Source organism: Watersipora subatra, chromosome 3 (assembly GCF_963576615.1).
Source record: "Watersipora subatra chromosome 3, tzWatSuba1.1, whole genome shotgun sequence".
In the NCBI taxonomy this organism is placed as follows: domain Eukaryota; kingdom Metazoa; phylum Bryozoa; class Gymnolaemata; order Cheilostomatida; family Watersiporidae; genus Watersipora; species Watersipora subatra.
Window position 1 is genome coordinate 66714784 of NC_088710.1, and position 288358 is coordinate 67003141.

Consider the following 288358-nt stretch of genomic DNA (forward strand, 5'->3'; position numbering starts at 1 on the left):
TTTTCTCCTACCATCTTTCGAAGCATCTTAGATCGGACGGCATCCACAGACAAATCACGACTTTGGCTGTACATCAAGCAAGTGAATTGTTCTAACTGGTTCAACATTAGGCCATTTATGCTCCAGTCATTCCCAAGTTCTCTGAACACCTTGTGGAATCTCGGGTTCTTCTCAAGCTTTTTTAGTGGACCGACCTTCCCTTTTCCTTTGAAAGCACTGGTACAATCCTCCCCAGTGAAGACAGCAGCCAAGAAGGGTAGCACAGTAGTCCTCCCCTAATGATTGTCCAAGCTCAGATACATTGATGAGCTGACGTTGCTTTCCTGATCCTGTATCAAGGTACACAGTCAGTTTGATAGCATGGGCATGGTAGAGTAGAATCACGAAGATATCCGTGTCAGGGGTTCTAACCACAGCATTCTTGTAACCAAGAGCAGCAGCATGATGTAGGTACAACACCACTCTCGTATCTGTCTCTTCCTGGTTACTGTATATAGTGGGCATCTCAAGCACCTCGACCTGAAACAAAAAAGGTCATTGAGCATATTTTGGATTAACATGTAAATGAATGTAGTCATCCTAAAAATAAAGGTGCAATTTCACATACCTTGCCTTCTTTGGAAACGAACTGATGAGCTCTCCCCTCGACAATCAGTACTGCCATCTCGGTTCTCTCCAGTCTAGATGCCGCGTGTTGGCCACTCCATACCTGCAGCATGAGTTGACAGAGCTGCTTCTTGTTGTCGTCATTTGCAAGGAACACCTTGAAGTCGTATGGCTTTCTTGTTGCTGGTCCGGCAAGAATGATCCTCTCTGAGCTGCCACGTCGAAGTCTTTCCTGAGCTTTGATGGATCCCGGAAAATAGCTGTCAGTTGAGAACAAGAAATGTTTTTTGGCAATCATCTGGTCAAGTATCTGAAGGCAGATCTCCCCACAGGTCGGGGGCAAGTTAGAAAGGACATGGAGAAGTGCCATTCCATCCTGGATGAATAGGGCATCCTTTGGATAAGGCAGCTCATCTTGGTTGAACTCTTCATCAGGTAGTGCAGAATGGTGGCTTTGTTGGTCTTCGCAAAAATCCATCTGATGTTCCAATACTTGGAGGCACTGGCATCAGGCTGTACTTCATGAGTTCATCCAAGTCCATTGGTTCATCTAGGCACTGTGACTTCACAAGGAGAAGGAATGCAACATTGCTTTGCTCCTGATACTGTATGACCTGAAATAACAATATATATTATAATTTTATATTGTAATACAGATTGTACAAAAGTCCCTTAACAATACATAACTTGGTCAATGAAATATAAACTTACCTTTCCTTGCGATGATGTGAGCTTGATCTTCTTGTTGCATGCCTCCATGGTCTTGAGTTTCTTCCTTTTGATTGGGTCGAAGAAGCTTCCTTGGTGGCCGCTTTGCAAACGTGTAATAAAGTCAGCCTTTGCAGCTTTTCCTACAGCGTCAGCTTCCAGCACATCCCTCTCAACATCCTTGGGTGTAGGAGAACCAGAGGCTAAGGAGTAGAGCCTGTCCTTATCTGGGATTGTGAATGGATTCGTGAAGTTTCTGACAGCAGTGATGACTCTTTGAACAGCTTTCTCACTCTTCTTTATCTCTGCCTTCTCAAGCTCGCGATGCCTCCCAGCCCTTGGGCAGTCAGGATCGTCAAGAAGGCCAGCCATTTCAAGGGTCTTTTCATGAAACTGGGCCCGCGTGGAAGTTGTGCGACACCACCTCTGGTATGCCCCAAATTGACTGTACAGTCCAGCAAAGCCACCTGAAAAGTATAAAACCAAGTTTTCATCTGTGTACATGTATCAATATGATAATTGTCTATGCCATTCAATGAACCAGGTACTATACCTGATGATTTGGCGAACCGCATGAATGTTTCCTCCATAGTTTTGTCAACTGCACTGAGTGCCCCAGGTATCATCGATCTTGCCACCGCGAGTCCACCCTTGGTTAGTAGGTCTTTTGCCCCTGGGTGTATCTTCTCCATGTTTGTTAGATAGACTTCCAACCAAACAAGGTACCTGTAAAATAGGGAGACAGAGACTTGTGGGAACATGTTTGTGTTTGTGTTTATGCTGACACTGTATTTGGTTGTATAAGTCAACTTGTATATTTCGGCATTCTATAGTTATCAAAGAAACAAGGAGATGAAATACATGTTCAACAAACCTTGAATAGTTCTGCCCATCAAATGCAAAGAAGAGTGGTGCCATCTCTCCATTAGCAGTCTTTCCCAAGTGGCCCTGGCGTACTTTGTCCTCGTAGGCTTGATACTTTCTGATAAGGTTCATGGTGGAGTCATCTTTGAGTGCGTCCTCAAGGTTCTCCCGGTTGCATGACTCGATAATCTCCAGTAGTGTGGAAGGATTGTCAATCATCAATGTGTTCTCTTCCTCAGCAAACTGTTCAATCAACAGCCTTTCCATTGCTTCGCAAACAGTTTTAATGCAAAACAGGGACTTGGCATATGCTTTTCCGCTAAGAACACCTTTTATGGATCCACTTGTCACAAGCTGTGCCTCTAAGAGAATCTCAGTGTATCCTGAACTCTTCATTTTGTAGCCTGTGAGCATGCCGATGAAGTTCATGGATGTGTGAAAGGGGCCAATCATTACAACATGTTTGGCAAACTCTTCTGGCCAACGCCAAATAATGGGGAGTGCCTTCATACAAACGCCAAGGTCAAATGTATTGAGGACCCATTTCTGACCCACCTCGGCTGTGGCTGCCTCAGACCGCTTCAGTAGCTCACGAACGACTGTGTTGTCAGTTATTGGTTGATGAATAGGTGTAAAGTAGTCAACAGTTGATTTCCTTGGTGGCGGAGTTCCAGTTGCAGAGATGAACCCCCCTAGTCCAGGCACAGGCTGTTCACCACTGCTTCCAATATACCTGCTGAAGAGCCAGACGTAGTACTCTTCTTTTTTGGTAGTATAAACTGTTTCATTTTTAACAGGTGGTGTGAATGAAGAGCCATCTGGAAACACTGGTCCAATACGAGTGAAGTGCAGGGGTGGGAGGGTTTCTGGTGTATCAACTTTCAAGCTACGCTGTTTGGATTTATCCATCATTGGAAGCATTCGGACATTTGAATTTTGGATCCCGGGCTTGACCTCCTGTACCATGATTCCCCCAGCACTGTTGACAATATTGCTGCCATGAACATTCGTTGTAGTTTTGTTAAGGTTGTCCCACTCACAATAAAATACCATGTTGCCCTCTCCTGTCACAATCTGGGGTGTGAGATAGGTTGATACCTCATCCAGGACCTTGGCCAGTGCAGTTTCCATCTCTAAACCAAAATCATATGTCTCGGAGTGACCAAGTCGGTGCAATATCTTGGTGAGCTGCTTGCTACGAAACAAGTGTCGAACGGTCACACACAGTAGCATGTGCTTTGGTAATTTCCATTTTCCATCTGACACTGCACGGCAAATGTCTTGCCCAATGGAGAATACCAGTCGCTTCATCTTTTCACTTGTATCTATGTCTTCTTTTCCTGACATCACCATGCTTAGAAAACGAATGGGATCAGATGGTAGTAGATCATCACAGCTGAGGTCCATATCATCTAATGTTGGCGGCCATGGGAGGACTTTGGAGTCTTTGTAAGCCTGTAGAATATTACTGCGAAGAAGCAGAGCAGCGTTTTGGTACTTGTCTTTGCTGCCAAGCGTGTAAGCTTGTGCTAAAGCATCGTTAACCAAAATATTGGAATTGTACACAAGCCAAAATGAAATTGCATCAAGTTTGTCATGATCAACCTTCAGAAAGGACACATGCTCCTTGATTGAATCATTTTGTAGACGTTTCAGGAGTTTCTCGGAGCGGTAGTTTTCATTCTCCTGCCCATTGCGTTTCAGTTCTTCAATATAGAGCAAGCGCAATGATGTTAGACGCAGGACTTCATTCCGTTGGATGACATGAGTTCGAATGTGCTCCCGTACAAAATTCAGTGCCTTCTCATAAGCGGCCGAAATCTTCGCGTGTTCAGTACGCTTTGGGTCATTTGCTCTGTTAACCCCGCATTCAAAGTTAGCAAATGCGGTGTGGAATGATCTCAAACATGATGGGTGATGTTTTGCTTCTACAGCAAAGAGGTCCACATTTTTCACACGTCTATGAAGCCGAAACATGCCCATTTTTTCAGCTCTCGATTCAATTTGTTCCCATGCATTTTCCTTGTTTCTCCAAGATGAGAAATGGACAGGTCGTACAGTTTTTTGATCAGCACCTTTGATCTCTACTTTCTCACAAAAAAATGCACTCCTCTGAAAAGACAGGTCTAGTTGAATGTCTACGAGGTGAATGCAATAGCGAGGTGGATGCCTGTGGTTCCTCAGTTGTCTTATTTTCTATAAGATGCAGATTGCCAGAGAACCGCTGATAACACTGACGGTGATACCCATTATTTTCAAGGTCCTCGGGGACAGTCTCAGGAATCTGGTCGCATACAGACTGCATACGATAGGGAGATGCATGTGGCTGACAGAGCCGCAGGTCCCGGATTTCATGAAGGTGTTTTAGTTTATCAAATGCAGTTCCTTTGATTCTACTGAGTGGGGTAAAAGGCCCATGATCAGAGATGGATAACACATGAAGCATGCATACAGGTGCAGGTGAAGCAGGCTTTTTGCTCAGGCTGGTGCGTTCAGTGCTGGCAGATTCAGCATTCCTTCGCTTTGGCATGATGGCGAACTTATACCAAAACTATTACTCTGAAATGAGAAGTATAGGCCTATAACCAACATGATGAAGTGTTTTGAAATATTACTACCAATGACACTAAGTCATTCAAGTAATTGCATTAATTGTCTTATCAAATAGAGCTTGAGAGATTATATAAACACCTTTTACCTATCTGACTATAAGCAGACTAAATTATGATAAACCTAGAAAAGATAAACCTAGAATGATTCATAAATTGCTGAAAAACACACTGCTTCATCCAATATAAATGACACGGATTCAATGAATCACATCCTCTCCTATTCAGTAAAGTGTTGCCACCTATGATGAAATGATAAAAAATATTTCACTGCTTAATAAACACTAATTGGTAAGTACCCTCAGAATCTCTCATTACCTGACTATATCTCATTATAATAAAACAAATAAGCAAAAGGCACATTCAAATAGTCTAATAATAAACATCAACCCATAAAACAAGGGTACAGACAACACATTCTTCACGATTGCTATAACATTTGCGAAGATATGGTAAAAATAGGTTTTTCAGTAATGGCGGCACTAATTTGCATATCTTACATGTCAGGAACACATGTGGTCACTATGAAACTGGTCTTATATTGATGCTAGACCCTCAAAACCTGGGTCTAGACACCTTATTTTTGCAGTTATCTGTTGCATTGGCGGAGTTATAGCGATTTTAGTATTTTCATGTAATGGCGGCTTAATTTGCATAAAATAGGCACGTGGGACAATATTTCAAATTTTTAACATAGCAAACTGTTTTCTACACATTTTTCCCCATAGGAAGACATCAATTAGAAATTGATTTCCGGGGGTGCACGCAGACCTCCTTTACCAACTAGACTAATAAGTGTTAGTCAATGCAGCATGCTGCAACATTGTACGGGCTGCTTCTACAAGTGTTCGATTTTGCCTTTCTGCAGTGCCATTTTGTTCAGGTGAATACGGCACACTCAGTTCGGGCTTAATACCTCTGTGCAGCAGATATTGTTCAAATTCAGATGACACGTACTCACCCCCATTGTTGGACCTAAGCGTTGCATTGCGGTTGCCTGTGCTATTAACAGCAGCTGCCTCAAACTCTTTGAATTTCTGAAACACTTCAGACTTGTGTTTAATAAAGTAGACAGCACAACAACGAGAATAGTTGTCTATAAAAGTTACGAAGTATTTAGCTCCACCAAGTGATTGTGTTTGCATTGGTCCGCAGACATCGCTATGTATCAACTGTAGCCTATGACTAGACTTTCCGACTTGTAAATGGGAAAAAGGTTTACGCGTGATCTTACCTTTTACGCAGCTCTCGCAGAAAAAGAGTGTATCTTTTCCAGTCAGGGTACTACTTAGTCCAGTAACTGATTGCTCTCGTATAAGGGAACGAATCTGCTGATCATTTAAGTGTCCAAGGCGTCGATGCCAGAGATCTATGTTGCTATTAGAAAACGTTGTTGTGAGGTGTACTTCCTCTTTACTCGTAGTGTTAGCAAGTCTACACCTCAGTTCGTAAAGTTTGTCCCACACTTTACCCATACGGCCCAATCGCCCATCTCTGCTGCGGATCCAGCATCTTTCATTTCCAAACTTGACAGTGTTTCCCCTTTTTACAGCTGCACGTACAGAGAAAAGGTTATATGACAGTTTTGGAACATGCAATACATCTGTCAACACCGCGGGTTTGGCATCACTTACATCAAACAGCATTTAGAGACGCACTTTACCATATCCTACAGCTTCTACCGATCTATCTCCCAGTCTCACTAGTTGTGGTTTCTCAAAGTTGGTATATTCGGTCATCATGGTCATCTGATAAGTCATGTGTAATGAGGCTCCCGAGTCTATCAGCCATCAATTATCATTGACAACGTTATTACCAGCAACGAATAGCCAATCATCCTGACCACTGTTTTCATCATTTCTTGCAAACTTAGCTTGGTGGTTGCCTCTATATTCAGCATTTCGTTGAGGACAGTTACGCTTTAGATGAAGTGAGAAATCACATACAAAGCACCTGCGTTGTTTCTGGCTTTTGTACTCATGTGCTGACTTCCGTTCTCCCACTAAAGCAGTATTTTGTTCAAGTTTGTTGCCACTAGCATTTCGCTTCAATTCCTCATTAAGTAAAGCTTGTTGAACAAAGCTTATGTCTATATCGTCAACTCGAGCTTCTAACACAGTGACAATAGTGGCATAGCTCTCTGGCAGGCTACCCAAAAGTGTCACAACTTGGTCCTCAAGATCAACGGCAGATCCTATAGCTGCTAGTCTGTCAGTCATCTCCTTCATGGTCTTCATATGTTCTACAAGTGGCGTTCCTTCAGTCATTTGCAATCGAAAATATTGTTTTGTTAAAAAAAGTCTATTCGCGAGAGAGTTGCGCTCAAAATGTTTGCACAGGGCGTCCCATGCTTTATCTGGTGTCTTGTGTGATGAGATAAATTTGTGATACACACGCTTACAGCCATTACAATAGATAAGAATGCTCTCTGGGATTGTGTCTGAAATTTCTGTTTCACATCTGCTCCGTCATCTTCAGCTAAGGTTATACTGCCATTCACATAACCCCACAGCCCCTTCGCCAGCAGCATATGCTTCATCTGAAATTTCCATGTGTTCCAGTTCTGTCCATCGAGCTTGTCTATAGTCCACTTTTCATCTGTTGCTGCCATGATAATCTAATCAAAAGTTTCTTATGTAACGATATTATCAGGAGGCTCTGGGCCCATAACCTGTTAAAACGTGAATTCAGCGCACTGTGTTGTTGCTGCTTGCATATATTCTGAACAACTGACTAGCATAACATAAGGCATAACGTAACGTCACGAAGGGAACTCAGACAGTAAGGCCTAACTCATAGGTCAATAAGTACAGGCAAAGGATAAACAGGACAAGGACATGAAAGGACAAATGAAATCACATGTCATTACAAGTTATTATAACAACAACCTTTGCTAGTTAGCTTCAAAACTTCAGTTTCTGAAGCTCTTCTGAAACTTTCCATTCCTGATGTTTTCCCGTGGTAGTTGATGCATTTGATGAAGAGTTGATGTATTTGCAGTTATGAAATATGGTTGCCATTTATGCTGGCAAGATATACTACTGCAAAAGTAAAAGGATGCACTAAGAGACTCAAGAAAATTGAAATCTGTTAAACATTGAAAACAAAACTTTCAAAGTTGGCCTAAACTGGTCAAATAATTTTTAAATCTACAAACAAGCTAGCTAACTATTTGTTTATATAGCTATTGTAGGTTCCATGTTGGTAAATGTGGTCCATATAAACACACTTTGCATAAATAAGAAAACTGAAAAACTGAGCATTGAAAAACTTGCAATTTATAGCGGCACATTTACTACCAAACTTATATATTTGCAAAATGAAATCACGAATCCATTCAAAAAGCACTCAACAAGAATAAAACATGAAAGTACTGTTTGATGCTTGTCAATTGGTGTAAAAAGCATCAAGTAAACCACGTGGCTGCTCATTTTGTGACTATGGTTATTGAACGACAGTTACAAAGTTTGACCAAAATAGTACAGCTTTGCTGCTCTTTTGCCACTAAGGCTATTATGACCTTAGAATTAAGACCAGTAGTGTTATAAGCCTTTATCAGGGTTGTTGTGCATTGTGTACCACATATGCTCTTGTCTGGAAATCACAAAATATATAAGCAATTACTGTAGCTCTTTGTATAGTCATTTACAACTTGATTTGTGCAATTTTTCATTATCTATTGGAAGCAATAGATTTTTTGTAATTGTTGAGGGCTTCTCCCAAAACTTCCTGAAATGAAACTACCGCTGTGATAAAATCCAAATTAAAAAAATGTCATTAAATACTACATTCATTAACTGCTTGTGAGCCTAGGCCGTCATTAACATATTCGCACTGCTAAACAAGTTTAAATACAACCATGTAAGAGAATGAAATAATTCAAACGTTATACTTAGACCATAATCAGCAGTTGAAGGAAGGGAGCAGCTGGGGTTCTGTGATTATGGCTTGTGATCAGTAGGTCGGTATTTCAAGTCACGCAAGCCCCATTGGTGGTGTTAGGAAAAGCGTCTAACTACTGTTGGTCTTGTACCAAATCTCATGAGCAAATGACCGTAGTGAACTTATATCAAGAGGAAGATTATTTGCGGTGGAAACCTTTAATGGAAAAAGCCAAAAGAAAAAAAATGCAGTTGAAATGTGCTGTAAATATGATTAAGATAACAAGTTTTGCATCCCTGACACGTTTATAGTCACAAATTATGAAACATCTCAACACTAGTCATTGATTTATTTTAGCTTGTCAATTAGTTTGATGCAGTGGTAAAAGCTTCATCAAATGCTTATCCAAATTTTAAAGTATCTGCCAGGTACAACTCCGAAGTGGTATCGACAGCCCGTAAAGTTGATGGCTGACAAGCTATCAACACAGTAATAACAAACATTATTACGACATAGTAAACCAGGTTTGAGTGAATAATTCTTATGAAATGTATTTGTGATAAATTGTACATTACTTATCTATAAATCACATCTATGAGTTTGTTATGAGAACCGTGCAGTTGCACCTTTGATAATTGTGATGAAACTAACAATCTCATCAAGTAGACCAAATAAAATTTGATTAACAGGTAAATGCTAGTTAAATACTAATTGATGCATTTAGTATTCAACTAGTTAAGTTTTACCTACCAACAAGGGCATGCAACTACCAGTCCAGAGTATAGTCTAAAACATCTTATGAATAACTACTCCCATCAATTCTGCATATCTCATACTACTGCAACTTCTTCATATCTTTCCACTTGTAATGCCCTCCATTCTTTTTACTTCAAATTTTTTCGAAAGTTGTTCAGTTTATGTGGTTGAAAAAACGTTTTAAAGGTTATGCCCGGAAGAGAGAATATCTTGTTATAGTGTTATTGTAAGTATTAATAAATGGCTCCCTCTCTTCAACATCTAAACAGCTGCAGTGTCAGCGTATGTATGTGTGATTTTCTTCTTTTATTTGTTAATGCACTTGCTATATTCATAGGCATTAATCTGGCCCACATTACTAATTACATTTTTGGTCCACATTACTGAATACATTCAAGTTTTAATGGATGTTAACTAACTGTGAACACTTCTTTTTGCCAAAATTGAGCTTTTAGAGTAATAGGAGTTCTTGTATTGAAATTATTACATTCATCCTCATCTTTCAAGTATCCAGATCTTGAACAAGTCATAGTTTAAACAAAAGTTTCAAAATTTTTACACTTGAAATGCTCAACTAAAGTTTTACATTCCTTAAATAAGCCAAGAAAACTTGGCCATTACCAACAATGCTAACAGTGAAAAATTGTCAGTCTGTGTTTTAGATGTTGCTTTATTTTAAACGTGTTTTAGTCTGTATGTTTGTCTTCAAAGGTTGCATCACATCTTTTTCCTGTTATCTTTGTGTACATTAACAAGCGCCTTACACCTTATTCATGAACATATACATACATAGACATTGATTGTTGCAGTTGCAATTTGTTTTATATCACAGGACAGTTAAGCGAGTTAAACAACTGTTATATAATGTTAAGGTACATGCCAGTTGCATTTACAAAACACAAGTTGGAGCTAGAGTAGATGTAGTCATTCTAGACTGATGAGTTCATGATGATGATTTCAGATGATGCCATCATGGCTAAATATTTGCTTGCTTCTATATTGTTGTTTACTCATAGTTCATTTTTCTCAATTTCAAGCTGCTGCCATTGCTACTCTTACCTATGCTCCGTTGAATGATTTGTTTAATATGCTTTGCCGTATTATCCTGTACTAGCCTTAGAAACTAAACATGTCAAAACAAACCTAATTTTATTTCACTAGAAGTCAAGAGTGCTGAACTAATCTTTAGTCTGCTTGATCTATTAGTGATTGTTGTGCTATTTATTTTGTAGGTGTCGGTCAGCATCTTTAGCAAGAATGTCACTAAAAAGATGTATTCAAATATTCTTCCTACATCAGATTAACGCTTACGCTGTCGCACTAGCTTTTGGAGCCCCATTTTTTTCCATGATAGTAGAAACGTTGATATTCAGCTCTCTACTAAGTCTTTTTGTGTCTGTTCCGCTCATCTGGTTTTGTGGCACAGATCACTTGCACATTCTTGACCTCCTCGCCGTCATCAAACCCAACAAACATGAGCAATCTGCTCAGTTTATCATCTTCATGACTCTATTCGGTGCTTGGATAGGCTCAGTTGCTATTCCACTAGACTGGGAGGTTTGGTGGCAGGTCTGGCCCATCAGCAATTGTATAGCGATGTGCTCATTTGCTTTCACTTCTTGGCTTTTGAACTATACCTTGTTTCGACGGTATCCAGTGCTTAAAGCATTTCTGAGCAAAAGAAAAGTTCATGTTTGATGTTTTATCATGTTTGTATGATTTGGCTTTTAAGTACATTTTATTGTTATATTTTATTGTTTTTATGTATGTTACCAGTTATTGGAAGAGCTCATACTCAATATTTTTCTGCCACATTTAAAATAGCTACTGTTTCTGGCATGAGTTTACATAATATAGTCTTATGGGTATAACTAACGGTTTGTTCTGCGCGCTTTTACAGACAAATTATATAATGGCTTTACTCCAAAATTTATTTTATCGATGAATGCACTGCGGAGGGCTAAGATTGTTGGTGCATGTGATTTTGTGTGCATTTGTGTACATTAGTACTGAAATGATGGCTAAAAAGAAACAAAATAGGATTCTAAGCTTTACCAAGTTTTATACATATATATATGTCATGCATACTGTACTTGTTTGTATAAATACATGTTGCGTTTTTTGTATCAAAAATGGTGCAACTAATTTGAAATCAATATTTTCTATTGTCTCTTGTTCATTTGCTGCGTTGTTAGATTGTAGCATGTATTGTAGTCATAAAACAAATAATAGTAGACTCTTGATGTAAATTAATGTATCTTATGGCGTAAGTAAAACTACTAATAATTAAACTTCAGGCCCACAAGCTCTGGTTAACCTCGTAGCTACTAGTAATACCTCTATCAAGCAGTCTTTTACAATAGTTGGAGTAGTGTTCTCTTTCCAAAGGATTGTTTCTGAGTCACAATTTCCCATTCATGTTGCTGTGTGTTTACGACAATTGCCAATAACGTAATACGGTCTAGCCTTTGTTCCTAACAAATGTTTTATTTTTTTACCATAAAGCTGCAATAGCTGTGTTTTTGACCGAGCGAGGTAATATTTGCATTAGTAGAATATTGTGGCGCATTACGAATTGAAGGCAAAGAAAGTGGGCTAGTAGAGACTTGTCGCATCTACAGTTTGTGACATTTCGATGTTTTTTCTGGAGCTTGTGATTTATATGTTATGTAGGAAAGGTTACCTAAACCAGGCCTGATGGTTAAGATGGAAGTAACGAATTCATCGAGTAGGCTAACTAAAATTCGACTTACAGGTAAATGCTAAATAGACTCATATTGGATATACTGTTGTATAGTTCTATCCTACTACACTATGTTCTATGTTATTTTTGTGAGTCTCTTTTAATACTTACTTTTAAAATAAACTTTATTTGGTAGTATCCTTATTTAATTAATGAACTTTTAATTAGATTCTGTTCGAAGTGAGTCCTTTATGTGTGCCGAGGGTGACATGGTTACGGATTTTGTAAAATATTTAGCTCAACAGCTGACTAAAGCTCACTGTTCTCACTAATATTTGATTGAATAAAAAAAGGAAACTTACGGCTTAAACAGGAAAAAATATAAAAATTATTTGTAAAGGTTTTTGTCTTAGTGTTTAAATTGTTTGGGGCTCATAATTTTGCGAAGTAGCGATGAAGTACAGCCAATTTGAAGTTAACTTTTATGGTGCGTGTTGACTGTATACATTTATATAAAAAAAATTACGGAATTATCTAAAGTAGAATAACAGTATTTATGTACTTTTTCGAATGTCAAAAAGTAAACGGTTTTTATTGTTGAAGTTAAGTTTGTACTAGTCATCTCATTAGACGCTTTTAGCCAAGTTTTTTGGCAATGCAGCTATAATTGAATAACTTTCTAGTAAAACCTTACATAGACTACGTTTTTGGTCAAAATATTATGATTTTAGTCCGTCATGAAGCTAGCAGGCTGACTTTGCCAAGATTTGTGTTATTTCTTCATATTATTGGTACGACTTCTTTTTGCTCTAATAGATAAACAAAAAAGCAATAGTTTACTGCTGATATGTTGTAGTGTGTTCTAATGGTTAACAAATTATATCTATTCCAAGTTTTGCAAGTGGCCGTAATTGGTATTTTCATATATTGAATGAGTTTTGAAAGCATATCTGCTCATCTAGTTCTTTGTTATGGCTCCTGACTTATCAGCAATTTGATTTTATGTTTCCTGTCTCATGATTCATTAGCAAGTTAGTGAAACAGCATATTATTGTTTATATTTGATAATATGTCATTGGGAATAGTTGTTTGTGGTTCAGGCACTCACCTAATGACATGTTGGAGTATTGATGTCTTAGCTTGTCAAGAAGTACCTATACTCAGATCTCTTGGCATTTTGTCAGCTTTAGAAGCGATGACAGACTAATCAAAAGTTAATGCAGTAGAAAAGTTCACTATGACCGTAGCAAAAATTGATGAAACCTTTCAGCACCCCTTGTCAACAAGGGTGAAGTGGAGAATGTTCCTATTATTACCATCACAAATTTGCAGAATACATTTTTAACCCGTGGACAACATCGGTATTTCTTCTTTTGATATTCAATTTTTCATGCATGCAAATAATTTTTTATGACCTGAAAAAAAACGCAAATGTTTACAACCTGTTGAATGCTACGCAGTAAACAGGAAATTTTCTTCCTATAGTAGATAAGTTAGTTTTAGTAAGTTGACCAATAATATACATTGATTAGACTTCTTGTATTGTCCTTCTTTCCACTTGTCCAAAATTTTGCAGCATCATTGAAGTGGAATAAATCAAAAAGATGTAGTCCAGAAATCTACTATTGATCATAGTGGTAGCCTACCACTTTAATTATATAATAAGCTGAAAGTTTTTATTTTTCAGATAAAACTTCTCATGAATTCTGAAAGTTAATTTTCTTTATTCGTACTTCAGTCATATAGCTGATGAATTCAGCAATCTTCCTGCTTGTCAGTATGCATATTTGTGTGTTGCAATTCTCATGTTCTATAATAAAAATTATGACAGCTTATGTTTTCTGCAATGCAAAAATACAATCAACCATGCAACATACAAATTTGCTTTTAGTATTAGTATTTGAATTGCCTCTTGTGTTTTAAATAGGTGGATTTTTAATTTTTTAGAAATAAATATTTTACTTGCGATTTGGCAAATAATCAAACAAGTATTTAACACCGACAATATATGTAGCTCACAAGGGGTATTATTGAGAGCTGCTGTTTTTATTGTGACATCACATCACTGTGGTGCTAGTATTGTCTAATGTAGTTCCCTATTGGCTTTGCAGTTGAAAGTGTTAGCCTATTCTTTTTTGCTAGTTGGGAGAAGTTTTATATTGCGTAGAACAAGTAATGGATGCAACCTAACCGAGCCTAAATGACTCACTTTAAACTGAAAATAATGCAGCTGTGCAGCACACTTCATGATTACAGAATTGGCAAGAATGTGTTTGAAGGTTGACTTGCAACAGTGGTGTCCTCAATACTCTAAATGACATGGTGTACTTTTTAAACACCCTGTACAGTATTTTTATCAATTATTTTCTGAGGAAGCCTTAGAAATGATAGCTAACCACACAAACAATTATGCTCTGCAGTTTTTTGATGGCCCAATAGATTTTGTTGAACATTTACGATATAACAAATGGCAAGACACCACTACTGAAGAAATCTTATGTAGGTTTGCCAATTCTAATGGGTCCAATCTCAAAACCAAAAATTGAGGATTACTGGGCTCTTAGTGATTTAGATGCATCTCCAGGTTCTCGTTTAGTAGTGTCAAGAAACCGATTTCAACTCCTGAACACATTCATACATTTCTGCGACAATGAAGAGTAAATACATAAGGGGCAAGCAGGGTATGACTCATTATACAAAATATCTCCCTTAATTGATTTGCTGAATCCTCGTGCAAGCCAATCTTACACCCCTCATCGTGAACTAACCATAGATAAAATGATGAAAAAGTTTAAAGGCTGACTTGTAACAAAATTCACATTACAGTTATTTGGTATCAAAAGGTTCACCATGTCTTACTCTGTTGTGTTGTAGGTGCCAAATATGTGGAAATGTGATTACAAGCTCTTAAAAGCTCAAAAACGAAAAGCCGTCGTAGATTGGAATCTGTTTATTTCTCTGACGTAGTCATTACATTTGGTTATTGTCTTGTCACCTGATGTTCTCACGTGAATTGAAAGGCCAATAAAAAGCTCAATATAAAACTTATCGTAGCACTAGTTTATGACAAACACTTTGGGTTTTACCGCAGACAGCGTATCAAATATAGATGCTCGCTACTTTACAGTTTTGTTTCGGCTTGATCTAATCGTCAAGTCGTAATCTGATCATGTGACCCAATACTTCGCAAATAATTTCTGCAGCACTTTTCGATTATCACAGGTGACCAACAGGCTCGTCATGATTATTAGACAATGATATGTGCTCCTTCGAGCTAAGGTTAAAAAATTAAACGAATTTTTACGGTAAGTTATAAGATATCAGTGCTAAAAGTGACAGCATTACAATGACGATAAAATAAACGCGTAAGAACAATAGACATGGTTTTATTGAATGAATAAAGTTTATTTGTGAAAATCTTTCAACGAATGAGGTTGCATGAAAGTGTAAACAGAAACCATCTTGTAACAACTACGTCCCATTTGAGCCGTTTTGGAAAGAGAATCCAAACTACGGCGGTTTCGTGTGGTTGCGATTAACCGTTCGTTTTTTAGCTTGTAAGAGCTTGTAATCACATTCTCACATATTTTGCACCTACAACACAACAGAGTAAGACATGGCGAATCTTTTGGTACCAAATAACTGTAATGTGAATTTTGTTGCAAGTCAACCTTTAAGGAGAGTATTTTCTTTCGACGATTCAGACCAAATAAGCAATACGTCTGGGCATCGAAATATGGTTACTCTGCGAAAGTAAGACCAAATACTTACTAGACTATAAAGTTTACACCGGGAAGGAGCAAAACCCTGTTGATACAGGCAAAGGCCTTGGCTACAATTTTGCAATCAAATTGTTAGGAAATGATTTTTAAAATTGTGGGCATCATGTTCACATGGATAATCCTTGTTCAAGCCCAGATCTATTTGAGCCACTGCAACAGTTGAACACTGGAGCCTGTGGGACTGTAAGAATTACCAGAAAACACATGCCAAACTCCCTGAAACCTGGTAACATAAAGTTGAAAAGGGGTGACGGTCCAGTATTCAGGAGGAAAGGCGATTTACTTGCATGCGCATGGCAAGACGGACACTGCCAGGATTAATTTCTTACCAAATATTTATGGAGTGGGTTGTAGTAAAAAAGAGATACGACATCGGTATAGCCTCACTGGTTTCAAAACCATCCAAAAACTCAATGTAGCCATAAATTACTATGCTTAAATGGCTGGTGTTAACTTATTCGACCAAAAATGCTCTCTGCTCACCAATACCCGCACAAGGTAAAGAAATGGTACCATGCAATTTATTAAAAGAAGCTGCACTGGTAAATGCACGTATCCTTTACCAAATAGGTAATTGTCATTCATTTCTGGATGCCGCAGCCTTTAGAAGGTAGGTTGCAAAGGCTTTATGCAGCGCGCTACCATCTAACGCGAATATATACAAAGGTTGTCGCAATATAAATGATTCAATCATGCCGACTTACCAGCTCGCCTTACTGAGCGCCACTTCATTACAAGATATGTCAAGGAAACTTATTGACCAAACTGCGTTGTGTGTAGTTCCTCCTGTACTGGACCCAAAAGACGACAAACCAGCTATGGGTGTGGACAATGTAAAAATGGTAGAGGCGTAAACGCTGTCCTGTGCCCTGTTACTAGAAAAACCACACTCAAAAAGACTTCACTCGCTAAAATAGTGAAATAGCATCGTGTTCATGTAAAGAGTTGTTTCAGGTAATATTTATGTTGTAACTAAGTGGTTTCAGTAAAATATATGTAGCAAAATTCATGCGTAAAGTTAGTAATCTTTTACAGTTGACTGCATTATAAAGTGTCAAATTTGTAGTCTTTCTTGCTCATTATAGCTAAACATAGCTTTAGCACTATCAAAAGCAAAACTAAATTAATTATTTCTGTTGTTTATACTCTAAACAAGTTAGCTGCATAAATTTTACATAAAATAACGTGTAACAGGTTCAGACCCTCGACTGTTAACTTATGTATCAAGCGTCTTGTCGCTTTTAAAATTATAGCTTCACATAGCTTCAGCAAGTCATATAATATAGCTAAATTGCAAATTTTTGCATAGTTATGTTTGTAAACATGGTGGCAACATAAAATATGTAACAATTTTTTCTAAACGTTTGAAATTGGAAAAATAGTGAATACGTATCATGCTACGGACTCGGCAGTTTTCCGTAAAATGGCTGGCAGTAGGCCAAAAGCTAAATTCGTACATGGATCGCAGTGAAAGGAATAATAGATCCCGTTTATTTAACATGTCAAAAAACATCGAAATAAGTGTAAAGAACCTGCTTTTTCGAATTTTTAAGCATACCCATGTTAAATAAAAAATGCTTACTTGCTGAAGGACAATGATAATCTGCTAATGAATTAAAAAAGATTAATTCAAGCTACCAATTAGAGCTTCTCGTGAATTAACCGAGCCAGATCGCTCCAGTTTAACTTGCTCCGCATTACTGGCAATTATAGTGGGTGCAGTCTGCATGTGTTGCGCCGATTAATAATTTACACAAGCAATCTTTGTCAGCAGTGATTTAAAATTTCAAACCTTACCATAAAACTTCCTAGCAGTGATGCGCATTAATGTTCATGTACACTAAAAACCGGCTTATCTCCATGCGTGATTGGCTGATCACCTTCAATCTAGCGAGCTTTTTAGAAGAGCAGCGATTTCAGTTGTGCTAAATGCATTACTGATCTGATTAATCGATAGCTTTAGCACTGTAAATAGTGGTTAGTAAGACTGGCCAGAGCGAGTAAACTTGCTATGATGATGCCTTGAGGAGCTAATCACTGTTATTCATCGCTCCAATTATTTCTCCTTCGCAGTCCTCTGTGCCAAGAGTCTGGCCAAGAGTAGCCTCTTCAAACTGCCCGACCCGTTTGCAAAGATAATTGTGGATGGTTCAGGGCAGTGTCACTCGACAAAAGTCTGCAAGAACACCCTTGACCCCAAGTGGAATGAGCGTTACGATCTGTGAGTTGGGTAGTTCATTTCTCTAGTGTACATAGATGTTCTAATGGCGCCCAAATGGATAAAATAAAAACTGCAGCGACCATTGATGGCCACGTATGAGTTGAGATTGTTATATGATAGTGTTACTTGCACATTTTTTGCTTGGTAATTTTCTGCATTTTATTTGCAAAAAAAAGGTATCTTAAAACTGGTGGCTTTCATTGTTCAAAACAAGTATCATTGTATTATTATTGTTTTATGTTATGGAGTTGTCGCGATCAGTTTTCTTGAAGTGGTATCCTGGAAATTTTTTTACTGTATTTTTCATGTTAAATATTGGCTTTCCTTAAGTGGTAATTCAACCATTTGTCAATTTGCGATCACAGAATTATCTTCATAAAGGAAATCCTTGTCAAAACACCTATTGAATCTTGGGAGAGACCTAGTGGAATATGTCATAGTTTTCAGGATCATTGCTCTATTACAACTAACTCACTGAATAATATCATTTGCATACAAAATGCTTTCAGATGATGTATTTCTCTATGTTAAACATGTCAAAACAAAAGTGAAATTTAAAGTATTATCTATTCTAAAGAGATCTGTATTCAATATTTGAAGAACAGTGGTTTGTGACAAGCCTGTGAATGTCTGCCAGGAGGCTTGAGCAATTGGTGCGAGAGGTTACATAATACCACATGCCTGGCCTCGGTAAAAGAGATGGCTGCCCATGTCTCGACAATTAGTGCAGTAATCTTGTCGCCATTGCTTGACACAATCTTGTGGGTAGAGTGAGCGTCTGCTCAATAAAACCCATCAAAGATTCTCACTAAAGTAGGCATTCAGTTGTGGAAATATGTAGGGGAATAGTTAAATATTCAAGTCTTGGATTATCTCTGTTCAAAATTACTAAATGCATTGGGTTTTAATCTGTAGTGTCAACAAGTTGTGCTAGGGATGGCTTTGTTTGTGAAAGCTCGCATACCAGTCTAGCCGCAACATTAACTATGAGAATGTTAGTCAATTTCATGCCATGCAGTGAGTGCGGGCTTCAGCGTGCATTTCCCGGTACACTAGAGTTGGTTGGAGACAGTCGGTTACAGTGTGCCACTGCGTAGTCGCGAGTGTCCGTCACTGCTGGTAATCAACTTTTAACAATGTAAAGGTGTTTGTACTGTCGGTGCTCGGTTATAATATTTGTCTTCCCGGGCATTCAAGATGTTGTTTATGTGTGTACTCTTTGAGCGGACAGCTTGCTAATGGCTTGCTTGGCCTCTCTAAATTCAATAGAAAGGAAGGAATGTGGGCCATTGAAATCAATTAATTTTTGATAGACAATGTGGCTGAATGAGGAGTGTAGGTAGGTAGTTTGTATAGTCAAAGTTTTCTTGATGTATGAATGTATGTGTGTCTCTCTTACATCTCTAAACCGTGCTGTCGGGTGTCTAGCTTGTTGCTATGTCCTCTAAACCGTGCTGTCGGGTGTCTAGCTTGTTGCTATGCCCTCTAAAACGCTTTTTGCTAGCATAAAGCTCATCCGCGAGATCATATAGCCATTGCACATCTGTCTATATATTTTAATAGCTTGATAGATCTCTCTTGTGCTTTGTTTCAAGACTGATTGGGCCAAGGGATGCTATCACAATCAGTGTCTGGAATATAAAGAAAGCACAAAAGAAAGAAGGCGCAGGATTTCTGGGCTGCGTAAAGATTAAAACTAATGCAATACACAGACTCAAGGATACAGGATGTAAGTTGGTCCTTCGCTTCCTTCCAGTTTGTCTGTTGCTGACCTATCGTTTTTAGTGAATGTTTGACTCATGACACTACCAGATCGCTGCCATCTGCTTCCGAAAAAGGCATCTCGCATCACGTCAACTAACGATCAATTCGAATGGAATATATTTTAGGTTTTGTGCCTAGTTGGTTGTAGCATGGGCTATTATTATTTTCCCATTCAAATTTTACTGGTTTTCACTTTAAAGAACTTATCCAAAATTTTAGTTGATTTTATTAAAAAGTATCTATATCTTTTTATTATTTGCGATCGTTTTGAGGTGGTCTGACTGCCAGGATGTTTCAAAATTAATATCAACTTCACGGTGGTTAAAACGCTCAGATCAAGTAGAAGCGCAATTATGATGTCCGTAGTTGTAAAGAGGTCGACAGAATAGAGGCAGGCGCGTAATGCTGCAAGTTGAATTCAATAGCCAATATCAAATACCGCAACGATAACAACTAGCGACGTCATTTTGGACGTGTTTTTTTCTGAGCGTTTTAATCTCTATCAAGTTTTGTCGATTTCGATTCTTAATACATCCTGGCAGTCAAATCACTCCAAACATGAAAAACAATCGGATATGATAGAAAAATGTTGATCGATTCTGATAAAATTTACTAAATTTTTACGTGAGTTCTTTAAGTTGTTCGTGTAGTTTCCAAGATTTATCTATTCGTGTCAACACGATTCCCAAGTGTAGAGTCAAGGACAGGAGTAAGAGGCTGGTTTTACTTGTTCGACAATTTGTAAAATTTGCTCCCTCTGATAGTACGCATCTCCTTGCATCCATTTCATTAAACTCAATGAGTCTTACTGAAACCTTTCCAAGCACTCAGTTAGGGTCCGACCCAGTTCATACCGGGTAATCACCATAAGGTCAATGAACCAAACCTATCTTGTTGTTGTGGATTGAAGAGGGTCACTCTATTCAGTTGTGACAAGGAATAATCTTACATTGCCCTTAATCCATAGGTTGACTCGCTTCACCAGCATTCATTACTAGAGCGCATGGCCCTCCCAAACTGCCTAGCTAGCACAAACTATCTACCAGTAGCTAGGAAAAACTATCCAACTAGCACAACTGAGGATGCAAACTAGTCTAGCTAGCGCGGGCTGTCTAGTTAGCTCAAACTGCTTGGCTAGCGCTGTTATGACATCTTAGTGCTTATCATGCGCACTTGTGGTGAGCGAGTGCGCTCAAAACACTGAATTGCTCGCCTTTTTGTGGTGTGCTGGAAAAGTCTTAATTTGTTTATCTACCGGTGATAAGAGAGCCATTCATTTCAGAAAGTCTCGAGTCCATGTCAGTGATAGTTATTTATGTTTCACACCTCTCCCACACTCTTCACATTCTAACCTTCTCTCTTCCCTCCACTTCACATTTTTATATGATTTATATTCTAGTTATGCTCATTTTTATCCTCCACTTCTTCTTCCTTACTGATTCTCATTCTTGGTCATGGTTATAAGAGATTTAATATACAAATTTTTCGAACGTTACGCAATAATAATATTTTCATGTGACTCACACTTAAACCAATATCAGACTCGTCTCCCTTGGTCATTCCTGTATGTGATGATGGCTGTGTTCAAATGCCATGTTAACTACAAATTTTTATTACTTTCTAAGCATTGCTGCATGTAGTTGTATATCACCAAAACTCTAAAAATTGACTTTATTAAATATTTTTTAAAAAGCAATACTTTTTGTATTAGCCAAAAGCATAATTTATACTGAAGATTTTAGTTTCATTTGGTTTTGATAGCTCAATCGCATGAAAATTTGTATTAAAAAATTTGACAAGACCTTCGCTGCAGTGGACAAACTGTGAAATATGAAAAATTGCAAGTAAAGTTGGAGATCTTGATGCAACATTTGGCTTATGAAAAGCTCTACTAGCTTGTAGTAAAGGTCAGCCATTTTAAAATATAGGCCTATGTCGACGATACACCTTGACCTTGAATTTCATTAAAAAAACTTTTAAAACAAATTATTACCTATAACATCAAAATGAAGATAAATAATTCAGATGACATACAACAAAATTACGTACATTCGTACAAAACAACCATAATAAATAAACCCACGAATAAATAATCCATAAATAAAACCCATGAAACAATCTATCCAGGAGTGAATAAGCTAGGCATGAAGAATGATAATGACACTCACTTTGCTATTTCTTGTTTGTGCTAGCAGTAACAGACGCAGCCTCCAGATGCAGTTACTATTCACAAAACTTATTTGTAAAAAATTGAAATAAAGTAATAAATGTATCTGAAGATTAAAACTTTTTTGTGAACAAAATTATAAAAGCATTTGAACCATTAAGGAGTGACTATTCATAAAAATGGAGCAATATTGCTATACCTTCAATGAAGCAGCAAGCAATTTATTATTCAATACACTAAGATTTACATTAGGCCATGAGCGCAACAACATATATTTTTAAGCCTCGTTCCCATGTACGCTGTAAGCACCGATGGCAGGATCGCAGGGCTATCGGCGCTGAATTGGGAACCTACGCACCGAGTACCACGGTTGGTTGCCGGCACTCAATGCAAGAGTTCTGTTCAACTTTCGCAAGAAGCTGCAGTTGAAACTTCAAAATGTACTGTACAGGTGAAGATCAGCACTTTTGAAGCGGCATGGCGAGTGACCATTTTTATGCGATCATTAGTGACGCAGCTTTATGCGAACATAAGCCGCCGAGCCTAGCGCTGCAGTGTTTTGCTGCGCGAGATTACCGCCGCGGTTTTACAGCCGATATGTGAACCAGACTTTAGTATCTAGTACTATCCAAGGTGCCCACAATAAACAACAAATTACCCAGTTGAAAGGGAAAGAATATTAAATCTGTCGAGTTTTGCAAACGTTAATCAGGAGTTTGAGAAGAAGTCCCAGAGTAATACCTAATGATGCCATTAAAACTTGGAAGGAATTGTTTCCTAGCTTACAACAGTGGAAACTGGTAAAGTAGTCTGGTTAGTAGTTTCAGTGTCTGATTCTGACTCGGTTATCGAAGCTAAAGTTATCAGCCCATAGAAATAAACCACCGGGCACACAGCTTTATAAATACAGTCAAACTCGGATAACTCGCCTTCGGATAGCTCGAACACATGGTTAACACGAACAGATATGTTTGGTCGCTTCCCACGCAATGATAAATTGCTTTAGATAACTCGACCTCAGCGTCATTAACTCGAACGGTTTTTTGCCCAACGGCTGCCGAGACGTTTCCAAGCCATAGAGATAAACCTCAACTTTTAGTTCTCAGGCGTCGTTATTACCATCATCGTCGTTATTACCATCATCGGCAAAATATTTTCATTAACGACTTTTCTAAAGGTTTGCAAAGAATCAAATTTTACCAAACATTCGTTTTGCGATGGCCCTTCGGAAGCAAGGAAAAGCGAGGTTACTTTAGATAAACTTAAAGTAAAATGGACAAAATTGACCTTGGCTAAAATACTCAGAAGAAAATGATGTCTTTTTTGAGCGTTTCAACTGCAATCAAGTTTTGTCAATTTTAACCTGAGGACGTCCTGGCAGTTACATCACCCAAAACAACAAACAAATCTCAAGTGATGGAAAAATATCTATACTTTCTGATAAAAATAGTTAAAACTTTACATGAGAGGCCCTTTAATTTGCCACAAGCAATCTATGCTTTTGATTAATATATGGTTTGTATATGTACATGTATCTACTGATAAATACATGCACTTGTGACAGTGTTCTGATAACTTAACGCTCTGATAACTCGAACACTTTCACCCGGTCCCATGAAGTTTGAGTTATCCGAGTTTCACTGTACATTGAATAGTTGAAAATTTGCATAAATGAGCGAATATACTGTAGATTAATATGGGCAAGTAGTTGAAATCACTAGTCAGTACACGGACTTACATAATGATTTGGGATGAGTTCTGTTGGGACAGACTTCCTCCTGGGACTCCTGCTAGCAAAACTCTCAAATCTTAGTATATAGATGTCATTGCCTTTTGAAATCTAACCTTTGCAGTATTAAGTACAGTCAAACATGGATAACTCGTCCACGGATAGCTCGAACACATGGTTAATTCGAACATTTCCTTTGGTCCGTTCCCACGTAATGATAAATTGCTATAGATAACTCGAACTCAACACTGTTAATTCGAACTGTTTTTTTGCCCAACGGCTACCGAAACGGTTGTTATCGCTTTAGAAAATCACTTTATTCAAAGCCATAGAGGTAAACTTCATCTTTTCGTAATTCATAAGCGTCGTTATTACCACCATCGGCAAAATATTTTTGTCAACGACTTTTCTAAAAGTTTGGTGAAAATTGATTTATACTGCGATACGATGAATAGCACGGGCTAGCCGGGTCACGCGCGCAAGGATTTTCGCCACGCACATACAAAACAAAAATCGCATGTTTTGTATGTGCGTGGCGAAAATCCTTGAGTGCGTGACCCGGCTAACCCGTGATGAATAGTTTTCCGACGTTGATTCCGTGTTGAATCAACGTCGGAATGTTGAATGTTTAAAACGTCTTAAAATTGGTGTAATTAAACGTATACGTTGTCTGAGCTACAAAAACTATTCATCGTTTGACCTAAACACAGAATACATGTGTACATTCAATAAGTATCTATTAAAAAAGCGTGAGTGATATAGAATGTACCGTAAAACCTCGTAAAACTTCTAATTGAACTGCATCGGAGTGTTGCTCTTAACGAATCCCAGGTAAAGTAAGGTAATCTGCATAAACTTCAAGAAGAAACGGCAAAATTGATCGTGGGTAAAACCCCAAAAGAAAAAAATGTCTTTTCTTTTGAGCATTTCAACAACGATCAAGTTTTGCCAATGTCAATCTGAAAAACGTCCTGGCAATAACATCACCTCAAACAACAAACCAATCTCAAGTGATAGAAAAATCTCTATACTTTTTCATGAAAACGTTTTAAACTTTACATTAGAAGCATTTAATTTGAAACCAGCCATTTGTGCTTTTGATTTATATTATAGTTTGTATATGTACATGTATCTACTAATAAATAAGTAAATATATGGACTTGTGACAATGCTCTGATAACTTGAACGCTCTGATAATTCGAACACTTTTGCTCGGTCCCTTGAAGTTCGAGTTATCCATGTTTGACTGTATATGGTAGAAGTCGGAAGGAGGCTTTCGTTAAGTAGATTAACAGGATTGTCTTTGAGTCTTCACTGCGTGTAAACTAGAGTAATGATGTTGGCATCTGACAACTGTAGCTGGTACTATGTCAGTAGGTTCAGTAGCTTCTTGGTATACCCAAGCGGAAGTCTGTGCAGTCGTACACGATCGTCTTTACAGACCTTTGTGTGCCATCGCCAAGAATGGCTGCTGCATTAGTTGTAGCAGCCTGTCACAACCTACAGGAAGGCCGCAGCTGTTGCTGGTTCATTACTCACTAGGCAAAATGGCAAGAGTCAACTACACATAAGAATCGACTGCATAAAAGGAAACCATTTTATTTATAACCATAAAATCTTTCCTTTGTAAAAATTGTTAGTAGGATAAAATGAAAAAGCGGATAGGTCCAGTGTGGAAGTTGCACACATTACAACATGACCCAAATCAGCATGGAAAGGTACTTGTTTGTCTCACATGATGTGTTTATATTAGAGATGCCCGATTCTTATTAATTATTTCCGATTATTAGAGATGCCGAAAATCACCAGCCGATTCGTATTGAAAAATAAACCGACTCAGATCTGTGGTGTTGCATGGATAATTGTTCCTTTTATTATAGAAAAATATATATATTAACGTGTTTATTTGTTTGTGATTTTTATAGAAAAAAAAGATATATATTCGCATACTGACATACCGTGCATGTAGTAACAAACTAGTTTATATGCACAATTTGCACTTGTAAAACTATGCTTGAGACAACCTAACAGTATTTAAATATAAAAATTATCACAGATTCGACACCATACTTGGCAATCCCAGGTAGTGATGACACAAAGTTCCTACTGAAGCACCTGCTTGATGTTTTCAAAATGCTGGTCTAGAGCGACCTTTGTGTCTGGACAGCATAAAATTCTGCTCTCTCATTTTACTTCTTTTGTCAATTACAAGTCACTATAGCTGATACTAGGCCATAAAGCTGTTTTATTCTGGCCACTAAAATGAAGGAAAATCATGTTATGAAAGTTTTGAACAGTGAAGCCTGTTACTATATTAGTAAGACATACAATCAAAAGATATTGTTATTGTGTCACCTACTAGCAGTTATCTGCATGGAGTGGCATGAGAATAAATGGTTACAGCTGCGCTGTCAAGATAATAAAGTCTATATTATATCGTTAAGTTTGCATCTTTAGTTGCCAGCAGACTTTTGTCAAAAGGTGGTTGAGCTGCTGCTGGTGGTCATCATCATAGTGTCCAAATCTGTCACATGAGGAGTTTTAAAGTAAACATGGTCAAGGAGGCGGGTGCTCAATGGTTAATATATATATAATATAGATTAATAATATATATAATATATAAATAATATATATTATAAAATGTGAAATCATCACAAAAGCATCCATTAGCATCATTTAGCAAATTATTGACACGGCAGCGAGGCTGAAGAAACTGTCGAATTACCCAACAACATGCAAACTTACGGAAAACATGCATTGGCAGCAGCAAGACTGAACTGGGCCATAATTGAGCTACAATTATATTAGGCATACCTGCTGGGCCATGTCAAATGACAAATGTTTGCAGGTGGATGGTTGCGCAGCTTTTTTGGAAAGGGCATAGCTAGTAGCTCTTAATTTCCATTGCCAGCTTCTCCGCTGCTTGTTTTCACGATTTCTTTTTAAATTCTATACTATTCAAAACAAGGCTATGGTGCAAATAGGCATTCATAATGCCTTATCACAAGCGCTCAGCAGAATCTGGAGGCGTGAGTAGTCCAACATTAGTGGAAGTCACAATGTTAGTTGACATCCCGCCTGCTTTTGTCGATGATCTTTTTACACATTTGGCCTTTAGCCAGTAGAATTTGTTATGGAAGTTAACACAATGTGTTCTTGGTGCCTCCACTATAGTTTAAAAATTAATTTTTAATGAAACATTTGTGAGGGATCTCCTATTGGTCAATCTACCCATCATTATTAGGTTCTTAGCCACTATCAGAGAGTCGGAGAGAATCAGAGAGCTATTTACTGTTACACACATACATGTTCATTTTAGTACTATGAAGTTTGTGATTGCTATTTTACAAACTAGATCTTACTTTAATTAAGTGAAGTTATCTCTATTGTATGAACTTGCATCATTTGTAAACACTTTTCTAAAAAGATTGTAAAGTAGGTTAACACGCTATTCACCAATTTACATTCTTACTTTAGCCGTGGTTGGTAACAAATCAGATAAAACATATTATAGTGCACTCGAAGAAACTGCTCGCAATGACTCACCAAAGTAACTGACACCAAAGTAACAAAGTTCAATTGTAGCATGGCATTTTAAAGTTCAAATTTAGCTGCCTTGTATCTCCAAGCTTCAATTCCCAAATGCCATACCGAGTCTATTGGAAACCACTGGATGGCTAAACCAGTAATGCCATCCACTCGATGACAGTAGCAGAGTTTGTCAGTGCACTGAGTCAGCACGACTAGTAATCTCTCCAATATATCTTCATCTCATCCTTCCTTATAGACTTGTTTTTTGGAATGTGAAGTTTGGAGTGTGTAGCTTTCTTTATACCGCTGCAGTTCAGAAACTGGACCTGCAAAGGGTGTCTCTGGATGAGGACATCGACTGTTCAAACGTGAAGGGCCAGATCGTGATAAGTCTGGCCGGGCGAGACAGAGGAGGCTGTGGTCCTAATGTAACGGACGTCTCTCTCTTTCCGGAACGTCCAGATGACAGCTGCTCACAGTCGTCTCCAGAGATCATTCCTCGGCGGGAGAATGCTCTACCGCGGGGGTGAGTAAATCACTCAATCTCAAGGTATTCAAATTTTTATTCGCGTTAAAATCGCTCAAGAAAATCATCACCCTAGTTTATTATCTCTTAAACAAATTTACTTGATATTTAAATTGGAATTATGACCATCTAACAGTGCAGTCTTATGTTAACGATTGTTCTTTGAGCTGTGAAGTTTTGACACGCTCACCGACTCTTTATTATATATAACACACACTGAGCCATGGGTCTAATTTTATACTTTTGGTAGGAGTAAAAATTGACAAGTTATATATACAACTTATCACTTGCAGATTCTTTTTCAAATAACTTGAATGGTATTTGTTTTGCTCAGTTGTGGTAGCTGCAAGCAAATATCGCAAAATGGTGATAGCCGTGCGCATTTTATTCAACCCAATCCTTTTGGAATGGCGTTTAAAATGCTTGGAACTGCTCTGAACTGCTATAGCAAATTTGTAGTAATTTTCACATGCAGATAGAATATATATCTAAACTTTTACAAAAAAAATTACAAATAAAAAACAAAAAATATAAATTAAAAAACACTATTTCACAGAACAAGAACTATGAGTACTCCTTATTCATTGCTACAAGTAAATAAAAATGCTATTAAATGTATCATATAAAACTATGGTAAAGTAGCAATCAATAATAAGAGATTTCTTATTTTCGTTAGAAAAACACGCAAATGTACATTTAGGCCGAGAGGTAGAAGTGGTGATGAGATAAACACTGTAATGTACTCTATTTAGGCTAGGTTAAGGTTATACTGCTTATATTTTTTACCTTTAGTTTTTGTTGTTTTATAATTTACTTTTGCTAACCTTTTTACAGTAATGGTGATCAGCGCTGGTCGACACAAGTTAAAAACTGATACAGAGTGAGCCTTCCGTTTTAATATGTATAGATCAGATGTAGTTTATCAGCTGTGAGCCAGTTATTCTAAAAACAAATCTAGCTTATTCAAATATTTGGCAGAATGCAGCTGTTGCTTTACTTGAAAACATTGGTCTAGATAGGCTTGCTTCCTTATTTTCCGATAGTAAGAAAATATTGCAAGATCTTCCTGGTAAAACAATTTTTGTGAACAATCACTACTTAGTACTTATACAGTAGACGCTTTTATTATGTGAATATCTCATAAAGTAAAGAATTTATGTCGAGTTTTTGCTTTGTACTACGAAAAGTTTCACAAAACGAAAAGTGCCACTTAGGTGCAAGCTCTCACGTTCGATTTGAATAACAAAAATCTCACGGTTAGCCTTAAAAATATTGCTGTTCCTCTTGTCGCATTTAGCAGAAAAAAATTTTTGGCTCTGCAGATTGGAGTTGCTGTATAAAAGAAATCAGTGTAAATTGGCATTGAGGGTGTCCGCTACTCTAACTCATCGTAAAATTACCGCATTCATAGACCATAAACCGAGTGAAAGCGATAAGAAAAAGCCAAAAAGCCAAACCAATAATAAATAAATAATAAAGTTGTTAATACAGATCATTTATAGTACAGCGACTGTACATCCATTAAACAAAAAAGTTGTGTCTGGTTTATTTCCTTTTTGAAGGCCTAAAGCAGTAAGTTTTGGGAGATCTTAGAATGGATAGGGCATTTTACATGTATTTTATTGTTCGTATAACATAAAATCCCTATAAGGTAAACGCTCCTGGAACGTTCTCAAGGTTTATTTACATTGTAGGAACGTATACTGTGTAGCCTTTTATATACAACAATCTATTCTAGCAGTGTTTGTTTCTCAAAGCTACATGTAGTTGATAATCTAAGAGAGTTGTAGGCTATTAGATTGCTTTTATCTATTTAAATCATTGTCGGTTTATGTTGATTCCGGCTCCTCGCTCTATGCCATGCACCATAGAACTCCATGGCCATTGAAAATTCATGATGCCCCGAGGCTCCAAAAAATGAGACACAGTGTAATGAGGAATTGCTGTTCTTTCACTTGTGAAACTGTAGTGTTCCAAAAATGTTCCAAAAAGCGTTGAACGTCATGTAATATGTTATAAACTGCTTCATGTGAAGAGTCAAATGTTTGCTTAAACTTTATATCGTGTGTTGAAAAATTGAGGTCGCCAAAAACACTTGGGTCATGGTACTCAGCATATCCTTTATCGACCGAATAGTCAGGAAAGTCGCACCTGGGGTTGACAACCGTTAAATTCTAAGCTAGCTTAGTGACTAACAGAACTGTTTTTATGTAAATGTCCCATGTTGCTTGTCGATAAGTTTTAGATCGATTTTTATCGTTATAATATAGCGTTGCTATTATTCCTATTTTACTCTTTTACCGGAAATTTTTTCTCCAAAAGTTAATTACGAATAAAAATGGCCACCTTATAAACTAAAGAGCCTCGGGCCACAGCAAATTTTTTCTCACACAATCGCCCACTAGTGATGTGTCGATTTGGGCATGGGCAGTTCAATCCCAGAATATTCCAAAAAAATTGTCTCTTCCATGGCATCCTCAGTAGCTTGCACCAGTCTATTAAATAAATGTAAATGCAAAGTTTGGAAATTTGCTGATTGTTTCACGACACGTCTACAACATTGATACATTTTAATCCATTCTATAACATAATACTGCGCGATGATGAGTGGTAAAGTATTCAATGATAGTCAGGTCAAGGTCAAGGTTAGTAGCATAAATTGTGTGCTTTGTATTTTTCATTTTATCCCTTATCAAAGGATTTTATTAATCAAAGTATTTTCTGGCGACTCCGCAAGTTTGCCATGTTTATTGTTTTGTGACGCTATGACGATTTTGACACATCTTTCAGAGCTGCTTTTTCTTCAACGCTTTTTGTCAGTACGATAACACTCCACGGCTGTATCTTACTTATCTTTTGCTGTATCAGTCTTTTGTCAATCTAAGTCATGCCATGGATCACCAAAAATTTAAGTGTCGCTTGGGATATCTCGAGTTATTGTACTAGCTTAGGTAGAGGCCAGACTTGCGAGTTAAAGATTTTGTTAAAGATCTTAAAGATGCACAAAATTTTAGTAGATTTTATCAAAAGAAAGTATCGGTATTTTTCTATCATTTGCAATTGTTTTTGATATTTCAAGATTAAAATCAACAAACCTTCATCACGATTAAAACGCTTAGAAGAAAAGTAGATATCTAAAAATGGTGTCAGTAGCACAAGTTTAATCTACAGCACTTAATTTAAGGTTGATGAAATGTTTTAAGATCTGCAACAAAATTATAGCTACGGACTGACATCACACCTGCAAAAATCATTTAAAGTTCGACTGATTAAAGTTTTGCAATGCAACTCGGAAGATCAATCCTGTTTGTCGAGAAAATAATTGTTACGGAATGTCGTAACATTAAGAAAGTTGGCTCTGAAAAACGGTCGACTGTGTTAAGAAATACCTGTAGCAATGATAAGCAATAAATACGCTGGGCATATTTCGAAACTAAAACAACAAAACTGTAGATATGCAGATTAATCTACCATCTTTGCCGAGGCTCTGGCATGGCTACCACAAATATTCATTTGATGTAGGCCTACATCAAAATGGGGCATCTTGGGTTGGATTTAAAAATATTGACCATGGAAGTGTTGTTAACCAGCTGACAGGTATCACAACTTCACACTTTTCTAAGATCTTATTAGCTGGCTGAATACACCCACTCGCTGCCCCTGACTCTTGCAGATTAGTGCAGTTGACATCAAGACAATGCAATCCATTTATATTCATCTGCTTTGTTCCTAGTTTTCTTTGCTCAGCAACTCGTATATAATAGCTATTTTATGAATCTAGCAGGCGAGTCTATTATTCGGAGTGATTGAGTTGAATTGTATCATAAACCAACAGTCTTATCTCTATCATCATTCTCATCATCTTTGAAAACTTTCATTAGCGCTACATGGCTGGAGTGTCCAAACACCGCGGTACATGGCTGGAGTGTCCAAACACCGCAGTACATGACTGGAGTGTCCAAACACCGCAGTACATGGCTGGAGTGTCCAAACACCGCAGTACATGGCTGGAGTGTCCAAACACGGTCCTTGTTATTGTTGTCTACTTTATTGCTTTGATTTTCGAATTCCAATGTTTATACCTCTGTGTTCATTGGACTCTGTTGTTTTGGTGTCATTCACAATTCGTGACATTTATTCCTTTTGGGATAAGGCTGATAATCATCTTGTCAAAAGGTCAGTGCTAAAAAGTTGCAACTTACCTTATCTCTGTCAGTTGCTCTGACCAGTTACGCCAATCAAACTCTACTAGTCACTTCCCAATATTGTGCACACATTCTCTATGTTCGTTTTTCTGCATGGCCGCAGAGGATGGGGTGATTTGAGTTAGGAACATGTCGAGTTTGCATAGGTAAACATGTGTGCTCACTAGATAATAATCTGCTACTGGATTCTAGCTGATGTCGATGCTGTCAATTTACAATGTAAGGGATAATTTCTGCCAACAATACAAATAAATATATTCCTTGCGGGTGTTATTTTTTCTTGCATTTGATTTGATTGGCTGCATAAGCATGCGATTTGATTAGCTGCATTTGATTTGAAGCATTAGTTTGCGTCAAATTCAAAAGTGAAGGATATGTCACTTTTAAAAAAGATGTCGTCTACAGCATTGTTACAACCAAGTGAGAAATTTTAGAGTGATAGCTGTTACAAACTGGATATCAACCAATCATTCAATAAATTTTTGATAAGTGAACAATTCAAAATCGCTCTAAATGATTGGTTGATCCAGTTTTCACTAAAAACTCAGCCAGTGTACAACCAGCTTAACAAAACACTATCTGTAGTACTAAAGTTCATTTGCAAACTTTCACATTTAGAAATAATATTTAATTAAATCAAGGCTATAAGAGTATCATAAGCCCATGCACTTCCTTTAAATGGCGCAGGTTTGCTCTTTCAAACTATTTTTTTCTACAAAGCATAAGTTTGGCCAACGTAAATAACTCATCCCAAACTACAATATTCCTGATAATTGGTTATACAGGCTGATGAATGGGTCAGAGCAATGTTCATTGTAAGCATCATTTATTTGCATGTTCTCTAATGATTTCTTCTGATTTTGACTTTAGAAGTCAAAAAGCTGGTTCACACAGTATCGCAGTAGGTCAGCGTTAATTCCATAATGCATTGGCGATCATTTGTGATAACATTGTTTACACGATCACAAACGTTTACATCAGCAAATAGTCTGGAACATAGCGTTATCATTACAGAGTGCGGATCGTTCGTTGAAACGAGAAGATACTAGTCTCGCAGCAACTATCCTAAAGGGAAATACAGTGGACCCCCATACGACGTTAATTCATTCCATTGTTGACGTCGTAAGGCAAAAATGTGGAATAGAAACCCATAGTAATTATCTAATTCAAACATTCCTGATAAAAACATCAGTAACAAAGTAGTATATTAATCTTAATAACTATTATAGTTATAACCATAGTTAATAACCATAGTTACCTACAGTAACTTTGGTGTGCTTAGTGGTTATGATCTGATTATGGTTGTGATTCTCACTTCTTCCTTTAACGTCGTTATTAATCTTAGAATCCATGGCTAACCAATTAAAGTTATATATGTAGTTATATAGTTACATGCGTATACTGAATTAAAGTTTGTAGTAAATATTATATTAAACGCTAGAATGCTTAATACACTTTCACTTTCGTTTATTTTTCCTTAATTTTTATTTCACTCATGAAATGCCCGGCGTTGCACAAGGAGTAAAAAAAGTTTTTGAGTAACTTATGAATATTTATACATTCATGAATATGAATATATAAATTGTATGAATTTGAGCGACGAGTCTAAATCTACTAGAATAGGAGCTGTGTCTGTTGTTTTGTTGGGGCATTAAAAAAAAGATTGCAACTCACTGAAATCGGATGCAGTGATGCTGAGCCAGGGGCACTACTACTAAACTATGCCACCATCTTGCCATAGCTGGGCATAATTGTGGTTATAATTGTTATGCATCATGATCTCTGTTTTTCAGCAAGTCTGAATACGTATTTTCTTTCTAGTAGTTTAGGCATACTAGTTGTAGTTCCTCTAGTAGTTCAAGCATGTGCAGTTTAACCAATCACAATAGACTGGACATACGACAGACCAACAAACACTTGGATTTATATATACTGTGGGCCTTCGCCATACGATTTTAATTCATTCCAGTGTTGGCATAGTAAGACGAAAATGTCGTATAGAAGGGTATAGAAACCCATAGTAATTATATAATGCAAACACACCCTGGTAACAATCATCAAAATTTCATACACGTTCTGTACATATTAAAAATTAGTACAAAATAGTAGGTATGTTAACCTTAGTAACTATAGTTACCTACAGTAACTTTATTGTATTTAGTGGTTATGATCTGCAATAAAATGTAACATTACATTGTACTATGAACAGTATGTACCACTATGAGTGAAATGAGTGAAATTTCACTCATTTCATCTCACTTCACGCAATATTAAGTATTTATGAAGCACGAAGAATGCTGAACAGGGAGTGAGAGTGAATGCAAGCGTCGTATCTTTTTCAGACGTTGTAGGAGGGATTTCGGGGAATAGCCTATTGGTATCTTCATTATTCTGACGTATGCAGCACACCAACTGCCAACTTTGAATTTCGAAAAACATCTTTGTTGATGTCGTATAGCGTGAAAGTATGCCGTCTAGAGGGGACGAAAAAACATCGTGTTCCACATCGTAAGGTGGAAAACCGTAATACAGGGACATCATAACCCACGGCAGCACTGTTTAGATTAAGCAATCCGTGACAGCCAAGCACCATTGCTGAGGTGGTGCACGTTGTACAGACCTTCGTCGATGCTCAGCGAAATATTGGGAAAGTTTAATAATTGCAATGTTTCCCCGACTTAGATGCATGATGTCATCAGTTTATGGGGCTCATAGTTGGTGAATGATCACCGAGATGACAAGCCTGACATGTCCCTGCGATACATTGTGAACCAGTCTTTAGGTACACACAGCAGCTAAAGTAGGACCTGAAGGATAGATAAAACTATCTCAAGAGGAAGCGGTTCTGTTTTGCTCATAGCTAAGCAGTCAGTTAAACCTTGGTTTCTATTTAAACCATAACTGCCACGAACAACTTTTATCGTATTTACTAGGTAAATCAGACATGCTGATTCCGATTTTGTAATCAAAATAAAGATTAGGCCACTAACTTTCAGAGTAATAAAGGATTTTTTATAGCGTTTTAATATCGGTCTCGAAAACAACACGATCGGCATAACAAGCTCCGCCCATAAATACTTGACGTAACCTAGCTTTTTAGGAACAGAAGTTACGTAGAGATGTTTAGACCGATTTAGAATAATAGAGATGGGTGTTTTAAAATCTATTAATATCTAAATCCAGCTTTAAAAATAATATCAGTCTTTTCTGAAAGGTAGATAAGCTATTTAGCATTGCATATTTAAAAAGCGCGATAACAACGCTAGCTCGTGATAAAACCGCGCTTTTTGAGCTCATTTTTCTCGGCGTCCAGCCCATTTAAACGTCATGTAACAAGCTGTGAGCAATTTTAAATAGTTTATATCCCTTTCATAAAAAACTGAAATTATTTTACAGGCTGGATTTAGATAATAATGGGTTTTAAGACACCCATCTCTATTATTCTAAATCGGACTAAACTTTCCTAACTTCCGTTTCTGAAAAAGCTAGGTTTCGTCACATATTTATGGGCGGAGCTTGTAATGCCGATTGTGTTGTTTTTGAAACGGATATTAAAACGCTTTAAAAAAGCCTAAATGACTTTGAAGGTTAGTGGACTAATCTTTATTTTGAGTACAAAATCGGAATCAGCGTGTCTGATTTACCTAGTAAATACAATAAAAGTTGTTCGTGACAGTTATGGTTTAATGTTCAGCTTGTCTGATCAGTGCAGTTTCATTGATTGCCAGTTACTGGTCAGTCTTCCCTTTAGAGGCCCCATGGGATTTATTTGTCTGTTAGTAAGTTGTTAAATCAACTTACAGCTTTGACTCGTCGGGGCTAATTTTGTAGTACCTCTACTAAATATGTCATAGACTAGCCATTGAACTGTTTGGCGTCGTCTAACACTAACCATTATCCAGTATAGTTGAATCTGTAGACACGTAGGTTCCCAGGCCAGTCATTGTGGTTGAGCTTTCAGGAAGTACAGACACACTGGACACTATATTTGTTTGTATGATGCATCATGGCATGGAAACAAATGAGTATGACTCGTCATGATGAAAGACATGCGAATCTGTCATGAAACTATTAAATCCGCTAAAACTTTACTCGACTGACCAAAAAGAAAATATTTTGACGCACAGCAAATGCTGGAAAGGATTACTACTAGTCATCTACCCAGAGGCCTGGCTACAGACACTGATGAAATGCGTCTTTTAGATAACCAAGGCTTTGTTGATGTGTTATTTCAAAACAAGCGTGTTGGTCTATGGCTGCAGAGATAGAACCAACACATATGTAATTGAATGGAGTAGTTGATTGGAACGATCTCGATTTCATTTCATTTATTTCGAATGATTGCTAGTTTTATCTATGATTCGCCTGTCAATGACGGTGACAAAGGATTTCACATAAACACCTGACCATATATGGACAAAGATATTTCACTTGTAACAGATATAAATTAAAGCAGTTCATGAAACCGTTCAGATAATCTTTTTGGGAACTAAATCTCTAGTTTCCTATAGTTGAATTGATCACAAATCTAAACAGCTGTTTTTGTACTTAGATGTTTTCATCATTAACATGTCATGGTTTTTTTCTTGAGCAGAATATAGCAATTCAGTTAGCTGTACTGTTATGTCTTGTGGATGTCCCATCTTAGATAATAAATACCCTCACGGTACCTCAATAACAGGGCTAGAAAATTCACCAATGATGTCATGGCCTTCACATGACTGAAGCCAGTTCTTATTGGTCAATCTATTTTCAACTTGACATATCATTTAGTAGCGTCAGTGTGTGTAGCCACAGCGAATATCTACGCTGATCTATGGTGATGCATTTTGGCAGCGCGTGTAGTCAGGACTTTATGTATATCTGTCTGCTCTATTTATTCCACCAGGAAAAACTAGATATACCAAGCAATAATTATCTGTTACTATTGTCTATATAATATAGTATTCTATTGGCCAACACTAGAAACAAATAAATTTTTAAACGCTTACTAACATTCATTGTAGATTTGTCTAAGGATTTGACTAAAAATCTATAGAAGTTGTGTTTCCAAATAGCCTATTTAGATGTTGTAGTCCGTCAATGTTTTCAAAAGTTCATGACCTTCGAGTGCTATTCTTCACCACGTGTTCACTACTGATCGTCTTAGTATCAGCTCAGAATTGAAGAGTATTTCGTTACGATATACACTATAAGTAATTCTTGATTTGTTTTCTGGTAGGTGGGAGGAGAGGATAACTTCTTCAGGAAGTGTTTACTATGCCAATAGGATATCAAATACCAGTCAGTGGGACCGTCCAACAAGGTGATGTTAAATATGTCACTTAGGTCATCCATTTAATTCTTTAAATGCTGTTCTCTAAACTGGTACAATCAGCTCAGGAGTTGAATGTGTTCTCTGTTACCATTGCTATACACGGGTCATATTGAAAAAAAAACTTGCTTGCTCTTGATGCGCAAAAAGTGGCCAATCGTGAGTAGCTTGCCACATCTGAGAAAGGAAAGTGGTGCGGCTTTGCATCATAAGTTATAAGAGGGTTTTAATGCGACTGGCATGTATTTTTATCGGTAATCATGGCTGAAAGAAGAAACTTTTTGTAGCCGAAATCACTAGTAAGATATAATAGCACTCACTACTTTATTGCCATAAAATACCAGCTAAGGCTAGTGCAATGTTTACTACAGGAATAGCTATATGCCTTCCAAGTGGTACACTAAAATTTAAGAGTGCTTGCCATTTGTCTAATGAGTGGCACTGGCAGATAGTCCTAGTTATGGGCCTAGGTATTCTATGGATCAATAGTCACCCAGCCTCTCATTACTTTAACAATGAAGTCACAATGTCTAGACAAGGGTCAAGGTAAATTGATTTCTGATCATTGATATGTTTTTCTCATTCATAGACATATCAGACTATTTTGTGAATCTACAGTGATTTATTCAACTCGGCTCCATCACATCTATTGATAATGTTAGATATGCGCGGTAACTCTGTGTTTGGCAGCTGTCTGTGTTTTGCCTATCAACACCGAGTATCGCTAGCCTCACTCGTCTCTGTGGTATTGCTGCTTGTCGGACTATTTTTAGCAGTAGTTATTGCATAGTGTATGTTTGTATGATAGCCCACTGACTGGAGGCACAGATACGCATAGGGTATATATAAAATATCCCTAACTCGTTCCAAGGTAGCCCTACACAAAGACCATGAGTAGACTTATCTGAGCATGAACATGAGTCATCGGGGCCAGACGCACGCCACTGTCGATCTCATCTCTCTAATCCTTTCATGTCAATAGAATATCATTTACATTCCTTCTTGTTGCGCTACAGTACATAACAAATGGGCATTCCTGTCTTATGAGTTGGGACTAAACATTCTGTCTCAGGCGTCATATCAAATTACCTTCGAAGCAGTTTAAAATCCGAAGCTATTTGTCATTGCATTTACAAAATTTGTTATGATTTTCATTAGTCAATTTTCTACCTGCTGCATGCTTCAGGTTTAATAGTGACAGCAAATAGGCAGTGATATTGGCAGGTAAGTCGCGGCCATTCAATATGTTCATAAAACTTGTTGCCTGTAAGCTGCCACAACTGGTCACTCGCTGCATAACAAGTGTACTCAGACAACGGTACAAATGGTTTTGGGTTTATGCTCTGACCGGCCCTTAATCCATAGATTAATTGCCTTTCTCACGTATTGCTGAAATCAAATCGGGTAGTAAAAGATAAAACCGCTTGTGAGTATGCCTAGTTCTCAACAACTACTCATCTCGAACACCTATTCGGTGATGGAAGGTTATGTATAGAAAATCTAAATGCACCCATAATAAGTATCTATGAAACATGACATACCGCAAAACCTCTAATTGACCGCCACCTTTATTTGAATGCCATCTCCATTTGACCCCCACTATATGAAAGGGTTGAAAAATAGAGCTGCCACAGTGGTCGAATAGAGGTTTTATTGTATTTCTCGTACTTGGCCGACTATATATGGCAATCGCAACATTTTAATCGGGCTTCAAACATTAAAGATGTGGTTGCATCAAATTGGAGTTGATTTTGAAAGAAAGTATTTTTCTTTGTCTATCAGTTGATATGTTGTTTGTTGTATTAGGGGATCTCATTGTCAAGATATTTGAAGATTAAAATCGAAAAAATTTGATTGCAGTAAAAACGCTCAGGCCAAAAAAACATGCCCAGACTTGCCCAAAATGATGTAACGTGTGATACAATCTGTCTCTATCTTTCGTATTTACATTGGCTATTGCGATAATCTATTGGCATATATTTTATCTTGTATTTGCTCGTGTTGACTAGAATAAAATTTTTAATCCAGCTACAGATACATTATTACCAATGTCTCAAACGCCTCAAACAAGGAAAATTAAAAACTTGTCATATTAGCTTCTTCTAAATGCTGTGTAAACATTTTAGTACCGACTACCAATTCTACCATCTCCAGTAGTTACGTTTGAGCAAACTACATTATGTAGAATATGGTCTTTGTATCGGCTACCCACACTAATGATATACAGCCTCCCAAAAGTCTCGCCCACATGATGCCCATCGTCTATCCTAGGGAGGCTGTATACCATTCCCACACCGAAAACTAATTTCTTACTAAGTAAAATAAGCAAGCCGCGTCTTTGAAAAGAGTATGTGGCGAAACCAACTACGTCCCTAAAGTCATATACATTGTATAGTAGACTGTCAATGTTATCGAGTCATTATTGGTATCAATTTGTAAAAAAAAATTCACTGGTCACATTTGATTAGTTGATTCGGGTACTAAACAAATGGTCGGACTATGCCAAAGTGCCTGTCCATGCAGCTCTGATTAGAGGTGGAATGAGACAGGTTTTTTAAGTTCGAGACGAGACTCGAGACACTGTCTTGTAAAAATTCGAGACTCGAGACACGAGACAGTAAAATAATGAGCATTTGGTGATGATTTCACTACACAAGTACTAGCTACTTGGTATATATAAAATTAATAAAACTATTATTAGATTGAATTTTCACCTGGTGTAAACGATTTAAATACAACATTTTAATAGTGATATGCATGTATTTTTTGTAAACAAAAGTGTCACAAACAGCTCTAAAATACCGAAGTTATATATTCTAAGAATTTTGAGCTCGATTGATCATAATTATTATAAACATAATGCTTTGTAAATGTATATTTTTATCATCTATTGAATAGGTCTTACTTTTTAATGTAACGTGTAATGAAACCGATAGCCGTCGCTCTACAAAGAAATACCGCAACTAAAATAACACACGATAACACTTTCATTCTTATCGTTTCATTAATGTTAAATTTTGTTTGTGTATTAACTGTAGTATGTGAATTATATTTAAATTGTACTCATGAAATTATATTAATTACTGTATACATGCACATGTATATTCTTAAAATTGAGCGAACAAACCGTCATTGTTAACCGAATACGGACTATGGTCGACACGGCCTTTCGTTCGTTTCTCCGTGTCCGGGCAGGTTTTACCCGCGATTGGTAGTATATACGTAAGGAGGCCCGAATTTTATGAAGGGCAGTTGGTGTTTAGACACTATACGATAAAATACAGATATTTTACCCGCAAAAGTCTTATTTATTAAATTGGATCATCCGAAGAGTAATTAGATACGACCCGGTATCTGTTTTAAGGACACAGAACCGAACTAAAATATATTAACAGGGCCGTTGTCCGGACTACATGATTAGACTCAGTGGCCAACATAATCAATAGCAACAAGTAGTAACGGACCGGGTATAACTTTAAAGGCAGTTGCCCGCAATCCATTACAATATATGGAGTTGTTGCTACCGCAAGAAGCCATGTTTTAACAACCGTGCGCAGGCGCTTTAGTTCTATTTCCTGTCTCGAGTTTGGCAATAGTTAAGTCGAGACGAGACCGACACGAGACGAGACAGGTCGATACTCGAGACGTCTCGTGTCTCGTTCCACCTCTAGCTCTGATTGCACTTCATAAATCCTTCTATCAGACAAGATTTCAGCACAGGTGTCAACGGGGCTATGATATATTCAATGTTCTGCAAATCATGTTTTGCATTATCTTCAATATTATTTTATTATATAATTTTTACAAGCAAAAAAATTTCCATCTCGGCATAAAGCTTTTATTAAAAATACACATCCAAGTCGTGGCCACTCACATAGTTTCAGCTCATACAATAAGACAAATTCATCTACTGCAGCAAACTCAAACAAAACATCATGGTTTATGCAGCACACATTCAAGTCTCTCTTTCCCATTTATGGCAGTTTCCAGACTGACAAAGCTGCTTCGGCTTGTGGGACCACATAAACATCCTGTAATCAATAAAACAAATGCAATAAATATATGTCATTCATAGATATGTCATTCTAAAGTGTATCTACTGAAAGCTTTCAAATTGCGAGTTAGATAGATTGCGAGTGTAATTTTCAAAATGGATAAATGCTTAACAAAAGCATAAGTATGCCAAGCCAATGATTCGAAGCTTTGGTTCTGGAAGTTAAAGATGTGCATTGATCAATTGATTTTCTTCACTTTCTACAAGTGAGAAGGGAGCATCTAAAGTCAAATCATGAATCTAATTTACTACCGTACTTTTCGGACTATTAGCCGCTACTTTTTTCTGATGATTTGAGCCATGCGGCTTATATAAGGATGCGGCTGTTCTGTGGCTTTTTCTTTCACTGCTAGGGCGTCTTAACCGGAATCTCCGGTTAGTGCGCCTCTAGCGGTGAAAGAAAAAATAAAACAATGCCTAACGGTAGTGTTCCGTTAGGCACTAGGTTAAAAAGCGTCAGTTAATACGAAACAGTGCCGTTAGACACTGTTCCGTTTTAAACAGCAAAGTTGCTGCTGTGTTAAAAAGCGCCGTACTGAGTTCTGCGGCCTATACAAAGGTGCGGCCTATGTATTGTTTCATTATCGGTTTTTAGAAAATAAAGCAGATGCGGCTTATATAGGGGGTGCTGTTTATAGTCCGAAAAGCATGGTAACTAAAACTGCCAAAAAAGATTTGAAGCAAATATAGCTAAGTGAAACGATAAAAAATTATCAAACGATGATTGGTGATAGCAAAATGTTATAATTCTATTAATTAGTACATGTATTAATGAGTACTAAAATTATTACTTTTAGTATATTCATCAATCTAAGCCATTGTATTGCTAGATGCTATGGATTAAAAAGAAGTGCATACGTATCTCGCACACGCGCAGGAAATTACATTATAACCTCAAACAGAGAAATGCAATCTGAATCTAGACTCAACAGTATATCTATAGGAGACTCAAAGTAAAAGATAAATTTACCTCCATTCTCCTATCTTCCTCTGTAGCACTTTAACCATCTGTTGCTCAGAAAACTCAGTCACTTTCGTAGTAACTTTATAGTAATTTTTACAATTCTGTTGTTCGTCAATAAAACATGTCGATCGAGTTATTAATTAAAGTAACGATATTAATTAATTTAGTAAATATCGATGTCCATGTGATTTAATAATAGAGTAAAATCCCTAAATTTGAGATCACAAATAACACGTTTTACGAGTGTTAACATTTATTACGACCTATATAAAAATTTCGTGCTGTTGATTGGCTAATGAAGCGATCTTATATTTATTGCTCGTGGACTCTGTTCAGATGTATCACTCGTTACGTCACAAATGAAGCACCCGCTCGAATGTGAGTTTTTTAAAAGATGGCCTCATTCAAACGCATATATCTCTGGACAGGGTTAGTCTACAAAGACAAAAATGACATCAAATTGTAGCTGATGTTTTAGCCTTTTATTGATTTTAATTTCATTAAATCGACCTTGTTGATGCAACCAGATCTTTAAAGGTCAATTTATGGCTACAATTTGTTATTGTATTAACTGTAACAAATCACATGACAGATTGGCTTACAGGTTGGCGTTTAAATAATAATTAAAAATTTTAAAGGTGGCAAATGTGTTTAATGACGGCCAACAAAAGCGCTTTTGTCTCACAGTCACTCATTGGCTAGTCATCGGTATAGACATCAAATATCATACATCTATTGTTTTGCTGGAAGATGCCTCCTTTTGTCATAGCTTAAAGCTCGCATCGCTAGTGTTATTGTCTCTGAAACTTTATTTTGTTCTTTTGATGTCAAAGTGCATTGCTGAAAAATGAACCATCATGATTGTTTTGGTATAGATGTAATTTTAAATGCATTCAGTTGACCTTTGAGGTGTGGATGAAAAATTTTCAGAATGGATCTGTAATTGGCTTTCTCTAACACCTCTCTTAAAAATGAATACTTCCTGTAACTCGGCATGTTATCCTTGTTTAGACCTGCGGAGCACTCGAGCATAAGGAGCTCAGCGCGACACAGAGAGCGGCCAAAGAGTGTCGCTGGAATTCCCAGTCAGGCCAACAGCAGTGCCATTCCAGCTAATAACAGCTCCGCTAACAGCAGCGCCAGTATAGTTCACAGTCGGCAGCATAGTAGCAGCAGCGTTATGGTGCACCATGCTAGACAGAGTGAGTAGGAATTGCAGACCTTTTCCCTTCTTAAGATTTTATTACACTCTAGTTCAGAGGTTTTCTGTCTGTTTTTTTCTTAATATGTGTTGATGAACCATAGAGTACAGCCTTTTTCTGACAGGCTCTGATTTTATAGCAAGCAGCAGCAGTCAGTCAGGAAAGGCTGCCAACAGAGAACGAAGAGCTTCCCTTGCCTCAACACCTACAACTGAGAGGCGGACCCCCTCATCAGTTGTCCCTCCAGCAACCCCGAGAGACACCACTCCTTCAGCAACACCTTCTACACCCGGAGACCAGCCTTTGGTGCGTCGCCGGTCAGCCAGACATCGGAACTATCTTAACCGAGGGCATCTCCACCAGGCAGTTCAGCTCGATGGAGATTTGCCCGATGGCTATGGTGAGCTCTGCAGTTTCTAGCTTGTTTAGTTTGCGCGTGCAGACGTCCTCCAAAACAAGGAAATGGCTGTCATCAGCCCATTAAAGACTGTCATGAGCCTTGAGAGTTATAGAGATTCACTTTTATAAGTTTCAGATGAAAAGCACTGTGTCACGCATGTGTTGCCCATCGAATATAAAGCAATACATGCTACTAGTTCATGCTACTAGTTTATCTCCAGTCTCACTCCCTATTCTGCAGCTTTCGTTTGGGCTTTTGATTCAGAACATTTTTGAAGTGTTTGCTAATTTTAATGTTAATTTGATGACCTTGAGTTAGCTCATTGACTATGATTAAGTTATCAGTTGAGTATGACATTGCAGCGCCTCATTGAGCTTTTGTACTTGTTATCAGATTTATCCTCGCTCACTTGCTCACACAACTGAGTACAGTTACCCTAACACTGGGATTTCTAACAGTTTCTCATCAGCTTGTCTTAATTTTAGACCCAGTAAATTTATTTGCATATTTTCCCACACAATTTTCTGCGCGGTACAGGTCAGTCAAGATGACATACTTTATGAGAAATCAATTTTTTATGCCTGACTAGTGAGCCTCAATTATCTGGCTTGTCCGTGTGAGAAAGAAGGCTCATTAGGTTGGATCACAGCTTTGTCTATGTTTGAGTGTCATTTTTTATTCATAATGAAATATTTAAAACGCAGGTATCCAGTTGCTTAAAGAAACCCTAACAAAAACTGCACTATTTTATTGGGTTTGACAACATCCGCTGTAATGACGAATATTGATGTCATTCATACAACTTTCTTAAAATTTGATGATTAATACCAGTAAGTAGTGGCTAGGGAGGGAATCTGCCTGTCAAATCTTCCATACTTTGCTATGTGGTCAGCTGACTACAATTGTTTTTCATTACATCACTAGTAAACATCTAGAATTCGTTTAATCGCTATCCTTAACGCTTTGGCTGGGGAAACGACAAAAAATGTTGTTTATCGGTTGCGTGGTGAAACGACTTTTATGTCGCTTTTGGTAGACGTTTATAAAGCTGTCGCCTAGTAATGTTAAACAAAGGATTTGAACGCTACTAAAATTTAAATATCATCAACAAAATATTAGTCGATAAATTGCAATATGAATCGATTATCTGAGAGGCGTTGCCTTAGGCTAACAGCTAAAGAAATGGTGCCTCCTTGGAAAAAATGGAAGTTGGAAAAACCAGTCAACATCGGCTCGACATTCAAAACAGTAAAATATAAATTTATTTGATCCCGCGATCGTTAGTGATTTATCGTCTGATCAGTATAAAAAATAATTTAGATGATAGAAGTGATGTAAACTTTTAGGACTTTTGAATATACAGGAAAAAGGGATCGTTATTGTAGCTTGCACGGCTATGATGTAGCGTTGGACTCTACCGAAAGGAATACGTTCAAATATTTCATACAGGGACAACTGTACATAGTTGTAGCTTTTTTGTAGTAGTACATACGTAAATGAATGTTTATGTACAAAAGGTTTTTAATTAGAAATAAATTTCAGTTTGAGCTATGCAAGTTAATGAAATACCGATTTTATTGAATTTTCAAAAATAAATTACTTGAATTTCGGGTGTTTTTGCGGGCCTTTAACTCAGCAAAAGGGTTAAGTTTGTTTCTCGACCTTTCTATAATATTAGCAATCTTTCAGCTCTTGTTAACTGTTTTATTCAACTTTTTGGTTTGCTGAGTAACTTCCATATGAAGTTAAACTACCGATAATTGTGACAGAATGATCATTAATTAATTCGATCGATCATCGTAGTTTTTTTGTAAAACGATGAGTTACCAGTATCAGTATGGTTCAGCTACTGTAGGGGTTGCCTGATACAGTGTGAGCTTTTTTCTAGTATTAGTTGCAGCGGCTGCTACCAGTACGGGGTGCAGCGTTGGCAAATGAGCCTAAGATGGAATCATTGTTGTAGAACGGCGGAAGACGCCTCAAGGTCAAGTATACTTTCTCAATGTAGCTACCGGGGAGAGCACTTGGTATGACCCCAGAGTCCCAAGGTGAGTCCTTGAGTTATCTCTCTTTATTACTGTTATGACATGGTGTGCCCTGTGTAAGAAGCATTATTTTTAGTAGAGCTATACAAATAAGCCGCCAGCTGGATTGCACTCAAACGGGCGTCCCTCTCATGTCAGGAAAGAAAATTGGATCACCTCTTTGCTCATTAGCTGAGAAGGCAGATTTTGCTATTATTTTACACCTGGATATTTCATTTTTCTGACAGCAGGCTTTGTCGGCTACAAATGCAAGTTTGTGCAAATTTGCACATTTTCACTGTCAGACTCGGCACAAAATGTCAGCATTTTAATCAATTGGAATGTTACAAATGACAGAAATGGTAATGTTATTTCACATTTAATTTGGGTATAGAAATCAGTCAAAAGCGTGCCGGCTCACAACATGGCGTTTACGTTACGAATAGTTTTATTACTAATTGTACGAGCAACTCCTGTCATTCATGTGGAGTGCTCATGCAAGATTTTACCAATTTTGTACATCGTCCAAGATCTGGTGTTTTAGGTAACTCGGGTGTTCTATTTAACAACCGTTTATATTTCTCTACCGCTTGACCTACAATCTGAATCTGAATATAGCATCGTGTAGGAGATGTACTGTTATCCTGACTGTTCCATGTAACAACAATAACTGTTTAGTACTTGTGACTGTTGATCTGCTTCTTTACTACTGCCAGCTAGTCTTTATTCTTCTGTCAGCATTTGTCTCATGGTTCTGTTAGGATGTCAGGTCAACTTTATGATTAACAGCCAATCACTGCATGGCTTAGGGTTGTTTGTGTCACTTTGTTACGTAACTGTTTTCTCCAGGGTTCGATTTCGTTTTGCATCAAGAGCTGTTCGTGTTTGCATCATAATACGCTCATTATTTCACACTTTGATAGGCCTGGTCAGTGTTCATTGTAAGGAATATGTAATGGACATTTATCAGCCAGGCAATTATTACCCTGAATTCTTTGAGCCTGTTACTCTAGACTATCATACAATACTTTGCAAGTTTCTGTTGCAAGCTCGCTGATGCCTTGGTTCACCTCTGTCTATTCCTTGTCATCTTGCTCGCGTAATCAAACCATGACATACTAGGTTTATCTTCTTTGGTAATTACCTAAAATGGAGAAACTGCGGCATTCTGGAGCAAATTGTCTTATACGCTTGCTTTTCATTTGATTCATCCCAAACCAGATGATAACTACTTCAGATAATCACAGATAGTAAAAACAATTGACTTATATAAAAACTATATAAGGTACTAAATATATAAAGTGAGAAAAAATGAAAAGATTTTTGTTGTATTGTCTTTATGTTAAAGACATGGTGACGCAGGAGACGGATGCTATTAGAGATATGGAACTAGTCTAACATAAACTATGTTCCTTAGATTAACATAACTTGTATATATTATTGTTGATTAGTTCATGCTTGCTAAATTTTACTTTAGTTATTACAACCAGCTTCTCTTCTTTACTCAGTTCAGGCATCGTTTTCACTGTCTTCACTATATTACCAATGCGATTTTTATAATTTTTAAAATACTTATCTGAAAATGTTTGCTCATGTTTTTTTTATTATTGCTTTAATTCTAAGGAAGCTTCCTGTTGTCACTACTATTACTTGTTGTCACTACTATTACCTGTTGTCACTACTATTACCTGTTGTCACTACTATTACCTGTTGTCACTACTATTACCTGTTGTCACTACTATTACCTGTTGTCACAACTATAACCTGTTGTCACTACTACTACCTGTTGTCACTACTATTACCTGTTGTCACTACTATTACCTGTTGTCACTACTATTACCTGTTGTCACTACTATTACCTGTTGTCACTACTATTACTGCCCAAACTAGTTTTCCTATGGTCCATAATTGTAAAACTACAAAAATAAGCAAGGAAGCTCTGTTCTTTATTGTTTGAGCATTGCGGAACTAAACTATATAAAGTAAAACTGTGTACATGTTTACAGATTTACAAAGCTGCAATCTTTTAAAAGGTTCAGCCGTCATATGTTAGAAGTTACTTTATATGTTGAGTCGAGTAGTTGCACAATTTTTATGCCATATGTTAAAAAATTTGTAGGTTGAAAATTTTGTTTGTTGAGGTTATTGTAAATTAAGTTTTGACTGTACGGGGTGTGAGCAGCTCACTTCAGATTATTAGCCCTGCTTGTTGTATCTACATGTAAGTTACATAAATATCTATGTTATAGAAGCTTGAATGCACTCAGCGAAGAAGATTTGGGCCCTCTTCCTACTGGCTGGGAAGCAAGAGCGACGCAAGGAGGAAGGGTTTACTACGTCGATCATAATACTCGAATCACACAATTCACAGATCCTAGGCTAAGCCTCAACCTTGTGGCCATCCAGCAGAGGCTGTGAGTAACAGTACAAACATTGACTGTTCAGCGCATCACTCAACATGTCTACCTTTCTAGAGTACAGCAGACCTAGCCCTGTCAGTCTGTTGAAAACAATCATTGATGGCTTGTTGCAGAAAAAATAACAACAGCGGAGGCACGCCTGCTCCTAAGCCTGAGAAAGATTCTTCAGGGGAGGCTCTCCCCAAATACAAAAGGGACCTGGTGCACAAGCTTAAGGTGCTGCGTACAGAGCTACAGGCTACACAGCCCCAGACTGGTCATTGTCGTATGGAAATAAACAGGAATGAAATATTTGAAGTAGGTCTCTTATAGGTTACGCAGTTTCAGCTCTGCAATGATGTTATCGAGTTACATTGCCTGAACAAATCATTGAATCAATTTTAAGTTATATATTGTTTAAAACAGTTTTTTTAAAGTCTGCTTTTCTTGGTCACAATACACGCGGAGTTGCCTGTCTATTGCAGGACTCCTACAGACAAGTGATGAAGATGCGGCCCAAAGACTTGCGCAAAAGGTTGATGGTAAAGTTTAGAGGGGAGGAAGGTTTGGACTATGGAGGAATCGCGAGGGAATGGCTCTATCTCCTTTCACATGAAATGCTGAATCCTCAGTATGGCCTCTTTCAGTATTCAAGAGAAGATATCTACACCCTTCAGATTAATCCTGACTCTGGGGTGAATCCAGTAAGTGAAGACTAGAATTGGTCTCTGTTCAGGTCTTGCGGCCCTCGTATTAGCTCTTTACTGATTATTGCTTTCTTGTTGAGTCCATAATCTCTAAAAATATGGCGTCGGTAAGTTTCCACATTTGGTCAATCCCACTATAGTGCAAATAACATTGTTTTATACAGGAGTAATTTCCTCGTAGAACACTCGATGATCGTGCAACATGCTTGAGTATGAGCTATAACGCTTGTCAGTGACAAACGTTCAATAATAGCGTTATAGTTATAAACAGTCATTCCTCATTTTAGCAGTTAATAATACAGCAACTCCCGTGATGAGTGAAAGTCTATGAAATAGGAACTAAAAAGTATGAGCCAAGATTTTAACACCAGAACACTTAATCTGCTTTTTAAACTTGTCACATTTATTGGCTTGAATTTTGTATATAAGTAAATTTGAATTTTTATCGATTGACTTTCAGTTTATATTTCAACTTCAGTCCAAGTATTTTAAGCCAGAGAAAACAGTACATACGGACTAGATACGTTCAAAATGTTCCTGCTTGTGATTAACTAGGTTCATTGTGAGAAGAAAGACACATTTTGTAAACATGAGAGAGGTAATAACTTTCAGTTGTCACAATGTATGTGCACGTGCATGTAATTCATGAAAAGCTTAGACGATGAAACTGACAGCATATCGCTATATGTACATACATATAAAAATGACGCACCTTCCATCTTCAAGGGTATCATAAAATATATGTCAAAGAGTATTATCCTCTTTTCTTAAAGTTCGTTAGAGGATATAGCCTGATTCCCATATCGATTGCGATACTCCGGCGGCAACTTGCGCAGCAAAACGTTTGCGACGTTAGGCTCGGCGGCATATGTTCACATATAAGCTGCATCGCTAAACATAATCGCGTAATCAAATAAAATGTTCGCTAGCCATGACGTTTCAATAATGGTGACCTTCACCCTTACAGTGCATTTCGGGAAGGTTTTGCTGCGGTCTTTTGCAAAATTTGAACAGCATATGCAAAACTTATCTTTGAGTTGCACCAAAAATATAAAAATAGCCAATTTTCTGAAGTTTTCGGATATAAATATTCATGCTTACATACAGTATTGCATTGGCAGCATTTGTGCATCCATCACAAAAAGAACTGACCAAGAGAAGCAAATTTGAAATTGATTGTGAAGGAGTGTGACACAAGAGTTTTAACAACTGTATATTAGTAACTCCTTCGTGCTTAGATTTATGCGAATACCGATTATAGTTTTGTCTCTTTCATGTGGTTTTTGTCCAATTGACTGCTGCATTGCTGACTGAAATATTTCATAAGTTTGATAAAATTAAAATTTAACCAATTTAAAGTTGATTGACATTTGAGCTATTACCTTAGCACTATTGATACACTATTGCTTGTGTTGATAGACCACAACACACTGTAGACATAAATTATCTACCATTGTGTATCCTTGGAATCGGGTGGAATGATAATGTGTCCATAATTATATTATTGATAAGATTGGTTTCGTGAGGAATGCTAGGCTATTCGGAAGGAAGTTTTTTGAAAGCCTCGGACAACAAAAAAGATCCAGTAATAGTGCATTGGCCGGAGCATTAAAAATATATGTTAGTCAAGTAATATATGTTAGTCAAGTAATATATGTTAGTCAAGTAATATATGTTAGTCAAGTAATATATGTTAGTCAAGTAATATATGTTAGTCAAGTAATATATGTTAGTCAAGTAATATATGTTAGTCAAGTAATATATGTTAGTCAAGTAATATATGTTAGTCAAGTAATATATGTTAGTCAAGTAATATATAGCATCAAAACATGAAAACTTTGCTACTGCCCATACCAAACGATTATAAATTGTTTCAGCTGCGCTTGATGTTTGAATTGAATGAAAATACATAAATTACAAAATAAAAAAGTTATTACTCTAAAAACTTTGTATTTGCATGTTGCTACATAAAACATGTCCATTTTACACTAAAATTTTAAAAAATTACAACGCTAGTTTTATGAAATGACAAACCCAAAAGATTTAAATTTTAATGTAGGGTGTGTTTAGCAAGTGTTTTTAGCTAAATTCTCTTGAATAATACATGTTTTCATATGTAAATGCACTCATTCAATAGTTGATTCGTTGACAACTGCACATTAGACTGTGAGTAATTATCTGATAGTACTCCGGTTCTTTGTATACAACGATAAATCATATGATTGTAGTGTTAGGAATTACCTAGTCCTTGTTACAGCCAGGCGTTAAGATATTGCAGGATGCCATGCGCTCTGCCTCCTCTAAATAGAACTCACATTTTCATAGATTAGATCTGTCAGGCTTATTCCCAATCATTTCAACATGTTAAAGTTTGCCTTTTCTGTTTGTAGGAGCATCACTCTTACTTCCATTTTGTCGGCAGAATTCTTGGCTTGGCAGTCTACCATGGTCACTATCTGGATGCGGGCTTTTCTATGCCCTTCTATAAAATGCTGCTCAACAAAAATATCACACTGCAAGACCTCGAGCCTGTGGACCCTGAGCTTTACAACAGCCTCATCTGGATGCTGTGAGTTTCTAGTTTCCCAGGGTTCATCACTTAAACAATAGAGCATAGAGATTAACTCTTAGATAAACCTGTTGAGCATGTCAGGCTTGTTGGGCATGTCAGGCTTGTTCATGGTTATACCTGATTCATTGCCAATATGAATAGAAAACTGCTGTATTGTGCATTGCGCATAATGTAGCGTACGTCAAGTTTTCCAGGATATGTATTCATATGTAAACTACATTTATGAAGGTTTTTTGCTACAAGACTGAATACAGTACTTTGGATGAAGCTATGCCTGAACACGCTTGTGTTTCTTGTGTTTTTGGTCTATGCAATTTATTGTGAAGGGGTGGTAACAGCTACTGCACTGAACTTTGATAAGAGGAGCAGCCAGGTCCAAAAATTATAAAATTAGATTGGAACAACGGAAGCTTGAGTAAAGTGAACAATTTGCTGTCAGTTTTTGCAGTGGTCTCTGTTTCTTCACTACTAGACAATTTGCAATAACGAAATCGTGCAAAATTAAATCAGACAATTCAAAGTGTCATTTCAATGTCAAAGTCACAAGCATCTCAATTTCCTGACACGCTATTGCTTTTAGATCTATGAAACGTTTCTTCTGACACCCAGCTTGAGTACGTATACAACATGATGACTTACAAGTCCATGACATGCTGAGTTATAAATGCCTATGACATTATGCATACAGGGATAATGACATCACAGGAATACTCCACAACACCTTTGCCATAGATCAACACTCATTCGGGGAGTTGCAGTCCCATGAGCTCAAGCCGGGTGGCAGTCTTGAAGAGGTGACAGAGATGAACAAAAAAGAATATGTTAGACTCTATGTCAACTGGCGGTTCATGCGTGGCATCGAGGTGCAGTTTAGCCATTTGCTCAAAGGCTTCCACGAGCTCGTATCACAGCATTTACTCCGCCCCTTTGACGAAAGAGAGCTCGAGGTTTGTGCTGCGTATAGATGATGACATCAGTCGTCCTTGTTGGTGAATGTGTATTCGTTTAAAATGAGTAGTTAGCACAAAGCTCTTGTCATTGTTAGTGTGTTCATCTATTCTGTGCGCAGTACAAGCCCTTTGCTGTGCCGACTCACTGTGTGCGTAACAAATTTCAACACAAAGCTTAGAGCAAATAATTGACTGACTTTTTATCTAAAATTATGTTCCACATACAACTCTTGCCATTTTTCAAGTAAAAGGAAGCAGTTGAAAGAGAACAGATAGAAATAGAGCGTAGAAATGTTAATGTGACTGAGATATAGTTGGGGTTAGTTTAAATTGCACCTAGTCTAGTTAAAGTAGGCTGTTATGTGTTTTTATCACCACCTCTGCGTTTTACCTTGCGCATCAACAAGCTCACACTTTTGTTTGCAAGTCTTCTGAAGTAACCATGGAAACCTCTTTATTGTTTACTTGTTTATTAATGTTTTACATCTCTCTTCACATCTATTTGTAATGCGTTTATTTTATTGGTGTGTGTAATCAATCACTTAGCTTTTATGCAGAAGTTACTATAGGTTTATGGATTGTAGAACGAATTAAATAAATACCAGTGTATTCTTATGGAATTAGTTGATCTGACATGCAATGGTTTCAGCATACAGAGCATGTTCTGCTCTAAATTAGTTTGGCGTATAGAAGTTTGACTTTATGTAAGTTAGCTAGCCATGGGTACAGTTTCGATAGTGCTGTGTTCCATTTCAGTTGATTGTGAGTGGGCTTGGAAAAATAGACATAGAAGACTGGAAATCGAACACGAGACTGAAACACTGCACAGCGGACAGCAACATTGTCAAGTGGTTTTGGGCCATCGTTGACTCATTCGACGAAGAAAAGCGTGCACGACTTCTTCAGTTTGTCACAGGAAGCTGTCGGGTGCCGCTACAGGTCCGCTACTGTATATCTTTGCTTCCCTTTGTTTAGGTTCAGATACCCTATTTACTGTTATATAATTTATATTATATTACCTGTTGTAAAATGCAATTGTACATAGTTACAGGTGCAGTAAATAATTTGCTCAGCATTTTCTTGTAACGCACCTGGTGAAATGGTAGACCCTTGTATGCAACATTCGATGGCTGTATTGACAAGCACTGGCTCACTTGCAGGGTTTCAAAGCTTTGCAAGGTTCAACTGGTGCAGCTGGCCCTAGGTTATTCACTATCCATCAAATTGACTGCAGCACTGACAACCTACCAAAGGCTCACACGTGGTATGTTGATTTTAGCAGCCCATCTATTTCAAGATTGTTTGTAGCAGAGTTGTGGTCACTTTTTTTCATAAACAGTGTAGATGCTAAATACATGTGCACACTTGATGTCTGTTTGATTCTACGCTAAAAATGTATTGGCCATGTCTAAAAAGTCTCCAGCATCCTCAACTTCTGGTGGCTGTAATTTATGAGTCTCAAATGTCAATTGCCTTATCATCTTTCTTTCATTTTAGCTTCAATCGAGTGGATATCCCGCCATATGAAAGCTATGAAAAGATGGTAGATAAATTGACTTGTGCAGTTGAAGAGACTTGCGGCTTCACAGTAGAATGATTCACATAACCTAGTGACACACACCTAGTGATGCTGCCTCTGCTCGCACTGACAGTAGTCGTAGCAACCCAATCATTATTTTACATCATTTTAATATTATTAATAAGTTGGTGCTATCCTATTGGCTAGTTTTAAGTGTGCTGATATTAGCCATGCACATCGTTCTAAGTCGCAACAGAATCACTTGTAGCATTTTATGTTTGTGTTTGACAAAACTGATATCATGATCGCCGTTTTTATGCTGCATTGAAATTGTCTACCATATGTATGTTAGATACTAGAGCTTGTTTGAGATTCACGCTGAGATTATCCTATGACATTAAATTTAGATAAATTTCACTTTACACTCCATTGCGACTTTCAATTTGTTGTTAATTGCATCAAGTGAAATCAGTCATTTAAAAAGAGTTATGCACAGTTTTACATTGTTTTTTTAGATCTTCGTGTAACTTTATAAATGCATTCGTGCCTCTTGGCGCCTTACTAATGACATTCTTGTTTGTAAGCTAAAAGCGTCACTATATTTACATGTATATCCTTTCTAATTTATCTGCATACTTTTTTCATTTCATAACAAATAGTGTTCATTCTTATTGTATTTAACTTTTTTGACCCTACAAAGTTGCATTTCATGCATATTTCTCATGATCATCTTAGCTTCACTCTGTATATTTATTAGCTGTACATAATACACATGGTCATTCTTCCTAATCATGTCTTTGTTTTATTGAATTGAGCTTGATAGTTAAATTATAAGCTAAAGTTGTGAAGCATTTTTTTATTTTGTATGTAATATTAAAATCGCTCTTATCTGATGCTCAGTTTATTTTTACGAAGGGAAGGTATTTAATCATACGTACAAGAGTTGTTCCCTCGTATTTGGAGTGTGCTGAGTGAGCCAATCGAAGCGCTGGCAACAAATAAATAATTTTTGCTGCTGATTCTATTGGGCTCGCTAACAAAGTCACCGCTGTATAAAAAGTTGGTAATAGGTAGTGTCATTTAGAGGCTGGCTTGTTGAGAACATTAATTTTTTAACATTCAGATTCCATTTATTTGATCTGATTTTGTAAGTATTAAACTATGCTTGCAACAATATTCAAACTTACAATTAATTATGTTAATTATTGGATCGGAGTTTTATTTACACGATTGAAGAATGATATGTGTCAGTACGGCTCTCAGAGAATGTGAATATTTTACTTTAATATACTACAGCTTCGTGACCACATTCTAGAATTACTGTTGGAGTATTGCTAAATTTAACAAATAAGGAAAACAGGGGTTAATGTTCTGCCTACATGTCCAATTATAATCATGGCTTTTTTTATGGGAAACAGTCCCAACATCGACAAGTCCGAACCTAGACATGTCCCAATCTCGACAAGAGGTTGGTCCGAATCTAGGCAAAGGTTGGTCCGAATATCGACAATTAAATTATTTAGTTACTGCAAACTTCTCGTACCACAGTTGGTTTTTTTAATTAGCCCCATGTCGCTACATTGTATGCAGCTTTTATATCTCTAAAACAATTTATTATAAACATTACAATTTATTCCAAAAAAGTATTTAAATAAACAATGCTTGTGCCTGGTCGGCCGTAACCATAGATTAGTTTTAACTGTACACTCACTGCTATTTCTACTGAATGAGAGGGAGAGAGAGGTCTATTATACGCCAGTATATATCTTAGGGGCGTACAAAACCGTCCAAATGTCGTGCTCCTATAGTTCTACATAATTGAGACATTTTAATCAAGTTTTTGTAAAACTATTGACCACGCATATATCACATGCCCTTTCTGTTTTTCTCAAGTTGATTAGGCTCGTGTAATGCCACGCTTTGCACACCGATAAACACTAAGGCCTAAAACATTCAAAAAAGGAAAAAAGTGAGACTGAAACATACCTTTTTCCTGATGTTTATTTAGAACTCATCCGTACCAACAAACTTGATGGGGAATATTTTCCTAACTTTTCTGGACCGGAAGCCTGTCTCTGAGGCTATTAATGTCCATGTCCTGGAACTTTTCTAGGAAATTCTCACATGAAAAGCAAGCCTCGCCGAAGCTTTGCCCACTAGGCATCGCTTCTGCCATACTCTCACTGGAGAAAATCTCCTCTGAACTGGCACTGCTTCCAGCTCACTGCTGCTGCTGGCAGCCGCAGGCCCAGCTGGAGTGAGCTGGACTAATTTGGCCAACTCCTGTAAGGAGCTTGTGTTCACCTCAACCTCCTTAGCTTCAACCTCCAACCAGTTGACCTTTTGACCAGTGTAAGGATCACAGGTATCCTTGACCTCATCAGCGTTACTGCTTACACCACCAAACCTTTCCTCTCTGGTGGGTGAACTACTCTAACTCGTGTTGGCACTTGCACTAGGTTTAATGCTTGTAGCTTCCTGCTCAACGTTGTCATTGGCCTCACTTCCATCACCCTGTTTGCGGTATTACCAATCACAGTGTTAGTCACCTCGTTTAAATGTGCCAGGGCCTTGTACATCTGCCTCTCTTTTTCAACCTGTGTGGAGAAGTTGTCTTATTTCTCCTGAATCCAAGCCAAAGACCTATCATAGACTGTTCGTGTTTTTAGTTGCCTTCTGTTGATGTCCGCCCCCCTCTCATCAACTTCTCTTTGTGGCATAAAGTCAGTAATAATGCTATTAGAAAAAATAACTGCCTTTAACCTTCTTCGCACTGGTCGTTTTGCCACCTCACCCATTGCAGCCGCTGCATAGCTGTTGTCTTATTAAAACTAAGCTAAGCAAACATTTGTTGAGCCAGTATACAAAATGTATAATATACAAAAATATACAAGTATACAAAAATGAAATATAAGTGGAAGAAAAGTCAGCACTAGGTTGGCTAATACTAGATGGCACAATTTTTAGGCCAACAAAACAGTTCTAAAAAAATTACTAAGATTTAGAATATATGAAATATAGGAAAAAGTTGGAGCAAAGCAATAGCATACCGTATTTAAAAAGGAAAGAATAAATTTCAACAGTAAAGCAGAACAGTCATTGCTTACAGCACTATGGCTTTGGTTCATCTTGGCAGATGTTTTGTATTACAGCACAATTTAACAAGCTCAAAAAATTGAACTGGTAAATAGTAAAATGGTAAATTAACAAATTCGGGTCTTTCTAGTTAGTCTGTAGCATACAAAATGTCTTATCAATGTAAACACTGATACATGTATGTCTTCTGATAAACATCATCAGCTTTACTGGTATGAACAAACTCATACACACATAATATTATATGCTGGTTACTGATGGCATGTGTAGCAGCCGTCTACAGGTGACTCATGGCAAATGCAGATATATTGCATATTTGAGCTTCTGGCTTGTCAGATGTGTCAGCTTATCCACAACCAAGGTGACATCTGGCAAGAGAGGCACCCATAATTCTATTTTGTGTGGAATCATTGGCAGCTCATTCATGAGCACTCCCAGCATTTAATGAACTGTCATTCCTTAACTTTTGCAGCCAAAAAAACGTCGTCATACTGTCTTTGTCTTACTTTAGCATACCAGAGAATATCAGTCAAGACTACATGACTCCAACCTGTTTTATTGCTAACTGAATAAGTAATTATACGATGTCTCAAAAATTAGTTTGATAAAAACTTCATCTACTATTAAAAGTTATCAAATTTACTAATGGTGATTTTTTTTCATTTTTGAGTGAAAATAATGAGGTAATAATTATTTTGGCTCTTTTGTTTGACTTTTAATCCAGAGTGTTAACATTGGAAAAAATTATAAAAGTGAAGATCAGAGTATCAAACACACATGGCTCATTTTTTTTTTTCGTTTTTTCTCAGCCTATTCCTTTTTTACATACATGTATGTAGTTTGGTTTGATTTTCTTTTTCTTAGATTGTTCAATCATAGCTTAATAATTGCACGAGAGCATTTAGGGAAGAACTTTTTGTCCTTCATAAAAGCTGTTAGAAAACCAAGGCATGGATAGAGGCTATTTAACCCTAAATTAAATCTTATAACTATAGGTCAAGGTTGCGCCGCTGATAGCTTTATCTTCATTGTTGGGCTAATTGTAACCCTCTTTTCTTATTTGATATTCTGCACTTAATGTAAATTGGAGCTAGTTTCATTGTTTAATGTGTAGTCTGTTCTTGGTCTTTATTCTTTATATTTTAAACCAGTAAATATAGTTCTTACACATGTGGCCTGTCAGTAGCACTTAGGAATTATTATATTGTTATTGTGTCGCTGTATGTTCATTTACACAAACCTTCTTTAGTGTCATAATGTCTGGCGATGTTGAGGTTGCTACGATTAATACATACGAGCCACCAAAGGCACTCGCTACCAGTCCAATGGATTACAGCAAGTTTCAACAGCGATTCAAGTCTTTCTTGGTTTGTATTGGGCTCTCTCACTAACTTTTTATAATATAATCATATTTGGGCAAGCATATTCTAATTTAATTTATCCAACCCTTTCTAATGCTTTCTGATTAAGATATACATGGATATATTCCGTTATTTACACAAAACTACTCACCTTCTGTTTTCTCACCAGGCTGTTTGGTGATTTAACATTTAAATATGAACTTTCACTAAATTTTTACAAATTTTATCAAAAAAGATCGGTATTTTCTATTATTTATGATTGTTTTTGTTGTTTGAGGTGATCTGATTTCATGGATGTTTAAGATTAAAATTGATAAAACTGTCAGACCAATCGAAAGTGGGATTATGCAAATAGTTGCAAAGAGACCGGCAGAATAGAGATGCGTAATGCTTCAACTTGAATACGATAGCCGATATCGACTATCGCAACAATGACAACTAATGATGGCATTTTGCACATATTTTTCTTTTGACCGTTTTAATCGCGATGAAGTTTTATTGATATTTTAATCTTGAAACATCCTGGCAATCAGATCACCTCAAACATCAAAAACAATTGTAAATACTTTCTGATAAAATCTACAGAAAATTTCTGTAAGTTCATCGTTGATATTTGCATTTTTACAGCTGCTTGTTAATTTGTTGTTTTATAAACATAATCCTTCAGGTCAAAGACTGGACGAAGATGCCTCTGGAATTGTCTCCCATCGCATGTGCGATGAAGGGTTGGACTCTATTGTCAGGAGAGAGCATTCGATGTGATTTCTGCAATAGAACTATTAATATAGTACTACCGAAGAAAAACTATGAGCTTTGTAAGATTGACACATGTCTATGGGACTCTCTAAAGCAAAAATTTTTATTTTAATTTCATTCATTTGCTTGTGAAGTTACCCGCTATTGTACTACTAGAGAACCATCTCTGTTATGAGTTAATCTTTTATAGATAAAAGTCACACCAAAGTATTAGAAGACAAGCTAATGTCGGAGCATAGAATCGGCTGCGTTTGGAAGTGTGAATTGAATTTTCCAGGTGATTATGTCGGACCTTACTTTTTTTCATATACAAGTCTTGTTGTGTTGAAGAATGGGTTAACATGGACAGTCAAACAATTGGATATTATAAAGGTGCTCACACGTAATGGCCAAAGGCTGTGTGTGCGCCCAAGTGAATAGCTGAAACCTGTAAGCTCAGTCGGGGAGTAGGGTCTAAATACAAGAAAGTTGGCACAGACTTTAATTATTGCAGGCCGAGAAATAACCAGCTTTTCTTATCTTCAACTTTTGTTAGTTTCATGTTGTTATGTTAATATATTTTTATGTTAGTATGTTAATACGTTGGCGTACTAATATGATAGTGTGTTAATATATTTATATGTTAATATGGTAGTATGAGTCTTTATGTAACTATCTGGCCTATCTAAGATCAGAATAAAGTTAGATCAAGTTTTACCTGCTGCTATGAAATGCTTAAATATCCCAACACACTAGGTGATCGGTGATCATGGGCTCAAGCATTTAAATAATTTGTAATGTTTGTTGTCTTACTTCCTGTCTCAAAATTTATTGTAGATTATTTTATTACTATGGAATTTGAGGAAGAAGGAAAACTAGAAGAAAAGCTTTTGTGTAACAGCAGAGATATTTCACAGCATCTTGATGCGTTCAACTATGTACAGGTAGCACCATGATAGCTCTATAGGTTCTCCTGCGTTCAACTATAAACAGGTAGTACCCTGATAGCTCTATAGGTTCTCTTGCATTCAACTATGTACAGGTAGTACCCTGGTAGCTCTATAGGTTCTCTTGCATTTAGCTATGTACAGGTAGTACCCTGATAGCTCTATAGGTTCTCCTGCGTTCAACTATATACAGGTAGTACCCTGATAGCTCTATAGGTTCTCCTGCCTTCAACTATATACAGGTAGTACCCTGGTAGCTCTATAGGTTCTCTTGAATTCAACTATATACAGGTAGCACCCTGGTAGCTCTATAGGTTCTCTTGAATTCAACTATATACAGGTAGCACCCTGATAGCTCTATAGGTTCTCTTGCATTCAACTATGTACAGGTAGTACCCTGGTAGCTCTATAGGTTCTCTTGCATTTAGCTATGTACAGGTAGTACCCTGATAGCTCTATAGGTTCTCCTGCCTTCAACTATATACAGGTAGTACCCTGGTAGCTCTATAGGTTCTCTTGAATTCAACTATATACAGGTAGCACCCTGATAGCTCTATAGGTTCTCCTGAATTCAACGATATGCAGGTAGCACCCTGATAGCTCTATAGGTTCTCCTGAATTCAATGATATACAGGTAGTACCCTGATAGCTCTATAGGTTCTCTTGCATTCAACTATGTACAGGTAGTACCCTGGTAGCTCTATAGGTTCTCTTGCATTTAGCTATGTACAGGTAGTACCCTGATAGCTCTATAGGTTCTCCTGCCTTCAACTATATACAGGTAGTACCCTGGTAGCTCTATAGGTTCTCTTGAATTCAACTATATACAGGTAGCACCCTGATAGCTCTATAGGTTCTCCTGAATTCAACGATATGCAGGTAGCACCCTGATAGCTCTATAGGTTCTCCTGAATTCAATGATATACAGGTAGTACCCTGATAGCTCTATAGGTTCTCTTGCATTCAACTATGTACAGGTAGTACCCTGATATCTCTATAGGTTCTCCTGAATTCAATGATATACAGGTAGTACCCTGATAGCTCTATAGGTTCTCTTGAATTCAACTATGTACAGGTAGTACCCTGATAGCTCTATAGGTTCTCCTTCATTCAACTATGTACAGGTAGCACCCTGATAGCTCTATAGGTTCTCCTGAATTCAATGATATACAGGTAGTACCCTGATAGCTCTATAGGTTCTCCTTAATTCAACGATATACAGGTAGCACCCTGACAGCTCTATAGGCTCTCCTGCGTTCAATGATATACAGGTAGTACCCTGATAGCTCTATAGGTTCCCCGAAAATGGGAAATGAATCCTTTCCTCGCTGTGGCCTATCTTGATGTTTACACCTGATTTTAAACACTGTTAATAATGCTGGTTTGATAGTGTAATATTGGCAGCAAAAACATTTAATATTGGTATAAATTGGTCTCTGGTATTTTTTCTTCTGAGCAAATTTGTGAAATATTTCAGTGAATTTAAGCATAAGACGCATTTTGAGATTTAGTTTTTTGACAGTTAAATATCAAGTGGTTTTGGATAAATTTATTTTTTATAAATTTGATACATTCTATATATTGACCCATAACAGTTATTATTTAATATATTATTTCTAGCTAACATGAGTATGGGAATTCTATAAAACATATCTATCTGAATTTCAAGAAAAATATCTTTAAATGTTTTTGGCAGTTTGCAGTGAAAAATTCAGCTAGGCTGTTTTACTAGAATTGTATTTGTTAGGTTTGTGGTTACATACGTTGGTTTGTCTATATTTATTACAACTATATGTGTGATGAAAAACTGAATAGCTAGTGGTTTCTTCAACCTGAATTTTTACAGACTTTCCTAAAAGTGGAATGCTTAACTGAAAATAGAGCAGACCTACAGGCCTATGCTGAGGCAGGTGATGTGGATGTGATACCACTTACAGTTGCTGCGCATGGCTGGAAAGTTAGGTAAGGAAATTGTTTTTGAGTACTTTATGTGTTTACTCAAAGGACTTCCATTTCACGATCACATATAGACTGAGAGCTAGTCAAGTTTGAATTCTCAACATGTGGGACGCGTAACACATTGTTTGGTACTCAACACTGTTTAAACACTAGTAACTAGTGAGTTAGTTTGCTCTATCTCTTCAACTGTTTCCTAGAAATTGAATGGTATGAATCTTTGAATACTCATTGCAAAGGTGTGATTCATGTCGATCTAATATAGTTTCCTGACTGTAAGAGGTTTCTCTGAGTTACTCTTGCAGTATTACAGAGTCTTTCCATTAAGTCTACTTTAGGTCTCCGTGTCTCACACTCATCACTGTCTACCTTATACCTTCTTTGACAATTGTCAGTCGTCTACTGATTAAACTAAATGACTTTATTTACATGCAATCACACTTTTTAATTTCTACGTTAAATTGTTAATGTAATCGTTACTGCGTTTCCATCAAACATTGTAATGTCTGAAACGATTGATTAAATAGAATTTCAGTATTTATGTTTCATAGTCTCTGAGGCTTCTTTGGTAACGGTGCATCTTAGGTAGGTACAACGCACGTACAACGCATGCGCAATGAACATACAAGGCACTTGCAAAGCGCAAAAATTGTGGATGCAATGCCGACACAAGTAATTAACAAGGCATGCACCACAACGTGACACTGTTAACACATAAATTTTATTAATAATATTAGTGTGTAATAATAATAATAGTAGTAATAATATTATATTATTATTCAATATTACATTGATAGTCTGTTAATAAAACAAGTGTAAAACATTACACAAAGTATTCTATTTTTTTCTATTGAACGTTGTATGTGCGTTGTAATGATAGTGTATGCGCGTTGTATCCACAATGTTTGTGCGTTGCATGTGCCTTGTATGCTCGTTGCGCATGCGTTGTATGCGCGTTATACCAACGTAAGATGCGCCGTTACCACTTTTTTATGAAATTTTCTATACAGGTCTCTGATGCAAAATCGGCTGCTGCACTGTGAGATATGCTGCAGAAAAGTGCCTCTCTGGAATAAGGTATGATTTCTTCCTCCGAGTAGAGCCTTTGAACATATGAATGGAAGTTTTGTTATATCTGAGCATCCATGTTGTGACTTGAATTTCTTTATTCATTTTATAAGATATTTTCTGCTGTAGGCGCATAATGTTTTGGATCTCAGAAAACACTTTGCCTGGTGTCCATGGATATATGCCCATTCATCATCCACAACACCGGTTGTAAACAGAATCTACACTTTTATCTCTCAGCAACTTCGCATCAAACGAAAACGGAAATCCAAGGTATTTATAACGATGTTACTCTGAGGTCTCTTATTGGTGTACAAAATATTATAGTCGTCGGACAAGTTTTGCTCATGAGCTCTACAAAAAAGATATTCAATTGAACATTGTTTTATTTATGTTCCTCGTTTAAATGGCTGTCTATATGTTTGTTAACAGGACTATGAGACATCCTCTCAGCGGAAAGAAGAACTTAAAGAAATAGTCAAGTATATGAGAAGATCTCTGACCTGATTCGCTATCAGTATCAAATCTTCTGAAATACCCTGCTGCATGCGATCATCTTGAGCATCATGTGTTGTATTTTACTTTTGTATCTGGTGCTTTTTGTTCTGTTAGCGTTGGGCAATAAGATTAGTGTCATATGATCTACCTATGCCAGGTTTTTACCATAGGAGTTAGTAATAATAGTTTAAGAACTAATTGTATGTTTCTTTAAATGTTGATTGTGTGGTTACTAGTGGAAACCATGATACAGATATCAAAAATAAACTGCAATTTTTTTTGTCGATAGGAAATGTTCTAAAGCTTTTTAATCTGTTTGCTACTTCAGTTTTGGCAAGTGTTTTTCTGCATCAGGTTAAGAGACACTAGTTGCTTCATTAGTGAGATGCTACAACTTATAAAACATAAGATAAAGTGAAACTTTGCTAACTTTCATAATGTTGTTATCCAGAGGAATGATCGTATGTATTTAGAGTCTCCGGTAATAATATAACCATTACTTGGATAGATTGTTGGTTATTTATAGCTAATAAAGCAAGTCTAAAATGTAAGCAAATTTTAGATGAATGATAATTTCAATAATATTTCAATGCAAGTTTGTAAAAACATATTCGTGATGTTGCGCTGTATATGCAGTCTGTACCATGTTACACAACTGAACGAATTCTCTAATAAAAGCTATCATCGAGCCATACAGCGTTCTATTAAAAAGTTAACTTGTAAGTTAATTTTAGTTCATCGAAGAACCGAACTGGGCTTTATCAACTGCTTTTGTTAGAGTTGTTTGCTACCAGTGATGTGTAGAATAACCATAGACTAGTTAGTTTGGGAATGCGTTTATGCGGATGACTATAATGCCAGCGTCGTTCAGGGAGTAGTTCCGACGTCGTAGTTTCCTAAACGACGCGGTATAACAGTGGTCTCTAATAACAGTGGTGTCTAATCAAAAATTGGCGCGGGGACGACTTTCCGTAGCTAAGCGACTGTGAACATCCACGTGGGAAGATAGTAGATCGTTATTGCTCTAGGTAAAAATAAAAACTCTTATAGGGTTTGTTTGCAGACGTTTTCCGACAGCTAAACATTAAGGTTTATGATTTGATTGAGTAGAAGCGCTCTACAAAGGTAATTAATTATTATATGTTAATTCATGATGGTTACTCATTGTGCAATCGGCCATTGTTAATGCGTTAATTCATTGATCAAATTCGCTAAGCATTCTATGTCGCTGTCTGATTTGAGAGGAATTACGGTATACGAAGTTATTTCATATATACGTCGGTGTTGAGCTGGCTTTGTCATCTTATTCTTTTTTGACTATGTATTCTCTTTTGACTATGTTTAGTTTGTGCACTTATGCATAGGTTCCTACCTGCCAACTCTCACGCGTTGATCGTGAGACTCACGCAATTGCCCCCATGCCTCACGCATCTCACGCCCGTGTCACGCAATTGCCCCTTTTACCCAAGCAAACCTGTTTTTTGCTCCTAATCTTCAAGTAGTAATCATATACTTACTACTAATAAACAACTATGTATAAACATATTTGTGTCATTCTCATCTATTAATAACCTCCACGACATGTAGTTTCTATATGGAGTTATATTATTTTTGCTGTGGTGTTTTTATACGCTTTGAAAGTTTACCCCACTTATTAAATCTTCGCGTTTTCATTGCCCCCAAAATAGACTCTCACTCCTTTCCCCACTCCAGGGTTGGCAGGTCTGCATAGGTTGTGTGAACTAATTTGATTATTACTGGTTGATACACTGGAGAAGGTGTTGAGCTATTGTAAGTAGTACAGATATTCACCAATACAAGATGCTTCTTCATTCCATAAGTCCAACAATTGAAATACACAGCTAATAAAATTCAAAAACAATAATACTAATGATAAAAGGGTAAAATTGCCAATGAAAGTTAATCTTTACACAAACGATTGTCCATGTTCTTCTGCTCAGTCCTGTATGTTTATGAGTCTCGGCAATCATCGGAGAGTCATGACAGTTTATAGATGAAGAGGCTCAAAAGTTGAAATAGAAATAGTCTTGGCAGTTAAACGAGCCTCAGAAGAGTAAAAGGCTGAGTCATTGGAGTTGCTCTCTTTTATAGATGTCTCTGCTACCCTGTGAGGTGTTTAGGTGCTCAGGTTCTGTTCGTTATGTTGTAAAGCCTTGATATTTGAGTGGACTTGTCTTGAATATGTCATGGGAATGTGCTAATTAGAAATGATGGCTAGAGTTTGCCAGAGCTGTGTATATGTCATCACCTCTACTTCCTTTTGGTGGTTTTCTTGCAGGTCAATTGACACATCTTATCTGATGGATTCCTTTTACTGGAAGTTTCTAATCTGTTTGTTGATGCTTCTATAATTATTGTTTTCCTGATGGTCCCTTATCATAGGCCTACGAGGTGTTTTGTTTGTAGTAGTATTGCGTATATCTTTTGTGATTTAGTTGTTGCTCTCTTCCAATATCTGATTTTGCTAGCATCTCTATACAACAATATTCAGTAGTGTTTTTATTAAACATTTATTTCAACTAAAAGTCAGGACGCACTCAAGTGCGGTATTTCCCAATTACAGCGATATGATTTATTGCAGCCAATCACGAACAAGAAACCAATGATGGAAAACAAGAATGTGGTGTAATATTTCTATGTACTAGCATTACGAAAGTAATTTGAGCAGTCGATGCATAGTTATCTATCTCTCTTGATTCTGATGATATGATGTATCGTTTGCATCGGATTGTTGTATAAATCAATGTACTCACATGTACTGATGTGAAGATGAAGAAGAGCCTCTGTCTTTCGTTACACTTCCTTATATCCTCCCCCATACTGCCTTACACAAGCTAATCTACTAGCTTTACCCACTAGCTTTATCCAGCTTTATGCACTCACCGTAATTACCAAGACCACCTGTACTGCCTTGAGCTCAGACACCAATATAGCCTGAGCCTAACAAATCCCATAATACAACAGCATAAAATAACCTCAGTGGCTTATCGCTATTTAGCCTGTCCTCCATCATCTGTGGCATGTGAATCCTTCTTCAGTACGACTGGCTACATCGCTAGTGATTGAAGATAAGGGCGTCTCACTGAGATAATTGAATCACTAACGGTAATTTAGAGAAATGTTCATTTGCTCTAAACTTGTTCAGGTGCATCAGTTCCAGTTCGTCCAGCAGTAGAAGACAGACTTCATTATCACAGATAAAGCTGTACCACTAACATTAATTACCATTATTAATAGCAGATTACAAGAAACATGGACTGTTTTGTTACTAGATGCACGGTATGTCAGTATGTGAATAGATATACATGTATATATTTTTTCCATAAATACAAACAAATAAATACATCAATATTTATATTTTCTTTGCATTATATTTGTATAATAAAATTAACAATTATCTATGCAACACAAAAGATCTGAATCGGATTATTTTTAAATAAGAATCGGTATATCGGATCGGTATCTGAATCGGCTGGTGAAGTTAGAATCAGGGCATCTCTACTTGTAATCACATTTCCACATATTTGGCACCTACAACACAACAGAGTAAAATATGGTGAATCTTTTGCTACCAAATAACTGTAATGTAAATTTTGTTGCAAGTCAACCTTCAATATCTGCCTTGCACTGAAGTCTTATACACAAATCAATTTCTATTATAACGATTGTTATGTAGATTGTATCTTTTTTTATTTCCAAGTACTTTATTTTGGTTCATTTCTGGTTCTATATAAAAAATGCTTGCTGATGAACAGATATCCAATCATGACAAGGTAACAAGCGTACATATCAAGCCCTCTTCATGCATTTGGATTCATGAGTAAATTCTTTTTTTTTCTAGTGTGCTTTAACTTGTAAGGCTGAGGCTCACCAAAGAAATCTGTTGTGAATTTGTAACGGATATTGCAGGTGCTGATGCTTTAGAAAAGCTAGTGGTGAGTGCTAGCGAATTTCTGTGTTTCAAGTATATTTGATATTCTCTTCTACAGCTTTGTCATGCTTGGCTAGCTGACCAATCGAAAATGTTTTAAAACGGAACCCAGAATGCACAGAAAAGCTCAATTTGTAATAAAAGTAAAAATTGTTTTCCGATTAAATTGTTAAAAATCAATGCAACAAAATCTACAATTTATATTACAAGCATCGTAATGCTAACTGGTTTTTATAAAACAATCCTTAAAAGGCTCACGCTAATACAGCGGGTCCTTGGGTTACCATTACCCTGTTACACAATTTTTTTAAGATGTTGAACATAGTGTTTTTCCGCTCTCGCCTTTTTGACTTACAGTATCAACAAAAACTTTTCTCGAGATTCAAATTTGGCAGTCAGTGTGCTATATACTAGCCTGTCTTGACAAGCTGTTGTTTTTGCGTAGTTGTCCCCCCGTCGAGCGGCGAGCAACAACAGCTTGTCACAAGACGTACTGCACCTGATGCATCAGCTGCACTTATAGGGAGTTGTTCTCTTCCGTCTACGCGGCTTGGCCGCGATGTTATGTCGGTCGATCCATTGGTAATCATAACGGATTTCACACAAAAATTTATGTAGACAAAAACAAGATTACAACGTTTAACCAAAGACCAGTTTCTGTGATAAACTTTAGTAGAACTTAAGAATAAAATAAACTTAAAATAAAATCCATAAGAACAAATAAAACTGACTGATACAAAAATAGAAATAAAACTGATTGAGCGCACAAATAACGACATGTTTAGTCGCTGTTGTTGCCTAAGTTCTCAAATTCTAATAACGTTTACTGCAGAGAGGGGTCGCCAGTTAAACGTTCTTATCTTAATTTTTCTACATAGATTTTTGCGTGAAATCCGTTATGATTACCAATGGAGCGACCGGAATAACATAGCAGCCAAGCCGCGTAGACGGAAGAGAACAACTCCCTATAAGTGCAGCTGATGCATCAGGTGCAGTACATCTTGTGACAAGCTGTTGTTGCTCGCCGCTCGACAACTACGCAAAAACAACAGCTTGTCAAGACAGGCTAGCTATATACGTACGTCAGAATGACAAAGATTTCAATATGCTATTCGCCGAAATCCCTCCTACAATGCATGAATGAGATACGATGCTCTCTCAGTTCAGTGTCATTAGTTATAGCGAAAACGAAACTGGAAACGGGTGATAAAATTTTAGCCGACGACAAAGTTGAAGTTTAGTGAAATAGTTAAAAATGCATACTAAAACTTAGCTTTAAAGGTTGACTTGCAACAAAATTCACATTGCAGTTATTTGGTATCAAAATATTCACCATGTCTTACTCTGCTGTGTTGTAGGTGCAAAATATGTGGAAATGTGATTGCAAGTTCTTAAAAGCTCAAAAACGAACAGTTAATCGCCGCCATCACGAAATCGCCGTAGATTGAAATCTTACAAGGGGTTTTGCATTAGATAATTACTATGGGTTTCTATACCCCACTATATGACATTCTCGCCTTACAATGCCAACACTGGAACGAATTAAACTAGTATGGTAAGAGTCCACTGTGCTAGCATTTTGAACTAACCTTCATTTGGCCTCCAGTGTGTGTCGACTTTAAATCTGCTAATAACAACAGAAAATCAGGTTCATAATATGAGATACTTTAGCTAAAATTCAAGCAGCACAAAGGATAGAATCTTACACTTATTTGTATCAATTTGGGTCTAGTTAATTTTTTTGTTTATAATATTTTAGTGGGATTTGCACGATCAGTCATAACTATAAATTTTTTTCATGTATTGGCTGGGCTAAGTTGTTTATAGTCGAGCAATAGTCATTTATAGTATTTGTTTATGTAAGCTGGTCATCAAAAGCTGGATCAAATATATGTCTGTGTTTTGAGCTTTTGTTTTTTGGCATTTGAGTGTTTTGATAAGTGTTTGAAGTTTCATTCCTTCAATGGTGGACTTATCAACTTATAATGGACTGTCAACTGGCAGCCGTTTATTCCCTTCAAATCGGCTGTGAACATTTGTCAAAATTCTGATTTGACGAAGTTGTCAGCTTTTTACTATAAAATATCGAAAACAAATGCATTTTTTAGAAGCATTAACTCTGTGAAAATGGTTTATGATAAGCATCTGCACGGTTTCATATGTTTGCAAGAGTTAGCAAAAAAATTCGTTGTCCAAGTGCATCAAAAGTTGAGTTAGGCGCTTCGGTGCATTGCGGGTGCAGACCTTCGGAATGCTCTTGACGCCATGTCGATAAGCAGTGCAACAGTTACCCGATATGGCTGCTCAAACTGCTATAACTCTCGTGCAAATCGGCATAAAGCTGCAATTCAATATGCATCTGAAAGTTGAGATATTTTCCTATAGACTGAGATATTTTCCTCCAGGCAGCTTGCGAAGACTTTGCAACATCAGATCTATATATTCACATATATAATTTTTGCTGTCAGATTTTTATGTATTTCTTGAAACTAAAGATTTATATAACAATTTTGCATATAAACTCACTGCACAGAATTATGTGTGCTGCAGCAAAGATAAACTGGTTGTGTACAAGAAGAATTGCCTGGTGAGCCTATATTCACACATTTGGTGAAGCAGCAAAAGACAGGAAGCAACACTTATTATGAGCAGAAACAGCAAGTGATGGAGAAATCATTCTGCTAGATGGCTGTACAATATGAGAACTGAACTTTTTTGATTAGGTGGGTGCTCTGAAGAGGGCAGTAAGCAACAAATATAACATATCAATGCACAACAAATACAATAGATTATGACATTTCAGCGAATGTATGTACAAAAGCTAGCAATACAAAGCAATGAAGCATTTGCAAAAACTAAATAAAATACAATTTGTAAATAAATTTAGTTTGCATGGTAAGGATCAAAACATGACTCGCACAAAGATACTCCACAAGTGACTCCGCTGCCAGTACCTTGAGCTTGCTTTTGCTCATCACCAATATATACAGACAACTTGTGCACATAGCCAGAGACAGCATCGGAGAGCAAATAACTTTATTCTAAATCTAGATCTGTTAGATGGAATATACTGCCTGAAGCTGAGCCGTTCTTTCCATGCTAGCAAGCTTTCGTCTATAGATATAAATTTACCAGGCAGCAAAGCAGAATATAACCGGTCGCGTATAATGGCAAAAACATTTTCTAACTTGAACAATTTATTGCCAACAGGCTGCTCAAAATAGTCAGCAAAATGCACAGTAAAAAGTAAACTTGATTCTATTTTTCTTTCTATTTTTAATTTTATTAAGAATTGGCATAGATAATAAAGGATTGTGGACCAGTAAGACAACAGAGTAGTCTTTTTGTGAATACCTATATGCAAAACTAAATCAATAACTCACCAAATATATTTATCATCAACAGGCTAGAAGCATTGCAATATTTTTGAAGGCAATATTTATTCGTTTCGTTAAATAAACATTTATAATGGCCGATGTTCTAAAAAGCTTCAAATTATGAAAAACACTTGTTTAAGAATTCGAACTAATACTACCGTCAAGCTGTCATCAAAATGTAATTATTGTGGTTTTAAGTCAGCTCCTATTTGATATCCGTCATTATTCCCTGTTTCAACGCCGGCTGTTCCACTCTCACTTTCGCAATCCGATTCACTCTGTTGGTCTTTTTTTTCATTGTCTTCCCCACATTCTTCTGACCTGAAATCAGGGTTGGCTCGGTTTAAACCAGCCCGAAAAACCCGGTTTTTTCATTATTTTTTGTGAAAAACAATATTTTAAACTCCTAGTGGTACATGTGCGGTAGAAATGCAATTATATGTATTTATCAGCTGTGGAAGTTTATTTAGGACACAGTAGTAAATTGATGGCTGAGCTCAAGTTGAAACTACATGAAATCCAAGCACAACAATGAATTAGTGAATTTCATTTTCAATTGGTTTTATCAAGTGGTATGATGATCTTTTTTCTAATGAAATATAAAAACCATGTGAAATATACTAATCCAATCATCGTCTCTAATAATGAATGAATACTTTCTCAAGTCTGGCCAGTGAGAAAGGATTACTTATAACTAGAAATTAAAACAATAAAATCCTTTTGGGCAAAAGCTTTAAGTTTACAAACTAATATTTCATTTATTGGGCACAAGCCAAAGTAGTTGGATTGTTAGAATTCAGTTTATCAAGTTTTTTGTGTTTTGGAAAGTTAAAGTTGTGCCTCAAATTTCTGACATGCCTCGCAAACAGGATCCCGTTTGGCAGTTTTTCACTCGAACTGCAAATTGCAAAGGTTTTAGGGCAAAACGTAATAGGTGTGCTGTCGTAACGCGAGGTCACGCAGATAGGCTTAAAGCTCACGTAGCAAAATGTCAAGCTGAAAACACCAATTTAGACAGTGATGCTAATATTCAGGTGATAGAAGTTGAGTCATCTGCCACGGCTGCAAACACTAGCAATCCATCTGCATTATGCTCTGCTCTACACTACCACACAACTAATCATTTAGACTAAAGTTCCTACTTATACATAGAGCTGTATGTAAAATATTCACTTTATGTGATAAGATTTCTGATCTGTATTTCATCGATCATGTTTGTTTTAAGACTCATTCTGAAATTTCCATATGTTTTCTCTCTTTTTTCCGATAACAACTCCCACAGTACCATCTTTAACAGATGATTCCACATATGTATATTCAATACTCAATCATGCAGCTATAGTAAGTGATGTTAATTAGACTTATAATTGCAAAAACCTTGGTAAAATTATAAAAACCGGTTTAAGCCATAAAACGGTTTAAACCAAAAAAAACCTGGTTTTTTCATAAAAACCGTGGTTTTTTCAACCCTGAAATCCTCTGCTTCACTTCTAAACCAGTCAATCGCGTGCGTCTAGGGTGAATAGCTTTCCATAAAGAATGATCAAATCTTTACAACATTCTTTTTGCACATGCGTATCAGGGATTATTTTTAGCCTCAAAACAGTAGTTCAAAACCTACCGATTTTGCTCAAATTATTAATTTTAAATTTTAACGTCATTTTTAAAATAAATAAAACGTTTTAAAAGAGGTCTATCGAAAACTGCATTCTGTCGGAATTTGCGGGTTTGGTATGCTGAGACAATGCTCATAACCCAAAAATTTTCGATTTTGGAATGCAAAGGGTTAATACCATTGTGATCATATGGCAGACATCCTACACCATTGTCTAGATTCTCTAGACCAAATCTTTTGGCAATTACTGCCAAGTCCTAGAAACATATGGTTATTATGGTATAATTGATAAAAGTTTTGCTAAAGCGCAAGGCAACTCTATAGGTTAATAAACATGCATTTACATTTATGGCTATCATGTGATTACTGCTCTTCTGGTCATGTTACACTTGCAGACAAAACACAAATTTCAACCTAATGCGCTTTTGTCAAGAGCCCATTCTAATTCACAGAACTGAAAAATCTTGTTATATGTTGATCTGCATTTTTGATAGGGTTTGAATTTGCTGATAGGCAGTAGAAAACTAGCAATGCACCGAAAAAGCTATTGACTGAGCACAACTAGTACAACATGTTTACAGCATTTGGACAAGTTATCTCCAACTCAAATGATATATATTTCACTCACACCGGAAAGCTAAAATATTCTTTGTATAAACGACTGGCAAAGCTATTTTAACTCTGTATCGTTGTAGTAAAAAGCTTTGACTTTATGCTAAATTTGAGCATGGCATCTCTTTTATATGAAAACACAGTAATGTCTATTGGTGACATAATACTGATGTTACGCGTTTAGCAATGATCTACAGGAACAGATGGCTAACACGGAAATCTCTAAATATCTGTTAAAGATGGTATTTATTTTGGGTCCTTTCCTTGTCATCTCAAATACACCAATTTCGCTTTTTGTCCTGTTACAGAAACAACTATGTCCACATTAGAAGCTCCCCCAGATAATTGCAAGAGACCAGCGGATGGGGCAGGAGATGGGGATGTAAAGAAGGCCAAATTGGATGAAGATGCTCACAGTAGTCATCCTAAATGGACCTCATTGAACTCATTCAAGTTTGTGAAAGTACTGCGGGAAGATCCACAAGCCAAGTCTGTATGTATACATGCAACTTCTCAGTTGAAGCGAGCGGCTGACCAATCGGATGGAGATGCTCAATCTGCAGAAGCTGATGCTATTATATTGTTAGAGAAGACCGCGTTTGATACCACAGACTCGGGCATTTCAACCTTGCTTGCTCCTGATACTTCTCTGCAACAGCATTTCAACAATGATATCTATGGAACCTATGATAGCCTTCTCGCCCCTAGTTTAAACAATGTTAAAACTGTCATAATCTTCCCAGCTTCCGCTAAACACATGGAGAAGTATGCTTCACACGAATCTCATGTCATCTACGAGTCTCCGGAAGACTACCAGAGCATCACTTTACCCTATATCCAGTCATCTAGCTTTGAGATGCAGTGGATATATAACATCCTTGAAAAAAAGAAGGAGTCAGAGTTCATAGTCTATGAAGACCCGGATCCCGAAAAAGGTTTTGTTCTTGTTCCTGATTTGAAATGGGATCGCAAATCTCTTGACACATTGTACCTCAGCGCTATTGTTCACAAGCATGGCATTAAGTCATTAAGGGATTTAACTCCTGAGCATTTGCCTCTTTTGAAGAATATCCTAAACACGGGACTTGAGGCTATCGAGAAAGAGTATGGCGTACCCAAGTCTAAACTTCGGGCTTATTTTCACTATCAGCCTTCCTATTACCACCTGCACGTTCACTTTAATCAGGTCAAGTTCACTGCTCCTGGCTCCAATGTTGTCGGAGCTCACAATTTGTCAGATGTAATAGATAATATCAAGCTCTACCCTGACTACTATCAGAAGAGGACCATACCATTTCTGTGCAAAACCAATGCAAAGCTGTATAAATGCTACGAAGCTGCCGGCAAAATTTAGAATCATCGACTCTCATATTAAATAATCTACCCAGGACGATTGCTGCTTGTTAAAATTTATATCAGCTTGGATGGTAAATGTTCTATGTAAAATTTGATAGTTTTTACATCAAATGTTTATATTTAGTTTAATAAATATTGTTCAATTTCATATTTCAACTGATTGAGCGAGCATTTTTTTAGTGTAAAAACTTTTAGCAACTGTGAGTGGCCTGATCAATGTGAGAAGGAAAGTTGTGTGCCCTTTATTTCTACAAGCTCTGACAGTTTTTATCAGGGCCCAACATGCTTTTAATAATGTAGTCGCTTGGAAAGAATAGGTTCGCGATTACTGAAAAAACAGCATAAAAACCTGCCAGTTCTGTTAATGCTCGAAAATAATGCCAAGTTTTCTTTCTTGCTCATAGCGCAATCTCTGATTTAACTCCTGTCTAAAAACACCAGCTAGGGCAATCTGGATGGTTGACATATTCCTTATATAAGCCATGACTTCATTTTCTTTTTCTAGTATATGTACATAATTGCGCAACAGAATGTATTTCACAGTGGTTGGAAAGTGTTATTCATCGATATAGAGCATTGATGGGTGGAAAATAGCCCACTCTAGTTAAACCTTTATAGTCACTGACTTGCTATGTAGTTCTCATGTCCAATAATTTTGGTTTGAACAAATGACTCATAGTTCAAATAAGCTGAATTTTTTTTTGCTGTCACACTGTTCTCTGTAATTTTAGCCACGCTTGTTTTACGTAGACTCGGTTTAATCAGATAATGTTGGAATAGTCTGGAAGTCTGCATACATGCAGCGTCCCCGAGCAGCGTCCACGAGCAGCGTCAGCTCGTGTCTCTAGTATCTCTTTTCGTGTCACATTTACTGACTCCCCTAGTTATTAAGGTGATGTAAGTTTGAACTGTATAGCCCCCAAAGAAATGCCTCATAATTGTTTATGAATTATGTGTGCCATGAACAAGTCAACATTGTTAACAAGTCATCGTAAATAAATGTTAAAAGATACTAGATCCTTGATGACGAATAAAAGACGGTAATGAATATTGACCTCTACATAAACCCCATTTGGAGCTCAGCTATTCAAGCACTAGTCATATCAGAAATAGGAGTAAAATTGGTTTCAGTGCCAACTTTTTGAGAACAAGGCTATTATGAAACTTGACGATCTCAGAGTAATGGTATGAGAATTTTTTAACATCATGTATTATTTAGGAGGCTAATGAAATTGCTAAAATTGTGATTAGTTTTTTGCGAAATCACTGATGATTAGTCTACATAAATAACAAACATTCTAATAAATGAACCCAAACAAACATTACTTAACTGATTTTTAACACATGCCTTATTCAACACAGACATAGTTATTATTGCTGCTATATTGGCATCACACTGTTCTTAATAGGGGTGAAGATGATACTAAACTCGAGTTGTCAAAATTTTGTAACCTCACCAGTTTCAAAACCATGTTTTAATAGCAAAACCTCTTGCGAATTGTGAAATATTATTTTTTCTTTTCAATATTGCTATTGTGTTTTTAGATATTTTAGTGATTTTGGAAAATTTCTAGATGCAAGTGGTTTTGCAATTTTTCTGGAATTTTAAAAAAGTTGATCAACTTTCTTGATTCACAACACTCGACAGGCAAGTAAGATATGCAAAATACATCTATGCAACGAGGTATGTCAAATACTAACTGTATCCGTGACACCAGCAGCTGTACTAATTAACTAGAAACTGGAATCATCTGCGGGCATTTCTACAAGGTTGGTATGCAGTCAAGCTCAGCTGGAAAGGTTCCAATCAGATGAAGGATTAAAATATATTATCAACTTCAGGAGTTCTATGACCTCTACAATGACCTTTACAATACTATTGCTTTCAGTTTAGAGGATTACGAGAAAACTTGCTGTTAAGTTAGAGAGAAATGAGGCTGCACCAATCAGACAAAAAAGAGAAGAAAAAGGATTTAAGAAAACTGATTGGTCATTTCATATTAGACTTCAACATCGAGGCATCTGCATTAAATATTCGACAGTTATAGGTTCCATAGATTTCCTTCATAGAATTCAAATGGCCTAACATGCAAAGCTTGCTCTTAGTTATATATGTACCCACAATATTTGAATACGATGTATTATTTATTTCTGGCAAGAAAAAAAACTGAAGGTAATTCTGTGAATAGTTTTAATTGGCTATATCTGGTTTGGTAAATCCAAGCAAATAACTTAGTAAAAGTGCATTCATTAGGCTTTACTTTCTGGTCAAAAGGTAATAATGAATCACTGGCTCTCCTTATGGCTGCAAGGCTTCCAATGCCATGAGAGAATTCATTGAAACACATAATGTTTACATTTGAGTGTAAGACTTCTGACATTATGCAAAGCTAATTTACATTTTGAGTGTAAAAAATTTTTCAAAGACCACAAAATCTACAGTAAGGCTTTTTCTGGGTCAAGGTTATTTTCACTTAATAGCAAACTTAAATATTCCATTTTATATCAAATTAATGCTTAAAAATAACAATTTTATGTTTTGCACTTAGAATCTCTAAATTTGACATGGTTATTTAATTTTATGGTCACTTTACTGGAAACGAATAGTTATGTATCCTTTAGATTCAAACTTTCAACTGATGTTGGTTGGTTGAATGGTTAGATTATTAGACTCCCTCTCCAATTGCTTCACCCAGTATGCAAGTAATGCAGTGATTACATCACGCAGGTCATACACTTAACGTAGCTAGCTGACACTGCTGGTGGCAACTGCTGTTTTATCATAACCCTCCTCGAGATTATATAACATTTAGAATGTCATAATAAAAAAACAGCTGCGTGCAGTTCTGCGTTTCGTTCTTTTGACATAATCATGTTTATTGCACAGATCTGATTCACTGCAAACAGTATTAATGATAAATAGCTAGCATATGGAGTCCGTATCAATGGCAGCATTGTGAATCACGATGACTTGCTCAAATTTTTAACACCATACATTCTAGGTATGTGTGAGACAGTGAGAGAAGAGATGACGGCATTTACTGCGAGAGAGAGAGAGAGAGAGCTTGTAAATGTTTGAAACAGTTGTTCAATTGCAATATGAGGAAGCTAAAAGGTTGGCTCAGACACTGGCAAAATCGAGAACTGGTGTTAAGCTGTTAACTTTTTACTGTTTGAGGGCAATATGGGAATCACACAATGGTCAAAGGCGCTGACACTAGCTATCCATTGTTGTATTGATATCAAAAATGTTTGCCGCAAATGAGCTAATTCTCCAATCAAATTTATAAACAGTCAATTCTATAGTTGCTTCAGGCAGTTTGTAAATTGATAAAAACGACCAGGTAACACATATCAATACAACGCTTAGTGTTTCATTTCAAAACAATGTTTTTGATCGACATTACAAAGGTTTTCTTTAAGAGAAATGTTATCTCTTAGCATCTCTCAAGAAAACTTGGTTTTTGCTCGCGTAAAACCTGCCAATTTGGTTTCACTCGTATTGTGTTTTAATTGACAGCAACCACAATTGCTCCGTTTCCAAAAGGGCAGCGCAATATCTTCTTCATCTCCTCAATATAGCTACACAAAAAATGAAAATAAATAGCAGTAAATTTTTTCACAATACTGTATATTGTTTATCAAAAGTTTTGCACCACGTTATTTTGAACTTAATGTTTAAGCACAGGCTACTACAAATATGGCTGCCTCCTTACTCTACGCTGTGTGCAATGAACTGCATGTTTGAATTAAAATATAAGATTTGGCGTGATCAAGGACACTTAATAGAGTTAGTCTTCAAAAGGGCAAACATTTGACAGCTGAAGATCTGTTTGGTGAGTCTTAAATAAGGAAGCTGCCAAAATTGTTATGTGATACTTTTGCATCCCAGGCTCTCTCATACTGTCATTTAATTTGTCATTCATCTCATGCTGTCCAATAAAGCGGCAGCTGTGCACTGATTTGATACCCTCTCTGAGTCAGCGTGAGTGCACCGCCCTACAGTGCAGTTGGTTGAGGACTGCGTGTGCCGCAGGTATATAAAGTGTTTCAGACTAGTGTACACTTTACTGTCACACAAATCATCAACAGGCCAGCCATGAGGCTTTATACACTTTATCAAACAGTTTCTCTATTCACCGTCTTCTTTCAGGTAAGTGGTTTTGGTGTAGAGATCGCTGACAGCTATGCAATTCATTGCGGTGACAATCGTACAGAAGATAATAGACTATTTTATTTAATTGATGATGTTACAGTAACAGTTTTTTTTTTCTGACTTGGCAATTCTCAACTGCCATTCTTGCAGTTGAAATATTCTTCAGCAAGTTAACCTGATTGGATTACTTTCAAATTTCTAAGGCTACAGCTCCATATTTATGCTTAAATTTTAGCGAAAAGTATTTTTAGCCAGTATTAAGTGATCTCTTTGATTATGTTATTGAAAGTCAGCACTTGGCATTCAAGGTTTAAGGGCTGTTAAATATATATACCTGTATATATATATCATTAATATCTATCTGCTACTTTCATGGCTTCACCATTTCAATCGCAGCTGGCAGTGGCCTCTCGACCATTTGCTATAGAGGCACCTGCAAGCGCCTCCCCTCCCCACTCAGATGCTCATATCACCATAGACCGGGTCATTCAGAGGGTGATGAATGCACACAACCAGCCTGCTATGGACTCACCAGGTAAGCTCTAAAATGGAGATTGGGATGTGTTGCCGCCTGACCATATTTAGCATTGGTTGCACTGGCAGTTCAACATCTCATTTGCCAATAGAGTGACCACATGGCCATCACTGGGTACAAAACATGCCGCAGCCTTTCAACTACATTGGTAACACTGGCCTCTCTTTTAACCCCATATTGGTCAGCAACATCCTTACTTCATAGTGTTGCTATAGAGTACATTGTTATAAAAAATATTGCTAGTTGAATATGGTAGTTTTGCATAGAAAATTTAGTTTTAATCAACATATACCATTTTAACTTTTAAATGAAGATATTTGTTTATTTCTGTGTGTGTCCGGCCAATGCATACTCTAAATATTTGAAAGCTCGAGACATTGTGTGTTCAGTTTTGAATACACGCTCATGAATGCATGCTCAGATGGTGGGAGCAACAGATTCAATATTCTACTAATGTCTATTCCTTTGCTGTTTTTGTGCATTACGCCAATCCTGGGGTTACAGTCAAGGTTTTAGCAGTCTCTCATTCCTTAAAGCGTCTGTCTCTATATGTTTACAGCTATGAAAAGATATTGTATCAATATTAAATTAATATAATGTAGCAATATAAAATTATATTAATATTAAACTGTTATTAAAGTGAAAGTGTTTTTTGTTGTCACTGATTGAATGATAAAAAACCTAGGGTTGATATTGGACATGGTGGCAGCCATGTGCATCTTACCTGGTTGAAAAACTATTAAAAGTGAAATGTATTCTAAGTTATATAATATATTGCGTCGATCTTGCACAAGTCGATCTTGTATACAGCGCTGGACCGCAAAGAGAGTGCCAGGAGAAGACAATATTAAAGTAGTGGACTAAATGCTTTAGAGATCTGATATACAACTCTCTTGAGTAGTGTTTAGTATTTGTATCAGTGCTAACCTCTCGTAACTACAACACTGTCTACACACAGAGATGTATGATATGAGAATAGAGGTGCCCTTGAGAGCTGGAATAGCTACTACGTTTGCTGCCCAGCTGTCAATCCTGTCCTTGCTGAGTATTATGCCTATTACATACTCGACTAGTTAATTTAAAAGACGTGTATTTCCTATGTTTGCTAATAGTGGCCAGGTGTCTTTTATTTTCACATGCTCCCACTTATCTTCTACAATCATGTCTAATAGTTGGAGCTGTCTCGTCCCAGAAGTGAACACGCTGAGGCTGTCATTGTATGTAGCTTATCGTGGCTGCCTGTTTCCTTTTTATACACCAGCTTATAATACTCGCTATAAGTATCTCTTTGGTTCGGTTTCCTTTACTTTATTTCTTGATATGCTGTCAATTGTAAAATCTAACAAATGAAAACTAACTTTCGACCAAAAAAGTTTTATAACTTGTAAATATTTTTTATTAAAATTGGCGGCTGCGCTTACTTGCAGAGTTATCATTCCTTAACCGGTATGCGCAGGCTGTAGCTAGCAGATGTATTCACCAACTCCTTGAAATTCAATAGTACTTATTTAAACCTTATCGTTTTGCAGAAACAGCTGCCATGTTGATGGGCGGAGACTCGACGATGAGACTAGCTGAGATGGACATGCTTCTAAGCAAGGAGCAGTACGAGAGCCTTTACGGCTCACCTCCACTTCCTCTTCACGAATCTTCAGCTAGTGACAACAGGTAGTTCTTCGCTTGAAATATATTGTCTCTGATTAGCGGCTAAGGCTGAACTTCCTGTCACGCCTTGTCAATATTTTCAGACAGATTCTCCATGCCTCAGATAAACTGAATAGTCAGATCACAAACTCATTTTCTGAACACTTTCTCACAAAGGGTAGAAGAAAGCACAGCTTGATGTTTCACTCTCTCTTTCAGTTTGTCTGCCCTGTCGATACAGGTGTACTCATGATTTGTTTATTAACTGTAGGATAATTGATGACTTGTCCATTGAATGCTCTGCTAACTTTTTTTTCTCAGCGTGATAAACTGGCAGAAAAAAATCCATGAACTGCTGTTATTACAAGCTACATAGCATGAAATTATAAATCTTTTCTTCCATCTTGCTCTGCCCATCATTAGAAAAGAGCAGACAACTCGCTATATCATATTTCACTATACATGTAGTTTGTCAAACTGATGCAACTGCTAGTCTGAACAAATATGCTCGCAAATATCAGGTTTGAGTGTTTGGCAAAATGATTGGCTATTTTTTTTTATCCTTTGTCTGTAAGTTAATGGCTTGTGTTGCAGTTGCCTTCTTTTTAGCAAACCTTTTCCCATTGCAACACAACTCCAAAAAAACTTAGTTTCAACTGCTAAACATTCAGGAAATATAACTAGTCTTAAGGTATAATCACTCACTCACAAATAGCTCCAATATTTAAATATCATACCATTTGTAAAAGCCATTTTGTTTTTGTTACATTATGTGCATATCTGCATATTAATATCATTTTGTACTTGGATGTCTGCAGGAAGCACATGGATGGCGAAATTACCAGGGAAGAGCCTGAATTAGCTAGAGGAAAGCGGAAGGCTTATAGACGTGCCGTACCATGGACTAATAATGAAGTACCATTTGTCTTAAATCCATGGGACTTTTGTAAGTACTTCCCTAACATAAATGCTACTGTTGAAAGCAATAGTGAGCAATGCTATAGATGTTTGCTGATAGCCATAGGTTTGTAGGTCTAAGATATGCGCAGGCACAGCCAGCATACTAACTGTAATTTGTATGTCGAAACGGGTCTAAGTATTACTTTATGTCAAAGCAATGTTGCTAAAAAACGTTTTTGGTTAAAGTTTTAGGCATAAGAGACCGGATTAAATGTTCTGCTTTTAAATAGTTGATGCAAAGGTTATACAGTAGATATTTAATAATACTCAAGTAAGCCACTGCATATGCTGTCCACAACACAAGTCTCTGCTAAGCTGATGTCTTCTATATCCATGTTATTGTAGCTGGAACAGAAAGAGCTGTCATTCACCTTGCTATGCAAGAGTGGGAGCAATATACATGTGTCAAGTTCAGACCATCCAATAGCACTGACAATAACAAATTGGTCTTTCAAAATGGAGTAGGGTAAGTCTGAGCCAATATTCAGTGAACTGTGTGAGGGACAACCTGCGGAGCTGTATTTATGTTTAGTGATTCTCTATAGTACTACCGAGGAACCTCTATTTAAACGCCACTTCTAATTGACTACCCCCTCTATGTGAACACCACCTTCATTTGAACACCACCTCTATTTGAACGCCACCTCTATCTGACTGCCACTATGAGAGAAAGGCTGAAAAATAGAGCGCCACCTTTTAATTGAACACCACCTCCATTTGATTGTCACTTTGACATTCTTTGATCTTCACGAACCCATAATATCAAATGATCAGTAAAAAAGTGTTCACAAAATTGAACTAGCAATGACTCTGTTACATCAACTGGTAGACATATTTCTTGGCTTCCCAATGTATATTTATTAAGAGATCTTTGACAAGTTCGAGGTAAGGTAGCAAAATTATTGCATCCAAAAGGGTTAATATCGCTCCACCCATAGGAGAGGGCAAAATATAGGCGACATTTGCTTAGCTTGTGAAAGGGCTAAATTTATCTTTCCAAAATTCTGATGAGCTATTTGAAAAATACAACGCCAGCCTCTTTTTGAACGCCACCTATATTTGACCGCCACTATAGAAAAGGGTTGAAAAATAGAGCGTCATGGCATTCAATTAGATGTTGTACAGTATTTTAGAGTGTACAGATGTTAGTTTTGTGGGAGTTAACCCATATTAAGATGAGTTGTAGTTTAAGTTTTTCAGCTAAGTTAGATTAATCAGTTCTGTTGTTATGCTGCAGTTGTAACTCCCAACTTGGCCAAGTGGGCGGCTCACAGGCGCTCAATTTAGAAGCACCAGGCTGCAGATTCGTAAGTAGTTAATTCTGCCATGCTATACATATATATCTTCTGACACAATTTGTGAGTAAATGAATTCATTAGCTGGTTCTGGTCAACTTGTAAGTTTCCAAATCATTTACTTTTAATTTTATTACAGAAAGGACTTTACCTGCATGAAATAGGGCATGCGCTAGGACTAGTTCATGAACACCAGCTTCCAGACAGGGATCGATATATTGACATCGTGTGGGACAATGTGAAACCGGAATGGAAGCAGTGGTTCAATAAATATTCTACGTCAGATGTTACTCAAGACAATCTGCCTTACGACCTCACTTCTGTAATGCATTATGGGATAACCGTAAGTCTTTCCTATTTCTCTTCTTAGAGCTTACAGTCCACTACATTTTTAAGCTTCAATATGCATTGATCATTGTGACAGGCGCATACCTTTGTTACAGGCATTCTCATTTGATGATAAATCACAAACCATAAAGGCTCGCGACCAAACTCATGAAGAAAGCATTGGAAATGTTTACAAGAAGGAGTTGTCCTTTACTGATATTAAGGCTGTTAACAGCATATACCAATGTGGTGGTAAGAAAGCTTTGTGCTATTACTGAAAACCAAAATGATTCATTTTTTATTTGTCAATGTAAAAATCCTTGACATCTTAGGAGATTTGTTAATGTTTTTGTATCATTTTAGCTCATTGTCCATCGAGTGTACAATGCAGCGATGGTGGATATGTTGGCAAGGATTGTATGTGCATATGTCCGGATGGTGGCAACTCTTGTCAGACTAGACCGTTACCTCCTCCCATACCTGAGGAGAGCTGCAAGTGAGTGCTCTTTATCACACCTTCATACCCATTACAAAGCAAAGCTAGCATATGTTTATTAGTTTTGCCTGAATATTATGAGCTTGATCAGTCATTAGGATTCTGTCTGTTGGAGCATGGTCTAAGTATTAGACTTGTGATTGTTGCCTACCATACATTTTCACCTGATGGCCAGCAGCCTTAATGTAAGAAAAGTATAAATAGCTGAAGGCATGTGTTTTAAGCCAATGGCATGTGCCAGCACTGGTTGCCATGTGTCAAAATGCAACCAGTGCTGGCACTGGTTGCATTTAGACACATGGCAACCAGTGAATTTTGTAGTACTTAATACCATGTGTCAAGCTGGCATGTTAATGTCATGTGTCAATGCGTAAAAGAATGTGTTAAAATCTGATGGCAAGTGTCAGCGTTTGATAGCATGTGTCAACATCTAATACCATGTGTCGACATCTGATGTATCCTAGCTATGGGGTGTTACTAGCTGTTGTTTTTGTTGATAGAAATGTACATCCCTCTGATGTTGAGTGTGATAAATGGGCCAATGATGACCAATGTTCTTTAAACCCCATATGGATGATAGAAAATTGCAGAAGTTCATGCAGAAAGTGTGATCGAGTGAGGGAGCCTACCTTACCACCCAAGCTCTGTACGAACAGGTACAATGCGCACACTTCTTCGGGTTCGCTGTTGAACAACCTAGATCAGTCCATGGCAGTTGAATTCTGTTCAAATAGTATTATAGCTGAAAACTTGTATGTCTATTGAGCAAACCTTATGAATTTTGACAGTTTTGACAGTAAAGACTGTGACACATATGCTCTGTCTGGTGAATGCAGTGCAAATCCAGCTTGGATGTCTCACAACTGCGCGGCGAGCTGTGGATGGTGTGATGCCTCACCATGTAAGTTCTTTTCTCCAGTACAATTACTAGTATCCTAGCAGTAGAGTGCGCTGTGAAAGATCGCTACGATAAAGCACAGATAATAACGATAATACCAATCATTCATATGTGACAGATTACGGTCTATCGGCGCATGCACCAGAGCATCAGCGTACCGTGCTGAAAATTGTGAGTTCGAATCCTATACAATGTAAATTGTTTTAGCAACCTCAAACGGTGGCTTTGGACAACCGATGGATGAATACAGATGTCATTATAGAAATGTTTTTTGCTCTGGTCACCATTGTTGTGGAACCTTAAAAACAATTTAATTTTGTATTTACTATAAGTTAACACGTTGATCTGTTAGTCTAATCAAAACAAGCATAAATAATGTTATACCTACCACAGCATGCAGGGACCTTTATCCTGACAGCAGCCAATGTGCAGTATGGAGAAGCAATGGATACTGTGATCGAAACCCAGCATGGATGAGAGCCAACTGTAGAAAGACCTGTGGTATCTGCTCCAATCCTCCTCAAGGTAAGAGATGGATTGTTTCCATTAAGCTAATGTTTGTACAGCATCATACAATGTTGGTCAAAATTTCCCTCTGGCTCCTTATCTTTCAATAACTCCTAGATATTTTGGTTGTCAAAGAGTGGAGCTAATTTTATGTTTAAAAATTTGTAAGCGAACCTTCATTGTGCAGGTTTGCAGATTTACTCAGGTTTATGTGTATTTTAAGTCTAAACAATTGTACAGTCAGCTTAGTTGTTGTATTACTCTTTTAATGTTCCCAAAACTTGTGCAAATAATATATATTATTTGTACAAGTTTTAGAGAAAGTCTTGATGTCTGTGATTTGGTCTGTATTTTAATCTGTCCAGCTATAACTATTAAAATCTTGGAACAAAAAGCTCGCATCATGCTGGATTTGAACTCACGAAGATTGCAACTGCATGTTAGTAAACCAATCATCTAACCACAAGTCTACGAAGGTTCTTACCGATATGTTGCTCTTACTATATACTGTATACCCTTTTCCCGATTTCACACGCTAAATGGCGTATTAGTTGATACATTGTGCTTATGGGTTAACATGCTGTTATGAAATATTTTTGGTCTAACTATAAAATACGATGCTTTTTCGGCCTCACTATACTAGGGCGAATTTGTTTTCCCACCATATGATATCAACAAAAATTTCTCTCGAAATTAAAATTTGATAATTTGTGTACTGATTATATACATTACTAGCTGTGCTACCAGGCATTGCCGGGTATTAAAATTCAGCTTATAAACAATGAGAAATAATAAGAGTTGCCTGCAACTTGCTATTAGCCTGGCAGATTGCCAATGGAAAATTTTAGTAAGCTAACTAATGACAATCACTTACTTACGCATCACCCCGCGGGGTATGCAAAGCCGTTGGTTATGTGCTACAATATAGCGACTTATATCGGCAAGCAAACAACTCAATCTTTGTGGCCTATTGGGTTGCGCGTCGGACTGGTGGACAGTAGGGTCCGAGATCAAACGTTCTTCAGTATGGTTTCTTTATTCCAAGATTTTAATAGCTATGGCCGGAATGCAGACATACTTTGAGAAATATATATATAGATTAAGAGATATACATTGCTCGCCATAGTGAGTTCAGCGTTATTCGTTATGGTAAAAACAAACTCGCAAACAGATAAGTGATAAAACTTTAGTTGGAAGTTTGAAGTTTACTAAAATACATACTAAAACTTTTTTAGGTATGTGTTTAGTAAACTAAATTCATTTAAGTTAGATTCAGCGATTATGTTACACATCTATCTCGAAGGTAAAAACTTTCCCCAGTACGTTTTGCTCGTAGTACATTGTAATGTTACATTTTCTTGCAGATCATAACCACAAAATGCACTAAAGTTATTGTAGGTAACTATAGTTACTAAGGTAAACATAATTATTGTTTTGTTATTATTTTTTAATGAGGATGATTTTGATGATTTTTACCAGGTGTTTGCATTAGATAATCACTATGGGTTTTTTAAACCACTCTATACAAGATTTTCACCTTATAATACCAACACTGAAATGACCTAAAATCATATAATTGTATACCAAATAATTTTTCATTGTAATCGCTTGTAAAACAGATTTGCTAGGGATTTCACATTTACATTTAAACACCTTTATGGTTTTATTTTTCCTTCTTAATTTATTTCACCAAAACACTTCTTTCATTATATGAAATTTAAAAGTTACAGTTGTTTGAAAAAAGTTGAAAGGCTTTACAGTAGTTTTATTTTTTCTCCTAATTTATTTGAACTGCACAAAAAACACTTTTCTCATGATATGAAGTTTAAAAGTTAGAATGGTAAACGTTGTATATGTTAAATAAAAATAAATTTTCTGTCTAAAAACTGTTTTACTACCCAGGCAATGCTGGGGATTCATCTTATATATATGTATATATATATTTATATAAAAATTGATTCCTCACCCCGGTTAACCCGTATGAGTGGTAGTTTCTGCTCTAACTCGGGTCTCCTACCAGAGACCTGGGAGTTGGAGCACTCGCCTCAAGATCTTAGCTGTTCCCAGTAGCGCACTTTTCTGCAACTCACCTGAGTTGATTGCTGTTGGTATTTGGGCAAGCCACATTTTATGCGCCGGTGTTATTGCGCCCAGTGCCCCAATGACTACTGGGATTACAGTTGTTCTTACATTCCAGCATTTTTCAATCTCTTCTCTAAGAGGGAGATATTTCTCTACCTTTTCTTTTTCTTTGCTGTCTATATTGTAGTCATTGGGTACTGCTATATCTATTATAGTAGCTCTCTTGTTCTCCTTGTCCACCACCACTATATCTGGTTGGTTTGCTAGGACATGCTTGTCAGTCTGGATGTAGAAGTCCCAGAGGATCTTAGCGCGATCATTTTCATTGACCTTACCAGGAGTTTCCCACCAGTGTTGTGGTTTATTAAGACCATACTCGAGTCATAGACTTCTATACACAACACCTGCGACATGATTATGCCGCTCAGTGTATGCATTTCTTGCTAGCTGCTTGCATCCACTGATGATGTGTTGCATGGTCTCAGGTGCATCTTTGCACAGTCTGCATCTAGGATCGTCTCAAGTGTGATAGATCTTTGTTTGGAGTTGCCTTGTTGGGAGCACTTGCTCCTGGGCTGCCATGATTAGCGACTCTGTATTGGCCGTTATATATGTCTGCCACATATATGTCTGGTGAAGATCGCCAACCTTAGATATTTGTCGGTGGTAAGCACCATGAAGTGGTTTCGTGTGCCAGTCAATTTCCTCATCATCAGGGCGAAGGTCCATTGTAAGAGCAGCTGATTGAAATTCAGCTAGCAACTTATCTGAAGTGGCCATAGAGGCTGCATAGGCTTTGATGCTTTGCTCTTCCTCCTTCACTGTCTGCTGTACACTTTTGAGTCCCCTACCGCCATCTTTCCTATCGAGATACAATCTAGTAGTATCAGATTTTGGGTGGAGTGTTCCATGCATGGTCAGCAGTTTACGAGTTGCTATATCTGTTTCCTTGATGGCTTCCTCAGTCCACTTTATTATGCTTGCTGGATATCTTATTACTGGCAAATCGTAGGTATTTATTGCCATGACTTGGTTCTTGGCATTTGAGCTGGCTCCGTAGGACCTGCCGAAGGCATTTTTTGTATTCAGTAATGGCTTTGTGACGTACCTCGGCTTCGTGGTTGATGTTGCTTTGCATAATCCCCAAGTACTTGTACTCTTCTTCTATATCTTTGATGGTACCAATTGGCATTCTTAGGCCATCTGTGAGCGTAGAATGGCCTTTCTTAAGAATTAGCCTTCCACATTTCTCAATGCCGAAGGTCATTCCGATGTCCTTGCTGTATACCTGAGTGAGGTGTATTAGCGAATCAATGTCCCTTTCTTTGTTAGCGTACAGCTTGATGTCATCCATGTAGAAGAGGTGGCTTATCTTGGTGCCACTTTTAAACTGGTACCCATAGTCAGTCTTCTCCAGCATATTGCTTAGAGGGTTTAGGCATATGCAGAAGAGAAGCGGTGATAAGGAGTCACCTTGATAGATGCCTCGCTTAATTTTTACACCCGCCAGCTTTTTGCCATTAGCCTCCAGTTCCGTCTTCCATTTGGTCATTGACATCTTGATAAATGCCACAAGAGTAGGGTGAACATTGTACATACTGAAACACTCAAGTATCCAACTATGGGGAGTTGAGTCATAGGCCTTTTTGTAGTCGATCCAAGCCATGGCAAGATTGGTATGCCTTCTCCTGCTGTTTTGACAGACCGTCCAATCCACCAGTAACTGATGTTTGGCTCCTCGGGTGTTGCGCCCAGTTCCTTTCTGAGCACTGGTCATATAGCGACTTATGTGCTCTTCTAGTTTGTCTGTAACTATTCCTGAGAGCAGTTTCCAGGTGGTGGGCAAGCACGTTATTGGTCAATAGTTTTTGGGAATCGGCCCCTGCTTTGGATCTTTTATCAGAAGTGCAGTTCGTCCTTTGGTCAGCCATTCCGGATGGTTGCCTTCTTCTATTAGGCATTCCATTTGCTTAGCCATTCTAGTGTGAAGTGATGTCAATTTGTTCAACCAGAAGGCTTGAATCATGTCATGGCCAGGTGCTGCCCAGTTTTTCATACGCTGCACTCTGCACTTGCACTTATTTTTCTTCGCTGATGGTGAGTCCTTGCTGAGCCACAGTGTGTTGGTGGCTCTCTTTAAGCCTCTTCAGCCAATTTGCAGTAGTGTTATGAGTAGTCTCTTTCTCCCAGATGTCCTTCCAGAATTTTGACGTGCTGGATCGGGGAGGATCTGACATTGGCCTCCGCAGTTCTCTTGGGTATGGTCTTGCTAACTCTCTGTAGTGGTACCCTCCTTCCATAATCATTAGCAGCTGGCATCTTGTTGATGATATTTTCCGCAAGCTCCTTCACCCTTGGGTCAAGGTCAAAGTACATGTCTTCTTCAACTTGTGAGTCAACACAAGATTGTGTATGTGTGACGGTGTGTGATGATATGCACTCCTCGTTGGTTGAGGTTACTTGGGTGAACTGTTCCCTAATTTCATCTACCAAGTTCTGACATGAGGTGCCGCTTGATTATGTTACTCCTCTGAGCTACAAGTTGCTTAGCGGTTAGTGGCAATTCAGGGCGCATGTTTATCCACAGTTGGCGCATCGTTCCCATATAGCCCCACTTTTGAAGTTCACTCATAAAGTAGCACTGCATGAGGTCCGTGTTATCAGTCCGAGTCCATTTCATCCGTTTTGAACCAGTAGCCCATTTTACACTGCCTTGTTCTTGTTCAGCTACAGGTAGCGCGGATCTTGTTTGACCGGGCGACGTCCGAGCCGGCATGGCTTTTGCACTCATCATAGAGGTTGTAGATGTTATACAAGCAAGGGTCTTGTCTAAGGACCACCAGAAGGGTGCAGTTGTTGGGGTTTGAACCTAGGACCTAATTAATGATCACTGTCCCAACACCTTACCAACTGCGCTATCCGTCCTGTATATATATGTATATATACAATATATATATATACATATATATATATACTATATATATATATATATATTAAAGCTATTGGCTGTTTGGAGACATGGTGTTCAAAAATCATTGTTCAGTGTAATCATTCACGAATCATCAGTGAAATATTTCACGAAACCATTTTTCAGCACGTATATTCAATCATCATTTATAGATGTAATCATATGTTACCGTCTATCTTGATTAAACCTGTAATAGTAGTTGTTATTCCTAAAGGTAAGGCCACACGTATCGTGTAATTTCAACTAATCTGGGGAATTCCATTCGTACGAAATTTCTGACCTGCCACACGGAGTTTCCCCACCACGGATTCGTACGAAACTAACTTTCAACTAGCCAATCAGAACGCGGTGATAAATTGAGGCCGATTCCGTTTCAATCATTTGCTTCAGTACAAACATGCACAAAAGAAAACGACCTTCAACATTCAACTAACCTTTTCAACCGACCAATCAAACAACGATTCGTAGGAATTTCTCACATTTCGTCCAAGTCAGGATTCGTTTATCATGCGCAACCAACGTTGGACGAATTCGTCCAAATGTCAATTCGTACGAATCGTTTCGTCCAAATTTTGCCGATTTCGTGAGAATTTTGTCTCGTGTGGCCCTACCTTACAACTTGTCTTGGTGATGAGTTCATGTCTTTAATGGTAAACTATATCATTAATTCCTCTTAAGGATCCACATATTCTTGAGAGGCCTTATGTGGCTGCTCATTGGGATAATGCTTAGATATCACTCACCTAATATTTAGTACATAAGTCGACCCTTAGATACCACCCTTTCATCATTTGGTGTAAAGGATAGCCTTGAGAAACCACTCGATCATTTGATAAATGGGAGAGCTGTAAGGTACTACCAGAAAATTTTTATTACAAATATCTTTTTTGGTTATCCCAATATAGCATTTGCTCAAAAATATCTAAACGTTTGTGGTAATTTTATAAAGTACTCCTTGAACTAAAACGGTGCCATCTGCATTTACTTACTGTCTACATTATGTGGAACCAGCAGTTGTTTTATAGCAACAAACATAAGAAAGTTATGCTACAACTACAAGCTATGTAGCATTGGTTGTCTTAATTCTGACCTTTTTATGCTCATTTTCGGCATTCTACATTCAGTATTATTAGCATTCACTAGCATTACAGCTGTCTGCAATTGTATGAAAACAAAATAGTCGTTACTGGTACAGTGATACTTCAACTTACGAGTGCTCCAACGTACGACAAACTTGAGATACGAGCCAGCTTTCAAGCAAGTTTTAGCTCTAACATATGAGCCATGTTTGAGATACGAACATTTGAGTCAGTTGCCAAGTATGCCGGAGGTGTTTTATGAGAACAGCATCACTCTGTATTTTTCAACTGCTCAGGTTATACTTTTGTACCGTGTTTTTTGTGTACGATTTTCTGTGCAGAATTATGTGAATTAAACGTACTGTGCGCAGACCAAAAGTTTGCCAGTAAAATGAAAGATAATACAAAGAAAAAGCAAATGATAACAATTGATATTAAACGGAAAAATATTGAAAAATATGCGAAATGTGTATGCGTGATTGAGCTAGCTCGGCAATATGACAGAAATAAATTCACAATTATCAAACAGAAAGATTATATTCAGGGCATTTAGTTCACAAAAGGACTAACCATAGTTTCTAAACGGCACAGCGATCTTCACGATCGCTGATGGAGAGACTGCTCAGGCATTGGATAAAAGATAAACAGTTGGCCGGTGACAGCGTAACGATGCTACATGTATGTGGAAAGGCCGGTGCTATCTATCAAAACTATAAAAATAGACATTCGGACAAGTTGGCTAGTGGTCGTGCATTAACCCTTTGTGACGACACCTGTGTTCGTCTTAATCGCAACATGTTGAAAGGGTGACAAAGGCAAACGTCCTTAGATAGGTTCATTTGAAAATGGCCGGCTAGCCGTAAAAGCGAAACAAAGGAAAAATTAGCTAACCGGCGACAAACTTCAAACTACGAACGCCGAAGAAATTTTAATTACGTTAAGTTAAAAATGAAAGTTTGCTTTTAAGTTTGCTTCTAAGTTTGTCTTTTAACACTTTGATAAAATCCAAATTTATCAAAGTCAACTGTTGTAACGAAGGATAACTTATATCTCTTTCCCTGGCAAATGCTAGCGTTAACTGCTATTGTATGTATTTAATTTTACATTTTAATTAATCACATTTCCTTGCATTATTTTTTATTTGTTGCTTTTTGAAAGCATGTAGTACGTTAGGAAAATAACCAACATGTTCTTTCTGTTACAATATCTTGTTTTGAGTGTTTTATTTGCATTTTGTTTAGAGTATGGAAACCAATCAATATATATTTGATTTTTCTATATATAAATAAATTGCACCAACATGCGAGTAAATTGACATACGAGCTCAGTCTCGGAACGCATTAAGCTCGTAAGTCGAAGTATGACTGTACAATGTATATTATATTTTTAGTGTTGTCTCCTCCTTACAATGAGGGAGTAACTCTAAAACTAACTATAACAATCCTTTGAACAGGCTGTGAGAATAAGGCCGGGGACTCTGTGTGCTATGCTGATGCCTCTGTTGGAGAATGTGAAAGTAACTCAGCTTATATGCTTGAAAACTGTGCTATGGCTTGTGGGAAATGTGAGTCTATTCTGCATCTTTCACTCTTCTATATTCTTTATGTAGGATAACGCAATGGCGGCTTGGTTAGGTTGACTTGCCGTTGTTCACTTGGAATAAAAACATTTGGTTTTAAAACACACTCGAGTCGAGAAATATTGAGCAAGGTTTATTGCATTCATTTGCAATATTGTTAATAGTTTGGGGTGGGTAATAATTACCACCCTTTATTTAACAAGTCCTGTGTTCTAAAATACGCTATCAATAAACTGAGTTTAAAAAGTTAAAGGCACAGGCTTGAATATTGCCTAAAGAAGACTTGAAGTCACAGAAGGTACTCAATAGAATAGCAACAAAATGTGTAAAACAAAATTATGATAATAAATTATAATTATAAAAATAAAATATATATAATTATATTAATTAATTAATATAATTATAATAATAAAATAAAAATGTAAAATAAAGTTGTTATAATCATCCTTTATGTTTAAATTCGTTACATTACTTTATGAGAGAGACCCTGGTGATCTGCAGGCTGCCACTTGCGTCTGGTGAGTGCGCTGCCATCGACTCTACAGGGAACTTAGGCTTACTCTGGTTCTGTTCTTCACTTAATTGCAAGTATAACTACTGCTTCTGGCACTCCTTAGTAGGCTTACGCGTCTCTTAGTAACTCAATGTGGTGTGTCGGAAGTAGCATTATAGTCAAACTTTGCAGGTGGTTCATGTTACAATGAACACCCTGATGACGCTGTCTGTATTGATCTGGCAACAGCCGGTGAGTGCACCCTCTCTCCTGAGTGGATGGGCCGATACTGTAAGAAAGCTTGTGATGCCTGTGATGGGCTTGAACTACCGATAGGTGAGTACAACTGGTATAGTTTTGTAGCCAGTCAGCGGTAATCTGGCGCTGCCTTCACTTTGTAGTTTTAGTCTAAGACAGATCTGCAGCTCAAAGCTAACACAACACAAAATATAATTAATGAGTACAGGATGAAAAAATACTGATACATAATACCGTAGTAACCTTAGAGATTGTATATAAGTTTTGCAAAGTATTAGTTACTGATGTTCCTATAACAGACCTAGCTTGGTACTACTAATAGTTATTTGCTCATGAGTTGCAATAGTTCATAACCTTTGTAGTATTACTAACAGTTCTTTGAAAACACAAATTAAAAATTTGTAAAATTAAGAAATTCAAGTAGATTTTTATGTAGATTGAGCTATCATTAATAAGCATTCATGTATTATGTTTCCTTAAACTTGTATTCTGTTTACCAACTTCGTATGAATTGTTAAATTATGAGTATATATTTCTAAATGGTGAACATCAAGTTTTTACCTAATTATTTGTCTGGTTGTTTGAAAGGCTTGTCTATGCTTGTCAATACTTGTCAACACTTGCTGATGCTTGTCGAAATTTGTTGTTTGAGATACATTCAAACCAAATTTTAAATTTATTATTTTTGTCTTTAAATGTAAAAATCTACCTTGACACGGTGTGAAGATTTAAACATCATTGCGGATACATGTATTAGTGCTTCAGTCCTTTAAAGCATTTTAGTTATTAGCAAAATGCTGTTATCAATAGTTTAAGGAATCTTCAAGGTGTCACAATTTATTGATTCCCAAAATCAAAAATTGTTATAAAAAATAGAGAAATTTGAAACTTCACTCCGAGAAAGCATATAAATCTATAAAATATATAATAGCGGTTTTGATGCTACATATATATTGATTACATTACACAAGTGCTAGCTTTAGTTTATAATTGGCAGCTTCATATAATTTCCTGATTTTACTTGTAACAATGCGTGAAATACACGTAACCACTTATACCTTGTTTATCTTGTGCAATTTACAGTGCCAAGAGTACACTCATTTGTTGAAAGCAATTTTTAAAATGGCCTCCGCATAATAAAAAAAAACTTTTTACAATGATTTTGTCTGATAACTTGATAACCTAAATTGAGATACATCAGTGCATGACTGACAAGTGTTACACATTTGTCAGCCATGACTGACAAGTGTTACACATTTGTCAGTCATTTGTCTACCTGAAGTTGACAAATAAACAGGTAATCATTTGTATTAACTGCTAGCACCTTGAGCTGCAGACTTTCTAGTTATTGCATTGTAGTTTTTTGTGATTGACACCTAATACAGCCTACACAGGCAGTTCACAATAGCTTTAACGCTTCATTTGTAGGAGAGGCGCGACCTTGCAGAGATAAGAATGAAAAATGTGGTGAATGGATGAGGCGAGGAGAATGTACAGCTAATCCAAGCTGGATGATACAGAACTGCCAGAAGAGTTGTGACAGATGTAACTGCATCAACCAGCATGTGAGTGGCAGCAATGATAGTGGGTCTACATCAGCTTCTTATATCAATAACATAAATGATAATAGTGGAATAGCAGAAATCACACTCAAGTAGTAGTTATCGTCACCAAGAGTACAAGAGGAGATAACTCTATTGTAGTATACATGAAAAGGTCAACAGAAAATAGTTGAAACCGTAGAAAATGCCATGCAAAGTGTTGACTATTGTTGTTTTTTACGGATATGGCTGCCTAGCATTACTCGCTAAAGGACCTGTATGAGTCATTATATGTCAGTAACTGTAGCTACTATGGTTCTAGTATTAGTAGCGGTATTGTTGGTAGCAGTAGTAGTAGGAGTACTAATATATTAGTAGTAGTCGGAGCACTAATACAGTAGTAGTGATAGTCATAGTAGTAGGGGTTCTTAAAATGTAAATGTATATAATAGGAGTAGCGGTAGAAATAGGGTGCTAATATAGTAAAAGTAGTAGTGGTAGTAGTAGTAGTTACAGTATTGAGTGGTAATAGCAGTAGTAGTGCAAGCACTAGTAGTACTAATTGCTGTTGATGAGGTTGCTTTGCAAATATAGATTACAGAAGTAGTACATGTATGTCAGCATCAGCTATCAAAGCAGCAAAACTAATATTATAAGTTTATTGCAATTTGGCTTGTTCAACAGCTGATACACATATACTACACCTAAGCATATGTTGAGCCACTATACTCTAAGTAACATTGTGGAAAATATTCTTTTAGTTCGTTTAGACTGGAATGAATGTTTCACTCAGACCTTTAGTAAAATTTTAAGAGTGATGATGATGTGATTCATACATAGCTAAACACAATTCACTTTATTACAGGATGATTCAAGCTGCGAAGTTTGGGCTGCACGAGGAGAATGCGAAAGCAACACACCTTGGATGAGTGAAAACTGCCAAAAATCATGTCGTTTCTGCACAAACCTTCCTCCACCTTCCGGTATTTGTATAACTATCACACACCTTATTCACTTTATATAGGAGAGATACGATCTCTATTACTTGTCTGGACAGAGTATCGGTAAAATTCAAGTTTTATATTTGGTAGATCGGTGCAAAAATGTCTATACAGTGGATGCAAGCAAATGTGATGAATGGCAGCGAAAAGGAGAATGCTTTACAAATCCTCTGTTCATGATTCCTCAATGTCGGCAGTCGTGCACTCAGTGTGACACACAGAACAGTAAGAGATATTCTAGAGCTATAACACTCACTATGGGGTTATTTTAGCAGTCATCGCTGTTAGTTTAATTGACTTGCAACCTCTGGTTATCACAGTTAGCTTACCGGTCCAACATTCGGAGTGATCGGACAATGCTGTGTCTAGCAGGAGTTATCTTTCCCATTTCTTTTGCTTACCCTAATACGTCTATAATAGCGTGTACATGTATGCCTTGACATCAAACACCTAACTCTGCTATTTTAGTTTTAAATACTGTTGTAGACTTAGTTCTGATGCTAATAAGGTGTATGTGAACACGTACCATTAATATACTTCTAGATATGAGTTTGTTGATCAGAAGGCTTCTCATACTTTCTTGTTGCATGAAACATGTAGTAGAAGGCTGAACTTGCCTTTCTTTTGTTTCAATGTAGCACATTCTACTTTTACTGAGGCATCAGCACATTAATAGTCTGAGCTCCTAGCATATGCCTATGCACTGCCTTGTTAGTATTATTAACAACTATCATTGCCATCAGGGCAGACAACTCTTAGAGATCTCCCAAAAAGTTGCTCTTATCTGCTCATTTAAGGTTTTATCTTTTGATTAACACTGATTAAGTAAGCAGCACTGAATTAGACTGATATTACTAGTACCTTTACTACTTCTGACTGGTACTGCTACTAGAGCCAGAACTTGAAACATGTAGGCTACTGGTTATAATTAGCTAGTCACTAGTGCATAGGACTTTGCCGATAACTGTCCTACATATTGACACATGGTTTAACCAAATGCATGTGCTTTAATTCTATAATTACTTTTTGTATTGACGCTATGCCCTACTTTTTGTTTTTTGAGTAGTTCAACTACAGCGGAACAAATTGCTAGACTTGAGGAAACGCTCAAAACTTTGAACAATTAAACACTAAAGTTTAACAAGAACTACGTTTAACTAGTACTTGTAAGTTTGGCAATCTCTTCTGATCTTAATAAAAACTATGAACCATTACAACAATTTGGCATTACTAATAGGCTCACTGCTAATTTAATTTTCACATTGTTAGCGTGTTTAGAATATAATTGATCGAATTGCACCGATCCTCACTGAATCTCTGTTAGCTAACTGAATATTTTAGGGTGTGAAGAGTGGAGCCAGTGGTCAGCTTGGACGGGCTGCAGCAGAGAGTGCGGCACCGGAATGAGGTCAAGGACAAGGCGATGCATGATGGGAACTGAGCGCACGGATGATGAAATGGTTAGTTGCATATTGAAGGAGTGTGCAACTACCACAGTTCCTACAACCACTTCCACAACAATAGACATGACTATAAGCACTGAAGCCCCTCCAACAACTACAGGTAAGAACCTTGGCTATTTTTTGTGTTAGTCAGAACAAGCTTTTTGCTATTTGTAATTGTTGTGTTTATTTTACTTCATTTTATTTGGTAGAGTCAGCAATTATCTCTCCTGATTGTAAGAACAAGCACCAAAGAAATGCAGACTGTGATACATGGGCGCGATACGGGCACTGTGAGAGTAACCCTTCTTGGATGCATCTGAACTGCGCCAAGTCTTGCAAATTATGCATCAGGTATCTAGCTAGTTACATTTTTTATGCGTTGGATAAAGTTTTAAAGTACTATTGGCTATTATGAAAGATGATTCAACAAAACAGGTTGGTAGTGCTGTTTTTGAAGCTGCATTTTCCGAACATTTAATTCATCTGTAAACAAAAAAGATTTACTAGGAAACCAGCTTACTGGTTTCTGGTTCTGCTCATATTCTAGAAGATGGGAAAAGTTTCTCTGCAAATTTAACATAAAGAACCATTCTGATCATTTTAATAACAGTGCATAAAATGTTAAGATAAAACATTTATATTATACTGTCATAAACGTCAGATTTTACCATCTTATTATGGCAGCTACGAGACGTGCGTCAATACGTATGGGGATGATGAGCAGTGTCAGCTTTGGGCTGATGATGATCAATGCACGGCCAATCCAAGTTGGATGCTTAGCAACTGTGCCAAGTCTTGTAACCAATGTAAGTGAACTCTTATTACTTATGTTATCTGAGTTACTATGGAAACAATATCCTGTTACCCTAGGACACTTATGTATTCGCCTCTTCTAACTTTCGCGTTGTCGCGGAGTCGTCCTCTCGCGAAAATTTCATGAGCAAAACTAAACTATCATAACGAACGAGCGAAAACGCGGAATTAAATAGCTTTGTTCATTGATAGTCCAAGAAACAAATGGCAGCAAGCGATCAAATTGCATTATCGATCTCGGCCACACAATTCTACCTGCGGATCACAATTACAAACTAGTCCCAAATTGAAATTTTTTTCTTTTCGGTGAACCGAACCTGATGAATCTAATTATGTTTGTTCCACTGCATTTATTTTCACATCACTATATTTTTGCACTCATCAGAGCTGCGAAATTAAGTTGCATCAAAATTTTACTCTGTGATGCTACTCACGAAACTAAATACTAGCGAAATATAAGTGTCCTAGGGTAGTAGAAGAAATACAGGCCAGATAGCAGGCAAATCAGTAGCGGCTAATGTTTGAGTTCATTGACCTGCAATAACAATAATAAAAATAATCTCACCCAATTGTTTTGCAATTACAGTAACATTTTATTTGGTGGAATAGAACAACTTTAAAATTTTTCGCATTTTTCAAGCGACTGATATAAATGGGTAACAAATAAGCTGGTAATCATTTGAGATTCAAATCAAAAACTACAGGAGTGAGACCACAGACTATAGGAATAGAATCGTGTCCTGCTAGAACATGTAAGAAAGGAGATGATTATTACAGCCAGCAAAGCTTTTGCTGTGAGAATTGTCATTATGTAACAGAGAGATTGTGTTTCACAGGTGAACAACCTCTAATAACAACTACTACTGCAGCGACGAGAGAGCTGTGTCTTAACCTGCACGGTTCTGACAGGGAATGTGAAGCATGGGGTGAAAGTGGGCACTGTGAACAGAACCCTGGTTATATGCTTGTAAATTGTGCTAGAGCTTGTGGGGCGTGTGAACAGACCACCAAATCAGTTATAGCCACAACAACTACCGAACGACCTCCTACTACAGTTGCAGTCACTCGCACCCCTCCGTCACCAGGTAAGTCTCTAAAGGAGCATAGTCTAGGCTATACCTTGTATTTGGCTGTAAATTTCTATTTTATTTGGTGGAAATGCCATAACAATCATATCATGAATTGCAATAGCAAGTTATTTGTTTAACTTGATGTGCTTACGGCTTTCTTTTGGAGTCGTTTTCTCAACAAGCACGCTTTTTGCAGACTGTATCGACCAGGCTGATTCATGTGAGGCATGGGCCAAAAGCACTAGAAGCTACTGCACTAGCAGCCAGTATGTTATGGACAATTGCAAGTTAGCCTGTGGTCTCTGTTCGACAGGCTTTGAAAAGGAGGCTGTACAAGTTTTTATAGCAGGTAAATGTTCCAAGCGCCGCGTTTAAAGGCTGATTCTAGAGAAGTAACCTTTGAGTGTCTTTCAAAATGAAACCCATTAAATATTGAACGCATTGAAAATGCTGCTTGTTTCTATATCTGTTTCAGATATCTCTCCTTGTGCAACCTCTATAAAATTTCATAGAGGTTTCGTATGATATTTGTTTTAGACAAGTGCTATGACAAGTCCCCCGACTGCCATGCAAGAGCTCTCAAAGGACACTGTATATCCCAAAGAACAAAGATGCAGAAGTTGTGCCCTTATTCGTGTGAACATTGCCAGCCTAGCCTCTGCGTCAATACTGACTCAAACTGCAAAAGATGGGCTGCCGCTCAGGCATGCCACATTTTTCCTACATTAATGTTTGAGAAATGCAAACTAGCCTGTGGTTACTGTAGCAATGAGTCGACAACGATCAGTGTAACTCAACCATAATATACAATCATTCCAAATTATTTATTTACTTTTACAGTCTTTTTGGCTGAGCAAATAAACACTGTCATTAAGTCTAAATATACTCAGTATTGTTTCAATGTCTGCTGCTTGTAATTGTGCCCCCTAAAGATCGGTAAGAAATCAAACTATACATGAGATGGAACATGCAAGTTGGTTTTCAGATATATTTAAGATATAATATAACTATTGTCTATTATAATAATGGATAATGGCAATTAGAAATCATTTATTCATTTACTGATCTAAAGAAAAATGAAAGTAGCCATAGTGTATTAAAATAAACAATTTTTTATACAATTTTAAGCGCATGATTTGTTCAATTCAATGAATAAAATTATTTGTTCTACAGACATCACAATACACAACGATATTATATTAGGCATGCTGTCATGGAGAATTGTATGTTAATACAGTCTTATCAGAACTGAAGAGGTTAAAAGTATTATTTTTGCGTTGACTTGCCTTGCCACACAGATCATGAGTCTCAAGAGATCTAGAAATCAAACTTCATAGTCAGTAGGTGGACGACAGTCAGAAACCTAATTAAGTAAAACATTATTGCATGAGACGAGTCAAGCTTCTGCAGTATAGAAACTTACTTTATCCATTACATACATAATATAACAATATTACAGATAGTCCATTATATTATTACATGATTACATTGTATAGAAATACTAACCTAGATATCTCGCAGTTTCACAATATAGTCTGCTGTATTGTAACGGTTATATAAATATTCTTAATTGGAATTTATGCATCAGATTGTTTCTAGTTGTAGTCATGTTAACCAACTCATTCTATGCATCATCATAACATCCTAAAGGTAGTCTATATTCTAATTGCAGTTACCAGTAACTATAAGCTACTAATAAAAAAGAGAGGAGTTGTCCTTACTTACTGTGCTGCTGTACTGCCAACATTAAGTGCAGGATATTAGTTTCTACTATTTACGCAAGTTGTTGATTCGCTATTGTTAATTCTCTTTTAACCATTACATGCGAGTGGTAGTGCTGAATTAAAATTTTCTTGGCTGCTTATTGCGTTGGGAGTAAAAATAAAAATGAATTAATTGATAGATGCTTTACTTTGAGCCAAAATGTGCAAAAATAGTGCAAAATGTGGTTAAGAAGTTGTCCAACATTGATGTTTACGTTCAAGTTAAAAGATGTGACAATAAGTTCCTCACTAGAATGTCCTTTGAACACAGGTAGCCAGTAGGTGTAATAATTTTAATTTTTCTGCTGAGAAAAATCTTTGATGCAAGTGAATGATAATGCTTCACAGCAATATTGCATATTGCATATTCAATCCAGGTTTAATTTTTATAAAAGCTGCTTACCAAACATGTAATTAAAAGCAGGGATCAGTGCACAAGGAAACATGGATAATTATAGAGGAGGCATGGAGGCATCCTTGCATATTTGATTAGGTGATGGAAACCCTTAACTTACAACCAAACAATTGAATGATTATAGCATTGTATTATGTGAGTCACAGTAAATCAGTAAACGAGTGTAACAAATGTGTTCTGTAATTTTACAGGAAACTATGAAAAAGATAGGTCACGATTAACTTTTTGTTATAGCTCATAAAAATATCATTCACACCTACAGACAAAAGAATGAGCAGATAAGTTGAGATGTCACTTTTTAAAAGAATCATATCAAGTGTGAAAAAATAAAAATACACTAAAACACTTTTCAAAATTTGGTTCATCTATTAAACAGTTAATAGCATCTGCGCATCACAAATGTAATAGATTTTACTTTGTTTCACTGCTCCGCTTTTTACTATGATTATGCTAAATATTATTGCCGAAATAAAATTATCCAACTAATGCACAGATGTTAATCTATGTTATTGTTTATCATATAGTTATGGATATTTTATTATCGAGATAACATGGATACGTGGAGTTATCAACACCATCAACAAACATTGTTAGTATTCATACAAGAATGCGATTGAAGATATAATTTGCACAAAATCAAAATCATCGTTGTGTTACACAAGTTGTAAATCGACAAGAAAACCTGTGCGCTTAAAGGAGGTGTAACAACTGCAAAGTCTACCCTATTAACGAAATTTGTTATAGGGCAGACAACTTTACTTAAATCAAGAGCCTTGAAGCAATTTACTCCTTCAGATGATCAAAGACTGTGTCCATGACTTGTAACAGTGATTGGGCAATGCATTATTGCAATGCTATTTTATGTTGGCCTATGTTACATGAGGCTTTTGAGAAACTTTGTTGAAGATAGCCTGATATTTGTTACGAAAGCAAATTTTATAACATAATTATGGGTATGTTGTCATCACACAGACTTTTTTGGATATACGTCGCTATAGCATTTAGATTTACAGAGTGCTGTTGTTTAATAATGTAATATCTAGACAGCCAACAAAGTTATGCTTGTTTGGTTTTCACCAAACTGGTTTCAATATAAGAACAATAGCTCTCACAGTCTCTCGTGTTAGCTGTACTAAACTACGAGAAAGACACCTTTTGACTATATCAGCATACATTTAGTATTGCATAGTCAACATAGTCGATAGCGTTTCAACATTTCATCTTAAAAAGTGGACACTGAGGAAGACAAATCTAAAGTTTATTTTGGCATAAATTCAAGTTTGAGGAAGTGACTACAGTATATACATAGTTACTATGTCTCCTGTATGTGTACTATGTATAATTACTATGTCTCCTGTATGTGTACTATGTATAGTTACTATGTCCCCTGTATGTGTACTATGTATAGTTACTATGTCTCCTGTATGTGTACTATGTATAGTTACTATGTCTCCTGTATGTGTACTATATATAGTTACTATGTCTCCTGTATGTGTACTATGTATAGTGACTATGTCTCCTGTATGTGTACTATGTATAGTTACTATGTCTCCTGTATGTGTACTATGTATAGTTACTATGTCTCCTGTATGTGTACTATGTATAGTGACTATGTCACCTGTATGTGTACTATGTATAGTTACTATGTCACCTGTATGTGTATTATGTATAGTTACTATGTCTCCTGTATGTGTACTATGTATAGTTACTATGTCTCCTGTATGTGTACTATGTATAGTTACTATGTCTCCTGTATGTGTACTATGTATAGTTACTATGTCTCCTGTATGTGTACTATGTATAGTTACTATGTCTCCTGTATGTGTACTATGTATAGTTACTATGTCTCCTGTATGTGTACTATGTATAGTTACTATGTCTCCTGTATGTGTACTATGTATAGTTACTATGTCACCTGTATGTGTATTATGTATAGTTACTATGTCACCTGCATGTGTACTATGTATAGTTACTATGTCTTCTGTATGTGTATGTAAACAAAACACAAAATAATTATATAAATGTTCTTGTAAACTCCTATATGCTATTACACGTGTAAAATGTATTATGTAAATGTATTTTTAAATTTGACGCAAGAGCCTTAACAACAATCTTGTATCAAACCTTTAAAGATTTTAAATATACTACAAAGCAATCGTGGTAAGTGTGAGATCAGACCAAATAAGACTTAGTTTAGCTATACGGCGGGCGACTCATGCGTCATCATAACCATGCTGTTTTAGTCAGCACCATCACAACAGTAAGGCTTCATCAATAATGATGGTTGCCTTTAACATAACCGAGTTTCCTGTGATAGATGGACTGATGGTGCCAACTGTTTAATACTTTGAGCTTGGAAAAGGCGAAAGAGCAAGCCTTGAAAAACCGACTCAAAAACAACTCATCGACAGCATCTGAGGTACATCCAACCTGTGTACTGTGACCTTATCGCTTGCAGTTTCATATTACATAGATTTTATCATTTTAATGTTGTTGCCAACCCTGAAACATTTTTAGCTACATAAATAAACACTTGGAAAGCATTTGGGAAACTTTAAATCTTGAATACCATCACACCGTCTTAAATATCCGCTATCATTACCAGATATGGCTGGTATAATTGTACCCGAGGTAGCCAAGTCTACTTTGCTGATCATATCAATCCAAAACCTATGAATATGTTCAACAATATTAATGATGCTACCATTAGAGTTGTATATTTGAGATTGTATAACAGTCATTGATAACTATTGATAATTAGCCAAGACTATTCATATAAACTAAGAAAACGTTGACATTTTATAAGAATGGAGAGTTAAAAAAATAGTCAACCTATTGATTTTGTAAATTTGTTCAAATGACATGAATTTGTTTGTCACAAAGATAAGGCTTTAGTAATCCAAAGATAGAACTTAGTGAACGGTATAACACTGTAAGGAGTAGAATATACCAGTTCGATGAGGGAGAGACTCAACACCCCCTCATCATTGGCCTCCATGACCCTCAGAGCTCTGCTAAGGTTGCAGCTGACATCATATACAGCAACTACAGAAATACAACAATAAAACACCTTCCTTGAACGAATCCGCATTGGAAAAACATTCAACTAAAATGTATATAACAGCAAACTAATCGAAAAAAATCTACGACAAAATGGTGACAAAACTAAAATGAACTTGTTAATTATAATAGTAAAATAAACTGTTATGGAGCAGTTGACAGCAGTGAGTCTAATGCCTGTGGTCAGCAGAGTGTTCAGACCTTTCAAACATAAAAGACTGTCATAAAGGCAGTATAAAATATACTAATGCAAGTAGCGGCAAACTGGGAGAGCTGAAAAAGGTAAAAAAAATTTTCACATCAAAACCTTCTTCGAGACAAAAAAATGAATAATCTATCAGAACTAGCAGATGCTAAGTGACTAAAACATAAAAAGATTTATCGGTAAATATAGAGATGATTATTACTGCTGAAGCTGAAAATTGTAAGCAAAGCAGACAAGATAACCTGGGAGCAAGATGATAAACTTATAATAAAACAGATAAAAAAATTGAAATAATGAAATGATAAATGGAGGTGAACTTATACGAGCTATTGCTAAATGATGAGAAAGAACTTGCCATCACCTGCTTTTAATGTAATAATCAGCTCAGAAGGTTTAACCAGACGGAGTTGAATAGCAGTCTGAAACGGAGATTCACTGTTTGAAAGTGAGAAATGAAAACAGAGGAATCTACAACAATAAACTAGCCATAAGTGTACAAAAGGAAAATGATCTTTAAAGACAGCATAAAGCCTTTTGTTATTAACAAATGCAATAATACAAAAAAGTTAAGGTGTCTGAAATTTCCTAAAAAGATTTCTTTCGAAGGTGAAAGAGAAAAGATTGGTACAAATTAGAGATATATAGTCCATAGGAAAATATATAAGGAAATTAAATTTTTTTTGACCAGTAGGAATGTGAGTCAGAGCAGCTTTAGGGCAGAATCTTATAACTGACTTGAAAACAAAACCTACACATTCGAGCAGATATTTTTGAAACAGAACAAAAAAGAAGATCATATTTACGAATTATTTGCTTATTAAATTAATTTTTAAATCTAATTAAGAGTTTCAAATTCAAAGTTTATGGCAGCTTGAATACTAAAATTGTTTATAAGTTCACTTGAAATGCTTACCATTGCGGTGTACTGATCATTACATCATTCTAGTTACGGTTGTGCGAGAATCCCCACCCGAGTATGTAGAGATAATTCAACAACTACATGTGCTAACGGCAACACAAAGTTTTGTAAGCTTTGTAAAATCACTGATCTTGACAAAGGGAAGCCTTAATTTTTATGTGCTGAAACTTTGATGAAGTTATTAATTTCTTTATAATATTTTTACGCATTCTATTATGTGGTCATGTGGTGAAGTAGTTGTCACATTTGCTTAATATGCAAAATGCCATGGTTTTGAAACCTATGACGACCTTGATGTTATTCCGAAAAAATGAAGCCATCACCAATAAGATTTTTAATAATTGATTCAATGGAGGTAGTTATGAGAACGCTTGCATACAGTTTACCACTCTAGAAATCCGATATCATAACGATTTATAAGTTAACCTTGAGGGTGAAAGTTTGTCACAACTAGTATGTCGCTCAGTCAATAATAATTACATCATAAGATCCAGTACTTAATTTGAGATATGCTTTCGGTTAACCAAAGTGTGTGGTCATGTGGTGTAGTGGTTATCACATCTGCTTCACACGCAGAAGGTCATGGGTTTGAAACCCATCATGACTTAACACTTTTATTAACTGATAACTTTTTCCTAAAATATTATGTTGAGAATGTACCATAAATGATCAGAAATGGGCCTTTAGATGGTCTTCCGGTGATTAAGAATAGTAAACTATAAGCGAAAAGTGGCAATACTGTTTGGTGTAGGTGAACTCCTTTGACTTCTTCATAAGCATATATACATGTATATGAGCAATCTTTATTGTGGTTACCAATAGTCATATTTTACAATATGTTTTCCACAAAGTACCACAGCAAGAAAACTAAAAAGCAGTGTACAATATGTAAAAAGCTAATCAGTGGTCTAACTAATATCGTCCCTCGTTTGATGAGTATGATGTCTGTTTGCTAGCGAGTGCACTCTCAGATGGCTGGTGAGTCCAGCCATGTGGCAGCAGATCATACCCCATTCTCGTAGAGAGTTGGATTACTAGTTTAGTCGCCGGTGCGCCGACCATGAAACAAGTGGTACTGGTTTACATGGTACCAGTAGCAGGTAGCAACCTGACCTGACCCAACTCAACTGATATAATAATGTTGAGGTGCCTAACTTACGAGATGCAAAGATTAGATAGTTATCACTCTTACAAGTTTTCAGTACATCTGATTGATGAATGTTATCTGGTTTTGCTGTGTATATGTGGTCAATAAGTGATTGAGATTGTTTCTGGATTTGAGTGTTTTGTATTTGACGAGTGTATTGACTAACTGAACCAGATTCAGTTATTTTAAAATATTGCTCCATTTGAGATTGGGAGCGTTTAAATTTATAGTAAAGTCACCTAAGGTGATAAGCTCGCGAGAGATGTCTTTACAATTTACAATATAATTTTCAAATGTGTCTGACCATGTAGCAGGAGAATTGAGAGGTCGGTAAACAACTGAGGTGAGAAATGGTTTGGAGTATAGTTGAGAGGTTTTTATAGTAATAGATTCGGGTAGAATGTTATCAAAATCAGGTAGCGAGATGAAGTCAGTAGAAGAGGGAACATAGATCAAAACACCATCACCTTGCCTACCTATTAAATCTTTGCGCTGTATAACATAATTAGGAATGTATAACAAATTATTATCTATTGAAATATTTAACGGTGTTTCAAGAACAGGAAAAATTTTTAAATTGTATTTATTGATTAGCCTAAATAATTTACCTCATTTATTTTGTAAAGAAGTCCCCATATGTTCACGCGAGCAGTGGGTAATTTGACTAATTTAACGAACATTGTTGTGTCTATTGAGGTTTGCGTTGGCATAGAGATGCTCTACTGTGAAGATCATGTTTAACTTGGAAAGTAATACACTATTTTTTACTGCTTGTTATAGCTGGAGTTCATCTTTGAATGTTATTTTCAGTGTACGTAGTGGTTGTTGGTCTTTGACAAACCTAATGAGTGAGGCTCCAAAATATTTCACTTGTATGGCATCAAATACTTCTGAGTCAGGTATACCTCTAGGAACTCATTTTGCCATAGCAATATGTTCCAATGAGTCTCTGAGGTTGATAGTCAACCTAATAGTAGAGCCACCAAAACTATTGGCTTTCCAGTCTCTGGCGATCCTAGCTGCTGCCTCTTCAGATTCGAGTTGTACGATAAATCTTGGATTTGATGAGTGAAATTGGTGTATGTTAACCATGTGTATTATGAAAAGACTATTGCTAACACATAACGTACACCGTATCGTGTTTTGTTTAGTGTGTTTAAACAGATTTTTGTCGATTTTTTCATGACTGCTGCTTATGACAATACAATTTTCAGGTTTAAATACTGTAGTGGAGTTTTAGCTTGATTTAAGTTGACTAGCATTGTTTCTGTTGGCAGGAGGTATAGTAGCATAGGCAATTGGTATGAGCATTTCTGTTGATTAGTTGATATTGGAGTGCAATACGGTTGTGTATAAGTGTCCTGATTTGGAGATTCTTTTTGCGTAGTACATACATTGGCATATGTCTGACTTGATGTTTTTATATCAGTAAGTTGAAATGTTAAAGCAGGAGTTTGGCTTCCATCTCTTCCAGTTTTGTACAAGTATATGACGGTAGACTATTGTTTCGTGTTGGTAATTGATTTTCCACCTTACAGATTCTTTCAGCCAGCTGCCTGACCACATTTTCCAGCTTTAAGCAGTTACTACAGGAGTCAGCATCAGTAGGTTTTGTATTAGTGTGACTATCTGGTAAGCTAAAGCCGTTCATTGTAGAGTTGAGAGTGAAAACAGAATCTTTCTCAATATAGAAGGCAGGAGGGTTGCATTTTGATTTGGCTAGCGAAATTCTTCAGCTTTAGCTGAAATAGTAAAGCCTTTGAAGCGCTGTCAGTTAAAGCAGCAGACTTCCTTTCTGTTAAGTTCTAATTGCCATATATTCCAGGCTTGTGACCATTGGCCACTGCATAGAACTTTGTACTCGTAGACTTTTTTAGTGTCATTCATATCTAGATTATCGTCAATCACTTCAATGCCCGCAACCGGCATTTTTAGAAAAACGTAATTATATTTTCAGAATCTATATCAGAGCTGAAAATTTAAGCCTTCTGCAATGTTTGACCTTGACCTACCCATTAAGCATCATACATTCACTCATCTAGAAAATACAACGCTTCATTTTTGATACGCTTTGAAAATTGCATGGTTGTGTGGTCATGTGGTGTAGTGGTTATCACATCTGCTTCACACGCAGAAGGTCATGGGTTCGAAACCCATCATGACCTAACACTTTTTTGCATAACTGATACCTTTTACTAAAATATTATGTTGAGAATGTACCATAAATGACCAGAAATGGGCCTTTAGATGGTCTTCCGCTGATTAGGAATAGTAAACTATAAGTGAAAAGTGGCAATACTGTTTGGTGTAGGGGAACTCTTGACTTCCTCGTAAGCATCATATGTTCATTCATCTCGAAAATACAACGCTTTATTTTTGATACGCTTTGAAAATTGCATGGTTGTGTGGTCATGTGATGTAGTGGTGATCACATCTGTTTCGCAAGCAGAAGGTATTGGGTTTGATACCCATTATGACCTCACTTTTCACAGAAATTCTCCACATCATGCTAGGAAATGTATCGCATGAATCCCCCATGAGTTGGCGGTAAGTTACAGTTTATTAACCAGACAACACAAGAACAAACAGCAAAGGTGACCTCGGTAGACCCATGCGGTGTAGCGGTTTTCCGAAAGAGAAGGTTCAATTTCAAGATATCCCGGCGGTGTTCCGCAGTTTGAGCTTCTGAAGAGAACAATGTTTTCAAATAATAAACAATCGGATTGTACAACAACTAGGAGCTTGAAGCAATGCCTATTAGTGACCTCGCTGATGTATTGATCTGATAATAATATCAATAAATTCGTTTCTTCACCAATACCAAGCCTACAAATACATGGCAATGGTACAAAAAATTAGTTATAAGCATTGCTTACTTGAAAGTACTTTTGCAGGAATATGATGGTGCGTGGATCAGCTACAATGGCAGGATAGGTTCTTACAACACCATCATTACTAGAACAGACAATATTAGATGAGCGATTCCAGCTTGTTACTCCACTCAGAGAATATACAGTAGAATATATGGGGGCATAAAAGGCGTGTACCTGAAAAGAGAAACTTTGCGTTGTCAATCAGTATTTCTTCAGTTTACCACGTAAGCGGTTTCAAGCCAAGTCTATCAAGTGACCAGCTCGCCAATCAGAACTCTCTTAACCAACATCAAAGCTATTAAGCACATACATGTAGTTCTTTACAACACGCAACAACAAGGTAAGATTTCTAAAATTAGAACAATTTTAAATGCAGCTAATCGTATGTCGTGTAGTAAGCAATCGGGATTAAAAAGCATTTAAAATTTTCACTATGGAAACATATTTCACTATTTATCCACATGACTTGTTATGTGTGGTTTGTATCAACACCTTGTGAGGCACTTATCAGCCATCAAAACATTAAAGGGATGTACCAAAAAAAGCTTAAAATTTAAGAGTTTTCACAGGTTTGCTGTACAAATTATCTACATGTACGTGTTGCATTGCAGATTAGTATATTCTCAGCTGTGGTCAGAGCTGTTAGTGGTTTGTCATAACAGTCATCAATCAACAGCTTGTTCAGAAACACAACAACATAAAGCCGGCAGCCCTCACACAATCTACACAATAGATTAGCTAGGATAGATTAACAATAGATTAACTAGGATAGATTAACAATAGATTAACTAGGATAGATTAACAATAGATTAACTATGATAGATTAACAATAAATAGATTAACAATAGATTTAACTAGGATAGATTAACAATATATTAACTATGATAGATTAACAATAGATTAACTAGGACAGATTAATAATAGATTAACTAGGCAAAACTATAATCAGTTTTGCCTAGTTAATCCTTTTGCCTAGTTTCGCTTTTGAGAATTTAGCTAAAGGAGTGAAATACAATACATGTAATTCATAATAATTAATAATATAATAATGTTTTGTTAATAAACAACTAACCTAATGCTTTGCAGAGTAATTGCATGAAAAAGTATCAACAACCAATAATCAATAACCAAATACAGTTTTTGTTCATATAATCCCATTAGTAAAGGGTTGGTTATTGCTCTGTTATAAACTGTCAGTCTACTGCGAGCTATGGCTGGTGACTCAAACATTTGAATAAACAATGCATCACATATCTGACATTCACTGTGTTTCCATGACGTGGTTACACTGCAAGTTTGCATCATTTTTGCAAATGTTTCATGTTTGTGGAATAGAAACGGCATTTGCGAATGATGCGCAAGATATTCCATTTTAAACATTTTTCACACTTCAGTTGTTCCTATTTCAAAACCCGCTAGAAAGTGAGACAGGCCAGCGCTGCTACGACCTTTGACTTAGAATTACTTACGGTACCTTTTTTAACAAAGCTCCCGCATTAATCCGCAACATGCGAATGACCATTGAAACACGTATCACATGGTAACCTAAAGGGCGCACAATTCCGCAAAATAAAGACAATGATTCAGAGAGCAAGGAATCATACTTAAAATGATGACACAAAGGTTTGAATTTAGAGTCATAGAAAACAACCTGCGTGTTAAATTCTTCCTTGCTAACTTGTAGCCATAAATCAGTCATCTTACCATGCTAACTTTATAGAGTTTTATCTGAGTGTCAGTCCAGAGGTACATCTCATTCATGCTCACCAGTCGCATGCCTGGTGAGCATGGATAAAGATTGAGTAAACTCTATCTGACGTAATTGATATTTTATAGCGATGAGTAGATTACTCCTGAATTGAATTATTTTATAGCAACGAGTAGATTACTCCTGAATTGAATTATTTTATAGCAATGAGTAGATTACTCCTGAATTAAATTATCTTATAGCAATGAGTAGATTACTCCTAAATTGATTTATTTTATAGCGACAAGTAGATTACTCCTGAATTAAATTATATTATAGCAATGAGTAGATTACTCCTGAATTGATTTATTTTATAGCAACAAGTAGATTACTCTTGAATTGAATTATTTTATAGCAATGAGTAGATTACTCCTGAATTGAATTATTTTATAGCAACGAGTAGATTACTCCTGAATTGATTTATTTTATAGCATTGAGTAGATTACTCCTGAATTGAATTATTTTATAGCAATGAGTAGATTACTCCTAAATTGATTTATTTTATAGCAACAAGTAGATTACTCCTGAATTGAATTATTTTATAGCAATGAGTAGATTACTCCTGAATTGAATTATTTTATAGCAGCGAGTAGATTAATCCTGAATTGAATTATTTTATAGCAATGAATAGATTACTCCTGAATTGATTTATTTTATAGCAATGAGTAGATTACTCCTGAATTGAATTATTTTATAGCAATGAGTAGATTACTCCTGAATTGATTTATTTTATAGCGACGAGTAGATTACTCTTGAATTGAATTATTTTAAAGCAACGAGTAGATTACTCCTGAATTAAATTATATTATAGCAATGAGTAGATTACTCCGGAATTAAATTATATTATAGCAATGAGTAGATTACTCCTGAATTGAACTATTTTATAGCAACGAGTAGATTTCTCCTGAATTGAATATTTTCCATACAGAAAGAATGTTGTAGACTTTCCAGTTTATAGAACTCAGTCTGAGTGCACACTTTGTAGGATTAAGTAATTAGGTAGCTCAATGGCTCGTGAGCTGTAAAGGCCCCTCTATTAGTGTGCCATTTTTATTATAGAGATTCTTATGACATACTGCACTCTCATGTACAGCGCACGGCTATGATCACCCTTCATCTCTGTCTGGCACTATATACAAAGATCTGCAGGCCAAACTACAAACAGAAATGTTTAAACATTCATCTTGCTACATTCTAGTCTCTTGTAAACATGCTTTATTGTATTTCCATCTAATTCAAGTTATACCTGTATTTATTTCCTGCTAACCAGCTGCTGAACACGAGTCGAGACAGGGATCACCAAGCCTTGCAGCTGGTTGATTGTTCGTATTAGCTAAGTCCTATACAACCTTACCTATTTCATACAACCTGGCAAAATCAGTTATTTATCACACTATGCCCGTAGCCTAAGTGTAAGCTCTCAAGATGACATGTATTCAAAGACTTTCGCCATGGATGGAAGTTGATCACTATGGCAAATCAGTATGGCATTTGCTTGTTTGCCTAAGTCGCAAGCAGAAACTGTGCGTGTCAGTAAGATGATTGTTGTGCAAAAAATAGCTCTGTGATCTCAACTAGGCATGTCTGAGCCCAGTGGCAAGGGAACCTTGACGCCCCCTTGACGACCGTATTGTATTGCAGATGGGTAGACCTCGCGAAAGCAAATAAAAAGTTTGGACTTGTGTCTTCTCTGTAAACGATAACGGCTTTCCAAGATAGACTCTGTCTGATTGGTCGTGAGCATAACCGGTACGTTTGTATTAGCTATGAGAACACTACTCCAACTATTAAATTTGAAAAAGCGTCTAGTATGAGATCTGTCTATTACATTCATCAAATCAAAGCTAATAAAGCACAAATCAGCTACGAGACGTCGCGATTACTACAAAGGTCAAGGAAACCATAATATTGTTTCTCAAGCTTTATAAGAAATCTTTTTACGTTTGCTCGTAAATACCATTGGTGCGACCTACCTTGTGGGCTATAGTTATAGTTAACTTTGAAAGCAATAAATTGGAGTGCAATTTTATGGTGTTCACGGTTATTTGGCCCCATGGGCAATAGACCTTCTCAACAAAGAAGATATCATAGACGCCCCTCAGGAAAATTCGAAGATCAAGTATACGGCTCTCCTAATGCTAAAAATAATCAGAAAGCAAACGGTTACAGCAATCAAAATGGATACCTAGCTACATATAACGCTCCTGCAGGGAAAGAAAACAATGGCATCGGGCATAAAGGTGGACTCTCTGCAAGCATTGGAGCTTTGGCAAGTTATTTTCGCAATGTTCCACGCATGATTCCTAATCGGTGTTAGATATGGTAGTTCCATTTTCTGCACGAGTAATCTTGCTTTACAAAAATAATTTAAAACAATATTGTCATTCCACCTATTTAACTTTCATATCTAATTGTTGCTAGATTAATTACTGCAGTTGGTAATATTGGTAAGGAGCAATGTTTGGTAGCTAAGACTCATACCTGCCAATTCTCACGCTTTGGGCGTGAGACTCACGCAATCACCCCAAAGAAAAAATGAAAATGCGTGAGATTTTTGCCCCAATTTCCACAATTTTATATATACTATCATTGATACATCAATTGCCCCAAAACCAAATCTCACACATTGCCCCACTCTTGGGTTGGCAGGTCTGCTAAGACTCCTTTTTGATTATTAATCACATTGTGTAGGGCTATCACGAGGTTGGACATCTAATGTTTAGGCATTGCATTCAAGACTAACCATACGTACGTTATAGATGTACATAGATGTAAGACCTTCAATAGGAACAGTGCTATTGGTATCTTTGTGTGCATGCAACGGAAAACAGTTCCAACATCGACAAGTCCGAACCTAGACAAGTCCCAATCTCGACAGAGGTTGGTCCGAATCTAGACAAAGGTTGGTCCAAACATCGACAAAGGCTGATGCGGTTTTACAATAATTTAATCCTTTATTCTGATGCTCTCACACACGAATTTTCAACAGTTAATAAATGTCTTTTTGCAGTTCTATCCTCACTTCAAAAAATAAAAATCAAAGCTACTCACTGAAATTTAGATTTCAAATGAAACATACTGCTAGCATAAGTCAACCATATTTATGATTGTTACTTGTTTTAGCATTCATTCTATATTTAGGTTGGGCAAAATATTGTTAGGCCTACATAAGCTGGGAAGTGCTGCATCAAATGGATCACAAGATATTTTTGCGCAAATAAATCTTTTACATATAAATCGCTCATTTACTATGGAAATAGTAGATGGTAAAATAGTGAAACCGCTGTCGAGATTAGACCAACCGTTGTCAAGATTAGACCAACCGTTGTCGATATACAAGCTCGTCGAGCTTCAAACCAGTCGAGGTTCGGACTATAAACCCATGCAACTCATGAAACTTCCCTAATACAGTTACTATTAGAACTGTCAGCTGTTCAGTAACGGAAGTTACGAAGTGAGTTTTATACATCTAATAACTCTCTCCTACCACCTCCTATTCTGATACCGCAGCACTGTTCATAGCTTTTATCAAATATCTGCTAACCCGCAACTGCTATTGCCGCCCTGTTTTGCTCCTCTCATTCTTTATCTGCCTTCTTCCATATTTCTCTTTTTTTCACTTCATCCCCAACTCTTGCAACCTTGCTTCATTCAACTGTCTATCAACATTTGCAATTGTTGCCATCTCCGTGATATATTCATTTTAGATTACGTCATTTCTATTCTCCTTGTGCCGATCTTACCATTCTCTTTTCCACCTCCACCCGCCGCGTCATCTATTTTTTACTCATCTCTTTGCTCGTTTTACTGTTGTTTCCCTCATTCCTTTCTCATACATAGCTATTGAGCTGTAACATAGCTGACAGTTTCTATTTTACAACAATCTAGTTACTGTCCTCTAAGTCAACTCGTATGGGTCTCTTCACTTGTATTTTTGCTTATGTCTCATCTTAAGTGCTTGCAGACATCAGCCTTTTTGACCACTTCTGAGATTACTCCTTATGCACTGCATGTACGTTACTCCTGAGGCTTCTTCATTACAGTGCAGACTTCAAACTTGACCGATCATTGATAAATTCTATTTATATAAATGTTCATTAATACATTTACAGTAGATGCTCCTATAACGTATACCTCCTATAATTTAAATTCTAGATAAGTTAAAGAATTTACGTGAAGTTTTTGCTTCCTACTACGTAAAAAATGTCATATAATGTAAAGCATAACGTCAGGCGAGTTCTCAAATTCGATTCAAATGTTGCTCAATCTCGCTGCACATACGAGAGAAAAATGTCATGTGTATAAAGCTATATCTGTTACATATACAACGTGCGCGCTGCGCAACATCCTAGTTTGTCGTGATAAATCATCAGATGTGTCGACAAAACAGAGAACAGTTGCTGGGCAGTTGTTCATAAATACAAAGCCGATCGATTGGTGCAGGTGTTACAGCGTCGGTCTACCGACATGAATGTGACTTACAAGTTGGAGTATCGTCGAAAGTTCTCTTTTATCCTAACCTTGACCCCTGGGTAAAGATAGACGACGAACAGGTAGTAACGCTTTTTATAGTAAAAATATTTTGATTTGTACATGGTTTCTTGCCCAGAAATTAATTAACTGAAAATTTATGTTTAGTTTGCTCATCACCTTAATAAGATAATTGATATAAAATACCTTTACAAAATAAAGATGAAGTTTAAAGGGTGGTTTGAAGATGGTTATTGTCTTTGAGACTATTAGGAATATGTTCACCCAGATACTCCTTACCCATCTAGTATACCTACAACACCAACATTATCTCTACCACTACATCAAACTCTTCCTAGGAGGGCTCTTTAGCCTGCTATTGTGCCTTCCATCTGTTAATCAACATATTCCCAATTAACTCTTAGCGCCGCAAAAATGACCAGAACAATAACTGAACCGTGCTTGACAGATATTTATCTGGAAACTGATACATCACTCCACACAAATTGCAGACAACTGTACAACAGATATAGCCAAAATATAAATATGAAAAGTGCATAGAAGACGAATGTCCTTGTCAATGGATTGATCAGGGAGAGCGCATGCTTTTATGCGGTATTCTTTCGCGCTACAATTAGAGTCCTTGTTCTGGCAGCCAATTCCGCTTGACCTTCTACAGAAGGAGATGGAGACTTTATATGGCTTGCTTACCGATCATAGTCAACTTCAAAACTATAGCCCTGTTTTCAACTGTTTCAAAAATGAGGTTCTTGCAGAACATTGCCCCTGGCACGGCCAAAACATTCAATGATGCAAAGTTCATCCAACTAGTGCTCTGTGGTTAACTTTTTTCTGTATCACACATAAGCTGACATTTTAAAAAGCTACAAAAAGTTGATCAAGTTCAAAATTTACTATTTTGATCAGTATTTGCCTTCGTCAATATACGAAATGTTCGACATACATGTAGATGTAAAATTTTAGCAGGTGCTCTGTTGCTAGGGATAAATTGTGATAGGTTAATTTTTAAGCTCAACCAGCATATCAATATCTACACCTGCAGATATAGTAAACTTATAAACGATATAAGCTTATAAACAAACCACATATAATAAACAATGTAATTCCATACACTGATGTCTGAGATATTGAGGTGTCAAGGCTATCCGTTGTAAAGGGTAAAGATTATGTCATAATGTCATGATTATTTCATTTATTGATTGTAGGATGTACCACGGTCTAACACTTCATATTTTCCTCCAAAGTCAACTGGTTCAGCATTTTGGGGAAAGGCAGGTTCGTCAGTACGTTTAGCATCGTTCATAGGTAAAACCCCACCTGGAGGCACCGGGTCAGACAGATTCAAGTCATTCCGACAATCATACAGAAGAGGTGAGAAATGGACACTGTTGGCGTGTTCCGCATTAAAGCTTTTTGACATTTAGTTCTGTAAGCAATCGTCTTTGGTTTTTGATTTGGTTATTACAGGGATATTATGTTTCAGTGGTCTCTGCTTGCAGTTCTCCTTTTTAAGCTTTTTCCATTAGGTCATGGAGAGTAATTAGATTATAGTGAGTAAATGGACCTCCCACTAATATATGATGATATGTATAACTTTCATCTCCTGCTGTCTTCAGGCTCTCAAAGCCAGCGGTCGATAAGACTCTTCTCACAACAGAGCAGAAGGCAATGGAATGATGACACACTTAAAGACAAAAATCGTGCATCACGCACCGCTTGGCCCGTCTCTCAAATAGAAGGCCTCTTTTTGCCAGACTTTCCCGTGAAACCAGAGATAAACGAAGACCATTTTGAGGTTTGTACTACTATGCAAGAACTAGCTTGGGTGGGGAACAAGGGCTTGTAGACGTGTGTGACATTTTAATTTCTTTCAGATTTGATCTCCTTCATCTGTCACCGCTAGAAAATTCAGTGCAGACTTGGCAACTGTTTCTTTTGAATGTAAATTAGTCATACTCTGGCTGCTCTTGCGCAGGTTCAATACGCTGGGTCACCATTTCCTCCACATGTATGTGACAGATGCTAAAATGTTCATTCCATTTAATGTATTAAGATCAGGTACTGTAACACTATTAGGCCGTTTTCCTATTGTGATCTCAGTATATATGTGTTTCATCCACCAGTCTTGCTGCTTGTAAGACTCTATTGACTGCATGAGGTGATTAACCATGCATGGGGTTCAAAGACCCCTAACAAGGCCAAACTATAGATTGATTACGCTGCTTTGCTGGGCCTGCGCTAACTTTCAAGACCGGTTGTACTTTCAGGTGCTGGAACACATAGCCTGTGGCTCCTACGGCAATGTGCTCAAAGTGAGGTTTCAGGAGGACAATGAGATCTATGCAATGAAGATACTGAAGAAGACACAGATTATCGCTGAGAGAGCCGTCAGACAGTGTAAAGACGAGGTAAGACTTGGAAGGAGTCAGTTCTCTTCTCCATGACCTTCTTACGACCTTTCATCTGCTATTTTAAATTACTCTCTGCCTAAGAGTGGTACATTGCTTCCTCGTTGTATTTATGTATATTGTGTTAGGGTGAGGCAAGATGTTTTCCTATGGGGCCATTCAGAGCACACCCCAGATTTTTAGGCAGCTGGTTACTTAATTATTATGACAATCCAGCACATTCTCTCTGCATTCTTGGCAGGCAAGAGGGCAGTTATATATGAATATGTAAACGGGTGCGTGCGTAATCAGGCTAATAGGTATAGGAACTTATTCTTGGCCCTAGTACACTGGTAGAATCTTTCAATTCACGCATCACTACAATCCACAAATTATTAGCATTCCTCTAGTCAAAATGTTGACATTTTATCAATAAATGCGGTTGGTAAAGCAGTCAACCAGCTAACAGACTCTAACAGTAAAGAGTAGGGAAGGAGGCTGGCCTTCTTTCTCTGCAGCTGGACGTTGCACTTGGCACATACGGCTGTTACAATATATCTCTATATAGGATATTGTTCCTTCATTGTTAGTATACGCATTGTCATTTGTCAGTAAACACAGCATTATTATATGTAATCTAATCTACGCTTCTTTCTATTTGCACACTGCCCATCCCATCTCTTTCTCAATACTACAGGTTTCCAGCAGTTTTGGCTGATTTGAGTTGGGGCGCTGCCCCGTGGCCTTTTTGTTTATTATATTTATGTACTGATTTGGGCTGGGCACTGATACTTCAAATGTGGCCGAAACATTTGTAGGTGCAGATACAATCATTCTACGGAGACCATCCATTTATTGTGAAAGCTCACTACTTCTGGCAAGCTAAGCAAAGTCTGTATATTGGTGCGTCTACTCATTCATGCACTTGTCTCAACTTGTCAGTCTGATGCTTCATAGTGTCAATGCCAACCTGTTAGTACTTATCACTACCAAATTGTTTTAAGATAGTGACAGTATTATGTATGGTATGTAATGCTTAAGATCTTATCTTAGAGACCAGAGCTGAGGACAAGCATTGCATGTTGTAACATTCTGTACGAATATTTCTTAAAGGTTGACTTGCAACAAAATTCACATTACAGTTATTTGATATCAACAGATTCACCATGTTTTACTCTACTGTGTTGAAGGTGCAAAATATGTGGAAATGTGATTACAAAGCTCTTAAAAGCTCAAAAATGAACAGTTAATTGCAGCCAGCACGAAAACGCCGTAGATTGGAATCCATTTCCAAAACGGCTCAAATGGAACGTAGATGAACAAGATGGCTTCTGTTTACACTTTCACGCAACCTTATTCGTCGAAATATTTTCACAAATATACTTCACGCGTTCAATAAAACCATGCCTATTGTCCTTACGCCCCTATTTCATCATCATTGTAAAGCAGTCATTTGAGTATTGATATCTCAAAACCTACCGTAAAAATTTGTTTAATTTTTTAACCTTAGCTCGAAGAAGTGCATATCATCTTCTGATGAACATGAAGCGCTTGCTGGTCACCTGCAATAATCGAAAAATGCTGCAGAAACTGTTCGCATCATTTGGCAGGAAGTATGGGTCACATGATCAGATTACGACTAGATAATTAAACCAGGCTGAAACAATCTGTGAAATAGCGAGCATTTATATTTGATACAGGCTTTCCGGTAGAACCTGAGGTATTTGTCATAATCTATTGCTACGAGACGTTTTATATTGAGCCTTTTATTGGCCTTTAATTTCACATGATAACATCACGTTAAAACAATAACCAAACTGTTGGAATACGTCAGCCAAATAAAGAGATTCCAAACTACGGCGTTTTTGTGATGGCTGCGGATTAGCTGTTCGTTTTTGAGCTTTTAAGAGCTTTGTAATCACATTTCCACATATTTGACACCTACAACACAACAGAGTAAGACATGGTGAATCTGTTGATATCAAATAACTGTAATGTGAATTATGTTGCAAGTCAACCTTCAAACATTTATAGTTTGGTAGTTTTCACTTCTGATTTGAAATGACATCCTCGCATTGCAGTTATGGACTACGTACCCTGCGGGGAGTTGCTCGCACTTTGGAAAAAGCAAGGACAGTTTCCTGAAGAAGTTGTGAAGATATATATCGCGGAGATAGCGATGGTGCTCGACTTCTTGCACCTCGAAGGTGTTATATACAGGGACTTGAAGATGGAGAACATTCTGTTAGACAAGGATGGACATGTGCAGCTGACTGATTTTGGATTGGCTAAGTGGTTGCCATCCGGGGAGAGAGCTAAGACTATCTGTGGGACGCTCCAGTACATGGCACCCGAAGTACTCTACTGCCAGGAATATGACCATTCAGCCGACTGGTGGACACTGGGTATACTCATGTATGCCCTTCTTGTAGGAGAGTTTCCCATTAGTGGCCCGAGGGATCACCGGGAGATGGGGGCGGCCGTCGCTCGCTACACATATGGCCTCCCTAATTCTTTTCAGTTAGATGCCAAAAATGTAGTTAGTAAGGTAAGTTTTGGATTTATGTAAGCTAGTTGTGGTACTTAGTTGACTTTGTGGTTTTATTATTATAGTAATTTATATAATCACTACCAAACCATATTTTAAGTTTTTGGTCTAAACTACGTGAACAGAGAGCAAGTTTTAAAAGAAAAATGTTAAATTGAAGGTATTGATAAAATTGTTAATGAGAAGCAAATCCTTGTTCATTGTAAATAGCATCTCTGCCATAGTACCTCTCAACTCATTCCTGTTTATTACAGCACATATCATAGATGGACTCATATCATAGATGGACTCATATCATAGATAGACTCATATCATAGATGGACTCATATCCTTAGAGCACTTTGCAGACTCCATAGTTTTTTCTTATTACAGTTTTCAAAAATTCTTGTCATTACTTTGTAGTTCAGTGTCTCGTAGCACCACATAATACATGTCAGCACCTCTCTGTCCAGCATGACTCAGTACCTCTCTGTCCAGTATGACTCAGCACCTCTCTGTCCATTATAACTCAGTACCTCTCTGTCCAGTATGACTCAGTACCTCTCTGTCCAGCATGACTCAGTACCTCTCTGTCCAGTATGACTCAGCACCTCTCTGTCCATTATAACTCAGTACCTCTCTGTCCAGTATGACTCAGTACCTCTCTGTCCAGTATGATTCAGCACCTCTCTGTCCAGTATAACTCAGTACCCTCTGTCCAGTATAACTCAGTACCTCTCTGTCCAGTATGACTCAGCACCTCTCTGTCCAGTATAACTCAGTACCTCTGTCCAGTATAACTCAGTACCTCTCTGTCCAGTATGACTCAGCACCTCTCTGTCCAGTATGACTCAGTACCTCTCTGTCCAGTATAACTCAGTACCTCTCTGTCCAGTATGACTCAGTACCTTTCTGTCCAGTATGACTCAGCACCTCTCTGTCCAGTATGACTCAGTACCTCTCTGTCCAGTATGACTCAGCACCTCTCTGTCCAGTATGACTCAGTACCTCTCTGTCCAGTATAACTCAGTACCTCTCTGTCCAGTATGACTCAGCACCTCTCTGTCCAGTATGACTCAGTACCTCTCTGTCCAGTATAACTCAGTACCTCTCTGTCCAGTATAACTCAGTACCTCCTAATACTTGACTGGCTTCAAAGGAAACATCTTATTAATATTCTTATGTTTTCAGCTGCTTATGAAAAAGCCAAACAGGAGAATGTGCAACATTATAGATTTACAGAAGTTATCTTATTTTCGTAATCTCAACTTTGACACAGTATTTGACAAGCATGTAGGTATTCCTTTACCAAGATATACTCTATGTTTTTATAATATGCTTGTTGCATCATCAGATGTTTTACCATCTTAGATTTCTAGGAATAACTTCTGCGTTTATTTATTTTGACTGGTCCAATATGCTTTCATGTCAGAACTGACTTGTCTAGCCTTGCCTGACTTGTCTAGCCTTGCATGACTTGTCTAGCCTTGCATGACTTGACGATTTGCTATACCCGCTTGTCATTGCTGCATCTGGGTTCTAGAAAATATGACATTCATGTCATATGTCTTTACGTTATAGATTTCACCTAAGAGAATGTTCCAGTCCAAAGATATTCTTGAAAAGAATACGCCTGTGAAACCGCGATACGAAAGGAGATCCAGGAAACAAGAGACAACGGTATATCTTGCATTGTTTGTAGCATTTCATCACTCAATTTCAGAAATTTTTGTCTCTCACTCGAGGACAAGCTGTAACAAGAGAAAATTTGCAGTATATGTGACCGTTTGTGTAGTTGGTATCTTTCTGTTTTTTCATGACTTGTGTGTGGAATACACAAATTACTCTGTTTATTTGTTTCGTTTGACAACCTATATGTTCTTATTCTGTATTACTTAGCTCCGCAACTGGTTCTCAACTCTCTGTCGTTCTCCTTGCAGTTTGACGCAGATTTCACTTGGACACACCCCCTTTTTTATTCAGCAGAGGGCACTACCGTCTGACACCATCCGGACTCGACAGCAAATTGTTACAGTCTCTATACTTGTTTTGTATATACGTCTGTAATCTGCTAGGCGTAACAAGTCTCCTCGTTTGTGTAACATTTTCATTATATCCTCTTAGTCAGCTTTAAATGAGGGGGTCTCATCCTGCATGATGGTAACGCTGTATGTTACATGGTTGTACACTGTACACTAGCTAGGTGTAGATGTATGGCTATACACTGGCTAGGTATAGGGATATGGCTGTACACTGGCTAAGTGTAGATTTATGGTTGTACACTGCATACAGGCAAGGTGTAGGGATATGGCTGTACATTGTACACCATTCAGTAATTGCATATTTTTGCTTTTTTACATTCCAATGCTGACCAGCTGTGGTTCTCAATGATTACAAGGTTAGGCACCATTCTCCCATCACATTTACTCGCTAGGTAATATGGCTATTTTGCTGGCTCCAATACTGCTCGTGCACTGCTTTCCAATGTATTACATCTCTATATTTATATATTTTTATAGTATTTTAACCATTTTAATGCTAGAATTTTTAAAATGAACCATTATTTGTGTAGAACAAAGCCAAAGCTACATTCCATGATGATAGCTCCAGTAGTAGGCTTTTCCCGAGCCAATGCCTTGGCATTCCGTTCTCTCTGTTATTTCTACTAATAAAGTTTTGTATCAGGGTGACTCTCACAGCTTTCCCAGTCAATCACTTTTCAGTATCACTCTCTACTAGTTGTGTGCTCACTGTCCCGTAGATTGTCACAACATGGTTGAAAGACGTGGTTTTCACCATGAGGTGAGAAGAAGGGACGTTATTACTGTTTACTCATGCCTCGTCTACCGTGTCTCTCATCTGTCAGTCTCATTTCTTTATTATAAACAACATTTACGATTATGTATTGAAGTTGTCTGCACAATGATAAAAATATGTCTTATCAATAATAGTGTATAATTCGTAGTGAGCAAAATTCAGATCAGATAAATATCCAGCTACAGCGGAGAAATCTTTAAAGTGTTCTGTTTGTTGATTGGATGACTGCTGATGAAGCCGGCATGACAAGAAAATTGCTAATAGCCTTTAGAATTCCCAGCAGCCCTTGCTAAATCTCTCTTCTGTAGAGCTCCCACTCTGTAAGGCTCACTTTCTTGATGCTTTGCTTTCTGGTCGGAATGTCTCACTGAGAAACTTATTATAGTCAATTCTGCAAGAAACAGTTGAGATGAATTTAAACAGCATGTAAAATAAAATTATCCATAAGATGTACTTAATCGCTTGCTAATCCAAACTTACCGGCCAGACAACTCCTCATCGAAAGTGTGCATGACATTATAGACTTCATCTTCATCTAACACTACATTAGCCAGCTTAAGAACATTCCTGAACTCTGGCAATGTGAGTAAGCCATTTCCTGTCTTGTCTAGCTTCTTGAATGCTCGCCGAAGATTCTTCCAATCTCCCGCCAACTATGAAATAACGACAGCATTCATTGCCAACCAGCATGTGATGACAGCATTTATATTCTCAAATAGGAAATAATAGCAGTTTTATCTACTAGAGAAAATGTGATAGACAAACTGGTGTGATAAATAACCAGTTCATTTTTGTTACTTGAAATGTATTGTATAGCTTAGCAAATTGAATTGCAGATATCTGTGTAGGAAATTTATAACCATTCGTACTTAGCGCTAGCATGTTTTAAATAACTTAGTATTTTTTCCATGTAGACTAAAACGTTCTCATGCAAAGAAATTGCTATCATTCTGGTCACAAGACATGGTAGATGGGTTATAGGGAACCCATATGCTATCCCATCTACCACTTTAAATCTCTCTAGAATTGATACCTTCTGGCGGAGTTTAGAGCTGATGCCAACAAGACCTTTTTGCGGTGGCTCCCCTATATCTGCTATCGGCAGCTCTCTTCTTGGGTGGGCTAATAGGTCATTCATGTCATTTCCATGTTTCCATACGTCTCTCTTCATAGCAAATGGCCTCAGGAACTCGATGTAGGATACTCTGTAATGTAATAGTAGAGTGATTATAGATATGTTATCATTGGGAGTGTTTAATTGAGGTTCATAACCAAAATATTATTTCTCCAATTAAACTCAATATTTTTCCTAACCAAACAAGAGTTTCCAAGTTATACCCTCAATATTTATTTACCTTCCATCCGCAGAAGTAAACTTAGTCATAATTTCATTAAGTTCAGCTTCAGTCAGATGTACACAGAGTTCACAAAGGACCTCTCTGAACTCGTCCCGTGATATGTGGCCCGTTCCGTATGGATCCATAGCAAAGAACTCCTTCCGCAGGTCATCCCACATGAAATCAATCTATAACAGGTGTCAAAACTGTTTAGAATTTGCATAGAGGAAGAACAGAACAAAGTATAGAATGCTGTAAAATTAAGAGTAATAAAAAAGCCAAAGTCGTGGCCGGAACTGCAACTCTGCAGGGTTCCCAATCAGGGTCAAATCACGTACTTGATGATATATCGATGGCCCTACATACAACACGGACATGCAGTTCCAATTATCCAGATTCAAATTACGTAAGTTTCAATCTTCTCAAACTTTAATTAGCTTTATCTCTTCTATGCAAATAGGCAGAAGAAATGAATTAGTCTTTGGAAGCAATACAAATATGCCATAGTTTACATCAACAGAAGAGCTAACTTGTCACCTGTTGTCTAATAAAACTGGGTGCATTTATTTCCTAGCGGTGTTGGGTAGGCTCGTAGCACTGACAATTTAGAGCAACACTTATAATGTATATCTTTAACACAGCTTATATCTATTTACTGTGTATAGTTGAAGCTAATTTTAGCATATGGCCTTTTTCGAGATCAGTAATATCAGATGTTGTTCGTCACCCTTCGCATTGAATGGATTTTGCTGTTCACTCACTAATATGCCCCCTATTCATATGTTGAACACCAAAAAAGACCAGATAGCTCCGACTTCTGCATGAATTCTTTTTTTTTTGTAGTACTATGGTGGTATATAGTTGGCTGGCCATTTTGCTTTCACTATATGCTTGAACATTGCTTTGTTATTTGTTAGTAAATAAATACTTTGTAACTTTATAGTTTTTTAAGGTACAGAATCTGTAACCTTCACAACAAACTGAACTGAGAATACATACGATACTTTCTCCTAAGCAAATCGAGTTTATGGCGAAACATATAGAGTACCTTAGACCTGAGAGAGTCAGCGAGCAAATCCATGTCGCTATTCAGTATTTTACTTCTCTTGGAGAAGTCAGCGTCTCCTTTAACTGGAGGTTTGAGTTTGGCATTGGGAAACGCAGCCGATGATGGTGAGTGGCCAAATGTTCGAACAAACTGCAGCCACTCCAATTTGTTGTCCTTGTTTGTGATGAAGGTCTTCCAAAGCTGTCGGATTTCTCCTCTGTTGATTACTGGGCTTATGTTAAACCTAGACAAACAATAGACTCCTTACAACATACATGTATATTATACTCGCACAATTATTAAAGGAGAGAGTATCAAGAATAAAACATTAAATTAGGTATTACGTAAAAACTAAATATCGAGAGATATTTATAGCTCATATAGCTGGAACAAATGATGTGCTGGTATAGCTGTCGTGTCAACCAATGACAGGAGAGAACATTGAGAGAACACCAGCCTACACACCTCTTCAGGAGCTTGTATAGCGTCTCCTGTGACAACCTCTGTGAATTAAACTCTTCCATCTCGGAGAAATATTTTTCAACCTGTGATAGAGAAGATATTGTCATTTAGTATCGACCACCATCAGACTGCCCAGTCAATACTAAAACAGCTTCACAATGCAAACGCTGTTGGTGCAAATTGGTGTCACACCTTACATTTTTATATTGCTTGTTAAATATATCCTTGATGATGAGTTGAAGCTGTTCCGTTGATCGCTGGTCATGCCCGTCATCGTCTAAAACTAAGACATTGTTTCCATTTCCATCCGCTTTGATTGGAGCGTGCTTTGGAGAGCCCGTAGTTGTGAACAAACTTTGTGTGTCTCCTCTGAAGTAAAACAAAGCCAGTTCAACGGCCTAAGAATTGTCTCCTCAATACAACCATGCGATTAAAAGCTATATTTTGGTAAATATCAATAAAAATGTGCATGTTCGTGTAGCATCCCCAGTGTGGCAGCCAAGGGTTTATGCAGCATCTGTCACTTACTAACCTGGTGTCAAATTGTGCCATGAATTCAGCGTATTTGACATCTCCTTCATTAGTGATGGGAATGTTATCTATAAGAACTCTAAACTGTTCATCACTCATCTCTACGTTGAACCTGCTTTCTATAGCCGCTCTGAACTCTTCTTGAGAGATGACATCCGTACCCAGCCTATCTATTTTGCTACAACATAAGAATGCAAGCTAAATATTATTAAAAGGCAACCTCACGAGTTGATCAAGCTTTGAAACCTAAACTGTTTTCTTTTGATTGTTATGTACTAAGTTAGATAGTTAAATGTCACATAGCTATTTTTAAAACGGGCAGGAAATTTGACTTTATAAAGCAATCGTAACTCCTTACTCATAGGCAACACTTGGACATGTCAACCACAACTATACCTGCTCCCACTGTATGAGTTACATATACTGTATGTTTAGTCCAAAGAGGCACATGACCTTACTTGGCCAATTTGCAGTGTCATGTTTCTCTGACTAACTATCGGCGTTCACTGGATAACCAGCTTTTACCCACTTACTGAAAAGTGCCTATGAGAGAAAGGAAGTCCTTCTGGAACATGTTCATGAGCTGAGCTTCTATGGCACTGAGTGCAGACTGAGCGCCTGGGCTACCAGATCGGACAGACTTGTTATATCTGTGGCCTGGGTCTCCAAGTATTTTATGGGGCATCCCTTCTTCACTGCGGTCTTGGAACCTGTGGAGGAACTCCTGGAACAACAGGTAATACAGTTAAATTCTGTTGAGAATTTCTGGTGGTATTTATTAATCCTTATTTATAAATCGTAGAGCAGCAAAAAGTATAAAGCAGTTTTATTTTACTCAAGTCTGAGGTCAAGATCAGAATCAGAAAACCATGAGTGCAACAACAAAATGACTTTTCTGGTTTGGATAGTAGAAATATTATAGCACAGAATTATCTTCCCTTAAATGAGTAACTAGGGAAGTATTACATGATGATATTGTATAAACTCTCTTTGGTAAATCTGGTTTAATCTGGACACGTTTTCGCATGCCGTTCTTATGTAGAAACTGTTGAGACACGAATGTAAACATCTAAATAAAATGTGTACTCCTCTCATATGATCCAAATGGGAATTGCATATTGAAAACTGTAACAACAGCAGACAGCACTTTTGTGTATGGGGTCACCTTGCATTAGCTTAGTTAATTCAAACTTTACTCATTCCAGCCATTTTTAAATATATATTTAAGAAAATTTACCAATGTTTTAAGGATTTAATTGTTCCTACTGTATGTTTGGTAGCCTACCAACACTCAGCCAATGATATGAATAGTTTAAAGGCCAAGTACCATGAGTAAAGCATTGTTCATGACAAATAATACTCATGTGGATATCACAAATATAACGGTGTCCAGGATAAACCAGGATTTATAGGCACGTTCATATACCTTACTTATGTGTGATCTAAATGAATAGCTTTTGCTCCCATGAAGAAAGACTGGCATGCTATACTTCAAACCAAAACTAGCACATTTTGGGAAACCTGAGACTAAACGCTTTCAAGTTGCTTGTTTCTCTTGTGACCCCTCCAAATCTTGAATATAAATATTGTTTGCTATTGTTGGGTTGCTAAAAGACCGCAGTGCCTATATTCATTTTGTACACTTTAAGCCAATTCAGTGTTAAAACTCTTTCTAAGATTCTAATTATCTCTTTGTAACATTTATTATTCATGTCTTATATTACCTATTATTATTATCATCATTACTATCATTATTATTGTTATTATTATCATTATTATAATTATTATTATCATCATTACTATCATTATTATCATTACTATCATCATTATTATCATTATTATTGTTATTATTATCATTATTATATTATTATCATCATTATTATCATTATTATTGTTATTATTATCATTATTATATTATTAATATTATTATTATCGTTATCAATATTGTTATTATTATTTTAATTGTTATTATTATCATTATTATATTTTTATTATCATTATTATTATTACCACCATTATTGTTATCATTATTATTGTTATCATTATTATTATTATTACTACTATTATTATTACTATCATTATAATTATTGTTACTATTATTATCATTATTATATTATTACTGTCGTTATTATCATTAGTATTATTATTATTATTGTTATCATTATTATTATTATTATTTCTAACCTTAAGTAAATCTTACCTTATATGGTACTCCTGTTTTTAGCTGTGATAGTCCACATCTGGCAAGGAATTCATCTAAATGGTTTCTCTCTAGCTTCAGGCCATGATTGGCGAGGGTAGAACAAAAAACTTGCGCAGGTACCTTCAAATACGCATACAGCAACATTGTACCCATCTAGCATAGAGCGGTGACTATATATTTTTTCCGTAAAAGATAATACTCTTTCAGTTCTGCTCTCCCTGCAATGACAACTGAAACTCTATATCAAGCACCTTACCATGCATAAACGCTAACATGATAGCAATAAACACTTACTCTGCTGATTAAGTGAATGACTATAGCCTATCCGTATCCGTTGCCCGTATCCGTTGCCCGTATCCGTAAGTTTATTTTTGTAGACTTGTAATTATGGGAAAATAGCTTTAAAATGCATCTATGCGTAACGGCTATAAACAGCCAAAACCAACCATGGTAATTTTAGCACGCTGCTGCTTGACGCTTTTCTTGTTAAGTAAGTTTCTTTTATTTTGTAATTTTATGTAACGAGCAGCATATACTAGTTGACCCTCGACCTTCACAACACACTGTCTTGTTATATGAATGCATAGGTTTGAAATTGTGAATTTCTTTCACATAAAAGAAGCTGCAAGCTCATCATTCAGACAAAGTTAAGATTTTCTAGAAATAAGAATGCCATAACCAAACCGGCCAAACATGTCTCTCAATTCATATCAATTGGAAATTCCATGATGAAACATCTAGCTGGCATTTTCTGAGTGCAATCAAGTTTTGTATCTGTCTGCCAAGGCAAAGTGTAGAGGAAAGATCTAGTCAGTAATCATACAATAGCTATAATATAGCTAACCAATCCAGATTTGTTGGTGTCTGTATCCTCAAATGCTGTTTTCATTCCATGAAATCCTTCTCGGAACTTATTCTTCAGCCATCTCTCGATGTCTATTGACCGCTGTCGAGCTGTTTCCTTCTTTCGCGGTGACCCCTCAGCTAGAAACGTTAAATTTTATTTATCAACATGAAAAAAATCTAACGGCCTCAATCAAATGCTCAAGTACATAATACTGTTATTTAAAAAAAAGAGCTTTTGTTAGGTTTAGGTGAAGTAGCCTATCATCTAGAGAAGTACTTATCAAGTTTTAGTAGTGCCAGCTAGTCCCTACCAGATATCCGAAAATCTATTTAGAATGAAGCTGCGAAGCACACCAGTCCTACCTGGTGGAGTAGGAGAGACTGCCTCTTGAGACAGCATGACTGGCAGCTCAACATTTCCTGTCGACGAAGCTTTTGCATCAGCGAGAGATATTCCCAGCTTCTTCATGAACTTTGATCCATCGATAACTCCAATGTTTTCATCATCATACCTAAAACACTTCTCAATTTGTGGTTATACTTTAGACAGTACATTTTGCAGAAGCTACTAGGAATAGTGTTATAGAAAGTGACCTCAAAAGAGACAACCAATGCATCAGAATACAAAGAAGAGACCCACTTCTGCCACAGCCTTTCAAACTCATCATCATCCATGCTGAACATGAGCTTGTTGAGGGCATTTTTAAATTCGGGCTTAAGCAAACGAGAGGCTCCACCAGGGTTCATTTGTGGCACGAGGTCGGCTACATCCAGCACTCTGAAGAATAAGTGTACATACAAATGTACACACCAGGCTTACTAGAAGATAAGCGAGTATACATTTCATTAGCTTATCATTGTATTGAGTGTCAAAACAGTCCACCATCTACCTACCGGCAGAAGTCTCATTTTCGGAAATGATACTTGTAGTTAATAGAGAACATAACATTTACTTCTTTAATATTCACCTGATGGGTAACGCTTCTAAAGAACTGTTGGGTTAGCGCAGTTTTTTGGTTTTGTTAAGATTGTAATTATGGGTTAAATAGCTGCAGGTTAGATAATGGTTTGCGTCTAAAGAAAGTGTCGAACATCAGTCACTTGTTAGCAACATGTATTTTGTCTTTACTATTAAAACTTTGGCCTCTAGCACCAACTGGTGAGCTGTTGATTTCCTCTTCTGATCTAACTTCACAACGAGTATCCATTTTGAGATGCACAGCAAGATTGTGCCAGATATCACTTAAACTAAAACTATCGAGCAAGCCTCACATAATAAAATCTATCAGGTTAGCTCTATGCTTTGGCGGTTAACTCTATGGGTCTGAGGTTTGATGCATGCGATAAAGAGAGATGGCGAGAGAGATTAAAAAAGCAGACGAAAGGCTGCCTGTCCGTTTCATGCATGGACAGCTAAATGGGGAGTAAGAAACAATCTCAGTGTTACCTTCCGTACAGAATTCTACGACAGAAAACGCGGCAATCAATATGGCGGCACACTAAACGCAAAACACTATACAACTTTTTATCATCAGGAAGGTTTGTATGTTTGGCAGTTTCTAATAGAATTAATTTATAGAACAGGAAGTCTAATTATCCGCACAAAGCCCTTGATACTGTGGCCTTGGAGAGATCTCCTCTTTCTAAGTTGTCAGTTCATGAGGTTACCTTTGTCTAGCTTTCTCTCTGAGAAGGGAGTGAACTTGCACGGCATTGAGTACAGGACGATCATTGAAGTTCTTGTTGATGGAAGTCATCCACTGAGGATAGGCGCTGCTCGGCAGTATTCGGAATTTGGAGAAGAATTCGGCAAAGTGAATAATGTTCTTGTCATGCAATCCGATCCTGTGTAGCATTTGCTGATAGAGCTGCTGGCTGACATTTCTTCCTGTCATCATGGTCACTATTCGATAGAGAGCCTCTCTGCAAACACATCGTAATCATTTCGTCAACTTGGGCATACATTGTATATAATCATCCTTCAATCACATGCTGTCGACTGTCGTGCAAACAGTGCAAACAAAGCTGTCATCATGGATCCTAAATTTGTTACTTTATGATTTTCAGAGCATTGAACTTTTGACTGACCCACTGTTTAAAAGGCCTCGACGCTGCCGCAGCTGAGCAAACAACTTTTCTTTCTACATGCTACTTATGAAAGCGTCATTCTATGTTCAGCCTGATACAGTTCTTTCATTACAGATGATAAATGTTTTTGCAAAACAATCAGGTTTTTACATCTATTGATTTTAATAATCGTCGTATATTGAGCATGGAGTAGGCCCAGAGGAACAGCGGGAGCTTATCTAGCACAAGGCAGTCACCTTACACGGTCAGTAGAGTAAGAAATGTTATGTGACTAACAAAGACAAAGGGCCTGTACACAGCTCACTCTCTAATAGTAGGCATCTTACCCATCTACACAGTTTTATTGATTTACCAAACTCCCATTTATTTAACATTAATGGAAAACCCGATACACACCTCCGAAGCATCTCTCAGACTTACTTTGAAAGTCAATTGCAGTTTAAATACAAGTAAGAGAGTTTTTAGCCTATACATTCTTATAGCATTTCATACCGTATAAAGGAAATTTGTGGGCTTTTTACGAAGCAAATTTATAGCTGGTTACCTTTTATAAAAAGTGAAATGGTTAGTCCTTGACATCCGATACTCTGTAGGAAATGATAGGCAAACACGTATGATGGGATACTTGAGCAGTTCCGATTACATAGCTGCCACACAGAGGCATCAGATGTCCCTTATCCGACTGAAGGGGTCACTAAATATGTGCGCAACACGAATTCTGTTCGATAACACACTAGTGGTTTTTAATTTTTCCCTAACTTCTTTGAGGGTAGTTGCGAGCTGAATTGAATGGATATGTGACACCGGAACTAACTTCCTGACTTCTATCTAACGCAAACACAGTTTGATTTCATTGATCTCATCACAGTATGATTAATGCGCATTAGTATAATAGCGCCTCTAATTACCTGAATCTATTGTACACTGAAATACTTGCTAAACCCTAGCAAAAGGGAGATAGCTTGTCATAAATTAATATTTACAAAATTTTTTACAGAATATTTGACTTTCATACGTGATATACATGTAGCTTTAGGTATTAAAATTTGAAGTGACTGAACGCTTACAGTAACTCGCTGATGAGGTTTATGAAAAACAGAAATATTTCATTTGGCAAGGAGATCTGTCCAACTTTACAAATCACACCAGCATTTGGTAATCCAGCAACTGTGACTAATATCTGGCACGCTTTATTTGGCTTACTTGTTAACATTTCCCTGTCCCTGCGGATCATTGTCCTTGAACTTCTTTTGCACTTCGTGAAAATGGGTGCGACATTTTTCTTTTATTATAGACTCAAGTTCATCGATCTCGAGTCTTGATTGAGTCGAGGCCTGAGACAGACGACTCGATACTCTGCTCATCACATCATCACGACTGCCTATTTGACTTCGGTTACCTTCAACATGACGAGCACATAAATTGGGAAATCAAGGAGACGTCAAAAGTGTAATATTTGAAAATGGAGATGATAGGAAAGTCTTGCAAACCACGCAATCAAAACTGCCAGATAGCAAGCCACGTAATCAGAGAGCAACATAATCAGAAATAGAAAAAGTAATCATACAGCAAAGAATAAAAATTTTAAAGAAAAGAAAGAGAACCCACTCACCAAAAATAGGCATTCTAGTTTTACTAGGGTCACCCTCAGTAACCTGCACACCTTCAGGTATCATTTCAATCCTATGCGGGGTCGGTTCTCTATACCTCTCGTACCCCATTCTGTTGCTTCCCGCGGTGCTCAGTCTTTTAGGTATCTTGTAATCCTGTTCCGCCGCGAGTGGTCTGCTCCCAGAAGCGGAGAGAGGCGCATTTCCTCCAACAACGTCTATCTGCGCTGGACCCGGTGCCATAGCTGACATAGGGTGTTGTATGGCTGGCAGCACTGGTAGTCTTCCTCCAGACTGCTGTGTGGCTGGCCTACTGGCTACACCAACCCGTGACATTGTCTGTCTATGTGAAGATGCCGTGCGAGACTGATCAAGTTTTGTGGCTGTGATAATATCGCGTTACAGTGCTAAACCGAGTAGCCCACCATCTTTGCGGATTTGTTGTCATTAGCGACTGCGCTTAGTAACTACTTTACATGAGAGGCACGAAGTAAAATTTCAATCCAGTGGTGTAGACATTAATTTTCTATTCCTGCAATTCTCCGATTTATAAAGCTTATAGCCGATTGCTGGAGGCAAAAATGAGCGTGAGATGACAAGTCGACCTAATTTTAACATTTAATAAGCGTTGATAAAACCTTTAAAATCTTTAATAGATCCTACAAATTGACGATGTTACTCGTTGTCTGTATCCACCTCCAGCTCACATTTCAATTTCAAGTAGTATTATCAGGCATTCAACAATGAAAATATAAGCTCTAGGCAAACACTAGGAGAAAGTAATCACGTTCAATAGCTTCTATTGATACGAGTCACAATGCATTGAGTATGTCAATCGTTGTGATCGCTATTTGAATTTGTCGAGTATAGAAATTGACTCTCTAAAGAAATGGTATATCGGTGTAATGAGCTGTAATGCTAGCCTCTAGAGCTCTCGGGTCAGACACTGCTGTTTGTATTCAAACGACTAAAGGTATTGTTGTTATGTTACTCTTACAGCCTTGCGACTCCAATAAAGATCTTAATAACTATTTTAGCACTCAGCAAAGCGATGTGTGATTTTCTGTTAGGTAATGTAATCTTGCATCAATCAGATAATTCTTTAATTTTTCACTATAATAAGAGCCGTGTTTGTCCGTCCATCCATCCAAAGGCACAGTTGGAGGTTACAAAAAATTGCATCATACAGGATTTGAACCCACGACATTCAGCTTTGCAACCCAGCACGCTAGCATATGCTATAACTTGTGCCTATCGTTCATCTTCTACAATTTTAGAATTATTGGGCGTATACTTGTTCTTTGTGCTTTATAGACACACTTGGTGATCTCTCACGACACACTGGATGGTCAAGGTACTAGTATTAGGTGCTAGTATTAGGTACTAGTAGAAGGTACTAGTAGAAGGTACTAGTATTTCATAAATAATGTTGTTTGTGAGCCATATCTTCATTTGCCTTAGTCGCATTGTCACGGTATTTTCATGGGAGCACTACGCAGGACCAGCTAAGCGTGGAATAACCTATGAACCTTTTACAGATAAAGTTTAAATGATATACTGGATGTAGGTAACAAATGTATATAGGCCTACAGTATTGTAAAATAAACGAGGTAGACTAAGTGATCAGACAACTCCGTAAATATGAATGTTAATTGAACTTGTGACTTGGGTCATGTTTGTAATAGTGGAAAATGAAGGGCAAAAGTTGTGAAAAGCCCTAAATTGCCTGTTTAGCAATTAGGGCACATAAAAAATTGATGAATTTATGCTACACTTTGATGGGATAAAATTTGCTCAAGGACAAGCAAGGAAAGGTGACTTTGAAATTGACCCGGTCAAGTTCCTTTGGGTTAGCAATTTCTACTTTACTCTTTCCAAACTTGGTCAGGTTTTAGTCGCTGATCCAAAGAGGTGGTGACCTAGACTCTAGGCCTAAATTAATGGCGCACGTGTTTCGGCTTCTTTCGTGGGTGGGAACTCCAGATGGGGACTGCTAATGAACAAAAGTATAAAGATTTCCACTTATACAAATTGTAATGCTGTACAAGATGCTGTGTCCTTTAAAGAGAACATCAATTTGTCACACCCAAATGTAATAATAGATTTACCCTCTAAAAAGAACATCAATCTATCGTTCCAAAAGAATAATAAAATGGCAGATATATTTATCGTAAAAAAGTAGAGTGGCAAATAGATTTATCATACAAAGTAGAATGGGAGATATATTTATCGTAAAAAATAGAATGGCAGATGTAGTGTATTTACTCTACAAAACCTTATACTACATGAGTTAGTTCGGATCGCATTTAAACAAAACAATGTATATAAACAATATAGTGCAAACACAAGTAAACTCAACTTCCATACATAGAGATTACCCATAATTCTTTCAATCGCTAAAATTTCACTCAGTTTGCGCGTAAAGTAATTTATACTTACCAGTGTGTTGAATTCTGATCTCATTTTCTGTTTATATGGATCTGATCTCATTTTCTGTTTATATGTTTACAGCCAGAAAAGATTTGTAGTTAGATTAACTGTATACCATGTAACAAATAATAATTAAGGCAAATGTATAATATGTAAAATGGACCCAGAAATTGTATAATCTACAGCCAAATAAAACAAAGAGATGATTTGCTAAAATACATATAATGAACAAATGCTATTTCTCCATAGCTATTTTGTTCAACTTATTCAGTTTCAAATAATGGCTCCAGTTAAGAACACATGTATTTAGCAGATTGGCAGTAACCTATCCTTAATTTGTTCAAATCCAAAAAGAACTTAGTTTATTGTTTAACCCGAATATACATGAACGATCATTAAAACCTAAACTGGTCTAGTAAATGAGCTTGGTGAAGCGGACAAAAAGTGGAGTTATCATACTTGCATGAAAAAACAACTCCTACACTAATATAATGCTGGCTTTGTAGATCCAAATCAAGCATGTTTCATAGCACGTACTTTGACCTCTCACATAACCATTTCAACGCAGTATTTGTATAATTTGTATAGATAGATGTGAAAAGGTTACCTATGTGACAATGAAAAAATATAACACTCCAGAACCTACCGCTTTGCTGACCAGATTGGCTTTGATCCTCAAATAATATGGTGACCATGCTTAGAGAAGTGATCTCTCAAATTCGGGTGTCACAAAGACTTGCTAGGAAATTCTATTTGTAACGTAAGGCTGAGCGGATATATTCCAGAACTTTATTTTGATAATAATATATAGAGGTACAGAAGTTTCTCCAAAGTTACCATCAAAATAAGAATATAGGTCAACAAAGTTACCATCAAAATAAGGATATAGGTCAATAGTAAGTGCTTCACGGTGGCCAACTACCAACTAATAGACTACTTGCTACATTCCAGTTCTACAATAGACAGGTAATACCAAGCGCATATTCATAGACAACAACTAATCCAGCCAGTAATACACAAGTAACATTATTATGTAACTGATATTCGACCAATGATATTCCTTGTTACAAATACGGACCATTGGAAAAGAGATTGGCATAATTTACTTTAAAGGGAAAGTTTCATCGTTTTAAGCACCAAAATTTATCTTTTTAAAAGTAAAAAAGAGCAAAAAAGAATATTTCTTATGGTATTATTAAATGTCCGCAAATGCTAAATAGATAAATCAAAGGCAAGTTGGTGTAAATGTCAGGCGGAGCAGTGGCAAAAGCCTGGTCATACTAGCCTGAGAATAAATAGCTGAATACGGGGTCATTTTGAGACCATCCAGGCTGTTTTGCTCCTAGCAAGGTGTAGGGGTATGCGAAATAACGGGAGTAAATGGTTGCATGAGGACAAGCATTGAGCATAACAATGGTCTGTTCTGTGGGATGACTGCAAGTTGCCCTACTCGAGTAAACCCCAAACGAATGGCATTTGCTAGGCGCAACCGCCCCTTACTATAGTATGCTTGTAACATCAGTTAATGACATTTTTGGTGTTCATTGTGTCGCATCAGTTGCTCTAAATGTTACAAAAAATAAAACAAGAAATGACTCCCACAGCACACAAAAATAATAAACGAATAGCCAAGGAGACGGAGTGAAAATCTACAAACTAAGTGAGGTGCTGATAAAAGTGCAGCGATACCGATAATAGCTTCAGCTAGAGTAGCCCGAGGGAAATGGGAAAATAATTTATACATAATATATAGTTGGTCATATAAATATCTCTATACAAGGCTAAGCACAGCGTATACATCGCTACTATAAATGTCTGAATATTAGACCAAAATGAAACTTGGTCAGTTCGCCAGCCGTAGTGTTTTTATACTACTTGGCAAAGTAAATAGTCTATACAAGATAGTGTGCGGGTGACTAGGTCGAAGGGAGACAACCCCTGCTAATGATTGAATTAGACTGCCAGCTTAGCAGCTAGTCAGATACCTTACGTGAGATAAATTAGAGGATAAATTATGAAACAGCTTTATGCTGGCACCTCTTTACTAAAAGTAACAACTAATGTGGGTTAGTAAAGCTTTACTTCTGTCTGCATAGACTCATCGAGTGTCACAAACAGATGACAGGTGCAAGTTATCAGTCAATCCCAAATGTGGGGAGAAGGAGGCAACTCCGAATGGTGCGCAACAGTAGAACTGCAACAAGTAAAAAGATTACACAGAATGTGATGGGAGTGTGAGAGTAAGCGCTATATCATGTAGTTGACCAAGGAAACAAATACAGTGGAACATCTACTTCAAATATTGGTTAAAAACAGTATTTAGTAACATAGACAGACAAATATCAATACAAATCAGGACTAGCAACAGCACAAGAACAGCATTATGTTCCTCAGGCTATATTTATTCTACCAGTTGAAAGTGCACATTTCACATGCTGACCTGCTAAACCTGCGGTAGGTAACGCTGTGGGGGTTGATGGTGAGCGGTATGTTGTGGTTGACATTCTGGTGAACAAGTCTATGCAGCCTCTCCTTAGCTTTGGATATAGATGTGAGATCAGATTCAAAGTCATAGCTGAATGGACGCGAGCAGTCTGGTTCTAAGGCTATGTCTAAATAACAGAAAAAAAGTGATATGAGAAGTTATCTTTCCTCTTTCCAATGAGAGCAACTAACTATTCTGATGAAAAGTATTGCAACCTGGGGCTGTTGCTAAAACATTGCTTACCAACTTAATACCATGACATTTTTACAAAAAGTATAAGCGGGTATTGCTATACCTGCCACTCCACAGCTGGAATTAGTAATTCCATTACACCTACCTTTGTGGTGAAGAACTCGATGGGCATTGCCGCTGAGTGGACTGGTCTGACAACAAGCGCACATGCAAGAATGGTAACGCATCCTTCCATCATCGAGATATGGATGGGAAAGGGCATCTGTGGTAGTAATTCTCTTGGACTGCGTGTAAAGGAAGCATGTATCAACTGTCTTTCCGAGTTTAGCTAGTCTTTGCTTAGCATTTGCATATAAGGCAGCGTGTGAATTGGTAGAGATGCATATAAGGCAGCGTGTGAATTAGTAGAGATGCATATAAGGCAGCGTTTCAATCGTTAGAGATGTAGATAAGGCAGGGGATAAATCAACTCATTCCAGCTGCTTTAGCTAGCAGTACCACGGTGATAATCACAGGGAACACGTAACAAACCAAATTCCACTCTCAGGTATCAGCACTTTGAAATGGGTGTTGTTTGACAGGAAGTCATGATTCACCCGAGGGAGCATGGAAAACACTACTAGTATTGCGGCAAAAGCAAAGCTCGGCACATGCCAACAGGTCTATATTCAAGTCACATGCCAACAGGTCTATATTCAAGTCACATGCCAACAGGTCTATATTCAAGTCACATGCCAACAGGTCTATATTCAAGTCACATGCCAACAGGTCTATATTCAAGCTCAAGTAAATAGATAAGAAACTCAATCCCCCAGCCACTAAACCAAAAGGTCATCAATTTGCCCTTTGTCTTTTAAAAGAACAGAAAGCTTGTTTAGCCACTACATTGGCCTGCCATGAGTCAGTGGTAAGACTCTTTATCTACTAAGCTGACACCAGCTGAGCATAAAACATGACTAAAGGGAGCTCTAAACTTATACATTGATAGAGTCTAATTGACTGGCACAAAGCACCGAGACACCATTTTCCTTCAATGTCCCCACCTACGGTTCCTCAGACAACATGATGGATTGACAAGCTAAATATTTCACAAATTCTAAAAGCCGAAAAAACTCATTTTAGGAAGAGATGAACCAACTAATTTATTTTAGCCACATGCGTGACTACGGTACTATGAAGGCGTCGCTATGACAACATATAGCGATAGCCATGAAATACCAGGGGCGTGGCTCGGTTGGCTGAAACATTCTTGCCAGCAGGCACTGGCAAGAATGATGGAATGTTACAAATACTGATGTAGTTTGGGTGCTGGAGTTACCTCTGCTGGCTGCACTTGTGTTGCAGGCCCTAGGCTTAAAAGTAGCTAGTCAAGGCTATGGGAATATATACTTTAAAAAGATGATTTCATTTGGTGAGGGAACTCAGTACGCCATTAAATTCTACGCTTGGAATGTTATTAAAGTGAAATACACTAATTCTATCCTAATTAATTATGCAAATGGAAATGATTCGCGTGACAGGAGTCTCCTGTCTGTGCAAAGATGCATAAGACTACATCAATGACGAAAATTGCCGATTTACGCTTACGTAATATAACTAGATCAAAAGTTGTAATTAACATGGGCACTCCTCAAATGGGTACCTTACTCATCAAAAATTCAATAATGTATAGTAAAGGTTTTTAGTGGTACCTTTCAGTTTTTATATGGTTTCCGTGGTGATAAACCTAAATTATGATACATAGTTATCAGATCGTTTCTTAATAACCTCAAACGATGGCAAGCCTATCATGAGGTCATCCGCCTCAAATGCAAAACGAACATGTGCCAACTTTTGAACTCACAGGATCAAAGACAAGCATCTGACAGAGAAGGTGCACGGCCTCATGGGTAGCATCTTGTGACAGGGCATAAAGGGTTGAAAGCCTGGGCTGTTTTTTGGGCTGTTCCCTCATGTGCTTGATGGCCCCATCGGCAGCAGTTCGCATGTCCGACTTGTCAGGCGTGCCAAGAAGGTTTGTTATCAAGTCCAACTGCAAGACAACATGATTCTAGCACCACATAACTAAGAAAGAGGCCAGTAAGCTGCAACACTGCTACACATATCCTCATCTACCTGGAGGAGTGTAATGTCTCTACGTAATGTCACGCGCGTAACCACAAATGCTTGTTTGAGCAAATCTATAACATTGCATAAGAACATTAGCAACATTACGCAATACTCAATATTAGGCAGAAGTGTCTGTAGATATCCATGCATCAGACTTGGATAGAATGCAGCAAATGATATGCCCGTGTCCATGACCTCTGCTCTCAGGCTGGAGTATGAATGGAATGTCACTCACTACGGACACCAGCAACTATCTGCCCTAAGGTCTATTGACATGGCTGCAGCTAGTCAACATTACTCATCTCGCCCAGCAACCTGTGTAAGGGAGTCATGGGGCAAGCTCATTACAGACTGCAGCCGAGAGGTCCTGCACAGAGTTCTTTGTTCACCATTCCTGATCTCTTGCCAAGCCAGACCCTAATATGCCTAATCAGGCTGAAACTAGACATCAGACTCAGAGAAAATAATAAAACCCTTCCTGGATGCATAAAATAAGGAGCTGACCCAAAAGCTTGTTAATGCTATTTTCCGCTCATGGAACAGTAATGGCTGCCAGCACAACAAATAAGAATGATTTGGGCAGTGTTACGACTAGGAGGTAATGGCTGCAGGTCGAGGAATGCTGCTCAAACCTGCTGCATGCATGGTATGTAGTATACTATGTGACCAGTACTGCACATATATGTTTGGAGTATGTAGGCTTACCAAAGCCGAACATACAGCATACGAAAAATGCATAATGCGAATCCATCGTTTTTTTACGTCATCAAGTCGTTGGCACATGCGCTCATTCACGAAAAAGCCGCCATATTTGTAGAAAACGATCATTTTTATTTTATTTAATAGTAATTTTTGGTGTTGTTTTGATACTATAATAAAAAAATTGCAAACAAAAGCATCGTTTTTAAAAATTGCTTACAAAAGCTTTGTGTTTTTAACGATAAAATTCTTTATAAAGATGGCCGACAACGATAAAATGACGTCATGAAAAACAAAGGATTGTTTGGTTGGTAACACGCTGTATAACCGTACAGGTATCTTTATGCCCAAACAATGCTAAAACGCATTCATGGTATACACATGTTAAATGCATATATATTGTATACAACTTTCATACAAGTGCATGCTGTACGTGCATATTATGTGTATGCATGAAATATAGCAGGCAAATTCTGTGTAGGTATATAGTAGCATACACACTATCTAAATATGAATATGAGTAGCCAGTCATTTATTACTAGCAACTAGAAAAGGTTGTTACGTAATCATCAATGGCACTGTAGCAATGCTCGTGCTACTGCTCACAACTACAAAACAGGCATGCATAGATTAAACATGCCCACAACCGATGGAGAGAAGCCAGAATCTCAGTTCATTTATATCACTGATCTACCAATCTGTTTGAGCGGTGTGCTACCGATCTACCAATCTGTTTGAGCGGTGTGCTACCGATCTACCAATCTGTTTGAGCGGTGTGCTACCGATCTACCAATCTGTTTGAGCGGTGTGCTACCGATCTACCAATCTGTTTGAGCGGTGTGCTACCGATCTACCAATCTGTTTGAGCGGTGTGCTACCGATCTACCAATCTGTTTGAGCGGTGTGCTACCGATCTACCAATCTGTTTGAGCGGTGTGCTACCGATCTACCAATCTGTTTGAGCGGTGTGCTACCGATCTACCAATCTGTTTGAGCGGTGTGCTACCGATCTACCAATCTGTTTGAGCGGTGTGCTACCGATCTACCAATCTGTTTGAGCGGTGTGCTACCGATCTACCAATCTGTTTGAGCGGTGTGCTACCGATCTACCAATCTGTTTGAGCGGTGTGCTACCGATCTACCAATCTGTTTGAGCGGTGTGCTACCGATCTACCAATCTGTTTGAGCGGTGTGCTACCGATCTACCAATCTGTTTGAGCGGTGTGCTACCGATCTACCAACCTGTTTGAGCGGTGTGCTGGCTTGAAAGAGGATCCTTCTGCTCAGCAGCTCAGCAAAGATGCAACCGACGCTCCAAATGTCAATCTCATAGCTATAGTGTATGGCACCCATGAGAATCTCTGGGGGGCGGTAGTACTGTGTCACAACCTCCTGAGTCATTGTGCTGTCCTCATCAGGATCCGACACTCGAGCCAAGCCAAAGTCACAGATCTGAAAGGCATCATAGAATACGCACTCTCTATAGACTGCTAGAAAGATATGTTGGATGTACAATGAATTGCGCCGTAGTCTTACAACAGCTGTTTGGGAAGAAACAGTGACGACTGCAGATCCCATTAACGAAAAATTTATTTAATTACCGAGTAATTCATATATTTTATATATTCTCCGACCTAGCGAGGCGTCAGTAAGGCTGCACCTAACTAAGTGTGCGCATGAGCATTCTATGAGAAAATAGTTTGTAGGGGCAGGAGGTAGAACCACGCTGGTCAACAGCTCGCAGGTAGTAACACATGTAGTAACGCAGGTAGTAATGACTGCTAGTTACTAGCCAGCTGGTACCTATTGAATGGCAGATAATATGCAATCAGAGATGAGATTGAGTAGATACCGCCCCTTTATTCCTGGGAATAGAAAAGATGAAAGACTTATTAGGGTACTAAAGAATCAATATACTAGGCACACTGGAGTACCAAAAGTTGGTATAAAATTTAAATAACTTGGCGAAAAAAACTTCTATAACTGAAAAAGACTAACATTTCCGATATTATGACATACATAAGCAAGCATTTTGTTGTCACAGTCGTTACAAAAGATAAATAATTTAATTAATTTGTCAGGGTCCATGGTTGGGCAATGCGTAGAAAACTATGTAAATAACGACGGTAACATGACCTTTTATTTGCATCCAGAAAACTGTTTAAAGCTACTCTGTCCACAACCTGTGGCCTCTGGATAGAGTTACATGGCATTTCCTAAAGTAAATCGAATGCTAAACACTCCAAACATTTGAAAATATATTTATGAGTGGCCGGTCGCTGATATTATCAAAATTTAATTTCTCTACACATTATATAGTCTACCAACACTCAACAGATCCTGTGAACAGTTTAAAGGCCAACAGGTCTCATAGCCAAATAAGTTGAACAGTCTTGCTAGTGTAGCTGGTTATGTTGTCATAAAACCACAGCGACCATTTACCCAATGCAATTGTAAGTTATGGTTTCCAACCAAAACTATTAATGTCGAAAAATGACTCATTGTGATGACCTTCACCTATAAGAATGCTGCTCTAAATCTGTTGTTATAGGTGAAGTCTAGAGTAGCATTAAAACTGCAGTCATAAAAAAACTCCCACTCGACTGGTGTGCGACCCGGTGCGCGTGTGAACATAGCTTCCTGGAGACAGTAGCAGTAAGTTGAGAAGGAAAGTGAGTGTGAGGTTCAAAAAGGTGCTCAGTGTGAGGCAGATAGATCTACTAGGTACATGGAAAGATTAGAGTGTTTTTACAGCAAATGTTAATGATCAAAGACAACTCTCAGTCAGACATCTATCCAATAGAGCAATTAATAGGATACACTCTCATGACCTACGAAGGGCTGCTGTTGACATCATACATGGGAAGGGAGTAGATCAGTCACAACATATTACACTGAGCATACAGATATGTAAGGAATTTAATCAAATTTCGATATCAGGCCAGCTAGAAAGAGCACCACTGCCATGTAGTAGAACTGACAGAAAAATGCGTCGTACTGAGTGAAGGAACTTAAAGAAGAAAATCAAAATTTTATAAAATTTTATGAAATTCGCTGGAGAAATCACTGTATCGCTCAAGAACGTCTGACAAATCGCCTGTGATTACAGTCATCCTTCACTTTTCGCGAACCGACATCTTTCGTGAGAAGTGAAAATCCGCGAAATAAAAGTGCATTTATTAAAGTATATGTATAGGCCTAAGCTAAAACTTTAACACCAAAAGACTTGAAATGCTTTATAAAAATATTGTAGTTATCTCCTATATAATAAGTAAGTAAATTGAAGTTATCTTGATTGACTTTCAGGTCATATTTCGCCTTCAGCCTCAGTATTTTAAGCCAGAGAATCCGCCTGTGTAGTATGAGCGTAGTCTGAACTTCATCTGGTCTGAACTTGTGATTAACTGGGTTCGATGTAATAACGAAGTCAAGTGCTTGTATTTATGTACGTATATTCGTGTATTTTGCTTTTGAATGTTTTTTTAATTAATTTTTTTAACATCGAAGTACTAAAATCGCCAAAGGTGAGCCGCGAAGTAGCGAGGGAATACTCATATATATATATATATGTATACATATATATATATATATATATATATATGTATACATATACACATTACTTTATTGGCTATAATATCTAACTCTATCACTTTTTATACATGATAACATGCATAGCATTCAGAACAGTTGTGTAATTATTACTTCACTATTTCAATATTTTCATATCAAAAAGTTGTTTTGTAAATCCGCTAGAATTTGAAGAATTCCGATGAAATCCTAAGATAGTCTCAAGCAATCATTTGGTCAAAGTGTTATGGTCTCCCTCGACTAGGATGGAATGTATGAAAAGACGTACCTTGAGTTGACAATTGCTGTTCACAAGGAGATTGCCAGGCTTGATGTCTCTGTGAATGATTCTCGCTGAATGTAAATACTTGAGGCCTGCAATAAAAAAAATTAAACCGTCACTGAAGAAATCCTTTAGCTCGACTTTGATGCGTTTTGGCAACTTCTTGTGTAATCTCCCTCGCAGGGGAGTTGGCACAGTTGAGTGGGACGCAACAAAGTTCACCTATGATATATTTGTATTTTTAGGTTGATTCATATGTACAGAGGAGACATCGGATGCATCGATACGCATGCGATACTAACTACCATTGCATGGAAGTCATATAATACACGGTAATCTAGGCCGAGAGAAGCCATCTCTCTGGAATGACATCAAAAGTCATGACTTGTTGATCAATTCAACCTTTGGAGCCTCCGAGACGCAGAAGGAAGTCTACACCTATTGATACTAGGTTTAACCATTGCCTTCTCAAATAAATCTCTTTGGTGTCAGTCTGGGTAGACAACATCAAGAATCTAAACAAACTGCAGCGAAGGCACAAAAAACTTTTACCAAAAATTACCTGGTAAAAAGAAACTGCTACTAACCTAGTAGAAAACAGGACCAGCTAGTACAATTACTAGAGCAATAGCCAATGAGATGAAGCAGTTTGTGGCTACGGTGATTTAATGACCAGGCATGACCACGGCCCGGCAAAAGGTACCCAGGGTTCATCAAGCTATTGATAGATTGCTCACTCTCACGGAATCTACTATCTAAAGTCCAGTGACTGGCTGAGTTGTCCAACACAGGATTGAGTTCTCATATCACAGTAGTCCACTAGAAAGTGTTATTAACACTTTTCACAATCTTGAGCCAAACTTGGCTAGCCTGTCTGGTGAGGACTGGCAAGAAACGTGAAGCCTTCGACTGAAGCGGCGTAACATCTAATCTCATTTGTCTGCAATCAAGAGGCATCGGCCATAGTTTGGCATCCCCTGCTGTCTATTCATATATGAACACAAGACAGGGCTCAATGACCTCTTACAAATGAAGTCGGCCAAGTGGAGCAGGCAGCAAACGCAGATGAAAGGATAGCGAAAAGCACCGCAACTCAAGTAAAAATTGAGGTTTGCAATCATTTTAGCGCTGTGATCAGTTTGTCCAACAAGTGATATATTCCCATGGCTGAGACAAATTTTTATAAATACTTCAAAAACCATTTTTCTCCATGACAGCGGCCAACCCTGCAACCACACAAACCATAAATAACTTCCATGGGCTAAATTGCAAGGTTACACGCTGTCAGCAAAATCTATTTGAGGTAAAACCACAGGCAACTGGTGAGATAAGGTAACCAAGAAGTTCTCGCATGGATGACCTGTAGACCGAGCAGACATTAAGAGTAAAATGGAACTCGGGTACTCTCACAATGGCCCGACTAAGCTATGAGAATTCAAGGCTATTTCAGAATAGGTTTAGCACTCAGGCTATAATTACAGGCCGTCTTACTAACAGCAGTTCTCAGACTAAACCCACAGAATATCTTACACAACCCTTGTCCAGATACAGGCTATGACTTACCCCTGAGTATCTGATAGAGGAACACTTTGACATGGTCTGAACTGAGAGGCTGAGGTGAGACGATTATCTTGTGAAGGTCACTTTGGAACAGCTCTGTGATTACATATCTGATTTGTTTAAGTGAAGGAGACAACTACAGAGCATTGGGTAAATGAAGCACATCATCTGTAGGCTGGTTGCAGTTTTACAACTTATAAACAGGTAGAAACCCAATTGCCTAAACGCTAGAATGATTATCTGGTATAAATAATAAAATGTTAAAAATTCACTGAAATCATCTAAAATGCAGAACTGGCCAATTGGAACAACGGAATCACTCACGAACAACCAAGCACGAAACAGGTTAAATTGAACTGAGTGCATTTTTTCATTTACTATACTATTGCATAAAAAGATTGTTTACTTAAAATGCCAATAGTTGTGAGCGATATCATATAATTTGCCTATAACAAAAAACTTTTAAAACGGGAAATGAATGAGTACGCAAAAAAGGCTCTACGCGTGAATGCCAAATCCTTAATGAATTAGCTGTTTAGAGAATTGGTCAGATTCATAAACTGCAAAAATGCTATCATGCATTAGCATAAACACGCTTTTAATGACGCTTTTAATGACACAGTAGTGAGCACATTCTTGCAAAGGCCCCCATTGAACAGCGAGACAGCATTTATCACTTATAACTCAGTTATAAGCTAATATGACAAACAGTAAACACTGCTGCCAGGAATTTTGATTTTCTGTATCAAGATTCGCAGTCTTAAAACTCCATCAGAATTTGGTTATAGAAATATTATGCAGCTTTTTCATTTTTTTAAAGAAAAAAGGAAGACAACATAAGTATCTCAAGATCTAGAGACAAAGATAATCAGAAGCTGAGGCATAACAATTTTCGTAGAGGCACCAGATGAACTAAAGCACAGGCTACTAGTAGTGGTGTAAAAATTGTAAAACTGGCCCAACAGCCACTCATCCAACTAAAGACTCATGGCAACCACACGGCAGGTTTAGGCAGGTGTGTGCCTAGACGTGTCAGGTCATACAAAGTTAGACGAAGATGGCATATTTCTAATTGTAAACAAATAGAAATTTACATTACGGTTTGGAAGCGAGGCTTTACACGACAAGCTAATCTTGGACTGATTAGATGATGTGTATTGTCCCTAACCAGTCACGAATAAGACACCTGACTGCGAGAGTTGGTTTCAAGCACCCGTGCTCTGGGGCAGACGCTTACAAGCATACCCCATTATTGATTAAGGCTGGTGAGGCACCCGCCCCTCGATATTGTTACCAGATTATTAGTGAATGGTTAGCCAGACAAGACTGCAAGACTGCAAGACTGTGGCAAGCTGTAATCCAAGCAAAAGCAACCTTATTTACAGAAGATACTAGCCTACCTCATCATACAACAATAATGAACTTTCAATAGAACACAATTGAAAAAACTCCCTCTAGAAAGCAGGTTTGCGTTCTAACAGCTGTTGTGGTATTACGCAAGAATATTTATAACCCTAAAATGTCAAATCCAATAAATTACTTTTTTGAATGTCTCAGCTTCAATTTATGGCAATTGCTCTCATGTATGTAACAAACGAACAACTAGATTTTACCCAGTATAAACATGAAATAGTGCCTATATGATAGTGCCTATATGATAGTGCCTAATTGATAGTGCCTATTTGATAATGCCTATTTGATAGTGCCTATTTGATAATGGCTATGTGATAGTGCCTATATGATAGTGCTTATATGATAGTGCCTATATGATAGTGCCTATATGATAGTGCCTAATTGATAGTGCCTATTTGATAATGCCTATTTGATAGTGCCTATTTGATAATGGCTATGTGATAGTGCCTATATGATAGTGCTTATATGATAGTGCCTATATGATAGTGCCTATATGATAGTGCCTATGTGGTAGTGCCTATGTGATAGTGCCTATATGATAGTGCCTATATGATAGTGCCTATTTGATAGTGCCTATTTGATAATGCCTATTTGATAGTGCCGATGTGATAGTGCCTATGTGATAGTGCCTGTGCGATAGTGCCGATGTGATAGTGCCTATATGATAGTGCCTATTTGATAGTGCCGATGTGGTAACCCAAACAAAAAAATTATAGAAAGTCACTTGAGAATTTATGAAGCAGAATGTCTTACAAATCTGAGCAGAATTATGACAAAAATTCATGACAGCCCTTCCTTCAGTAGACCTGCTGAGCAACAACGACCAACAAGTGTCCATTATCTAATGGCTGGCGTGACAAGCAGTTGCGAGTCCACAAGAAGATAGGCTGTAGCTAATTAGTAATAGATTGAGGAGTTATAGGGAGCATCTCTTTGTTAACATAGGCAGACATCTTGCCATCATTCTGACAGATCATTATCATGCTTTTGTATTCTCAAAGCCCTGAATCATCTCGGCTGTTTACAGAGTGGATAACACCTTCTTTAAATTTACAACACAGCAATTTCAGACTTCCGTAGAGTGGCAGCGGTTCAGGGCAGGTCTAGACAATAGACTTTGCTATCCTACATTTTGCGGCTGCTGACGAGCCGGACACAGTGACAAGAGAAATACAGTGTTGAACAAGTATTTCAAAGCTGGCAAGCAGCGGAAAACTAGGGCAATAGCGAGTATGACTGACATCTCAAACAAGGAAGCTGCAAACAGAACAGGCCCTGGCCAGACTTGAGTGTTCTCACAAGAGTAAATTAGTAGCGCCAGGCTAAAGGTACGGCCACGCATTACGAATTATTTGTTCATTCTGACCGAAATCACGAAACGAATTATGATTATGGCCACACGTCACGAGCTCTCACGTTATGAGCTCTTGCCGCGAGATTCTAGCCGCTTTTACAAATAAATATAATTCAAGACACATATAACGACACACAATAAAAGTACCAGCGCAACTCGACATAATACATACGATGCAACTGCCTAATTTGCGCTATTGTTGATTCTTTATCGTTTGGATACTACGGCTACAAATCGTTTCTTTTTCAATAATAACATTTTTTTAGCAGCGAACGTTCCGTTGTAGAAACAGTTGCCATTTTTAGCGCATCTAGGCGGTTACATCGTAAGTATCAGCTTTAACAGCGCTGATACGTTCATTGTGTGTTGAGGTACATATTTTGGACTATACCAATGGTAAAAGCTGCTAAAATTGCGCTCGCTAAGTTTGTTCAACCAATTAAAAGCGTTTTGTCGATGACTTCGGTGTGCATGCACAGCTCAGACAACTCTGTTCATTTCGTGATTTCGGTCAGAATGAACGAATAATTCGTTACGTGTGGCTGTACCTTTAGCAAGACAGACAGATCAAAGATGCAAATGATCAGCGAAAGCCTAAAAATGTTCGGATAATCTGCGAATTGGCCTTTGCAGTGAAGTAATTTATGGTATGAAATACGAATCACCATGACAACCCACATCCTCAAAGTGTGAGGCCAACAATGTTACTGCCCAGGGAAAAGCAGCATCAAGAGAACTGAACAGGCTAATCCACACACAGTTATTCATCCAATTCCGCTAGAAGTTTCCCGTAGTAACAGGAAACTAAGTGATCACCTTAGTTTTCAACGAAATTGTTACAGAAACATGCCTCTGGCAGCTTTAGGGGAAAATTTTGTTAATCATCAATGATATAGCCCGAGTAGGCCTCACTTTGCTATTATCACCTGCTCAAGTGAGGTCAGATAGGATTGTTTAGTTTCTGCCATTACTAGCGGATTTCCTGCTTGGATACGGGAAGAATGGCTTGGCTAGTACTATCAGACCTTACAGAAGGTGCTACTAGCAACTATATAAATAATAGAGATCAATAAGGGAGGCAGCCATCTTTAGGCCTGAGTCGTTAATTTATACTTGCAGCTGGCTGAGAAAGAGGAGAAATGAACAAAATAGCAACCATTAGTTTAATCTGACATTAAAACACACATCAGTGACCAATGACTTAGTTAATAGTTTTATTGTGTAAAGAACCAAAACAGCCAAACATTCATATACATGTATATAGCGGTAAAGAGTACCTTCAACTAGTTTGTGAATTGTAAAAATAGCGGATTTAGTTAAAAAAATTATACAAAAACTTATAAAGGGTGCTTCACATATTTTCAATCAAGAATCTCATGATAGTTAAAAATCTGTCTTGGATAATATCGGTCTTCTCAGTTTAGAAACCGTGTTAACTCACAAGACAATACGTTTTTGATAAACTCAGTTGTGTTCAGCTTTGGGGTTTTTGAGATCTGCAGCAGCCTGCCATTAGTATTGTTGGTTTTGTTTAGTAAAACGATGTAGCTGACAGTATTTATGTGGGGATTATTATAAAGGAGCTTGTGGCAGCTGCTGATGAACAGAAGGGAATGAATACTCTAAACTCACGATGGTTGAGAGAGAGAGAGAAAAACTGATACTCCAACTATTTTGATACAATGATACAAAAGAAATTCCTTTATTCAGCTCTATTATAGTACCTTTTTGTAATTGAATCTCTAGTTGATCAGATTATAGTTCAAATTAATATATAGCTAAAGCTGAAGGCAGTGTTTGTTTAGGCGAGCTTTGGAGTGAGTTGATAATACATAGTTGATAATACATAGAGTTGATAATACATAGAGTTGATAATACATAGAGTTGATAATACATAGAGTTGATAGTACATAGAGTTGATAATACATAGAGTTGATAATACATAGAGTTAATAGTACATAGAGTTGATGGTACATAAAATGCTTGTGCGAATTCTGCACCATTAAAGATGAACTTACACCAATTTTTAGCAGATTTTTATCAGAAAATGATGGTATTTTTTATCATTTGCTATTGTTTTTAATATTTGAGGTGATTGGACAGCCAAGATGTTTCAAGATTAAAATCGACAAAACTTGATCACAATCAAAACACTCAAAAGAAAAATACATGCGCGATGACGTTACAAGTTGTTATCATTGCTATAGTTGATATCGGCTAATGCATTAAAGTTGCAGCGTTCCTCGTCTCTATTCTATCGGTCTCTTTGCAACTAGAAACATCACACTATTATAGACGTCGTAATCACGCTTTCGCTTGATCTGAGCGGTTTAATCATGATCAAGTTTTATCGATATTAATCTAGAAACAACCTGGCAGTCAGACCACCTCAAACGTCGAAAACTACTGCAACTGATTGAAAAATACCAATTCTTTCTGACAAAATCTACTAAAATTTTATGTAAATTCATATTTAAGGTTAATAGCTGACAGAGCAGACAGACACAAGCTCTGCTATGAATCAACCAGCTTAAAGGTACTAGAATGGAGCAGAAGTGATGAGACAAAGAGACATGCGGTTAAACAAAACCTAAGCTCTCCCACCAGACTACCAGCAGAAGAGTGAGAAGTTACTCAAGCCACTCCTGACTTGTAAACTGTCAGCCAGTGAAGTGAAACAAAAGGATACATCTCTTGGAAGTTGTCATACTGTGCTGGCTGGAGAATCTCCAAAGCGGAAAGTACCTGAAAGTAAAAGAAAATATCAAAGACCGACAAGCATAGATATAAACCGTATGGCTGGGAGAAACCAAAGAGACTATTGATGCTCGGGGCGGGGGGCACAACCCCGTGAGGGGGCGGTGATTCAATGAAAACCAGTGATAGATTAGAATGCAAATTAAAGCATAAAACCTACAAAGCTCGAAATACAAACACGCTTGTCTATTCTCAGAGACACGAACTCAATTATGACATAGATGAGTTGCCAAAGGATTCATCGCCTCCGCGTATCGGCCATTCATCAAACAGTGTCATTAAAGATACTGGGGCCCAAAGGCACTTGCGGTCAACATAATGTAATTCAATGCACAACGGTATTACTCGTGTGCCTTGATTCTGTGGTTATCATTCTTTGGCTGTTCTATTGGTGGAGCGTCATCGAGATGACCCAAGACAAAGAGCCCGGCTCAGGGCCTGCTCATTATTGTTTGAAAAATCGTAACAAAGAAAGGGCCCAATTTCTATGTAAAACTTGAGTACCCTCAGTCTATTAGCTCTTGAGAGACGCTTGATTGTCCAACTAAAAAGGGGTGGTGACACGGCTTTTGTGGCATGGCAAGTGGAGCCAAAAATCTTTCAGTAAGGTTTGTGGGAAAACGATTACCAAAATGGTTAATAGCTAGCAAATCATGTACCGGAAACATGTCAGACTTGACATGAAATAAAAACATTTATTAAACTACCACATCTGTACTGCTGAACTCCCACCTAATGAAAGCTGCGCTGTATCCACCCCCATGAAGAGCAGCTGTTAAGGCCAATTAAATACAAATTTGACGAAAGTTTAATTACTATAACCATATATCCACAAAGAAAATAAACATTGAAACATTCAAGTGTTATGGATAAGATTTGTAGTGATTCGTCATTCTTTGTATGAGATGAGCTAGTTAGTAGTTTCAGCTGGTCGCCATGACTTTGTCTTTAGAGATCAATGCTTTTGCACTTGAGCTATTATCCTAGGACTGAGTCACAAGGCCGTTTTATAGTCGCTTACACAATGTCCCTTCCATGCTGCTTACTCTAATCTATTAAATACCACTCATCTTGCCACTTTTTATTTTATTCAAGTCTCCGTCAGCCAAACAGCTTCGATTCCCTAGCACCTAAAGCACCGGAATGGCCGGGCAGACGAGACGGGTTGCGTGCACTATGCCTAATTGATCCATTGATAAAGTCATAGAATGCAGTTATTAGTAGCTTTATAATTTGTTGCAAGTGTGCCTTTATCAGATATGTTTGCTCTGGCATTGTTTAATCAGCCTCGGTTACGACAAACTATTATACACTCTTTTTTCTACCTCATTCAATCGGCTGATGCGAGACACAGCCGTTATTGAATGTTTGAGGACGCCACAACCGGCTTGCAATCAATGAAGGAATTAATGTTTCGCTTTAAGGTGCTTTAAGGTGAAGGAAAGACAGGCCTAGCTGATCTGGAGTTACATCTGGCCCTGAGAGATTCATTTAATTACCATGATGAAGAAAGAATAGGGCCTTGCTCTACACGCAATCTCCCCACTTTCATTTCCCAAGCATTCCCGCTTAGCTCATCATCTTGTATAATTATCGTGAACAAAGAATGACAACTGATTTGATGCTGTGCCCACATTCTACAGGTACACTCGATGCAATCATTCATTCGACCAGCCTTTCCCTAGCATATTAGAGTATACGACTATACGGCTAATAGAAAGCGACATTTCTGAAAACAGTGATTGACAAGCTGTCAGGCACTGACTGCATATGTCACAAAAAAGCATGGGAGGTTACATCCTGCGAAGTGTGTACCTATCTACAAGCTACAAATATCGTTGGGAGGAAACACCTAATATAGTATAACTGTCACTCAACTAGCCTCTCCCTAATATATTTTCCAACATTCCAGTTTCCAATCCTCCTTCATTTCTACCCAGCAGTAGCTCATTAAAACATCATTATGCCTCCTACTACTTCCTGGTCTATAACTAGTTAGTGATATTTAAACTAGCCCTTCACAAATACGTGATACTAAGCACCAAGTCCACACCTGCAACTTACTAGTTGCTATATCAACTTATTAACTAGTTACTAGTACATGACTTGGCATCTTACTGACTAGCAGAGAACTACTTACTAGTATGTGACCTACCCTCCCACTGACTAGCAGAGAACTACTTACTAGTATGTGACCTACCCTCCCACTGACTAGCAGAGAACTACTTACTAGTATGTGACCTACCCTCTTACTGACTAGCAGAGAACTACTTACTAGTATGTGCCCTACCCTCCCACTGACTAGTAAAGAACTACTTACTAGTATGTGCCCTACCCTCCCACTGACTAGTAAAGAACTACTTACTAGTATGTGCCCTACCCTCTCACTGACTAGTAAAGAACTACTTACTAGTATGTGCCCTACCCTCCCACTGACTAGTAAAGAACTACTTACTATTGTAGAATTAGCTATTAGTCACTTACCAGTCAGCCCGATGCATATTCTTGCCCATCACTAGTTGGTAGCCAATTATAAACATATTTATTGATCAACAATTCTCTCGCTAGTAAAAATAGATTGATGAGTTGTAATATTTGTAGATTTGGATGTTATTTTATAGATGTTCATTTCTTACATTATTTCTAATTATATACTCTAACTCATTATAAATCATATAAATATCTTAGTGATGACAGCTGATTGAACCATTTAATTGCTATTGTGACCATGCTTTTGCCTTCAAAAGTGAGAGAGCAAGCGAGCGTCAAGGGAGACATGGAGCATTTTCCATCGCCTATCGTCTTTATGACAAGTCATTAAAAAATCAAATCATGCCCAGATCTGCAACTTAAAAATACTTTAGCTCTATAATAATAAAAATACCACCAATTAAATTCAGGTTTTATAATAAGTGTCAAAGTGGTCTCCTCATTCTCAAGTCCTTGAAGAAGCAGACTTGTCTGTACAATACTATGCAGCAGTGAACCAAAGGTAACCTACTTGTGCAGCGGCGACGAGAGAATTCACCATAATTATATGCGTAAAGGTGATCGGATTCATTATGAAGTGAATTACGAGTGTGAGATACATTTTAACAATGTCCAAAGCATAGACTTACGTCTGCTTTAGCGATCTAATAAAAATAACAACTAGGGCCTAATACTTTACATCTGCATAGTTTACCCTCTCTACAAATGTTTTATCCATTAAATGATAATTAGTAAACGACATTTAAAAACCGTTAACATTTTGTTTTTGTATTGAGCTGAATACCTCTGTGAAATTGTTTTAGATAGCTCTGATAAGTCTCGAGTAGATTACAATTTGTGCTACGCCATTTCAAAGTGGGCCAAAGTATATAAATTACCAACAAAGATGCAAAATTTTAATAACATGGGACCAACATGGAGTTCTCTAGAAACTTACAATTATTATTTTTGCAAAAGAGGTAAGCATAGAAAAAAAGGGATAAAATACCTTTATTTCTGACATTTTTTATAAATGACACCAAGTAATGGTGTACTTGTCTTAGATGCCAAGGAAAAATGAATTTATTAGCAGCAGGTAATCGTTTTGTGTTACATTTACTGACCCTGAAATGTTCAACAAATGTGTTTGAAGACAACACGTGTCTTTGCCTTAGATCTTCTCTTCTAGACGGGGTGCCAGAGTACTAGCTTTAACAAAACACTTACATTGTCATGCTTGAAGTGACAAAGCATACGTAATTCTCGGTAGACTCTCCTACTCGATATTAGATTCTGGAAGACATTGGGCATCTTTTTCAAAGCCTTTCTTGTGCCATCTCTTGGATCAACCACTGACCTGGAAAGATAAGTGCAGTGTGTTCAACTGCCATCAGATGATCCTATGGGACAATATTAACATTGTTGGCCAGCTCAGCAAACCTGTTCTTCTTGTCTCTCGCCCTCACAACTCAGCCATCAGAAAGATTAAGCCAGAAGAGAAAATAATTTGATTAGATAAAAATAGCCGAATGGCCACTCGGGCCCTATCTCAACGCTATTACTCTAGCAGGGAAAGCCAGCGCTTCAGGGCTAATTTGCCAGTCGATTTTGCAGGCCGAGGCCTCGTGTAACATCAGCTGGTAGAAGCAATTAACAACTACTTAGGGCCCGCAAGTCTGCAAGCTGCAGCAGATGCATTGCAATCAATGGCTCGCTCGCTCAGCGTGATCACTCGCATAACAAACTAGCATTGTTAGGCAGGGCATTACAATTATGGACTGCACTGGGCCCCTGTGCACATAGTAACTCAATACTCAAATGTCATTGCATCAAGCTTGGGTCCCAGCACACCGACCCAACGCCTATTGATTGCGTATGCCCTCATCTTATGCTATAACAACTAGAGACAGTGATAACGGGCCGACGCAGCTGCTAGCAAGATAGTAGACATGACATTAATATACAATGCTTCTCACTATCTGACAGAAAAAGCAATTTCATACAAACTTCATCTTACTGTCTCTGCTGACACACAACAATCTCTCTTGCTATATAATCATCACCATGGTATCTGACAGCTACCTATCTTACCAGACAACTCCAAATGCCCCATATCCAATTGGATGATCGCCTTCAGTAGACGAACCAGAAGAACTCGGAGGGGATGGTTGGGGTTCAGGCGTAAGTTCTGGTGACGAATGCTGCACTTGCTTGGGCAATGCTGTCTGAAAGTGGTAAATATCCTGCTGCGCATATGGGGCCAAAATGTGCTGGCTGTGAGTCTGCGGCACCGGAGCGACACTTGCATGGTAAGGGTAAGCTATGTGCTGTCGTGGAATGGCACTCCCTGCAAAGCGCTGTGCAGGATGGCCCACCATACCGCAGAGCATTTAGGCTACCGTTCCCAATGACTGCCAACCTGCACAGAGAGGATATCGATAAGCGTATGCGAGATTAGGTGGTGCTCGTACTATAATAATATGATTGGTGTCATTACCGTATTGAGAACAACTCAAGTTTTGTCTATACGACTGGTTGTCAATCAACTTAAAAAGACACCATAGGACTTTTTAAACCAATGCTAAAACAGGATGTGCTGTTTCACTATTGAAAACACCGAATTTTATTTAAGGAAACTTGAGGCAAATATTAAAATTGTTAGTCTTAGTACAATACGTTAACTCTATTCACCAGGTCACTTCAAATCCGAGAGCTTTTCTGTCACCTTGCCTTGCACTTTCTCAATGCTCATAAGAGCATTTCTCTGTCATCTCCTGGAGAACTCCTCGGCTGAGCCTCCAGACAAGACCAATGTGCACAGATTGCACAACAAATCGCCAGCGTCTTACATCGACCAAGCACCTATACAACCTGACCCATATGAGTGGCAACAACGTACAAAAGCGGTCACGTGACCTATTAACTCTCAGTCTGCACAGTTTCTTGACCACTAACACGCCTACCGTATTTTGTGGTTGTCATAACGATAAGCGGTACGCCGCTTCCTGGAAATAGTCGGGACAATGCTATATCGATTATTAGAGCAAGCAACTCCGAAATACTACGCCATACGGGCGCGCATGGGTGTATTGATGCTTTACAAGCACTTCAGCTGATTTTTGCTCGCATGCATCTACATCGTCAATGTATTAAAAAGTCAGGATTCTGTCAGCCACTAACTCAGAATCTCTAACGTGAACAAAAAACCTTGAATCTTTAAATATACCGTATTGAAACATTTAAAATTATAATTTATGCAATAAAAACTATGCACTTGGTTACCGGAAAATTGGATATCGAGATACATGTATATTCTTTCATTTTTATTTTTTGCACAAAAAGTAGGCTTTTCAATATACATAGTTTTGAGTGTTATAACATACTTGCCAACTCTCACGCATTGGGCGTGAGACTCACGCAATCACCTCAAAGAAAAAATGGAAATGCGTGAGATTTTTGCCCCAATTTCCACAATTTTATAAATACTATCATTGAGACATCAATTGCCCCAAAACCAAATCTCACGCATTGCCCCACTCTTGGGTTGGCAGGTCTGTGTTATAACTAAAGATGAAGATCAACCAAAACATAGTTGTAAGTGACCAAATAACAATACACAACAAAATAATTGACTGCAAGTGTCACAAATGTTTAAATAATCAACACGATCAGTAGACTTCACATAAGTTTGTAGACAACACCATTCTACAAAACTAGCTGTGCCGAAGGTAACATTTGCCTTCTAATCTCAGCAAATTTTAAAGTGAGCAGTCATAACACTAGTATAATACTAACAGAGATTGTTCCAAATAACAACATCAAATCTTAATTGCATACTTTTTATTAAAAATGCAGAAAATGTTCCTACTTTGTAATACGAGGCTTAAAATTGTAACGAGTTGCCCAACTCTGTAAATGGAAAGACAACTCTTACTTATGACGTTACATGACCGTTTAGCTTGAAAATTGCACTCAGAATTAATTCAATAATGCACAAGTGTATTATACTAGCAAGACCTCACAACACCTTTTTAATTGATCAACAAAATTATTGATTAACTTCAGCTATGCAGATTAGCTTTTGCTTTTTAAAATTTAATTTCGCATAATGCTATTTATTCATGATTCGTATAATAAACATTTTGTAATGCTAGTAATAATAATTACTACCTCAGCCACAATTATTGAGAACAAAGAAACTCTGCAACATTTCTTAACATTTTAAGCTATATTTTGGATTACTATGTGCAAAGCTGATGTAAGAATAAGAAAAGAATTGTCCTTCAAGATATATATTTGAATTCATCTTCAGACGAAATCAGCCATTAAAATTCTAGAAGCGATGCATAGGTTAGGTATTGCTTAATAATGAGACAAATCTAGCGAGAAGGCTATGTACAATTGTATAGCTATACTAGCTAGTAATGTTATTTGACTGAACACTGACTTACGGTATATATAACAAGAATTACAGTCACGGTGGGATGTGAGCTAATACCACATTGGACACCCTAGTCATAATCCTGATGCCTCAGTCATTATTTATGGCAATGCACGACAAGATAAGCATGTAACCTTTGACCTTCGGTCAATATTACAAGGCCAAAGGAAAGAATTGGAGTGTGACTACAGAATGAGCACCACGAAAAGTATTTCTTCAGCTTAACCTCAACTCTGAGCAAACGTTATCGCCAGCTGCCTGAGAAAGAGGGGGGGGGGGGTGGGCGTATCCTTAAGACAATGGATCATCAGATAAGTGTCCTGACTTCAAGAAATCTTTAAGCAATATTTGAATTTCCTCCAATATTGGCTCACAAAATTTTTCATATCCAGCAGCGGTGAAATGCAGGTAGTCGTACATATCTTGGTGGCTGATGGTGCCATCGTAAGGATTGATAAATAGCCCAGGGTCTATGGAAAGCAGCTGTGTTCTTTCCAACTTTTCCAAACCTTTGTCTAGCATAATGTTTATTTTACCAATCTTCTCTCTAAGGCTATTGTGAGTACGACCCCTCGGAGGTATGCTCTGTAAAATGAAGTCAAAATAAGCAAACAAGAATACAGACCAAAGCAGCTAAGTATAATTGAGTACAGGAGTGCATCACATATCAACACTTAGTTATTGACTTGAATTATTCTGCTGCCACCTATGCCTTAGTGAGTTACAGTAAAGTAGTAAAGTTACAGTGAGCTTACAACCTCGGAGGCTTATTATTTAGTTTTGATGTTATGACAGCTCTAGGAAAATTGAGATACGCAGTTCGTGTTTAAAATCTATTTACTACCAGATAGGTATTACTCATGGATGATCAACTAGCAATTACTAGGTAGGTCATCCCCACAGTATACCAATTCACCACCAGGTGTGGCAATACTTGCGGAGTATCAGAAATGCACTACCAGGTAGGCAATATTCAGACTATCAACTAATCAGCACCAGATAGTACTGATAGACTTACTAAGCAGATATAACTTATATAACAGATCAAACTTCTGCAGCAAGTGTACTCATAACTCAAATCAATGAAGTGGCTGATGCCAACCATCAATCAACAGGCAGGTCTCCTGATCCTAGACCTTCCATTGACGGTGAATGCACTTAGATCAGCACAATTTGAAATACATTTTTATTTGAAATAAATAAAAGTATTGCCAAGAAAGGAAGGCTATATATATTATATATGTATAATTTTTTTTAACTAAATATCGCTTTGAAGCTCTGAGCTTGTAGAGAACAATTAAAGAAACAGAAATAAAATGGAGCAAACAGCTTTTTTTCAAACTTTTTCATAGATGTGATGATTTAGAGGTAACTGAAGAAACGTAATAGTTCCAGTACACTGAGTCAGATAGAGTCATATAGAGTCTGATAGAGTCAGATAGAGTCTGATAGAATCTGATAGGGTCTGATAGAGTCAGATAGAGTCTGATAGGGTCGGCATAATTGTTATGAATATTTATTTCTCGGTCAGTTAAAAGTGCCCTTGGTATTCCGGCGATATCTCAAGAAACACTATTCCAATTGACTTGAAAATGTTTGAGTTTTACTGAAAACATAAAGCACACAAAGCACACCAAAATTTAGTAATCCTAATTAAACCAGAAGTACGGGAAAAATCAAACGTAACTACGCAGCCGAGTTAACTCGGAAGTAGGATCAGGTGGGAAAAAGACACCCCAAACGATCTCATGCCCAGTCTCCAAAGTGTTAAGACACAATCACTGCATTGCATGCTCTCAAAATTTTCTTTACAGGAGTTGTCATTTCTTCTAAGCAATAATTGCAGGAAACTTTCCATACTGTCAGACAAAGTTGTAGCTAAACAAATTTTATAAATTCTAGTTGATATCCGTGCCACAACAAAAGTAGTGTAACGAACTAATAGACACATTTTACCGTTAACCTATACTGGTTGTTCATGACTAGTGGTTTTCGATGTCAATGACTCATTTTGGAGGTCATTTACATTGGAGTTCAGTAGCTGCTGGTTTTGGCAGACGGTCTTCAATACAAACTGGATATCACTCACATCAGTTGACACTAGTACTGGGCACGAGTACTTCTTGGTCATCGGGTTTAGACCTGCCCCCTTCTGTTCGGGTAGTTCTTTGCCTACGGGTTTTTCAGGTATCGGGTTTGTTGATATGGATTTTACGTTTAAATTTTCTAAACAGATATATCTTCAAATTTACAAAGCAATTATATTTCTTTTCAATTTATTTATCATTTTTCAGCTTTTATCGACTGACATTCGTACTCGCAGCGTTAACAGGTGGATTGTTAAACAGTCAAGATAGTCTGGGGCTACAGGGCATTTTCGTGTCAACAGGTGGCAGAAGATAGGGTCTATGGTAGCTTAATACTTAAGCATGTTCTATGTACCTCTCTGACTTTTTGTAGATGGTGCTCCAAATCTCATAAAAAAACTTTACATTATCGGCTTTTTCGTTAGTAAGGCTTGTTGGCTTAGTAAAACTTGGTTATAATGAATTATGTAATCCATAATAGCTAGCTGTGGTAATCAATTTAAACAGAGTTATTAAATTCTCACTGCTACTACCAACGCTGATGGCTGTTTCTAACAAGACGATAGCGGAAACAAACTAAGGACCTATGTGTTATCGGTGATAGCGAACACGCGCCGTATTAAAAAAGGCATAGATTTGTTTACGAAGCCGATTTGGCTAATTGCGCAAATAAAATTTGATGTAAATATTTCTTCTCACCTTATAATGACAAGTAATCACTGCTTGACTACAATATCTCCGGTAGGTATGGTAAATAAGGTATGAGATGCTTTATTCTATCTATTAAATTAAAGACTCGTTATACCCCATTGTCATGCCTCCTTAGCAAAAATGACACAGAAATGCCCTGTGGGCCCAGACTAAGAGTGCAGGGTGCAATAGACCGAGTTTTTGTTCACACTACCCGACGGATCCGTGTACCAAAACCTGAACTCGAAAGTCAAAACTCGAACCCGAAGGACCGGAATACCCCAAATCTCTATTACCCGATACTCGAGAGAAGATAAACCCGTGAGTTCAACGAGTATCACAACCCGTGCCCAGCACTAGTTGACACCTTAAAAGCTTATAATTGTATTCAATGCAGGAGCCTCACTGAAAGCCAAACTTGGTGAAAGATGAATATCTTAGAAAAAGCTTTCTTTTAAGTATCATACTTTGATGGTTGCCAATATTTGCAGCATAAAAACACATTGAATGTTTCACAGGATAATAGCCCCATTCAAACCAAACATGCATAGCTGAAATGGGTTAATAGGAGTTTTACTTGAAAAAAGACTAAAGCCTTATTCTCATGCATCTTCACAGCCTTTGTACCCAGCCTTTGCACACGCCACAGAGTGGTGAAAAAGGAAAATACGATATTTGGAAATAAACTAAGTTTTAAAGGCATCTCACTGCACAAAATATGTCGACATATGCGAGCGATCAAACTTTTCCACAATGTCCTCGTGTGCCATGCCTCATGTGACTGTTAAGATTCATAAAACCCATATCGACAATTGCAGACGTGGTACTTTTTTCTATCACCTTTACCGGCTAAGTGTATGTCAAGGTTACTCAATCGAGTCAGTATTTCGCTGACGCTGCTAACGAGCAACATTGATGAGACGGTAGCGGGTAAAATGGTAAAGGAATAGAATCAATGAAACAGTATTTAAGAGAAAAGAGTTGGTGAGTTTTACCAATGAGAGTGGTATCTATCCTACCGACTGCCTAGATCGCATTACATCGGATCAGCATGAGGCGCCCGCGAGCCGCGCAACGATTTAGGAGATATGGAAACCATGATTAAACACCAAGCATTCCACAGGATCGTACTTACCACGGCATCGTACTTACCACAACAACAATGTGAGCTTGAGGTTGCTTTTGACGAATCACGTTGACTATGGCTAAAATCCCTTCATAGGTCTCTTCAGAACTATTGCTGGAGTTGTCTGTCCCAGCACAAACAACAACAACCTAGATCAGCAAAACAAATTCAACAGACAATAACCAGACTTCTTGAACTACATTTGGAAGAACAATGCGCCGTAACCAACAGAAAATATATGCACATGTGTTGAATTGCGCACAGGTGTTGAATATAAAGTATTTCAGATGTGGGCGTCGTGTTGGAATATCCGTGTCTCAACCAGCTGGATATACCACACCTGATCTACCTGTTGAGATAAGTAGCTGATATACTACTCCGTACGATAGAGATGCACGTTTCATAAATGTGTACTATAAATGACTTACCTGAGGAGATATGTTGTCCAGCTCTCCATTCTGACAACGCCAAAGTACATTCTCTGTCTTATCACCATCAATGCTAAAGTTGAGGCAATGCAGCGGAGCAAACATCTTATTCCAGATCTAGAAAATAAAGGTATGGAAAGACGGGTAGTGGCTCAATATGGTGTAAGTGACGTTACTATGGCAACCGAAATTTAATATTACAGATTTAGCAACCATTTTATTCTTAATAGCAGCAACAAAAAGGTTCTCCCAGCTCATTACAATCATCTTTTATTTGACTAGCAAACGTACTTGATTTTTATTTTAAGCGGAAATATTTTGATGGTCAGCACAGAATTGAATTAATAATAAACTTGTTTAACTTCAACTAGACCTTTGCTTCTGCACTATAATTCGCTGGCCTACAAAGATATTCGTAAGATTAACTTTAACAGGCCTCATGCTGCCAAGGATTATCCATAAACTGCTGATAAAAAGGATTATCATACACATTTAATACAGGATAAGAGTTAGGCTTCCAGGAACAATCTCGAGAGCACACTCAAAAGTATCATTGTAAAAGTTGAATAAATCTATGGTTCATGTGTGACCTGTGGGGAAGAAGAATAAATCTATGGTTCATGTGTGACCTGTGGGGGAGAAGAATAAATCTATGACATGTGTGATTTATAGGGAAAAAGAACCAATCTATGATACATACTGTGTACTAAATATACAGGGTAGCGATACATGCTATGTACTGAATATACAGAGTAGTGATACATACTATGTACTGAATATACAGAGTAGTGATACATACTATGTACTGAATATACAGGGTAGTGATACATACTATGTACTGAATATACAGAGTAGTGATACATACTATGTACTGAATATACAGAGTAGTGATACATACTATGTACTGAATATACAGAGTAGTGATACATGCTATGTACTGAATATACAGAATAGTGATACATACTATGTACTGAATATACAGAATAGTGGTACATACTATGTACTGAATATACAGGGTAGTGATACATACTATGTACTGAATATACATAGTGATACATACTATGTACTGAATATACAGAGTAGTGATACATACTATGTACTGAATATACAGAGTAGTGATACATACTATGTACTGAATATACAGAATAGTGGTACATACTATGTACTATATATACAGAGTAGTGATACATATAATGTACTGAATATACAGAGTAGTAATACATACTATGTACTGAATATACAGAGTAGTGATACATACTATGTACTGAATATACAGAATAGTGGTACATACTATGTACTATATATACAGAGTAGTGATACATATAATGTACTGAATATACAGAGTAGTGATACATGCTATGTACTGAATATACAGAGTAGTGATACATACTATGTACTGAATATACAGAGTAGTGATACATACTATGTACTGAATATACAGGGTAGTGATACATACTATGTACTGAATATACAGAATAGTGATACATACTATGTACTGAATATACAGAATAGTGGTACATACTATGTACTGAATATACAGGGTAGTGATACATACTATGTACTGAATTGAATATACAGAGTAGTGATACATACTATGTACTGAATATACAGAGTAGTGATGCATACTGTGTACTGAATATACCGAGTAGTGATACATACTGTGTACTGAATATACCGAGTAGTGATACATACTATGTACTGAATATACAGAGTAGTGATGCATACTGTGTACTGAACATACAGAGTAGTGATACATACTATGTACTGAATATACAGAGTAGTGGTACATACTATGTACGGAATATACAGAATAGTGGTACATACTATGTACTGAATATACAGGGTAGTGATACATACTATGTACTGAATATACATAGTGATACATACTATGTACTGAATATACAAGGTAGTGATACATACTATGTACTGAATATACAGAGTAGTGATACATACTATGTACTGAATATACGGAGTAGCAATACATACTATGTACTGAATATACAGAATAGTGGTACATACTATGTACTGAATATACAGAGTAGTGGTACATATTGCGTATTGAATATACAGAAAGTAGAAATACATACTGTGTACTAAAATGCAAAGAAGAGTGACCTACATATGCTATATACTAAATATACAGAGAGATCAGTGACATACTGCGCACTAGATTTTTGAAAGCTATTTTAAGGAGTAGATGTGGTTCAGTTATTATAATATTAACTGAATTTACAGTTAATATAATATAATACTAACTCCTCACATAATATGATACTACACCTACAGAGCACAGGAAATTAAAGTAGTTAAACTGGATATTTCACAAAAAGTAAAAGATTCTGACAAAACTGTAAAAAATTTATTTCAGCCAAGATCTGACCAAAATTTTATCACCTCATTAAAATTGATGATGTGATGTTAATTTGCCTTTATTCTTGAAAAATCTCAGTATCTAGCGGTAGTATCCAATTTGTTTTGTATTTAATAGAATGCATATGCAGATGACCATAGTAAACTGTAACAACCCAATCTGTAGGCTATCAGCTTTTTGGCGAGTAGAAACATGTGATTGCTTTTTAATGGTATTGAACTGAGCTCAAGATAAATTGGAGTTTTGTATCATCAGTACTGAAATGTTTACAAGAACAATTGAAAATTTATAACAAAAATAATGGCTTAAAAAATAAATTGTCTTCTTGATATTTTTGAATTTCTGGCAGTGAATATCTACTATTTGCAAAAGACAGTCAAATTAGCAAGGAGTATATGTGGTCCAGTTGCAAGGGCGCAAACTTATCATCAATAGATGAGTGGTTCAGGTTACACAAGGACCATTGGTGGTGTTAAGAAGAGCCTACAACCACAATTCCTCCTGTGCTACATCAGACCAAACTCTGTAGACCCACCAGCCTTAAAAGTCTTCCAAAGCTTTTTCACTATGAGCAATCAGTGAGTTATATTTTGGCATCCACTTTTACCATACAAATGTGATCTTCCCACGTAGCTCGCCGACTCACCACTCACTGGCCAACTAACTCTGCTTATGTTTAACGTGATAGATTCTATATGAGTTTGACTCGTAGTGGCAATGACCTCTATGGGATTTAAAACCAGTAGCTCTCCGCATTCATTACATACTCGTTAATATATAAGCCCCTGAGATACGGCTGATCCTTTCAGAGAGCATTGTTAGGCAACATTAGCCTATATAAAGTAAAAACTAATGTACATAAATTAGATTACAGCCTGGGTACTCGAATGCTATAACCCACCTCGGCGACATGTAGTTGACTAAATAAAGCATCTCCGAGTAAAACTACATCAGGTTCCTTTTCTTCTGCTTCAGCCACAAATCGCTGATGCTGCAAATACAAAACCCATACAGTAAAAATACTAAGTATTAGCCAAAATCTCTCTTGACTAATTTTAGTAGAACTTCCATTAGACTAACACACTCGACACATCTCTAAATTGAATGTTTATATTTTTATGTAAACATATTATTTGTTTACTATGAGAAACACCACCAGCTGAGCTTCAGTACTGGAGTCAAACTGATGAAAAATGAATTAATCGGCAGATATGATAACAATAGTTTGTCACCTGAGACACGCGTAACTCACATCACATTTGTAACAAGCTCAGGACGTTTGTTTAAATTTCGCAAACCGCATTACATGCTAACCAAGCACTTGGTCACCATATGATAACTTTTAGACAATTCATAAAATACTGAACAAGCTTCACAATTGGAAAATGAATACATAATATGATATATCAAACAATCTCTTCTCAAATACAATAAAATTTGCTCACAATGATACACTCAGTCCAATTAACCCATGAGGTGTGGATCTAAGCAAACCAACTCAGTCCAATTAACTCATGAGGTGTGGATCTAAGCAAACCAACTCAGTCCAATTACCTCATGAGGTGTGGATCTAAGCAAACCAACTCAGTCCAATTAACTCATGAGGTGTGGATCTAAGCAAACCAACTAATAAGATGGGTGATTTTTGAAACATTATTTGAGTTGATGAGGCACTGGAGCACCCGGTGAATATTGAGATAGAACCATATGATGAAGTTCAATTTATACATTAGACAAATATATATGTTTAAGGCGAAAACTAATTATAGATTAAACTTTTCCTCATATAAAATTATTACAAATCTTCGGTAAATATGCCTATGACGAATCCAGAAAAGACAGATCTGAAAAAATTGCAATGACAGACTCAGTAAAAAAAAACTACCAGCTATGTATGCTAGAGAATAATAATACCATAATAACCTTAAAGACGAAACTCTAATCTACAGTTTTGTTTATGATACAAATCATATATTTACCAAAAGACAAAAAAATAATTTATGTAATAATAGGACAAGTAAGTTTTACTAAGATTTAATGGCAGAAATTCATTTTGTATAATCGTAAAAGCCAGAGATCAGAAAGATTTGTTTCATTTTTATAGCTTTTAGGTACTAGCCTACATATGGCTTTGAGCCAAATTTAAAACACAAAATACTTATTCCTTGTACAATATTCTACCACTCTAGTTCGCTAATCACATTCAAAGCATTGAAAGTCAACAGCTAAGGATAAACTTTCATCGTATCTTGTCATTTTTTCCCAGTTGAAGTGTACGAAATATTAAGACTTAGGGTATTCAGCTATAGGCAAGCAATAGACAGTTTTGTGAAAAACAAGCAAATCTAATCCAATAGCAAAATGGTCAGTGACGCACATATATAGATAGCAAACAGAATATATTGAAATCAACAGAAATACATCTCTCTTAAATTATTAAAACCTGAAAAATAAGTCATTATAGTAAATTTAGCTTTTTGCATAGAGGCTACTAATTTTTACTTTCATAGTTTGTTAATAAAGGAATCACAAGCAAAAAAATACGCTCAACGTAATAATTTTACTGCTTTGGTGAAAGATTAACACCTTTTTGGCTCAATTCAGCCATTGGAATGGTTCATAACATGTCGATGGACTGGTATCACGGTGACTTACAGTGAATAGTGTTAACAAAATATTTATAAAAATATACGTTACAAATTGGTAAAACTAATTAATTATACCAAACTGCAACCATTTACTTCTCAAATTAAAGTTAATAAATATATGTTTATTTTCCGGAAAATGGGTTTGACAAAGCGCTCGATTACTCTGCAGAGTAATAACTTCATTTATTACTTTAAAATGCATATTAAAAGCAGATTATATACCATAAACATCCAACGATTGTCTCCTGCAACATCTTCAACAATGCTTGGGCATACAGTCGAGTTGGATGACATAACTTCCAAAAATGATATTGTCAGAATTCAATAATACCGACAGTCATGCTTAGTAAAATTTTACGAAATTGAAAAATAGTCTGAGTACCAACATATACCTGATGAGCTTGACGCATTTCTATTACGATGACGCGCGTATAAGAATGTTTATAGAAAAACGGTCTAAGGTCACTTTGACGGATGTAAAATTATCTTTGGTTCTAAAGATGCGAAAATGCTTAGCAACAAAGTGTTGAACAAATGTCCCATGGACAAGCAACTTTAGTAAAAAAATCACGATATACTTGTTGGTAAACGCAACGGTAAGTAGCTAGTTTTTACATGTATTTCTTAAATGGTTATTTATTTAAAAAAAATTAATCTTACAAACTTATTATTATGCCCAGATCCAATCACACGTGCAGCTAGCTGTGTTGAAGTCACTTCAATTGAGGTAACCTCTAGCATACTTCACAACAGCTTTTTACCCAGAATACGAGAGTGCTGCAAAAAACTGCATAATTGCTAGACAGCTACGTGCTGTAACAATGTAATAACGCTGTAGCACATTTTTTTTCCTTTGAAGCACTCCACTTGCAACTAGTGATCTAGAGTGTCCTATCGTCTCAGAGGCATTCAGAGGTATTCAATTTCTAAAATATCTCAACACTTATAATTTAGCGTTCATTGAAAAATTAATGGTAGTTATTTTTGCTATATAAGTGTTTTTACTACTGCAAGTAAACGCAGTATTGTTTATTGAGAAGTAGCTTTAGCTCATTAAATGGTGTGTTATAAAACAATTTTATTTAAAAATATGACAGTAATGATGAATCATTATATAGCCATTACTACTGAAATAGTACTACAAAGTTGGTTTACTGCAATGTCCATCAACTATACCTTCTTCTAGTGTGTTGTTACACTACAGTTACATTTTTGTATTGTGGTTGAACTATTAAACTGTTGAGTGAATTTTGTGTGCTGGGTTTAGTGAATATGTGTTGGCTACCCTCCGCTCTTTTTATCTAGGTCAGTCTGTCTGCTAGCGCTTTATTTTTAAGACAGCTACAATAACGCTATAATAAATATATATATATATATGTATACCACATAGCCTAAATTCTTTTGGCATTTGCCATTGCTTGCAAATATGATTCATTAGGTACATTGTTTAGAGATCTGGAAAAACACTTTTGGTTAAAAGTGACTGCAATCGACACTAACATATATAACAATATAATTCAGTACATATTTTACAACTAAACTATTAGTAGAGATATCGAAGCTTATATGGCATTCTAAGTTGATCTCTATGAATTAATTATAAAACATAAAAAAGTTTCAATTTTAGTTTGATACTCACTCTAATCTGTCATCATACTGGTTTCCACATTGAGCTTTACAACTAAAGGTGTACAATGTTTTTACATGTATATACTTAACAGTGAAAATACTAGTTAAAGATGGCAGATGCCACGAGTCCTGTTCGAACAATTTCTTCAAGAGAAATGAGTGGTGACAATGAGCCATCAATGAAACTGCATAGGCCATCTTCAGCAAGGTAGTTTATTATCTAGTAGGAATGGTATTGTTTTTAGCCTTAGGCCATGCTGTCTGTTCTATTGTGGCAATTGAGATATACTCATAAAATTGCTGTTAGAATAAATAAAATATGCTATGGTAACTCGCTGTTCTGGCTTATGTAATCTGATTTCTGAAAGCATTTAAAATGCCTTACAGGTCCATTTTAGTCAACCAGCTACTCACACCATTTTCTATCATTTCATCTCTGACCTAACAGTGTCCTTTACTTGTGTGTCGACTATTTACTAGATCACAAGATGTAAGACATGTCTTAACCAAAACCTTTGGAGACTTGTTCACAAAGAATGCCATATCAGTAAACACGATAAGGAACCTTATCACAACAAGAGATGGGGATGACGAGTACCACGGTAGATATGTGGATAGTTTACAAGAGGTTTGTGTTTATGACTTCATTTTTTATGATACCATAGAAGCATATGAAAAAGCTAAACCTGACAGATCAGCTTTCTAGCCATACACTAGCATTGTTCGGGGTTATTTTAGACAATTTATCAAGCTGAACTAAAGAAGTTTAAAAGCTGTTTTGAATGTAGTTGCTGGATATTTGATGTGTTAAGGTCCTTACCGAAACTGAAACAAAGCTTAGTGAAATAACCATGTTGGAGAAGCACATCATGCAGGCAGAAGCTAAAGCTATGTCTGCTGATGAGAGACACGCCCACCGTGCTACTGAAGGACAGCAGGATGACCTCGGGCTACCTATCGGCAGTAATTACTTCAGGTAAGTTAACTTTAGGAGAGTACTTATGTTGAATTCTCAATCAATGCTTAGCTGATCGTTCTTCATCGTTGAAAGACTAATTTTTATACTGTTAATCTTCAAAATCTTGCACATCACATTTGTAATGTGCAAGTCACATCACATGGCTTAATTTGCTGAGAATTTATTTTTCAGGTCATGCATAGATTATGATCTTCTGAAAAAGCATAATCTGCTCACTCCTGACACGTATGCCAACTATGAGCCCCCTAAGGTGGCTAAACCGCAACCTCCAGCTGCTCCCACATATCTCAAGGTACATGTCCTCCATCTTGTTGCACTTGGAGTCTGTATGTTTGACTTGTGTGGTCTATATGTGTTATCATCTGTATCAAGCTATATATACTATACTTCAAAGGTTTGACTGAACAATAGTTTATAGATGTTTTTAACCTGAATGCAGCTATGAGTGGGCTGATTTCTCATCGGTGCTAAATTTGTTTCTTGCAATTACCAGTAGGATTAACCGTGTGTTTCAGGAAACTGAAAACTTTGTCAACACGTCTAAAGGTAAGAAGGAGAAGAAGATAAAGCTACAGAATTCGAGGCTACTGAATGGAGATGGAGATAAAAAGGCGAGCGTCAGTATGTTGAAGATCAGCCAGCTCAACACAACTCTAGGTATCTCTTCACTCTGTTGCTCTTTTTCTCATTTGAATTGCAAAAACCATACATGGCTTTTTGTTAACCGTATATGGTTATAGTGGTGTTAAAACCATGCTCATCAGGTGTTAAAACCATACTCATCAGGTGTTAAAACCATACTCATCAGGTGTTAAAACCATACTCATCAGGTGTTAAAACCATACTCATCAGGTGTTAAAACCATACTCATCAGGTGTTAAAACCATACTCATCAGATTCTAAAACCATACTCATCACGTGTTAAAACCATACTCATCAGGTGTTAAAACCATACTCATCAGATTTTAAAACCATACTCATCAGGTGTTAAAACCATACTCATCAGGTGTTAAAACCATACTCATCAGGTGTTAAAACCATACTCATCAGGTGTTAAAACCATACTCATCAAGTGCTAAAATCATATATGGTTTCAGCACCTGATGTTTGGTTTGCTCAGATTTTATAGCTGCATTTTTAATTTTTATTGTAAACCGTACAAAACAATGTTGTAGTGCAATAAATTTTGGTCACTATATCTTGTTTTATCCCAGCTTTTTTCTTAAGTTGATTGCTTTATACGTAAAGTGATCACAATTAAATTGGTTTTATGCGTTATCTGTATATTACTCTATGGAGTTTGTTTACAGCTTAAGGGAAGAAAAGGGGACAATAGGCGCCCCGTCCTGTGCAGAATAATTACACTTATTTTTTAGCTCGAGTCAATGTTTAATGAATGTAGTTTACTATTTTGCAGATGCTGAGGATGCTGAAAGTGTGGACTTGATGAAAGAAGGTTCAGAGGCAGGAGGGTTCTATGATGGCATTGCTGTTATGGCCTCCCAGTCAGTCAACGTATGCAGTTTTATACATTTTTACTTTTAATAGACAATAATTTCTATTTTTATGAGTTTATAAAGTTTTTTGACGGGTCCTTTGGCACAGTACCCTCAGATAGTTACTAGTGACTGCTTTATGACAGAAAAAAGTTTCATTGGTTTTAGAGTTACATATTACAAGTGATTAATGTTATTAAAAATGGTTTAGTGTGCTTTGTTCAACAGTCTGCAGTAAGGAATGGCACAAAGCCGTCTAGTAAAAAAACTTGGACGGAGCAGTTGGCTATGGAAGCGAGAGAGCAAGAGAGAGCTGCCTTAGAGAAACTTCAGAACCGCACAAACTATCTAAAAAATCCTAGATTTGATGCGGCACAAGCGAATCTGTTGACAGAAGCCTCTAAATCACAGGCTAAAGAAGTTAACATAAAGAAGTCACCTGTTCCCGTCAAACCAATTGAAAGAGTTCAGGTAGGAATGAATCTAGTTGTCATATACTATTTGAATGGCTGGCATATTTGATCACTTCTATTCGTATTCCACTTTACCGAAAAAATTTACATTTTAGTTGAGGAATTTTCTCTATGATTTTCTGCTAATCCAGTTTATATGCGTGCTCACTACAGGTTTTCCTGGCCACCCCATCCATTGTAACATTCACAGACTATCAGGTGGGGCAAGTCTATGAGGCTACGTTAGATCTCAAGAATATAAGCTCTTCACTCCGTCCAGTTAGAGTTTTGCCTATTTCCACAAACTTCTTCTCCGTCGGCCTTGGTAAGAGACAACTCTGTTATTCACCACTTGTTAGCCATAAGTGGAGGCTGACTGACTTGTACCACTATGCACTAAGTACATTCTAACAAGCTGCTATATGCCGGGTATTAGGATGCAGGTTGGCACATTTTCTTGGAGTAGAGCGTATTGTACAAACTAAACAAGCTATCCCTTAACAGTTTTTGTTTAGCCGATATGCTATTGTTCAACAAGTGATGCAACGAGATGTTAGGAGTTACGAGGTTGTGGGCTTTATCCAGTGTAGAACTCTTAAAATGCATCTTATCCATTTTTTACTCTACAGGCCAGTTTCCGGGTGAGCAAGGACTGGTGGCTAGCGGGATGAGTGCTCAGTTCAAGGTCAGGTTCATGCCAGACTCTCTTGGTGAATATGAAGATGAAATTCATGTGCAGAGTCAGTGCTCGGAACCTCTCATTATCAAGGTGATAGCTAAGCGTCCCCCACCAGTGCTCACGCGTAAGTTTATGGGTTTTGAGAATATTTAGCAACTATGTATTTGCTTTGGTGTTTTCTCCATAGCTACTAGCAATCATTCTATGACTACTACCAGTTACACCATAACTACTAGCAGTTATACCACAACTACTAGCAATCATTCTATGACTACTACCAGTTACACCATAACTACTAGCAGTTATACCACAACTACTAGCAGTTATACTATAACTACTAGCAGTTACATCATAACCACTAGTAGTTACATCATAACTACTAGCAGTTACATCATAACTACTAGCAGTTACACCATAACTACTAGCAGTCACCCTATAATTACTACCAGTTACACCATAACTACAAGCAGTTGCATAATAACTACTAACAGTCACACTATAACTACTAGCAGTTACACCATAACTATTAGCAGTCACATCATAACCATTAGCAGTTACACCATGACTACTAATGGTCACACTATAATAGGATATGCATACATGCCAACTTCAGAAACACGAAGGATGTGTTTTTAGAGGTTATTGTCTGCACGTATTTAATTTGTGAACCTTTGCTCACTACTAGTTTTGGCACCAGGTCTTTCTCTCTGCAGTACCTGCTACTATCAACGTGGGAGAATGTCTTGTGGGTGGAAGCAAGATTGGAAAGTTTCCTGTGAGGAATGATGGTGGGGCAGGCAAGTTCTGCTTCATCTCAAAGGAGAAATGGCCGGTTACAAATTTTAAGGTATGCACTTACGCGTATCGGCTGTAACACTAAAATATTATTATTATTATATTATTTCTTATTTATTATATTTATTTATTATTATATTATTATTATTTATTATTTATTTATTATATTATATTATCAGCTGTAAACTGTCGGCCTCTTTAGTTTATATTTGAATAAAATCGTTGGAAAGCAAATCACCATTGGTCAAAACTTGAAGTTTAGCATCTTCTAAATTTTTGTTTGTAAGTTTTGTCTGCAGAGAAGGTGTTTCACTCCTCATGAAACTCATTATGTATTATAACTAATATGTAGCCCAAATCTTTTAGCCTTTGGCCATGTCATGTGAGCCCAAGTTGCTGGTATACTTGATTGGGTGAAATGCATTTGATGTCCAAGAGTCTGGCTTAATTTTGGATTCTAGGAGAACCGTTCTGGAGTGCACAACTCCCATGTGTTTAATGACTGGCATAAATGTACTTTCTGTGATGATCAACTGTGGCTTAACTATAGATTAATCTAGAAGCATCGTTGTCCCAAAGTTTTGTGGTTCAGCTACTTTTGTTGTCATTGTTTACAAACTATTACGGCAGAAGACATCCTGATGATGCCAGGAATTACCATTACCACATAGTTCTGACAGAGCCTTTTAATATGATTATAAAATTACCTGGTATCATGTATATAACTGTATAAAAGGATACTAAAGTTTTATTCAACTGAACACATAAATAATAAGTTGTGATTTGTATCTGTTGTCAAGTTGTTGGTTGAGTTTAGGAGATCCGACTGGTGGAGGGAGGGTGTGGACGTGTGGACAGGGAGAGGTATTCAGTTATAGACAGATCCACGCTACATAACAGAGAGCGGCAATGTGGGACACTCAACAGGCCCTGAAAAGAGTACAAACTATCATTCGCTGACAAAGTCATCATCTATTTGCAGTCAAGTGTGAATCCCGCACTGTTAGATGCCCAGCCTTTCCAAGTCCGACCAGCCATATTTGAACTTGGCCATAAGGAGACAACTCTCATAGAAATCCTATATCGTCCGACAGCGGTTGGTGTCAGCAGCAGTGAGGTGCTCTTGCTCTGCGATAACTGTCACATGAAACAGTTCAGCATTGCAGGTATAATCTAATAATCTATAATCTAATCTCATCAGAAATGAAAATGCAAAGATATGTAGTTTCTAGTCTTTATTGGTTTTACATATGAGATTAAAAGTTTTACTTCTAGCCAACTTTCTCTTTCTGTTACGATTTATTAGTCGTTAGCGGGCCTAGCTATCACTGTATGTTTATGGTTACATTTTTATAACTCTTGTCACTATTTTTTTAATATATTAAGTTGACATAGGGTTTAGATAGGCATCATAGGAACACACTAGAAGTGCTATAATTCTAGATGAAGCCAGTACAAACCAGTTGAATTCATGATTAAGTAAAAGAAAGAGACCAGTAGAACCTATTTATTATTTTAACATCTAAGAGTCAAATAGTATTCACATTTTGTCTCACAATTGAACTGTTACTGGAAAAAAATTGGTTTTTAGGTTTTATTACAAATTGAAACATAAAGAGGTAAAATGGCCAATCAGAAACCAAGAGTTCTTTAGTGGCCTAATAAAGTGTATCAGCTCCAACAAACAGCTTTTACAGCTAACAAAGACAGTATTGGTAGAGTAGAGATGGTAGAGATGACCAAATCACTATCTATCCGTGTGTGTCAATGAAACTTGGCAGTCTTTTTGATTGACTAGTAAATATTTCTGTCTATCTATAGTTAAACTAATTTTGTTATTCCATTTTTTCAACACTCACGTTTAACTCTCAGAATTAAGTTTGACTCTTTAGATTTTTATCAAGAAACTCTCCAAAGTTTAAACAATTGTTCTGAACTTATAAAGTTCTGAACTTACAAAGTTCTGAACTTACAAAGTTCTGAACTTACAAAGTTCTGAACTTACAAAGTTCTGAACTTACAAAGTTCTGAACTTACAAAGTTCTGAACTTACAAAGTTCTGAACTTATAAGTTCTGAACTTACAAAGTTCTGAACTTACAAAGTTCTGAACTTACAAAGTTCTGAACTTACAAAGTTCTGAACTTACAAAGTTCTGAACTTACAAAGTTCTGAACTTACAAAGTTCTGAACTTACAAAGTTCTGAACTTACAAAGTTCTGAACTTATAAAGTTCTGAACTTATAAAGTTCTGAACTTACAAAGTTCTGAACTTACAAAGTTCTGAACTTACAAAGTTCTGAACTTACAAAGTTCTGAACTTACAAAGTTCTGAACTTATAAGTTCTGAACTTACAAAGTTCTGAACTTACAAAGTTCTGAACTTACAAAGTTCTGAACTTACAAAGTTCTGAACTTATAAAGTTCTGAACTTATAAAGTTCTGAACTTACAAAGTTCTGAACTTACAAAGTTCTGAACTTACAAAGTTCTGAACTTATAAGTTCTGAACTTACAAAGTTCTGAACTTATAAAGTTCTGAACTTACAAAGTTCTGAACTTACAAAGTTCTGAACTTACAAAGTTGTAGCAGTGAGACGTTAAGGTAGTTAAGGTAGATGTTGGTAATTTTTATTTACCTATCAAGTAGCTTCCCTACAAATCAGCATATCTACATGTAGTTTTAAATAAATATATTTATTAATAAATAAACATTTTCAACAATAAATAAACATATTTAATAATAAATAAACATTTTCAACAATAAATAAACATATTTAATAATAAATAAACATATTCATTAATAAATAAACATATTTAATTACAAATAAACATATTTAACAATAGATAAACATACGGTATTAATGCAGGAGAAAGCTGAGTTACTATTTTGGAACATGCTATAGCTCAAATATTTAGTTTTGACCATGGTTGAATTCTATAAAATAAACTATGCGCATGTACATAGCTGGTAGGCTTCTGTACAGGTACCCCAGGCATAAGGACAGCATTAACAAGGGCAGGTAAAATGTGTATGCTGGTAAAATAACTTTTTTAATGTCATCTCAACTCTCAATAGTTACATTACAAATTCATGAAAATTTTAGAAACAACTTCTAGATTAGTTGTGAATTAAATGGTTGACTTTTATAGAAGAAGCCGGAATGAAATCGAGGATTTTTAGCATCTCAGTAACTGAATACTTCCAACAATTACTGGTGTCAATTACCACTATGAGGAGCAAAGGCTAGCATTCTTCTTGTGAACTTGCTTATGCTGTGGATGTATGTAGGCAAGGGTCAGCTGGCTGGAGTGGAGTTTGTTGCTGTCGATGGAGGAACTGATGAGAAAGAGGACGGGGAGTTGTGTGACTCTACAGCCCAGAAGTTGATTCGATTCAGCGATCTTAACCCATTTACATACATACAAAAGACTCTAATCCTCAGCAACACTACGTGAGTTCAGTGTCTCTCGTCTTCAATAGCAGCATGTTACCTCTATGTATAGTGCTATAGTCTAAGAGTACCATATTAACTTCATGTATAGTACTGTTTTTTGAGAATACGGGTTTTGCTCTATGTATAGTATCATAGCCTATATTTTAGTTCTGTGTATAGTGTCTGGCTTGAGCACACCATGTTAGCTGCGGGTATAGTACGAGTATCATAGCCTGAGAGCACGATGTTAGCTCCATATGCAATTGCATATGCTAAGCCATCATGTTACTTGCACATATATTGCCATAGCCTGGGAACATCACCTGAGCTCTACACATAGTGCCACAGCCTTAAAAAAGTGGTTCAACTACATGTATGGTCCCATAGCATGAAGTCGCTGGAAATGCAACAAATCGCTGTTTTTTCAAATAAAATACACTTGCTTAACCTTGGCAGCACACTTTCTATAACCCTTTACATCTGTGCATAGGTTACCAGAGCACTTAAATAACAAATTTTATCTCTACATATATTATTCATCTCCTGAATGTATTTCGCACAACAATTATTAACTATCGTCTACTCTTGTGCATTTGCTTGCAGAAATGTGGCCTTGCCTTTTGAATGGATGGTGGTTAAGCCTCACATAGTAGCTGCCGGTGACGCAGAGGGAACTGAAATCGATCTTGGAGCGGTCGCCAGAACTCTTGATGTTGAATCTCCGTTCTCTGTTGAACCGCAGAATGGATTTTTAGAGCCCTCTGGAATAGCAAACTTTATGCTAACATTTGCACCTCCAGAGGTAACTGGATTGTTTTCTCTTATTTTACCTTTTGTTGAAATCTCTACCTGCAGTGAACTGTCACTGACTGCACATGACAACAATAAGCGTGTGCTCTTCAGGTTGGTCGATTTGACAGTGTAATGCATCTAGTGCTTCCCGGGATTCCACAGCAAGCAGAGTTTGACCCAAGTGCCTCAAAGTCAACTAAAGCTGCTGGTTAGTACTTTTCCTTGTCCTTGTTTTTATCTCAACCTACTGAAGAGCTCATTAGCTGCTGTCTGTGCAAACTGGCTCTTTCTTGTGCTATACTCTAGTTACTTTGTTACAGTTGCTAAGCAACAGTTGCTATGTCACAGTTGCTATGCTACAGCTGCTTTGCTACAGGTGCTAAGCTAGAGTTGCTATGTTACAGTTGATATGCTACAGTTGCTAAGCTACAGTTGCTATGTTACAGTTGCTATGCTATAGCTGCTATGCTACAGTTTCTAAGCTACAGTTGCTATGTTACAGTTGATATGCTACAGTTGCTATGTTACAGTTGCTATGTTATAGTTGTTATATTACAGTTGCTATGTTATAGTTGCTAAGCTGCAACTGCTATGCAATGTTATGGTTAAAGCTTGGATTGCATTATTTCACTATTCGTACTAGCATTACGATTTCCTGGAGTTTTTAGCTTGTCAGTTCTCGTGGTGGAACCATAAACACAACTGAGAGGATAATTCAGTCAGGTGTTGATTTTTATTCATGCTACCAGAAGTAGCAATTATTTATATCCCTGCAAGCAGCCAATCAAACGAGGTTTTACAAAAGGAGAAGTCATGTGACCTGTCACGAGCTATGATGTTCTTCTCTTTTATATTTCCCTAGAAGCCATGTTTCATTTTACAAAAAACTGAGTGCAATGATTAAACTATGATGTGGTGTGATAGCCTTGAATTTTCTTTGATTTTTGATCTTTGAATTAGAACGGTATTCCAAGCTATTTAATCTATGGTTTTTAGTGTCAGAGAAAACATACTGTCCGCAGATAAGGTTGAAGCTTCGGGTAACGAAATACTTCTCAACTATTTTATAAAACTAAAACCATAGGTCTTTTGTGTCATTCAGAGTCAATACAGATGGACATCACAGCTTTAGAGATTGAGTGCAAGGCGGAGGCAGTTCCGCTAAAGGTTGCTCTGCAGCCATATGCTATCTATGTCAACGGAAGAAGTCTCCTTGGCTCTACAGTGAGAAAGCAGTTTTCGGTATGTTTTTTAATGACGCTTTTTAAGATATGTATAAAAAATGAACTCTGTATCAATTCTACTAGAGAATTCAACTCTGTTGCAGATGATAAACAACAGTGTGTCACCTGCCATATTTCAATGGGAAAGCTCATCATCAGAGAACATTCTAGAGGTTACTCCAGCTCTTGGAGAAGTTGGTGAGTTTCATAGCATTACCAACTAGAATATTCTAGAAGTAATCAGTTATAGCCTTTCAACATTCAACGGTTATATTGCTCAGACTGGCTGATAATTGATTGATAAATGTTTGTGCACTGGCAGGTCCGTCAGTTTCGGCAGATATGGAGGTCAGCATCACTGGCTGCAAGGTCGGTAAGATGCATGAGGTCGTATGGTGCCATGTGAAAAATCTCGCCGAGCCTCTTGCACTGCATGTAGACTTTGAGATTATGGTGAGTTCGGTACTGTCTGCTGTATGGCTCACTGTTGCTAACACATTCACTGTCGATGCAGTTTTATTTGTAAACCATTATGTTGAATAATATAGTTATTTAATTAACGGTACTATTATAATATAGTTAATTTCATACAGTCTAATATAGAATAATATTGCCAATGTACATTTGTAGATTTTGCAATTCTATGAAAGCTACAAAGTGCAATAATTCAAGTATAGAGTTTGTATAAATAAGGATTTTCATACGGTGGAGTCTAGCTAGTAGAATGTGTGAGTACTTGGCTGGTTTCAAGAAAGTATTCCATAGTTCATGTGAATTGTGGTAGGAAAAATACTTGAGTTTCTTCACAACCTGACACTGTTCAGAGCCAATGATCCATAGCATGATATGAGTCACAGTACAATATGAGTCGCTGTACAGTATGAGTCACAATACAATATGAGTCACTGTACAACATGAGTCACAGTACAATATGAGTAGCTGTACAGTATGAGTCACTGTACAGTATGAGTAGCTGTACAATATGAGTTATTGTACAGTATGAGTCACACTACAATATGAGTCACTGTACAACATGAGTCACAGTACAATATGAGTAGCTGTACAGTATGAGTCACTGTACAGTATGAGTAGCTGTAAAATATGAGTCACTGTACAATATGCGTCACTGTACAGTATGAGTCACTGTACAGCATGAGTAGCTGTACAGTATGAGTCACTGTACAGTATGAGTAGCTGTACAATATGAGTCACTGTACAACATGAGTCACACTACAATATGAGTCACTGTATAATATGAGTCACTGTACAATATGAGTCACACTACAATATGAGTCACTGTATAATATGCGTCACTGTACAGTATGAGTCACTGTACAATATGAGTCACTGTACAGTATGAGTCACTGTACAGCATGAGTAGCTGTACAGTATGAGTCACTGTACAACATGAGTCACACTACAATATGAGTCACTGTATAATATGCGTCACTGTACAGTATGAGTAGCTGTACAATATGAGTCACTGCACAATATGCGTCACTGTACAGTACGAGTCACTGTATAATATGAGTCACTGTACAGTATGCGTAGCTGTACGGTATGAATCACAGTACAATATGAGTCACTGTACAATATGCGTCGCTGTACAGTATGAGTCACAGTACAATATGCGTATATGTACAGTATGAGTCACTGTAGAATATGAGTCACTGTACATTATGAGTGACTGTACAGTAAGACCTCTACATTGAACTCATGTCAGAATAATTATAAAAGTTCAAATTTGCAATTTTTAATATTTTTTTAATGAGCAGGTTGCTAACAGGTATGAACAATGCTCTCTTGTAGGGTCCTGAGGTGTATATAGACGAGCCCGATATAAACTTTGGTTTAGTACGCTTTGGCACTCAGGCAACAACATATCTGACTCTCCATAACGAAAGCCAGATGCCTGCAGAGTACAAACTGAGTGAGAAGTTCCCAGCTAACCAAACTGAGGTCAGTAGCTGGGGCTAGATACACATTTACCATATTTCAGTGTTGTGTTCTCTTGACTACTAGTAGATAACTAACTGCATGCAAGAAGCATGGCCAACGTTTTGTATGTGACTTTGATAGAACCAGTTTAGCTAATAAACAATACAGAAAGATGATACTCTCCTTGTGTTTGTGACAAGAGAATTTATTGCTAGTAAGAGAGCAATACTAGTTCTTTTGCTGACAGGAGCGGAGTGAGTTTGTGTTCAGCCCTGCCAAAGAAGAACTGAAGCCTTTGGAGATTAAAAAAGTTCAAGTAGACTTCTTTCCTCAGTCTTGTAAAAGCGTGAGAACTTATTTTGAGTTGAAGATCAGCAACGGTGGAGAGACAAGGCATGTATATTTTCTGGTTGGTTGTGAGCTCGTCACATACTGACATTTTTTCATCATCACTTGAGTGGTTGAAGAAATTGGTGTTGACTCTGTTCTCGTTACTACAGAACCGTTGCCGTGAGGGCGGAGGTACAGAAGCCCGATGTCTGCCTACTCTCTTGTTCCATGAACATTCCTAAACTCTTTGTCAACATCAAGACTATTCAGACTGTGACACTCATCAACAAGTCACACCTTTCAACTAAATATCGCTGGGCAACTGTGAGTATTCTAACACGGATCACAACGACCTTGACATTCTTATAGGCTATGGAGGGTATAAGGGAAGCATTAATAGGCGTTTATATTAGATTTGCTATTGTTGTTCTTAGATCAGTTCTTATTGGTGTTTCTATCTGATAGATTATGTTTGAATTGATATAAGATCAAGTGTGGTAATTTTATATTCCACCTTTTATTGATATAGCGCGTTTTGTAGAAACTATTTACATGTTTAAGGTGTAGTGTGCTGTTTCATAAAACACGAGTTAATATTTTTCCCTCACAGGCACCAAATAAATGCATGTTACTAAACAATACTATGTACTAGTTATTGGTTCATAAAATGCAATGCTATAGCATTATAGATAATGTATATAATATAGCTACCAAATTGAGGGGATATCCATTGATCATTTAATTGGTTCATATAGTCTAAAATTGTATAAATCCTGTATCCTGAGTGCCAATTGACCTGACAGCATTAATGAGTTGGGATTCGTAAGGTCTAATAATGCTGGAGTTATAGCTAGAAGGAATTGAGATGCAATGAGAGTTCAGTAAACAGACACTAGGAGGTTCTACAGTACGTGCATACATTGACAGGCGCTAGGAAAAGATGCTGACTGCTGCCATGTTCAGGTGAACCAAGATGAGCAGGAACTTGGTCCTAGGGAGACCATTGAAGTTGACGTTGAGATAACTTCTCTTAAAATGGTGATATTTTACTCCTTTTACTCTTTAGTCATTGTTCAACGTTGCTTTACTTTGTCTTTTTTATGTGTTTGGTTGCATTTTTATATTTATAATAACTATCTTACCAGTCTATTTGTGATAGCTTTTTTAATTATGTAAACATTTTGCACAACTTAAACAGTTTAAGAATTAGCAACATACATAAGAACTTGGTCCATTAATAAATGTCTAAGGCTGCCGATAAAAAAGATTGGCTGCTTACACATTTTTAAACTTTGAAAGCCTTATAGCAGTTACACAAACCATGAAAGGTGTGGTTTGTGCATTACACAAACTACACCGCTTGAATAATACCATAGGTGTTTGCTGCACTGACATTATCACCTAAGGTGTCTGCTGTATTGATTTATTACCAAAGGTGTCTGCTGTATTGGCAGTATTACCAAAAGTGTCTGATATAATTCCAAATTCATATGCTGTGTTGATGTTATCACCAAAGGTGTCTGCTGTATTGACATTATTACCAAAGGTTTCTGCTGTATTGAAATTGTTACCACAGGTTGCTGCTGTATTGACATTATTACCAAAGGTGTCTGCTGTATTGATGTTATTACCTAAGGTGTCTGCTGTATTGATGTTATTACCAAAGGTGTTTTCTGTATTGATGTTATTACCAAAGGTGTCTGCTGTATTGATGTTATTACCAAAGGTGTTTTCTGTATTGTTGTTATTACCAAAGGTGTATCTAATTGAGCAAACAGGCATACTTCCTGCTTTTTATTCGTGTAAAAAAGCAGGAAGTATGTAACCGTTAACATAGATATCTGCAAGCCTCTAGAGTCGTTTTGTAATTGATTAGTACTGCCACTCATTGCTTTACATGTGATGCTCACCTACCACAGTGTGTCGGCATGCCTCGAAATTACTATACTACTGACACCTTCCATCAAGGAACTATTTCTAATTACCTGCTGATATCATTCAGCAGAGTACACTATTTCTGACACTCATGTACTGTCAGTATATTGTGCGAACAGTCGGTGCCAACCTGTTTCTGGGTGTCATTATATGGCCATGTTATTAGCATTTGCTTGACATTATTGAATTATCAAGCATTAGCATTATTGACAGGTACTTGCCATTATATGTCATTAAACACAACACATTTTGATTGACTTTTAGGGGGAGATAACAGACCTGCTGCTTCCATGCCATGTCTCTGGTATAGATGAGCCTCTGCTCCTCTCTATCACTGCTCAAGTTGATGGTCTACAGATTGCTTATGCTATACAAGACTCACCTAGTCTTCCGTAAGTACTTAGCACTGGTGTATATTTAAAAGTCTGGCTACAAACTTTGACAAAATGTGCATTTTGTGTTGACAACGCATTGTAAATGCGTTGGCAACACATCGTCAATTCGTCATTTCGAAACGAACATATTGGACTCCGTCAATAATGGTAAAACCGCCGTGTCTGTGATTAACTAAACTATTTGATTATAATGATCTGGATTAAATTTTACACATTACCAGTCAAGCGAGTTGCTTCAGAGATTGGTTTGATGATGATGACAACTGGGCATCACACAAGCAACTATTTGCATGTAATTAAAGATATTTTTATTTGTATACTAGTATCAATTGAAACTTTTCATGAGAAAATAAAACAAAGAGAATAATTGTTTTGGTAATAAAATCCGTTAAAATCCTTTTTTATTTAGTATAATATATAATATAATATATAATATATGTCAGATAATATATATCAATTATTATTTTTGTGCAGTTCTTTAGGCAAAATTGAGCAATACAAATAGTTGTACAAAGCTGTTGCTATCCCAAATTAGTGATGATCCGTGGTACAATATGAATAGCCTGATTATACTTTCATAACATTACTGGAAAATTTAGCAAGGATGTCGTGACCTTCACACGATCGGGGCCAAGGCTCATTAAACAATCTATATGTCAACACAACTCATAGTTAAGTAGCAAGGGTGTGTGTACCTACAGTAAACATCTACGCGTCAGCGATGCATTTCGTCAGTGTGTGTAGCTTGGCCATTCGCGTTCATGTCTGAAATGTTCTCAGTCTAGCAAGAATTTATGGTAGGTACCCCAGACATACACTGTACTGTATTTCCAAAATACAAATGGGTTATATATATATATATATATATATATATATATATATATATATATATATATATATATATATATATATATATATATATATATATATATATAGAATATATTAAGAACTGAAAACTTTTAAAACATTTTACTACTTAAAGTTTCATGGTTGTTACCATTCATCAAGTAAAATTAAAAATTTTTAATTTTACCTGATGAATAGTAACAACCATGAAACTTTAACTAGTAAAATGTTTTAAAAGTTTTCAGTTCTTAATATATTCTATATAAATGCTCTATTTTAATATTGAGCACTCTCTTTTAGTGAACTGCAACCTTCTTCTTCATCAGCATATATATATATATATCTTTATATATATATATCTTTATATATATATATATACGTGTATATATATATATATATACGTGTATATATATATATATATAAAGAAACTTAGCCAATGTCAACTACATTTCCTGACACTGTTTAAAAGCTGTTTTAAATCTTGAACAACCGTGTAGCATAAGAAGTAAGAAAGGTTTTTCAACTGTCTGTTTAAGCTATTCTTCAAGCTTTCAAATATTTGAATTATGCATTAATCAGACACACACAGGAATAAACTAGCACCTTCATTTAAAAGTTACATTGTAGATGGGTACAGACGGTTCCCAACCTACGAACGAGTTACGTTCCGAACGATTGTTCGTAAGGTGAATTTGTTCGTAAGTTGCTTCAGTGCTATATTAGTAGGGTAACCAATAAAGTAAAGGCCGGCAAATTCCTTTACATTACGTACAGTAAAAATAAAAAAGTTCTTTGCGCACTGGAGATACGTTCACGCACTTATGCGCTGCAACGAACTGGGCAGAGAAAGGTGGATGCTGGATTGGGCTTCTGAGTAGTGCCTATTTCCGCCGCTAATACGTCGGTAATACCGTCGGTATTAGCGGCGGACATACGCGCAGACCTGTTCGTATGTACGGGTTGTTCGTAACTCGAATGTTCGTAAGTAGGGAACCGTCTGTATATGTTGTTTATGTTGACTAAAAATAAATTTTTTATGCAAAAACCTTTTTATTACCCATGCAACACCAGGCATTCAACTAGTTAATTTATATAGTTTCATTTCTCGCTTTGAAGGACAGCTTATGACAGCATATGTAATTCTTGGCTAGCTTTAGACCCACCACTGCATGGTATGTTTTTAGGGCTCAAACCACTTGTTGACCGGTTTAACTCAAACCTGAGGCATTACATGGTGTACGAGTAACAAGCATTTAAGCTTGATTCTTTTATTTCTCGCGGGGGCTTCACAACTATATTATGTGTTGCTAATGAATAGCGGCTCTTATAAATTGCCCGCTTAAGATCTTTTGATCAAAAGGCGGTGAATTTAACTGTTTATTTTTAGTTTAACTAGCTTTTCATTTTCTATGTGATTGCGTTGTCATTGATAATCATTGGCATTGTCAAGAAAGGCTTGAGTGACACTTTCTTGGTGAAGATATAAAGGAAATTTATTTTGAACTCATGATTGCTTTTATTGATTGTTATTGGTCTCAGCAGCTTCATGAGGTGTGACACTCGTATTCCTTGTGAAAGACCTTAAACCAATCGAGCTGAGAACGTTTTATAACCTTCATACCTCATTAAGCGCTTCATTTGATATCTTGAGAGATGCCTGAGAATCTGGCCTCACAATACCAAAGAGTAGTTGCGTAATATGGTGATACCCAAAAAGGCATCAGCTAGATATGGTGATAGGGTGTCGAATACTCAATCGTATGATTCCAACTAGCTCACCGAATTTGCATATACCAATTTTTCTCTATACAAGGTCGAAATCTATCCAATGGACAATAAGTATGACAGTTTAGTGCCAAAGGAGGTGCCGCAGAGCTCAGCTCATTTTACGAGAGGAAACTGATCTTAGCAGTATTAGTTTCTTAAATATTTCTAGTGCAATGTATTTTGTTCCTCCTATCAATAAGAGTTTGTCATAGATCAGCAGAACTCGACTCTGAAATCACAGCAAGTTCCGATGAGGCAGTGGTAGATAGAACTGAGTCAGTGAGCCATAGAATGGTCGATTGACTCATTGTAGATTTTTGACCGAGATCCATCGAAGCACTGGATTGATCGATATAGCATTGCTGTTACTATCTGTCTCACATTAACTTCTGTTGCTGCTAGGAACTTTGATGAGCTGAAGGTGGATTCGTCTCTCCTTGACTTTGGTTCTGTCAGTGTCAAGTCGACGGCTAAGAAGTACCTTTATATCAGAAATAAGACTCCTATTCCTACTCACTTTTCAATATCGTTGAAGAATTTCGCATCGCGGCCACCTACCCCGCCATCTAACAAGCACATATCCCGAGATCCCAGGTCTAGACGGTAAGTAGGTATCTTGAGATACTTATCGCTACTGTGAGTGCTTTGAAAAGATTTGTCAGAATTGTCATAGAATGTTCTATGAGTTTAATTTGGTCTCCGCTCATTCCAGAATTTTTTTAAATGCCTCAATGAAGAATTACTTGCATGTAATAATAGTGCATGCATTAAGTGATGCAAAATGTGATGCGAGATGCTAAGCCTTTGGCATCTTCTGTATCAGGGAGCTGAAGAAGGGCATACTACAGAGCACCCCAAATATTGCTGATCCTAACAGTAAGAGTCAAGAGAGAGCGTTCATAGGTAAGTTTGTTGAATCATGGAGTTTGCAGTTGCTGTCATAACTGGAGTTCCACACCAGTATGTTGGCTGTTAAGTAGTGAGCAAAGCAGAGGTGGTAAGGATCAGTCGCTTGTTAGTTGCTATAATTGGCCGATCACTGTTTGTTAGTTACTATTGGCGAATTACCGTTTGTTTGTTAGTTACTACTGGCTAATTAACGTTTGTTTGTTAGTTACTATTGACTAATCACCCTTTGTTTGTTAGTTACTATTGGCGAATTACCGTTTGTTAGTTAGTTACTATTGGCTAATTACCCTTTGTTTGTTAGTTACTATTGGCTAATTAACGTTTGTTAGTTACTATTGGCTAATCACCATTTGTTTGTTAGTTACTATTGGCTAATTACCCTTTTTTTGTTAGTTACTATTGGCTAATCACCATCTGTTTGTTTTATTTCATTGAAAAAAGTACATAACAGTAAAAAATAGAAAAAAAGAAGGTGCAATGAGGACCCTTCATGAGCAGTAGCATAACTAGTCGTGTCGCTGGGCCCTGATTAGTGGTTAGTTAATTTAGTTAAATAAAAAAATATCCAACAACTATTTGAGTTAATCAAGATTTGTGAACTACTATATGGTAAGGATTGCTTGCTAGAGGTCATTTGCTTGCTGTACTTTCCTAGATTATTTGGTAGCGACTGACCGCTAGAGTTCATTTGCTAAGCGGGGTTTGCCAGACAATCTTTTCTAGTAACTGCATACCAGAGATTATCTGCTTGGGGTTGTTTACTGACAAATGATTGCTAGTTAATTTTTGCCAGAGCATGTTTGGGACTGTGAGCTTGTCAGAGAATGTTTGTTCATTATTGCTTGTTAAAGACAGTATTTTTTGCTAGTCGATTTTCAAATGAGTGGCGATGAACTAGATTTACGAATCAAATGAACGCAAGTCACAATTAACACGATCACTACTAAATATTTGAGAGATATCAGTTGATGACTCTACGTTTGCTAGTCACCGGACTATGTGAGAGAGCTGATGTGGAAACTAGTTGGCCATTTTGCATGATTCTGCAGACGCTCTCAAAGTTTAATAGATTTCTGATGTCATTTCTGAGTCTGAATTGTGTTTCAGAGCTGCAGCAGCAGTTGCTAAAGACAAATAAAGGTCTAGCTATAGTACCCAGCCCATCTGCTGGCAAACTTGCACCGTATGAGGAGTTGGCTGTGGAACTCGCTGTTTATACTGATATGTGGGGGTCGTATGAAGATGTCCTCACATGTGAAGTTACAGATTATGGCAGTCACGAGATTCCAGTAAAAGTTAATGTCACTGGAATTCCTCTACAGTTTCATATGGCAGCTGTCACCAAAGACCCAACACTCAGGTAGGATATGGCAGCAAGAGTCAGCGCTGCCTTCACAACCTCAAACCTTGTTTTAGTTAGTAGGGAACCTTGTTGCAGTTAGGGGAGAACCTTGTTGCAGTTAGTAGAGAACTTCGTTGCAGTTAGCAGAGTTGTTTAAGAGAAACTTTCATGCTTTAGATAAAAAGACTTTGTGTTAAAGAAATCATTATAACACAGTCATTTTTTGAAGAATTTCTTGTTCAATTCTGCAAACACTGAGAATTAACATAAATTTGTCTTTGTAAGTGCTCGTCATGTCGGAGTTATCTTTGTAGAAGTAGCATGTTAGCATTCATAAGTTGGCTGCTAAGGACTAAATAGGTCAGAGTTATATGGTTACTTGGCTGCTAAGGACTAAATAGGTCAGAGTTATATGGTTACTTTAGTGATTCCCTGAAAGCTAATTTGTTTCATCCCAAATTCAGTAATGTATTTTCAAATAACTGCTTAAATTGTAACACCAAGAAAATGCTTCCAGGAAGTGGTTAACAAAGGATGTAATAATCTACCAGTGTAAAATTTTTGTCTCTAATTAATTAATGAAGTATATTGTATTTCGCTGTAATTTTAAATTAAGTGGAAAGTAAAGTAGGCATGTCGAAGAGGATGAAGACTGATAATTTGTAAATACCAAATCTATCAATGTTATACTTTAGAGTCGTCCCTAATCATCTATGCGCTTCACAAGTTTGCTCTAAACTGTCGTAAGTCTTTTGTCGTCTGCCGTTCAGTGTGTCTCTTCTCTTTCTATCGCACTTTTTTCATATCTACTGCTGAGTGAAGGATATAGTCTTTTTGTTGCTGGTTTGCTCTGTGTTTTGCTCTGTCGTTTGCTCTTTGGTTCAGTGTCGTAATAGATGGACATTTTTATAGGTGTTGTTCTGAACCCTATCTCAACATTACAGAGTTACGTCTGTGTCTTGCTGATGCACAGCCCAACAGAAAGTCAGCTTATGTAGAGAATAAACTGTTCTGTTGCCCAGTTTTGAGAATGAAATGTAAAGCCATGGTCATGTCAAAATATGTTATTGTCAAGCAATGCTGGTGGCTAAGTTGGTGTTAAGCATTATTGATGTCCATCTACACCGTTAGTAGGATATGCATATGTATTTGTGGCAAACCTTAAGACAATGATGGTAGAAGATTGTGATGTTAATTTTTATTTATTTATTTAGATTTATGTATGACAGGCGATATATCAATGATAGTTTGTTCTGTGGTAGCCAGACTCTGGTTGCTTGTTCTGTGGTAGCCAGACTCTGATAGCTTGTTCTGTGGTAGCCAGACTCTGATAGCTTGTTCTGTGGTAGCCAGACTAATAGCTTGTTCTGTGGTAGCCAGACTCTGATAGCTTGTTCTGTGGTAGCCAGACTCTGATAGCTTGTTCAATGGTAGCCAGACTCTAATAGCTTGTTCTGTGGTAGCCAGATTCTGATAGCTTGTTCTGTGGTAGCCAGACTCTGATAGCTTGTTCTGTGGTAGCCAGATTCTGATAGCTTGTTTTGTGGTAGCCAGATTCTGATAGCTTGTTCTGTGGTAACCAGATTCTGATAGCTTGTTCTGTGGTAGCCAGACTAATAGCTTGTTCTGTGGTAGCCAGACTCTGATAGCTTGTTCTGTGGTAACCAGACTCTGGTTGCTTGCTCTGTGGTAGCCAGACTCTGATAGCTTGTTCAATGGTAGCCAGACTCTAATAGCTTGTTCTGTGGCAGCCAGACTCTGATAGCTTGTTCTGTGGTAGCCAGATTCTGATAGCTTGTTCTGTGGTAGCCAGATTCTGATAGCTTGTTCTGTGGTAACCAGATTCTGATAGCTTGTTCTGTGGTAGCCAGATTCTGATAGCTTGTTCTGTGGTAGTCAGACTCTAATAGCTTGTTCTGTGATAGCCAGACTCTGATAGCTTGTTCTGTGGTAGCCAGATTCTGATAGCTTGTTCTGTGGTAGTCAGACTCCAATAGCTTGTTCTGTGGTAGCCAGACTCTGATAGCTTGTTCTGTGGTAGCCAGACTCTGATAGCTTGTTCTGTGGTAGCCAGATTTTGATAGCTTGTTCTGTGGTAGCCAGACTCTGGTTGTTTGTTCTGTGGTAGCCAGACTCTGATAGCTTGTTCTGTAGTAGCCAGACTCTAATAGCTTGTTCCGTGGTAGCCAGACTCTGATAGCTTGTTTTGTTGTAGCCAGACTCTGGTTGCTTGTTCTGACAGGCTTGTACTAAAGGTTGTTACGTTTTTTCAGTATACTCCCTTTTTACTATGCCATATCACATTAACTTTAGGGCTCAACCACCCAGACACGATTAAAGGTGCATAGAAAACAGCGCGTTTTACCCTTTTCTTTGTTTTCATTCTTCTCGTTGTCACCATTTGCATGCTGTCAACTGTCTTCATCACCATCCCATTATTGATTGGTACTATTTATCTGTCTGTTGAGGCTTTGCAGTCGCTCTTTGTAGACAAGTTGGGAATGCATGGTAAATATCAGATGCTTTACCGCTTTCCTTCAATGTTCACCTTCTCTTTTGTGGACCTTTTTGTATGATCCATGGAACAGCAATACTAATGTACATTTATATAGGCCTAACATATATCTTCTGCAATGCTCATGCAGATAGACTTATGCAGCTGTATAATTATGATTTTACTTGTAAGATCTTGTATAAACAATCTTGTAAATGCATTGCATGTTTTGCATAACTCATTTATACAGATGTATGATTTTTTCGGTAAAACTTATATACACATTTATATTTATATATCTGTATAATATGTCTGGTACAACATATATACAAGCGTAAAAGAAACTGTCTGCTCCTTTACTCTACATAAGACAGTCAAGCAATAAATAAACAAATACACCTAGTGTTCAGTCGCCAGAGAATATATATACACACATTTCTCAAAGTTTGTTTGTGTATATGTGTGTACGCGTGTTCAGCTATAGCTATTAAAATCTTGGAGTAATGAATCCGTATTGCAGTATATTTGATCTCAAACCTTCCAATTAACCAGTTCGACGCCTTACTAATTTAGCCACATAAGCTTGATAGATTCTTAGGCGATATATGTCGGTATAAGGGAGCAAATACGCAACATCTTTCCGTTACTACGCAATGTGGTGGCATAACGTCACAAGAAGCTGGTAGCTCTTATTAGTAAGCTTACTCAAATTATCATTGGCAGTGTGCCAGGCTAATAGCAAGTGGCAGGCAACTCTCATTTCCTCTCATTGTTTATAAGCTGATTTTTAATACCCAGGCAACGCCGGGTAGCACAGCTAGTATATACATATACACGAATTCAAATGCATGTGCAACAAATGACAATAATGCAGGGAGCCTGCGCTATTCTGCTAGAACGATGGTGTTTTTCTGGTTTTATACAATCGTCTTTTGCTAGGCTCCGCCCACTCTTCTATTTATTTATCGCTCGGATTTTTGTTTGTTCACTCAGTCGTCTGAGTTCACTCATCGGCATCCAAGCCTTATCCAATAGCAGGTAGGGCCGGTCCATACGGCTCTGGCCACACCGCTCTGCCACAACACATGTTTATACAGAAGTGTATTATGTTTTGTACAGTACATAAGGTATATATACATTCATACAGATGTGTATATGTCTTGCACATTATATATTTAAATTTATATAAGTGTATAATATCTGCTGTGCAAAGTCAATGCCTGCTGTACATTTATATACATGTATGTCTTGCGCAATGCATATGCACATTCATATAGGTGTATAATATACATGTATCTTGTATGACAAATATGCAAATTTATAAAAATGCATACACAATGAATACACAAATTCATATAGATATATATATTTATGTAAAGAACAAGACAAAACATATCATACGTCTTTATCACAATGTGTGTTTATTGTATGTGAGAGCAGCATATGTAGACTGGTATCAAGTGGCCATATTTAATGAGTTGAAGGCAAATGTATGACTGTTTGAGCAAAAATTTGGACTTTATAGGTTTGGCACTCATGCCTCTAATGCTAAGACCATAACAAGGACAGTGAGAATCAACAACCATGGACCCGTTGGTACGTACTAGCATGACTCACTACTAACCTACCTCCTGCCTGCACTGCTAGCGAGGGCTGACAACTCTCTTAGTTAACTGGCCTCATTGTCTTCTGGATTTTCAATTTTGAGATATTTGTTTGGAAGAAAAAGGGTTGAATTAGTAGTATCCAATATATTACATCTATGTGTTGATATTTCAGTATAAGTATCTTTTAATATAATCTGCTGTTAGGCATCATATATTGCTGTCTTTATTATTTGACATTTTATTGCCTTCCTGCAGACACCCGGGTTGACTGGGAGATGTTTAACGTTGTACCAGATGATCCTCAACTCATTGACTTTATTGTCTGCTATGGTGAAATGTTTCCAAAGAAAGATCTCGAAGGCAACATCCTTTCGATGTCTCCACCTGCTCATGGTAAGTCGTCTTCTCTCCCTTATTTTCTCTAGACCTATTAGAATCCTACGTAGGAATGAGAAAACCAGTTGCTATGACACCCCTGTTTCTACAACTGAATCACTGGTAGTAGATATAATGATACTCCCCAAGCGCACGCTATTGTCTCCTTTATTCTTACATAGCGTCGCCTATGGAGAGACCACCTACAGAGCAAATACCTAACACCCCGGACTCGGCTTCAGCCCTTACTCTGCAGTCCTTTTCTCAAGCTGGAGATCTCTCCAGCAGGCCTGACACTCAGAGCTCCCTCCTTAAAGACCTCACTTCTGAGGAACCTCTCATCCAAGTTATACTACGAGCTCATGACGGACATGAGGCTAAGAAACCATTCACAGTGCATCCGACGCAGATGGTAAGCTTATTATTTACTAAAAGAGAGTGCACAGCCACATTACAATAATTTCTCTAAGATTGATTATTTTTTACTTTTTAATGTTCGAGAAGCTACACAATTCCTGTCTGTTGCTTTCGATCTAGACTTCATTTCCCCAGCTGTTTTTGTAGGTCGTGCCAGCTAGAGACAAGGGTTTCATCAATGTAACTTTTAATCCTGAATCTGGTAATCCAATGGGCGAAGACTGCAGTTCATATATACTCGGCCACTTGAACGTGGAGCCCAAGGTAAGCGAGGGCAACCACCACTATTCTTGTGCAGTTGTCAGGTTACTACACAGACTGTTGGTGAGTGTCATTGCATGACAGTAAATTTTATATTCTCTTTAGCACATGGCTGTGGAGGGCAGTGTCAGCAGAGTTGCTGGATACGGAATGGAGCCAATGAAACTCAGTCTTGCTGGATGCATTGAACCTGCACTGTATGTACATAACGCTTGTGCACTGTCAGTGTAGTTGTCTCCTCAACATAGTAAAAACAACTTCTATTTAAGAATATTCACTATTCTATTTGATTACGTTTTTTTGTAAAGCAAGTCTTGCTGTGCAATGCGGCATACAATGATGTTGAAAGGGGATTACAACTCCAAATGTTCATGCATGCGTTGACAAATGAATCTTGTAAGTTGGATGGCATGCTTGCTGGTGTTACACTAATTACTTGCGCAGCTGCTGATATGGATAGAGCCACCATTTGCCTGTCAGGCTGCTGTACTGTATTGATTGTGTAGATTGACGAATGAGTATATGGAAGACGAGGGTTTGAGATTCAGAGGAGTGGCAAGTGATTTAATGCGGGACGGCGTGAGCAAGCCTAAGGCGTACTACTCTATTAATAGTGGCACCAAGCTGTCCAACCTGACAGAGGCACTGCTTTCTTTCAAGGTCAGTTTTGTAATCAATCAACTGGTTGTCTGAGGGTTTTGGTCGGTTGGTTTTTATTACATCATTGATTGACACAGGGAAGGTTTCTCTGCCCACTACTATCTAAACAGTTTAAAGGGTTTCACTGCTGCCGCGCTGCAATAGCGGTTCGAGCTATGAAATACTTAGAGAAACATTACAACCCTCTTCTTTTTGTTTGTTAAACTTGAAGTAGATCAATTTTTTAATTTCGATAAAATTCACTCTGATCTTGTAAAACTTAACAATTTTATCAAAAACCCACCAAACTACCAATCTGCATTTTTTTAAATTACCGCCACTTGGGTAGATAACCTTTAATCTAAGGCTAGGCCACTCTGTTAAAATTGTTTGTCTGTCAAGATCTGTTTAATAATTGCTGATGGTTTTCTCTGGCTTTTTGTAATTGCGCTGTATAGAGTGAAAATCTGTCAGTTTGATTGTCTGTCTGTTCATTCACTTTGAGTCCAAACAAGTTATTTACAAAGCGTGTGATTTGTCACGTTTTACGAGGAAATCTTTTTATTAACTATTGATTTCGTGTTCCTAGCTGGAATGAAACTCCTTGCGAAATAGTAATGACTAAAATGCAAGCGACATTCAATTCATCGAAAGCACAAACTCTTTGGTTGACAATATCCACAGATTAGAGTAGGTATAGCTTTAATAACAGCAGAATGAAAAGCTAAACTTGTGACTTCAAGTGCTCTATTTATGGTACAGGTTATATTTGGATAAAAATTTAAATCGGTCAAGTCCTTGTCAAATGTAGATATAGCATAATATAATATTTATAGATGTCAAATGTACATATAGCATAATATAATATTTATAGATGTCAAATGTACATATAGCATAATATAATATTTATAGATGTCAAATGTACATATAGCATAATATAATATTTATAGATGTTAAATGTACATATAGCATAATATAATATTTATAGATGTCAAATGTACATATAGCATAATATAATATTTATAGATGTCAAATGTAGATATAGCATAATATAATATTTATAGATGTTAAATGTACATATAGCATAATATAATATTTATAGATGTCAAATGTACATATAGCATAATATAATATTTATAGATGTCAAATGTACATATAGCATAATATAATATTTATAGATGTCAAATGTACATATAGCATAATATAATATTTATAGATGTCAAATGTACATATAGCATAATATAATATTTATAGATGTCAAATGTACATATAGCATAATATAATATTTATAGATGTTAAATGTACATATAGCATAATATAATATTTATAGATGTCAAATGTACATATAGCATAATATAATATTTATAGATGTCAAATGTAGATATAGCATAATATAATATTTATATATGTTAAATGTACATATAGCATAATATAATATATATATACATGTATATGTCAAATGTACATATAGCATAATATAATGTTTGTAAACTTCAAATGTACCTATGACATATACACATTTCAAATGCACATATACTATATATAAATGTCAAATGTACATATAATATATATAAATTTCAAATGTACATATACTATATATAAAGCCAAATATATATATAATATATATAAAAGGTCATATAATATATATAAAATTCGAATGTACATGTATTATAATATACATGTATATAAATGTTAAATGAGCATATAATATATAATGTTCTGTGACTAGTTAGAGAGACTTCAATTTTAAACTTGTAACATTTATCTTAAGAATTTATGGTTTGAATGTACAACGTGACTGTTTCTATAATTCTAGTAACATACACTCTATCTAGCATTAAACACCACAACTCTAGAAAGTGTCTACATATACTGATCTTATCACTGTGTCTTACCACCTGATCATCCAACATAATCTTGTATATTTTCTTTGTGTTATTTGATAAAATATGTACAATGTAAGTATTATTTTATTAAACAAAGTAGATGGTTATATTACAGTAAGTTATCATCTAGCATTTGAAATACCGCAAAAGCTTTATTTGAACCCCATTGCACTCTATTTTTCAACTCTTTTCCTAGAGTGGCACTTAATTAGACGCGACGTTCAAATAAAGGGTGACGTTGTATTTTTCAAACACCTCGTCAGAATGTGGAGAAGATAAATTTAATCCTTTCACAGGCAAATTTAATGTTGCCTGTATTTTGCACTCTCCCTCGGGCTATGCAGTATTAACCTTTTTAGATGCAAGAATTTTGCTAACTTATCTCCAACTTGTCATAGATTTTTAAACGAATATGCACGAATAAGCTGATACAAGTCTATACCAGTTAATATCTATTGTTTGCAACTGACCTGCGATGATCTTGTAGCCTGCGCTTCAATTTGTTGGAGCTTTCAAGTTTTTATGTCATTTTAAGTTTGAAGTGACATTTTAATTTTATAAATATATTTAACACTGTTGCATAAACATTTAACAAGGGTGCATAAAAGCTCATTGTACTCATCAATATGTTTGCTACAGTTTGCAGCCAAAACTGGCTTTTTATGTGCAATAGAACATAAGTTGCGAGCACCGATCCATTGTAAGCTGAGTTCAAATTGCCGCAATCATGCTATCAAATAATAAGTTATAAATCTGCAAGTTTATAAGTTTTATAAAATAATAATTTATCAAATGCTACAAATCTATATTTAAAAACAAGTGACAAACAAACCATGATTATAATTCATACAGAAACAAAAGTTAACATTTTAAAACAAATGTTAGCATTTTTAAAACAAAAATATTAGCATCGTTTGCTCAGCCAGTTGCAATCTGATTATCGCTTCTGTTTGGAACCATTTCATATTCTTCTGGCTGTTCAATACCTTCCTCAGTGTCTTTTGACCTCAACTAATCTTCTGCACAGCTGAGCTCGTCGATATTAACGTCTAAACAATTTATTAGAACAGTAAAACTTTTACGCGATGTCATTTTGAATAGACACTTCTCACCCGAATAAATAGAAATCGTAATCAAATCAGCCTCAAAACGTTGGCCTCAAAATACATAGTAGCACAGATTTTATCGTAAACAAAAATTAACATTTTTAACACATAAATTATCGCATTGTTTGCTCGGCCAGTTGAATTATGATTGTCACCTTCGTTTGAAGCCATGTCATATTCTTCTGACTGTTCAATACCTTCTACAGTGTCTTCTGACTTCAACTTTTTTTTTCACGGCTGAGGTAGTTGATATTAGCATCAAAACAATTTTTTTAGCAGTGCAAAACTTTTATGCGATGCAATTTACACTTCTCGCGCAAATAAAGAGAATCCGCGTGTAATCAAAATAGCTTCCAAATTTTAGCCTCAAAATTCCGTAGTAGCACAGATTTCATCGTAAGCGTGAAAACTTTTTCACATACATTAAAGTAATAAGACTGCGTTAAAAAAGGATCTACTATTAGCCTGATACAGTTACTAATTATTTCTATGGTGTTGCAATCGAAGTTTTTAACGTTTTCATCGATGAAAGCTAAAAACGTTTTTGGTTCTTTTTGGGGTTAGAAAACAGACTTCGATGCGAACTGAAACAACTAACGAATTAATTGTTAGTGATGTATGGCTATTCATTAGTACTTTATTACTTATCATTTAATACTTATTTATTAGTACTTAACTTTACTAGTACGGCTTTGTGAACACTTTTCTACTGATCACATGCTATTATGGGTTCGTAAAGATTAAAAATGTCAAATAGTGGCAATCAAATAGACGTGGTGGTCAAATAAAGGTGGCGTTCAATTAAAGGGTGGCGCTTTATTTTTCAAATCTTCCCCTATAGTGGCGCTCAAATAGAGGTGACGTTCAAATACAGGTTTTACGGTAACTGAGCAACGGTTTTACGGTAACCTAGCATGCCTGTGCTATTGTCCCACAACCAAACGAGCGGGAGCAAACAAAAATTATTCATCAACAATGTCGCAAACCCTTGTCTCGAAATCTCATCAACAATTTTAACCATCGTTTTGTAGAGTCGTTAAAGTATAATAACGATACAAAACACATATAAGCCTATTTAAATATGTTACCAAGTCTTTGTAAATTGTCGACAGTCTTTTAAAACTTACCCATCTGAACGGATTATACACGAATAGACAGATTTATTTGGCCGAAAATCGTTATTAAAACTTGCTAAGCCTTACTTTTATCAAAGTTAAGACCGGAAATTGAAATGCCGAGCGACAGAGAATAGAACGATTAAGTCGTACGTATTTCACGAAAAAATAACGTGCACATTTCACCAGTCTATAGCATTGTCGAGTTGCCGAAAGTTTCTGTAATTAACGTAGGAGTACTGAAATCGTTTCATTTTTGTCGATTTCAAAGTAACTGACATTTTAGACACTTTTGAGTACTTTGGTATTCTAACTTATGTCCAATGCAGTGTAAGTAAAGGAAATGACGATGATATTTTTTTCTAACGATTCTTATGAGATTATTACAATATTTAATTATAAGTTTGGATGACTACAGAACAATAACTACGTAGCACAGATTTTCTAAAAATCTATATAAATATCACAACTTCTTGATATTGCTAGCTATGACGTTTTGAAATGTAAACAAAATTGTGTATTGGTTTTATATTATTACTATTATTAATAATATTGGTTATTCTAATAATATCAGTGCATTTTACTTCTAATATTGGCCAATATTGCATTTCTCCTATTGCAGAGGGAGAGATATAAACATAATTATAATCTTTTCCTTTCATTATTGCTATTTGTTGTATATAATAACACCCAGTACATTACAGCTACCATTGCAGTTATCCTATTGCACTACTGTGCCATTTGACTGCTAATATTGCATTTCTCAACCATCAGTACCCTTTCTTTTTTCCAATATTTCTTTGGTCGTGGGCTGTATGACAGTGGAATTTCTAGTAGCATATAGCTCGTACTTGATTGGCTATGGGTTAACGAGAGAATTTATGTTTCTGGAAAAGTCTTTATCAGTGCTCTTGGGATTCATGAAAGCATATATCTGTCATATTCAGTCGCTGGCTGCACTGTTCATTGATGAAGAAGCCAAAATATGGCAATGCTAAAATTGGCAACAACAATCTTTTAATGAAATTAGGAGTGTAAATATGCAGCACGTACATGTTAACTTAGTTATGTAAGGCTGGGTGCCTTGGGGTATTACATCTATAAAACATATTCAATATTCCTCTTGGAGAGATTATGGAACTTTCACCTCAGCTCATTACGAGAATTTAGAAAAGCCAACTGGTGCCTTGGTTTAATAATTAGTTTTAACCTTGTTTCTATCTCAGTTTGGTCAATAAAACCTCTTATCGTGTTTATGTGTCTGCTTTGTGTCAATGAATTGAAATTTTTGTGATGCTCACATGCCTAGTAAACAAAGTTTTTATAACTGAAATGTTTTGTTCCCTACAGATAGACGTTTCCCATCCATTCATTTTTACTAGGAGTATTCCAGCTCCAGGAGAAGATAACCTCATATCACTAAAACCTAGTGAAAGCGCTGAGGTAGGTTACCAGTTTTTAAGGTGTTCTTGTGGAGGCTAGGTTTTATAAACTAAGGTTTCACATACGTGTCTCAGCACATTTCTGCTTGCCAATGTTCTCTAAAACTGCAGCTTATCAAATTGAAGCGTCCTCATGCTTTATTTGCAAGTTATTTGGCCACAAGGAATGTTCATTTTTGCGGCTAGTTTTTGTTTTCTGAAGTTGTTTTCTCCTTTGAACCTACAACATCTCAACAGAGTAGTTAGTATCTTCTGAGCTCAGAGAATGGATATCCGCAGTGTTTGAGACTCATGCGTGTTTTAGATCTATATCGATTTCTGCATCAGCCTCGATCAAATTACTGCTGTAAAACAGCATGAGGAAGAATCTGAAGAGGTCATTGGACAGCGACCAGTAGTGGTAGTAAGAAGAGATCAAGAAAAACAAGTGCACTTCTCCGACACCCTCCGAATTCTCTTCAACAGCGGAGCAGTTCAAGTGAGTTCTGACAAGTGAATCTACATCTTAGTAGTTTTTATAAATACTTGAATCCCATTTTATCTGCTGATGTAAGATACGTATATATGGTGTGAACTTGTATAAGGGAGTAATTATTCTTTGTTGTTGCGGTTCATTCTGTCACCTACTGACATCATTTCTTGACTTCCAAACTAGCCATTGGCGGCAATAGAATTTTTGTCCTTGTATAGTGGAGTTCTACTGCCATTCAGCTCAATGTTTCTATTGTAGGAGTTACCTCTACACGCCTCCCTTGTTATCCCATCATTGACTACCAGTATCACTTCCATAGACTTTGGTACATGCCTCATTGGCCAGCGGAAACAGAAAACCTTTCTATTGAAGAACAAAACTCGGTGAGAAATTTTTTGCTTAGCAATTCCTTAGTAGTCTTGACAAAAATATATTATCATCGTTGTCAGTGCATCTAGTTTTTTGACTTAATTCATAGATTTATGCTTGTAATAACCCTTTTATTGTCAAGTTTTTCTTTATTATATGTAGCAGGGCAAGTATACTTTTGATATATCTACACCACATTTTCCTGTTTATTTCAAGTATCTCCTTCATTTGTCAGTCATCTGGCAATCACCTGCCTCTCTCTTTCTCCGCTCCATCCTAACATCCTCTTATCACCTTCTGACAGCTGGTGTTTGCCAATCATTCGCCCAGTATTCACTCTTCTCCTACATACCATCTCTTCTCTATCTGATGTACAACATCGTCTATTTATGTACTAAACTCTAGTTCAGCCTAGCTACTTCACAATTGCAACAATTCTTAACGGCTGTTCATCATACTCGAAGGTCATGCAGCTACTGGAGGTGCCACAGGAAGGAGCCGAGCATCAACTGCGAAATGGATACTTTTATAGTGAACCCTGACAGAGGCAGCCTTCAAGCCCACATCGCGCACGTCACCAAAAGCCATACACTCATCACAGTCAGCTTCCTTGCCAGGTGAGTCGGCGGATGAAGGAGTATTTCCTTTTTCGCCTACACAACTCACGGGAATTACACAATAGATATTGCACGGAAACTGGGAAATGCTTTATGAAAGCTGTTGGCGTAGAAATATAGTTTAGCGTTATGTGGCGCATGTACCTTATTTGAATAGCCGTTAATAAAAACAGCTTATTATAGTCTGCTTTGACATCTCCCTCTCACTATTTGTGTTATGCTTGCTCTTCATGTCCCTGCCGAATATTATTTTTAGAGTGTCCAGCAGTGGGCAGGAATGACTTGCTGATTTCAGCATGGCTAATTTTGTTTTCTGCAAGCCAATCAGCGGCTTTTGTTGTGGTGTGAGATGTTTTTGGTTTAATATAACACAAATAATAAAAACCAAAAAATGTAAGTATCGATAACTCTGCAATCTGAGGCTATTGCTTTTATTTTAAATTGTTTTATTTAATATTTCACTGGCCAGTAATTAGCCCTTATAATCTAGCTGGCAAAATAATAAACAACACATTTGTGTCATATTTATTTCTTTAATGTTTTATTCAGATTAAAATTTTAAAATAAATATTATTCGTAAAGCAATATTAAGATGAATCCCATTAATTAAACTGTCACGAATGCTTTTACCTCAACCCATCATATTAACACAGAGAATAACATTTCTTAGAACTGGTTAATAGTCGATTTCTCAGATTCATTTAGATTTGCTTACTCAGTAAACATTTGATGTTGACACTACGTGCAACTGATCTCTCCTTTTGTAACCATTTTACTTGCTCTGTAGCCTGTGCTCACTTGTTCTGTAGCTTGTGTTCTCACTTTTTAGCTACCTTCTTACTCATTATCAAGCCTTAGCCTATTCTTTCTTCTGCAGGCAAGACTGCTATCATGAGGCTGAGTTTATAATCACTGGTCTTCTGGGTGAAGAACCGATACCCATCACTGTCTTCGGATTTGGGTCATTTGATGAGAAACACTGTGACCTACTTGACCTAGTTATTGATCCAGAAACAGCTGACTGATCACTTCTACATCATCTCTACCCTGGTATATACAGACCGATCGACCTTACCGCACTCAATAAGACCTTTTCTCAGCATAACAGTTGTCATGGAGATTTCAACAGATTAATGACACATTCATGCTTAGTGTATAACTTGTACTCTCTTTGTTATAGTATTGTGACATACCTTTTCACCTATGTGTACGAGGTATGCTCCTATGCTCATTTCACCTCGTATTCTTTTTCTCTGCCTATAGTGGTTATGGATGGTTAAAACTACTTAAATAGTGTTATACTTATTAAATATACCTTTTGTACACTACATACACTGCGTACACTACGTGTGCTATGTACACTGCGTACATTATGTACACTACATACTCTGCGTACACTACCTATGCTAAGTACATGTAATATGCTGTGAGCAAGTCTAATAAATAGATTTGAAGGAATTGCTAAAACTGACATCAAATGATAATGAGAAGGGGTGTTCCGCACCTTCTTTATAAAATTCCATTTATCATTTTTTCTCCTGGCCCACTCTTTCCCTTTTTCTTCCCTTTCACCATCTCATCTCATTTCTCTATAGCACAACTTTCTCCTCTCCCACTCCTCTTCCTCTCCCATTTTGCCTCTCCCTTTCTCTCTCTCCCTCACATACATGTTGTGCTGTATTAGTCTTTGCTTAACACAGCATTCAGATTTCTGAGTTAATACTGATCTAATCTGCCTCTAATAGATCTAATTTAAGCTCACTCAAGGCCTAGTGAGCGCACAATTATTTCTAGCCTGTGCTCATAGTCAATACTCATAACCTTCATTCCGAGCCTATGCTCATAGTCTCTGTTTTAATAATCGCACATAATCTTGAGTCGAAGCTAATTTTTTTTCCGCGTATTTTACGTCTCAATGATACGCACAGCTTGATCGCTAAACTTACAAGTAAAGAGCAACTGATTAAACCAGGAAAGGAGGGAGGTAGAAAAGGATATCATATCCTAGTCTATCATAAAAGCTCTTGATGTTTCCTCATCTAGACGACCAGATTAATGTCTGATCTTTAATCATCGACCCAAAATGTTGTTAAATCTTCCCGAGTCAGAACCTGCAGGCTGTATAATCCTACTAGCAGTGCTGGTATGTAACTTAGTTAAGCTAACAAAATCCTCCAGCTGTAAAAACAGAGTGTTGAAAAACTGAAAAAGCTGAACGTTTTTGTAAATTGTAATGCGAAAATGAAAACAGTATTTTATCTGTAAAGCTTTAGTGTAATATTCTGTAGTTACGACTAGCAGTAGGCAAAGAGATGCCCAGAATGTTTTTCAATTCCAATCAGATAGTCAGCAGGTAGATGTTTAAATGACCGGTTCTCAGGAACCAGACAGAGTTTTAAAACCAAATATTGTTAGCGGCCGGTTGGAAGGTACGGAACATATGCGTGTGAAGTTTGGAGGAAATTGGACAAAAATTTTGCGGAAACACATTCATGCAGACTGACAGACAGACACACGCACACATAAGCACATAACGATGACAATATACAAGATATATTTTTCCTGCTAATCATCACTTCTAGCAATAGATGGTAAACTTTGGAATAGTAAATCGAATGCTTAGAAAGATTCTCTGGATTCAGAGATTTTTTCATTTTGTCAATCTTTGGGTGAGTAGCATTTACCAGCTTCTAGCATACTGTATGTGAGCCTAATTGCCTGGCATATTCATTTCTCACTCTTAATATAAGTTTGAAATTGATTTCAGAGCTAGATAATAAAATTATAATTATTAAACTGGTGGGCATGCCATTGATGGCTCTTTCCTATCTTTAGGGTACTCGAGTTGTTGCCTTAGGGGCAATCTTCTATTTTTTACAGCCAGCGTGAAAAGGTTAAACATTTTTTATCAAAGTCTAATTAACTTGACACATACGCATCAAATGTACATTAACTTGTTAACCCATCAAATGCATGTTAACTTGTTAACCCATCAAATGTATGTTAACTTGTTATTATGCCATGCTTCTTTCCTCGCAGTTACAAGGCTGTCAAATTAGAGCTAACATTTCAGCATTACAATTAACATTCTAGGCTAAAAAAGTCAATAAAAACCTCACTGATCGATAGTTTTAAAATATTTGAAGGAGTATTACCTTGTTCTACAAACAAGTTGAGAATACTTTCCCCACCGCCTGACATAACGCTGCGTGTTCATACATAGGAGACACTAAATTGTCTAGGAAAGTGATAAACTCAAAACAGGCAATGACATTTTGAGGAATTATGACTATAATAACTATATATTTATATATACAGTTTGTACAATGTTTACATGTTTAATTTGCTGTTAAGCCTTTAAAAAACATATACGTTTGGCAGGCAAAACATGGCATATAATAATTTGATGTACGGCATATATTTGCTAAATATGTAAACATTTTTCATTAACTTCAACACAATCAAAATTCGTGAATTCATAAAATAATTTTGTGATATCACATTTAAATGGAATTGCACCATATGACTTACAGGAATTTAGAAAAAGTAACTAGGTTTCAGTTACTGTAAGGAAGGGATATGATCCATTCTCGCGATGGGCATTACTGAGATCTCTAAAGAGTAGACTTAGAACTTATATAAGGTAGGGTACTAGGCTACAATTTACAGATAGGCACAGGTTATCATGATAAACGCAAGAAAGCATTTTATCTATGTGCGACAACAGATTGACAAAGGGCTGCTAAGACGCCTCTCTCAAACAGGGGCTATTTACTCCTAATATACTTTTCTAACCGAGCCTGCCTACCTGTACCTTGCAATACGGTTAGCACATCAACACAAGAGGATGCACCGTTCATACTAACCACAAGGATTTTACATGGTGACCAGTTCTGAAATACATAAGCAGTTACTATATGTAATGTGTATCTAATGGAGGTCATGAACTACATGTATAAATAGTTTTAATACAGGAAGAAAACTTGCGTAATAATCCTTTGTACTACGTCATAGATGGCACTCACTGACATTTCTCTCGCTAATGTGAATACTCACTTGTAGCGATTTGTAGCTTGTTTTGTCATTCGAGGAAAGGGCTGTATGGCTTGTGTTCCTTGTGCATGCCTTAGATTCTCCCAAAGGCTTCGAATGATGCAAAAACATTGACAATAATGTCTTAAGTTCTTCTCGAAACTTAGATCCGGTTATACAGTAGACGAAAAAGGTGCAAGCCGAACCGGCGTATTGAAGAAGACTGAATATTGTCCAACAAAGCTCTGTGACAGCGTACCGCTGGGTGCCGTAGTCTCCCCACTTGATGAAAAAAATGATGGAAATGGGTAGCGTGGTGATAAGGAAAAAGACGTTAAGAGACATAAGCATTACTGTTAGAGATCGTGCTAAGCCAGTGTTCTTCGAACGAGCGGACCTCGTCTTCAGTCTACTGTCTCCCAAGATCTTTAAAATGATGGAGTTGCAAATGATAAGTATAACCGCTGGGATAAGAGAGTAACTTAACAGGTCTATATATCCCCAAACGATGTAGAAAAAAAAACTAGCGTGCGCCTTGCAGTAGTCCTCTTCATTCAAGCCAACAGCGAATCCAACAGACATGTTGAGCAGAGAAACAGCAACGAGCTCTACAACAACTACTACTAATGCTGTCTTCCACTTGATGGCCACATGATACTTGTGAGGAAACAGGACTGATATAAGTCTGTCTACGGCGACTGTGGCCTGCAGCCAAGCAAAATATTGGAGAGAAGCGTATGTGAGGGCCATGTGAAACTTACAGAATGCGTCTGAGCTATCTCGGATGTCCACGACCCATTTGGAGATACCGATAAACATAACATAGCGAAGAAGGCCAATGTAGAGTGTAGCGATGCCTGTCACGGACATGCTCACCAGATAGACCGTCGATGAATACACACGCATGCTTTTGCTTCTCATCATTACTGCTATGGAAAGGAGATGTCCAACCGTGCCGACAACAATTATAGCAATTCCAGCAATGGCCCAAAGTCGGTTAGATACGATGGTTGCCTGGTGAATGGTTTCGCTAGTAGCTGTCGTCATATTGGCATCAGCCATGGTTCGTTTACTTCCGTCTCACAGCCAGAGAGTATAGAGTAGAAAGGGTTGCAGCCCTAAAACAGAGCAATTGCGTGACAGATACAAATATACTTGATCAGAGGTCAAAAGTTCAGAGTTCACGGGTTTTACATGTAAACAGTATTGGGATGATACAAGTGAATATAGCTGAGGAAGTGTAAATAGCTAACCAGGTAGCCGTTATCTATGACACTCTACATAAGGTTTTAACACTGAATCATTCAAGCATCATGTAACACCGTATAATAATATTAGTAATAGCTTTAACTTCATTGCAAAGCAGCCAAGTGTGATGTACTGCTGATAGTTACACAGAGAGAACTAGGTAATTTAAGCTCATGTGTCTGTACAAAAAGGGCAATGGCCCATTTATGAGCATGCTCTTGTTTGAATCTCTGCTTCGATCATTTTTACGACGGCAAGATCAGATTTCTCTGATAGAAGATAAAATGATATTTTAGTGATGTCTTGGCAAGAATCTCAGTATGTTGATTTAAAATTTCAATGGAGTACTTGGAATGGAACTTGTACTTCAATGGAGTTCTATTCAGATCATCAAATCGCTTCTTTATTTTATAGCATTATGCTAGCGGGTTTCTTTCACAGACATTCGGAAAATAAAGTTAACAGGAAAATCTTTATCAATGTGGATAAACTTTCTGTGTAATTTCTTCGCAATTGAAATCCAACTGACAATGGATTATTGTTTAGTATAATATATACCAGACTTTTTCATCTATGAAATATTGTGATGCAGTGTACTTTATATCAAACCAATTATTTAATTTTAGTTGCTCGCTGTCGCCCTTTTTTTATATAGGATTCTTGTATGGCATAATTTGAAAAACATTTCGCTTTAAAATGAAATTATTGCCAACAAAGTAATATATCTACAAGTATACATGTACATAAGATTAACACTTACAACTTGTGTCACCTACCATAAGGTGTGACATACCATAATTTGTGACCTACCATAAGGTGTGGCATACCATAAGGTGTGACCTACCATAAGATCATCATGCATCAATGCCCCACTTAGTAAAGCGTGTAGGGTTGCTCTCTCTTTATAGTAAGGTTTCCTAAATAGTTTTAGTATAAGCTACAAAGTATGCCGGGGCAGGTATCCCATTCCAAAGCATTAGGTTTGAAATCCTTAAAACTTAGTCTTTCATCACAGTTTCAGCAGCTATTTCGCATTTGGCAAACTAAATGATGCACACTGTGCTTATGGAGTTATTGTACGCTTCACTGATGATGTAATACAGTCTCACATCTGTAGCCAGATAGATAAAGAATAAACAAAATTGCCAGACAGTAATGGGGTGTTACGTACGCTCACCCAGCATGACTAGGAGTAAGAAAATTTAAGGAAAACAGACTCACTGACATGACCTTTATGAATAGCTCTGTTAGCATTCATTAAATACATAAAAATAGTTTCCTTCATCTGACTCACCTTTGCACATTACAGTATACATTGTTATACTACATTTTAGAAAAGTAACTTTTCAACATTGAACTGGTTAAAATAACTCTATAGCCGTATAACTCAATACTTTTAGATGGCTGGATGTCTTGTCACTTCTTCAACAATCGTTTTTTGAAAGTATTTTAAAGGAGAAACAGGCGACTTTAAAAGAGAACACAACAGTGAATGGAGGAGTATAGAAACTAAACAGTACCAGTAATAGTAACTCTAGTAGAGAATACAACAGTGAATAGAAGAGTATAGAAACTAGACAGAACCAGTAATAGTAACTCTAGTAGAGAATACAACAGTGAATAGAGGAGTATAGAAACTAGACAGAACCAGTAATGGTAGCTCTAGTAGAGAACACAACAGTGAATGGAGGAGTATAGAAACTAAACAGTACCAGTAATGGTAACTCTAGTAGAGAACACAACAGTGAATAGAAGAGTATAGAAACTAGACAGAACCAGTAATGGTAACTCTAGTAGAGAACACAACAGTGAATAGAGGAGTATATAAACTAGACAGAACCAGTAATGGTAGCTCTAGTAGAGAACACAACAGTGAATGGAGGAGCATAGAAACTAGACAGAACCAGTAATGGTAGCTCTAGTAGAGAATACAACAGTGAATAGAGGAGTATAGAAACTAGACAGAACCAGTAATGGTAACTCTAGTAGAGAACACAACAGTGAATGGAGGAGTATAGAAACTAAACAGTACCAGTAATGGTAACTCTAGTAGAGAACACAACAGTGAATAGAAGAGTATAGAAACTAAACAGTACCAGTAATGGTAACTCTAGTAGAGAACACAACAGTGAATAGAGGAGTATATAAACTAGACAGAACCAGTAATGGTAACTCTAGTAGAGAACACAACAGTGAATAGAGGAGTATAGAAACTAAACAGTACCAGTAACGGTAACTCTAGTAGAGAACACAACAGTGAATAGAAGAGTATAGAAACTAAACAGTACCAGTAATGGTCACTCTAGTAGAGAATACAACAGTGAATAGAAGAGTATAGAAACTAGACAGAACCAGTAATAGTAACTCTAGTAGAGAATACAACAGTGAATAGAAGAGTATAGAAACTAGACAGAACCAGTAATAGTAACTCTAGTAGAGAACACAACAGTGAATAGAAGAGTATATAAACTAGACAGAACCAGTAATGGTAGCTCTAGTAGAGAACACAACAGTGAATGGAGGAGCATAGAAACTAGACAGTACCAGTAATGGTAACTCTAGTAGAGAACACAACAGTGAATGGAGGAGTATAGAAACTAGACAGTACCAGTAATGGTAGCTTTAGTAGAGAATACAACAGTGAATAGAGGAGTATAGAAACTAGACAGTACCAGTAATAGTAACTCTAGTAGAGAACACAACAGTGAATAGAGGAGTATAAATACTAGACAGAACCAGTAATGGTAACTCTAGTAGAGAACACAACAGTGAATAGAGGACTATAGAAACTAGACAGTACCAGTAATGGTAGCTCTAGTAGAGAATACAACAGTGAATAGAGGAGCATAGAAACTAGACAGTACCAGTAATAGTAACTCTAGTAGAGAATACAACAGTGAATAGAGGAGCATAGAAACTAGACAGTACCAGTAATGGTAACTCTAGTAGAGAACACAACAGTGAATAGAAGAGTATAAAAACTAGACAGTACCAGTAATGGTCACATTTTAAAATGACTTTAAAAGTTTCATTCAGTCAAGATATTTTAAATGTTGAAAACTGGGAAAAACTTTTAGTTCATGAACAATGTAAATCAAAAAAACCGAAAAAAATAGTGAGGAGGTAAAAGATTAAAATTTACAGCATTTTATATAAAACATATAATTTTGGTATATGATCTCTGTATGTTGAAGCATATATAGCCTACTTAAGAGCAAATAGGTAGCTGGTCTATCAATAGCTTACATAACCAGGTGTTGGAAAAGGTCAAGCCAGGGAATAAATGTCTTTACATGTACCTTGGTCTCGCAAGCTCTCTCAGCAAGGATATATATATATATATATATATATATATCTGATATGTCAGTCTGCTCATTCAGTTCTCCTCGCACCAAAGGTGTCTTCAAGTCATCTGGCAAAGAGCCGTAGATAAGCTATTACATACGAATGATTAGAAAATTTTCAATGTCCGCCAGCAGTTGCTTGGATTATTGTTTTCAATTCTAATCAATATGAGGCTTATGAGGCTCGTAATTGCCTTGGCTTTTGGTGCTCCACTGTGAACAATTCACTTACTGACTCTTTTACAACCATGTACACACTCAGGCCTTCTCTAAATGGCCTACTGAAAGAAAACATCAACACTTGAAATATGGCAGCTAGTTTTATAGCAGCAGACGAATTCTAAATAAACTCCTGCTCATGTAAGTAACCTGCCCCAGCTGTCTCATAGCGTTAATGAGCAGTCTCTGAGCGAATCAGATCTGTTATGGCATTATTCTCAGTCAGCATAAAATAGTCAGCACTAGTAAACTTTCTTGTTCATCCTGACAAGTTGCGACAGGTATCTGACAAGTATCGCGGGTTCCTTTTTAGAGAAAGCTAGTCTCGGAAAATCATGATAGTCTGTTACACTTATTTTTTCAGTTGCAAACTTTTTTATTACTCGTAGATCAAATCTGACAATAGTCGATGACAATGGTGACAGAAAGCTCCGCACGCTTGCTGGTTGCCAAGGGAGATAAGTGACAACCGAGGCGATGCTCCAACTATGACCACATAACTTGCATAACATGATAGCCTAGTAGTCTGCTATGAACTGGCCATAGTAAGACCACGAAAGACTTTTACAGACCACATCAGTATAAAAGTTACGTATCAATATCGCGGCTAAAGTCAATAAACTTCGCAACTTGTGGGAGCAGATGTACAGCTTTCCAGCTGCAATCAAAACAAAAAACAGAAAGAAGGAGTTTGTGGCTGACAAGCAATTGTTTTTAAAATAATGGTCATTCATGAAACAAAACGGCTTGCAAGAAAACTACAATGTATATCAATTTTAAATTTAAGTTTCAAAAGATCATCTAGGCTGAGCAAATTTTTGGTTACATTTTACGCTTTTTCTTTCAGATTTTGAGTACAATTTGCCACCCGACCTACACAGACTTTTAGTATAGAATTATTTTTGAGAGATACCACTACATTTGTTACATCTACCACAGTAATCCCAACATCATCACATTGATCATGAGTATGGAGACTTTGGAACAGTTGGTGGGCAGATAACTCCTACACTTCTATGAAATAATTCATCTGTTGCTTAGCACCAGCCGTAATGAATCAAAGCCTATAGAATTGAGAGTTTACTTTTCTTCAACTGATGCAGAGTGACTGCAGTAGATATTAGCTACCCAGGAATTAAGGTATAATTCAGGCTGTAGCAGTATTATCATAGAGTTAATCATACTGTAGCAGCAGTATTATGGATTTAATTCTACTGTAGCAGCAGTATCATAGAGTTAATCACACTCTAGCAGCAGTATCATGTGAACTTCAGTTGTTCCTGGCCGAACTGCTTTGCACACGATCAGAGGAGTTTAGTTTTTCTTGGCCGAACCAGTCTGCGCGAGACTAGAGCAGTACAGATCTTCATCCTGCACCTAGCCAGGATGCTCTTGGCCGAACTGTTCTGCTCACGACCAGAGTTGTAGCAGTTGTTCAGTAGTTCTTGACCGAACCGTCCTGCACATGGTCAGAGCAGTTCAGTTGCAAGCTTTCATGTTTTGGTCATTAAAGCTTTTTATAACTGGAGTGCGCATTTGACGCTGGAAATTCAGTCATAAAAGTGTAACAATTTTTAATTGAATGCAGATTTTTAAAAATAGCATTTTACTCTACGTAAGACCAGAGTTAAACTGAACCTTGGCTTTTTAACACAAACATATCTAGCTGAAATTATAAAAGGGTATACAGTACCTGTAGTACCTGTACACTGATATGCTATGCCACTTTGCCTTGATAATTTTTCAAACGATTGTAAAAGATTGAAGTTGTTTTTAGCCAGTCATTTGATCTAGCCTTTCTTAATGAATGTTTACTCTCAGAAGTGTGAACATCTATAAATATTACTAGCCCATTCTATATATATCAGCACACCTTCTAGAGAGTAACTATTATATAATTTCAGTCAGCCGCAGTGCTTGACAGCTTTAATCTGAATAAATGCTAAAATTCTGTCACCATAAACTTTTGTTTTTTATTCCATATTTATATAAACTTAAAAAACACAAAGCGAAGACAACTCTTTTTAGCATTCAAAAATGCTATTTTATTTCAATAGTTTGGATGCTAAATAGTATAGTAGCAAAAGCACTCCATTACAATATATCAGGAGTTGTTGCCAAAGTGTGGCACCGAGGCAGAATTACCAAATATGCATGTATTCTAACGCTTTAGAATTCAATAAAAGTGTAGTAATATACAAATATTGTATATATGTATAATATAAATTGCATGTGTAACATGTATAAAGTTATCATTATGCATAAATGTATTGTATAAAATAATATATTGTTTCAATCAATGACAGCAAACAGAGAAATGAAAAAACACTACAAAAATATGAACATTTGTAAGCTGATCTGTGTTCAAAAAGGTTACATAACTCCCAAGTACATTCCACACCGGTATAAAGCATAAACAATGGCGCGCTGTAAACAGTATTCCATTATAAATACAAAGATGACTTTCCTTTTTTGTTGAAAACTATACCAAAACTGAATAGATATCCTCATGATACCGGCCCTCCTTGGTCAGCTGCCCAAATGAGTCTATCCCGTCAACTGCTGCTAGCGATGTTCGATTGATAGCCGCGAGAATTTTCTTGATAGCTTCCGTGACTCCAACAGCCATTTTTATGTCTCCACAAACATAAACATGAGCTTTCCTTTTCACCAACAAGTCATAGACGAGATCAGAGTGCTCAAGCATCTTATCTTGAACATACGTCTGTGTTAAAACAAAACAGGGTGTAACTCATTCTGCATTTACTGAGTACTTATGGGGAATAAAAAAGTAAGATACAGGAAATGAGCAGCTCAAGTACATGTATTACATCAACAACATCCTAAACAGTGATGTCTACTAATGAAAAGCGATAAAGAAATAAATGAGTTAGTAATAGAGATAAATAGTAGTAAAGATATATCACTGAGCTCTTCAACTTTCATGACAAGCTAGCATTTTCAGAATGGTTTTGGTGATTGACAGATGTAAACTTTTGTGGTTCAAACAGTAATTTTATTAAAGTAATTTGTTACCGATTCTTAAAGAATGCTGTTACTCTATATATCTAAGTTGTCACAGCTCGCAGCACATGCAGATCTTTTAAGTAGTTCTAGGTAAATATCTCTGTAAATCATTCCAGGGTCATGCTTGTCACAGCATACTTTAAATTTATAGTTTTCAAACACATGGATTCCCGAAAGCTTGACATTACAACTAAACATATATTTATATGAATATAAGGCTATATAATATATAATATAATACAATATAATATAATCTTTACTATAATAAGAGCTGTGTCTGTCTGTCTGTCTGTCCAAAGCCATGCTAAGAGAGTTAGGAAAAAAGATTGCATCGTACAGGGATCGAACCCAGATATTCGGATTCAAGTGTGATACCTGCGATATTCTGCATCACTTGATCACCTTTCCACATCTAAGAACAATTGCACACACACTTATTACGCATAGCAATATCTCACCATGCTCGGGACTGCTAGCGTATCAGTATAGTATAACACTATATAAAATACTATTCCATGATACAACAAATTATAAAACATTATAATGTAACATAAAATAACATAATAAAATCTAAAATAATATAATACAATATGTGAGAGTTATAAAACTAAGCTCTGCTATGTATGAACTGCACTGCTATTACTAGTGTATGAGCTCCACAACTGCTAGCATCCCATTTTAGGGCATTATCATATGGATAAGCTTTTTAAGGCGGAAAAACTTTGTAAATTTATAGTCATATTGCAATGGTTTATTATTTCACTACTTCTTCTGCAAGCTGACTGGTGTTTAGTTGAAATTACCTTTTATGAAACATGTTGAGACAACTCCTACCTTAATGATGTGTTTTTCCCTCGAAAAGGCTGTATAGCGAGCTTCAATTGTACCTTTAGTTACAGCATCGTTAAGTTCTTTGCGATGAAGAAGAGACAGCCGGTTTTTGGTGCCTTGGAATAGGTACATTTGACCTGAAATGATACATGTGCATCAATTGAACAGACATGTTTAGCCGTTTGGCTACATATCTGGCAGTCGTTTATCACGAAAGCTTGTGTCTTGAACTATATATGTATGTGTGCATTCATGCTAGGTGTATGATAAGTAGCTATAGGGTTATAGACATAAATTGCGATAAGATTTCATACCTATGACAACATAGACTTATCATATTTATGACAACATAGACTTATCATATTTATGACAACATAGACTGATCATATTTATGACAGTATAGACTTATCATATTTATGACAGCATAGACTTATCATATTTATGACAGCATAGACTTATCATATTTATGACAACATAGACTTATCATATTTATGACAACATAGTCTTATCATATTTATGACAACATAAACTTTTCCAATACAGTAAAAACTCTACTTATGAAAGATTACATATGAAATTTTTTAGTTACCAAAAGTGTTTTGGTAAAAATTTGACTTCGACTTATGAACAGCCTTTCATATTTTGCTTCGTTTGTTTTGTATCTTGGCCCGTTTGCATTTCGTTTCAGTTTCATATGCTAGTAAAAATCAATAAATGACCAGTGGTTTGTTTTCCTTTGTTGTATAATTTGGCGCTATCCTATAATGCATACAGGGTAAGACAACTTTTGTTCTTAGCAGTTCATATTGTGTTTTTTGAATGATGATTTAGTTTTTACTATCTTTATTTATTTAAACATGATCTATTATTTAATTTATTAAAGTATTTATTCTTAGCAAAACGATACCACGATAACAATACAACACCTACCTCTGACCGTCATTCTCCTACTTCCAGCGATCTTTGCATAGCCTGTCTAGAAGGCCAAACCAAATATTACTATTATTTGTTATTTCTCTTTTCTTTCTTTTTTCCAGGTGCACTTTTTCTAATTATTATGTAGTAATGTACTTTTATCATGTACATGTATGTGTTACAGGTTTTAACCATTTCATGTATTTATAATTTATACAAACGTTATGCCCAAGTTTTGTGGGGACGGATTAGGGTATTTATTTGGTGAAATGAAATTTTACTTATGAAACCTTTTTTTATAAAACGACTTATTTCCGAAACGAAGAAACGAATTAATTTCGTAAGTAGAGGTTCAACTGTACTTATGAAACGTGGATTCAGAAGAGAGATGCCTGATGACTCACTCACCTCAGGTTGTAACACGAACAAGGAAAATAAGTTATGGGTAAATGAAATACAATCCCTCCCAAGAAAGTGACAAAAACTTTACCTGTGTTTCCATTCTTTGCTGCCATCTTATGCTGCCAAAAGCTTCTGAATGGTGCCAAGCCACTGCCAGCTCCGATCATGATGATATCTTGAGAAACTGGGTCAGGTAGATGAAAACTAGCACACCTGCAAGTAGTATATAGTTTAGAAAATAGTACATTTCTATTGCATAACAAATGACAGGAACATGCAACAGGTTTTTCAAACAAGAAACTGTAGCATGCATGTCAACGTTATGGTACTAAAGGCCTGGCTACAAACACTGACCACTTCAACACCAACACATGGTGTGGATATTTGCATTGGCTACAGATGCTGACGCTACTGAATGATGCCTCTGCTGACATATAGATGATTAATGCGAGCGAATTTATAAAATAAAAATCAGCAGATCTGATCTCTTCATGCTGCTATGCTGAGCAACATTTTACATTTTCTGCAATTGCTGCGATCCTGTTTTTGTTTAGGGTCCCATTTCTTACCTCCTAACAAAGGCATTGACTGTCCCACCCACAGCTATATCTTTCAACCAGTTGGAGCAGAGGCCAAACCTCTCTTTCTGTTTTGAGGCTGTAAAATGAACACTCATGTAAATAAACGGTTTCCATGTACCTCTATTTTGCCAATAGGTATTGATCATTGATCAATGTAGTCTCAAGAGCTACTAGGGGTCAAGGATATTCTAGCCAGCCAATAAAAATCTGTGTTATAACAGAACAGTGTGTAACACATCAACTAATGCTATGTTTCTGCTGCATACAGTGACAGGGTGGATAACACTGATCTCTTCAACTAATAGGCAACAATAACACTAGGAATCATGTGCAAACATGTCTAACATGACTAGCGCATAATGATTGGTTAGACTCAAACATACATTTTAAGATGTTGCAGGTAACAAATTTTTTCGTATAAAATCGATAATAGCATAGGAGCTAGCTAATGGGACATCATAGCTGACCAATCGAGCCCCACAACTGACCAATTGGTCATCACAGCTGGCCATAATTTGCAAATTCTCAATCAATGCTTTTTAAAATCCTTAGAGATCCATTGCAGCGTTCCTTATTTCTGAATAAATTTCATCAGCTGTTTGTGTCCAAACCAACAATATTTTGCACATTCCACCTGCTGTCTGTATAACAACCTATATAACAATGTTTCACCTGTATTTAATTACTATTAATGTAGTATTTATATATAAACACATGCCTGGAGGTTACGCAGGTGAAACACCTTCAATTGCTGGAACAAAAAGCTCACTAACATTCCATCTGTCATACTACTATTACATGACAATCTTTTACACTAGATCTACTAAATTTGAAAAACTAATTGTCCAGCGTGTTTGTTTTTATCTTTTTCTTGTTCTTGATACCTAGGGTCGACCTCTTATAGCTACTATATAAATAGACTGGAACAAACCTGGTCCAACTGTGTACTTCAGTACAGAGACGGTGAGATGCACATGCCCGGAGTGGAGGAGTGGAGAGTTGCTGATGCTGTAGAACCTCGGCTGAAGAAAAGGCAGTTCGGTGAAGAGGAAACTTGCTGGAATTCGAAGGCTAGGAAACTCGGTCACTAGGTCAGCCCAAGTCGGACACATCTCCACCCACTGGTTATACTCATTAGAGTTCTGTAATGATATTGAAGGCGTGTTATCTTTATTCTTTGGTTCTTTTCTCTTTTTGAGTTAAATCGGTTTTCAGAAAATGTGGGTATCTTATACAACCATTACTAGGAAAATGAGTTGTCAATTCTGGACAACCTTTCCTACTCACCATAGACATAACAAGCAACTTCATTTTATCCTTTTCATCGCACTGACATACAAGCAAGAGATTCTCTAAATCAGAGGGCTTAGGCCTGGACTCTATGTCAAGGTAGTAGGTAAGAGCTCCACTCAGACTAGTTGCTGGCAGCTTCGACAGCAATCCTTCGACGGCGTGGCTGTTGCCAGTCTCTAATAATAATTACACAGACATTGTGATAATGCACACATGCTGCATGTACTGTACATGATGTATATAGTCCGTGAGGAGTGAAATTGTAGTCTTTGAATCATTATGCACAGTTTCATAAAGCTGACAGGAGAATGGTGAACAGCAGCACGCTCATTACAAGTATGCATCAGACATGCTTGACAAGTAGAGCCTTTCGACACCCCTCACAGGTCTTAAGAATAACAAGCAAAGTAAGACCAACATATTTTTAAGAATTCTAAAGCCATATTCAAACCTGAGCAAGCTCACAGTGGTGTTCAAAAGTAATATCTTTGAATTTAAAGAGATATCCATTGTCTTTGTAAATTTAACCGGTTAGTTTTGAGTTATGCCTAGCAAAGGTATATATTTCTAAAAAACTTAAACTGTTTAGAATCTAAATATTTTGTTCAAAGTTGCTTAGATGCTTTCCAACTCACATTCCAGCTTGCAATGTCACAAAATATCAATTATAAGTTTTGCCAGTGCAAACCAACTTTAATTCAATGTAATCAAATACAAATGTATTATAACAAACACTACACAACTTATTAAAAATTGATAAAAAATACTGCCTGAACACTAAAACACCCGTGTAACAATATTGGTGGCCTTGAAAAAAGCCTTTGAGGTATTAAACTAATCAAAATCACAGACTGCAGAGAATTTTTGCCACTTAATGCATTCCATTCAGCATTTAATTATGTTTTTCCATAACAGAACAAAGGCAAAAATATTCGTTTTCCAATGATTTATAGTTTGCTCTAGCTTGTGGCTGACAAAGGAAAAATGATTGGTAATGAACCTCGAACTTTGCTCAAAACTGCAGACAATTCATTATTTTTGAACATCCCTTCATATGCCATGAAAACTAAATGATCCCATACCTCTTTTAACAGAGACTGGTGTGCTAGGAGTCATGCCATTGTCGAAAAAACTGCTCTGGCACAGCCTCTTAACCATATCAGGTGAGTTGGTGGGAAAGACAGCGAGATGATCTCCAGGGCTATAAGTGAGACCTTGGTGCTTCAGAGACACCAGTATTGTGTTATCACTAAAAATTGAGACAGTCAACACTTTTATATACGATTTGCTAACTCAAGCTTTTTATGTTTGTATAAAGGTGTGAATTGTGGCAACAGGAAGCTCAGGATACTCCCCATCGGTGTTTGTTTATTTGAAACATTTCACTCACTAACAACAAACACTTAGCAGAAACTGTCACATTGCTCTCCTGGCGTATGCTGTCTGGTGTTTCTAAAAGTTGTGAGCAAAATTTCAGTCTGTTGAAAAGATTATAAACAATCTTTGAAAGTTAAAGTAAACATTTAAAAACGCATAATGCAAAAACTTGACTGAGCAGCAAAACAAAAACTTGCCATGTACATACAACTCTTAACACACGCGTGATAGCTTTACCTTTATATAGCTTACGTTCATAGGGTGTCAGACGAGGAACGATAACCTACCTCGAGCCTTCCGAGACAAGAGATGTAACTGAGGCTGCACTGCATACAGCCACGTCTTTCTTGTGGATTCTCTTCAGACCTGAACAGACAACCACTCAGAATTTATCACTCAAAAATTCTTCAATTGATAGTAATTTACTATTTGGTAGCAAGCTCCATCAGAGCCGTGAGATGGATTAAAACACGCTAATGGTTTTTTGTTAAATTTTTGTTGACAAACCTACCTTCTTCCGCAGGAAGTTCTCCACCACTAGGTTGAAGCTTGTAGTTGCACACATCATTATCTATTGAGATGCCAGAGCTTAGAGGTCGTTTTGATTTCACATTAAAGTGCTGGCATGTTTTCTGGTCAAATATAAGAAATGTCTATTTCAACACAACAGCTGAACAGGTAAATAAGGTGAACAGCTGAACAGGTAAATAAGGTGAATAGCTGAACAGGTAAATAAGGTGAATAGCTGAACAGGTAAATAAGGTAAACAGCTGAACAGGTAAATAAGGTAAACAGCTGAACAGGTAAATAAGGTGAATAGCTGAACAGGTAAATAAGGTGAATAGCTGAACAGGTAAATAAGGTGAATAGCTGAACAGGTAAATAAGGTGAATAGCTGAACAGGTAAATAGCTGAACAAGTAAATAAGGTAAACAGCTGAACAGGTAAATAAGGTAAACAGCTGAACAAGTAAATAAGGTAAACAGCTGAACAGGTAAATAAGGTAAACAGCTGAACAGGTAAATAAGGTAAACAGCTGAACAGGTAAATAAGGTAAACAGCTGAACAGGTAAATAAGGTAAACAGCTGAACAGGTAAATAAGGTAAACAGCTGAACAGGTAAATAAGGTAAATAGCTGAACAGGTAAATAAGGTAAACAGCTTAACAGGTAAATAAGGTGAATAGCTGAACAGGTAAATAAAGTAAACAGCTGAACAGGTAAATAAGGTAAATAGCTGAACAGGTAAATAAGGTGAATAGCTGAACAGGTAAATAAGGTAAACAGCTGAACAGGTAAATAAGGTAAATAGCTGAACAGGTAAATAAGGTAAATAGCTGAACAGGTAAATAAGGTAAACAGCTTAACAGGTAAATAAGGTGAATAGCTGAACAGGTAAATAAAGTAAACAGCTGAACAGGTAAATAAGGTAAACAGCTGAACAGGCAGGTTTCACCTGCTGGCATACCTTAAGAGCATAAGAGACATTATCATTAATAAATCTAAAGTCGTTGTCATATTCTCTAATCCTTTCATAGACGTGCTGCTGAATCTTACTAAATATGCGCCATCAATCTAGTATATAAAAAAATGTAAAAATTGCTTATACGAGGGAAGATAACTCTCAAAAGGGTATTTTTCCAAATTATTTTTCGTTTTTGCTGTTCTGAATACTGTACTTTGAAATTTAAAGAGGGAGCATCACTTTTTGACTGCCTTTTAAAGCTGGCATGAAAGCTGCAGACAAATATTAGCTGACCTCGGGCTTCGCTACGCTTAAATCAAAACTAATTTTCTTGGAGAACAAATGCCAAAGCTTAACAAAATTTTGAATTTGCATCATCCAAACAACATGTTTTCAAATTGTGCAGTTTTAAGAAACCACATAAGCGCTACTTAAATTTGCTAGCAATTATATAAAATAAGCAGCTTTATTGATACAATCATGTTATTATACATGACAATATCTCACCGGTGCACTCGACAGTCAGCATACTAATATAATATAGCGCAATATACTATACATTATTGCATTATACTTTATTATACCATCCTAGTATGATACAATAAATTATAAAACATTATAACTAAACATATATTTATATGAATATAATATTATATAATATAATATAATCTTTACTATAATAAGAGCAGCGTCTGTCTGTCTGTCCAAAGCCATGCTAAGAGAGTTAAGAAAAAAGATTGCATCGTACAGGGATCAAACCCAGATATTCGGATTCAATTGTGATACCTGCGATATTCGACGTCACTCGATCACCTTTCCACATCTAAGAACAACTGCACACATACTTATTACGCATAGCAATATCTCACCGTGCTCGGGACTGCTAGCGTACCAGTATAGTATAACACTATATAATATACTATAGTATGATACAACAAATTATAAAACATTATAATGTAAAATAAGATAATAAAATCTAAAATAATATAATACAATATGTGAGAGTTATAAAATTAAGCTCTGCTATGTATGAACTGCACTACTACTACTAGTGTATGAGCTCTAGAACTGTTAGCGTCCCATTTTAGGACTCTATCATATGAATAAGTTTTTTAAGGCAGAAACGTATTGTAAATCTATAGTCATATTGCAATGGTGCAAATGCAATGGTTATATAACCTAAGACTTCCTTAGGTTATATAACCAACCATTTGCTTGCCACTAACAACATACTGAACACTTTGTTTTGTAGCTAAAAACACTCACTGCTGTTGGATCTGAAGGAATAATACTCGGCTAAGCTCTCGCCAATGGAGGTAAAGAAATGCAGCAAACTACCACGTGTGTCTCCGCTACGCTATGTGTCTCTGCTTGATTTCTTGCTTTTACATTAACATTTACATGACAAAGTTGGGTTGCTTGTACAAGGATGGCAAAATAAATACTTTTTAGTGCCACTAGTTGAGTATGCGCGAATTGAAAAGTGACCAAAACTTGAAAACGATTCTACTTTAACAAGTTCTGTTTTGAGGAGAACATTACAAATCTTTGAAAAATCCATAGTGCAATTACAAATTGTTGAAGCGGAAGAGTGCAACTCATCGGCAGCAAGCAATTCCGAACCCATTCAAAGCCAGAGTTTCCAGAGGAAACAAAGTTTTCGATTCAAAGTTTGCGCTAGCTCCAAAATTGAAGGTTGTCCGCTGTTCAACTAAACCCTAGCTAAATGCACTTTCTGGAATGAATAATTGGTGAACACTGCAAGGCAAAAACTCACTTCATATGCCTTGAGACTCCAGTCCTTGAATGCTTGCTCTTGATTTTTCTGCTCGTCCCCAGTGCCAAGTTCTAGCAACCGTTTTACTCCAACTTTAGCCAGGAAGCTGTCAATTCTTTTGGAAAAAGAGCAAAAATCTGGGTAGGCACTTGATCCAAGCCCAAACACAGCATACCTGTAAAAAAGCATCATACAAGTGGAAGACATACACCGGAGTGCTTGCTTCAACCTGTAAAGCAGTTGAGCACAAGTACTTGAGTGGTGCTTGCTCAGATCTGAGTGCCAGTTTATTGGCAACAGGATCATTACTAGTGGTTGAGAAGAGTTGTGGAATTAGACAGCTGACCAGTGTCTAAATTATAAACAGCAAGCAAAGCATTAGTAGCAGCAAAACCAATGAGAGCTGTCAGTCTGATGAAATCGTATATCATGCGTGCTGTGGCAAGTATTGGCATGGTTAGAATGGCGAGATTAGTACTAGAAAGGTGAGCATGGCAAAGCGATTACTCTCAGATTACAGGAGTGAGCCAAGTTCTGGCAAGGTTAGAATGATGAGTTAAATACTAGTATGGTTAGAATTGTGAGCCAAGTACTAATCAGGTTAGAATAGTGAGTTTAGTACTAGTATGGTTAGAATTGTGAGCCAAGTACTAATCAGGTTAGAATAGTGAGTCTATTACTAGTAAGGTTAGAGTAGTGAGTCTAGTACTAGTAAGGTTAGAGTAGTGAGTCTAGTACTAGTAAGGTTAGAATAGTGAGTCAAGTACTAGTAAGGTTAGAATATTGAGTCTAGTACTAGTAAGGTTAGAATAGTGAGTTTAGTACTAGTAAGGTTAGAATAGTGAGTTTAGTACTAGTAAGGTTAGAATAGTGAGTCTAGTACTAGTAAGGTTAGAATATTGAGTCTAGTACTAGTAAGGTTAGAATAGTGAGTTTAGTACTAGTAAGGTTAGAATAGTGAGTCTAGTACTAGTAAGGTTAGAATAGTGAGTCTAGTACTAGTAAGGTTAGAATAGTGAGTCAAGTACTAGTAAGGTTAGAATAGTGAGTTTAGTACTAGTAAGGTTAGAATAGTGAGTTTAGTACTAGTAAGGTTAGAATAGTGAGTTTAGTACTAGTAAGGTTAGAATAGTGAGTCTAGTACTAGTAAGGTTAGAATAGTGAGTCTAGTACTAGTAAGGTTAGAATAGTGAGTCTAGTACTAGTAAGGTTAGAATAGTGAGTCTAGTACTAGTAAGGTTAGAATAGTGAGTCTAGTACTAGTAAGGTTAGAATAGTGAGTCAAGTACTAGTAAGGTTAGAATAGTGAGTCTAGTACTAGTAAGGTCAGAATAGTGAGTTTAGTACTAGTAAGGTTAGAATAGTGAGTCTAGTACTAGTAAGGTTAGAATAGTGAGTCTAGTACTAGTAAGGTTAGAATAGTGAGTTTAGTACTAGTAAGGTTAGAATAGTGAGTTTAGTACTAGTAAGGTTAGAATAGTGAGTCTAGTACTAGTAAGGTTAGAATAGTGAGTCTAGTACTAGTAAGGTTAGAATAGTGAGTTTAGTACTAGTAAGGTTAGAATAGTGAGTTTAGTACTAGTAAGGTTAGAATAGTGAGTTTAGTACTAGTAAGGTTAGAATAGTGAGTTTAGTACTAGTAAGGTTAGAATAGTGAGTTTAGTACTAGTAAGGTTAGAATAGTGAGTCTAGTACTAGTAAGGTTAGAATAGTGAGTCTAGTACTAGTAAGGTTAGAATAGTGAGTCTAGTACTAGTAAGGTTAGAATAGTGAGTTTAGTACTAGTAAGGTTAGAATAGTGAGTTTAGTACTAGTAAGGTTAGAATAGTGAGTTTAGTACTAGTAAGGTTAGAATAGTGAGTTTAGTACTAGTAAGGTTAGAATAGTGAGTCTAGTACTAGTAAGGTTAGAATAGTGAGTTTAGTACTAGTAAGGTTAGAATAGTGAGTTTAGTACTAGTAAGGTTAGAATAGTGAGTTTAGTACTAGTAAGGTTAGAGTAGTGAGCCAAGTACTAGTAAGGTTAGAATAGTGAGTCAAGTACTAGTAAGGTTAAAATGGTGAGTCAAATATTAACAAGGATTAAAAGCATGAGTATAAAAAACGGAGTTGAGATGTTCCACAATTTGATGGAGATCAGTACAAAAGGTCTCTGAGGCAGCAGCATTGAGGAAGCAGTTTTGTGCATAGAAAGCAAGACGAATACCACAAGCATTTATGAGAAGATCTTGTGATAAAATTGTGTCTTGAGTTGAAAGGTGCGGTACAAGTCAGAGAGCTAGAAGGTAAATGGTTAAGAAAATGCCGAGAACTGGAATGAAGAAGCAACAAGCAAGTTAAACTTCTTTGTTGGAAAAGTAGTAAAAACGTCAAATGAAGGAGTTTGTTATTATATTAAAAGTTCTTTGACTGTCGAAGGACATGACAAGTTGAGAAGGAGAAGTAGAAACTATGTACATGCTTAATATAAAGAGAGTAGCAAAGCTCGCAGTATGCTGTCTACCTGTTCATCGACTGTTGGACCTCTTCTTCACTGTCAATACAAAAGTTTCTCAATTTGTTACTGCAAAATCTAAACAATCAAAACCAAATGTTTGGTCTACTCACCTGAATCGATACAAATGTTTCATCAAAGTGTGAAAAAGCAAAGAGCAGAACGACACCAACCTTGGAACAACAGACCGTGTGGAAGGGTTCCTTCTCTTAGCAAGATCCATCAAGAATTTTTCAAAGTCCTGAAACACGGCGTTAGAAATTCAAATGTCAAAGCGAAAAATACTGTATACAAAAAATTAAGAAGTAAGTGAAGCTGACTATCACACAAACGGCTCGTAATAGTTACCTTTCCATTTTCAGGAGCTTCTCCGTTACCAAATGTACTCGTCACGACGAAAAGAAGCGACTCTACCCACAGTCGGTTAGCATCATACTTGTCCATGCAGAACAGCTAGGTAACAGAAAAAAACTGTGTTAAAAGATGACTTCAACTGCTTTATATTCCTGGTATCTGCATAGAAGCCTAAGAGAAGATAGACTGTACCAATTGGTATGAGCAACGGAATACTGACTGTTATATAAATGGATGAACCGGAGAAAACGCTGAGAGAGTAAAAAGTAGATGTTATACGCAGGAGTAGTGAGACGGAATGGAAAAGACAAGGCCTGGGAGAGGAGTTGGAGATAGATGTTATATACGAGAGTAGAGACATGGAGTGATAACAAGAAAATAAAACAAACTAGCTTCTTAGCGTTAGGATTTCTTTAGAGATCAAGAGTCAATAAGCATAGAGTGTCATGTACCTCGGGAGAAAGACACAAAATGAGCTAACACAACTGTTTAAAAGACAAAGGTTGCATTTCAGTCAATTGTTGCTGTGAATCATCTGGATGGCTAACACTTATCATTATCAACGATAGTCTGGCAGCGCACTCCAAATGGATGAGTGGCACTCATGTTCCTTACAGCGAGTTTTTAGGAACAGTGGTAGTTTTTTAGATTTAGAAGTCGCAGGAAGCGCTGTATAAGGTACCGCATTACTGTTAGTACTAATGTGTCAGAGGAAGTACTGTATAAGGTACCTCATTACTGTTAGTACTGAGGTGTCAGAGGAAGTGCTGTATAAGGTACCTCATTGTTGTTAGTACTGAGGTGTCAGAGGAAGTACTGTATAAGGTACCTCATTGTTGTTAGTACTGAGGTGTCAGAGGAAGTACTGTATAAGGTACCTCATTACTGTTAGTACTAAGGTGTCAGAGGAAGTACTGTATAAGGTACCTCATTACTGTTAGTACTAAGGTGTCAGAGGAAGTACTGTATAAGGTACCTCAACATTGAACTCTTGATCCAAAAGTCTCTGTAACTTGAGCGCAAACCTCTCTGATTTTCCGGTTTCAGTTGCATAGATTATTGTGCAATGTTTTCTTTGTTTGCGTGCAGTGTTCATTAACTTGTAGCACACCACCATTGCCCTGCAAAGAAAAGTGCTTCAAATTTAACATTATCTGCTGAAAATACTCATATTACTCGTAAAGATGGAGTACCTAAACTGTCAAATTACCATCAAAAGGTATTGTATTATAACTAACCTGGCTACACTTCTTAGGGTCAATTTTTCTCTCCTGATATTGCCTTTTCTCATGGCACCCTTCCAATTGAAGCCCACCCATGGCTTCGGCTGAAAGCAAAGTCAAAGATGAATTTATTATTTACAGAAGATACTTTCTAGAAGAGTGGTGACAGATGGCTCTGAAGAGAGTTGACATAAGAAGGGAAACTTTATACACACCTGGTACTCATAGCTTGGTTTGAGCTTGTAGTTGATCATCTCCTGATGAAAAACAGGTGTAAGGGATCCTCCAAGTGGTGGATTGATCCATACCCAATCAGCAGGACAGCCCCCTCTCAGAATCTGTTCACTCTCCATGTGGTGCATGAAGGTTTCAGCAGCCGTATGGTGGTCAGTGATGGTTACATTCATTGCCTGCAAAACAAATTAATTCTTTTTGAGCGACCTTCCAGAGTCCCAAGGAGGCAATACTTTAGAAAATTGCTGAAAACATTGCTTTGAACTGACAAAGATGAGGTACAAAGTAGATTGGTATATTTAGAATGATCCAACTTGAAACACTGTTCAGAAAATATTGGTTGCATTAAAAATTTGGTTTTAAAAGTTCAATCCAATTGCTCTAAAAAGTAGCCATAGCATCACAAAGCAATAAATATGGCAGACAGTATGCAGACATGTGAGACTGAGTTATCTATTCTTGCTACCAACCCTGACAGATCATTTACGTGACCGCTACAGTTATTACTTCGAAGTGTTGTGGGCCTCATGACAAATATCGCAGTTTTACATTTTTACCAAGATCGATCTTTCACAAGATCGATTAAATTTTAGTATAAACAGTGGCTAGCATTTTATAAAAATATTATTTAGTGCAATTCAATGGTATAGCTGCCGTGTTTATTTAATACTGTTATTTTAGATATTGGGACATACAGCTATTGAAGCATAACAATATGGCAGCTATTTTTAATTATGGCTCCATGTAAAGTTGTTTCTCATAAACTTTTGAAAACATTACCAATTAATCATTACCTGGAAGCTGCTGACAACCGCCAAGTTAAACTCTATAGCAGCCAAATCTTTCCAGAACACAGCAGGCTTGCTTGTGTCTAGACCCATGCTCTCAGCTATTTCCTGCAACATCCACATAACCATCGGATTGTTATACATGGCAAATCACCAAAAAAACCGTAACACGAAGCAATTGTGACAGAGAGGATATGATTAAAGCCTAAAAAGTTAAGCATGCAAAAATGGAACGGTGGGAGGGTTTTCACGTACAGGAAGGAGATTGTAGCGACTCTCGTCACACAGATCTCTCACTATCTCAGTAGACATGTACCAGCCATTGAAGGAAGTGGCTGGGTGCACTTGACCTCCACAATCCATACTCATGAAGCTGACAGCAGGTACAGCGAACCATTTTAGCTCGAGTTCCTTCACTTTGGGGTATCTGTTAAACAAGCAAAGATCATGCTGAAACTGCCCAAGTGCCTGGCTACAGCTTTTCTTTATGTTTACCATTGCCTGATCTAGCGGAGAGCCAGGTGGGTATTATTTTAGAAAAGCTGTTAGGACAAGGTTATGAGACAGGCCCTTAATCAGGAAAGAGGAGCTGTTGTAAGACCCTTTATATTCTTATGTCTTTAGGGAAATGTAGCAGCTCTTTTCCTCTATGCTGCCTGCTTGACTGACAGCATGTACAGTCAAACATCCACATTAACATTGTTTCGACTCTAAAAGGGTTCAATTAATCTTTTAATTTATCGCTCAATTAGATGTTTGACAGTATAAAATTCTTTTGTTCCTTCGTATGTTAAATCCGTTCATATGTCGCATCAGATATTCCATTCAGAGCACACTGCATTCGTTGAATTCATTTCACAGCCTCAAAACCTTTGAGATCTTTTCAATAAATTTTGTGAATAATTAATTACATAGCTTGAAAACAAATGAATTATGTACAATTTTGTAGTAGAATACGTGTAACAATTACGCTCTAGATAAATAAAAAAATAATAATCAGTAACTAAAGAATTTTATGTACACTAATACGCTGGTAGTCTAGTGTGACATGAAAGATTGTCATGTGTAATAACTGTACGTACAATTATTCTGATAAGTTATTGAACAGCCGGTTGGTACAAGTGGTAGAGTGTCTATCAACCAAGCAGAAAGTCATGAGTTTGAACCTCGTTGAAAGCAATTTTTTATCCTGACGCTCTAAGTACGGCTTTGAACAGACGGATGGACACAGATCTTATTATAGTAAATATTTTACTATAATAAGGACACGCAGACCTAGTCTAGGCTTGGCAATGTGTAGTTTTGGAGCTAGGGCTAGTGTAAGAGATACACGGAGGAGTTTATTCTAACTTTGTCTAGCTGTCTTGATGTCTGGCTGACTCCAGACATCAAGACATCCGACTGCCTGTCAGGCTGTCAGGAATTTATACCCCTACACAAACATGCTCTCTTATCTTCAACAATACCCCTGCAAGACCTTTACAGCTCCTTTACAAGTAGAACCTACACCATCTAAATCAAACCCTGAGCCTTTCAACACTTCTCTACCACTACATCCAATAGCTCTCAATCACGACACCAATTTAGCTCTACTCCTCATTATAGGTTGTCTATTACCACCTTTACTAAAATAACTCCTACTCTCAACTGCACTCTCAATACTCAGATTTATTTCCTCTTCAAATATCCCCTTTACCTACCTGAGCCCTCAAAGAGTTTACACTAATTTGTCTTATATACAGATTTTTAAATTTCATGCATTTTTAAAGTTTTAAAATTTTTTACCAGCCTTGACACTAACTCGCACTATAAATGCTTTAACAAATTGGAACATTGTATGCTGAAAGGTACTTTGGGTAAAGAATAATTAGATATCAAATAATGCTGTATGTTGGCAGCGTAGACAGCGGTGGGATTGTATTCTGTAATGTAATACCTGGGGTGGCTGATGGGTACCTCCAGTACGAGAGATTCTGGAATCTCATAGAACTCAGGGTTGTTGTCTCCATACTGCAGAACAATTGGCAGCACTTGGAACCTACAACAGATAATAATGGGTCAGCTGACATAGTAGCCACAGGACTCAGAGGAGGGAAATGGTTTACCGCTCTTCAGGCAGGTAGATGTGTATTAGCAATGCAAATACTCTGGAGCCAAAGTTGGCTAAAGAAAAAAAACATATAAAAATTGTACACAAATGTTTCACATTATGATTTTTATATAATTTCTCTAAAAATAGTGTAAACTTTCACATGAGTATCAGTCATCACTAAGTCAGTAAATCCTTTACTAGCAGCTTGTAAAAAATCATTAAACAATAAAATGTAACATTCATTTGATTGAATACAGTTGTCAGCTAACAACTATTCTGTGTACCACCATGTTTCCACCGTCTATTACCATCCAAAGAATTGAGATAACAATTAATTTCTTTTATCCAGAAAAAACCCAAAGTTTGTTAAGACATTAGGATTAGACTCTTATTATACATTGAGATAATTTAACTAAAAAATATCTTATTTCAATAATATATTAATACATTACACATTTTATTCAAGTAATATATATGTTTCGATAATATACACCATACATTATTGAAATATATATTATAGAATATGTTAATATGTATAATAATTATCCATGATGTTATTTAGATTTACATGTAGGTTCCGGAAGATCAACTTTTACGTTATGAGAACATCAAAAAATTATTTTTAGATTTATTCTCTTGAGCAAAATCTGTTTACAAACCGCTCTTTTTAAATATAAGAATGTTGCTGTTCATAACATAACACAAATGGAATATATAGGCAGGAGTTCAATTGTAATTCTCTGACACTAGTCTGCTAGCAACAACTGATTGTATATAAATATACACAATATATCTTCATATAACAGAAAATATAAAGATATATAAATACAATATACCTACATATACCAAAAGGTTTGCAAAAGTATATCTACATATAAAAAAAACATATATAGGGCCTACCTGTTATATGTAAACATATAAATATGATATATCTACATATAGCAAAAGATTTATAAGATATTTAAATATGATATATTTACACATAATAAAAGGTTTGTAAGATATGTAAATACAATATACTGTAAAACATCTATTTGACGCCATGCCGCTGTATTTTTCAACCATTCTCCTTCAGTGGTGTTTTATTAGAGGTGGCATTCAAATAGAGGTTTTATGTTACCTGCTTGCAGAACGTCATATTACATCTCATAAACTCAATTTTTGTGCAGGTAAAATAGCTAGAGTAAAATGTTAACCTGCTGATTTTAGGCTTCCACCCAAGTTGTAGGCATATCTTGGTCAAGTCTACTTGTGTAGGGTCACCAACAATTACACCTGGAGAAACCTCAAATCCTGCATAACTGATGAACTGCGTATTCCAAATACGACATATTTCTCCAGACTGCATACTTGGAAAAACAGAAATTGCTGACCTAGAAATGGATAAATAGGTCAAAATAGAGTCTAGTCAAAAGTGATAACTTCAATGAAGCCTTCCTGCATAACCAACTAGTAGTATAGCGCCTACATACAAATAGTTTAACGAAAATGTTTATACTTCGACTAACTGCATGCCATGCTTAAGGCCGTGTAATAAAATACATAAGACACTCATTGAGTTCAACAAGCAGATGAGCATACGTAAAGTCTTCCATTTACCATGAATTTATCATGTGACCAAAATTAAGAGAGTGTTTATTTAATCTGTGAAGATATTGACAAGTAACGCAGAGGAGTTGTTTCTCATATTTATAAATAGCCAACAATCACACCTCTAGCTTTTAGACTACAAAACTGACTCCGATTTATTCCACATTTTGTAAAGAAATAATTACATATCTGCAAAATATGGGGTCAAGGGTCAAGCAGAAACTATTCATGCCTAAAACCACTGCACAGTTTTTAGTTTTTTTTGTATTTCTGTTTCATGGTCTGATTTGCCTTAAACGGCATTGACCAGTATTGACCAGTATTGACCAGTAAAAATAAAGTAAATATTTATTTACTTTCAGCCTGGAAGTGAACAAAGCAAACACTTTACCCTCTTTTAATGTGACCACTCTAAAATAATATTGTTTCGACAAAACCACTTCTATTTCATTCATCACTTTAGATTATTACAGTCAAGTTACTATTGCAGCTGGAGAGTGAGCGTGACCTACTGGTCTAGACTGCTTGGCCTGCATACACCAGGTTGGGGTTCGTTCTCAAAAAGGGTCACTCGTGACAACAGAAATGACATCCAGCCCCAAATTGCTCTATGCAACTGGGCATGTCTCCAGTCGTTGAGAATTCCTTGCCATTGGCACAGATCCAGCCAAGATCATATAGCCATTGTATATACTACAGTGCTTGCCAAAAAACACACACACAGCCTCACGTGAAAAAAACACCTCAAAACAAGCTCACACAGCCTAAGCTTAGTGCTAGCAGAAGCTAGCTTAATGCTAGCAGAAGCTAGCTTATTGCTAGCTTATTGATTATTGCTAGCCTCTGCTAGCAATGAACTAAGCAGACATCATACTTGGTCTGCGAGGGAATGCTCAAACAATTACAGCTGGTAAGATACATATACGCGTTGCAACAGGATTTTTACTACAATGGTAGTTTTACTGTATATATAACTCATCATCATCATTTTATTAAATTCTTGTGAACAGTATTCAAGAGTTCCTACTGTCCAATTGAATATTCACCTAAGGACATTGTAATCAAGGTTATAAACTTACTTCTAGTATCAAACGGATGTGTCATCAAGGCTGTTCCTTTTTATAGGAATCTTTATGTCCTTTTAAAACATTTGTTTTAAGAGATATCAGAAGGAACTGTTAAATTCATCAGCAAGAATATCATCTATTTATATTATGTAATAACTAGTACAGCATCCAAGCATTACTTCAACACCCAACCTACATTTATAGTAGCAGTTTTTAAAGACTAGTAGATTTAAAGATGAACTCAAACAAAATATTAGTTGATTTTAATCAGAAACTATCGGTATTTTTCCATTATTTGTGATTGTTTTTGGTGTTTGGGGTTGTCTTAATGTCAGGATGTTTCAAGATTAAAATCAATGAAAATTGATCGCGGTTAAAACGCTCAGATCAAATGAAAGTGTGATTATGAAGTCTATAATTGTGTGATGTTTCTAGTAGCAAAGAGACCGATAAAATAGCGATGCGTAACGCTGCTACTTGATGCAATAATCAATATCAACTATCCTAATGATTGCAACTAATGACATCATTTTGCATAAATCTTTATCTTGAGCATTTTAATCGCAATGAAGTTACGTTGATTTTAATTTGAAAATATTCTGGCAGTCAAATCATCTCCAGCATCTAAAACAATCGCAAATGATAGAAAAATACCGATACTATCTGATAAAATCTACTAAAATCTTGTGTACATTCAACTTTAAATGTATTATTGAGTGATCAAACTTATAGTGACATCAACCTTTATAAGTAGACAGTGTTTATCTTTTTCCCTCTCTTTCAACTTTACTGACCAAAAGGTATGCATTGAAAAATAATTATGAAAGAAAAAGATTTTAGAATAAAAACAAACCTGATGTTTCCACCATTTGTGCCGTACTCCATGTGCTTACAAATCATGTCAAACATCTCCTGGGTAGAGCGGAGACCTCTTCCATCATACAGCTGTTGTGTTTGAAACAAAAAATTTAAATTGAAGACACTACATTAAAACTAGACATTTAAATTCCAAATTTTTTTGCTTGTGATTTATTGAAAAGTTGTCAAGAGCCGCAGAAAGATTTATGGGAAGGTTACAGAGCGTTTTAATTAGCCAGAATATAACATTGAAAAGTGAAATTACAATGGATACTCGGATGTGTTCTTGATGCTCGTTTTCTTGACAATGAGATGTGATAAGAGGTGACTAAAATGAAAAGAAACGCTTACCTTAAGTTTTGACCATTGAATCCTTCCAATACATCGAGAGGCGTTCCGCCACGCTGTCTTACATGCAAACTCCAGTTCCTCAGGCTTCATATCGTAACTTCCAAATTTTTTGATGGAAGACTTTACTTCCTGTAGTCTGGCTTTCTGCTCTGCATCACTATGAAAAAAATATGCACTGAGTCTGCCTGTACCATTACATGACAGTCTGCCTGTCTATTAATAAGAGTTATCTATTAGAAGACGACCAGAAATGATGATTTGCAGAGAAAGACGACAGGTATTAGGAATTCACTTGATTAATGCATACGTACTTTGAACCCTAGTTTTGTATATGCAAGCAGGTCTCCTGATTCTGGCAGTCAGATCAGAAAGTCAGGGTTTAATTCAACTAATCATCAACAAAATTATTTTTCGTTAGACCTAAACTGTACTAGCAAATTTCCCTTCGACTGTGAAAGCACTTAGGATAGCACAACTCCTTTTGAACTCAATATCATTTTGAAGTTTTTCCTTAATTGTTCTCTACGCTTGTAGAAAACAATTAAAGAAACAGAAATCAAATAGAGTGAAAAGCTGTTTTTCACACTTTTTCAAAGATGTGATGATTTAGAGGTAACTGAAGAAACACTGAAGAAACATAATAGAAGCAGTAAACTGAGTCTGATAGAGTCTGATAGAGTCTGATAGAGTTTGATAGAGTCTGATAGAGTGTGTATATTTGTTATGAATAGAAAAACAAATAGTTTTACTCTAAAGCTCTTGTTGCTGAGGAGAAGGTTTTCAGTTTTGTCTGTCTCTGAGCCTTCATTACCAAGAACTTCAATCAGAGTGTCAACACAAAATAATGTCTTGTCAGCAGCCATTTTTCATTTCCTGGTTTGTGTGAAATATCCTCACATTTTGGCGATATCCCGAGAATTCTTACCCCAACTGACCTAACACTTCAGAGTTATACTGAAAACATAATTATTATACACAGTGGCTAAAATTTTCTATATAATATTTTTTATATTATTATAAAATTTTCTAAGCCTCTCAAATTGAAAGTCGCAGAAAAGATAACTCCAAGCTACAAAGCTGAATTTTCTCGAGTTTAAGTCTGATGAGAAAACAGCGCCATGAATTACCTCAGGCTACATTCTGGACTAATGGTTTCAGGCTTGGCTTCAACGTGTTGATTATGTGTTATGGAGGAAGCAGACAGTAAAAACAGACAAGAATACTTTGCTACTTTCTGGCCTAATGGATCAGCCTCGAGGCTTCAACGCAAGATTTCAGTTGACAGGCATCAGCATGTGTATCATTCCACCATCAAACAACCGAACTGACTTACTTGAAAGGCAGAGGCAGGTGAGTGTCGACTAGAATAGAACCTGTTTACCTTACGCATACTTCTCTACTCTTATAGCAGTGTGACACAACCTGCCTGAATAGTCACCTGATCATGCCATTACACAAGTGGCATGAGTACCCGCTAATTACCAAAAATTTCCTTTTAAAGCAAACAAGGTTGAATAGAAAACACTACCCATAATAAAACACTTATCAAATGGAGTTTTCAAGGAAGATCTTGAAAACACAGCAACTTTAGATGCTGATACTGGAAACAATGAAGATATGGCGCTAGGACTTGAGATATTCAAGATTTAGTTGGTACTAAACTGTTGGGAAAATATTAATTTCTTGGGACTTGGGCTAAACATTCATAATAAAAAATAAATATAAAGAGTTACTTCCTCTTTGAAAAAATTTTCCTTCGAAATATGTGACAATTTTTAAGCGATTCACAAAGAATTAGATGACGTCCACAAACGAGAATAAAAGGTCTGCCAAAGTCTTACAACTTTGAAAGGTTTTTAGGCAGCTGTCAGAGAACACAAGTCGGAAGACTGTAAAACTATACTAGTAAAAATAAATAGATTGTAGTGGCTCCAGTATGTGTTCAATTAGACTAGTTGATATTTTTACCTGGCCTCACAACTTGCATAATACTGTCTGTAGAAATCTTCCATTTCCTCCATGTTGACAGTACAGCTGGCCCGAAATGGACACACTTCCTGTTTGGGTTGCATTAAAGCTCCTTGGCATACCGTAGCCTTGCATGGATACCCACCCTAATAATTATAGACAAAGTATATTTGTTTTGTAATTCTTATTTTATAAGAAGGTAAACCTTAATGGATAATGCCTAGATCTTTGGCCCATTGCCAAAACGTGCCTAGGCAATTGACAGCCACAAGAGTTTGGACTCAAATTAGGGAGTATGCACCTAGCCAAGGCCTACGAGGAGAGTTCCACGAGCTTACTTATTTAAAATGTGACTACATATATTATATCATGTTATATTAAACTCTACTATAATAGATATAATATATTGTATATATTATTCCAAGTTCAAATCCGCTTTGTGCTGGATTGGAACTTGGAACCTCCAGTTCGGCGAACAGGCATTTATATATATATATATATATATATAAATGCCTGTTCGCCGAACTGGAGGTTCCAAGTTCAAATCCAGCACAAAGCAGATTTTTCATTCCTAAAACTTTATTGCTATGGCTGGACACATGGACAAATAAACGAACATACAGACAAAATATTAATATTGAGATTTATATATTTAGATATATTGTATAAATCTAAATTAGGTATATTATATTAGGTTAAATTAAATTGTATTATATGATATTGTAAGAGAAATACGCGATAAATAGTTGTCGCATTAAGGTTTCTAGGTAAAAAGTTTTGTCTCCTAGTCTAGCTTTGTTACAACCACATTGGTCAAAGTTAATGTCACATCTTAAGAGTATTAAATTACACTGAAGTTAATATTTCGTATCGCACTCTGCATGCATATCAAGTGCAACAAATAATTGTAGTATTACTAATAGCACTTTAGCAATACTTCAAGTTGAATTAAGCAAAAATAGAAGCATTGGTTATTTTACACACAATATGGTCACTGTTCATGTGACTGGTCATGTGAATGTAGAAGTAACTTTGCTGAATAGCTAATGACAAAAACTGTGTTTTGCATTACCTCTGCCAAACTGTCAGTTTTTGAGGATCTACATGTAATCGTTTGCTTATTTTAATGGACATATATTGCTTTGGTAGCTCGTGATTCATTCCGTGACTCATTAGAGATATAATCAAAAACAGTGTTTTAAAAGTCTGGGATTAAAGATGAACTTACACAAAAGTTTTAGTAGATTTTATCAGAAAGAATCGGTATTTTTCTATCATTAGCGATTGTTTTTGATGTTGGAAGTGGTCTGACTGACAGGATATTTCAAGACTAAAATTGACTGGCTTTGATTGTGGTTAAAATGTTCAGAAGAAACGGACGTGCCAAATGACGTCACTAGTTGTTATCGTTGTGGCAGTTTATATTGGCTATTGAGTTCAAGTTACAACGTTACGCCGTTGCTATTCTGTTGGCCTCTTTACAATAGACATCATAATCACACCTTCGCTTATCAAGTTTTGTCGATTTCAATCTTGAAACTTCCTGGCAGTCAGACAACATCAAACATAAAAACAATCACAAACGATAGAAAAATACTGTTACTTTTGGATAAAATCTACTAAAATTTTGTGTAAGTTTATCTTTAAACAATATATAAATAAAGAACAATCATTTTACTAGTCCCACGACCAAACACGAGCAAAGCGATTGTTTGGGAGATTGATGATAAATGCACATGTGCACACAACTCCCGAAAAATTATTCATTAACGGCGTGACCAAACCCTTGTACCGAAATCTCTTTAACAAATTTAACCAATTTTGTGTAGAGTTGTTCAAGTATAATAATGATACAAAACACATATAAACCTATTCAAATATGTTACCAAGTCTTTGAAAGGTTACCGCAATATCCTAAAACTAACCCATCTGATCGGATGATACATAAATCGACAGATTAAGTCGGCCTAAAATCGAAATAAAAACTTGAGAAAGCCTTTTTTAATCAACATTAAAACCGGCCAATGAAACGCCAATAAGGCCATGCGACAGATAGTATAACCATTAAGTCATCCAAACTTCACAAGAAAAACGTGCACATTTCACCAGTCTATGAAATTGTTCAATTGCCGAAGATGTCTGTAATTAACTCATAAGTACTGAAAAGTGATCGTTTCTTTTTTGCCGATTTTATTATTCAAATTAATTATTTAATTTTATAAAAAAAATTATTATAATATTTAATTATAAGAATAATCATTAGAATTTACAACATCGAAGTATATAATGATTGCATTGTCTAATAGTCGAAGGTTTCTTTAATTAACGTAGACCGTTTGAGGCATAGACCGATTTACAGGTACGAAAATGTGGTACACAGTTTATCAGCTTATGTTTTTTGTCCAATTACCGAAGGTTTCATTAAATTATCTAGAACATTAGCCAGATTTCTTTACATCTTATCTACAAGCTAGGGCCGAACTACAACGCCCCTTTGTGACAAGAATATTTCATTATTTTACTCCAGTTTGCAGAAAACTTCCAGACGCGTTAATGCTAATGCTTGCTTTCTGTTACATATCGCTGTCAAAACCATTCTACATTCACCACAACCAACTTTCCAACACAACTTTCAAACTTTGTATATTACACGGCAGCTTGCCATTTTACTTTTAATATTGCATTTCAGAGATATAATAAACATATTTCATTATTGCTGTTGTTAGTTAAATTTGGTACAGTAGGTTAGGCCTACAGCTTGAATTAATATTTATTTAACTGTTGTAAACATAGGTTTGAGATAGTAGGAGATTAGGTCTGATTTTTATACAACCTTTTGTTCTGCATATTTGACCTTATGAATTTCATTTCAAAACAACTTGACAACTACCATGGACATACAACCTCCCAGAACACCACGTCGTCGCAGTGGCCGTCCACGTGTCTCCCAATTATTATGGAGGAGGAGAAATAGAAGGTCCTCAGAGCAACCGTCAACATCAAATGCTAATGTTCAACAACACGCTACTCAAAATAATAACAACAACTCATCTGATTCAGAGAATTCTTTAGTAGATGTTGTAGGCGAAGCCTACAACAGTAGATGTTGTAGGCGAAGCCTACAACATCTAACTAAAGAATTCTACTTTTGTGGAATTCTGACCTTTTGTAACTACTTTTTCAACAACTAGCAGTACCCTTCCTTTTTTCCATAATCACTTTGGTGGTGGGCTGTATGACAGAGGCGTTTCTAGTTATGATCGTTTTGTACTCTACTCCCTTTTAGTAAAATCACTTGAAAGAGGGAATAATGATAGTAAAGATAGAGCTAGTGTCAGCCAATCTCTTGCATGTTACTGCTGCTCAGATATGTTTTCGCACCGAAATTGGCTTACAGACTTTTTAACAGACTTTTGTATGATCTCTATTTATATTAGTATATTTTGCTATTTTTAAATATTTAATGATTAAACAAGTCAATTGTGAATAGCTGAGATAAGTATTTATTAAAAAATAATGACGTTTTTGGTTGTTTTCTGATCACTATCTCACTCATGCGAAACTGCGGATCTCATTCAGAGATCATATAGCATTCGCGAAAAGGATTTCCCAAAGTTTTCCATGGCGTTACGGTGGTTTTGACTGAGTGAGATAGTGATCAGAAAACAACCAAAAACGTCATTATTTTTCAATAAATACTTATCTCAGCTATTCACAATTGACTTATTTAATCATTAAATATTTAAAAAGAGCAAAATATACTAATATAAATAGAGATCATACAAAAGTCTGTTAAAAAGTCTGTTAGCCATATTTGGTGCGTAAAAATACCTCTGCTGCTGGCACACTTTTAGATGGCAGCACGGGTCTGGACCCTGCTGTTTATGACAGAATTGCAATTGCATTATCAGCAACTCCTAGAAACCAAGAGATCCAAGGCTGACTGTCATAGACACGTATTATTAACAGCAGCTACAGAAGTTTAGCTGCAGACTATCATTCATTTTAAGTAGTGACACTAGTCAAGACTGACTGTCATGTTGTTTCTCTGGAACACATGCTAACTGCAAGAATGTGGCCAGAGTTATGCTTGGGAGGTTTTAATCCTGTGGCTAGGTTAATTACCCTTTATGAATATAGCTAGGAGATTTTACCGGTAATATCACCGACTTTATTGGCAAGGTGAGCGCTTTTTTTCTCATTATGACAGCACCTAGATTTATTATAGCTATAATTTAACAGGGAATGTTCAGCATGCATGCAGTCAAGCAATTTAAAGCACTTGCGATGATGTCAGAAAACCATAGAAACTCACTCATGCGCATCAAACAAGCATGCATCTCATATGAATAAAACTGAGTGGGATGTTTCCAACTTTAAAACCAAGTCTCTCACTCGTATATGTGTAAAGAAACTTTTGGTCAGCGACTTGAAACGCGGTTGCAGCTGTTACAACTATCTGAAAGAAGCAGCGATAGTTGTTCATTTATGACTATTTCGTTACGACTAGCTCTTCAGAGTTTATTGTCAACTAGATGTCCGCCTGATCATTGAACTTTACTGACTGTTGCTCTAGTCTCATTGTTCTGCTCTAATGATGCACATGACTAAACCTAATGCCTCATCTTTATGTCAGGTTTCACTCTTTGATGACCTTCAAATCAATATCTATTGAAATGCTCAGTTTTCTTAGAATTTAATTCCTTGGAAACTAGTATTGCATGAAGACGGTGTTCCTCAAAAGGTGCTTTGTAATGATGAATTGAGATTATAAAGAACTAGGGTTATTTATGGTTCAACGGCTTTGGCTAAAATAAATATACTGTCTAGCGAAATCACGAAATCATATTTGGATAAAATTCATCTCTTTATAGGTTAACAAAGAGCGAAATTAGCAGAATATTTCAACTATAATTAGCAAATAGCAAACATGAAAACAACCAAAATGCAAAGCTGTGACCTTGGAGTAGATAATGGAAGAATCAGACGCAGACCTCAACACAAATTCATGGAAATGAGCTTTTAAAATTTATAATAATAAATGTAGATGGGGTTGAGAATTTTTTCCTTTTTTAATTTTATAAGCTTACATCTGTTGTATTATAGGATTTGTGGCGCTACATTGGCATCTGAGCTCAAAGCAGTTGCAGGTGACCGCGACGATTACGGTGAGTGCATAAAGCTGGTAGGTAAAGCTAGTGGATAAAGTAATATTAGGCAGTATTGGGTAGTGCATAAGGAAGTGGAATGAAAGAATGGTTGTTTTTCTTGGCTACAACTTCATGTGAATACATATATTTATTCAACAACATCAACTTTGAACACTTTTTCTGGCATTAAACTTTGTAATAAAGCAAAGCATAAGACGCAGGTGTTTGAATTTAACTTATTAAAAATAAAATTTCATTTTTTAAAACTCAGGGTCAAAGAAACAGACTAGCTGATCATAAAAGCAATACGGTTTTAATATCCGCAAACTCAGTACATTAAAATTCTTCTCAAGGTTCAGCAAAAGGTACAAATGTGTATATATTAAGTATAAATAATTTTTTAGGCATAATTAGAAACTTCAAACCTGACAAATTACCAGGTGTTATAGATTTATAGGAAAAACATGCCTGAACTGCTATGCTACCCACGTTATTTTTAGATAAAACACCTAAAACACGTGTTAAATTTAGTTTAACACGTGTTAAACACAACGTCTAAATTAAGCTTGACATTATTGGTTTTTATTTAAAAAGGGTTGCCAAAAATGCAAAGCAAAAATCCATGTTAAGAAAATTGTTAAACGCATATCATGTAAGTTCTTAAGCAACAACAATCCTGCCATTTACATGCATCAAAAGGATCTACAATCTAAATTTACATGTAGGTCAGTTAGCTTGCTAATGAATCAACTACTAAGTTTTTAATAGCATTCAACAGCATTTTATTTATCTACTTGTGTGCTAGTCACTCAATGTCGTGTTAGTCTTTCAACATGTTAGTCATTCAATGGCATGTTAGTTTTTCAATAACATGTTAGTATTTCAACGGCATGTTAGTTTTTCAATAACATGTTAGTATTTCAATGGCATGTTAGTATTTCAATGACATGTTAGTCTTTCAATGGCATGTTAGTATTTCAATGACATGTTAGTCTTTTAATGGCATGTTAGTCTTTCAATGACATGCTAGTCATTTGATGACCTGTTAGTCTTTCAATGGCATGTTAGTTTTTCAATGGCATGTTAGTTTTTCAATGGCATGTTAGTTGTTCAATGACATGTTAGTCTTTCAGTGGCATGTTAGTCTTTCAATGACATGTTAGTCTTTCAATAGCAGGTTAGTCTTTTAATGACATGCTATTCATTTGATGACCTGTTAGTCTTTTAATAGCATGTTAGTCTTTCAATGACATGTTAGTCATTTGATGACTTGTTAGTCTTTCAATGACTTTTTAAGTTATGCAATGGCTCGTTAGCCTTACAATAGCATGTTAGTTTTTTAATGAAATTTTAGTCATTTAATAGGATTTGATTCATCTAATGGTATGTAAATTCTCAAGGAAAATGTAAGCGCTAAATAAACCGCTCCTAGTGATATCTATTTCTTACCCAGCATTGTATTATTAACAAGAAAGAAAATATTTACTTTAATAAAGGCTGACCAGTTAATGCCATGCTAGTCATTAGTAATTATATCTTAAGAATTCATCAATAATTCTTTAAAGTTTAATCTATTGACATATGTTGTGTAATAATTGGATTGTCTATTAAAAATACAAAAAAGCAAAACTGATTATTTGCAAACCCTGACAAATGCAATTATTTATATTCTAATCAGCAAAATGTTTGACAACAGATTTGTCTGAGCATCTCTATTATTATGTTTGCGTAAGCAGATAATCTTACATAATATCGATGTGAGGAGAGTAGAAGTCGTGGCAGCATGCCGCTGCATATGATACTAATCATGTTACGCTAAACAAATAGAGGCAACTCTCAGCTATGCTTAGCGTGCGAATGCAAATCTCTTGTGTGCTCATATTAAACACTCGTTGTTAAGCACACAATTGTTTGGATACTTACGCACTCACATATTACATGAAATTACCGTGTGAAAATATTACTTTTATGCCCGTTATATCCATAACTTAGGCTAAGGCAGATTTTCACAACCTTTTCTCTTACTGTTAGGGTTTTACAAAAATAAATACAAAAAAACTGTAGCACTATTTCAAGCGTCTAGTTAGTTATTCTACTTGTCACCACAAGTAGTTTCAATACCAAAACTATTGATGCACTCGACCAGCCAATAATCTGCTCACAAGTGGAGCTGAAAAAACAAGCTGCTCAAGTACATTATTTATCATCAAGTGAAGGATAAGGTGAAACCTTCAGATGTAGAAGCGCTGAGGTCAAGATTCATTATTAAGGTATTAGGAATGCATATGTAGGAGTTGGCGGTAAAATTAATCAAAGATTAGATTTTATTTGACTGATATTTATGATTGAGGTCAAATAGTCGGTCATGTACGACTGAGCATCGCACTATAGGCTAACAATGTAAGATCTAGCAGAGGAGCACAAAAGTCAATCTCGTTCTTACCAACAATGTATAATAATATATAATAATATAATAACATATTTGGGGTCCTAATAATATATTAGGACCAGAATCATGCTTCGCCACCAAAAAATGTTTATAAACTTACAGATGCAGCCTTGCCATGGAGGGTATCGAATAGAATGCCATCGGAAGACTGGAAATTGTTGAGTGGTTTCGGTTGCACCAACAGCCCACCGCATGACTGTGACTTTCTCATATTCTTAACTGCAGAACAAAAAATGTTTGAGTGAGTTCAAATGTCAAATTTAGTTTGTGGGAAAAGTATTTAAAGTTTGTTTTAGCTGAGAATAGCTTTTCCTTCAGTCATACCAGTTAGTGGGTGATAAACAAGATTAGATAATAACTCTTTGATTTGAAAAATAGTTAAAAAATATGGAAATGTAAAATATTACAACCCATAACCAAAAGCTCTAATTGTCGGCTGGATGCGAAGGAACCTGCGTCAATGTTGATGTTGTCATAGTCATTACTTATATGAATTATTGCACACAGTTTGGCGGCGGACTAGTTTTCATTTGTCATGGATGGTTATGCAACCAGAGGTGTACATAAAAGTTCACGCAAGATTATGTACAGACTCATGTATGAGAGTTCATGTAAATATAGTACAAGTAAACATACAAGTGTAAAGATAAGTGGCTTACAGAAGTGCACATAAGAACACACACATAAGCATACAAAAAGGTAAGTGTGATGCTATGTGTAACTGCGCACATAAGACTAACAGCTTGTTACCTCTAAAGACATATCTAAGTGTGCCCGCATGGTTTTGCCTTAACGTACAGACTGTAAAGACATACTCTATACGTTGGGCAAAGAATAGTCCTAGTTAATTGACTGATGGAAGAATAATTTTAGAGTTCAGATTGCTTCAGAGTCCAACATGATATTGTGGACCGATGCACATTATTTCTATAACTAGGATTGGCAGTTATATTATTGATGTATATGATTGACAGGCTTTGCTGCCGCAGACTCTATTCATTGCAGTACACCAGTTACTTTTAGGGGTGCAAACAAAATACTGATATATTTACTTATCTATTGAGGTATCTCTTAGTCACAATTTAAATATGACACAAGTTTTTCTTTTAAAATTGTGTCTGCTCTGCAGGCTTGTATGACATGGCTTGTTGGTATATAAAAAAACCCACAGAACTTTTGCATTGATGTTTTCAGCAACTTTCTGGCGGCATGGTGTTCATGCCAGTTCTTTTGCAAGTTGTAGTCCAAACCTCTTGTAGACGTCTTAGTGACCAATCAGATGAAAGGTGGAGAACTCTTTGAACTTAGGAGACTCCCCGCTGATTATCAATATTTGTTGAACGTGCCTAATCTTAGGCTGCAGTGATGACTCCTTCCGCCTCTCTTTTCATGTACTCATTATTTATTAATTTTTAGTTTTACTTTGAACTCTCTTCTCCGCAAGCTGTAGATACTGTTGCATCGCATATTGCACTGTATGTGTAATAGTATATTGTTTATATCGTTACAATGATTATATTATTGCTTTGTTGTTATTATTATAGTATGAATGTGTTCGAACTTTAGTAAAGAAAACTGTTTATCCAGGTTATGCCTAGCCATACTAGTATAGAGTTTAACTAGCTCACTTATGGTTCAATCAGACATGTAAATTTTTTAACATTTTGTGCAAAATTTAAGCGGGTATTCGTCTCTGCATCCAAGATAATTTTCAACAAATTCATAAATTCTTGAACTTAGCAGTTTTGTAAGTAAAAACTAAAATGGTGTGTTTAAAAATAAAAAATAAAACATGATTAAAAATAACAATATAATAAGTTATTTTAAACTTCAGTTGTGTAAGTTAAAGTAATAGACATCCAAAAGCTCCATAACCAAGTGTGATATATGTGAGCATGATACGAACAACTGGTGTACCCTTGTATTCAGGTATTTATCATTGATGTACTGCGATGCCTGGTAAGCTACGACAAGATTTTTTAAAGTGATAATTTATGTCCAAGGCTACAGACATCTTAACAATTAGAGTTAAGAAATAGTCATGGTTGAAAGAGTTTTTAGTCTGAATCATGTAGTCTAACGCAAGAAAGGGAGCCACCATCACTACAGTATTTCTTTTAGTCCTGCCTGAACTTTCAGAATATCTTACAGAAAAAACTGGTAATAGAGCGGCAGCATAAAAATAGATTAAAATAAGAAAAATAAAAATGATGAACAAGATAAATAAAAAAAACATATTTGCTGAATTTTACCACAACGAAGAAAAGTCTGTCTTTCGCAACAGTGGTTATGTGAAAAACAACTTTATTTTATATATGAGTGATAGTCTCATTAAACACTTGCTCAGGAGTAGCGGCCAATGTCAAGGACAATCATGGTGTGATTGGCCAAGTATTTCTGCCATGTAATTTTCTTTAGCCAAAAACTTTCATAGAACTTAGTCTATATTAGCCTAATATTTGTCACTATGACAAATCTTACAGCGGATATAGTTTTGGGTGAGATTGTCATTCCACATAATTTTCATACTGCAAGTCTATTGCAGTAGGGAAAATTTAATGAAAACGGCATTTAAGAAAAAAATCATTTGTGATATTGTAATATTGCTAGAGTTTGAAAGTCAGCAAAGTTTGATATAAATTAAATCGTTATTCGATTCACATCAAACTTGTTTAAAGATTACAAAACTGCATGCAAAATATAATAAAACTATAAAATATATAAAAAAATATTTCATTTTTAGCTTCTTTCACAATATGAGATCAGTGCATCTTTTCAATTGTTCACTTATATACACACTCATATGAAGTACATGTATTGCGTATCGATAAGGGAGATGTAAAAGATCGAAAGAAGCAAATCTACAATAGGTTTGAGAAACCAAAAAATGACGGCAATTTCTAAACTAAGTTTATAATTTAACTGCCAAATTAAATATTTATTTCTGTGGATGTATTGGTCAGCATATAGTAAATAAGTTATATATTTCCTTATCTTAATTACATATGAGCTTTATGAGTCTCTCCGTTGGATGAGACTTTAGCAGCAAAGTTATCAAAGATCTCTTCATGCTTTTTTATAACTTTTATCAGGTTATTAATATGTATTACCTCAACCTTAGCTGAGTGACACAAAAGGGATACCTCTGACTAGACTGTCTCTGATGTTGTAATCAGATATCCCAAATGCACTTTATATTACTCATATTATATTTTTCATTCTAGTGTTCCGCTGACTTTCCAAATTCAAATTGCTATCAATTCATTTAATCAAGTTAAAAAAACTTGTTGCCTTTAAGAAACAGAAGGGGCATCTTCCGTGACACCAACGTACTACATCCATATCGTGAGTTTATAAACTTTCTGTTACTGCAACCTTCAATTCACTATCCCAACTCCTCTGCTATACTCTTAGATCATCAACCTTCAATTCACTATCCCAACTCCTCTGCTATACTCTTAGATCATCAACTTTTCATACACGTTTATTCAACTCACTCAATAATTCCTGATTTCTGTTTTCTCATTTTTTTCTTTTGGCATTTAATGAAAAACATCATTTTGTTACAGGAGTGACATGTTCAGACTGCTTCTAACGCTAAACACGCTGCCTTGAATTAGCTCTATTCAAGCTTTCTATAATGGTATATATTACCATAAAGCCTTTTGATATAAACTTATATTTTAGAATGTTTTATATGATACTTTGAATAAAAGTAGCTATTCTAACATAAATTCAAATATTTCTCATAAGCAATCTTATATTTCTCATTATACATAATCATATATACTATCATATACATCATCATATATATTATCAAATATATTATCATATTCATCATCATATATATTATTATATATATTATCATATATATTATCATATATATTATATATATATATTATCATATATATTATCATATATATTATTATATATATTATCATATATATTATCATATACATCATCATATATTTCATCATATAAATCATCATATACATCATCATAAATTTTATCATATATATTATCATATACATCATCATATATATTATCAAATATATTATCATATATTATCATATACATCATCATATATATTACCATATACATCATCATATATTTTATCATATAAATCATCATATACATCATCATATACATCATCATATATTCTATCATATATATTATCATATACATCATCATATATATTATCATATATATCATCATATATTTTAGCATATATATTATTATATAGGTACATCATCATATATATTATCATATACATCATATATATTATCATATATATATTATCACATACATCATCATATATATTATCATATACATCATATATATTATCATATGTATTATCACATACATCATCATATATATTATCATATACATCATCATATATTTTGTCATATAAATCATCATATACATCATATATTTTATCATATATATTATCATATACATCATCATATATATTATCATATACATAATTATATATTTTATCATATACATCATCATATATATTATCATATACATCATCATATATTATCATATACATCATCATATATATTACCATATACATCATCATATATTTTATCATATAAATCATCATATACATCATCAAATATTTTATTATATATATTATCATATACATCATCATATATATTATCATATACATCATCATATATTATCATATACATCATCATATATATTACCATATACATCATCATATATTTTATCATATAAATCATCATATACACCATCATATATTTTATTATATATATTATCATATACATCATCATATATATTATCATATATATCATCATGTATTTTAGCATATATATTATTATATAGGTACATCATCATATATATTACCATATACATCATATATATTATCATATATATTATCACATACATCATCATATATATTATCATATACATTATCATATAAATCATCGTATACATCATCATATATATTATCATATATATTATCATATATATTATCATACAAGCATTGGTTATTTCTTTTATTATTTTACTACTTTATTAACTATCACAAATCTGTTGTTTTTTAAAACACATTTTTAGTTGACAGGCATTACCGATATCGATAACTCGCTTATGCAGACAAAATGGTTGCTACTAACCTAACCATCTTCATCTTTTCTGCCTATAGACTTAATTCTATGCTGAAGATGCTCCGAACTAAAAGATCTGCGTACACCATCTACAGTCTCTGTTTTTTAGCCTGTATTCTTGTATGAATTGATTGCAAAATGCAGAAAGTATGATACTTGGACCCAAAAAAAGCCTAGTCAAGCTGCAACAACCACTACTGAGTGTGGATTAATATGAAGAGTCATTTAAAAAGGAACTAAAATCTTTCACTTGTTTATCTCAATTCATCACAAAAAGCAAACAATTTTAGGACATAACTTGACCTCACCTGTCTCTAGCATGTAGTTCATTCCTACCTGCCAATAGTAAACCTCTCAAACTAGGCTTACGTAACAAGCTGTTCATACAAACCTGGTTTTAGTTGAAGTGGCGCAGATATTGAGACAGTGTTTCGAGATATTTGTTGAATGCAAATAGGCTGCTAAGAAGCTAGTCTTTCCTGCTAACTCAATACTCACAGAGCGTTTACATAGGATTCAGTGTGTCGCTTGACACAATAACTGCAACTTTACATACCCTCTTCCATACCTTAAGACGGCTCAACTGGAGGATTAGCCTCGTAGCTCTCTTAAATACCCTCGAGACCGATCAGAGCTCGTGCAAATCAAAGCAAAACCAAATTTTCAAGCAAACAAGGAAACAACTCTCTGAGTATCCAACACTCCTCAAACTGCATTTAAGTCAAAAACTTATTTTAATAGAGATATAACAGTTAGTAATAACAATTGTTTAAAGATACCAAACTGGTAGACCAAACTATTTAACTGTTGCCACTATTTTTGTTGCAAAATTTTGTTGCGGCTACTAATTTTCATTAAAAGAAAAGCTCACTTGCCAAAGGTTTCTTCTAGTAAAACTATAAAATGTTTCTTACAGTATGCATGTCAACGTACTTTTCTTCTAGTACGTATTAAATATGCAAAGTAAACACGCCCATAATTGATCGTGAATGGTATTATATTATTAGTTTATTAGCAAGACAAACACCCCTCGACTGGGTCCCGGGCTCAACTGCTGGCAAGACTTAGCTCCTAGTTGTTCTGTATTAAGAAACTTACATTAATACCAGACAGGCAGCTCACTTGAATGTTTCCTCTAAGTTGGCATTAACTTTTGTTCATCTGACATCATACATGTATGCAAATGATGTAAACGCATAATTTGTAAATGTGTGTAGAATACTAACCCGTTCATAAGTCAAGTGTGAATTTACATGTTATTATGAAATGTTTTCCGCTTTCAAATTACTCTTTTCTCAATTGACCACTTGTTTGATGGATGTTTGACACTCATACTTGGGATAATGATTGCAGATTGGCAAGAGATCAAAGTGAAGCCCTTCAACAGGCTAAAAAACGATATTAACATTATGTGTTTAGAAATTATGAAAAACGTCATCACCTTCAAATGTTCACCAAAAATTTTAAGGTTAAAGCTTAACATTTGACAATATCATTAATTATAACAAAAGCATTCAGTTGTGATGAAAGCTTCATTGCACAATGCAACTAACTTATCAGATTTTTGCTTGTTTAAGCAAAGAATGATGATCCTCAAACTGTTGTTACATTTTGTGAAGTTAAAAAGTTACTACCAAAGATTCCCTTTTTGGACACATCAAAAGTAAAGATGTGCTACACATTCAGTATGTGTATTTTCTTTCGGTAGGATAATCCTTTCGGAGCATAATACAGAAAACAACCCTAATTATCTGCTGAAATGCAATAATTGTGTAAATTACGAGATGAATTCTATCAAGAGAATATAGATAAAATATTATGGAGTTAGTTGAGAAAGTACGTATATAAGTAATATAGTATTATGAGCTAGATGAGAGAGTATATAAGTAGTATAATATTATGAGCTAGATGAGAGAGTATATAAGTAGTATAATATTATAAGTTGGATGAGAGAGTATATAAGTAGTATAATATTATGAGTTAGATAAGAGAGTATATAAGTAGTATAATATTATGAGTTGGATGAGAGGGTATATAAGTAGTATAATATTATGAGTTAGATAAGAGAGTATATAAGTAGTATAATATTATAAGTTGGATGAGAGAGTATATAAGTAGTATAATATTATAAGTTGGATGAGAGAGTATATAAGTAGTATAATATTATGAGTTAGATAAGAGAGTATATAAGTAGTATAATATTATAAGTTGGATGAGAGAGTATATAAGTAGTATAATATTATAAGTTGGATGAGAGAGTATATAAGTAGTATACTATTATAAGTTGGATGAGAGAGTATATAAGTAGTGTAATATTATAAGTTGGATGAGAGAGTATATAAGTAGTATAGTATTATGAGTTAGATGAGAGAGTATATAAGTAGTATAATATTATGAGTTGGATGAGAGAGTATATAAGTAGTATAATATTATAAGTTGGATGAGAGAGTATATAAGTAGTATAATATTATAAGTTGGATGAGAGAGTATATAAGTAGTATAGTATTATGAGTTAGATGAGAGAGTATATAAGTAGTATAATATTATGAGTTGGATGAGAGAGTATATAAGTAGTATAATATTATGAGTTGGATGGGAGAGTATATAAGTAGTATAATATTATGAGTTGGATGAGAGAGTATATAAGTAGTATAATATTATGAGTTGGATGAGAGAGTATATAAGTAGTATAATATTATAAGTTGAATGAGAGAGTATATAAGTAGTATAATATTATAAGTTGGATGAGAGAGTATATAAGTAGTATAATATTATAAGTTGGATGAGAGAGTATATAAGTAGTATAACATTATAAGTTGGATGAGAGAGTATATAAGTAGTATAGTATTATGAGCTTGATGAGAGAGTATATAAGTAGTATAATATTATGAGTTAGATAAGAGAGTATATAAGTAGTATAATATTATAAGTTGTATAAAAACACATCAAAATACGCCACTAAAACTGTTGAATTGGTTTGGTACAAACACTGGATTGCAAAGTAGTACATGTACATCATACTTGACAAACTTGCTTGATTTTAATAAAAAGGGTTGTAAGGTGCTTCAAAAATGAATTATTAGGCCATCGGATTCAATGAAAAAACTAGTGAAAAGCTACCCCACTATATCTGTTTCATCAATGTATTTCTACGTTGTAGAATGTAATACAAAGTTTTGTTATTTTTGAGACTCAATGTCATTATTAGTACTGACCACAATGTCATTATTAGTACTGACCACATTGTCATTGTAACAGAAGTTAAAAGGTATCTTTGCTGCTATTGATTGCCTGAAATCAGGGAAGTAAGCAGAAACCTAAATAAATAGAGTAAAATGACCATATTAGGTAATAAAAAGCAATTAATTTAAACATTTGATAATTGAAACCACATGTAAAATATGTATGATATCATTTTAATCATCACAACTAACTGGATAAAGCTCACTCATATTTAATTAGATTGCGCTCACCCATAGTTGACTAGATAGAGCTCACCTATAGTTAACTGGATAAAGCTCAGCCATAGTTAACTGGATTGTGCTCAAGCATAGTTAACTATATAGAGCTAACCCATAATTAACTGGATCGAGCTACCCCATAGTTAACTATATATAGCTAACCCATAATTAACTAGAGCTGATCTGTAGTTAACTGGATTGAGCCCATTCATGTTTACTAGGTCCATCTATGAACTACCAGTGTAATTTTGGAAATTATTCGTAAAACATGATAGTTTGTAAAGAAGCCTTCATTCCCACCAACGTCTTCAATTCTAGCAGTATTTTGTAATTTAAAAACTACAGTGACAGCTTCTATCTGTTTCTCCATAAGGTTGTCTAAGGTTTCGGACTAAGATCTTGGAATCTTTGTGCTATTATATTAAGCTATTTGCGTAGGTTGATAGTCTCTCCCAGACAGGGTGTTAAGTCACAGGCATGTTAGAAGGCATACTTGGAATGATAGAGTGACAAGGCCAATACAACACATCGATAACCAATGTTAAAATCGTCTTTTATAGCATAGAATTATCTTTTGAACAATCTAGAAAGTTTACAAAAGGGCAATTGGAAACGTTCCACAGAGATGAATGTCCAAAAGTCAGACTCCTATAATATCCTCTTGGTCTGCTCCTTTAGATCTTATCTTAAAAGTTTGCATTGCACTTATGAACAACCTTGAATAGACTGGAATCTTCGAAGTGAAAAATTAGGTCCTGATTTAATCTCAGTCATCTCTGTTAGTGTCTACGGCATTTAGTCTTGCTCCTTGCTGTCTGATCAGTGTCTCAGAGTGTCAGCACTTTTAGAAATAAAAAACTTATGATTATGAGTGCCCGAACTTTAACAGAACTTTTCATATTTTCTTATTTATTTTTTCATTCCATTCTTATAATAGTATGAATAGACAATTAGATTTTATCTCTGGCTAGACAGCGCATGTAGACTATTGTCTTCCATTCAATACTGGAGCACATGCAGAGTTCATTTAAATTTATCAGGTCTTGTCACAGCTTTTGATTGATTTTTCTTTCTTTCCTTACAATAGTTTTGCTTGATACCAGTTCAATTTTATTGCTGGCTGGACAGCTCCTATAAATATGGTCTTCCATTCAAAACTGTACTACATGCAAATTTTATTGGATAAAAATTACTCGGAAATATTTAGAAAACTTTCATTTTTGTTGAATTTGATAGCTGAACTTGCCTGGTTTATTACTGAAACTAAACTGACTTGGCTGTAGCCAGCAAAAGAGCAATATGACAGTTATGCAACAGTTGAAAGAGTAAATCACATAATTAAATAAGGCCCAAAGGTACAACTAGACAAAGCACACAAAGACAGAGGAAAAAGGCAGACAGTAAAATGTGCAGACACGTACACACAGAAACTATGTAACCAACCAGTTTTACTGGAGATAATGAGCAAAAGAAGTATGTATATTTTCAAACCAGTAATTTACACTAATTGTTGCATTTTTAGGAATGATAGATTAATAAATTTATTGAATAACATAGTGATATATCGACGTATCCATATAGTTATATTTTGGATTCTACTCAAGCTATAGTGACAACAATTACTAAGCAATTTAACAACAATTACAGTGTTTCAATCCTTATCTTTATCAATTGTAGCAATTAATAGCTTTGTAGCAATTAATAGCTTTGTAGCAATTAATAACTTTGTAGCAATTAATCGCTTTGTAGCAATTAATAGTTTTGTAGCAATCAATAGTTTTGTAGCAATCATTAGTCTTGTAGCAATTAAAAGCTTTGTAGCAATTAGTAGATTTGTAGCAAATGATAGCTTTGTAGCAATTAATAGCTTTGTAGCAATCATTAGTTTTGTAGCAATTAAAAGCTTTGTAGCAATTAATAGCGTTGTGGCAATTAATAGCTTTGTAGCAATCATTAGTTTTGTAGCAATTAATAGCTTTGTAGCAATTAATAGCTTTGTAGCAATCATTAGTTTTGTAGCAATTAAAAGCTTTGTAGCAATTAATAGCGTTGTGGCAATTAATAGCTTTGTAGCAATCATTAGTTTTGTAGCAATTAATAGCTTTGTAGCAATTAATAGCTTTGTAGCAATCATTAGTTTTGTAGCAATTAATAGCTTTGTAGCAATTAATAGTTTGTAGCAATTAATAGCTTTGTAGCAACTAATAGCTTTGTAGCAATCAATAGTTTTGTAGCAAGTAATAGCTTTGTAGCAATTAATAGCTTTGTAGCAATTAATAGCTTTGTAGCAATTGGCCATACAAGCCGTACGCGCATCGTCTGAATTTTTGAATTTGGTTGAAGTAGTTCTATTTAAAGTACCTAGGGCTATGCTCAAGCCAAACCATCTGTTAACACCATGCTGTTAAACAGAGTATTTTATGTAGAACACTAAATCTCATGTCATTCGTAGCTTCAGTTTACTTATAACTGGCTATATAGTACATACATGCATATTTGGTAAATAACTATAGTTTAAAACGATCAAAAAGAATTTTGACATTATCGTTTATGGCATCTGACCAATAAATTAACTCAGATGTTACAAATAAAACTCATATCTGGATTTTTAAAATCATGTTGATAAGCTAAGACTTTTATGCAGAATAACTAAATTTGATGTCATTAGAAGCATCAGTTTACTTGTAAGTATATAGAATGTACATGCATATTCCTCTCTAAAAACAGTTATGGTTTTGAGATTTTACGACATGAAGCGTAAAAAGAATGACGTGTTATCGTAACCTGTAACGACTTAACCTTTAACATTTGCTCTAACATTTTAGCTTTTGCACCTGTAAACTAATAATGATTGAACTTTACATACAGAGAAGTCAGGCTAAAGCTGATAACTAAATTTCTCAGTTACCCAATTGAACGAAGCTGAATCATTGTTGAGGCAAAGAAATTACTTCTTCGACTTGTGTCTTCTTCTCTTAACATCCATTATTTAATCGTTCCGTGAACTTCTACAAAGTTAAATATTCTGTGGGCAATTTGTGGGCGGAGTTTGTTACCTAAGGTCAAATTTAGTGCTTGTCCCACTAAATATTATCATGCTTATACGAATGCCTCACTGAAGTGTTTTGCATATACTGCTAGCAAATGATTTTAACACTGAAAATAGATAACATTTAGGAAATCAGACTAAATCTCTGTAAACAATAGAGGACAACTCTCTATATAGGGTACGTCATCAAACTTTTGCTCGAAAATATAGTGATCTGTTGAGATGATGCCAAATATGTGTGCACATGTTATCTAATCCAATGAAAAATGATACTTTAATTACATAACATTTAGTGATTTTACATCAGGGGCTCCACCTAACAACATGGTGTTCACGGATTGTTTCATCTGAGTATAAGCTAAACGAATCTTGGACATATTTAAATTTTTGTGATTATATATGTGCTGAACTCTGGAGAGGCCGCTGTCTTATCCTTATTTGGACTTACCAGCAGAGTATAGAGTGGCGTGAAAGACAGACCCTATCCAACATGTTAATAAACTCACAGCACAATTAAAAGACCTGTCTAGCAGCACTCAAGAGTGCTACTAGAAAGTGGTTAGAAGCACTTTTAAGAGGACTGACAACAGAAAAGAAGCTAATAACAGCGCCTACATTTAACGGACTTGAAGATGTGAGACCTTTCCTGAGAAATTTCGACGATGTAGCAGAAGTAAACAAATAGGACAATAAAGAGAGAACACTTACGCTATGATTTGCACTGCAAGGGGGCTAGACATAAACAAGGCCTAGATTATGAAAAACTTATAGAAGTATTAATAGCAAGACTTGAGCTATCAAGAGAAGCAAGGAGAGAACTTGAACACCTGAGCCAGACCAGGACTGGACACCTTTACTTTTGGTTAACAAAACTATTACGAGTAGCTGAACCTGACTTGAGAGAGGCAACTAGTGACGAGAGAGCTACAGCAGAGCTCATAGAAGCTATAAGAGATAGACACTTGACAAGAAGGTTCCATCTACTAGGACTCATAGATTTTAATTAACGATACCCTAAGAGATGTACAACAGTGCAGTATTGACAAAAAGCAGATTGAAATTAGACGAATAGAGTTAAGAGAATATGAAGATGAGGAGACAAGGAAGAGATTGATAATAATCGAAGGAAGAGTTGCTAGAAGATGCAGAAGCAATAATCTCTATCAAGTTAATAAAAGTAGTTGGTGACTTACATAAAAAAATGAAAAAAGCTCTACAAGAACATACATCGAGCCCTATTTCTCTCAGGAAATAGGGCTCAATGTGTGTTCAACTAGGCGGACCAACAACTAGGCGGACCAAACAAACAGACCAGATACCAAACCAGATACCAAGCAAGAAGGATTTGAGCTCGATGTTCATTTGAACCATTTGAAAATAGTCTATGATAAGATTCCTAATATCATAATAGACAGATGCCAGACACCTCTGACCTAGTACATTCAGTACGGTATGACTGTCAGCAGATAAGACACTTTTGTAGAAGGTTGCCTCAGCAACAGAGAAAACTGGCAAGACAGAAAAACAGAAGAACTCTGACAGCAATGCAGGTGTACAGATGTAAACTTGGTCCCGGCACACACAGGACAACTAGCTAGAGATGACAGCAGAATGACTCAACTTCAGCACCATCAGTTAAGGAGGCAGAGTGAAGACACTGGACACCTGAAGAGAAATACAATAGCAATACTCATAACTCGACAGAAGTCTACAGGAAAGGGTGAGGAGGCCAGACAAACACAAGAAGTTGCAATAGTGATACATATGATTCCTCTACAGCCTGAGAGACAGGATGGGAGCGCCAGACATTTTAACAGGAGTGCAGGACCCCTACACTTACCACCCGGGCAGCAGATTATGCACAAAAAATTCGCAGACTGGTCACTCTGAGCCATCTAATGATGAACTAAGTAAAGATGAGGAAGTAGTAGAGAATCCAGTGCGTTCCTGTGGAAGATAGTACAAAAGAAGAAGAGGAAGTAAGTAGTAACAAAGAAGAAAAAAACGCAAAAAGAGAAATAACAGCACAGATGACTCCAATGGGTACACTCTATGTGAAAGGCAAATTTGAAGAAACTAAAAGTGTGATGATAATGAATACTGGATGCTCCCATTCAGTGATAGAGAGCATTGGAGAGCTTGCAGCAGAATGTAATTTTGTAATGAGGCCTGCAGCTAATAAAGGAAGACTTGCAGGTGGAAGTAGCAGTAGCAATGTAGGAGACATGGAGATGACCATTGGAAGCCAGGTCATATGACAGTAGTTCCATCTAGCAAATGTGAATGGAGATATCATGCTAGGACTGAACTTCTTTAGACAGCACAAACGTATACTAGTTGTGGGGAGCAGTACAATAACGATGAATGGAGAGAGTACTATGCTACGATCGAGATAGACACCCAATTCAGATTGGAATCTGCCTTATCAAAGCAACAGTACTACTCGCTTATGCAGAGAAGATACTGGAAGCAGAGTGAATAGTAGAACCTATGTGCAAGGGAGGATAAGTGGAAGCAGCAGAGAGGGTGAGGACCAATGGTAGCAGTAATGCTACATCAGCACAAGGAGAAACGATTGGCAATAAGAATATTTAATCCAATGGTGACAGAAACAAAATTAACAGAAGGAATAATGATTGGGCGACAAGTATCTGTAGACAGTAGAATTGTCAAATACAGACTAAAGTGTAAAGACGCAATCAGGCAATGGAGTGCAATATAGGCAGGCATCTTCTTAGAGCAAACCGATGGAGAGCTGACATAAAACCTCACCGGATTGATAGAAGCGCTACAAAAAACGCGTAGGAAAAGGGCTGATGGTGAGGAGAATAAGATAGTACCGACAGAGGAACCAATTTATTAGACAGCAAATATTTAGACCCATATATAGAGACCCATGTATATAGAACGGTGGACAGAAAGCTTGGACTCGAGGAGCAAAAAGCTAGTAGAGCAACAACTCAGGAAACATGGTGATGCATTTAGTAGAGATCAATATGAGAGAAATAGAGAGAAAAGTACAAACTCTGCAGCAACGCGATTTGATAGAAGAGAGTGAGAGCACATGGAGCTCACCAGTGTGCGAGTAAGAAAGAAAAATAGAGATTGGAAACTCTGCATTGATTACGAAAGTTAAAACAGGTTACTAAGAAAGATGCATACCCCCTACCAAGAGGGGATGAAAGCCTTAACCCTCTCAGAGGAAATCCGTGGCTCCCCACCTTGGATCTGACAAGTGGTTATTGGCATGTGGAACTTAAAGATGATGCTAAAACTACTGAATTAGCCTTTGTAACAAGAACAGGACAAGAACTGTAGCCTTTGTAACAAGAACAGGACAAGAACTGTAGCCTTTGTAACAAGAACAGGACTGTGGCAATGAGAAGTAAACATTTGTAAAGATTCAATTAAATTGAAATTAAAAAGTAGTGGCTCACGAATCAAGAATACACTTATTCCAGAATATAATAATTCCTATTATTCACAATAATAAATATATACTTGAATTATACTTAATAATAATAAAAAAGACTTTGAACAGAATATTTATTTTCATTAAACATATGACAATAGTTAGCATTCTAACTTTTAAACTCCATATTGTAAAGGTCTGGCCCCGGTAGCTGAGCCAGCTTTACTTTTCCTAGCAAGGCAGTGCAGCCTGAACACTGGGCCTTCCCCTCGTCGGCCTGCCTGACACACCTAGTGGTCGGGTCAGGCCGCGGCTGGGTATCCGCAGTTCAGGCTCACTTGGAAGGCTAGCACGGCCTGCTCTCTGAGACCCTATCTTGGCTAGTTTAAGTCCCGACTACTTACTGGAGGGCCTGATCTCCAATGCTATCGCATTTCTGATCAGGTCCGATCGTAACGTAGCCCACCCCTAGCCTTCCTTAGGTGTCTCCCCCAAGCAGTTCGTGTTTCGAAGCCAGAGCAGTTCTGGCGGAAGGATCCTCCTTATGCCAACCAGGCAGGCATCAAACGTAGGCAGTTTATAAGAATAAGTATAGTGTATTTAGCGTATATCAGTACATGTATAACTTCGTCTTGACAGTATAAAATCCGTTAGCAGAATCCCAAAGAGTTGGCTTATGCCTTCTCCTTTTATACTATTTGCTTCGCCCACAATTATATAACATTCATTGTTTCACATCAGGCCTGTGAGGCAGGCCCAGACAATAGGCATAATGGTGTGCTAGCAGGCCTGTGAAGCAGGCCCAAAAATGTAGTATTATATAACAGTTTTACCAGGGTATTATATAACCGGTTAAGAAATATACATAAGTGACTAGGCATAATGTGGTCTCAAGCACAAACATATGGTTTAGTATAGTCCCGTCCTCCACAATATCATGAAAAAGTGTTCTGTGCAGCTCAAATCAATTAAGAGAAAAATAAAACAGCTGTAAAGGTGTTTAAATGTAAATGTGAAATAATTAGCAAGTATTGGCTAAATAAAGTATGTGTTGCTACAATTTCAATGGAAAATGATTTGCTAATGATACAATTATTATGATCTGAAAAGACAAAATACAAAGCATGAATATGTTGAATTAACAATAACAATTATTGCATAGAAGTGTGTGCAAAAAGGTTACTGTTGCAGCAGAAGTTATCTATCAAAACTTTAAATACGGTGATAGTGGTACCTCTTAATACTGGCACATACAAAAATAATGAAATATCAGACTGTCTTTGTCTGATAATTTGCCTGACCAAAGGGAAAGAGAATGTAGAGACAATTCCTACTTAAAATAATACAATTGTTTACATGAAAAGTATTTAGCCTTTACAGATTTAGCGATCAAACCTTAGAAAAACCAGAAATAATAGTAAAACGGTACATTTGAACTTGAAACTGCACATTTGAAAATTACAAATTAAAAAAATGGGTAGTGAGTAATGGTAAAACAATTTTTTAAAAACTTGGTGAAAAAAACAAACACAAAAGATAATATTAATTAATAATAAAATGTACATGTCTAGCGTGTGCATTTGCAATAAGAATAGATAAAGAGTTTAGAATGTTATGAATGGATTAGCCTAGTGGTTACGTGCATCTATTAGTAGACTTACGGTTTAAATGATGTGAGTTCAAATCCTCAGTTAAATGGATTTTCCTTACTTAAGCTTTATCGCTATAACTGGACAGACAAATAACAACAGACAAACACTGAGATTTATATATATAAGTACGATTGCACTCCAGGGTTTGGAGCTATTTTATTTTATCAGCAATAGATGAACTTGTGCAATGGTGCAGTAGAATAAAAAAAGTCAAGTAGTGTTATCTTCAATATTAAATATAAATAATAAATTGATAATAAACATAGCACCAGTTAATAAACATAACAGTTTTTTCTATTCTCTTTTAATTTATGGAATCGAGTTTTGGGGCCACGGCAACAAAACTGATTTAAACAAACTTTTAATCATGCAAAAAAAGGCAATCAGAATAATACTCAATTTTAAACCAAATCAAACAGTTTCCAAAAATTTTAAAATTTTAAAAATAATGCCAATTGAAATTTTATTCCAGTATCGCCTGCTAATGTTTTTAACAAATTCTTTCCCCATGGAAGAGTTGCAAGATTTTATGATAGATCATTGTCAAGATACCCGTTTAAAAAGTAAAAATCAATTAAAGTTGAAAAAGTGTTTGTCTTCTAAGGGACAGAGATCGATATTTTTTAGTGCAATGAAATTATATAATAAATTTTTGAGTGATTGTGCGGGCTCTGCTCCGGGTCAGCTGAAGGCGAAGTTGGTAGAGCGCCTGTGGGCGTCCTGGGACTGTCCTTCCTGACTCTGGTGCTCCGGAGTGTGCGCTTATCGCTGATTCTGTTTCTTTTCCTACTGCTTGCTGGGGCTGCCTTGACTCTAGCCTCTGGCTATCTGGCATGTCCTATTGCTACTCTGTGTATTTTTTTTTACTCATATTGTCATGTTATTATTACGCAATAAAAATCAAATCAAATAGCACCAGTATCCTTTCACTAGAACCAGTATCACTAGTATAGTGATACTGGTTCTAGTGAAAGGAGCAGTAGCACCAGTATCACTTTCACCACTTAGAGTGGTGAATGGGAGGGTCCGAGATCAAGTCTTCTGCAATACAGATTCTTTATTCTAAGATTTAAATACGGTAGCTACAGCTGAACAAACACAGACACCAACTTTGATAAATACATTTGTATATTTAGATTATTCAGACTAGCCTACTTCAGTAACTAGTTGAGTCTAGCACTGACATAATACAACTCTGTCGGTCTTGCTTATCTATCAGTCTCATTGTTTTCAACTGTGTACATGTGAATCGTTCTAGTAGTCTAGAGGGCCCAATCTGTGAACACGAGTTCGAGGTACAATTCCCAGAAAGTCAGCTAGTAGTGCCAAAAGGAGAATTTGACCTTACATCGCTCTCCACAATTTCTTTAGTCATTGAGGTTCGCAGATTTTAAACTCCATGTTCAAAGGATTGCCAGCAACATGGTTGAATTCTCAACTGGTTTTAGTAATCATAAAACTGAATCAAACTGAATCACCAGCTAGCATTAGCCAAATCTTATGCACCCAAAGGGTATAAGCTCAATGTCCATCAAAATTTCGATCAAAACAACCAAAGGATAGCTCATAGATCACATCGTTATTCATGATTCATTTTAAGTTACTGTAAAGAGGGGCTGAAAATAGTGGAAGAGACCTACCAGCATAAGGAAAACAAGAGAGAAACATGGTGTATAGATTAAGCCAACCAAATGTACAAAGAGAGAGCAGCAGAATCTGATCTTAAATAAAGCAATGACACACAGCGAGCATTGCATAAACCTCGAGACTGAGGTAGTTTAGTTAGCTAATAAATAAAGATTATCTGACATCTGAGATAGTTTGCTACTATCTCAGATATCAGATAGATCACAGTGTGCTAATAACATCAGATCATTATTATACAGAGACATAAATATATTTTATCAGTTCACCAACTAATTATGCTGGTTACTCATTACGATCTCTCACAGCGCAGGGGACTGCCAATCATACTCGTATATTTTTATTTTAGAGACTTTTACAACAGCTACGTATTTAAATTATATTTATATAACTTTTGCAATTGTACGTATTTATTCATAGACCAACCTGGTGTGAGAGATATCTAAAAAAAAATGCTAATCTGACTTTTTATCAAAAATAGAGTTATTCATTCAATAGAGTTATTCATTTGCACCCATTTGAACCATCTTGAACCTGCTGATCTACAGTCAAACTTCTGCATATGATATGCATAATTATAAGTACTTCAGATATTTCCGAACAGCATTAAGACATACAAACTATCAAAACAAATGTGAAAAATTAAATGTAAAAAGCTTAATTATATGTAAAGTAAGAAACTAAATAAGTAAAGTGACAATGAATAAAAAGTTTTTATTGTCAGTTATTTTACGCCAAAGTGAGAAGCATTTGGTGTTAGCCTTGGTAATACAGGAGTCACCTGGCGATTAGGTAGAGGCGGTAACATACATAAAGCCGTAATCTAGCATAGGCTATGAGAACATATAATAAATATAACTTATTTATAATATGGTTTCGTTTTATGTTTGACTTCTTTAAAAAATATATTTTATATTTTTATAACAACTCTGAGCACTTTTACTTATTTTAATTTTTATTTTTTAATATCATTTTAACTTTTTTCCTTATGATGACTACTATACAGCTTTGTAAATAATTAATCTCGAAATAGTCACAGCTTTTTCTCTATTATTTCATATTCAATTCTAAGAAAAAACATTGCTTTTTTCTTTTTCACCACTCCTACCACTCACACTAGTCTTCCAAGAATCCATTGTTTTAAAACTAAAAGAAGCACATCTGACAGTTTTGTTTTATATTATTCTAGCTACACAGAACAAAACAACACGAGGAGCTGCGTAAAAACTGTTGTTTTAAGAAACTTTGAACGCCTTAAGTTGGAAATTATTTCGTACGCCATTTATATACGTAATTTTATTTCTTCACGTCAAAGAACCCATATGTCGAGGCGATTTTTTAAAGTTTATGTTTAGTTGTATTAAATTATTCTACTTGTATTCTAGATGTAGTTAAGTATTACTGTTACCATTTACACAGACCATTTAACCCCTTAAACAGACGTCACTCTGTTAAGGGTGAGCAACAGAACTAGTCGTGTTCCTTTAACGCTATTGCTAAGTGTCAAGCAACTATTACAATCGTCAACTAACTTTTTTTTCTATAAATTCTGAAGTCACAAAGATGTCAAGCCCAACAAGAATCGAGAATCATTTTACAATCTGTAGAGATCTGTGTAACAGAGACACAATTACGACGGCTAGAGTATTTTAGGAACAAGCCGCTTCCATTTCTGGAGCAGATAGTCTAAGAACAATGTTGTAAAGGTTAACGGTTTTTAGGGTAGTTTGGCAGTGTAACCTATAGTGACTTGAGACAGCTTCACTAATAGCGTTACGCTAATATAGCCAAGCTTATGACTGTACAGACATTAAGTTAGTTTTTAGTAATCCAGTAAAAACAATAACATGATACATATAATGCAATTCAATAATATTGTTATCAGCAACAGCACTTAAAGTTTGTCATTTGAGCCAATTTTGTTCCTGATCGTTTTTGTATATAAAGCATTTTCACCACAGAACGTTTATTGTCTATTTAGTGATCTCTAGAAGAAGTGAAATAATTTCGCAGTCGTTTAGTTTTGCATCATTTTACCTAGTGTCGTATTATTGATAAGGTGCTTGTTTGCGCCACTTTATTTTAGATCAGTTAAATGCGCACAATTTATAAATATTTTACATGGTTTTAATTTTTAACTTACCATATATTTGTTTTAAACTACCGACAACTTTTGCGCTGCTATCAGTTCTCCGTAATAAACTTATTTCCCCCGATAGTTTATATTAGATTAACCATTTATGAGTCAACTATAGGAGATAAATACATAGGCACTTTGAGTACAAGAAACAGTATATGCAAATCATTCTTTTTTTCTCAGAGATCTACTGGCTGATATGAATTATTATAATTACATATATAAAATGCTCTTCTGTGTGCTGTTTGTTAGCTGTTTCTAGTCATTTAAGACAGTTTCTATATGATATAGTGTATGGAGCCTTCCAAGGCTTTATCATGTTCTCGATATGAGGAAAAGTTGAGATGAACCATATAGTTAGAATGAGGAAACACCGAGGGCAGTCAAATAGAAGTCATGTTTATTGTTAGTAAACAATAGTTTTTCCTAAATACATAACCTGAAGAGATACAAGTGTCAGCTGTCAGTGTGAGCAACCTTTATCGCCGCCGCCAAGTGCTCTAAAAGAATAAAAGGAGTCATGTCACATGAATGTTTGAATCATAATCATACCTCCCAAACAAAATGTTCCACTACTTTGTGACAATAAAACTTGCTAGCTCGCTAGTTTAATAGCTATGGCAAACAAGCAGATATATATATAGCTAATATATTTAGTTGATATACATATATAGTATATATATAATAGATAAGTGGTTAGGCCTATTGCTAATAGCACTCTGCGCTCTAAAAAGTACGGAGTGTTATAACTAACTGGAGTGTTGGAATACGTTAATGTTACTTATCTTTCTTCCAGATTGATGTTTTTTTTGGGGTCATGACAGGTCTGTTTCGTGCTTCTGCACTCGTCAGGTGACTTGCACTAAATCGCAGATTTAACGCAAGTCACCTGACGAGTGCATATAATATAAATATATTTAAAAAAATTGTTTGTTCACCCCGGTTAAACCAAATGGGTGGTAATCTTTGCTCTAACTCGGGTCTCCTGCCAGAGACCTGGGAGTTTGAGCACTCGCCTCAAGATCCTAGCTGTTCCCAATAGCGCACTTTTCTGCAACTCATTTGAGTTGCAGAAAGTACTGCTATCTATATTGTAGTCAAATATACGTATATATACATATATATACGTATACAAATACATATATAAATAATGAAATTTGTCATTCTTAAAACTAAAATCAGAGTGCTCAACATACAATGGAGCAGTATAAATTGGAAAATTAAATAGTTCACTTATCTTTCAGCTACTGACAGTTCTTTGCTTGTGCAAACATCAGGCTGTAGATTTAAACTTTTGAAGTCAGCAATAGATTTTAACTGTAGACTTAGCAGTTTAAATCTACAGCCTGATGTTTGCACAAGCAAGAAGCTGCCAGTAGCTGAAAAAGATAAGTAAATTATTTAATTTTCAAATTTATACTGCTCCATCGTATGTTGAGCACTGAGATTTTAGTTCTAAGTATGATACATTTCAAGATATATATATATACAGTATGTATATATATACATACTGTATATATATACAGTATGTATATATATACATACTGTATATATATACTATATATATATACACGTAAAAGCGTATATACAGTGGTGATACAAATTATGGAACCGCCTTAGAGTTTTAGTAAACAATGCGCTATAATGGCTCTCATATTAGTTATATTCAGTCCAGATATGCAAAGTTATATATCATTAGAAAGGGAATTTTATCAGCTGTTGCGTTGTTTAATTTTTTTCTGCATTCAAAAATAATTCCATCGCTAGTGCTGTTAAAAGTGCAACTAGTCAGGGTGTCTCATAACAAGTCATTTTTTTTTTAAATACTAGTCTGATGAATGATGTCAAGAATTTCCAAATTCTTTGATCTGCTCAGTTCAACAATCATCTAAGACAACAATTGCATTGAGTGAGACGTTGTGCATTACACAATGTAACCCAAATAGTATTGAAAAGTCCTTCTGCTCTCAGTTAAAGTCATACTAATAACTTCATCATCATGCCTCAACATCTCACGAAAGAAAAGCGTGCTGTAATAATTCACCTTCATCAGCAAGGGAAATCGCAAAGTGAAATTGCAAAGGAGGTAGATTGCTCTAAGAAAGGTGTATTTACAACAATCTGCAGATGGAAGGAAACTGGTCAAGTTGAAGAAAGGGCTGGTAGGGGAAGGAAAAAGCTAGCAACAGATCGAGTGACCAGACGCCTAGTAAGACTTTCCCTGGTTGATAGAAATCCAACCAGTCCTCTGCTAGCCAGTGAGTTAAAAAAATCAACAAGTACAGAGTTAGCACCGTCAACTGTTTGCAATTCATTGGGAGATAATGGCTTACGAAGCTGTAAAGCTCGTAGAAAACCTTTGTTATCATCTCGGCAAAAAAAGGCTCGTCTACAATGGGCAAAAGATCATGCGAATTGGTCACCAGAAGACTGGAGAGCAGTATTCTTCAGCGATTAGAGCACATTTACTGTTCAAAATCACTCTGGCAACAATTATGTAAGAAGGAGACCTGGTGAAGAGTTTAAACCAGAATGTATTTTACCTACAATAAAGCATCCCACCTCAGTAATGGTGTGGGGTTGTTTCTAGGCTGCTAGTCCTGGTAGATTAGATTTTGTGGATGGTATGATGAATGCAGAAAAACATTGTGGAGTACTACAAAGTGTCATGATACCATCTGCTAGAAGTCTGTTTGATAAAGAGTAGCTGTTTCAGCAAGATAATGCTCCATGCCACACAGCCAGAAGAGTAAAGAAGTGGTTTGCTGACATCAACGGTAACACTCTGACTTGGCCTTCAGTCACTCAGACCTTAACCCAATTGAAAATTTGTGGAGCAGAATAGACATAATCATAACTAAAAACAAACCAACAAATAAAAGAAGAGCGATGGAGCTTATTTTGCAATCCTGGCATCGAATAGTTACACCTGAAGAGCTTCAAACGCTGACAGATAGTTTGCCCAGGCGCTGCCGAGCAGTGACTGACAACAAAGGCTGGCCAACCAAGTATTGATCATCTTAAGGACCAAAACAGCTCTTTTCAAGGCTACTATACCTTGTCTTTAAGATAATTCACAATAAAAGCCATTTCAAAGAAATTAAATATGTTATTTTATGACTTTTGGTCAGACACTATTTAATAAAAATGAAAACTGTACAGTAACTCTCTGACAGCTTTCAGTAAACCTCTAATAATATTGTTATAAAAATACGATGTGGTTTTAATTTAAGTTTATCAAAAAGCCAACATTGTGACGATTCAAATGATATATAACTTTTTATAGTTATGTAAAATTTTGATTGTAGAAAAAACAAACACAACTCAGAATTCATTGCTATGTAACGAAAATTAGAGGCGGTTCCATAATTTGTATCACCACTGTATATATATAGTATATATATAGGCTTTTTCTTATCATAGATAAGTAAAAGCGTAAAATCCGAGCAGAGAGCTCAATGATAAAATCAAAGCAAGTTATAATCAATAAAACAGACTATAACTTTAGATAGTACACTTTATTACTATTAGTTTCATGCTTGGTAAGAGCAATCTTCAGATAAAGTGTTAGCACCAGTTTTGGTTACTTACCTATATACAGCTAGAACTATTAAAGTTACTAAAACTTAATAGCTGGAAGATTATGGATTCATAGAAGAATTAGGTTTTAAAATTGGACAGTAGAAATTTGCTAGCATGTCTGCAGGCGCTGACGAGTTCAGTGCGTTTGTTCAATGAACCAAGGTGTGGCCTGTATATAATATATAATTTTTCTTGTAGACACAAGGTACAGTTTTTAGAGCCATTGGCCAGCGGTATGGACTGCTCCAGTATTCTCCAGTTGATGGAATAGTTAGTGTTTGAATCCTTCAACCGCCATATGTGCTTGCTGAGTTCAGTGGCAGTTCTTTTATTTTGTTGTGTAAAGGACGCTTTGTGATTGTTATAGCGCGTTTTAAATGAAGCTTCTGTTACGCCAATGTAGTTAGATTCACCATCGTGGGAGGTAACATTGGCTTAGTATATTATAGCAGACTGCAAACATTTCCCCTGTAGTGGGCAGTTGGCTTTTACACGACAGTTGCAAGAATTTGCTGGGGAATTTTTCCTGGTAGATTCTTTGCCCTTCAAGAGTTGTGCAAGTCGATGATGAACATGAAAAACATGCAGCATGAAATCAACAAGCACGAAATCAGTCTAAAACGTTTTGGGTTCTTGTGTTGCCACGGATAATGTCCTTTGATCAATGGTTGCCATCAATGTAAATAAAGGGTACTGATGCTATGTTTACATCTATGTTGAAGATAATACTACTTTATTTATTGCTGATATAAAATTTACTCCAAACCATAGAGTACAACCGTATAATTGTACATGTATCAGATTTGAATCTCTGACTGACTTTACTCCTGATCTGTCGACCTTGTATATATTGTCTTCAGATTTGAAATCGGTCCAAATAGCATATAAATACATGTATATATATATATATATATATACATGTATATATATATACATGTATATATATATACATGTATATATATATATGTATATATATGTATGTATATATATGTATATATACATATGTATATATATATGTATATATACATATGTATATATACATATGTATATATACATATGTATATATATATGTATATATATACATATGTATATGCATGTATATATATACATATATATATACATGTATATATATGTATATACATATGTATATATACATGTACATACATATATATATATATATATATATATATATATATATATATATATATATATATATATATATATATATATATATATATATATATATATATATATATATATATATATATATATATATATATATATATATATATATATATATATATATATATATATATATATATATATATATGTACATGTATATATACTCGACAGAAAAGAAACTACTATTCATTTTTGTCAGTTTTTATTATCAAAGATTTCAGTAGATACAGAATCAGCAGATTACACTTTGACTTGGTGTCAGCCCTCACACTTTATCAAAGAGGTGATTCACACATGCTGAGGGATATTTTACTCCTATTATAGATTCCTACAATTTGGCATATAAGTTGGAAGGTTTAGTCTGAGAAAAAATGTGGAGAAAGCTACAATACTTGGTTAATGCAAAGAACAACCAGGAATGCTTTCATGTTTTGCCCTATTTTGAATTGATCTCTTCAGCGCTACCAGCCATGATGTTAGCTTATCTGAACTAAACTGATTCAAATGAAGCTAAAAAATGATAATATCTGGTGAATGGTGAATAAATCTTATATGTATAGAACTGCACATAAAATATACATAGAGCTGCACATAAAATATACTTGGAGCTGACAAGAAATATACTTAGAACTGCATATAAAATATACATAGAACTGCATATAAAATATGCATAGAACTGCATATAAAATATGCATAAAGTTATACATAAAATATGCATGGAGTTATCCATAAAATATACATAGAACTGCATATAAAATATACATAGAACTGCACCTAAAATATACCTAGAACTGCACATAAAATATGCATAGAGCTACACATAAAATATATATAGAGCTGACATGAAATATACATAGAACTGCACATAAAATATACCTAGAGATGCATATAAAATATACATAGAGCTATACATAAAATATACCTAGAGCTGCATATAAAATATACATAGAGCTATACATAAAATATAACTAGAGCTGCACATAAAATATACATAGAGCTATACATAAAATATACCTAAAGCTGCATATAAAATATACATAGAACTGCATATAAAATATACATAGAGCTTAGGATTTTTAAGCTCTACGTATATTTAAACTCTATGTATATTTGAGCTCTATGTACCTCTACATCAATCCTTTTAAAATACTTAAAAGGATTGGAAACAGTAAGGAAGCTAATAAGAAAACCTACAGTTGATGGACATGTGAGACCTTGCCTGAGAAATTTCGACAATGTAGCAGAAGTAAACGAATGGGACAATAAAGAGAGAACACTTACGCTATGATTTGCACTGCAAGGGGGCTAGACATAAACAAGGCCTAGAGTCTAGGCCCTAGATTATGAAAAACTTGTAGAAGTATTAATAGCAAGATTTGAGATATCAAGAGAAGCAAGGAGAGAACATAAACACCTGAGCCAGGATCAGGACTGGACATCTTTACATTTGGTGATTGGTTAACAAAACTATTAAGAGTAGCTGAACCTGACTTGAGAGAGGCAACTAGTGACGAGAGAGCTACAGCAGAGCTCATAGAAGCTATAAGAGATAGAGACTTGACAAGAGGGTTCCATCTACAAGAACCCATAGATGTCAAGCGAGCTCTAAGAAGAGTACAAATAGTGCAGTACAAGCAGTACATGTACAACATTTACATGAAGCAGATTAAGAATGAGCGAATAGAGTTAAGAGAAGATGAAAAAGGGGAGACAAGGAAGTGATTGATAATTGAATGAGATCTGAAATTGAGAATGAGATTGATATATACATGTATATATTGCTATATATAATGGTATATATATTGCTATATACAATATATGCATTGATATATTTCAATGTATATATATAATATATACATATCAATACATATATATATATATATATTGATATATATATCAGTGTATATATACAATATATATCAATATATATATACATTGATATATATATATATATATATATCAATATATATATATTTTCTATTACATTGATATATATATATATCAATGTAATAGAAAAAAATATTAAGAAGAAAGTAAACTTTTAGTAATAGCGGTAAAAATTTGTTTCGGGCGATGCACTCATCAGACACGAATCGACAAAAATTTTAGTCCAACAGTGTCTGATGAGTGCATCGCATGAAACAAATTTGTAGCGCTATTACCAAAATTATAAAAAAAAAATTTCTATTATTTCATACTCCACTAATTATCTTTTATGTTTTTAGTGTAGAATTCTCTTTTTATATGCTTTTACACCTGCTTCTAGTTACTATATATATCAATGTACATATATATATATATATATGTACATTGATCTATATAGTAACTAGAAGCAGGTGTTTGATAATATATAACATATATATATATATATTATATATATATCAATCTCAATTTCAGATCTCATTGAATTATCAAGGCCAACTCTTGTTTCAATTATGTACAAACTGTCACCATTGTATGTTTCAGTACACCAGCCTGAATATGCATCAGATAAAATACTCTCAGCATCAGTATATATAGTATATCCTTGCAGCAAATTTATCTCTGCTTATTAGTACAATGATCAGAACAGATATTTAGAATCAGTAAAATGAATCAGTAAAATTTGGATGGTAAAATCTAAAGACAGAAAGACTAAAAAAAGGACTAAAATAAAAACATAAAATTATGTCAATTATTGAAATTAATTAAACTTCTATTAAACTCTTAATGATGAGTGGTTTGAGTGCTCACTATATCTTTCTTATTTCCTAGCATAGTAGTCATGAAGCAAAAATCTTTCAATTTATTGCTAAAATGTTTGTGCGATAAAAACAATTTGTACGTTGTAATAAAAAGCTACAGCAAACTTTTTACTAATATTAAAATATTGTCAAGTAGCAGACCTTACAAAACTCTTCCTATTCTATGATTCTGATGGGAGCACTGATTAGGCACGTCAGTGTTCTGTAAACAACAATAGGAGATGCCATTAGAAGGTAATAGATAACATCTCTGCTCATCTCTAGAGAACGATGACATAGGATCAGATAATGGTTCGCCAGTTTTTCACAAAACTCATCTAAAACGCGAAACACTAGGTCGTTTCTAACAAGCACACAGTAGCACACGTAGTGAGTAGTCAGCCAAGGACTAATGGCATCATTAGGTTTATGTAGCTGTTGCACCAATCTCTATGCCTGTTGGACATTTTCAGCTTGCGGCTGTGATCTGATCATTACCAGTTGAGGAAGGAGTCTCTGATTGGATACACCAGGATAAAGTGCACCAATTATCAAGGATCAAATATTTTTGGAGGATATGTGGAAAATGTTGATTCACGAATTTGGATTTGAACACGCGTTAAACCCATTTACCGAGTGATTAATTCTCTAGGAGGGATATGGCCAGAATCGCTTCATTAGTCAATCCTCATAACTCCAAGCAAGCCTCAAACAGCCTCTGATTATTATTGGCAGCACGAACAAACTTACTCATCAGTTAACTTACCAACACGTTGACCGTTGTCAGCGAGTTGGATACTAAATTTTCATTTCTTAATTTAGAAATAGAATATTTAATCAGTATTTGAGAGGCTGTCAAACATCGGCTTCCTTGACACAGTGCCATAAAAACATTGGCAATGAGTCTTTTGTTTTTTTGATAGCAGAAAATTAAAACAGGCAGTCAAGGAGACAATAAACATGACTCGTGCAGACGTCAGCTCAAACTTCAGGAAGCAATACATGTTATTGTTGCTGGGTATTGGGATGACCTTCATTTGAACCAGAAAACACACAGTTCAGTTGTATTCTGCTACCCAACAACGCCTTTTTTCTACCGCTTTATTGGCAACATTGAGAAGAAACAAAGAACTATTTCATAACCGAAATAAACAACTTTATTTTTCCTCCATGACTTATTTGAGATTTCTAAACTTCAAAATAGTAGGTAAAAACAATGTAAGAATCGACAGAAACCAAAGAGTTTATATATAATATTATATTAAAATACAATCTGATATTTAGAAATATATTCACATGATGACTAGCAGTATTTAGCCATGATTGTATGCAAAATATATAAACACAAAAGTAAAATAATTGTTTTCACAAGGTTACTTTGTTGCAACGGGATCAGAGAGCTAGCAAATATATTTTGAGCACACAACCCTCTCAGTTGCTGTCAGTGATTAATAGCGAGCATAGACATCAGCTGGACGTTTGCCTGTGAAGGCTTCCTTTCGTGATTTTCAGTGTTTCATAGATATCCAGAGTCTCGCCTGTATGGCACAAGACAAGCATTATAAAAGCCTTATATAGCGCAGTTAGACAACAGAGTCCGAGACGGCAGAGCATGCAGTGTGTAAGGTGATCAAGTAGAAAGTACAGCAGTATATATCGCAGATACAGTATTTTATAGTAGAATTAGGTAACAGAAAACACTGAAACTTTGCTGAATGGTGTACAATTGTAGATTGAGAGGAATCAACTCATTATATCCTTTGAACCTGCATTTCAACACAGTGCATTGGCAGCAATTACCCTTTGTTGCCATTAATCTTGAATCTATATATATATATGTCTCAATGTTCGTTTGTCTTTTGTGGTCCGTCTATCCAGTTACAGCGATAAAGTTCTAGCAACAAAAACATCACCTCCGTACTGGATTTGAACTCGTGACATTCAAATAGCAATTGTCTATTAACAAACGCCTGTAACCACAAGGTTAAGCTGTTCTTATTGCACCCATCGGTCTTAGCATACACTCTACATTCTTTTGGCGATTGCACACGCTAAATTATTAATTAATACAGAGTGCACTCGGGATAAACTGTTATAAGATTGTTTTCGCCTTACAATATGGAACATGACATTTTTTTGTCCTCGCCATACGAAGACAAAATTTTTATGACCTTTTTTACCGCCATACGATATCAACAAAAAATTTTCTCCTAATTAAAATTTGGCAGTCAGTGTACTGATTACGATGAAATAACCAAAATGCTGATATGCTATTCGCTGAAATACCTCCCACAATGCCTGAAAGAGATATGCGATGTTCGCTTGCTCTCATCTCAGTTCAGCGTCATTCGTTACAAGTTGTGGGAAAGTGGTAGATGTGTAGTAAAATTTCAGCCGATGACAAAATTAAAGTTTAGTAAAGTACATACCTTCGAGACAGACGTATAACATAAACATTGTAATGCTAAATTGGCTTGCAGGTCATAAACACTAAATACATTAAAGTTACCGTAAGTAACTATTTAAATAGTTACTAGGGTTAACATTATTTTGTTACTAATTTTTAATAGGTACAGTAGGAACATAAAAATTTGATGATTTTCACCAGGGGGTGTTTGCATTAAATAATCACTGCGGGTTATTACACCACTTTGAAGGACATTATACAGTTCTGTACAGTTTTTATACCACTCTATGCAATATTTTCACCTCACAATGCCAACACTGAAACGAATCAAAATCATATAATTGTATACCAAACAATTTTTTTTCATTGTAATCGTAGCAAAATAGCCTTTATTAGCCATTACTTGCTAACTATTTCACACTTACGCATTTACCGTTGTTTCATTTTTTCTCCTAATTCATTTGAACTGCACAAAACACTTTTTTCATGATATGAAGTTTGAAAATTAGAATGGTAACTGTTGTTATATGTTGAACAAAAACAAATTTTTGTATAAAGACTTTTTAAACATCGGGGCGATGCCGGGCACTCATCTAGTCTTAACTAGTTGAAGAGCAGTGTCCGTTTGAAGCCACGCTATGAGCGTTAGGTAAAGATATGGCAACACACAAGAGTCAAACTATGAATAATCACATTCACAGACAAGCTAGCTACCACTCCACCACTCGGCAAATACTTCCACATCAATGAATAATTGTGCACACACATATTACACAGGACAATCTCTCACCGCGCATGGGACTGCCGTGGTACTAGTATATTATAAATGTCACTATGCACAACTTCGAATAAAGCTAAAAATGCCTTTCAATATGTTAAATTTCATGAACAAATTAACACAAGCAATATGTTCTGCCTACAGTAATAAACATGTAGACCAGTATATAGCGGGTACTACCTGGAGGTATTTGACATGACCCTAGCATGCCATGCATATTGGAAGGAGTTTTGCAATCCATTGTAGCCTCTTTACGCAAGCACTTGTCAAGGTCGACTCCGCTGAAGAAAGCTACCGACTGCAAAAAGGTGAAGAGATACACAAAGACATACTACTATCTGGAAAATTTATGCAGACACTCATTGCTGCAAGAATGATGCCTAGATATGTACACATGCTTATCAAAAGAAAAAACAGTGATAAACAAATCAATGTACATGTACATATACCTTAATTAGCCCGCAGTACACTTGTCGAACCTCTCATGACTGGCTGATATCTAACTATATGGTTAGCACACAAGCAACACCCTGCATATAAGGCATGAAAATAAGCCTTGTACTGACTGGGATAATTACCTGAGGTAAATCATTCATTCCCAGCTTATGGGCAAAGAAAGCCCGAGTATAAAGATTTGTTATATGCAAAGCGAGGGCAGCTCTGTACCTGTCCTCAGACTTGACTAAATACCGAACCTCATCATGTATGCTTATGCAGAACCTGGAGAAAAACAAAAAAGAATGAGCATAACATAAAGGAACAGGACATTCCAAAAGTGCTTATTTTAGTAATTGTTTTCTCTTGCAAGAAAATTTAATGACGCAAGTTGCAATTACATTGCTGTTCAGGTATTTTCTAAAATGCAAAGCTTTACTCAAATAATAGCGAAAGAGATACAAAAGTAGCCAGAGGCAGCCAATAGGGCTAAACTATAAACTAATCTTGTAAGCTGTAGTGTCATGACATCGCCATTTTAAATGCTGCCTTTTTGTTTAACTAACGCACTCTGTTAAGCAGAGTCATTAGCACAAAACCAATTTGTTTGTTGGCTGCAGCAAACTTTCATCTAGTTAAGAGAAAATACCACAACAATAGTATATACGCGCATAACCTATTTACATTCACATAACCCATAAGCTTATTTCCTAGAGTGAAGAAAATTTTAAGACTATATGCATAAAGCAATTAGCAAAAACTGGTATGAAATGTGCAACAGTGGCGCGTAAATTTTATAGAGCTGTAAAAGTCACCTGCCATCAATGTCAAACTCCTTAAAGAGCCATTTCATAGAGACAAGCATGAGGTGGAGATAGTCGACAGCTGAGCTTTGAACAACCCAATTGATTCTGCTTGTCATGAACTAGAAGGAACCAAACAGGAAGTCAGGTGATCACATCCCATCAGTAGATATACTGAAGCGATTTCAGTTTGCACAAAGGTAAGACATAGGGTGTGTACACAGTCAGCCGCCATTAATTTTCATTAAATTTTATTGGTGTGGTTTATAATCTCTCTCAGATGTTTCTGCCTTTTGTATTCTCTTCCCTTTATGCTCTCTTACCTTATGTTTCACACATGTTCTCTCTGTTATGCTCTTCTCTTACCAATTCTGACCTATATGCCCTCAATCTTGAACTTCTTAAGACCTCATTTAAACTTCTTTTTTCCACATTTTTCCTTTCCAAATACGTATTTTTCTTTGAGTCCTCTCAGTGTATATTAGCCTTGGTATCTCCCGTCAAATTATGTCCCCTTTATATCTCTCTCCCTCCTAAACATCCCTTATATACCCCTCACCATTACTACACTAATATCCTGAAGCTATTCATCAACTGATACATGTCATAAGCTCCATCAGTAAACCGCATTGCTGACATTCCAAAAAATTAAAAAATCAGAGAAGCTCAGGAGCTGCAGAACTATTAATACTGATTTTCATGTTTTGCAAAGAGATGCCACAATCCATGTACCTCCCAAACGGTAAGTTATGAGAAACATTATCGGTAGAGCTTCGTATGATAAATACAAAAACAAAGGTATTTAGGAGAACTAGGGCGAAGACGTGAGACGAAAAAAAAGAAGAGTAATACTGAGAGCAACGCGTCCTGCAATTGTTGCAAGTAGAGAAATAAATCAGACTAACTAATATACTCGAGGGGATGATTGCTATGACATTCCCTCACCAAAATAGTATTTGCATATCAACTTCTAGCATGTTCTTTTGACTTCTAAATGTAACATGTCCTTTTTGCCTCAAGTCTGATCATTTTAGAATGACTACTCACATTTTAGTTTTTAAAAAAAATAAAAGAACCATTTTTAACTGTGTCATATATTCAAGTAGAGAGCCGCTCTGTCGGTATTTTGTGAAGTGTTCTATGAGCCATTATCTAAACAAGCTATGATCAAATCTCAGATCTTCCATTTTAGTGGATTTTTCATGGCTTATATTTCAAGCTTATGTTTGAGTTTGGTTCATCTCAACATTAGAACTTGCTTGGCCATATTATTCCTTCCATCATGTGTAAGCTTTACAAAGCCAGCTATAAAAAGTAAAGCATGGTTTCTTGGAACACTGGCATGAATAAACCACATTAAGTACCAGCAACTTGAAGAGCGTACATATTGTTGTGAGGTAGCTAGTTAAAGCACCTCCCATCGATATGTACGCTCTCTGAATTGGAGATGTTTTATTCATGACTGTCTCACGAGAAACCATGCTGTGCTTTTCGTTGCTGGCTTTGTAGAGTTCCAACAAACATGTTTAACTCCTACAATTCAACAGCATCTTCCTATGAGAATGTTTTGTTATGTAACAAGTTGCCCCTTCCAAATATACAAATATACAGGCAACTCGAAAAGTACAATTGAAGGTGTGTTTTATAAACATGTTAAATAAATGTTTCATAGGAGTCCAAATTTTGAAACAGGTAATCTACATAACTACTTGATCTTTATATCAAACAAATTGAAGCTTTTATCTGGAAAAACGAAAACACAGTAAATCAAATTTGCCATCAAAGTGAGTGGTATTTAAAAAACGTTTGATCAGATATTAGGCACCTGATAAAAATTATAACTTTTTAAAGATTTATCAGATATAATGTGTGTGTGCACGCGCTGATGTTTTATTGGATGTAATTTATAGGTGAAACACAGAAATTAACAAAAATACAAACATAAAGCAAACAGGGCTGTCTGATAGTTCGAGATTAGCACCAGGAAAGTCCCGCTGGCAGTTTGCAGAAAAACAGACACAGTCATGAGTGAGCACCATCAGCACCACCGTCAATGGTCGCCACATACACTTCACCAGCTTCACTTTTATCACACTAGAGGCCGAGTCATGAAAGTCAAATAAGTGTTTATTGAATAATTTAGTTGCAGTGAACGACATAGACCTTGACCTTTCTTAGTTTCAAAGTCCTGTGTTTTAAAAGCATAGCTTGTCTTTAATCGGGTGCAGTAGTCGTGATTAATTATCACATTTTGAAAGTCAACATCTTTAAAAATATTGATAAAATGCAGCATAAGCCAGAATTCAAAGAGCATTTTACAGGCATTATTTTTAATGAAGAAAACCTATTAATCACTGAAGCTTTTGGTTTAATTTTAAAATTATCCTTACAGCTTTTTTCTGTAATAACAAAATCTTTTCCAACTCTGTTGAGCCAGCATAGTCCTAAAGCTACATAAATCATGTGAGGGTAGAACAATGTATAGTAAAGGTCAATCGTTGTTTTGGTGTCAAAGTATCTTCTCAAATGGCGCGTCATCAAAAGTTCACATTGTACGTACTTTGCTGGTTAATTTTGAAATATGGCTTTGAAATGATGATTTCATGAATCGTTATTCTTAAACTCTTTGTATGGCTTTGTACAGAAATTGACATCTTGTAAATAAAAACTAAACCAAGTGAATCAAGCAAATTTTTCTGAGGGTTTTAAAAATTTACAAATAATGTTTTTTGGCTATTTAGGATCAGATTATTTGCCGAACAGCAAACATGAATGGCTCAGTGAAACCATTGTCCAGTGAAAATCTATGATATTCAATTGACTACCTTTTCAACATGAAGCAAACGCACTGACCTCTTCATGAGCGTGCTGAGGCTGAAGAGGTTGTGTAATTCTGCAGCGTAGCGCCGGAGTTCTTGGATCTGAAGAGACAGCGGTATTCTCGAGGGCGTTAAACATATCCGATTCAGAGCCACCAGACCATTGAGCTTTCCGGTAAGACCCTTTCTCATCACAGAATTTGCTAGCCCTACAAGCATGCACTACCTGAGGTTATATAAATAGAGATATAACAGCAGACTAAATAAAGTTAATCTTATGACCACATGGAAAGGCTAAACACTGAAGAGTGGTGATTAATTTGAAAGCTGGCAATAAGAGACGTCTCATTCTACCAATTGCAAAGAAAAAAGGAAATGAAAGATGTTTATGTCATGTGGCGTGATAAAATGCGATTTTATGTTACCACAAAGAGTAGTTGATGATAGAAAATGCAATAATCACTGCCATGCATCTGTCATGAAACTCCAATATTGAAGACTTCCAAACCCTCTTCAAGCTTTCAAAGGTTTAAATTCTGTCAACAGTTTTCTTACCTTTTCTTTGTTCCTTTTGTAGCCTGATACATTTTATTAGCCTTAGATTTAGCCTCTTCCTTGGTCATTGTACGGTTAAATTGCAAAAGTAATTTTTGAGCAAACATGCGACCTGCACCGTATATTCTGCCATAGTTGAATACCTGGAGAGAGAAGACAACCCCATAAATAATTTGCAAATGAAAAGTTATCATATAAAGAGCAAATAAACTGGATGCAACAGAAATCATAAATAACAGGCATGGGTATTCTCAGCCTAATCTCATACGAAGTACTTTCATGGTTGCTATTGAGCCTTTTCTAGTGTACAGTCACAGTCTGTAGCCACTAGCTTATATATGCCTCTTCTAACAATATGCCGTATTGAATCAATCATAATATAGAATCAACTATAATCAATCCAGCACAGGGGTTGACTGTAACTCATGAATATAGATCTGATTAGCCAAATTCAAAAATACCAAAAACATAGCCCTTTGCAGTTGTTAGAAAATGCGGTCTAAACGAAAAAAAGGTGTCACCCACCTTTGCATCATCCCTGTTGATACCGATAAGACTGGCTGTCTTACTGTGAACATCTGTTCCCTCAGCTTTGGTGCCCTGTAGAGTCATCCAACCTATCGCTGTGCAGCCTAAAATCACAAATCAACAATTCTTTTATTAGTATAAAAGAGTATAAAATAGAATAAAATATATTTGACTGGCTTTGTAAGCAATCAGCTCAATTATATTTGGACTCATATAACTTGAAGATAATTCTTGTGGTCTTAAATTTTCTTCATCATGCACCAAACTAAAACGCTTGTTCTTCAAAGATACTTTTATGGTCAACTTTAAAAAGCTAAACTGTAAGCTACATGGACAATATAGTGGGTTAACATGATATAAACTGCACTGTAAATATAGCCCATGTTTTAATCATGTTACCATTTGCGGCTCTACCATCCCTCCCATGAGTGCAACAAGAAATCAGGCACAACAATTTTAGGATTTGATCTCGATCATTCTACAGATAAATTAGTTCGATGCGAAGGAAGACCCACCATGTATTCCAGCAAAATAGGCATCACCAAGAAGAGATGCTATCCAAAGCTCTTGCGAATCAACATCTGCTCCCACAAAGTGGTATCCAGGAGGCGATTGTACCATGGCTTTCAGTTCGCTGCCTATTCTGTCCGCCTGGCAGCACAGTAAGAACATTAACAACTCACAGAGTCAATGCCATATTCAGGAGGCTAGCGTGAAAGCCTGCTTATTTACCAGTTTAAAACAGAACATTACAACCATTACCAAGTGTGCAGCACTAATCTAACAATTCTTATCTTATTCCACAGAGGAGCATATCGCTATCTCTGTTATGAGAAATGTTCTTAGCTGAAAAATGCTTCCTCTGGCCTTTGACCACCAATCTACAAGTTTACAACCCTTGGCTTGCCTTAGTAACCTTTTCTTTTTGTTCCATTTTAAAAGATATTTTTAAGTCCATAAGGTTGAGATGCATTCATCTAACCTTTGCATTGCTAGCAGTAAGCCAAGTCTTCTCCACAGCTCTCCTCGTCACTGTACCAGCAGTGACAATCCTCGGCAAAATGGCTCCATAGACCCCATCTGGATTATAGCTATCATCCTGTTTGACATTTGGAGGTAAGTGCTTGTGATCCAGCCATATAACCATTTGACTTCTGCGCCACAAAAAAAGGCTGGCAATGCGCGAGACGTACACTCTGGTTTAAACTGTTACATTAATTATTACAGTAATATTGACCTGAGAAAATGCCATGGTGGTATTAAAGGTCTATAGAGGCTAAAGTTACACAAGAACACTTGTCAATGAAAAAGAAGTCAGTCTCACATTAAAGGCTATGCAAATGTGCTTTAGAAGCTGTTCCCATGCATATCTATAGTTGATCCAACAATCTGCACATTACGGCACACCTGCGAATGCTTACACCGCATGCGTATTACAGGAACATACCTATAATTGCTCTAACCAATTGCGCACAATTGTAGTTGTTCCAACAATCTACATCAAGCGGTACACCTACAGGTTTCTATCGCTCGGTCTAAAGCGGAATACCCATCAGCCAACGAGAAACAACGAAGATGTACGAGAAGATAAGAATAAATGCCTGTCTCACTCACCCTACCGTACCCCCTGTCTGACTCACGCTGCCATGTTCCCTGTCTCACTCACCGTATTCTGTCCCTGTCTCACTCACCATATTCTGTCCATGTCTCACTCACCGTATTCTGTCCCTGTCTCACTCACCGTATTCTGTCCCTGTTTCACTCACCATATTTTGTTCCTGTCTCACTCACCATATTCTGCTCCTGTCTCACTCACCGTATTCTGTCCCTGTCTCACTCACTGTATTCTGTCCCTGTTTCACTCACCATATTTTGTTCCTGTCTCACTCACCATATTCTGTCCCTGTCTCACTCACCGTATTCTGTCCCTGTCTCCCTCACCGTATTCTGTCCCTGTCTCACTCACCATATTCTGTCCCTGTCTCATTCACCGTATTCTGCCCCTGTCTCACTCACCGTATTCTGTCCCTGTTTCACTCACCGTATTCTGTCCCTGTCTCACTCACCGTATTCTGTCCATGTTTCACTCACCATATTCCGTCCATGTCTCACTCACCATATTCCGTCCATGTCTCACTCACCATATTCTGTCCCTGTCTCACTCACCGTATTCTGTCCCTGTCTCACTCACCGTATTCTGTCCCTGTCTCACTCACCGTATTCTCCCTGTCTCACTCACCGTATTCTGTCCGTCTCCCTCACCGTATTCTGTCCCTGTCTCACTCACCGTATTCTGTCCCTGTCTCACTCACCGTATTCTGTCCATGTCTCACTCACCATATTCCGTCCATGTCTCACTCACCATATTCTGTCCTTGTCTCCCTCACCGTATTCTGTCCGTCTCACTCACCGTATTCTGTCCCTGTCTCACTCACTGTATTCTGTCCCTGTTTCACTCACCATATTTTGTTCCTGTCTCACTCACCATATTCTGTCCCTGTCTCACTCACCGTATTCTGTCCCTGTCTCACTCACCGTATTCTGTCCCTGTCTCCCTCACCGTATTCTGTCCGTCTCACTCACCGTATTCTGTCCCTGTCTTACTCACCATATTCTGTCCCTGTCTCACCCACTGTACTCTGCTCCTGTCTCACTCACCATATTTTGTCCCTGTCTCACTCACCCTATTCTGTCCCTGTCTCACTCACCGTATTCTATCCCTGTCTTTCTCACCGTATTCTGTCTCTGTCTCACTCACCATATTCTGTCCCTGTCTCACTCACCCTATTCTGTCCATGTCTCACTCACCGTATTCTGTCCCTGTCTCACTCACCATATTCTGTCCCTGTCTCACTCACCGTATTCTGTCCCTATTATTCTTCCAGTAAGAGCCTTGGATGTTCAGCCTTAAAACTCGGATGGCCTCTGAACCAGCTGCCGATGTCAGCAACCCAATTCCAATTTGTGGCAAGTAGTCTTTAGAGAGTGGATTGCCAACATTATATTTCTCACCATCCTGCAAGACTTGCAAACATTGGTACTTGAAATCAAAAGTAGCTACTACACAGTGAGTCATACAGGTGAGACAATCAACAACAAGTCTGATAGATGACACTGAGTGACTGAATCATATTGGTGAGACACGAATAAGAAATCTGGTAGATACTGCCGAGTGAATGAGTCATACAGGTGAGACAGTACCAAGAAATCTGGCAGATAACGCAGAGTGACTGAGTCATACAAACCCATCGTAGTTTCATGCATCACCTTGTGAGGCAGCTTGTAGAACCATCCGCCCGGTATGCTTACACCTTTGATAGGCCCAATGCCACTGTGCCATGAAGGAATTCTCATACCATCCTCATCAGATACTTTCTCAAAGTATACCTGCAAACAGAGGTGTAGAGACTCGCTATGATCAAACAGGTTTATATGGTAAGAGTAATAAGATTATATATATATATATAGACTACACGCAGCAGCAGATTTTTGAAGCTATGCAGTATCAAGATGAATAGTCAAAATTTGTCGGTTGCCACAACATGTAAGCGCATTTCTATGTCTTCTTTTATAACTTTATAACTGCCTATGATCTAGAGATCAGCTGCATTGCCAAACACTGAGCAATATGTGCTGCAATGAACCTCAACATGGATTGTTGCATTGCTGCCATGTACCGACATGTTGAAGCACGAGAAGTGTCTGTCAATATACTTTCTGAGTGCTGACTCTGAGCCAGCACACCACTGTAACTGACTATTCTGAGTTCGTCTAAAACTACTGTATGAAAAAGCACCTGTTTTTCTTGCTCAGACATTCCTCGTATTCTGCTCCAGATGCTCTCTGACTGCGCGTACGTGAGACTGTCTCTCTCTAGACTGTCATTTATAAGGCTTGTGAAGTCTCCATCATAAGCTATGGAGCCCTCGATAGACTGATCAGAAGGGGGCTTATTATACGCCTCCTCCATCGCCTCTCTGATAATTACATGAAATTACCTCAGCATACAAATGATCCAACATACCATGTGAAGTTTTAGCAAATCTTTAACTCTAAATTTAAATAAAATATGCTTTATTCTTATAATATTGGTTGCAGCCTATGACAGCATTAACATACTAAGCAGATCTTGGTTAGTGTTAAATTTATGTATAGAGGATTCATTGAATGAAACTGACTACCAGCAAAGCATTAATACCCAGAGATAGAAAGCACCGTCGTTGTACCTCATATAAATATTACAGCGCAATATATGCGATAGCACAGGTAATGATGGAGCCTGCATGTAAATACTGTATGTCAAGGCTATATAGAAAACTATTAAATCATACCGATATGGAAAGAACGGCTGAGAACCAAACAACAGCATTTGCTGTTCCTCTTGGGAAAGTTCTTCTCTGTCTGAGAAAGACAAACAGACAGGTCAACATCTACTACTAAATCATCTGAAACTAAATGAGTTAACAGCAGATCCGCTATGACCAATCCAGCAAAACTGGTACAATTAAAATGATTTCCTAAAACCTTTTTTCAATTGGTCAACTTGGATATTGCTCCCCATCGAAGGAATCCAACTGCATACAAAACGTGTTTATGCCCGCAGGCGGTTAACAGTTCTCACCAGGTACAACATAGCCCCATCCATGTTTTTCATGGTGGTACAGGGGATAGCCATCCCACTTCAGTTTGAGTAACTTGGGAGTTATTCTCTTTTGGAGTGTAAGATTAACTGGGCCTTGCTCCCAGCTTTTGTCATCCATTCTATGGAACAGTTCTCCATACCACCTTCAACAGCATGCAAACTCGCATGATAATTACAGATGTATCCAAGTAAGGCATACATAGCTGGGTATGCGAATAGCAAGCTATTTGCTTAGTACATATATAGAGTTGTATAGTATATAGGGTTGTATAGTGTATAGAGAGTTGTAGAGTGTATATAGGTTGTATGGTATATAGGGAGTTGTATAGTATATAGAGAGTTGTATAGTATATATAGGGTTGTATACTGTATAGTGAGTTGTATAGTGTATATAGGTTGTATGGTATATAGAGAGTCGTATAGTATATAGAGAGTCGTATAGTATATAAAGGTTGTATGGTATATAGAGAGTTGTATAGTATATAGAGAGCTGTATGGTATATAGAGAAGTTGTATAGTATATAGAGAGTTGTAAAGTATATTGAGACTTGAATGATACATGAACATTTGATTAGCAAGTAGGAATCGAACAAATCAAACTTGTAAATGATACCTAGGTACCCCTGGCATGTGAGCTGGTCTTTTGGGTAGATACCTGGCTGTATCTAGCAATTCCTTCACCACGGGATGTTCAGAATCATTGGAAGGCAAATTCATGCCCTAAACACATAAATCACTTGCAACAGCACAAGAAAACATACGGAAACTCTAGCTGTAGACAGCCAGTTGTTGTAGTGTGAGGTGTTATGCGCGTAGCTATCCATAATGTTGAAAGAGTGATTGAGAGGACGCAATGGATATTTGGCAGTATCAAGGCTGTTCCAAGCCTTTACACAAAAGTTACCTTTTACTGGCAAACATGAGATATATTATCGCTTCGAAACTCTGTTATTTATTCATATTTCATAACATTCACTGACATGAGAAAAATTTTTTAAATTAATTATTTTGCACTCAACTACAGTAGAATACATGTACATGGTAAAATTTTACCTACCATTTTTATTTTCTTTTTAGTAGTCAAAAATTTTTAATAGAAACTAAAATAGTTTTTTTACAACATGGCCGATTGGTTACATAATTTAAACAAACAAGGAGGAAAAAGCAGACACTGATCAGACGTAATGTTCAAAAGAGCACTTTTAGTGAGTTAATTGAGACTGTTTATCAAGTTTTAGATGTTCTTCAGCGCCACAAAACCAGCCCATATAGTGCCTATCGAATCTCGAGAAAATCAATAAATCACAAAGATATTTTCGAGAGTTGCTAATTACTATTGGCTTAGCGATAGAACGATGTAAAAATCTACAATCTATAATTAAGGTCTAGCAGACACCTGCTATCGATATTGAAGCTTCTTGATTTCCAAAAACCACCAGACGATTCGATATTGCGAATAGATGATTCACAATATACCGTGATATTATTATTTATGTAAAAAAGCTTTAGTTAATATTTTTTGTATATTTCAACATAAAAAGAAACTGTTTTGTGTTCATGATAACTAGGAACATTAATTTCATGAATACTGTGTGCGTGGAAGACCATAGAATGAGCTTATTATAAGACTAGAATAAGACTAGTATCGCTCAATCTGAAAATCGTCAGGTGTGAGATAAATCGCCATTACACGATTATATCGTTTAAACAACTAGTGATATCTCCTTAAACGGTGGTGAGTATCAAATCGTCTACCTTAAAAATCGCCACCAAAGAATTAAATCGCCATATCGTGAAGCTTTAATCAATATTTATCAAGAGCTACAGACAACCTTCTCCACCTTCCTCTTCTTCTTCAGTAGCCTCATGTCTGGGCACGACCAATCAAGGTCAAACAGCCAGGGGTCTGACTTGAAACTCTCCGCATACTTGCCGCACACATCAGCTGCTATGGTGGCCAGACTGGAACCTATGTCATCCTAAGACAACATCATAGAGTTAATAAAAGAGGGTGACTCTATTTCTCCAATTTTCTAGTGCATTCTCAAAAGAGACAAGCTTTTATTTGTGATTTATGCGATTTATTTACCTCATTAGCGGCAAAGCACTGATCACTGAGTTCTATATATCTGTTCCAGTTGGTGTTCACGGGGAGATAGGCGGTGCTCATCTCTAGCATGCCTGCTAAGGTTACAGGACTAGGAAAGTGTTTCCGAAACTGAGGCCACAACTTCTTGAAGACTAGCAAAGTAGCTTTAACATCATTGGCGCAGTATGTTAGCAGATTCTACAAAATAGAATTACAAGCAATGAGTTGGGAAGCCCATAATCTCCAAATATAAGTGCTATTTATAAAATTATATTAGCCCTTATATTTGGAATGTCAGAAATAAGGGTTATTAACCAACTATTAAAGAAAAAATGCTACTTCCAGGGTTACTTACCTGGAAATCAGAATTAACCTCTTCGATATTCCCTTTTACAAAGACGTTTCTAGATGTTTTGTCTAAAGGCTGACCATCACAATGATGCTGGTAGACCTCATCAAGACTGTTCATAGAACCAGTATTCATCCACTGAAGATCCTGTAGAAGAGGGTAAAACACTCGAGTGTCTGTTCGGTGATCTACAGCAACTACGCGAATCTAATCTGTACCATTGAGGTTTACCAGTCTAGTATATAATAACGATAAATTTAAGGCCGGTTCACACTAGATCGCCGTATCTCGGCGTTTCCCTTTCGGCGTTCATCGTCGATTATGTGAACCGTGAATTGATGGCATCAACGAAGCATCGCGGACACGCCGGAAAAGTTTGCAGCTGTCAAACTTTCCCGATAATTCGCGGAGCATCGACGACAGCATGTGTAATGTGAACCATTTCGGTGAAGACAATTTGCGATCGCGGATAGCGTGGTTTCTGTTTATGATAGTTATGGCCTGATTTGAAAAACATTTCTATTTGTGAAATGAAATTATTGCCAATAAAGTACTATATATATATATATATATATATATATATATATATATATATATATATATATATATATATATATATATATATATAGTTGCTGCAGGACTATATTCCACTCGTTGGACTAGCAGG

At 36.5% G+C, this 288358-nt stretch overlaps 12 protein-coding genes and 2 non-coding genes across 17 annotated transcripts in view; 8 read left to right on the forward strand and 6 right to left on the reverse strand.

Moving 5' to 3' along the window:
- Positions 1-12014: 12014 nt before the first annotated feature.
- On the forward strand, positions 12015-54927 carry LOC137389585 (E3 ubiquitin-protein ligase SMURF2-like). The gene is made up of 16 exons (XM_068075636.1): positions 12015-12180; positions 17964-18111; positions 19707-19840; positions 27615-27828; positions 37255-37338; positions 43377-43567; positions 43707-43967; positions 45931-46015; positions 48241-48405; positions 48525-48708; positions 48876-49094; positions 51488-51666; positions 52358-52616; positions 53376-53558; positions 53780-53883; positions 54117-54927. Exons 1-16 carry the CDS (start codon positions 12123-12125, stop codon positions 54214-54216), a joined length of 2568 nt encoding a protein of 855 aa, XP_067931737.1. The 5' UTR covers positions 12015-12122; the 3' UTR covers positions 54217-54927.
- Positions 54928-55185: 258 nt separating this feature from the next.
- Positions 55186-64080, forward strand: LOC137391153 (zinc finger C3HC-type protein 1-like). 2 transcript variants are annotated; one of them, XM_068077524.1, is made up of 10 exons: positions 55192-55285; positions 56147-56557; positions 58484-58601; positions 59263-59410; positions 59542-59628; positions 60168-60274; positions 62124-62239; positions 63244-63310; positions 63431-63574; positions 63734-64080. In XM_068077524.1, the coding sequence occupies exons 3-10, from the start codon at positions 58491-58493 to the stop codon at positions 63806-63808; spliced, it is 855 nt and encodes a 284-aa protein (XP_067933625.1). In that variant the 5' UTR covers positions 55192-55285; positions 56147-56557; positions 58484-58490; the 3' UTR covers positions 63809-64080. The 2 variants fall into 2 exon arrangements, with proteins under 2 accessions (XP_067933624.1, XP_067933625.1); XM_068077523.1 differs by lacking the exon at positions 56147-56557 and having other exon boundaries at positions 55186-55285.
- A 681-nt stretch (positions 64081-64761) lies between these two features.
- LOC137391155 (m7GpppX diphosphatase-like) lies at positions 64762-74859 on the forward strand. Its single transcript, XM_068077526.1, has 2 exons — positions 64762-64924; positions 73664-74859. The coding sequence occupies exon 2, from the start codon at positions 73672-73674 to the stop codon at positions 74707-74709; it is 1038 nt and encodes a 345-aa protein (XP_067933627.1). The 5' UTR covers positions 64762-64924; positions 73664-73671; the 3' UTR covers positions 74710-74859.
- Positions 74860-79239: 4380 nt separating this feature from the next.
- Positions 79240-100661, forward strand: LOC137390905 (uncharacterized). Its single transcript, XM_068077221.1, has 21 exons — positions 79240-79402; positions 80932-81070; positions 81865-81992; positions 82352-82472; positions 83244-83313; positions 83441-83644; positions 83745-83880; positions 83992-84124; positions 84913-85008; positions 85375-85547; positions 93112-93222; positions 93923-94066; positions 95417-95553; positions 96395-96512; positions 96621-96755; positions 97872-98093; positions 98185-98326; positions 98660-98781; positions 99625-99873; positions 100055-100207; positions 100396-100661. The coding sequence occupies exons 1-21, from the start codon at positions 79240-79242 to the stop codon at positions 100659-100661; spliced, it is 3162 nt and encodes a 1053-aa protein (XP_067933322.1).
- Positions 100662-106754: 6093 nt separating this feature from the next.
- Positions 106755-106827, forward strand: Trnav-cac (transfer RNA valine (anticodon CAC)). The gene has a single exon. It is a non-coding gene; the product is annotated as a tRNA-Val (tRNA).
- Positions 106828-109459: 2632 nt separating this feature from the next.
- On the forward strand, positions 109460-109532 carry Trnav-cac (transfer RNA valine (anticodon CAC)). Its single transcript has one exon. It is a non-coding gene; the product is annotated as a tRNA-Val (tRNA).
- A 4356-nt stretch (positions 109533-113888) lies between these two features.
- LOC137390061 (ribosomal protein S6 kinase-related protein-like) lies at positions 113889-123864 on the forward strand. Its single transcript, XM_068076303.1, has 9 exons — positions 113889-114256; positions 117684-117849; positions 118095-118273; positions 118746-118886; positions 119684-119768; positions 120947-121413; positions 122584-122685; positions 122974-123072; positions 123333-123864. Exons 1-9 carry the CDS (start codon positions 114041-114043, stop codon positions 123393-123395), a joined length of 1518 nt encoding a protein of 505 aa, XP_067932404.1. The 5' UTR covers positions 113889-114040; the 3' UTR covers positions 123396-123864.
- A 420-nt stretch (positions 123865-124284) lies between these two features.
- On the reverse strand, positions 124285-134775 carry LOC137389926 (EF-hand calcium-binding domain-containing protein 6-like). Its single transcript, XM_068076115.1, has 16 exons — positions 134337-134775; positions 133928-134123; positions 132305-132559; positions 131277-131414; positions 131000-131148; positions 130635-130774; positions 129788-129910; positions 128121-128311; positions 127589-127765; positions 127254-127425; positions 127060-127139; positions 126595-126838; positions 125565-125734; positions 125243-125414; positions 124690-124862; positions 124285-124600 (listed from the first exon to the last, which is right to left on the reverse strand). The coding sequence occupies exons 1-16, from the start codon at positions 134668-134670 to the stop codon at positions 124537-124539; spliced, it is 2778 nt and encodes a 925-aa protein (XP_067932216.1). The 5' UTR covers positions 134671-134775; the 3' UTR covers positions 124285-124536.
- Positions 134776-137539: 2764 nt separating this feature from the next.
- LOC137391793 (serine/threonine-protein kinase NLK2-like) lies at positions 137540-158523 on the reverse strand. Of its 3 annotated transcripts, none has more exons than XM_068078327.1 (11): positions 158383-158523; positions 157744-158071; positions 156880-157009; positions 153116-153171; positions 147663-147769; positions 146106-146191; positions 143492-143701; positions 141285-141473; positions 139587-139725; positions 139205-139376; positions 137540-138958 (listed from the first exon to the last, which is right to left on the reverse strand). In XM_068078327.1, the coding sequence occupies exons 2-11, from the start codon at positions 158040-158042 to the stop codon at positions 138904-138906; spliced, it is 1443 nt and encodes a 480-aa protein (XP_067934428.1). In that variant the 5' UTR covers positions 158043-158071; positions 158383-158523; the 3' UTR covers positions 137540-138903. The 3 variants fall into 3 exon arrangements, with proteins under 3 accessions (XP_067934428.1, XP_067934427.1, XP_067934429.1); XM_068078326.1 differs by having other exon boundaries at positions 158344-158517; XM_068078328.1 differs by having other exon boundaries at positions 158378-158501.
- A 1412-nt stretch (positions 158524-159935) lies between these two features.
- LOC137391048 (platelet-activating factor acetylhydrolase IB subunit alpha2-like) lies at positions 159936-169798 on the reverse strand. Its single transcript, XM_068077391.1, has 5 exons — positions 169666-169798; positions 167697-167786; positions 164425-164541; positions 164023-164145; positions 159936-160678 (listed from the first exon to the last, which is right to left on the reverse strand). Exons 1-5 carry the CDS (start codon positions 169735-169737, stop codon positions 160385-160387), a joined length of 696 nt encoding a protein of 231 aa, XP_067933492.1. The 5' UTR covers positions 169738-169798; the 3' UTR covers positions 159936-160384.
- Positions 169799-171169: 1371 nt separating this feature from the next.
- On the forward strand, positions 171170-204373 carry LOC137390907 (deleted in lung and esophageal cancer protein 1-like). Its single transcript, XM_068077222.1, is given in 37 exon segments — positions 171170-171280; positions 171553-171700; positions 171885-172048; positions 172223-172343; positions 172567-172708; positions 173469-173566; positions 173776-174018; positions 174174-174324; positions 174629-174802; positions 175392-175525; positions 176456-176639; positions 178764-178926; positions 179512-179710; positions 179812-179908; positions 180803-180942; positions 181028-181121; positions 181246-181376; positions 182733-182882; positions 183109-183254; positions 183362-183515; positions 184119-184229; positions 185391-185518; positions 188537-188737; positions 188958-189037; positions 190151-190403; positions 194405-194475; positions 194742-194879; positions 195044-195273; positions 195426-195542; positions 195645-195736; positions 196046-196199; positions 201636-201728; positions 202032-202205; positions 202458-202582; positions 203033-203185; positions 204063-204235; positions 204366-204373. Coding segments are annotated over 37 exon segments (5232 nt in total). The 5' UTR covers positions 171170-171182.
- Positions 204374-206705: 2332 nt separating this feature from the next.
- Positions 206706-211750, reverse strand: LOC137391013 (probable G-protein coupled receptor 139). Its single transcript, XM_068077345.1, has 2 exons — positions 211712-211750; positions 206706-208335 (listed from the first exon to the last, which is right to left on the reverse strand). The coding sequence occupies exon 2, from the start codon at positions 208277-208279 to the stop codon at positions 207194-207196; it is 1086 nt and encodes a 361-aa protein (XP_067933446.1). The 5' UTR covers positions 208280-208335; positions 211712-211750; the 3' UTR covers positions 206706-207193.
- A 2363-nt stretch (positions 211751-214113) lies between these two features.
- LOC137391720 (nitric oxide synthase, inducible-like) lies at positions 214114-244509 on the reverse strand. Its single transcript, XM_068078251.1, has 23 exons — positions 244413-244509; positions 236714-236859; positions 234746-234902; positions 234390-234481; positions 232076-232252; positions 230724-230825; positions 229043-229214; positions 228794-228895; positions 227981-228175; positions 227781-227869; positions 227519-227663; positions 226537-226641; positions 226362-226429; positions 223696-223870; positions 220966-221086; positions 220742-220820; positions 220160-220326; positions 219072-219253; positions 218716-218926; positions 217773-217860; positions 217292-217416; positions 215890-216023; positions 214114-214753 (listed from the first exon to the last, which is right to left on the reverse strand). Exons 2-23 carry the CDS (start codon positions 236815-236817, stop codon positions 214511-214513), a joined length of 3033 nt encoding a protein of 1010 aa, XP_067934352.1. The 5' UTR covers positions 236818-236859; positions 244413-244509; the 3' UTR covers positions 214114-214510.
- A 28966-nt stretch (positions 244510-273475) lies between these two features.
- The window catches only part of LOC137392269 (DNA polymerase subunit gamma-1-like), a 16950-nt gene continuing 2067 nt past the window's right edge, over positions 273476-288358 (reverse strand). The window contains exons 4-21 of the mRNA XM_068078935.1: positions 287698-287838; positions 287343-287540; positions 287086-287232; positions 285867-285973; positions 285233-285396; positions 284943-285012; positions 284408-284588; positions 283879-283998; positions 283470-283627; positions 281594-281765; positions 281127-281262; positions 280609-280715; positions 280084-280226; positions 279563-279737; positions 276722-276831; positions 276050-276191; positions 275652-275769; positions 273476-273824 (exon numbers count right to left, since the gene is read on the reverse strand). Of these exons, the coding sequence (XP_067935036.1) occupies positions 273754-273824; positions 275652-275769; positions 276050-276191; positions 276722-276831; positions 279563-279737; positions 280084-280226; positions 280609-280715; positions 281127-281262; positions 281594-281765; positions 283470-283627; positions 283879-283998; positions 284408-284588; positions 284943-285012; positions 285233-285396; positions 285867-285973; positions 287086-287232; positions 287343-287540; positions 287698-287838 (2460 nt within the window). The 3' untranslated portion in view covers positions 273476-273753. The remainder of the gene's footprint in view (positions 273825-275651; positions 275770-276049; positions 276192-276721; positions 276832-279562; positions 279738-280083; positions 280227-280608; positions 280716-281126; positions 281263-281593; positions 281766-283469; positions 283628-283878; positions 283999-284407; positions 284589-284942; positions 285013-285232; positions 285397-285866; positions 285974-287085; positions 287233-287342; positions 287541-287697; positions 287839-288358) is intronic.

Excerpts from the sequence above, each read along its gene's own strand:
- LOC137389585 (XM_068075636.1), top strand. The coding sequence starts at position 12,123 with ATGGTTAAGATGGAAGTAACGAATTCATCGAGTAGGCTAACTAAAATT. Across the intron at positions 43,968-45,930 it reads AGATTTGCCCGATGGCTATG|AACGGCGGAAGACGCCTCAA; the intron begins GTGAGCTCTGCA and ends TCATTGTTGTAG. Across the intron at positions 53,559-53,779 it reads GCTGTCGGGTGCCGCTACAG|GGTTTCAAAGCTTTGCAAGG; the intron begins GTCCGCTACTGT and ends GCTCACTTGCAG.
- LOC137391153 (XM_068077523.1), top strand. The coding sequence starts at position 58,491 with ATGTCTGGCGATGTTGAGGTTGCTACGATTAATACATACGAGCCACCA. Across the intron at positions 58,602-59,262 it reads AGCGATTCAAGTCTTTCTTG|GTCAAAGACTGGACGAAGAT; the intron begins GTTTGTATTGGG and ends ATAATCCTTCAG. Across the intron at positions 63,575-63,733 it reads AACGAAAACGGAAATCCAAG|GACTATGAGACATCCTCTCA; the intron begins GTATTTATAACG and ends GTTTGTTAACAG.
- LOC137391155 (XM_068077526.1), top strand. The coding sequence starts at position 73,672 with ATGTCCACATTAGAAGCTCCCCCAGATAATTGCAAGAGACCAGCGGAT.
- LOC137390905 (XM_068077221.1), top strand. The coding sequence starts at position 79,240 with ATGGCTTCACCATTTCAATCGCAGCTGGCAGTGGCCTCTCGACCATTT. Across the intron at positions 81,071-81,864 it reads TCTTCAGCTAGTGACAACAG|GAAGCACATGGATGGCGAAA; the intron begins GTAGTTCTTCGC and ends GGATGTCTGCAG. Across the intron at positions 85,548-93,111 it reads CTGCTCCAATCCTCCTCAAG|GCTGTGAGAATAAGGCCGGG; the intron begins GTAAGAGATGGA and ends TCCTTTGAACAG.
- LOC137390061 (XM_068076303.1), top strand. The coding sequence starts at position 114,041 with ATGGGCAATAGACCTTCTCAACAAAGAAGATATCATAGACGCCCCTCA. Across the intron at positions 117,850-118,094 it reads CCGACAATCATACAGAAGAG|GCTCTCAAAGCCAGCGGTCG; the intron begins GTGAGAAATGGA and ends TGCTGTCTTCAG. Across the intron at positions 123,073-123,332 it reads CCAGGAAACAAGAGACAACG|TTTGACGCAGATTTCACTTG; the intron begins GTATATCTTGCA and ends TTCTCCTTGCAG.
- LOC137389926 (XM_068076115.1), bottom strand. The coding sequence starts at position 134,670 with ATGTCACGGGTTGGTGTAGCCAGTAGGCCAGCCACACAGCAGTCTGGA. Across the intron at positions 131,149-131,276 it reads TTTGAAAGGCTGTGGCAGAA|GTATGATGATGAAAACATTG; the intron begins GTGGGTCTCTTC and ends GAAGTGTTTTAG. Across the intron at positions 127,140-127,253 it reads TTAACAAGCAATATAAAAAT|GTTGAAAAATATTTCTCCGA; the intron begins GTAAGGTGTGAC and ends TCTCTATCACAG.
- LOC137391793 (XM_068078327.1), bottom strand. The coding sequence starts at position 158,042 with ATGCTCTGCGGTATGGTGGGCCATCCTGCACAGCGCTTTGCAGGGAGT. Across the intron at positions 147,770-153,115 it reads TATGACAACTTCCAAGAGAT|ATATGTAATCACAGAGCTGT; the intron begins GTATCCTTTTGT and ends TAAACAAATCAG. Across the intron at positions 138,959-139,204 it reads ACCTACCGCAGGTTTAGCAG|TTCTACTGTTGCGCACCATT; the intron begins GTCAGCATGTGA and ends TACTTGTTGCAG.
- LOC137391048 (XM_068077391.1), bottom strand. The coding sequence starts at position 169,737 with ATGTCATCCAACTCGACTGTATGCCCAAGCATTGTTGAAGATGTTGCA. Across the intron at positions 167,787-169,665 it reads ACAATCGTTGGATGTTTATG|CATCAGCGATTTGTGGCTGA; the intron begins GTATATAATCTG and ends TTGTATTTGCAG. Across the intron at positions 164,542-167,696 it reads GTCAACTACATGTCGCCGAG|ATCTGGAATAAGATGTTTGC; the intron begins GTGGGTTATAGC and ends TTTATTTTCTAG.
- LOC137391013 (XM_068077345.1), bottom strand. The coding sequence starts at position 208,279 with ATGGCTGATGCCAATATGACGACAGCTACTAGCGAAACCATTCACCAG.
- LOC137391720 (XM_068078251.1), bottom strand. The coding sequence starts at position 236,817 with ATGCAACCCAAACAGGAAGTGTGTCCATTTCGGGCCAGCTGTACTGTC. Across the intron at positions 228,896-229,042 it reads GTCGCTACAATCTCCTTCCT|GAAATAGCTGAGAGCATGGG; the intron begins GTACGTGAAAAC and ends TGGATGTTGCAG. Across the intron at positions 220,327-220,741 it reads CTTGTCTCGGAAGGCTCGAG|TGATAACACAATACTGGTGT; the intron begins GTAGGTTATCGT and ends CTCAATTTTTAG.